General features: G+C 49.0%; 3 protein-coding genes across 14 annotated transcripts; 2 read left to right on the top strand and 1 right to left on the bottom strand.

Moving 5' to 3' along the window:
• Window positions 1–8,819: 8,819 nt before the first annotated feature.
• Window positions 8,820–16,192, bottom strand: RPRM (reprimo, TP53 dependent G2 arrest mediator homolog). Its single transcript, XM_054070698.1, has 2 exons — window positions 15,722–16,192; window positions 8,820–10,386 (listed from the first exon to the last, which is right to left on the bottom strand). Exon 1 carries the CDS (start codon window positions 16,133–16,135, stop codon window positions 15,824–15,826), a length of 312 nt encoding a protein of 103 aa, XP_053926673.1. The 5' UTR covers window positions 16,136–16,192; the 3' UTR covers window positions 8,820–10,386; window positions 15,722–15,823.
• A 40,572-nt stretch (window positions 16,193–56,764) lies between these two features.
• On the top strand, window positions 56,765–158,296 carry GALNT13 (polypeptide N-acetylgalactosaminyltransferase 13). 12 transcript variants are annotated; one of them, XR_008450396.1, is made up of 15 exons: window positions 56,784–56,897; window positions 71,026–71,125; window positions 96,456–96,624; window positions 103,445–103,611; window positions 104,889–105,096; window positions 106,174–106,344; window positions 114,806–114,923; window positions 123,508–123,688; window positions 136,323–136,462; window positions 139,602–139,700; window positions 144,537–144,671; window positions 150,019–150,048; window positions 150,896–151,094; window positions 153,924–153,963; window positions 154,121–154,211. XR_008450396.1 is itself a non-coding variant. In XM_054070106.1 (15 exons), the coding sequence occupies exons 3-14, from the start codon at window positions 71,687–71,689 to the stop codon at window positions 151,079–151,081; spliced, it is 1,746 nt and encodes a 581-aa protein (XP_053926081.1). In that variant the 5' UTR covers window positions 56,790–56,829; window positions 71,026–71,125; window positions 71,580–71,686; the 3' UTR covers window positions 151,082–151,094; window positions 153,924–154,263. The 12 variants fall into 12 exon arrangements, 10 of the variants coding, with proteins under 10 accessions (XP_053926085.1, XP_053926079.1, XP_053926080.1 ...); XR_008450397.1 differs by having other exon boundaries at window positions 153,921–153,963; window positions 154,121–154,198; XM_054070106.1 differs by adding an exon at window positions 71,580–71,828 and having other exon boundaries at window positions 56,790–56,829; window positions 153,924–154,263.
• Window positions 158,297–169,212: 10,916 nt separating this feature from the next.
• KCNJ3 (potassium inwardly rectifying channel subfamily J member 3) lies at window positions 169,213–219,784 on the top strand. Its single transcript, XM_009557419.2, has 3 exons — window positions 169,213–169,933; window positions 174,391–174,607; window positions 212,199–219,784. Exons 1-3 carry the CDS (start codon window positions 169,256–169,258, stop codon window positions 212,780–212,782), a joined length of 1,479 nt encoding a protein of 492 aa, XP_009555714.1. The 5' UTR covers window positions 169,213–169,255; the 3' UTR covers window positions 212,783–219,784.
• The last annotated feature ends 65,742 nt before the right edge of the window (window positions 219,785–285,526 follow it).

The following is a 285,526-nucleotide window of genomic DNA, read 5'->3' as shown; positions in this document are numbered from 1 at the left end:
CCTAATCCCTTCCAAATTGCTCATTATTAGAGTGACAAACAGTTTATAGGAGCATTAGCTGTTCCTCTGGATCGTAACTGAGCGAGCTGATTTTGCTGCTGGCTGCATCCAGCTCCCTGAAATTGTTACTTACGACTGATGAGTGATACCAAAATAGGTCATCCTCGCAGTCACCCAGGTGCCACCGGGTTCTGCTTTTCTTTCTCAGCATGTGACCATAATTTTTTACTTGTCTAGGATAAATATTCATGAAATATTGCTATTTAAAGAATATTATTTAGCACTTCATAGAATCATAGAATCCCTAGGTTGGAAAAGACCTTTGAGATCATCAAGTCCACTTAGTTGGAGCACAGAAAGTATAGGAAATGAGGTAGCTATTTTCAATGGAAGATTCCCATGATATGATTTGTTTACCTCCAAATCTGGTCTTTGGGGCAAGTAAAAGGAAGAAACACTGCAGAAATATGGGTGAAATACAGTTTCTGGGTACAAATAATTGAAATATGATTTACTGGCAGCTAGTTTCATAACTTAAATTGGGTCCCTTTTCATTGTATCATTACATAGGGTTCAGTAGAGCTCAGAATTCTGAAGGGCTTCTGGTTAGAAGAGGAAGACATTATAGGCAATGGGACGTAAGGAGAACCGCAGCCTGAAGAAGAAGAGGCTGAGAGGAGACCTCATCGCTTTCTGCAGCTCCTGGAAAGGAGGTTGTGGTGAGGTGGGTGCTGAGCTCTTCTCCCGAGTAACAAGTGATGGGATGGGGCTTGGGCAGCCTGATCCAGTGGGAGGTGTCCCTGCCCATGACAGGGGTTGGAACAAGATGATCTTTAAGGTCCTTTCCAACCCAAACTATTCTATGATTCTATGATTCTATGATGAGAGGAAATGGCCTGAAGTTGCGTCAGGGGAGGGTTAGACTGGATATTATGGAAAACGTCTTTGCTGACAGAGTGGTGAAGCCCTGGCAGAGACTGCCCAGGGCAGTAGTGGAGTTTCCACCCCTGGAGGGGTGAGAAAACTGTGTGGCCGTGGCACTTTGGGACATGGTTCATCAGGCGTGGTGGGGTTGGGCTGACAGTTGAACTGGACGAGCTTAGAGATGTTTTTCAAACTTAGTGATTCTTATGATTTTAAGTTCTGCAGGTCAAGAATAACATTTGAGGAAATAACTCCCATTTTTTGACCCTTCCCAAATATATTTTTTCCCAGTGTGCTTCCACATTTCGGAAGTTTAGAGCTTCAGTGTCACAGATTTGGATGCATTGTAGGCTTTTGGGTTTGTATTACTTAATTTCACCTTATTCCATGCAGTCGCCGGTGACAGTGTGGAAGGACCACCAGCCAGCCGTGTCGTGCCCTACCAAGGCTTCCCAGCTCTGCCTTTGCTGAGCGCAGGGACAGCCTGCAAGTGAAGATGCTGCTGGTGCAGAGGTTCTGGCCATTTGCCATCCAGACCATGGATCACCACGGTCTGGGTGTGATGACCACGGCACTGCCTGGACTGGAGGAGAGGATCTGTCGGTGGGAAGCTGTTACAAATGCACCAAGCCATTTATCTCAGCCCTACATGCAACAGCCTATTTTAAATACAGATTTAATAGAGCTGATATTGGTATGGCTGCAGAGGGAATAGAGAATTCAATTTGCAGTGTCAGCTCCGGTGACAGGTTCATCTGTAATGTTATAAATTAGCTGCAGCAGCTTTACCTGCGAAAACATCTCTCGCACTGATTGTCTGCCTCTCCTAAATACTCGAGCTGGCTTTTGTTCCCTAAATGAATGAGGTTTGGTTTTTATCTTATTAACTCACAAAGCTACAAACCTCAATTTAGTTTAATTATACCTTTAACTTTCTGAATTGCACCTTGTCCTCCTGTCCCGGTAACAGCCCCCTTGGAAAGGACCGGCGCCTGGCTCCGAGTGTGAGCTTTAGTCACCCCCCGGTTCTCTCCCCGTCTGTTGTGAATCACTGAATTAGAAGGAAACACCATGAAAAAGAAATGCAGAGACTTATCGTTTGGTGGTGGAAGCACAAAGGCTCCGACAAAATTAATCCTTTCGATTTGTCTGCCTTCGATTTGGAGAGAGAATGGCAAAACTTGTGCTGGGAACATAAACGGTGGTGGAATCATTTTCCCAGCACTGTATCTATCTTTAAACACCGATATATTACAACCCTGCTGTGCTACCACCCAGCACATTCCTTTTGTCTTGGGCAGGAAATGGTCAGGAGCTGATTTAAGGTGTTTTGCTTTCCTTGTGATCCTGCCCCGGGGAAGAGGCTTTGGAGATTGACTGAGGGAGATGAATCCCCATAATTTCTTCCTTCCATAAAACCCCTCAACCTTTCCAAGTGCCCGCAGGAGCTGAGCTCACCCACTACTTCTCCATAAGCCCTTGGAGAGGCTCAGAACTTCAAATGGGAGCTAAAAGGATGTTTCTCTTGTTTCTTTCCCCTCACCCCACGCCCTGGCTATACCCTGCTATGTGCACCTTCCCTGATCTTCACTCTGGAGGAAAAATGGTCCCTCAGCCTCCCAGGCTGACCCTGGTTGGCTGTGAGAGGACTTTCTGCTCACACAGTGTGATGGATGAAGCAGCCACATGCCCCGTGGGCTTCCAGGGGAGGAATTTCCTAGGGAACTCAATGATCTGGAGGTTTTTTTCCAACCTAAATGATTCTACGACTCCCACCAGCCGTTGCCCTACAGGGTAGAAGCGGCTGCTCGCTGGGAGGCAGTGGGCTGTTGGACCAACTGTGATGCTCGGACTGCTTTTATCTCTGTTTCTATTGAATTTTTGTTTGCTGCTGCCAGAGGATGATTCCTGAATGACGGAGCACAGGACAGGCTTCCTGTTATTCAGGGAATTAGAGAATCATTTAAGTTGGAAAAGATCTTTAAGATCATGAAGTTCAACTGTTTCTTTCCATATGAACCTGGGCTGCAGAGGGCACCTTCCCGGTGGCTCCAGCCTCTGCCTTGTGGCAGTGTAGCTTTTTGGCTTTTAAATGTGTAGATGCTTACTTTGTTTTTTTATTATTTATACCTGTGAAATGGCAGAAGTATCAATGAATGTATTTTTCAACGGAACAGGTCAGGTCATTTCCGCTGATTTAAATTGCACTGTAGTGCTCAGGGTGGATCTGTGCTGCACGGACAGAGGAAGGTGATAAGTAAGCTTCTGGTAAGCCCAGAAGCTTGGCTTTAAAGCGATATAAAGCTAATAAATGAGAGCCCAAATAAAGCTTTTTCTGCACTGCTAACTATGGGCGCTCCGTGTCGTGTTACCAGCAAAGACAGTGCAAGACTTTGCAGATAGTTCAACTTGTGAGATCTTAATCGGCTGAGGAGGGGCTCTGGATCAGGGATGCAGGGACAGGATGAGGGGAACGGTTTTGAGCTGAAAGAGAGGAGATTGAGATGAGATCTCAGCCAGAAATGTTTTGCTGTTCAGGTGGGGAGGCCCTGGCCCAGGGTGCCCAGAGCAGTGGGGGCTGCCCCATCCCTGGAGGGGTTCCAGGCCAGGTTGGATGGGGCTTGGAGCCCCTGAGCCAGTGGGAGGTGTCCCTGCCCATGGCAGGGTGGGGACTGGATGGGCTTTAAGGTCCCTTCCAACCCAAACCGTTCCACCATTCTATGATTAAAAATGCCAAAGGGGGAGCCGAAATCATTTCCAGTAGCCGCTGCGCTTGGGAGCATTGCTTGGGGCTGCCACGAGCATCAGCGAGATTACCATCTGGGTGACTAAACCACAAAAAGCTGTGGTTTTAAGTTGTTCCTGCTAGAAATTGTGGTCCTTTTAATAACAAAACCATGGGGGAAAGTGAGTAGGAATATTTGGTGCGTTTCTGCTGGGTGGCAGCCACGACCCTGTGCAAACCCAGGGAGCAATGGGGTGCAGGTGCAGCTGCCCTGGTGATGCTGACTGCTCCTCCAGGAATCGGGTGAAGGAAATAAATCCTTACTTTAGGCAGGATATACTAAGACTTGGCCACACTTATAATTTTGGTATTTATACTTGCTTTTATAATGAGTGGTTTCCTCTTATATTGAATCCGTGGGGTACAACAGCTCGTAGTGTTTTGGTAGGATCAGCGTTGGGGTGTAGGGATTGCGTTCCGGGGTCGGGGGCTGGACTGTATAACTGGGGGAATCGTGTGTCTTTGGAGTGTTTGTAGGAAAAAGCAGGGATGCTGCTGCAATCCAGAGCCCCCAGCTCAAATGAAAGGTAGCATCTTCTCTCTGATGCTCGCCATCCTGTTTTCCAGTGTCCATTTAGCAGGACCTGTCTCGGGTGATACCTTTTTGTGGATGTAAAGGAAAATGGGAACTAAAAGCATGAGGCTCTTAGGCCAGAGGCACTATCAGCTATAAAAGGCAAAGCTCCAGTCCTCCTGAGCTTGCACATCCACCACCATTTTTTTCTCCATTTAAGGACTGCCACTCTCAGCTCTCGGAGCACTCACGGAGACTCATTCAGACCCTTTCACATCTCCTCTTGCCCTGTGAGATGACTCATTGCAAGGACTCAGGTCTCTGCCATAGACGTCCTTCTCTGCGAGAGGAATCTTTCCAGGATTGTCACTCCTTGGAAGAGTGCCCAGGACGTAAGTGTGACTATCCATCACCTTTAGATCAGTCTATCATTTCTCTTCCAAAGGTGAATATCCCATTCTGTGAGCGGTTTTACTACTTGGCTTCAGTCTTTTTCCATTTTCCCGCGTTGGAGTTCCACGCCTGGAGAAAAGGAGGTTGCGGGGAGACCTCATCACTGTCTACAACTGCCTGAAAGGAGGTTGTAGTGAGGTGGGTGCTGGGCTCTTCTCCCAAGTGACAGGTGATAGGATGAGAGGGAATGGCCTCAGGCTGCACCAGGACAGGGTCAGACTGGAAATCAGGGAAAAGTTCTTCACAGAAGGGGTTCTCAGGCCCTGGCAGAGGCTGCCCAGGGATGGGGGTGGAGTCTCCATCCCTGGAGGGGTTTAAAAGGCAGGTATTAATGTGGTCAGGGATCTGGTTTAGCAGTGGGCAGGGATGGTTGGGCTCGGTGATCTCAAAGGTCTATTCCAGCCAAGCGATTCTATGATAATGTCCCTTTGCTGTGGTTTGCTATTTAAAAAAGGGTGTTGTAAAACTTCTGGAACCGACAAAACTCCCACTTTATTATTAAATTGACCATCATTTCTCTGATCAAACACTGTTTCCCATGCATGCCGTAGTGAAACCTCCTTCATAGTGCCTGTCCAGCAGCATCCATGGAGTGGTCCAAGCAGTGAAGAAGAGGATGTGTGCGCTCTGGCTCCGAGGGAGAGCACAGCAATGACAGATAATGGCTCAAACTGCTTCACGGTTTTCCACATTCCGGGCGTGTGTGGGTTGTCAGAATTCATTTGGAATTTTGACATAAGAATTTCAAGAATAATTGAAGAACTTTCCTCCTGGCTGGGAGTTCAGCCACCACCACCTGATTGCCTCTTGCACCTCATCTCCCTCGCTAAAGCAGGGGCTATTGGTCCTGCTGGGACTGGTTAAGAGCAGGAGAAATTGTTTTAGGGCTTTCCTCTCCAAGCACTAGGCTGGATCAATGGCAGCTCACATTTTCCAAGAGGCCGATGTCTTGCTAAAAGCCCTCTGTTCAATCAATCAGAGGAATGAACCTTTGCGACGCTGCTGAGAAATGAAGCCAGCTATTATCTCCTTGCCCAACTGGACAGCAACGCTAGAATGAAGTTGCACGTCCTGGATAGACGTGGTACTGAGCCGTGGTAGGAATGGGACGTCAGCATCGCTGCACAGTATTGCCCTTTAATGACAATTAAAAATAGTACAAGGCTCTAAAGGCTTTAAATGCTCTTGGCTCTTAGTTTGCAAATGACAGAATGTCAATGCTTGGCAGAAGACTTTTATTAAAAGCGCTTTTATTGTCTAATTCACACTTCCCACAGGTACGGTTGAACTCCCGCAGGTACGGTCTGTGCCACGGGCAGCATTGACCGAGCTTAGGTACAATATATGAAATGGTGTTTTTCTCCCTTGATCCACACTTCTTTGATCTAGGAAAGTCACTGGATTGTGTGCAGGGTTGCAGTTTATCCACTGAGAGAGGGTAAACAGGATCTATTTAAATTGTGTCGTTTAGTCAGGAGCTGAAGCCTCGCCCACCTCCCGGATATGTTGAGTCTCTCAAGTCCCCTGTGAGGACCCATCCTTCTTCTCCCTCTCCCACGGCAATGAGCTGCCGTTCCATGTCTTGCCAAGCACCCAACATCATGTGTTTAATCAAGTTAACTGAACAGCCCCACTGTACAGCCCCAACGCAGCACAACGGATCTCCTGGAAGCCTTTAGCTTTTATTACAGAAAAATGTAATAATATTTTCCCTAAGGCCTGCTTTTAATTAATGTATTTTCATTGTCTGTCCATGACAAATGCTGGGTATCATTAGCTAATACCTGCTGTGCTCCGTTTTCCAATCACGCTTCTTCCCCCCCCCCCAAAGGTAATTAATTCCTTCTTTAAAGAATATCCTGTCTCAGTGCTTTATTCAAGTTCAAGACATCATTTATGTATAAAAATGGTCACAGTGTATGATTTGAAAAGTGATAGCAAGTACAGAGAGCATGCAAAGAACAAAATCGCTTAAGATAACGGGTGGTTTCCTCTCTTCCAATGTGACATAGGAAAGCCAAGGAGGTTTGCCCCACTGCAAACCAGAGAGACGGAGTTATCAGTATTTACTGATGGGATTAATATTGGTGCAGTGGATGGGGAGTGAGATTCGGAGCAGGGAAGGGATCGTCCTCCTGTACTTGGTGCTGATGAGGCTGCAGCTCAAATCCTGGGGTTTGGGCCCCTCACTGCCAGGACAGTTGAGGGCTCTGGGGCTGCTCAGTCTGGAGAGGAGGAGGCTGAGGGGAGACCTCATCGCTCTCTGCAGCTCCTGGAAAGGAGGCTGTGGTGAGGTGGGTGCCGGGCTCTGCTCCCAAGTAACAAGTGATGAGATGAGAGGAAATGGCCTAGGGAGGTTCAAATTGGATATTGGGAAAAATTCCTTTATGGAATGAGTAGAGAAGCCCTGGCAGAGGCTGCCCAGGGCAGGGGTGGAGTCTCCATCCCGGGAGGGGTTCAAATAGTGTGTAGCTGCAGCGCTTTGGGACATGGTTCAGCAGGCACGGTGGGGTTGGGCTGATGGTTGGGCTGAATGATCTTAGAGGTCTTTTCCAACCTTGATGATTCTCTGCAAAGGAGCACGTGTGAACCCAATCTTTCTGCTCCTCACACTGATGTGAGACAAGGGGGTGGGTTGTGCATGATTGCAACGTGGGCTTATCTGGGAGGAAGAGCTTCAAAGAATCTCAACGATCACCATCTCAGATGCGTGCTCAGCAGCAGCTCTGAGTTTATATCTGGCAACAGGAAGGGGAGACGTAGCTTTCCTTAACCACGTGGGGTTTTTAATGAACGTTTGCATGGATTTGTGACACCCTGACTATATATTTTGAAAGCTTTGAGTGGCAGTTCCATTACACACACAAATGCCCTGACGGTAACAGGAGGGGAACATCTCCCTTGCTGTCAAACAGCCAGTGGTGTTCTGCAGGGGGAGGGAATTAAAGAAAACTGCTTTTTTTCCTCCCCTTCTTTAAATTGCAAGTGTCACTCAGCTTGTTTTCTTTGCTTGATAACCTTTGAGTAGTTGTTATGTGTAATTAATATTTACAGCATGATTGGCACTTTCCATTCCCGTAGCTTCAGCAAAACACAGCAATTAGCTTAACCGGGGAACTTTATCAGACAATGACGGAGAGACTGTATTAGAGGACCAGATCCAGCTTCTTGCAGACGCATAAATATCCCATAGAGAGAATAGTCTTAGTTTTAGAATAGAAGTTGTAAATAAAAGAATTTTTATATCTTTCCTATAAAGATTATTCCACAGCCTAATATCACTCATTTGCAGGATTTTCCTACAAACCAGCACAATCGCTCTGTTCCATCCTGGTCTCTTCCAGCCCATCTTTTCTGGACAGGGCTCATCTCCAAGACATTCAGGTTACCCGGTAGATGTGTATGGTACATTCAGCAGTCTTGTTTCCATTTCTTTGTCCAAGAGTACATATTGTTTTTAATGCATATTTCTTTCTTTATAAGTTTCTGCAGGTACTTGATGAGTTTCAATGCTCATCTTCCCACTTGCCAGTTTGTCAGTGGTATCTGAGTGGGGTTTACACACCACCTTTTGTTATCCAGGATCAAACCAGAGCAGGCACTACCACTTCATTACTTCAGAGAATCAGAGAATCACAGAATCGTTAAGGTTGGAAAAGCCCTCTAAGCTCACCCAGTCAACCATCAGCCCAACCCCACCGTGACCGCTAAACCATGGCCCACAGTGCCACGTCTACATATATTTTGAACCCCTCCAGGAGTGGAGACTTCACCCCTGCCCTGGGCAGCCTCTGCCAGGGCTTCACCGCTCTGTCAGGAAGGAATTTTTTCCTAATATCCAATTTACTTCATTGTAGATTCACAAATAAAGCACAAAGCAAACCTTAGATTTTATGTGCAAGTAAATTTACATTCCTCACATTCCAACATCATCCCTAACTTTGCTTTAGGCCCAATGCCTGTGGGTGAACTCTTGTGCTCATCCCTTCATCGCCGACAGACTGAGAGAGTTGGGGTTGTTCAGCCTGGAGAAGAGAAGGCTCCAAGGAGACCTTAGAGCAGCTTCCAGTGCTGAAAGGGGCTCCAAGAAAGGTGGGGAGGGGCTCTGGATCAGGGGGGGCAGGGACAGGATGAAGGGAATGGTTTTCAGCTGAAAGAGGGGAGATTGAGATGAGATCTTAGGGAGAAATGTTTTGCTGTTCAGGTGGGGAGGCCCTGGCCCAGGGTGCCCAGAGCAGTGGGGGCTGCCCCATCCCTGGAGGGGTTCCAGGCCAGGTTGGATGGGGCTTGGAGCCCCTGAGCCAGTGGGAGGTGTCCCTGCCCATGGCAGGGGTGGGACTGCATGGGCTTTGAGGTCCCTTCTGACCCAAACCATTCCATGATTCTACAATTCTATTGTCCAGAGCTGGGGAAGAACTCAGACCTCACTTTCCCGGCAAGGTAGTGAGGGTCATCTCTTCTGCTTTTATGTCCCCACTGTATTATCGCTTAAAGTAAGTGGCCTGCTCCTTTCTTTGAATCCCATGTGAGATCTCTGCTCAAAAGGGTGGTTTTGTTTTCTTCTGCCTGCATTTGCTGCGACACACAGGAAATTAAAGTAGCTAAAACGAAAGAAAAGAAAGAGAATTTGCCCTGCGCAGAGGGCACGGTGCTGCACACCATCACCCAGGGCAGCGTTGGTGGGCAGCAACTCCCCTGCCTTTGCAAGGTCCCACCACCACCTTCTCCTTTGTCTCCAGTCCTCCTTCTTCATCCTGGTGCTGTGCCGCTCTATCTCCTTCAACGTGGCGGATGGCTTTGCGTACAGCCACTGTGGGTTTGATGGGCCATTCCGTTCCTACAGCCTACCTCCCTGGAGAGGCTTCCAAAATAGAAGGAAGTTGGGGGGAAAAAAACATCCTAACCTGATTATGATGGACTATAGGACATAAAAGTGATATATTGCTTTGTATGTTTTTCATATCATGTGCTCATGACACTGTTTTTCCATGTGCTAAAAATACGTTCTGTAACGGCGGAATAGGTCCCAAGCTGCTGGTGGCCAAAGTGATGGATACGCTGAGTCCTGAGGAGCTTCCTTTGGTTTCTCTCCTCAGTGACTGTGTCTGCTCCCCAGTGATAAATGACATCTAATTTTTGGCATTAAAAAATAAAGGTGTCCCATAAAAGAAAGCACCCTGCTACAAATAAATTACAGAGAGGAGGAACTGTGTGGTCACCAATATCGCTTGGCTTGGATTTATATTCAGAGAAGGAGGGAAGGGAGAAGATGGTGCTGTTAAAGTTTTGCATTCAAGCACGTACGCAGGTTTGGGACAAGAGAAAAACAAAGCCTTCACACAAAGGTGCTCTGGACAGCTCTAAAAACAGTCTCCGCAGCGGCCATCCGTGTTTGCTGGTTATGGGATGGTGCGGTGGCTCTGGCCGGACTGAGGGAAGAAGCCTGGAGAGCGGTGCCCTGGGGGATCCCCCAGGAGGTGCTGGGGATGCAGAGCCCGGAGCAGCAGCAGCCCAGCAGCACCGGGGGGCTGAAGCCCATGGGTGATCCGCCTTCGCCCAGAGCTCGGGCGCTGCAGACCCGCCGGTGAGCTTTCCCTGTTCAGATCCGAGTCCTCAGCACTGGAAGGGCACGGAGCTGTTGGAGGATGTCACAAGGAAGCCACAGAGATGATCCGAGGGCTGGAGCACCTCCCGTACGAGGACAGGACAGCTGAAAGAGGGGAGATTGAGATGAGATCTCGGGAAGAAATGTTCTGCTGTTCAGGTAGGGAGGCCCTGGCCCAGGGTGCCCAGAGCAGTGGGGGCTGCCCCATCCCTGGAGGGGTTCCAGGCCAGGTTGGATGGGGCTTGGAGCCCCTGATCCAGTGGGAGGTGTCCCTGCCCATGGCAGGGGTGGGACTGGATGGGCTTTGAGGTCCCTTCCACCCCAGTCCACTTCATGATTCTATTCTATTTGGTGATTCTACAAAAAGAAAGCTTTCCTTCCCGTTAAGGTTCAGTTTGTTGCCCCTCAGTGCCATTCACGGTCCTTTCCTCCCTTTTCTGTACACTTCCCACTGCTTTCTGCCTTCTCTCACTCCTTTTTTCTCTCTCTTTCAATCAAAATCCTGTATTACCGCGCTGGTAATGGTGCAGCGGAGAGGAGGAGCAGCTCAGCCGGCTGAATCGTCTGTGAGCAAAGCTCCAGGCAAGCTGGGCGACAGCTCTCACCAGCTAACAGTGAGCTAACAGGAAAAGTACATTTTTGGACAGCAAGTTTAAACCCTAATTACGGAAAGGACGCCGCTGTTTTATGATATAGACTACTCGCTGTCCCTCAGTGTTACGGCTTAGGCAGCCCCGACACGGTTTGCTGAAATCAATTGGCAACAGCATCATCCATTCATGCGCACAAACAGGGCTGTCGAGAAAGAAGGAGCACTTCTAATGACTCATTCTTTAATGATAATTAATATGGGCTCAAACGCAGCCAGGGCTGCATGTTAAAACGGGTTGCCTAGCTGAACGTGAAGGTGTTTTGGGGAACACATTCCCATGGCAGGTTCCCAGCCCTGGTCCGAGGCGAGTGCCCAGCACTGGATGCACTGCATGAGCTGGGATCGTTCGATGGTGACTTAAGGTGACAAATATTAAGGCAAATCATAAAGCTGTGCCTGTCACTTACGGTGAAGTTTGGTTGTTTTAACTGCAAATGAACGGAAGACTCTTATTTTCCTTATTAAAGCTATAAAAAGTGAATATTGCCTGAATATGAGACTGGAATAAAGCCCCACACCTGCATGTGTCTGAGCTGCCGAAGTGCATCTATCTTTTCAGCGTACATCAGGGGTTATTAGCAACAAGAAGTGGAGAGCACACAATTAAAGTTGTACGGCCACGCAGACACATTCAGCCTGAGTGCATTCACGGGGTTATCTAAAAGCAATTGCAGCTGCCGGAGTGTTTTTAATAAGCCTATCCCATTTAGAATATCGAACAAACCCCTTCAGAGGGCCTCTGGGAAGAGGCTAAGGTGCCTCTTGATTTTTGTCCTGGAGGGTTAGCGTGGGGTTTGAGCTAAAAAAATGAAATCTATTATTGTGTGTTCCCAAGCCCGCGTCCCTGGCTAACTGGGAGGAGAGAGGGGATGAGCCGAGAGGCACCTGAGACATCGGGTGCCATTTGGGCAGCTGCCGAGGCGCGATGAGGATGATCTTTGGTGGGTGTTTATGCTCAGAAGGAGCTCAGGCTCTGGTGTTTTGCACACTGGCAGCAAAGTCTGAGCACGAGGGCTGAGGTGGCCCAGAGCTCTGCTGTGTGGGCACCGCTGTTTTAATTCAAGGCAAGAGCAATGATGTCATTGCTTGTAGACAGTAATTAGGTATGCAGACAGCCTGAGGTGAGGCTACTTAACCTTGACCCAAAGAAAAGTGAGATCTGAGCTTGTTTATGTCAATACTCAACAAGAATTGCTAATGGTACCACGGTAGGGACCTTCTGAGGTTGGGGCTGTATGGACTTTTTGGGCATTGCACTCTCTGAGCAGTCATTGAGAGGCTGCATGAGAGGTCCCAGTGTGAATCCTTCTGGGAGAGGTCCTGCTCCAAAGTCCTGCCCCCACGAGCAGTCACTGAGCAGCACAAGCGGCACGGTTTCCTCGCAAATCGGGAATGTCTCCTCTCAAAGCTCATGTCTGCCCACTAATGAGAGCTGGTCTGATCTACCAGGTGACTCTCATCTTCTACTCCTCTAGGAATGTCATGGATGGAAACATGGAGAAATGGGGATGCACATCAACGAAAGAGCCCTCAAGTTGTGGTGGTAAAACTGAACATACTCTACTATCTAAGGTGAAGAAACAAGGGACAAGTATGAAGAAGCAGGTCAGCTCTTCAGACTATCTTCAAGCCAACTACAAGGCGGTGGAGCCCTCCTTTGGGTACTTGCCCTGGCTTTACCCCAAATTCACCCACTTTCTAACGTCTCAGCACTGCAGGAAGGTGGATTTTGTTTCCAGTGTGTGTGCAAGGAGCTGGGAGGGCTCTACTTGTTGTCACCACAGACTCTCCTAGGTGGTCTCCTAGCAGCTTTCCATGCGCTTGTCTAAAAGCATCCCTGGAATGATGCATGCACTGATCTGAAAAAGCTATGTTCACCATGAGACTCCTGCTCCTTGAACACACAGGTGGAAAATCCCTCTTCCTAACCATTCTCTGCCTACAATGAGGTGTCTTTGTAGGGATTAGAGAGTCACAGGTGCTTTATTAGGGTGGAGGATCTCCCCTTGTAAGGGGTCTTCAGGTGAGAGGCACTGGGGTCATGGATGCTCTTGGGCTGGGGCTGAAGACTCTGCAGTTTCATTACAGACCCAGAAGTTTGCCGTGCCTCGGATTTGTGTTCTGGAATCCCCAACATAAGAGGGATACGGATCTGTTGGAATGGGTCCAGAGGAGGCCACAGAGGTGTTCCAGGCCAGGTAGGATGGGGCTTGGAGCAACCTGATCCAGTGGGAGGTGTCCCTGCCCGTGGCACAGGTGGAACTGGATGGGCTTTGAGGAACTTTCCAACCCAAATCATTCTATGGTTTTATGATTTTGTGATTTACAGTGTTGGAAAAAGCTGTGGCTTCTGGCAAAGGCTGATCAAAATGTATTATACTTCAAGCATTTGCTACAACTAATAAAAAGCACTTAATAAATGTGGCTCTCAAAAAATGTTCGAACACACAGTGCACTCCTTGCAAGTCAGATTACGGGAAAGATTGTGTTCTCTGCAAGACCGCAAGTTGGAAATGCTTTGTAATGACTGAAACATCTAAATTAGGAGTTTCCTCCGTTATTATACTAATATTCTGCTTTATCTGTCATTTCTGATGTTTTGGCTGATAGATGGCTCAGTGACATTTATTTTGATGTAATGACAAAGTCCATGGCTTATTTGTTCCCCAGAGAACAGGCAGGTCTGTTCTTTGTCTTTCCCTTTAACGCAGCTGTAAATGAGTGAGTACAGGCTGAGTTTTCTGCTGAAGGAATCGGAAGGCATTGAGATACTCTGGTTTGTCTCATTTTCTACTAAAAGTTGGCTGTCTCAGACTCCAGCCCCATTCCATCCCCTTCCAGCTCAGGTGTGCTTTGTAAATGCTGTTTCACCTCCTCAATCAAAAGAGAAACATCTGCTAACGTCTCCTAAAGATAATTTAAAGATAAAATCATAGAAGCTTAGAATCCCTAGGTTGGAAAAAACGTTTGAGATCATCAAGTCCAACCGTACCTGTCCCCGGCTAAATCATATGTCTAAGCACCTCATCCACCCGTCTTTTAAACCCCTCCAGGGATGGGGACTCCACCACCTCCCTGGGCAGCCTCTGCCAGGGCCTGAGAACCTTTTTGGGGAAGAAATTTTTCCTGATGTCCAATCTAAACCTCCCCTGGAAGAACTTGAGGCCATTCCCTCTCATCTTATCATCTGTCACTTGGGAGAAGAGCCCATCACCCACCTCACCACAACCTCCTTTCAGGCAGTTGTAGAGAGCCATGAGGTCTACCTCAGAGCGATGAGGTCTCCCCTCATTTAGTTCTCCAGGCTAAAGAGCCCCAGGTCCCCTCATAACCCTTATTCTCCAGCTCCTTCCCAGCTCTGTTCCCTTCTCCGGACACGCTCCAGCTCCTTGTAGTGAGGGGTCCAAAACTAAACATGGGATTCGAGGTACAAGAAGAATCCTAACGATCCGGTGGCTCATCCACCTTCCCATCAGCTCACCACCAACCAAGCAGCGCCAAGCCTGCACGGCTGCTCCAGAAACCCCCCTGATTCTCACGGGCGTTAATCAATATTGATAATTAGCAGCCTTACTGCAGGACTTGGGGTGTCACGCGAGCTATTTTCTCGCAAGGCGGTTCCGGGAGCTTTTTTTTGCCCCCATCCCGCCGCTGTGGTCCGAGCAAGGCTTTAGGCTGGATCCAGTCCTGCAGCAAACGGGGATCCATCGATTTATCACCAACAACCGGCGCAGCCCCCCCGGGGAGGTGATAAAGAGCTGTGCAAACCTCTCAGGAGAGAGAAATAAGGGAAATAAATCATAAAATCCTGCGCAGGGAGGAATTTCTCCCTCCCTTGGATGTGCCCGTGGGCAGTCACCTGTTGGCGAGGCTTCCAGGAGGGTTCATAGAAAGTACACGTAGCGGATTGACGGAGTGCGACTCGGACGGAGAGGGTCACGGGTGGGGTGTGCCGAGTCGCTCCCCAACCCGCGGCCGAGGGTCGGACTGGGTGATCTTAAGAGGTCTTTTCCAGCCTGAATGATTCCACGATTGTGACCCAGGGAAGGGGGTCCCTCCCGTCCCCACGGGCACATCTCGCCCCTGGAGCAGGGTGCCGGTCCTGCCCGCCGGCGGCAACCCGGGGAGCCGCGGAAAGCGAGGAGAACGCCAGGAAAACGAGAGGAAAATGCAGCTTCAGCTCAGCTTGGAGGCAAAAACCTGCGGGGAGGGAGCGCGGGGCGCCTGCTGCATCCCGAGCGCCGGGGATGGAGCCCCGACGGGGGCACCGCGGGGGGAAGGGGGACCCGGACCTCGACGGGAGGCACCGGTGACCGCGGAGGAAAGAACCCCCACCCTCGAGGGGAAGCAGCAGGGGGGAAAGGAGAGCCCCGACCCTCGAGGGGAGGCAGCACGGGGGAAAGGAGAGCCCCGACCCTCGAGGGGAGGCAGCACAGGGGAAAGGAGAGCCCCGACCCTCGAGGGGAGGCAGCACGAAGGAAAAAAGCCCCAGACCCTCGAGGGGAGGCAGCACGGGGGAAAGAAGAACCTCCACCCTCGAGGGGAGGCAGTAGGAAGGAAAGGAGAGCCCCGACCCTCGAAGGGAGACAGCACGAAGGAAAAAAACCCCAGACCCTCGAGGGGAGGCATCGGTAACCCCGAAGGAAAGAACCCCGACCCTCGAGGGGAGGCAGCACGAAGGAAAAAAAAACCCAGACCCTCGAGGGGAGGCAGCAGGAAGGAAAGGAAGGAGAGCGCCGACCCTCGAGGGGAGGCAGCGGTGCCCGCGGAGGAAGGAGGAGCGCAGACCTGTTGCCATCAGAGCAGGTTTTACTCGGGCGCGTCGCGGCTCGCTCTCGGCCGGCGGGGGCAGAACCGGCCCCGCGGCGGCGGCGCGGAGGCGCCGGGCGCTCAGTACGGTCCCACCACCACCGCCTCCACCTCTTTGGACGGGCGCCGGTCCTTGACCAGAAAGTTAATCATCCCTTCGGACTTGATGAGGAGGTTGCAGCCGAGGAAGAAGATGCCGAAGACGACGGTGAGGGCGAGGACGCACATGACGGCGATCTGCACCACGCGCACGATGTAGAGGCTGCGCTCGTCGGGCGGCGCGGGGGGCTGCCCGCCGTCCGTCACCACCGAGGCGGCCGTGCAGCAGCGCAGCGCCCGCTCCAGCTCCAGCGCCCCCGCCGCCAGCCCCGCCGCCGCCGTGCCGCCGCTCATCCCGATCCGCAGCCCCGCAGCGCCCGCGGGGACCCGGCAGGCAGCCCAGCGCCGGGACCGCCCCCCGCCCGGGGGAGGAGGGGACCGGGAGCGGGGGGGGAGCGCAGGGGAGGGGGGGAGGAGGGGGGAGAATGGGGGGAGAGGGGACGGAGGAGAGGAGAGGAGAGGAGAGGAGAGGAGAGGAGAGGAGAGGAGAGGAGAGGAGAGGAGAGGAGAGGAGAGGAGAGGAGAGGAGATGGAGGAGGAGAGGGGATGGAGGGAGGAGAGGGGAGAGAGTGGAAATGGGGGGACAGGAGGGAGAGGTGGAGGAGGAGGAGGAGGAGGAGGAAGAAGGAGAGAGGCTGGGAGAGGGAGAGGGGAGTAGGGACGGGCAGAGGAAGGGGAATGGGAAAGGGGAGGCGATGGGCAGGAGGGAAGAGGAGGACCGAGAGGGACATGAGCCCCTCTGCTCTGAGGACAGGCTGAGAGAGTTGGGGTGGTTCACCCTGGAGAGGAGAAGGCTGTGGGGAGACCTTAGAGCAGCTCCCAGTGCTGAAAGGGGCTCCAGGAAAGCTGGGGAGGGGCTCTGGATCAGGGAGGGCAGGGATGGGATGAGGGGGGAGAGTTTTAAGCTGAAAGAGGTGAGATGGAGATGAGATCTTAGGCAGAACTGTTTTGCTGTTCAGGTGGGGAGGTCCTGGCCCAGGTTGCCCAGAGCAGTGGGGGCTGCCCCATCCCTGGAGGGGTTCCAGGCCAGGTTGGATGGGGCTTGGAGCCCCTGAGCCAGTGGGAGGTGTCCCTGCCCATGGCAGGGGTGGCACTGGATGGGCTGTGAGGTCCCTTCCAACACAAAACCATCCTATGATTCTATGACTCCGTGTGCCGGGAGCTGCTGTGGGCTCTCCAAGCCAGCAGTGCCCATGGCAGGGTGGGCCGCAATGGCCACGCAGCACCTTACCCTGCCCGCAGCCCATCCTCACGGCAATGAACTATCAGGGGCGTGGAGGCCAGGCATGGAAACGTGATGTTTTCTGAGCCCCTTGTGGCTGATTATCTTAGTGTGGAGGCTATTTCATGAACTGCCACAACACTCCAGAGCCCGAGGGTGACCCTCTGCTCACGCCCTGTGTGGATGCACCCCGTCCTGTCGGCACAGGGCTTTGGGGGTGGCGGTTCCCATGCAGGGTCCCCTCAACGCAGAGCCGAGCGCAGCCCACCTCCGAGGCCGGGCTGGATGAGCTTTGCTGCCTTATCAGATGGGATTCGCCAGGAACATTTTGTTTTTACTGTTGGAGGAAGAAGACAGTATTAATTCTAATTAGCAGCGGAATGCTGGCTGTTATTTTAGCCAGAGGAAAGAGATGTCCGAATGCCACGTGGCTCCTTTTTGCTTCCCAGGGGTTGTCTCCGTGCTCAACAAAGCAGCTGGTGGTGGTGGTGGGTGTGGGTTGGGGTCTGCTCCTCACGCTCCTCACCGTTCCCTGGCTCTTGGCAGCCGTTAGGGAACAGGTTCCCACCCAGAGTTGTGTCAGGAAGGTCCTGCACGCGCTTTCAGCTCAGGAAAGCTGGTGGCTGAGGGTACGGAAAGAGCTGGATCCATGTGGAGAACGGCGTCTCTGTCTGTGGTGCTTCTTAACACCAAGATTTCATCGTTATTAGTTTCCTGTGATAAGGAAACGAGATAAATAGCGAGCCTTGGTCTGAGCAGGCAAAACCACATTGTTCCTCCCTCCCCGCTATAATTTAACAGCAGAATGAAGGCAAGATGAGCAGTTTAACCTCTTAAAGTTCCTGCTATTGTTGTTCTTCTTTTGATCTTTATGGTTTTCAACCCTAAAATGGATTAGTTTTGAGGAGAGGAGCATGTTTCATCTTGCCTGATGAGAACAGTTGCTGAAAGCTTTGGGGACGTGGGCTTCAGCCAGCGCAGCGTGGTGGGGCAGAGGACATGCACGCAGAGGCGCTGGGAAGGCATCGCTCTCCTCTCCTTCTCCAGGTTAGGGCATAATCAGAGGCAAGAAGACACCGACAAATAAGAGCGTTTAGTGGAGCTGGGGATGGAAAAGAATGTTCCTGTTTGCAATGTTTTGACATGGAAAAAAACATCTGGGAAAAGAAGGGGGAGAGAAAAGCAGCAATGATTTTAGCAGTGGGCAAACAGGCAGATTTGGGCAAAGATCCCCAGTAAAAAGCCACCCAGTTGTGACTCGTGGAGCTTGGGGATGGGGGATGCGGTGCCCTGGGTGGGATTTGGGTGCTATGTGTGGCAACCCTGGAGAAAGCAGCTCCTGGGCAGTGTTTCTGCCTCCTCCCTGCTCTGGTGGGGTGGCACTGCCCGAGGAGGGCACCTCGTGTCCAGAGCTGGGGAGCCTGAGCCCCTCTGGCCGTGGCGAGGCTGGTGGGGCGGCAGGGCTGTGCGTGGGCTGGGGGCACCGGGGCAGCACCCAGCCTTGCGCGTGATTTGGATTGGAGATGGGATGAGGATTAAGATGAAGATGGAGGTAGGAATATGTTTTGGATCCAGTGAGTAGGCAGCGCCTGGCTTCCAGGCATAGAAGTCTGGGGACACCCCAAGTTCACCTGTGGGACATTCCCCAGCCTTGCAGATGACTTGGGCTGGGAATGGGGATGAGGATGGAGATGAGGTGGGGATAGGGATGTGTGTTTGGACCCACTGAACAGGCAGCAGCTGGCATCCGGGCACAGAGGGCTGAGGACTCCCCGAGGTCACCTGTGGGGCAGCACCTAGTCTTGCAGGTGACTTGGGTTGGGGCTGGGGTAGGTCGAGGATGAGGATGGGATGAGGATGGGGATGGGATAGGGATGTGTGTTTAGGATCCACTGAGTAGGCAGCAGCTGGTTTCCAGGAACAGAGGGCTGGGAATGCCCTGTGCTTACCTGTGGGGCAGCCCCCAGCCTCACGGGCAGTTTGGGTTAGGGATGGGATGAGGATGAAGATGAGGATGGGGATGGGTCTATGGATCTGTTGAGTAGGCAGCAGCTGGCTTCCAGGAACAGAGTTCTGGGGACACCCCAAGCTTGCCTGTGGGGCAGCCCCCAGCCTTGCAGGTGATCTGGGGTGGGGATGGGGATGTGTTTTGGATCCATTGGGTAGGCGGCAGCTGGCATCCAGGAACAGATGTTAAGACATTTGTGGGAGTGAGGGCCAGTCTGACCCAGCCCTGCTGTCGTCCGGGGGCTCAGCTGGACTCCGTCTCCTTAGGAGCCACCTGCCCAGTGCCAGGATGGCATTAGTAAGGCCACAGCCGGAGCCCGAGAGAGGGCTGTCCCCAAACCCCAGCTCTGGAGCCATCGCTGCCGCTCTGGAGGTGCCCCTCGAGCCCCGCGCACGGGGCTGTCCCCAACCCGGGGCTGTGGTCTCATCACCCCCCCGTCCAAACACCCTCACTGGGCGGCAGGGAGTGGGATACCCCGCAGGGACACAGTGACAGCTGCTGTGAGCGGGGAAAGGGACACGGGACAGGGGGACACGGGTCACACAGTGATGGCTAGTGTGGGCAGGGACAGGGACAATGGGACATGGGCACATGGGGGTGGGGACACAGACCTTGCAGTGATACCTACTGTGAATGGGGGACAGGGACACCAGGACACGGGGACATGGGAATGCAGGTCAGGCAGTGACACCTAATGTGAGCAGGCAATGGGGACACCGGGACACAGGATACAGGGACGGAGGGACATGGGGACACAGGTTATGCAGTGACACCTAATGTGAGTGGGGCACGGGGACATAGGGACAGGGATGGGGACACGGTGACACAGGTCACGTGTTGGCAGCTGGTATGAGTGGGGAGGGCGGGGACGGGGGGATATGGGGACATGGGGACACAGGTCACACAGTGACACCTGGTATGAGCGAGGAGATAGGACATAGGGACATGGGGACACAGGTCACACAGTGACACCCAGTGTGAGTGGGGGGACACAGAATGGGGACGTGAGGATGAGGACACAGGGACCGAGATGGGGACACAGGGACACAGGTTATGCAGTGACACCCAGTATGAGCAGGAGGGATGGGGACAGGAGGACATGGGGACACAGGTCGTGCAGTGACATCTAGTGTGAGCAGGGTGGCAGGGACACTGGGACGTGGGGACACGGACCACGCAGTGACACCTACAGTGTGAGCAGGGAGGGCGGGGACACGGGGACACAGGTGGTACAGTGACACCTATAGTGTGAGTGGGCGACGGGGACACGGGGACACAGGTCACAGAGTGACACCTAGTGGACATGAGGGGGACACACGGCGGGACAGAGGCCCCGAGACGGGGGGAGGCCCCCCCCCGCCCCCCCTCCCAGGCAGCAGCTGCGGGGAGCGGGGATGGAGGAGCGGGGATGGAGGAGAGGGGATGGAGGAGAGGGGATGGAGAAGAGGGGATGGAGGAGAGGGGATGGGGGAGAGGGGATGGAGGAGAGGGGATGGGGGAGAGGGGATGGGGGAGAGGGGATGGGGGAGAGGGGATGGGGGAGAGGGGATGGAGGAGAGGGGATGGGGGAGAGGGGATGGGGGAGAGGGGATGGGGGAGAGGGGATGGGGGAGAGGGGATGGAGGAGAGGGGATGGGGGAGAGGGGATGGGGGAGAGGGGATGGGGGAGAGGGGATGGAGGAGCGGGGATGGGGGAGAGGGGATGGGGGAGAGGGGATGGGGGAGAGGGGATGGGGGAGAGGGGATGGGGGAGCGGGAATGGAGGAGCGGGGATGGAGGAGAGGGGATAGAGGAGAGGGGATGGAGGAGCGGGGATGCAGGAGCGGGGATGCAGGAGCGGGGATGCAGGAGCGGGGATGGAGCAGCGGGGCTGGAGGAGCTGCAGCTCGGCGGGACCCGGGTCCCTGTGCCCCTCTCCCGGCGCACGGCTCTGCTCGGCTCTGGGCGCGGCCGCACAGCGGCGGTGCTCCGCCGGACGCGTTAACCTCCCCGCGGCTGCTCCCGCTTTGCAGCTGCGGCTCCGCCCGGCAGGGGAGGCGCCTTCATCCCGCTGTGACCGTACATTGTGCACCTGACTGAGCCCGGGGCGGCGGCTGTGGCGCTGGGGCAGAGCGCGTCCTGTTTATTAGCATAAAACTCCGGGAGAGGGGAAGAATCACAGAGTCCCGAGGTTGGAAAATACCTTTGAGATCGTCGCCTCCAGCTGTACCCGCCCGGTACTACATCAAATCCCTGAGCTCTTATCCACCCGTGTTAAACCCCTCCAGGGATGGTGTCCGCACCCCCCGGGCAGCCTCTGCCTCTGACCCACCACTCTTCCACTCATCCCGATCCATGCGACTGCGGAACAGACCCGCAGCGCTGGGAGCAGAGGGAGGGCCACCCCACCGAAGCCACCCGGCAGCAAACCCCCCTCGCTCCCTTCCCTCCGTTCCTGTCCCTCACTGTGCTTCGTAACTCCAGTTATCCCCAGTTTGAAAAATCCATCGTAAAAATAGTCTAAAAGTAGAATTTGATGCTTTTACGATCGTGATAACGGGCCCAGAGGAGGGCATGGAGATGATCCAAGGGCTGGAGAACCTCCCATTGAGGAGAGGCTGAGAGCGTTGGGGTTGTTCACCCTGGAGAGGAGAGGGCTCCAGGGAGACCTTAGAGCAGCTTCCAGTGCTGAAAGGGGCTCCAGGAAAGCTGGGGAGGGGCTCTGGATCAGGGAGGGCAGGGATGGGATGAGGGGGATGGTTTGAAGCTGAAAGAGGGGAGATTGAGGTGAGATCTTAGGGAGAAATGTTTTGCTGTTCAGGTGGGGAGGCCCTGGCCCAGGGTGCCCAGAGCAGTGGGGGCTGCCCCATCCCTGGAGGGGTTCCAGGCCAGGTTGGATGGGGCTTGGAGCCCCTGAGCCAGTGGGAGGTGTCCCTGCCCATGGCAGGGGTGGCACTGGATGGGCTTTGAGGTCCCTTCCAACCCAAACCATTCTATAAGCAGGATGTGATTGGGCAGTGAAGAGCACCCCACCCGTGCTCCTGCAGAGCCCACCAGCAGTGGGGTGGGATGGTGGGAAGTTGTCCAGGTCCCTGCCTGCAGCCTGCACGCTTCACCCTGGAATTCCGGTGCCTTGAGGATCTCCCCAGGGAAATGTAAGAAAAGGGCAGAAAAATGTGGGTTCTCCCCCACCGCCCAACAATTTCCCTTTACTCATTACCTTAATTTGTTCTATTTTGATCAAGGAAAAGAAAACAAGAGTCAGGCTTCTAAACTGCTTTATCCGAGGAGGTGAGAAATTGGGTATTTATAAAACACGCCAGTCAAGGGGCACGCAAAATGCACTTTGCTCCATTCCAGGTCTGTTCCACTGGTAATTAGCTATAAATATACTCTCATTTGGGGACTGATTTTAAGTATATTTATTCTATTTCAAGGTGGAACAATATTCCTGTTGCTCAGCTCCCCCGGGGCCCTCATCAGGAGAGCTTAACGAAGAAAACAGGCAGGTGCTTGTAATGAGCTTCTTTTAATGTTAGGAAAGGCTTCTAATGTTCCCTCTTCCATCTCAGTCTCCAGCTGAGAACCCGTGCTGGCAGCAGAGCTGATGTCTCACAACGGGATCCTCTGGGCTTCTGGGTATAAATGTTCGTAGCTTTGTTTTGTTATAAAAGGTGTAATAACTGATAATGAAAGCTTATAAAACAAGGCCGTAGACTTGGAGGGTTTGGTTCAGTTCAAAGGGAGGGGGGTACAGACTGCTGAAAGGGAGATACGGTGGTGCCAGACCGATGTAGAATAGAACAGAGCTTTTTCACTTGGAAGGAACCTACAAAGATCATCTCATCCAGCTGTGTGGTCACTTCAGGGCTGACCAAGTGTTGTGGTATTAAGAACATTGTCTAAAATGCCTTTCAAACAATGTCAGGCTTAGGGCGTCAACGACCTCTCCAGGAAGCCTCTTCCCGGGTTTGACCGGCTTCTATTGGAGCGAGTCCAGAGGAGGCCATGAAGATGATCTGAGGGCTGGAACCCCTCTGCTCTGAGGACAGGCAGAGAGAGTTGGAGAAGAGAAGGCTGCGAGGAGACCTTAGAGCAGCTTCCAGTGCTGAAAGGGGCTCCAGGAAAGCTGGGGAGGGGCTTTTTCCAAGGGTCTGGAGTGACAGGACGAGGGAGAATGGGTTTAAATTGGAAGGAGGAATATATAGATTAGACACTAGGAAGAAATTCTTCCCAATGAGGGTGGGGAGGCCCTGGCCCAGGGTGCCCAGAGCAGTGGGGGCTGCCCCATCCCTGGAGGGGTTCCAGGCCAGGTTGGATGGGGCTTGGAGCCCCTGAGCCAGTGGGAGGTGTCCCTGCCCATGGCAGGGGTGGCACTGGATGATTTTTAAGGTCTCTTCCCACCCAAACCATTCCATGGTTCTGTGACTCTAATATTTACTTGATATTTTAAGCACCCCTCGGTCCCTTGGCTCATGGGATCTGCTCTGATTTCACCGCGAAGGGTAGCGTTTTTTATATAGAGCAAATAAAAAAGCCCGTTATTCTGCCTACTGCCATCACGCTGCTTTTCCCACAGGCGTGGCAGTTACAGACTACAGTTTGGGTAACATCAAACGGTAATCATTCACTTTTTTAAACCTATAAAGTGATTATTTTAATAGGGTGGAGTGATCTCTTGCTTTTGGAGGAGTGAAGGAAGTAAATGGAGGCAGGTGCTGGGGATCAGCCCTTCCCACCTCCTGGTCATCAGGACAAGGTGCCCCACCCTGGGCTGGAGAAGAGCTTGGGGCAAGCGGGGAGTGGGAGGTGTTGGTGCCTGATTTATAGATATTGGAGCTCTGAGGTGGGTCCGTGTCTGCTGCTTGTCCCCAGAGATGCTGGAGAAGAGGTCTCACCCCTCAAAATACAATGTGAAATGGAAGGTATGATATATTTTTTAATTAATGTGGGTTTGGTTTGGGTGACGGCAGTGCAGTGTGAGAACTTCTTTGTGCTTCTAGGTGCCTTCTTTTGCTTCAGACAAGTTTTGCAGTGGATGGTCCTTGGTGGCTCTTCGGGGGCGGCTGAGGTGGGAGCTGGCTGGGTGAGGAGCCGCTGGTGCTGCCCAGCTCCAGTGGAATCTCCTGATGAAGGCTGTAACAGCTTCTGCAAAGCACAGAGGGGTTTGCTGGGCAGGCAGGGCTGCTCGGAAGCACTGGCGCTGGTGGCAGCAAGCATTGGTTGGTAGAAAAGATGTAGCAGGAGAGTAGCTGCTGAGAGATGGTCACCACAGAAGAGGAATCAGCAGCTGGAAGTGTCAATCTTGCTGGAGTCCCCACAGGTGCTACAGCTTTGGTCCTCGCTGGTGGCCCTGGGCAAGCGGGGTGGTGAGTGCCGATGCCTCTGGGTCACAGCTGCCTCCTGGGGGATCTGTGCACCCGGCTTGTGTGGGTGCCAAGGGCTGACCTGTGTGTGGGCAGCCGCCTCTCTGCTTGCCTTGGCCTTGGGAAGAACCAACATCAAACTAAAGCAGGTGCGGGGAGGAGAAGAAAGTAAAAAATGAAGTGATCTTTCTGCTCTGGGGTGCGTTTCCATCAGAGAGCATAACCCTGCGTGTGCAGGAGAGGAGGGAGCTTTTCCAGTACCTCTGGTCCTGTCTTGCCCCTTTGGGTTCAAATTCCACTTCTAAGTAAGAGAGAAAAACCACTTATGGCGATTAAATATGTAAATTAGGGCTGGCAAAAACCTCTGAGCTTCACTGTCACTGATGCAAATCTGGGTCTGTGACTCGGCTGTTCTTTGCCACCCTGTTCTCCGCGTGCTCGTACATCTTGGGCTTCTTAATGAAATGTGGTAATGTGGAAATTATATTTTATGTGTGCTGAGGTGAAAAGTGTTTGGCTTTAACTTCACTAGAATTGCTGTCATTTAACCACCGAGCCAGCGCTGTAAAATAAAGGAAGCTTTCTGTACGTCCCAGCAAGAAAAAAAGGTATGTGTGTGTGAGTTTTGATCTGTGAATGCTACATCCATAGGAGGTAACTAAAATATTAAAGCATGTATTAATATTAAAGTGTAACAGTTTAACACATAATGTTGTATGTAGAATTGATGGGAAAGATGGGTTTATTAGCTAGTAAGAAAAGACTTGTGCACGTGCTCCTGTGTTTGTGTATTTGGCTCCGCAGATATTTACAGCTTCCTTATATTTAGATTTATCGATTTGAAACTGATTTTTACTCTTTGGAAGTTTTTTCCTCTAAACTGGTAAATTGCTAAAAAAAAAAAATAAATTCCATTACCTCTTGCCAATAGAGAGGAAGAGAAGCATAAGGCTTTCTTCTGTCAGAAGGTGTCTCTTTTCACCCCCTGCCCATGGTTTCCTCTCGCCTGATGCCTGCTGTGGTGTCGCCGGCTGCACGCGGGGGCTGAACTGGATTCGTTTCCACAGGGTCACTGCCATTCGGTTGGACTTCAGGGAGGCAACACGAAGCGTAATTGGATCTGGTGTGACTGTATTGTATCTGCAGCCAAGTGTGTGGGGTTGGAGCTCTTCAGAAACAAGCTCACACGTGGTGGGGCATCCCAGGGGCATCTCCCACATCCCTTCCAGCTCTATGGATCTGGAGAGCCATCTTTCTTTGGAGATGATGGTTTTGCCAGCTCAGGTGACTTAGTTTTCCCAGCCTGTACTTCCCACACCAGCTTCCCAGTAGGCTGGAGCACCGATGCTGAGTGTGACTGGTCCACCTTGTGCCCAGGACTGTTGCAACAACTAGTTACCAATCCAGCAGCCTGAGGTCTTGCTCCCAGGCTTTTCCGTGTGGGTTCTGCTCTGACACTGGCTTGTGCGAACATCAGACGCACCGATCGATCCCTCTCCTCCCAGATGGATTTGCTGGAGTCTGAAAATAGAGCCTGAACTCTTCTATTTCTTCTTTTCACTCAATGGGAGAGGTGCAGGCTCTGCTCTCTCTGAGCAGCTCATCCCTTTCACCAGTGATGGATCACCTGGCACAGGTTTCGCCTCCTCTCATCCCTCCAGCAACGTCCAAACTGCTTGCTTGAGTGCGCAAGAGGGAATTATCTGTAGACCAGCTTATATATATATCTGTTAAATCTCTTATTTAAATTGATCCTCGGAAATATTACTGAATACATCTCTGCCAGCGCTAAGGAAGCAGGAAAGCGTTGGAGATGCAGGAGGCAGTGTGGGGTCTGCGGGGAGCCCCAGGGGCACAGCGGATCTGTCGGTTTGATCGCAGCATGGTGCTTCCCTGCTTTGCTCTGTGCTGTGGCCAAATCATCTGTCACTTCATGTTCTGGTAGGCTGGCCCTGAATATACATTTTTCACTGCCTGTAAAGCTGGTGGGGAGGGACCTCTGGAGGCCAGAGCTTCATCTCCCGCTTGCAGCAGCGGCTCCAAGCCAGCTCCAGACCCAATTTATGTCAGACAGCACTGTATAACAGCAGATAAAGGGATTGAGTAAAACGGTCGAGGGGAGGCTCAGCATCCTTGTTGAAGGTACTCGCCCAATTGTTTCCAATTGCTGTGAGATGGTGTTTCCTCCTCACTGCCTTTTCAAGCTGTTCAGTTTTTAAGCTTTCAAGAGAAACCTTTCCAATAAACCCTCATGGCGTGACCCTGCAGCCTTAGAGCGTGGAGGATGTGTTCCCATTTTAGAAACAGAGTAAATTCAGTGGTGGTGGTTCCTCTCTGATGCACCTCTCCTAATCCTGTTCTGATTTCCCTCTAATGCTGTCACTCCGCTGCTGCGACGTGGGATCAGCTCAAAATCCACCCTTGAATCATAGAATCGCTTGGTTGGAAAAGACCTTTGAGATCGAGTCTAACCGTAGCTGCCCACTGCTAAACAAGATCCCTGAGCACCTCATCCACCCGGCTTTTAACCCCTCCAGGGATGGGCACTCCACCCCTCCCTGGGCAGCCTCTGCCAGGGCCTCAGAACACTTTTGGTGAAGAAATTTCTCCTGATGTCCAGTCTGAACCTGCGCTGGCACAACTTGAGGCCATTCCCTCTTGTCCTATCACCTGTCACTCGGGAGAAGAGACCGACTTGAAGATCCCACTGAAGGCTTCCTCCAGCTCCTTGGTACTTGCCCGTTGATGCAAACTCTCCATTTGTTTTGGCGGGCACCGTACCAATCCACATCTCCCATCTTTTGCAGTGAATTCCTTTCTGGCATTGAAAAAAATGCTCTGCAGAAGCTCAGATAAAAGCCCACACTACTTCTCTCTGGAAAGTTGCTGGCTACAGCCGTTGGGGGGGTTCACCAGCAGCAGGTCACACTAAGCTTGTTCTGTACGCTCCTGATGTGTTTAGCAAATCCTGTGATGAAACTGCTCGTCAAGGAAAGTGACACTGGACTCTTCTAAATGACGAGAAAGCTCAACCAAAACGGCCATCCTGGCTGGTTCAGAGCCATATTCTAATTAAATATTCTGAAATACTAAGGGTCCAATCTGGTTGGACATCAGGAAAAACTTCACTGAAAGGGTTCTCAGGCACTGGCAGAGGCTGCCCAGGGAGGTGGTGCAGTCCCCATCCCTGGGGGGGTTTAAAAGCCGGGTGGATGAGGTGCTTATGGATCTGGTTTAGTAGAGGGCAGGTACGGTTGGACTCAATGATCTCAAAGGTCTTTTCCAACCAAGCGATTCTATGATTCTAAGGGCAACCTTTGCAGTGTCCCTTGCAGTTCTTAATTGCCAGGAACAGGTTGTGTCCCTTTGTGACCTGTCTGCAAAGGGACACAGCTTCCAGCTGATATCCTTTCCAACCTTGTGATTCTGTGTGTGATTCTGTGTGATATCTGTTATCCAGAGATGTATGGCCAGTGGCTTTCAGAGGCAGAAGGTTTAAATCCTGTCTTCACTCTGGAGGATGTCTCTGTGTGTGTCAGTTAAAGAGCTGTTTCCAAGGAAACACCTGATATCAAGGGCAGTAAGCAATTAAGTGCGTTAATTATATTGCGTGGTGCCACGAGACCCAAAGCAATCTCGCTGAGGTCTGGGATGTGATGTGGGGAGAGATACGGAAGGGTAAATTGTGTAATTTGTAGATGGGGGTGAGAATAATGAACACAATCCCATGTAGGTTTGTTAAATGGAGTGCTGGCATGGTGTTAGCTCAGCAGAGCATTCCATGAGGGGGGGTGTTTGGGTAAATAAGTGTTATTGGATTACTAAAGTTCAAATATCCATGGTGTGTACCGCTCACCTTGTCTCTGTAGGTGTGTTGGGGATGAGGTTTGTGAAGAGATGTGCAGAATGAGATGTGGAAATGGATGTCTGCATTTTGGGAATGAGAGAAATGGAGATCGTGACCAGAGAGACCGATGGAAGGTAAAGCTCTTGCTGGAGGCATGTGTAGTTTTCGGTGAAAACCTACATGGTCAAAATACCCCGGGTGTGCCAAGTGCTGCTTTTCTTGAAAAGCCGGCATTCTGGCGGAGGCTGGAGGTATGAATAGTGTTTTTGAGTAAATAATGCTGCAAAGAGATGTTTCTGAGCACTGGGGAGTGAGTCAGAAGGGATTTCCACGGGTGTGGTGACTGTGTTTTGGCGTTCTGCCTGTGCACGAGCCTTAGACCCTGAGAGCCCGATGAGAAGCTTCGAGCTGGTTGCTTTCATCCATGAACCGGGGCAGGCAACAGGTTGTCTTTGCATGTATTTCTTTGAGCCTGTAAAAAAACCTCTAACATACTTGCAGAGCCATCCAGTGCCCTTTTTATAGCCTTGTGGAGAGAGATTTATCCTTTCAAACAGTGCACGTTTCCACGGTTGGATGAGAGGAAGCAAATTTCACCTTTTTAATAAGTTTTCAGCATCCATTTGCCATAGAGTCAATGGTAATTAACAAAAATTTCAGTTAATAAAACTTACTATTGTTACTGGATTAAATTTGGGGCTTCGAACATCCTGATCCAGTGGGAGGTGTCCCTGCCCATGGCAGAGGGTGGGACTGGATGGGCTTTGAGGTCCCTTCCAACCATAACCATTCCATGATTCTAAATTTCAGTTTTCTGCAAGAGTGTATTAATATTTTGATGTTTACTGGCCTTTACAGCAGCCCCAGGGCTGAAAGTAAAACTTGTTACCTTGATCTGTCCCTCAGCTAAAAGGAGGCTACAAATAAGCCTGAGCTTGTGTAAAGGAGTGTTGTGACCCGCTCTGTGCTGCTGTTGGTGGGAGGATGGGGCAGCGTCCCGTGTCAGTGTCATCCTCCTCTGTACCAACCTTGCTCGGTTGCAGAGCTGACCTTGGCTCTGCCATGGGAGCAGGAAAAAGTCGGTGCCGATTGTTTTTTCAACTCTATTGATTGCTTAAAGTGAAGGATCTTTTGAAGGACTAGAAATGTGGAGTTTTTTGTTTGAGAGCCTCTTCCTTGCAGCGCTGGGTCCCCACAGGGCTCTGCAGGAGCAGCGTGGATCGGTGGGGGATGCGCCAAGCCAGCTTTCATCCCTCCGTTATACCAAGGCAAAAATTAAACCATTACTAAGGAAAGCAGCACAATGGATAAACTCTTCAATTATCCAAGGAGCAAAATCACAGCTTCTGAGGGCTTTAATAAAACTTAATGAGTTGTTAATCCTTGATTCAAAAACCAGCATTTTAAGCAGTCTTGGAACACAATTTATACCATCCTGTTAGTTTTACACAGCAATAAAAACATTTTTGTGTGTGTCCAAAGGTGAAAAGAGGAAAAAAAGTCAATTTCTCTGGAGCCAGCTGTCATTTATTGCTCTCACTTTAGTAACACAGAGCCATGCTCGTTGTGGACAAAGTCAGATTTTGTGATGTTTGCTCCAGGAGTAAAAAAAATGCATTTATCTCCTGGCTTGCCCTCTCCTCCAGCTGCCACCAAAAGCCAGGGATGGTGCATCCCACCAGCATTGGGAGGTACCGGAGACCACCAGCGGCTGAGCTGGAGCCACTGGTGTGGCTGCGGTGTTCCAGCCAGCTGGGGCTTTCTAGGAGCAGAGTCGCCTCCTACCAAAGCTGGTGCAGAGCTTGGTGGGCACAAGGGTTTGCGTTGGCTTCTTGCAGCTGCTTTTTGTGCTGGTTGCCCATCTGGTGCACAGCAACCCCCAGTGGAGCCCAGTCACTCCCCACTTGTCTGCAAACTGGATCAAAATGTCCCTTCTGAACCTGGTGGGATTAGGGAACGAGCTGTAGAATTCTGGAATTGCCTGTAAATAAGACTTTCAGCATCCTTGAACTGCTCTTCCCAATGAAGAACCTCAAAAAATATATCTATTCAATAGAAAAGTCTTTCTACAGGGATTTTTGATTTGTGTGTATGTGCAAGAAATATAAAACCTTAATGTTTTTTTCCATCCTCTCACAATAAATTTGTCAACATAAAATAAGAAATAGCTTTAAAAAGGAATTGCACTGAGATAGGGGCCAGAGCTGCTGCTGAGCATACCTGTATGTGGCGTTCTTTCCCTCTCCCTCACTTTGTTGTGCATCTCTCGGGGATTATTTTGCTATTGGATTTGTCCCCAAATAATATTTATCATTCTTGTCATAACCAGCCAAAAGGCCTGAGTGAAACAGAGCTTGCTTTTGAATCCCTCACGTTTCAAAGCACCCTCTCCTCCGTGAGCCTGCCTGCAGCCCGGCTTTCTGTCCTGACATTCCCAGCCTTTTAAACTGCAGCGGTGAAGCCTTAATCTGACAAAGTTTAGGAAGGAGATCAGGGTGCAGGCGGGGTCTTGAGCGTCGGTGAGGGAAGGCTCAAAGATGACACAGAATCATAGTATAGTTTGGGTTGGAAGGGACCTTAAAGATCATCCAATTCCAACCCCCCTGCCATGGGCAGGGACACCTCCCACTGGATCAGGCTGCCCAATGCCCATCCAACCTGGCCTTGAACCCCTCCAGGGATGGGGCAGCCACAGCTTCCCTGGGCAGCCTGGGCCAGGGCCTCACCACTCTCCTGGTGAAGAAATTCTTCCTAATGTCCAGTCTAAATCTGCCCTTCTCCAGTTTATACCCTATTCTTCCTCATCCTGTCCCCATAAGCCTCTGTGAACAGCCCCTCTCCAGCTTTCCTGTAGCCCCTTCAGGTACTGGAAGGTCGCTATAAGATCTCCTCTGAGGCTTCTCTTCTCCAGGCTGAACAACGCCAACTCCTCAGTGGGCGATGGTGAGATCGATCCCTCTTTGACCCGGTATGTGCCATCACACTGCGGAAAGGCTTTCATGCTGACCTCTCAAAATGGGATTGCACGGCCAGTAAGCTCAACAAAAACTGTTAAAGGCAACCAGAGCCTGATTCCCTGTGCGCTGGGTACATCTGGAATAACTCGACACGGTCTCCGTCTTCTAATGCTTTAATTAGTTTTCCTGCATTTTCATTTCCACATTTCATCCCCATCCTAATGCTTTCCAATTTGACAACTAATGAAACCGCGGCTCCAAAATTAGTAACCCCTCAGGGATGAGCCTGTCCTCATGGTGAAGGTGCTCCAGGCCCACAATCATCCTTGTAGCCTCCTCTGGACCTGTTCCAACAGCTCCATCTCATTCTTAAGTTGAGGATTCCAGAACTGGACGCAGTATTCCAGATGAGGTCTCACAAGAGAGGAATAAAGGGGCAGAATCCCCTCCCTCCCTGCTGGCCACGCTGCTTTTGATGCAGCCCAGGACACGGTTGGTTTCTGGGCTGTGAGCACACATTGCCAGCTCGTGTTGAGCTTCTCATTGACCAGCACCCCAAGTCCTTCTCTGCAGGGCTGCTCTCAATCGCATCATCTTCCACTGTGCACTGAAAGTGGGGATCGCCCCGACCCAGGTGCAGGACCTTACACTTGGCCTTGCTGAACCTCATGAGGTTCTCACAGCCCCACTTCTCCAAAGTGGTTGATGTGTTTGGTGCCACCACGTGCTGGACAGTCACCCAGCGTGAGCCCTCCCCGTGCCCACCGCTGCAGATGGGAAAGGTGAGGATGCTTGCACTCAGCCCTGCGTGGTCCTCAGCTCCTGTTGCTCTTGTGGGCGTTCGCCGTCCTGTCCCACCCAGCACTGCTCTCCATTCCCACCCATGCTTCCAGCAGCAGTGGGGGCTGCACAGTGATGTTACCCAGTTATGGAGCTTGCTTGTGCTGGCGCGGTTATCTCTTAATTCATCTGAATTTATGTATTATAACTTCTCTAGTGGTCTGTAGCGGTGGCATGAGCTGTTTTTGGAAGCGTTTTAATAGCAAAACTACTTAGTAAACCTTCTGTGCCACTCCTAAAGACACAGTGCCAGACTACCAAAAGGCCATAAAGTGCCCCGTAATCAATAGAGTGAGACAAAAGAGCAATAAACTTCTCTTATTTACTTAATCACATAGCATTTGATGCCTGACCTTTAAGTCTTTCCGACTATATTAGATGTAGTCTCTAATTTCCAGTCACATGAGTACTATTGATTTAGAACCATGATGCTGAAGTGTTCTGGTTGTCAGGAAAAAAAGCTTTCATCATTGCGTATAATTGGAAATTGTCAGGAAAAGAAATGTTTGGACTGAGTAGTATAAAGATAATGGGGGAAAGCTTTTGCCGAGAGGTTTCTTTTACTGCTGTTGTAACGTTATGATGGTTTCTCCCCCTCAGTTTAAGTGCTTCTGGAGCATAATGTCAGAAGATGGATGGAGGTGTCCAAGGGGGCAGGCAATGCGCGTGTTGGTGGAGGCCAATAGCGTCACAGCCCCACCTGCTTTGCCTCAGTTGTGTTGCTGGTGGTGCACCCCTGCAATTGTGGTCCAAGCGATCCCCGAATCGAATGGAAGTGGAGAAACAGCAGTTGTGCTCTGTTTTTATGAGTCCAAAGCCTTGCTTTTTCCCAGCTCTGAGCTAATACTGAAAAGAGATGGGCAGAGGGAACTGGAAATGCCCGGCAGTGCTGGTGGCCCAGGTGCCTGTCTCCCCATCGCCTCTGAACCCTGTCCCTGCTGGTCAATAATTGCTTTGTAAAGAAGGTTCCAGGCCAGGATGGATGGAGCTTGGAGCCCCTGATCCAGGGGGAGGTGTCCCTGCCCATGGCAGGGGTGGGACTGGATGGGCTCTGAGGTCCCCTCCAACCCAAACCGTTCCAAGATTCTATGATTATATTACTGCAAGCGTTGCACAGAACCCTACGCAGACTTTGCTGTTGAAAGAAAGCACCTGTAAAATACTAAATATATAAAATCTGCCAGATTTATAAACTTCTGTATAAATCTGATAATGTGGCTGATTGAGAGGAGAACGTGGGGGTTTTGGCCCCTCGTTGAACAAGCTCATCCCAGATGCTGGATTTCAGTGTTGGGGATGCAGCTCAGACTGGAAGTAGGAGCAGTGTTTATTTTTTAGCTTTCCCCTCTGTTTAAAAGGAAATACCTGTGACAGTTGTGTGTTACCTCTGACAACTCCCTTTCTACATGCTGGGAAGGAAATTGGGCACAAAGTGCCCGTTGAAATAACAGCAGTTCTCGTGCCCGGTTCCCCGGGTGCTTTGCTCTGGGCATCCACATCTACATTCAGTCGCACGCGCTGGAAGCATGAGCGTGTTTGGAGCAGGGACTGAAGTTACACCAAGACCAGGACTTAATAACCCATTTTTCACACCTTCCACGCTGTCTGAGATTCCTTCTCAAGCTGTGGCTGGGAGGATTTAATCTTGCTGACATTGCTCTAGCCCTAAAATGAAATCAGTTAAGGATGTTGTGATCTTCCTTGCTTTCCATCAAGTTGTTCCGAAAGCGTGGAAGAAGGAAATTGAAGTGTTTTTTCCATGTTTTTTAGCTGCTGCTCTCCTGTTATGTGTTTGTTAGGAATCAGTGCTGCTGCTTATGGTCACGTGGAAAATATGAGTGGAGTTAACTGGGGTTTTACTACAAAATGGGTTAGAACACAGAAGTAAATAAGCTCAGTTTGTGTATTTATTTGTTTATATATCCTCTCTTGTAAGACTTCATCTTCCAACCCAAATTGTTCTATGATTCTATTTCTATTCTTTCTTAACGTTGGGCTCTTTCGGCAGTGGTTTGGTTGGCAGCAGCCTGTGGTGCACAGCCGGTAGGTTTGAGAGGATGAGGGGGAAAGGGTGGCATGGGCAGGTGCCCACGTAGAAGCCCACCTGCTGTCTCTACTCTGGATGGAGAAAAGGAGCCTGAGGGGAAAGCTCATAGCTCTCAACAGCTCCTTGAAAGGTGGGTGTTGTTTACAATTAACAAGCGATAGGATGAGAGGAAATGGCCTCAAATTGCACCAGGAGAGATTTAGATGGGATATTAGGAAACATTTCTTCACTGAAAGAGTGGTTAAATGTTGGAAGAGGCTGTCCAGGGCAGTGGTGGAGTCCCCATCACCGGAGATGTTCAAACAATACGTAGGTGTGACACTTTGGGACATGGTTTAGTAGGCATGGTAGGATTAGGCTGGCAGTTGGACTGTGAGATCTTGGAGGTCTTTTCCAGCCTCCATGATTCTATGATCATCATATTCTCAGGACTGGCGTCTTCAGCCCTGGAGACCTTTTTACAGTCTCAACAAGTTAAGAAATTTCCACTCTGCAGAAGGAAGCTTTCCGAGGGGTGGCATCAGCAAAGCCTGGCCTGAGGAGCAGGGATGCTGAGCACTGTCTTCTCCGGTGGGAAAATCTGGGCTTTCTGGGTGTCTTTCAGCTCCCGGTGGCTCACATTGAGAGCTGAGAGGAAGGGAATGCAAGAAGACTGAGAGAAATTAAAAATGATTGTGTTCAAGAATGGAATACCCCAAGACTGTCACTGACTGCCACCGAGGTTCAAAATGCATTCAGAATGTCATGGGATTTCTGGGATGTGTTGGGAGGATCATAGGAAACAGACTTTTGTTATAGTTCTTGTTCCCTAATGGGTTACTAATTTTGGAGCCGCGGTTTCATTAGTTATCAAATTGGAAAGCATCAGGATGGGGATGAAATGTGGAAATGAAAATGCAGGAAAACTAATTAAAGCATTAGAAGACAGAGACCGTGTCGAGTTATTCCAGATGTACCCAGCGCACAGGGAATCAGGCTCTGGTTGCCTTTTAACAGCCTCTGTTGAGCTTACCGGCTGTGCAATCCCATTTTGAGAGGTCAGCATGAAAGCCTTTCCGCAGTGTGATGGCACATACCGGGTCAAAGAGGGATCGATCTCACCATCGCCCACTGAGGACTTGGGGTTGTTCAGTCTGAGTGTCAGGCAGGACTTAGAGGCGAATCTCCTTTAACTAAAACGTATGAAAACTCCAATTTTCTGTGCTTGTCCTGCCCTGCATGTGGGCACATTTGCATGTCTGATGATGAAGGTTTGGGGATGTCTGTTGGCAGCTGACATCTGCTTCATCATCCACGCTTGGCCCTGCTAACGAGCTGCTCTGCCCCAGGGACGCAGGCTTTGCTAGGTGAGAAAAGTTATTTATTCTCCTACCCCGCCTCGTTCACAGCCTTTCCTGAGAAGAAATTGTCAATCACGGTTAATTGCACTAAATTATGCGTGGCAGATCAGTACAGAAGAGCTTCGCGCTCCAGGCTGGAATGAGTCCTGCAAAAGGGAGCTCTTGTGCTTGGGTTGCAGATGAGGATGCAAATCACATTCCAGTGTGTCCTACCAAAGCAATGCTGGATCTTGGGGTAACCAGAAAATGGGAGAACTATTCCTACATTTCTTGTTTTGTTGTTTTTTTTTTTACTGAAGGTTTTCCATTCTTTGGCGGTGCTACACCAGGGAAGATAAACCCCTCTAAATACTGTCTAGTTCAAAAAGTGATTGTTCCATACTGAGAAATCGGGCATTTGTGCGTTATTTTACACTAAAAACATTCATTTTCTGAAAAGATCAGAAATGTTAATCCCATAAAAGGATTGCATTTCTGAGTACAGCGGTTGACAGAACCCCTAAGCTGCGATCTGTGGTGGGTTATGGCTTCTCTCTAATTGGAATGAAAAAGAGAAAGCATCGAGTCAATCAGTTGCTGATCTGCCTTTTCCAAACAGATCCTGTAAATACGCCTTTGTTTGCCACGGACGCAGGAGCGATTTCGTGTTATCATAAACCCAAGTTTCTTCCCGAGCTGCAGGGTGTGTTACAACCTGAACAAACTGCTTTTGGAACCCTTGCTTTCGGCCTGCCAGCCTTCGGAGCTGAGCAGCGTGAGAGACCCCAGATCCCCACTGTGTGCTTAGAACTAATTCCATCAAATCCTCAAAGCTGTTTTTGCTGGAGACCTTCCCCCACAGAGCCCCAGTGGCGTGGGGCTGCTGGGACCGGGTGCGTGGCTCAGCCTCTTTATCCGCTGCAAACGGAGCACCCGCTGCCGCTGGCTCACCTCCTGCCAACAACTCATGGAGTGCTCTTTATTCTCTGCTATTTTAAAATAACTTCTATTTTATTTCATTTTTACTTATTTTATTTTACACTCAGTTGTCATGAATATTTCATGCACAATCTGGGCTGTTTGATCAGATCAACCTTGTGTTGCTGCTGCTTTTCCCTCACTTAACATGCGCAGGAGCCCCTGGAGTGTAAATATTTCTGGTTATACTAAATTCTCTTTATCTGGACTATGTATTATGACATACATTAGAGAATCATAGAATCAGTAAGGATGGAAAAGACCTCTAAGATCATCCAGTCCAGCCATCAATATTGGAGCATCTCTGGTTGGCCCTCGCTGTTATATGAGGATGTGCCCGGTGTGAATCTGAAATGCATTTTGTGTGGCTGTTATTCCAGTAAAACTCACGAGGCTCAACAAGGCCAAGGGCAAGGTCCTACACCTGGGTTGGAGCAATCCCCGATTTCAATATAGGATGAGGGATGCTGGGATTGAGAGCTGTCCTGAGGAGAAGGACTTGGGGTACTGGTTGGTGAGAATTGATATGTGAGCCGGCAAGGTGTGCTCGCAGCCCAGAAACCAACCGTGCCCCGGGCTGCATCCAAAGCAGCGTGGCCATCAGGGAGGGAGGGGATTCTGCCCCTCTGATCCTCTCTTCTGAGACCTCATCTGGAGCCCTGTGTCCAGTTCTGGAGTCCTCAGCACAGGGAGGACATGGAACTGTTGGAGTGAGTCCAGAGGAGGCCATGGAGATGATCCAAGGGCTGGAGCACCTCTGGTGTGAGGACAGGCTGAGAGAGTTGGGGTTGTTCAGCCTGGAGAAGAGAAGGCTCCGAGGAGACCTTATGGCGACTTTCTAGTACCTGAAGGAGCTACAAGAAAGCTGGGGAGCGGCTGTTTACAAAGGTTTGGAGTGACAGGACTGGGAGAATGGGTATAAACTGGAGACAGGCAGAATTAGACTGGGCATAAGGAGGAATTTCTTCACTAAGAGGGTGGGGAGGCCCTGGCCCAGGGTGCCCAGAGCAGGGGTGGCTGCCCCATCCCTGGAGGGGTTCCAGGCCAGGTTGGATGGGGCTTGGAGCCCCTGAGCCAGTGGGAGGTGTCCCTGCCCATGGCAGGGGTGGCACTGGATGGGCTTTGAGGGCCCTTCCAACCCAAACTATTCTATGATTCTATTTGGGGTTTTGTGGGAATTGTGAGGAGGTAGATAAAGCAGAGCAATGTGTCCTCTGTGCTCTTGCCTGGGGTTTGCGTTGACTTTGGTCGAAGGCTGTTTCTTGGTTTGCACTTGGAGCTCTGGAAGGTTTCTAGAATCTTCTTTTGACTCTCACTAGAACTGATATTTGGAAATGAAAAAAATACATTGAGTGAGGTGACTGTGTGAGACTGTCCCCTGGGCACAGATGGGCACAGAGGCTGGACCTGTTGGGTACAAGGAACGACTCACACACGTAAAGATCTTAACTCAGGTCCTCGGTGGAGTTGAGCTGTGTTGGTACCGTGTGTGTGCTAATGAGCCAGGTTAATCCTCAGCATCTAATTCAGTAGGGTTAATTCTTGTCGGTCCTGTGATGTAGCTGTCCTGCTCCCAGTTTCTGACCCTGTTTTGCTCCACGTTGGGTACCTGCAGCTCTAACAGTGACGCTATGGGCACTCTAATAAGAGCTTGGTGCCTGATAGCAGCAAACATGAGGGCTGCAGGGTTGCACAAATGGTGCTACAATGGGCTTGCACGTACTGAGCTGTGTTTGCAAGCTCAGTAACTGATGGTTTCTTCCATAAAAAAACAACCTGATGGCCCAGGAAGAGGTACAAAAATTAGGAAGATGCTCAAATAAGCAGAACATCAGACATGGTGAAATAAATATTAAATATGAACACAAAAAATCCAGGCTCTCAGCATCGGATTTGCAAACACTTAGGTGCTGGTGGAGCTTTAAAATTAAATCAAGGAAGCCTTAATGTTTAAAGCGCATGTTTAAAATTTAACCTGTTTCTATCAACTATCTGAGCTGCCTTGCTCAGTGCCCAGACAGGAGGGTTTCTCTCTGCAACCAGACCCTGTGATCTTCCCTAAATGCAACCAAAAGCCAAGCCTGGTGGCACTCCCTGGTGGCAGAGTGCACTGGGGAGCTTGGGGGGAGGCAGTCCCCTCCTCCCGGGCTCTTGGAGAAAGCGAAGATGCTCAGCTCTGACCCATGGAGATGCTGCTGCAAGGGCCAAGCTGGTAATGGGGGCTGAAAAGCAGGGCGAGACGTCACCCGGCAAGGTTTATCCATTAAAGCAGGTCACGAGGGGCATTAAGGGTAAGCCAGGAGGGCTTATGCTTGGCTGGGATCAAGCTTGGAGCCTTCCTTGAGAAAAGCTGCTCCTGGACAACACGTGTCCCTGCAGCAGGGGTGGCAAGGGCTCAGCTGCCGCAGGGAAATCACCCACAGACGGCTTTTAGGAGGGCTTAAAGCTGCACCGGCACAGTGCATGTCTGTTTTGTTAACCTTTAATGCAGCAGATGAAAATACGCTTGCCTTAAAGCCTTAATATCCACACTCTGTTCTATGAGGAATTCCAGGACCGTGGAAGAGACCTTTCCCCAAGTTACCATGTGACAGCTTCAGCACCTTCTGGTAAAACACAGTAAAATAAATACACTTCTTGCACCTTAGTCAGGACTTCCCAAAGGAACGGGCATGAGAGCAAGAGGGTCTAACTGGGGAAAATCCTTCCTACGCTTCCAGTTCTGACAGGGGAAAAGCTTTTTATGCTGTTTTCCACCTGGGAGCTTGAGCATGGATTTAGGGAGGAATTTGGACACTGAGCTGCTCCTTTAGGTACCAGAATACCTGAATCCTGCTTACAATATCTTAACTGGGGTTGCTCTGGCTTAAGGAAAAGAATCTGCATAATCTGCTTCTTTTTAGTTAACCAGTTCCTGCAGGAATTTGTATTTCTCTTTAAAACACAAGTTGAACAAGTTGCTGATCTTAAGTGGGCTTTGTGCCAGCAGTCATAGAAATAGGGGGCTTCAATCCTACTCTAAATGTGTCGTATAAAAAGCTCTCCTTGCTGATGCACGTGGGCACGGTTTGGAACCTGAAAACCCATCCCTGGAGCCTCCCCACAAGAATTCAGGGATGTGGAGTGAACCCTAGCTTTGCTTTATTAGTTTATCCCATCGATAGCTTTCCCTCTTCCCTATAGAAGTGAGATGGGAATAATTTCAGATTTTAACCTAGATGTGGGTTCATGAGAAGGTGCATCTTTAAACTTTTATGGCTTTAGCACTCAGTATTCAGAGACTCCTTTGAGTTCAGTAAAAAGTGATGGGATTTGAGGGAACTTTTCTCCTAAAGGAGAGATTCCATGTGATTTAAGTGGCTCTCTTCATCGTATGGAAGAGTCTCTTGAACATCATTCACTCCTCTGAGAAATATGTGATTGTTCAAAGCTGTTAGATTTTAACTATTATTGTTTAGGTTGTCTTGTAGAAGGATGAATTGCCCTGCTTTACTGAAAATATACTTGAAAATCAGCATCACAAACATTATCCTCTGTAATTGCTTTCCATGTAATAATTTATAGCTTCTTCAGTAAGGGTACGGCTTGTGGGTTATAAAACAGAAGCAGCAGAAATATTTAGCTAATGGATTATTCTAAGCCACTGCGAAAAATTTATTTGTGTTATAACTTCTCCAAACCATCCGTTCTCCAAGCAAGGCAACACTGTTTTTGTAGACTCATAGAATCATTACGGTTGAGAACACCTCTAAGCTCATCCAGTCCATCCGTCAGCCCAACCCCACTGTGCCCAAGTGCCACATCTACGTGGTTTTTGAACCCCTCCAGGGATGGGGACTCCCCCACAGCCCTGGGCAGCCTCTGCCAGGATTTCACCACTCTGTCAGTAAGCAAATTTTTTCTAATATCCAATCTAACCTTCCCCAGGCGCAACTTGAGGCCATTCCCTCTTGTCCAATTGCTTCTTCCTTGGGAGCAGAGCCCAGCACTCACCTCACCACAACCTCCTTTCCAGGAGCTGCAGAAAGCGATGAGGTCTCCCCTCAGCCTCCTCGTCTCCGTTTTTATGCTGGCCTTCGCTTTGCTCCTCGGCTTTGGGATTGTATTGCTAATGCTTTGTATTGCCCAGAAGCGTATGGGTGGCACTGAGCACTCCTGTCCGGAATGGAAGTTATGACGGGTCAGGACTGGCATGTCCCGTGATGTGGTGAGGCTCTTTGCCCATCTCACGTTCTCTCTGTCACCTGCTGACCATGTCACAGAGCTTAGGGTATGCCATGCACGTGGCTGGTGCTAATCAGAACACGATGCAGAACATCCGCCATAGGAGGCAACGGGTGCTCTTCACTTGATGAAACCGCTTGTTTCCTCAAGAAGTTGCTTATAAAACTGTTCGGGATGGATGTTGGATGTTTGTCTCCTGCTCTGGCTCCTCCCTGCTCGGTGCCAGGTTTCCTGTCTGGGGGAGATGTTTGGGGATTTCTGTTTCCTGCTGTGATTTCTTCAGGTTAGAGTTTCTTTCCTGAAGACATCTTTCCTGTTTCTGGATGATAAGCTGCTTTTGGAAGATCGGGTGGGTTTTTTTTCCCCTTCATTTGTCTTTACCTTCTTCCCCAGTGTTGTTTTTCTCCACCACCCGGTTATCTCCTTCTCTCCAGAGAGCACGTCTGCCTTTTCTTTCCCTTCTATTTTCTTCTCCTTGCTGCTGCTGTTATCTGCAGCTCAGCTTCTCTCGTATCTTTATGAAAATATTGAACTCCCACTTCTCTTCTTTTTCCCATCACCTGCATTCATCCAACCTTTCATTCCTTGTTTTTTTTGATCTCATTTATATTTCAACTTAAGTAAAACTTTGCTGCTTTTGCTTAAAAAAAAGTAGATTTGCAAGGCCTTTTGGAGCAGGAATGTATCCCAAACGGGTGGAATAACCTATGGTGTCATTCACTATTTGGTGACATGAAGTCAAAGCAGATACTTTGTGTGAGAATTTTAACTTTATAGCCCATTATAAATCACTCAGATTCTCTCTTTGCATTGTATTGCAGCTTAAGTTCATTGTTGGCCATCTAAGAAATGTCCAGATATAGAACAATTTTAACTGAGCAGACCCTTTGGATGTCTGTGGATCTTTTTATTTCATAATGCAGAAGGTTAGGTTTTCTTAATCCTACCCAATGCGAAATCAAATCTCAGCCATAGGCAGAGTTAGAAATGTGTCCAATATCCAAATCATCGAATTATGGAATGGTTCGGGTTGGAAGGGTTCTCAGAGCCCATCCAGTCCCACCCCTGCCATGGGCAGGGACACCTCCCACTGGATCAGGGGCTCCAAGCCCCATCCAACCTGGCCTTGAATGGGCATGGTGTGAAAATTAAGCAAGTGTCATGCTTTAAGTTCCAATTATTTAAAAGGATACATTCCAGCACGCAAAAATATTTCTATAAATGCTCTCAAAATGCAGGGAGTAACGATTTCTCAGCCACGCCAATTGCAGCAGAGTTTGGACACGACAGGGAGCCTGTTCTGGGTTCAGAACAGGCGCAGAAATTTGTGTCCAAAATCTAATTTCTTTAGACGATGCTAAGCTCCTCAAAACACAGATTTAGAATCAAACATCTTCTCAACCATAATGATGGTGCTGCAGTCACGACGCCAGAGTACGCTGGAGCACAAGTGCTTTAGACAAACGTAACAAGCAAGAAACATTTGATATGCGTAGAAGCAGCAATTTGTAAGCAGTTGTGCTCTCCAGCTTGGCAGAGAAAGCAGGCACCGGTCAGAACCGCTAGCAATATCCGTTTCACGGAATTTAAATATAGTGGTGTGTCCCTGACTATCATTATTCCAGCCATCGCTCTGTCATCGCTGGTAGTATTTTTCACCTCTTCCCTATTTCATTTTCTAAATACAGGGGCTGAAAAGAAAAACCTTACCTTTGGCTTTGGCTTTGTTTTGTTTAATTCTGAATACACGTTGGTGATTCTCTCTGTTAATGTAGGGCATGGAGGTACCCAATTCAGAAAGATTTTCAGCCCTGATGTGAGACGTAGCTGGAGGTAAACGGAGTTCTTCCTCTCTGAGGTGCGAGTGAGCACTGCTTTTCTCACCCACTGTGTCCACACTGCTGTGTCCACCACGATGAGGGTGGTGAGACCCTGGCCCAGGTTGCCTTCTTGTAAATTTTATTGTTGTTTTTAAATGGGAGCTTTCACAAGATGAATATCTTGCTCAGTATGCAGATGAAACTCTTGTTCAGATGGCAGATGATGATCTGAACTGAATTTTGGGTATGCTGGAGTTTCTACAGAGTTGATATTTATATCAAAGAAAGGGACAAATCTGAAGAGTTCGTTTATAGCTGGAGACAAGCTTAGCTAGTTGCTCATCAGTCCTTGGAAACACCAGCTTTGGAAACATTTGGACAACACTTACTCTTAATTTGTATTATCCAAACACTTCAAAATGCGATATTTTCAATGAGAATTGGTGAAAGCAGTTAAACACACGCTCATCCATTTGCCTTTACTCTGAGCAGCTTTGCGGAAATGCTCCTTCTTTCAGAGCAACGTTGGTCTTTGAAGAGATGAAAACTGCACAACTACCAAGGGAAGACATCCGCCTGTCTCTACATCGTGTACATGTTTTGAACATGTCTTCTTAGAGCTGACATGAGCTCCAGGCTGAATAGTTCACTGTCTGCACGTCACTCTTCCCTCTAGTTGTGCTGTCCACTCTCAGCCATTCTGCTCCTTCCGTTGTGCTTTAAAGATTTAATATCATCTGCCACCGCGATAGTGAGTATCAGTGCAGAGTGCGTCAGAGATCCGGGCACAGTCGCATCCAGGTCTTTTCTCTGTGAGTAATACTTGAGGTTCCATCAGCGTTCAGGCTTTCCTTCTTGGAACAGTTTGTATTTCTCAACTGAGTTTGCTCTGCTGTTCTCCTTAACTGCTGTGCTTACTAAAATACCCAGAGACTTCTTGCTCTTTCAATCTGAGACAGTCTTCACCTCTGATTAAGCTCTTGGATGTTACTGAAGAATTCCATCGTACGTTGAAAACGCCAGGCTAATCTGTATGTTCTTTCCTATCATTTGAAGGCTCTGGGAACACCTCAGAGCAGCTTCCAGGACTGAAAGGGGCTCCAGGAAAGCTGGAGAGGAGCTCTGGATCAGAAAGGGCAGGGATGGGACAAAGGGAACAGTTTGAAGCTGAAAGAGGGGAGATTGAGATGAGATTTTGGGGAGAAATGTTTTTCTGTTCAGGTGGGGAGGCCCTGGCCCAGGGTGCCCAGAGCAGTGGGGGCTGCCCCATCCCTGGAGGGGTTCCAGGCCAGGTTGGATGGGGCTTGGAGCCCCTGAGCCAGTGGGAGGTGTCCCTGGGGCTGGAACTGGATGGGCTTTCATGTCCATTCCAGACCATTCCATTATTCCACGATTCTTTGAATACTACAACTATATGGTGAGTGCAGACTGGATTATTCTTGGATAATAGGAGCCTTTCAATGCTATTACTCCAGCAGGATAAGCTATAATATCACGAACCCACAGCAGGGCATAGTGCTAATGACGGGTGTCTTCAGCTTTGTCCAGAATGCTACAATCTAACTGTAGTGCTGTGGTTAAAGCAGTAAATGAGGGAGAAATTGAGTCACTCGATAGGTTGCAGTTAATGTTTGCATAATTTTATTTAATAATGTTACATTGTTTTATGAAAACAGCTATTAAATGTGGGAAAAAAGGAACCCGCAGTCACTTTTTCAGTGTGTTGGGACTCATTTTTAATTTCCCTTTATCCTCCTTACTTAACTTAACAAACTGCAAAAAAGTAATATCGAGAAACAAGAGAGAAAAGGTCACTACTCTTCAAAGGATGGATAAAGAGAGAAGGTTTATGAGGGCATAGTGTGAAATGCTAATCTCGAAAATCAAATGAGGAATGGCAGTTGTGGATGAAGCTTCCACAAATTGCTGCCGTAATGCACAGTGTTCTTGTAATTGCCAGAACAGCTGGGAGAGGAGACATAATGTGACGATAGGATGCATATCATGCAAAAGGCTTCCAGAAATTATGGGAAACGAAATATTAAATTGTCTTTTACATATTCGGAAATGGAATATTAAATTGTCTTTTACATATTCGGAGACATTTGAGAGCATTTCTTCTAGTAGGATTTTCATTTTGGGGCACACAGAGCAATGACAACAGATTGGGTTGTTTGGCTTCTACAGGTAGAAACGTCTGCGCCGTCTCCCCAAAAATGAGAAACTGACAAAAAGCATTGAAAATGAATGAGCAGCGTTAGAGCTTTGTGGTAGGAAATCCTATTTGGAGTTCAGATGCAAACAGTGCTCTTTCACGTCAGAGCCGATCAACAAAAGGAATGCAGTCAGGATTAATTGGCTGTAGTGGGAGTCTAAGGGCTGCAGGAGGGAAAATATCGATGGAGCTGCTACCAGAGGAAAGAAAAACCACCTTGAACTTCTGTAATGTCAGTGAAAATAGAAAAGATGTGTCTGGTGAGGCTGCACCTCAAATTCTGTGTTGATTCTGGGCCCCTCACCACAAGAAGGATGTTGAGGTTCTGGAGTGTGTCCAGAGAAGAACAGTGGAGCTGGTGAGGGGCTGGAGAACAAGGGTTATGAGGAGCGGCTGAGGGACCTGGGGTTGTTTAGCCTGGAGAAGAGGAGGCTGAGGGGAAACCTTATTGCTCTCCACAATTACCTGAAAGGAGAGTGTGGAGAGGTGGATGTTGGTCTCTTCTCCCAGGTGACAAGCGATAGGCCAAGGGGGAATGGCCTCAAGCTGCGCCAGAGCAGTTCATATTGGACATTAGGAAAAAATTTTTCACTGAAAGGGTCATGGGGCCCTGGCAGAGACTGCCCAGGGAGGGGGGGAGCCCCATCCTTAGAGGTATTTAAAAGATGGGTAGATGAGGTACTTAAGGATGGTATAGTGGCAGATAGGTATGGTTGGACTTGATGATCTCAGAGGTCTTTTCCAACCTGGTGATTCTATGATTCTAAAAGGAAGGGGCAACTGGAATAAAAACTCGGGAAGGGTCCAAGTTTCTTAGAGTGAGGTACCTGCAGGAGCAAACCCAGCTGGAGGAGGCGAGTGAGCAGGTGAGTGCCATGGATTCACAAAGCCCTCTTTGGTCCTAAATGAATGAACCCCCCAAGTCTGGCTGGACTCCACGCATCTGTCTTCTGTCCTAATGCATTCCCTACAACTGCAACCGCTTTGGTGTTCAGAGGTGCCAGCTGAACACAGCCTGGCATATGCCCTCCGGGCTGCTTCTGTATAGTTTCAACTGTGTAAATTGGGAGAAGCTGAAAGTCCTTGAAGTTCTGTGGATCCTGAAGGCAAGAAATCTGTGGTTCCGAATGCTCTAAAGTCTCCTTACGTTTGTAAGCAACCGATACGCTGCTTTATGCTCACGTAAACCAGGACAACTTCAGATGATGTCGATATGTTGAAATTGTTCTCTGATTTTAATTAATCAATGAATAGGAAGAACAAGTCTCAAACTCACCAATTCTTCATTGTCAATAACGCACTCCGATTTGTAAGAACATCATTAGAAAGGCTTTCCCTTCCAGCAGTAGAGTATTTGGAATTCTATTAGACGCTGAAATAAATAAGCTTTGGGATTGGGCAGCTGTTCACAAATTAGCACTGTCACAGAGCGCAGCTTTTAATAATCCTTTTGTCATGCAGGCTCGAGATTTTTTTTAACCCACAGTGCACCACTCTACTGGAAATTTAACTCATCCTTAGCTCCGTGCTGCTTCATATGCAACCACATGGTTCTTTGGGGCATAGAATGGAATTATGGAATGGTTTGGGTTGGAAGGGACCTCAAAGCCCATCCAGTGCCACCCCTGCCATGGGCAGGGACACCTCCCACTGGATCAGGGGCTCCAAGCCCCATCCAACCTGGCCTGGAACCCCTCCAGGGATGGGGCAGCCCCCACTGCTCTGGGCACCCTGGGCCAGGGCCTCCCCACCCTCACATGAAAGAGTTTCTTCCTAAAATCTCACCTCAATCTCTGCTCTTTAGCTGAAAACCATTTCCCTTGCTCTGTCCCTGCATTCCCTGATCAAGAACCCCTCCAGAGCTTTCCTGGGGCCCCTTTCAGTACTGGAAGCTGCTCTAAGGTTTCCTTGTAGCCTTCTCCAGAATGAACAACCCCAACCGTTTCAGCCTGGCCTCGTATGGGAGGTGCTCCAGCTGTTGGATCATCTCCGTGGCCTCCTCTGGACTCGCTCCAACAGCTCCATGTCCTTCTTGTGCAGAGGACTCCAGAACTGAACACAGGGCTCCCGGTGGGCCCTCACCAGAGCGGAGCAGAGGGGCAGAATCTCCTTCCTCAGCCTGCCGGTTCTTCTTCTTTATATGTAGAGAAGAAGGAGAGAAAGCCTCACTGTTCCTGTTGGCAGAGTTACAAACTGCAGTAGGAAGAAGTTAATGGTTGACAGCAGCCTTGTACATTCTGCCATGCACGATATCTTGACAGCAGAGCTGAAGGAGGCAATTAAGCCACTTCCAGGTTCCAGCATTACTTGGAGGCTGACTGCATCCCAGCAGATGCTCTCCCGAGGTGTGGGTGGCACCTTCCCACCACAAGTAAGATTTCAATGAACCGCATGGATTCATAGAACGCCTTGCAAAATTAAACCAAATTAATGCACTTTTTACATAGGGATTTCTGCAAGGAATATAAATGACATTTGGGTAATGCCTCCGGAGAAGCGTACTTACGAAGGGAAATCAAGTTTTTCCTTCTATAGCACATTCCGTTTTTCCACAAAGTAATATTTCTGCTATCATTACAGGTACCGAGGCCAAATCCCTCTGCATTTAACCAGAGTAAATGCAAATGTGTGGTGAAACACCGAGTTTACAACACAATGGTTAATGACTGTTCATTTATTTGTAAGTAGGAACATTTGCGGTTTATTTTTGAGCCAAAAAAAGATCGTTGGCTGCTGTTACACACATGAAAATGTGATCTCTCATTTAAACTGTGGCAGCAGTCACTGACAGCAGCGAAACGCACCCCCAGAAAACACTGTATATAGAATATCTGTTTTCCAAATACGAATGAGGTCAGGCTTGGATGTGATCTATGTGTTATTAAAGTGAAAGATTTCCCCAGGCAGAAAGCCATTACGCCTGAATTAATGCCATAAATATCTAAGAGCTACTTCAGGTGAATAATTCTGATTTAAATATCGCTGCACTTTTCTGAAATCACACTCCGTGAATATTAGCCTAGGAATTAGGAATGCGATGTTTAACACATGCTAACGTGCTTACGGGAGACACAGGGCAGAGTGTGCTGTGAGTCCGTTGTTCTTTGAGCTGAAGTAGGATCAGTTTCTGATTTCAGCTCAGCCTCGTCTCAGTAACTTCACTTTCTGACAGTGAACTGCATGGTTTCCAGCATCGCTTTCAGGCAGGGTTTGTCTCTGGCAGGGATCACACAGGGCACTGGGATGCACAAAGGCCATTCTTTATCCTCATTCCTATAGGAACCAAGGCCATGCTTGAGCTGCTGGAGCCGTAAGTCTAAGAGGCCAAAAAGGCAGCACCGGCAGCCAGGAGAGGTGACCCCAACCTGACCAGCAGAGGATTCCATCCCAGACCCATCACACTCGGCATAAAATGAGAGACCACGAAGGTCTCGCTGTCTTCTTCAATGGCCGAGGTCCATTGAGGACCTCATCTGCCTGTCTGCCCCTGATCCCGGATCCGTGTTCCTGAGTCCCGTTCCCAGCTCCCTCCCAGCCTCGGACCCTTCCCCTCGTGTCTGCTCTGCAGCGTCTGTGGGGACGCAGACAGCAGGGAGTGGGGTGAGCTCTCATGTATTTCTATATATTTCATTAATATGTTTAGGTTTATTATGATTTCATTAAAGCTGTAGTTCTAGTTTCCAACCCACAAGTCTTTTTCCTCCCGTTTCCCTTTCTCCTTTCCCTGGGAGTGGGAAGGGGAGGGAGTTGGGAGCCCAACTGCTTGGTTTTAGTTGCCAGAATCAGCCGGGCCAGGCTGAACTGTGCCGGTGTCATTGGTGCTGTGTCTTTGGCAGGGAGCGGAGACGCCACCCGTGGCTCTGGCATGGCCCCAGCCTGTGGCTATGGACCCCTCCAGGATGTGAGTGCTCGGATTTTATTCCCTCCTCTGCCTAGAAGAGCTTCCCACAGGAGCCTGGGAGATGGCTGGCTAATGGGACCGGGAGGACATTCCTCTCAGTCCATCCTATTAAAGCCACATCACTTTGTATGGAGTCATTAAGTATTAATTGGACCAGAAAGAAGGTAATGTGATGTGGGCAGCTGGATTCTACGCCTGCCTCCAATCAATGTTTAATTTTCTCCTGTTAAATAGCCCTGGACCCTGGCCTGCTCACTTGGAGTGGCAATTCCAGTCGGTTGCTGGCGCATCCAGGGATGCGGGGGCCGCGCGCAGAGGCTGCCCCTCGCACTGACCGCATTCGTGATGCAGCACAGCGCTCCGCAGCAGTGTTTAAACCAACATTCCCAGAGCTTTCGATCCCTCTGCCTGCAGCACTGAGCTCCCCTGCCACCTCCCGAGGCTGGGAACGGACCCCTTCCTGCAATGCGGAGCTGGGGAAGCAGGGATATTTGCACAAGCTCAGCTGGGAAGCGCCCCGTCGACCTGGCTCGCTGGCAGAGCGGCGGCACGCAGCGCACACCTGGGAGAGCAGGAGTAGCCTTTCGGGCCTCCTCGAGCTGCGCTGATAATTATTTACCGGTCCTCCACACCTTTGATAAATGCTTTTTGTGCGGCCCTGCTGGGCTGGATGCCGGCAGCAGGAAACCATGCCTGCGGAGGTTTGTGCCAATGGAAAAGAGATGCTCAGAAAAAGCCTTCCAGACCAGACAAAATGATACCTCTGAGGCAGCGCAGCCCGAAACACCACCCCATTAGAACGTGGTGGTTTTTGGTGACTTTGTAAGCAGCAAGTGCATTTAGAGTATCATTTGGTTCGGAGTTAAAGGAAGGGCGATGTTGAATTTAAAAATGCTCTGAAGTACAAATATACACTTAAGTAAAACAAAATAACACATAGAGCTGTGTTTACCCATCGTCACCTCGGTACAAGAAAGACTTGAAGGGGCCGGAGCACATCCAGAGGAGGGCGACCAGGCTGGTGGTGGCTCTGGAGCACAAGTGCTGTGAGGAGCGGCTGAGGGCCCTGGGGCTGTTCAGTCTGGAGAAGAGGAGGGGAGGGGAGACCTCATGGCTCTCTGCAGCTCCCAAAAAGGAGGTTGTGGTGAGGTGGGTGCCGGGCTCTGCTCCCAAGGAAGAGATAGGATGAGAGGGAACAGCCTCATCTTGTCCCAGGGGAGGTTTAGATTGGATATGAGGAGATGTTTCTTTCCTGACGGAGTGGTGAAGCCCTGTCAGAGGCTGCCCAGGGCAGAGGTGGAGTCTCCATCTCTGGAGGGGTTCAAGAATCACAGAATGACTAGATTGGAAAAGACCTCCTGGATCATAGAGTCCAACCATTCCTATCAACCACTAAACCGTGCCCCCGAGTATCCCATCCACCCGTCCTTTAAACCCCTGCAGGGATGGGGACTCCCCCTGTCCCTGGGCAGCCTCTGACAGGGCCTGATGACCCTTTCTGTGAAAAATCTTCTTCTGATGTCCAGCCTGAACCTCCCCTGGTGGAGCTTGAGGCCATTCCCCGGGGGAGGTTGGGCTGACGGTTGGACTGGATGAGCTTAGAGGTCTTTTCCAACCTCAATGATTGTGTGATTCTACGATTCCCTAAGGACAATAAACTTCCCCATTCGCTCCAAGGGAGTAACTTCGATGCGTCTGGGTTTGCCAACCTCACTTTTCCCTGTGTGATTTGCTTCTCTTGTGGCTCCCGAGTTGTTTCAAGCAGGACCTGCACGTAGCTAGATCAAACTCCCACTATCATTTTGTGTTTTCTGTTCCAGACTGCCATTTCTAACGGTTTTATGTTATTTTCAAGAACTCTAATTGAGTTTGTAGCACATTCTCTTCTCTGAGCTGAGACCAGAAAGACAGTAATCTCTCTGATCAACGCCTCCGAGGTTTCCAAGAGAACATGTGCTGAAGTCCCAAAGGTAGTTTCATGATGTGAATTCGAGCCACTTTTTATTTCTAGTCAGAAAGCTGTATTATTTCCAATATTCACAAAGTATTATTTCCGTATAGGATTTTGAAGTGCAATTTGCCCCTCGTGCAGACGGAGATCAGAAGCACAAATTAAAGAAAAAAGCCCAAATCAATTGATAGGACAATGCTAGCAACGGGAGTTTTAATTTTGGAAAAGAAGATTATTTGAAGGGGAAAGATATATCGTCTTGACAAAGAAGACTGAGTTTTACTAAAATGACATTTATCATATCAGTTTTACTAAGAACAATCTAGAGCGATGATTAGAGCAGATGGGATCAGAATTGGTGCTGAGGTTTGGAAGGCAGCAGATCTCTATCTGCTCTATCTCTATCTCTATCTATCTATCTATCTATCTCTATCTATCTCTATCTATCTCTATCTATCTCTATCTATCTCTATCTATCTCTATCTCTATCTCTATCTCTATCTCTATCTCTATCTCTATCTCTATCTCTAAACCAGCACCGAGAATCAAAAGCAGATGTTACAAGTCTGGAAATGTGATGCCTTTCTGGACAGAGGACCAGATGCTGTCCTGCAGAAGGGGAAAACTTTAATAGTATTTAATAGTTCTTTTTTAATAGCTCAGTGCTGGGATCGAAGGGGCAGAAGCAGTGATGTACACCGATCTGTGAGGGTCTTTACCGTGAGCTTAGGACCTGGAGAAGGTCTCCTGAAGGTTTCACCTGTATGAGCACGTTACACTTGAGCAGGACCGTTCTCTGGCACCGAGGCCAGCTGGCATGGGATGGTTTTTTCCTCCACAGGTGAATATGCAATCCGATTTTGGCATCTGTGTGCAGACAGAAACTTCCTCTAGCATGTGATGTACTGCCTATCTGGGACAAAGGATGCTTCTCTGTTAAACACCCCATTAAGGACTCTGTTCTCTGAACATAATCACCATGATAGTGGTACGGAAGTGACACATTCTGTATCACACAACCAGTTCACTCAGTCTTCCAGGCAACGGTTTTTATTCTAAAGTAAACCGAAAAGTCTGAGCACCCTGATCCAGTGGAGGTGTCTGGTTGGAACTGGATGGGCTTTGAGGTCCCTTCTGACCCAAACCATCAGATGATTCTATAAAAGAGTGACTAACCAGCCTTCTTTCTACTCTGGAAAGGTAGACCTATCATGTGGCAAAGAGCCCTGTACCTTCACCTCCCTCCTCCATCCCAGATGAGCTTTCTCAGCTTAATTGACTTCATGTGGTTTTATGCCTTTCCTGTTTTTAACGACCAGTCAAAATGAAACCGTTTCTGGCCTGAAGTGAATGGTGAGTCACAGGTAATGAAAAATCTGCACTTCAGACACTCCCACAATGAATGAAACCGCTTCATGGAGAAGGGAATAGAAGCAATAAACCTGTAATAAATGGCTGGAAGAGGTGAACCCTTTATCGGAAAGAGACTCATGCGCTGCGTTTAACAACTGCGAAGGTGTCGGTAACAGAAATGATTATGTGTATTGAGGGAAAGTAGGCTATAAATCCCTTATTTCTGAAATGGAGGAATGGGTTGCTGACAAAATTATTCCCCGGTAATGCCAAAGAGAGATGCATCGGGATAACAGGGGTCTGATTTCAGAGCAAAAAGGATTTTCCCCAAATAATTTCTTGCTTCACGAGTGCTTTGTATCCAGAAGTGCCTGTGTCCTTTTGATCACCTGATCCTCAACCTGACAATTCTGGGAACTGGTACTGAGCAGCGGTTTGGGCAGCAGTTCCAGTATGAGCACAAACAGCTCAGAGGAACCTGGAGAAGAAACAGTCTTCACCACCTCAACACAGGTTGGTTCCCTGGGGAAATGCAGACCTTGGGGTGTTCTACACCAGCTTCTCACCGAACTTGAAACCAAATTCACCGAGATTTGAGATTCTTGGTCCATACCTGTAGGAAGAAACTCAAATTAAGCATAAAGGTTTGGCCTCAGCTCTCTGTGTTTACCAGCTTTACTGAACGTACTCATCCTTTTAAATATGAAGCAGACTGACGCATCAGAGAAATTTAGACTAGATAATAGGAAGAAATGTTTACCTCAGGGGTGGTGAAACACTGGCCCAGGTTGCCCAGAGAGAGGGTGGCTGCCCCATCCCTGGAGGTGTCCAAGGCCCGGTTGGATGAGGCTTAGAGCCCCTGATCCGCTGGGAGGTGTCCTTGGAAGGACTGGATGACTTTCATGGTCCCTTCCAAACCGAACCATTCTGTGATCTAAGTAAAAGCAAACGAGGGAGCAGCATTAATGCTAAGGTCCTTATTTTGCTTCCGTTGCCAGAAAAATATATTCTATCCTTTAATGAAGAAAACAGAAGCAGAGGTGAATGATTCTGGAAAGACAGAGGTAGCAAGCAGCAGCCCGGGGTTTACCCTTTATAAAGAGGGAAAGCAAGAGGCGGGTGGTTACCAAGATGTGCAGGAAAAAAAAAAAGAAATTAAACCACAAAGCCCAGCTGACATTTGCTTAAGAGTCCTGGAGAAACTAAACTCTGAAAGAACTGAACTCCTGCCAAAAGTGTGGAATTTATCATGGCACACCCCCACCACATCAAGTGGAAGAGTGGACTGAGCGTCGTACCCTGCTCTAAAACAGCTCGAAGATTTGTGGTCAGGGCGTGAAGGGAGTGCAGGGCACCAAGTATTTAAATGCAAGGGGATTTCAACCTTTGCATATAGGGCGGGAAAATTGATCTCGAAGGTTATCCGATTTCTTTCCAAAGGGTAAACCCAGGCTGTGTAAACGAAGAGGGTGTCTCTGTCAGAGGAGGTGTGCAATTAACTGAGGCATTAGCTGTGATCGCCTTAATGTTATAAATGATACTTCATGAGGGTGATGAATAGGTACATTGGGTTTACCTGTGCCTCTGCGATTGGAAAGGTAATACAGCAAAAGCAATAAAATTGAGTAAGTAGAACAGTATAGGCTGCTATTACCTCAAAAATAATTAATGAATTGCACTGAAAGGCAGCACACACGCAATAACTGTCAGTCTGTTATCTATCAGCCCATTTCATTTCTATTAGGTTGCAGGCAAGAGTTCTCTGTTTTGTGTAATTATTGATGTGAAATTCAGATGAAAACAAATTGGCTTCTTCCTTCAGCTTTGTTTTCGTTTTTGCAGATCACACCCAAGTCAAAGTCAAAGGATCTGTTCTAGGGAATAAATACACATATTTTTTTTTTTTTCTCCAGCCAAACCTGCCAGGAAAAAAACCAGGTTAGCTTCTGGCATGGCAGATTGTTTAGAAGGTTGTGGTAGGTATTCCGGCAGAGCTAGGAATCCAGGCTTTGGCACAACACTATATGCATTTTAAATAAAGTAACTCAATATTTAAGAGTGCTCACCAAGAAAAGCACTGCTTTTATTTAAGCCCGGGCTGTAAAAGCTTAGGAGATGTGAACTTATACAGGTTATACCATCAGCCCGCTGGTAACCGGTTGGACTGTGATATCACCTATGTATCTGGAAAGCAAAGGGATGTCCTATATTCCTGTTTTCACTGGGAAGGGAAAAGAAAAGTTGTAGTAGGAGGTAAAAAACACACAGAAAAACATAGGGATAGATGAGGATGAGTGGGGATGTGGGGTGGCTTTTGTGGAGGGGAAACCAAGTGACCTGGACTTTTCTTCTGCCTGTAAAGAAGAACGACTGAAGCCTGGGAAATCACAGGTGTCATAAAAAATCCTATTAAAAATGAGTGTCTATCGTTTCTGAGACCACATGGGAGGAAGAGCAGACAGAGAGAATACCAAGCAGCACGGATGCAGTTAATGTGGTGAAGTTGAGGAGCTTCTGTACAAGATGTATCATTAATCTTGGAAGTCTCTGGCTCAAGCTGTTGTTTAACCAAAACCCAAACTAGATTTAAATAGGTGTTAAAAGAAATTCATAGAAGATCTACAAATAGCAGTTAAATGCAATGGGCAGAAGGCAGCCCCCGCACTGGAAGCTTCACACCACAAACTCCTGGAAACATGGATTGCCGAGACAAGGATTATTTTCTATTTTCTTGATTTCTTACAGTGTTTTCCAAGCCTCCACTCCAGATCGGTGCCTTTGATGCAATCAAGCATGTACATTCTTCTCTTACGTGCTCTTTACCACCGTACTATAGGGAAGATTTTCCTGAAGAAGGGGATTCTGTTTGTCACGGTTACCGGCACGCAGCCCACCGGTGGTCAGCTACAGCACGGATGCTTTGGTGCAAACACCATACTGCTACACAAAGCCATACATTCAAAGTTTGTATACCCCCCCTTGCATGTTTTATTCATCCTGGTACCTCTGGGGTTTCGCTTTGCATTCTTAAATTGAACAAGTTGATTCTAAGGAACAGGTTGATTCTAAGAATCATGGAATGGTTTGAGTTGGAAGGGACCTCAAAGCCCATCCAGTGCCACCCCTGCCATGGGCAGGGACACCTCCCACTGGCTCAGGGGCTCCAAGCCCCATCCAACCTGGCCTGGAACCCCTCCAGGGATGGGGCAGCCCCCACTGCTCTGGGCACCCTGGGCCAGGGCCTCCCCACCTGAACAGCAAAAGGTTTCTCCCCAAGATCTCATCTCAATCTCCCCTCTTCCAGCTCAAAACCCTTCCCCTCGCCCTGTTCCTGCACTGCCTGACCCAGAGCCCCTCCCCAGCTCTCTTGGGGTCCCTTTCAGTCCTGGAAGCTGCTCTAAGGTCTCCATGGAGCCTTCTCCAGGCTGAACAACGCCAACTCTTTCAGCCTGGTCTTGTGTGAGAGGTTCTCCAGCCCTCGGATCATCTCCGTGGCCTCCTCTGGACATGTTCCAACAGTTCTGTGTCCTCCCTGTGCTGAGGACCCCAGAACTGGACACAGGGCTCCAGGTGGGTCTCACAGAGCGGAGCAGAGGGGCAGAATCCCCTCCCTCCCTGCTGGTCCCTCTGCTCTGGATGCAGCCCAGGACGTGGTTGGTTGGAAGCCAGATGGAACTAATGCTACCTAAGAAGGACACTGGGTAATGCCACATAATGTAAGTTTGGAGGAAGAAGTCTTTCCTTGCCTTTATGTACCATTGGCCACAATACATTGAAGGATAAGGAACTCAGAAATAATAGCAGACAACCCGGGTAGGTCACCACAGAGCCACTGACGTGGCTGGAGCAGAGCAGCTTGGTACTCACCACTGGTTCCAAATCGCCTGGAACTGTGAACAATCAATATCCTTAACCCTGGGACAAGGACAATGACAAAGGCAGAGGTCTTGGTACACTGACAAAGAGTAAGTGTACCCTTCCCTTTCTCCAACCTTTCATCCCTTTCTCTATTCCCTCTTTCTCCATCCCTCCTTCCTCCCTCCCTCCTTTTCCCTTCACCCCCCCCTCCTTTTCCTTTCATCCATCTCTTCCCTCCCTCCCTTTCTCCATCCTCCACTCCTTCCCCCTTCCCTTTCTCCTTCTCGCCTTCCCTTTCTCCACCCCCTTCAAACCCTCCCTCCATCCCTTCCTCCTTCCCTTTCTCCATCCTTTCGTCCCTTTCTCTATCCCCTTTCTCCATCCCTCCTTCCTGCATCCCTCCTTCCTCTCTCTCTCCTTTCCCCTTCACCCCTCCATCCTTCTCTTTCTCCCTCCCTCCTTTTCCCTTCATCCATCCCTTCCTCCACTCCTTCCCCCTTCCCTTTCTCCTTCTCTCCCTCCCTTTCTCCACCCCCTTCAAACCTTCCCTCCTTCCCTTTCTCCATCCTTTCGTCCCTTTCTCTGTCCCCTTTCTCCATCCCTCCTTCCTCCCTCCCTCCTTTCCCCTTCACTCCTCCCTTCCTCCTTTTCCCTTCCTTTCCTTTCTCCATCCTCCACTCCTTCTCCCTTCCCTTTCTCCACCTCTTCAAACCCTCCCTCCATCCCTTCCTCCTTCCCTTTCTCCATCCTTTCGTCCCTTTCTCTATTCCCTTTCTCCATCCCTCCTTCCTCCCTCCCTCCTTTTCCCTTCATCCATCCCTTCCCTCCTTCCCTTTCTCCATCCTTTCGTCCCTTTTTCTGTCCCCTCTTCCTCCAACCCTCCTTCCTGCATCCCTCCTTTCCCCTTCACCCCTCCATCCTTCTCTCCCTCCCTCCCTCCCTCCTTTCCCCTCACCCATCCCCTCTCTCCTCCCCTCCCCTCCCCGGTCCCGCTCTCCGGTGGGGCTCTCGCGGGAAGGGGCGGGCCGGGCCGGGGGGGCTCTGGGCGGGGCTCAGCGCGGGCCATGGCGCGGCGGAGGCGGCGGCGCGGCTGATGGGCTCCGGTAAGGGGGGGTCCGACCCCGCCGCGGCCGCTGCCCGGGAGCCCCCGCGAGCCCCGCGGCACCCACCGGTAGGCACCTCCTTAGCCCCCCCGGAGCACACACCGCTCGGTAGCCCCCAGGGCTTCCTCCGAGCACGCCGGTAGCCCAGTAGCCCCCCGGAACTGGTACCCTGCAGCTCCCAGTAGCCCACCGGCACCGGGAGCTTCCAGCATCCCGCGAGCACCCTGGCAGCCCAGTAGCCCACAAGAGCCCCGCAGAACTGGTAGCCCCCGGCAGCCTCCCAGTAGCCCCCAGGCGCCCCCTGAACAGCCTGGTATCCCCCCCCAGTAGCCCCGTGGAACCCACCGGCAGTCTCCCAGTAGCCCGCAAGGCGCTCCCTGAGCACCCTGGTAGCCTCCTGGTAGCCCCGCAGCCGCCTGGTAGCCCAGTAGCTGGCAGCGGTAGCCCCCAAGGCACCTTCCGAGCTCCCCGGTAGCCCCCTAAGCCTCCCGGTAGCCCCCGCAGCCCCTGTAGCTGCTGCCGCCCCCGAGCGCTCTGGCAGCCTATGGTGCCGGGGGGGCCACTGGGCCACCGAGGGACTACCGGGGTGCTCGGGGGGTGCCCTGGGGGGTGCTGCTGGGGGGCTACGGAGCTGTCGGCGAGGCTGACAGTACTGGGGGCTACTGGGGAGCTGTTGGGGCTACTGGGGAGCTATGGGGCTACTGGGGAGCTGCGGGGTTACTGGGGAGCTGCGGGGCTACTGGTGCTGGGGGACTAGCGAGGGGGCTGCAGGGCTACCAGGGGTGTTGGTTCCAGGGGGCTACCGGGAAGCTGGGGGAGCTACAGGGAGGCTACCAGAGGGCTACCAGAGGGCTGCTGGGGGGCTACTGAGGGGGTGCAGGGCTACCGGTGCTGGGCAGGTACCGTGGAGGCTGGGGGTTACTGGTTCTGGGGGCTACTGGGGAGCTGCGGGGTTACTGGTACTGGGGGCTACTGGGGAGCTGCGGGGTTACTGGTGCTGGGGGCTGCTGGGGGGCTGCGGGGTTACTGGTGCTGGGGGCTACTGGGGGGCTGCGGGGTTACTGGTTCTGGGGGTTACTGGGGAGCTGTGGGGCTCCCGGGGGGCTACAGGGCTATCCGGGGGGATGCTGGGGGCTACTGGGATGCTGTCGGTGCCGGGGGGCTCCCGGGGGGCTGTCAGAGGGCTCCCGGGGGTGCCGCTGGGCGGTGCGCTCCGTGGGCAGCGCTGTCCTGATCCCATTCCCGCTGCCGTTCCCTCGCACGGGGATACGCGCTCTGCGCTCGGAGCCGCCCGTGCGCCGTCCCCGCTGCCCGTGCGCGGCTCCCGGGGGTGTTTTCCTGCGGCGGAGAGCCCCGCGGGCCGGGACCTGCCCTCGGCAGCTGTCGGGATGCCGCTCCTGCTGCCGTTCCCGCGGCTCCCGCGGCCGGGGCTGCCCGGGTCCCGCTGATCCCGGGCCGTTTGACGGGATGCAGGGCTTTGTCGGCAGGGGTACTTTGTGCTTCCCAGCAGAGCTGGCCGTATCCCGTTCCCTTTCGGGCTGATTCCAGGGGCCTTCTGGCGTGCAGGGATGTGCGCTTTGCAGATAGAACTGTGCTGATGCCGTTCCACTGCCCCTCCTGCCCATCCCGGGGTCAGGGATACGCGCCCGTATCCCGTTCCCTCTGCTTGTCCTGCTCTTCCAGAGATATTTCTGACGTGGTGGAGAGCTTTGTTTGTAAACAGGGATCCACACTTAACAGCAGAAGCGCCTGTATCCCATTCCCTCTCGTGCTGATCCCATCTCTCGGTGACCTGGCGCTCCGGCTCTGGGCAGGGATGGATGGCAAAGTGGGACTGAATCCCAGCCCTGGCAGGCGCTTTGCTCCCTAATGACCAGAGAGAGCCTCCTGCGAGCCAGGATGCAGCGGCGCTGGGAGACCACAGAGTGTGTTCAGAGCTGGATCGCATTTTGGGCTGTGAGTGTCAGCCGTAGGCTTCGGAGCTCGCTGCACATCCGTCAGCCTGGTTTGTTCCAGGTGTTCCCAATGCTGTCTCTGTGCTCGGAGCAGGGCCGGCAGTGCGAAACGCTGTCAGGATTTTGCTTGTATTCATTTTGTGTGGATGTAAAGAGTCAAAACCGAGTGGAAATGAGACTTGGAGAGCGTTAGGAAGGACTTCAGAGCATTATGAAGTTGGGATGGCAACTGTTTTCCCGAGAATCGAGTTAAAACTTCTTCCAAGCGAATGGTAAATTATTTTGCATGTTTTGATAAGAAATTTTATCAGTCTGAAATAGTAAAGAAAAAAAACAGCTGCTGGAGCTGCTGTGTTGCAAAATGGGAATGGACTGACTGTTTGTTTGGGTGCTGCCGAGTGGCTGGAAATGGTAAGAGAAAAGATTAATGAGAGATTAAGACGTGCTCAGAATCACAGTGAGGTTAGTTTAACTGATTGTTGGCTGCTGGACTTTGAGCAGAGAACTGAGGCCTTAGAACTTGTGCTGTTTTTCCAGTTGTCCTGGTTTAAATTCTCCTCTGTGTCCTTGGTTGGGAGCTCATCGGATCCTGGTGTTCTGTGTGCATCGGTAAAACCACGCAGAGGGGCTGAGGGCAACCAGGAGAGTTAAAAATGGATAGAACTTGAAAAGTGCTGCGTTCTTTCTCTTTTGATGATGCTTAGCTTTAGTATTTGTTTTTGTTGTCCTCTATCCTTCCAGCACTGAAAGGGGTTCCAGGAAAGCTGGAGAGGGCTCTGGATGAGGGAGGGCAGGGAGAGGACAAAGGGAATGGCTTTGAGCAGAAAGAGGGGAGATTGAGCTGAGATCTTGGGGAGAAATGTTTTTCTGTTCAGGTGGGGAGGCCCTGGCCCAGGGTGCCCAGAGCAGTGGGGGCTGCCCCATCCCTGGAGGGGTTCCAGGCCAGGTTGGATGGGGCTTGGAGCCCCTGAGCCAGTGGGAGGTGTCCCTGCCCATGGCAGGGGTGGCACTGGATGGGCTTTGAGGTCTCTTCCAACCCAAAGCATTCTGTGATTCTATAAAAAGTGTTTTGGGATGGCGTTAGTGTATGCCACGTCATCACTTCGGATTCCCCTGGGGTTATGGTTTTGAGGTTTAGAAGTGATTTCTTCGCCGCAGCAGTGATCTGAGAAACAAAGCATGTGCTGTATCTTGTCTCTGCGTTCACAGACGTGTGATGAGTGTTTGGGAGTTCCAGCGGATGAGCAGGCACTGTCGGGAGAGTTGGTGCTGGTGGAACGGAGTGGAAAGCCAGACTCCCTCTCCTGTTCGAGAAAACAGGGGTGTAAACTGTGCCATTGAAGCACAAACGAGGACTGAAGGGGAGGACTTAAGACTACATTGTTCTGGGATTTATGTCTGTTAACACCTGTCTACCCTGTACAAAACCTGTGGTTCTTCCTGAATGTTCTTGGACCAGAGAGGTGAAATCTGTTTCCACCACCCGTACCCCCAAGAACCCCATTCCTAAGGGAGAGTAGGTTGTAAAAACATCCCTTATCAGCCTTAGCTAAAGCTTCTGACCGGTTTATAGTTGGGAATGTACTGAATCGGGTTGCATTTCTTTCCTTGTGATGCCAAATGCAGCTGTTTTGGGTTCAGACGAAATACAGCAGGGACCTACCTGACCCCACTGTTGGGTGGCAGAGAAATTAAAGGCAAAGGAGAAAAGCATAATCACTTGGAAATAAGAAACCAGGAAACTTCGTGATATTTTTCTGTGTAAGACGTGATTCTGGTGGGTTTTGTGCGTTAGCAGGTGAATTCAATAGAATCCTTTTCCTGAAAAGATGGGAGGACCGAGTTCTGTTTGAGTGTACGTTGCTTTTATGGGCAGAGGAAAATACGTTTGCTTATTTTAAATCTGATCTAGTGACAGCTGGGCACTTACAACCAACCTGCTTTCTTCAAACACTTGAAGAAATGAGTTAAAAAAAAGGATTGGGCAGTGCATATTCCACTAGTGACCAGTTTTACATTGGAGTTAGTGTGATGTGACAACTTCTTGGTTGTCAAAAATGGCCTTTTCAGTGTTCACAAACTTGACTTTTTCCAAGCCTGTTCTGTTGGGTTGGAGAAGTGAGGGAGTGACTGCTGACGAGTGCTGTGCTCCGACTCTTCTGCACTAGGACTGCGCCGTGCTGAGCTCTGGCATATGCCGTGGCCTTGACCTGCATGCAGACAGGCATCCATCCAGGAGGTTGGCACCCTTTCTGGTGATGTGGGATGCTGTGGAGTCACTCCAGTTGAATTGTAGAATGGCTTGGGTCGGAATGGTCCTTAAAGATGACCACAGAATGCCAGGTTGGAGGGGACGTCAAGGATCCAATGGTCCAACCATTTCAGGTGATCTGTAGTTTAAAATGAGGTGGCCCAGCACCCTGTTGAGCTGAGCCTTAGAAGTGTCCAGTGGAAAGGAATCCACCACCTCCCTGGGGAGATTATTCTAATGTTTCACTGTTCTGTGCTGAGAAGTGTTCTGGAATCCAATCGAATTTTCTCCAGAAGCAAATTGTACCCATTGTCCCTTGTCTTTTCCTTGTAAAAAGAGAATCTCCATCCTCTTGGTAGACACCCTTTATGTACTGGTATATGGTAATAAGGTCCTCCCCAGGTGGTCTTCTCTCAAGGTTTGTGGGGGAATCATCTGATACACAGCTACTTGGGCTGTGTTCTTCCTTGGATACTCGCCCCGTAACTTTTCCCCTGATTCTTGTGTCCCTGCCTGATTTGCTCCAGCATTTGTTCTCCTTTGAAGAGCTTGAAAACTTGTCCTGGGTGGTACCTGTCAAGTCATCAACACCACTCCAATACTTGTTGCTTTTTAATTTCTCTGGTGTGTGGGAGAGCACAAATCATCTGAAAACACAATAAATATAGTCGAGTTAGTTTACTAGTTAGCTGTGATGAGGTCATGGAGCAGTTTCCAAGGGGAACCACCAGTAGGGCGGTTGGCGTAGGTCAGGGAGAGGGGAGGAGGCAAGGAGAAGCCTCTGCAGCTGGAGACCCAACTCTTCCAAATGATTTATATCTACTACTCTGGGCTGCGCTTTAGGGAAGGATGTGGAAAAAGGAATGAGAGGAGGGCTTTACATTTCCTCTGTGAGCTTCTGACGCGTTCCATAGTACCTGGTATTGGGTTTTGATATTTGGTTATTGAGTTTATGCCTGTGCTCTTTTAGGGTATTTTTTTCTATCGTTGGCTTTATGCTTTCAGTGCTTTGTGCCAACGTGTTGGCAGAAACAGCCGCGTTTGGTACAAAGTCAGTGTCTGAAGGCAGGGACCTATCATAGAATCATGGAATGCTTTGGGTTGGAAAGGACCTCAAAGCCCATCCAGTGCCACCCCTGCCATGGGCAGGGACACCTCCCACTGGATCAGGGGCTCCAAGCCCCATCCAACCTGGCCTGGAACCCCTCCAGGGATGGGGCACCACCACTGCTCTGGGCACCCTGGGGACCAGGACCTCAGCGGGAAGAAAGGGACTTGAACGAAGGGAGGAAACCGACAGGAATGTGACATTGTTCGCAAACTGAGTGGCTGAGAGGGATGTGGCTCTGCACGCGAAGAGCTTTTCTTGTCTGGATATGGGGACGTGGTGCCTTGAGGTATGGATTCGGGGGGAAGCTGGTGCTGATCGTTGCCTGGCTCTCCTCCGAGCAACGCTATGCAAAGGAAAGGGTAGACTTTTTTTTGCAAAGACTCTTGATTAGAGGCATTAATAAGACTTTTCCACTTTAATTTCTGAGTCATGGAAATGCATTTTAAGATGAAGAACAGGGCTATTTTTAAATATCAAGCAGCCTATTTTGGGAAAGGGAGGGGAGAAACTTGATTCTTAAAACACAAAATGCAGGATAGCTCTAATTAGAGATACCTGAATTTTTTTCCCATTCTTTTTTCCTTTTTACTAAATGTGGAAGAGCTTCCTGTACCGATCTTAGAGACTGACAGTCCCAGCACTGAATTAAGAAGCTGCTGATGGTATTAAATGCTGATTCATGGTTTTTGGAGAGCGTAGTATATATTAAGGTTTGATTAGATCAATTCAATCGTAAGATTTTTGTAGGCAAAACATATTTTGAATGTGTTTATTTTAAAATTAAACTATGCCTTAGAAAGATAGGGCTGCAAACATTGATAGTTTTTAAAGCAATTTGCTTCTTCAGTTTTTTAATGATAATTGCTCTCCCAGCAATTCTGATTAATCTGATTTACAATGTGATGTGGAACGTTTAACTCAAAGCGTAAGCAGTGGACTTTAGCTTAGAATGATGGAATGGTTTGGGTTGGAAGAGAACTCGGATCCCATCCAGTTCCACCCCTGCCATGGGCAGGGACACCTCCCACTGGATCAGTTTGCTCAAAGCCTCATCCAACCTGGCCTGGAACCCCTCCAGGGATGGGGCTGGATGGTATTCCATGATGCCGTGGTGCTGGTACACAAGGATGCTGATCTGTTTTAGTAGAGTTTTGTCAGGTCTGGCTGGGGAATTGCCGTTCGGTGTGGTACCGCCTGCGCTGGGCTCGTGTTCTGCAGCAGAGATGGACAAAAATAATTACGCCACATCTTTTTGTGACTGCTGCTTAAATGTTGTCGTTGTCTGGTTTTAGTCCTGCAGCTTCAGTAGGGAATGTCTTCCAGCGAACTTCTCTCTGATTACTCTGCAGCTGACCTACCCATCTTTGCAGAAGTGGGATCCAGGTGGCTCTGTCCGGGCGATATGTGCTATAGATCAGTTCAGGAAGGCTGGAACACAGCTTTATGGATGCTTTTACTACTGAGCTGCATTCATGTTTTAAACATTAACCATTCTGCTGCTATTAGGAGCATTCATTAATATGTACATCATTGAGTGTCATGTGCTGCATTATAACAAGGATTTGTCGGCAGTAGTAATGAAATATGTCTGATTTAGCAGCTTTATAAAATGATCTGGCATTGAGTAGGATCATGGAATGATTCAGATCAAAAGGGATCTCAAAGCCCATCCAGTGCCACCCCTGCCATGGGCAGGGACACCTCCCACTGGATCAGGGGCTCCAAGCCCCATCCAACCTGGCCTGGAACACCTTCATTCCCATATGTGTTGCTCTTGTGGTCAAATCAGACCAGTGGCTGTGGCCATCTGGAGGTTTCTGTTTCTTTGCCTTTTAGCCTAAATCATTTCAAGTCTGTATGCAAGAACCTCCTGAAAGACTGTGAACTGAGCTGCTTGCGACCACACAGAATAAATTCCAGTGCTGACTGAGTTGTTAAGCCACACACAGTAAAGGAATGGTCTACATGACAAATAACAGACTGTAGAAATCGCAGTGTGCCTCTGATAAATAATGAAAAGGCAGGGAGTTACCACCCCGGTCCTGGTGGTAATGTAGCTCCATCCACTCGCTCATCTCGCTGCCGACTGAGGGCTGGGTGTGGTAGTGGGTATGCACCCCAAAAGGCCAACGGAGGCTGCTTTCTGCCCCGTTCCCTGTGAGTCGTGTATTCCTGCTCCCAGTTCTGTTGGACTTAGAGGGCTGTAAAGGCAGAGAGGAGGAGTAGGAGTTCGGTTTGTAGTTTGGTGCTCTGCAGAGGTGTTGGGGAAGCAGTCGCTGTGGAAATGTGCAGCTGTATACACAAATTTCATCAAATTTGTACTACGAAACCCCCATACAAATATCAGATTATCAGGAACGGGCATTTTTTAATCCACTTTTCAACTGTGAAGCGTTGAATGACGGTGGTAATGGTGATGTGGCTCTATCCCTGTCCTGTGGGAAGGCAAACCTCTGCAGTAGCAGCGCAGGTATTGCTGGTGTGTGTTTCACTGCTTTCTGCTCCTGTGCTGCTGCCGCCCCCCTGTCTGTTAAAGCCCTTCTGGGATACAGCTAAACTTGTTTCAGCACATACTGTCCAGGAGGCAGGAGAAGGCCGCCTTTTTCTCTTCCTTTAAGCTCAAAGAGGGGAGATTGAGATGAGATCTCAGGGAGAAATGTTTTGCTGTGAGGGTGGTGATGCCAAGGGTGCCCAGAGCAGTGGTGGTGCCCCATCCCTGGAGGGGTTCCAGGCCAGGTTGGATGGGGCTTGGAGCCCCTGAGCCAGTGGGAGGTGTCCCTGCCCATGGCAGGGGTGGCACTGGATGGGCTGTGAGGTCCTTTCCAACCCAAACCGTTCTGTGATTCTCCTGCGAGATCGTGGTGCTCCTGGGTGTTTGTTGTCCTGCTGGGAATCTCCCTGTGCATCCCTCCTGCTGCCAGCCAGTCCCGTGTACCTGTTGGGCGCCGGCAAGCTTGGCTCTCAGGGAGGCTGAAGGAACCAAAAACTGTTCAGCAGCAGAAAAAATGAATCCCTTCCCCTCCCTGAGAGCAATCCCTGAACCTCCCGGCCGTCTGGGAAGCCACGTTGGAAAGCGGGGAGCGGGTGGGGAGCTCTGGGGGCTTTTGGCAGGGTCTGGTACCCAGGGGAGCAGCCCCCCAGTTGCTAGGCAACCGCTGCTTGTTGCTGCACCGCAGCGGGCTGTAGATGCATGCACATGTGGCCACATCTGGCAGAGGAAGGAGGTTTAACGTTCTTCCTCACATCCTGTGTGTGTTCCTGTAATACAGATTAAGCTGCCTTTTATCAGGCCCTCGCTCCTGGTTGCACCTCGTTAAGCTTTTATGGCAAACATTAGGATCAATGTTGGTTTGAAAAATAATGTTTTACTCTGTTTTAGATTTCATTCCATGAGAAATTGGTCGTTATGTTTGGAAACAATACTTTGATGATAGTGATTTTCAGTTTGTATCCTTTCTTTTCTGAGCATCTGGATTGCTCCTGGTCAGTTCTGACATTCCTGGGAGCATGGATGGGTACCACAAATTGCTTTGCATGGGTTGCAGTCTCATGGGTTTGGGAGATCAGATTGAGGGTGAAGTAGTTTTGATGTTAATCTGGAAGATGTAATCCCAGTTCGAGGATGGAGATGTACTCTAGAACTCCTAACCGTGCTTCTTTATTGAATCAGTAAAAGTACTGGGTGATAAATCAGGCAATTCAGATTTTCTTTGGAGGAACTTTTGTAAACACTTTATTTCTGTCTCACTCAAGGATTAGGACACCTAATTAATCTTGAGTCTTAGGAGTCACAACAGATTAAAAGGCCGTTCAGGGATGTGCTTGTACTGATTTACAGAAACCAGCCACTTGAAAATGTGCACAGATAAAATTCTCTAAAGTTTCTTCTGACTGTAATTCATAGAATCATCAAGGCTGGAAAAGACCTCTCAGCTCATCCAGTCCAACCATCAGCCCAACCCCACTGTGCTTACTAAACCACGTCCCCAAGTGCCATGGCCACACGTTTTTTGAACCCCTCCAGGGATGGAGACTCCACCCCTGCTCTGGGCAGCCTCTGCCAGGGCTTCACCACTCGTTCCATAAAGAAATTTTTCCCAATATTCAATCTAATCCTCCCCTGGCTCAACTTGAGGCCATTTCCTCTTGTCCTATCCCTTGTTCCTTTGGAGCAGAGCTCAGCACCCACCTCACCACAACCTCCTTTCATGGAGTTGCAGAGAGGGATGAGGTCTCCCCTCAGCCTCCTGAACAGCCCCAGGGCTCTCAGCCACTCCCAGAGCCCCTGGGCTCCGGACACATCACCAGCTCCGTTCCCTTCTCTGGATGCACTCCAGCCTCTCGAACCCAGGATTCGAGGTGTGAGTCCAGGGGGACGATCCCTTCCCTGCTCCTGCTGGCCACACCATGCCTGATACAAAATACCATTTCTGATAGTCTTTGCATGTAGGGCTTGAAGTGCTGCTGTGTGGGGCTTCCTTGGACTACCACCCCGAAGCCGCTGCAATTTTTGTCTCTTAAATCCACAACAAAGTGCAAAATTGCCACAAGTCTCACTAATAACAAATGAAGACAAAAAGCAGATGGTGGAAACCATTGGTCTGTGAAGTAGGTGGATGGTCATTAAAGAAGCCCAGATCAAGGTAACCAACAGGCGTGGTGTGAAAAGCCGTGCTCAGTGCTGCAGAAAGATGTTACTCTTGCTAGAATCTCTATTAACACCTTTGATAAAGTTATGTGCAGCGTATTTGTAGTTTAAATACTTTTAGTCCATTATGTCCAATGACAGATTGGAACCGACTCGTGTGGCCAATGGCATCTTGGCTTGTATCAGAAATGGGGTCACCAGCAGGTCCAGGGAGGTGATTCTCCCTCTGTACTCAGCACTGGTGAGACCGCACCTCGAATACTGTGTTCAGTTCTGGGCCCCTCACCACAAGAAGGATGTTGAGGCTCTGGAGTGTGTCCAGAGAAGAGCAACGAAGCTGGTGAGGGGCTGGAGAACGTCTGACGAGGAGCGGCTGAGAGAGCTGGGGGTGTTTAGCCTGGAGAAGAGGAGGCTGAGGGGAGACCTTATTACTCTCTACAACTACCTGAAAGGAGGTTGTGGAGAGGAGGGAGCTGGCCTCTTCTCCCAAGTGACAGGGGACAGGACTAGAGGGAATGGCCTGAAGCTCCGCCAGGGGAGGGTCAGGCTGGATATCAGAAGGAAATTCTTCACGGAAAGAGTCATTGGGCACTGGAACAGCTGCCCAGGGAGGGGGAGAGTCACCTTCCCTGGAGGTGTTTAAGGAACGGGTGGATGAAGTGCTGAGGGACATGGTTTAGGGAGTGTTAGGAATGGTTGGACTCGATGATCCAGTGGGTCCTTTCCAACCTGGTGATTCTGTGATTCTGTGTGGTGGGGATGCTGATCCTGCTAGAGCAGTGTTGGAGGGGAGGGGTGGCTTGGAGATATCCAAGCAACTGATACCAAGGGGCTGGTCTCTTTTCAGCACTGGTAGGACAATACTGGCTCAAGAATTGGCAATTTTGGGGAATCAGTGCTCTAACATAGGCTGTGTTGGAAGTTTGAAGGGTGTGACTCCAGGAACATCACCAGTAGAGCAAAACTGGTGGATGCTTTTCAAAGTCGTGGCCTTAGCCCGTGCTTCCATGGTTTCTGTGGAGGGGGATAGCAATTTTTTATCTCACAGAGATATTGTGAAAGTAAATTAAATACGTTTGAGGCAGCTGGATGGAGTGGTGATGAATGCCATGGCTTGGAGCCCCAGAGAAAATTAAATATTGTTCATTCTGAGCATGGCTTGGCTGGAGTGAAATAAATGCGGCGTGGAGCCATGCGGCAAGTTACAAGAAGAAGTACTGAACAATTCCTTCCTTATACCAGATCTGCTCTGCTGTGCAAGTGGGCTCTGCGAAGGGGATTTTTTTAGTACGTGAGAAAGGCACGGCAAGGTTTTGCAGCTATCTTTAATCCCGCGGGTTGTTCAGAGCTTTGGTTTGCAACCTCCATAACATTCTACTGTGCTCTCTCTCCTTCCTCTGATCTGCACTTGGGAGATGCCACCCGTGTCCTGTGTCCAGTTCTGGAATCCCCAACAGAAGAAGGATATGGAACTGTTGGAATGGGTCCAGAGGAGACCACAGAGGTGATCCGAGGGCTGGAGCCCCTCTGCTGTGAGGCCAGGCTGAGAGTTGGGGTTCAGCCTGGAGAGGAGAAGGCTGTGGGGGGACCTCAGAGCAGCTTCCAGTGCTGAAAGGGGCTCCAGGAGAGCTGGGAAGGTTTTTTTTCCAAGGGCCTGGAATAACAGGACGAGGGGGAGTGGCTTTAAATTGGAAGGGGGAAGATCTAGATTAGATATTAGGAAGAAATTCTTCCTGATGAGGGTGGGGAGGCCCTGGCCCAGGGTGCCCAGAGCAGTGGGGGCTGCCCCATCCCTGGAGGGGTTCCAGGCCAGGTTGGATGGGGCTTGGAGCCCCTGATCCAGTGGGAGGTGTCCCTGCCCATGGCAGGGGTGGCACTGGATGGGCTTTGAGGTCCTTTCCAACCCAAACCATTCCGTGATTCTCTTACCACAGCATTTTACCGTGGCAGTTTTAGGAAAAGCTGGCGGTGCAGGTGATTTCTAAACCTTCATGCTATTTGCTGTTACAAACCCCTGTTTTTATTGCTTATAATGCTGCCAAACTGCAGGTTTTGGCACAGGAATTTCCCTTGCTTTGTTACTGCTTGATAGCATTTTGAAATTAGCTTTATTCTTACAAGTGATGGCTCAAAACCTCAGCATGTTTATCTTGTTCCTCTTCCAGGAAACCTTCTTACTCTGTATTTGAGTGAAAAACCACTCCATATTCTTCACAGAATCATGGAATGGTTTGGGTTGGAAGGGACCTCAAAGCCCATCCAGTGCCACCCCTGCCATGGGCAGGGACACCTCCCACGGGATCAGGGGCTCCAAGCCCCATCCAACCTGGCCTGGAACCCCTCCTTGAATGTGTTTATGGCAAAGAATGGGATTCCTGCTTAGAGCTTGGAGTAAAAGTTGTTTTGCAGCAGGTGACTCAGCTGGTCCCTCGTAGTCGATGCTGTGCCTACACGAGATGAGTGTATATGGAATTCGCTGGGCTTTAGCAGAGCGCGGTGGGCTTTATTTGTTTTAAGAAAGAGGAGGAATATTTATTCTCAAAGTTAATTATTGTTTAAAACTGGAAGTTTGCTGTCGCTGCTGCCAGCTGGACGCCAGCCTGTTGCACCGCTGTTATCCCAGCGCTGGGATGCCACACAGCCAGCGAACATATCCCTTCTGTAGCTGCTGTTTGTTTCCAACCCGCGCAGCACTGGGAGTAAAGAGGTTTCTGATCCCCCGTCTACGGCTGCTGCGCTTTGGATGTTCTCTCGCTTGGATGGAAACAAGAACTGAGGAAGAAAAAATTCCTCCTGTATTATCGAGAGCTCGGGGAGGAAGCGCCTTTGTGTCGCGACGGGTGCTGAACAAACACCTATTCTGCTCAGCGCTACAAAAGCCAATTACAGCCACTATGGAGACAGGGACTGCGTGGGGGCGTAACACTTCAGCTGCTTTCTCCTCTCGTTTTTCTAATCAAGATCTCTGTTAATTTGCTCTTTTTCTTTGTAATTTTCTTCCTATAATTAAACTGTTGCCCTTGACTGGCGTGGAAATGAATCGTGCTAACCTGAAACAGGGATTCCTGAGTCCTGGAAATTGTAAATCCACTGGCTGCGAATCCCTTCAGCCAGAAAAAGAGCTATTGGTTGTGTTGAGATTTAAGGCAGATGGAGAACTTTATTAAGGATTACATAGGAAGTTAATTTGAAAGCCTGTATTTAAATCATTCCATCTCTTCCGTTCCATTGGTTCGAGTGAACTGAGCCCCTCACTCCAAGAAGGACATTGAGGGACCGGAGCGCGTCCAGAGAAGGAGAATAGGGGTGGAGAAAGGGATGGAGAACTGGGATTGTGGGTGAGGCTGAGAGCTCTGGGGCTGTTCCCTCTGGAGAAGAGGAGGTGAGGGGAGACCTCACCACTCTCTGCAGCTCCTGGAAAGGAGGTTGTGGGGAGGTGGGTGCCAGGCTCTGCTCCCAAGGAACAAGTGGTAGGGTGAGAGAAAATGACCTCAAGTTGTGCCAGAAGAGGTTTACATTGGATAGTAGGAAAAATGTCTTTACTGAGAGAGCGGTGAAGCCCTGGCAGAGGCTGCCCAGGGCAGGGGTGGAGTCTCCATCCCTGGAGGGGTTCAAAAATCGAGTAGCCGTGGCACTTGGGGACATTGTTTAGTTGGCATGGTGGCGTTGATGGTTGGACTTGATGATCTTGGAGGTCTTTCCAACCTCTATGATTCTAGAACTGTAATTATAATGTAATGTCAATTTCTTACATTTTGGAACTATTTAAAATTAAAATTACCTGGAAGGAGTAATTGTTTTCCCCTGGTTTGCTTCTGTTTAAACAAGAAGAGAAACTGAACATTTTGGCTGGTTCTCCTCTCCCTACCTGCTGTGGGAGTTGATGGGAGCGTGTGCTACTTTGGGAGGGACAGAAATTCACTTTCCTAGGATGGGAAGCAGCAGGAGGAGGTGGTGTGGTAAGGGTGCGACCATGTGTAAGAAAGCTGGGCCAGGAGAGAGTTAAATAGGGAAAGTTAGGAATTATGATACTGCTGCATAAGAAAGCTGAGGAGTTTTGGATCTCGGATAGAAAAGTGCTATGTATAAAATGACATTTAATTAAGGTAAGTGGGTTAAAATATGGACAAAACTTAGGAGAGCATTTTTTTTTATTTACAAGGACCTTCTTTATCTTCTAGGAAAGACAGTTGAGTGATAAAGGCTTCCCTCTGTTTGCTGTCTTCTACAGGCGCTTGGGAAGTCGTTTGGTGGATCAGCGCTGATATACTGCTTTGGAAGCATGGCTGAAGTAGAGCTCCCCATCTCCATGTGGAATGTAGCTCCTAACGGTAAGCGTGAGGTTTTACCTGCCCTCCTCTGACTTACCTGTCTGTGCTGAGAGCAGACAGGGAGGCTCTTGTTGACCAAGCGAGAGCCTAAATATGTAGGTGGGTCACTGCAGGTTTCCTTTGCAAAGCGTTTGTGGTGGTTTAATGTTCAATAAAGTGTTGAATATCAGGTAGAACTGTCTGCTAGCACTGCTTTGTTGTCTGTTTGTGTAATCTCTGTTAAAGTTTGCGCAGAAGGGGTATTTATATTGCATGTGTTTCCAAATGAAGGCGAGTTCTGTAGACCTGCCATAATGTCCATGCACGTCGAAGTGGTTGGTATTCATAGAAAACAGAAAGTAATTGCATATGTGGAAAGAAACAGATACTTTAACACTGCACTTTCCTATAAATGTTTCAGTTCTGACTGTGCGTACGTCTTGGCTAACTCAGATGTTTTCTTCCTTGCTTGCAGTGGGGTTCTCATCTTTGCTTCCATGTTGGGTTTTAACTGCGTGAGCTTGATGCGCCTCAGCAGCTGCTCTGTTTCCTCGGCGTTTGAGCTAGACACCGAGTAAAGCGATGAGGAGATTTGTTTACTGCAAGGTGGTTCTGGCCACTTCTCTCATGTGGGTGCTTGTGGATGTCTTTCTGCTTTTATACTTCAGTGAATGTAATAAATGTGATGACAAGAAAGAGAGGTCCCTGCTGCCTGCACTGAGGGGTAAGTGCCATGGCCAAGTTACCTTTGAAGGTCATGAGTATTTTTGGAGCTATTTGGTTTCCTCTGTGCTTTCTCAATTATTTTTCCAGTTCAAATAGACCAAATAGCAGGATCTGAAGTTGATTTCTCTAGTGCTGTCGTGGTTTCTGAAGTACAAAATGTGTCCAATGTGTGGAAGAGAAAACTGGAGTGAATTTATTAAGAATCCTCTTTATCAGAAGTTGTTTGACCTGCAGGAGAGTCATAGAATTGTGGAATGGTTTGGGTTGGAAGGGACCTTAATGCCCCTCCAGTTCCACCCCTGCCATGGGCAGGGACACCTCCCACTGGATCAGGGGCTCCAAGCCCTGGGAATTTCTTCCTCATGTCTAATCTAGATCTTTCCCCTTCCAATTCAAAGCCATTTCCCCTTGTCCTGTCACTCCAGGGCCTTGGAAAAAGCCCCTCCCCAGCTTTCCTGGAGCCCCTTTCAGCACTGGAACCTGCTCTAAGGTCTCCTTGGAGCCTTCTCCTCTCCAGGCTGAACAACCCCAACTCTCTCAGCCTGTGGTCATAGCCCTCGGATCACCTCTGTGGTCTCCTCTGGACCCGTTCCAACAGACTCGATGCACTATGATTCTGTTTTCATTTGTGAAAGATATTTACTTCCCAGATTGCTTTTAAACTCTTAACTCTGCCTGAAACAATCGCTTTAAAAGGTACTTAAATTCCCTGTACTGTATGAAAACACGAGGATTGAGTCTCCAGTGCAGATGGAGCAGAGATTCTCGTCTCACGCCAAATATTTTTAGCGCTGTAATATGCTAAAGGGGAGCTGGTGAAAACTGAACCTTGACAGAAGCTGTAGATTTTCAGATTTATAATTGCCAACTTCCAGAGCAGCCGTTCATGGCAGAGATTGTGTGCTTCTGTGCATCAAAAAGACGCAAATAAGGATTTAGAACCTGCGATGGACTTGGAAGTAACGTGCAGAAACCGTCACGTTGCCTCCCGCATGCAGATAAGGCTGTAAATCTACAGGAAATGCCCAAGAAGAGAGGATAGGAATTGATGAAATATAGGTGTTTGGTTTTCCTTGTGAATTAACATCCTGTTCTTAAGGAGTTTAACTTCAGCATATGGGAGGAGGAAGACATTTCGAATGTCTAATAGGATTGAAAAAAGGTTAATTATAGCCAGTGCAGCTGCTTTGGTAACGCATTTACTGTTGGTGATAAGCAAAAACTGTGCCTGAGGCTGTTCCTCGCGCCATAAATACACACGTGTGTGTTAAACTGCTGATCCCCAGCATCGTCAGAGAAGAAATCGCTGTCGTCCATGGAAAAGCACGTTGGGATTATGGGTCAGTGGGGTTGGTAACTTTGCCATCATTCCAAATGAAAACACCGGGCAGTGATGGGTTTGTGATGTGGTCGCCTTTGCTCTAAATGTGTTTGGAAGGCTTTACTGTCACCTTCCAATCCTATGAATAGATATGTGATATTAAAAAAACCCAAACAATTTCAGTTAGTTTTCCAAATGAAAAGGATATTGTTTGTTGTTATAGCGTTTTTCTTCCTCTGTGTAATTAAATTACTATATTTTTAAACAAATATTAGGCGAGAATCTGGGACATTGTGAATAAACTGACCAAGTTTACTGCAGTGTCAGCCACAGGCAAGTCACCAGAGACTGGTTTTGGAATATACATTGTGTTTTTCTTAAAACAGGTTACATTGTGTGGAATGGCTTTATTTAGTTCATTTTTTTTTTCTGTGCAATTGGATAACTTGTAAAGAAAAATATTAACTATTACCATGATAGATTTTATTTGAACGTTAACAACTTCTAAGTCAGTCTAGGCTAAAAAAAAATACATAAACAGATGTCCCTGTCACCCACCACTCAAATTGAAATGACAATATCTGGAACTGGCAATTATGAATTCACATTTTTGACACTTCTTCTTGTCAGCACAATGCAATGATAGCAGACCTTTTATTTGTAAGTACTCTGCATTTGACTAAATGAAATGATTTTTTCTTACATTCAGCTGATACTGAATTCCATGTCGGTGCCCGTTGTAAAAGGTGAGGGTTTTGTGCGGAAATTCTAAAGCCAACACTGTTCCTTGCTCTCAGTTTTGAGAAACAAGTTATATTGGATATGAAACGTCATTTCTACTTTAAAGGCTGGTAAGAGAACTGTTGAGTCTGTTTCTATACTGTGCACGTTCTCTGTGATCCTGGAAGCATTATTTGCTTATAATGCTCTTCACAGAGTGATGGAAGTGTGAGGGGTGTTCGGGGACAGTAGCAGAGTTCTATTAGGATTCGAGCGCTTGTCTCTCATGTGAGATTCCTGAGTTCTAGAAGGATTCTGCCTTGAAGGAATGTAATGAGGAAAAACAGAGTTAATCTACTTAATCCTTAATGTTGTTTAAAAGGGGGGAAAATAGCCAAAACTGTAGGTTTAAAACCACATCCTTCATCAGTGCCTCAGCTCTGTCGGTGACAGGGGCTCAAATTACGATTCCAGTAAAAAGGAATCGCTGAACATTATCATGTAAAAGATTTGGGGTTTAGGAAAACATTGTTTTAGAGATGATAGCTTTTACTTCACTGAATGAAGACTCACTGAAATGATGACAGCAAAGCCACTTTTTCACCCTTGTGGTTTGGACTGAAGGTTTGGTGACAGTACGGACGTTGTGGGGTGCTGTGTTGGTTTATCCACAAACTTGAAATTCTCTACAGACAGAAATGGATGTGCTCTTGAATGAAACTTATATCCCAGTCCACTAAATTTGAAGTTAATTTCTCTAACATCTGGGTTTTTCCAGTGTCCTAAGTGTTTCTGATGTGTTAGACAGCCGTGAGTATTGCCCTTCCAGGGCACCTGTTTGAAAATAAAAGAAATCCAGAGTAATCTCTCGCTGTTTGGTGGAGATGAGCAAAATGTCTTCGATTCCATCTGCTGGAACTGCATGTTCTGGTGGAGCACTTAGAAATGCTTTTTAAACTTCTATAGTGTTGCACCCCGAGGGAGGCAGGGTAGAACTGCACTTAAACAGTTAGTTTATTACCTGTAGTGTTGCAATCCTAAGACTATAAGCTTAAGACTGGACCAATATTAACATCCTGTAAGGGTTTGTGAGGGACTCTACAACCTCTCTGGAGTTCAGTGATGGAGTCTCTTTAGATGTTGCTATGAGGTTGCTGCAGGTGAAGTTTTGCAGGCACTCCGGTACTCGAAGAGATTGGATCCATGATGTTATGTTGACGTTGGTGGGGGTCTCAGACCAGCTGAGAGGGAGCTCCAATTATGACCCACTCCTCTTATTCTCTTATAGTCCCTTCTGGAGTGATACCGTCTGAGGTATCAGTTGGTCCAGCTCCTTGTGTTCTTTACCTTTGGCCGGTGGCATCGCTGGTAAGGGGCACCGTGGGTTGCTTTGACCCCCTCCTGGTGCAACCTCCACCATCGTGTAGGGATCTGAAAAACTCCAGGGTCCTACATCAAGCCATTTCCAACACACAAAACTCATGATTTCACATCCATGAGTCATCTGAATACAACATATATTGGCTTCTATTCATAAATCTTATTAATACTTCTGTTTTCAGGATCACTTCTGATTCTTTATTCTGTGGCTGTGGTGTAGCTCTGCATACCGGAGTTGATATGCGGGAGGGGGTGACCAGGGGCCAATTTGGTCATCCTGATAGGCAAACGAGTGGCGGAGACATCATTCTCTCCCACTCATCCTTGTTTGATGTGGCTGCTGATGTGGAGTGGCCACCAGACCTCTGTCTTGTTCCCCTCCACACCACGACTCAGCAGAGCAGTAGCCCTCTTCAGCACCTTCAAGGGGAGGGATTTATCATGTAGTTTCCGATCCAGTGGACTACTGACACCTCTTTGCTGTAACTGCCATGAGCTTATACGATGGAATTGTTGCTATAAAGAGCCTGCATGGGTGCCATCGCCTTTGTCTTGTTAGTAGTGCCTCGGTCAGTCCATGAACACCTCTAATTGAGAATGCAGGTTTTCTGCAAGCATACAAAGCAACGTAATTACAGTATTTCCATATGGATATTAAAAAAGACACAACTCGAATCAATACACTAATAGACATTCAAATGAGATGTGGTAATCCAGTATTTGAAGTCACTTAATCCATTGCCATTGTCAGTAGTTAGAGAGGAAAGATTGTGCTGATGTAGAATGCTGTGTTTGGTGGTGAAAGAGGTAAATGTTCCATGCCTCTTCAGTCGTAATTATTGCATTCTAAATGATTCGTAAAGACGAATTTCCCGTAGTATTTAGTTGTAAGCAGTGATGGTCCCTAGACTGGAACAGCGCTGCCAGGAGTCCCCTCTGATGTCCCGCTGTACGTCTTTCTAACACTCAGCTTTTGTGCTCATCGTACAAGTGACAAGTACAAAAGCTGAGTGTTATAAAAATGAGCTGTCGCTGCGCTGGGTTAGTGGCGTTGCTTAACAACTTGCAAGTGTTATCCTCATCAACCCTAAGCTGGCTTTCAGTCAAAACATCTTTACTTGCATCTATTTTTGTGCCACTATTGATAGAAACAATATTTATTTCTTAACCTTACGCCCTCCTTTGGAAGAAGACTGACACCGGAGAGCCGCTCCGCAGCCTCTGCGTCAGTGGTTTCTGCAGGAGTGTTGAGAATATCTGATCCGTCGGTCAGCAATTCCGACAGGTCCACACCCAGAGGGTTGAGTTTTGTCCCTGCCGCATTCTCCTGATGGTTTGGTGCAGGTGTTGGGGTGCACCTCGGGGTGCCTAACGCAGTGCTGTGCAACACTGCCTGGTGCATCTTGAGGAGGTGACAGAGGACTGAGTGCCCAGGATATAGGTCAACAGCTTATTGGGAAGCTCTTCTAAGACCAATCAATAACAGAAAACCAGGATTGCAATCCAGAGGCTCCTTGTGTCTCACTGAACGCTGTACAAAAGCCCAGCGATTTCCTAGGAACTCAGGTTTTATTGTGCATTCCAGGAGGTTCAGACTGTGTCTGACAATGCCCAAATTGTTTCAGAAGGGCAGTAAGAGAAGTTTTATGGAGAGCATCACGTGAAGTTAGGCCCTGGCCTAATCCCTGGAGGGGTTCCAGGCCAGGCTGGATGGGGCTTGGAGCCCCTGATCCAATGGGAGGTGTCCCTGCCCATGGCAGGGGTGGCACTGGATGGGCTTTGAGGTCCCTTCCAGCTCAAACCATTCTGTGATTTACTGCAGAAAAGTCTCTAATCTTTAATTTTGAATTCAAGTATATTAGTTAAATTTAGTGGGTTTTGTCTGGAAGGCTGTTTTGAAGGCGGTTGTTGGTGGCTTTCCGTCCAGTGCAAGAGTAAATACGTAGTGAGCTGAGGGCAAGTGAACTATCGCTCCGTAAATACTTAAATACTGCAATGGGCAGCACGTGCCGTGAGTGGAACGGTGACTGTAAAGGAAGTGTGGTTAATTAAAATGAGGGCATATGAGCAATGAGGTGAAATAGTAATTGAGTGCTTGTCTTTGTAACGTAAATTTTGCTTTTACTGCAACTTGTGTCTGTTTTTGATCCCCATGAAACAGTGAGAAATCATAGAATCCCTAGGTCGGAAAAGACCTTGGAGATCATTGAGTCCAACCGTACCTGTCCACTACTAAACCATCCCTGAGCACCTCATTTACCTCGCTTTTAAACCCCTCCAGGGATGGGGACTCCACCACCTCACCATCGTTAATGTAATTGTGGTGTCTAATGCTTCTATGCAGCTCTTATTTTTAGTGCAACAGAAAGAATTTCTCATGGAATCAGTAAAAATTACTAAAATGCTATTTTAAATAAACCTCAGTATAAGAGGAGAGTTCATTTATTCAAATCTCATAATGAATTTATGTGTTATTTTCAGGAGAAAAGGTCTATGTTATGATTGTATAAAAGCAACTGAATGAAACATTTGGATGCTGCAATAAAACTTTGGGGTTCTGGCCAAGTTTTAGAAAATAAGGCATTCATTTTGGGGGTTGCCATGGTAACGTGTTTATCTGTCAGATTGCTGCCTGCACCAGGCTGTCTGCAGCGACAATGGCAGCAAATATTGTTAATGGCACACCATAAAGATTTAATAGAGGGATGGGTGAGGATGCGCGCTGCGCCGAGATCTTGTCACAAATTTGTTGACAAATGAAATTTAAAGCGCTGATTTGGATATTGTGGCAACACATTAAGTGTATTTATAGATTTTCATCACGCAGTTCAAGGAAAAAAAAAAAAGCATTTCTGAAGCTTGAGGGGAGGCCGAGCTCAGCACACGCCTGTTTCTGATTACAAACTTGGAAAAATAAATCAATGAAGGCCGTGTGAGTGAGAGATGCGGGACTCGGGGGTTTGAGGGGACCAGTGCCAGCCAGAAAGTGTCGTGTTTTCTGGACTCTTCCTTGAGGATGAACTGACAGATACTTTTTACTGTATTGAAATTGTTCCATAGCTTTCCGTTCATTTTTATCATTAGGTATTTTAAACATCAGACATTAGAATAATCTTAGAATGGTTTGGATTAAAAGGAGCTTTGAAGCCCATCCAGTCCCACCCTCTGCCATGGGCAGGGACACCTCCCACTGGATCAGGGGCTCAAAGCCCCATCCAACCTGGCCTGGAACCCTTCCAGGGATGAGGAAAGGACATTGAGGGGCTGGAGCACGTCTGGAGAAGAGAACGGAGCTGGGAAGGGTCTGGAGCCCAGGGGTCCTGGGGGCAGCTGAGGGCCCAGGGGCTGTTCCATGTGGAGAAGAGGAGGCTGAGGGGAGACCTCATCACGCTCTGCAGCTCCTGGAAAGGAGGTTGTGGTGAGGTGGGTGCTGAGCTCTTCGTCCATGAACAAGTGGTAGAATGAGAGGGAATGTTCTCAACTTGTGCCAGGGGAGGTTTGGACTGGATATTGGGAACAATTTCTTTATGGAATGAGTGGTGAAGCCCTGGCAGAGGCTGCCCAGGGCAGTGGTGGAGTCTCCATCCCTGGAGGGGTTCCAAAACCACATGGCTGTGGCACTTGGGGACGTGGTTTAGTGGGCACGGTGGGATTAGGCTGATGGTTGGACTGAATGGGTTTAGAGGGCTTTTCCAGCCTTCATGTTTCTGTGTTTCTATGATTCTATTCTATCTACAGAATTTATCTAATCAAGTGTTATGTTAGAAACCAATATGAAAACCCTAGAGATGCTGTTGAGGAAAACTTTTTGATGTATTTCCCAGCTTGAGGCATGCCGTGCTCGTTCTAATGAGTAGATACAATTAAGAAATGTGGGTTTGCAGTATGAAACTGTATTTCCGCAGTGCTGTACATCCCACGGTCCTGCTGCAGCGTCTCACCTGTGTCCAGTCCTCTGAGCTGAGCCTGATTTGAGTTCATGTAGAATTATCCAGGGAATTGTTTAGTGAGTATTGAAAACTGCAGTCTTTGCTTGCTGACAGTAAACACAGCAATATTGGAAGATGTCAGAAGTACTTTCCATCTGTAGCAGCTGACAGAAAAATGACATGAGAGTGACAAAATTGAGGTTATGTTCTCCCTTGCTGCCAAAAGTTGGATAACTCTGGGGTAGAACTGCGGTTAAATCCATCTAGAAACTTGTGGTTGTCAGTCCCCAGATGATTTGTTGAAATGGGATTTTTTTTTGTCTGATCCATTAAGAGTTTTATAATGGTTCTTGTTAGCTTTTTTTTTCAGTTGATGTTTTGGAAGTGAACTGTTGGTGAATTTTACTTATTTCACATTTGAGTGAGAACGGCATAAACTCTTGGGGGTTTTAGCTTGTTTATGTTTGTTTTTTGAATATTCCACCCTGTTAGATTGATAAATATTAGTGGTTTTAATCATATAAGTGTAATATAAAATTATAAGTACAAAAGCAAGGACCTGTAAAAAGTTGAAAATACTTGAAGGGAAATGATCTCAGGCTATGTGAACGTGTGAGATAGTCAGGAGAACACATCACTTCTAGGAATCAATACTTTGCACTTAACAATTCTTATTTGAGAGGCAGCCAGTTGAAGATGATGGGTAGCTGAGGATGCTTGTGGTTACACATTCCTGCTCGTGTGTGCACTGTAGGAGGGGGTTGATTTCACATTATAGAATCATGGAATGGTTTGGGTTGGATGGACTCTCAAAGCCCATCCAGTGCCACCCCTGCCATGGGCAGGGACACCTCCCACTGGATCAGGGGCTCCAAGCCCCATCCAACCTGGCCTGGAACCCCTCCAGGGATGGGGCAGCCACCACTGCTCTGGGCACCCTGGGCCAGGGCCTCCCCACCCTCATCGTGTAGAATTTCTTCCAAATGTCTAATCTAAATGTTCTCCCTTTCAATTTAAAGCCATTCCCTGTCATCCTATTGCTTCATGCCCTTGGAAAAAGCCCCTCCCCAGCTTTCCTGGAGCCCCTTTCAGCACTGGAAGCTGCTCTAAGGTCTCCTTGGAGCTTTTTGTCCTCCAGGCTGAACAACCCCAACTCTCTCAGCCTGTCCTCATAGCAGAGGTGCTCCAGCCCTTGGATCATCTCCGTGGCCTCCTCTGGACTCTAATAATAACAGATACCTTTCTCAGTGGTAGTTGTTCTGATAGCAGGATGTGTAGGTGGTTTGTCCTGCAAGGCAGAGGAAAGAAGCCCAGCTTTTAGCTGCCGTGACAAACTTCAAGTCATTCTTATCAGGATTAACAGAAATCTCAGATTTTTGTTGATCTGCTTTCCTTTGGCAGTGACAGAATATGCTTCCCAGCTGCTCTACAGCTTTTAGGTTCTCTGTTTCCTTTTTATGCTCAACAGATGAATCAGAAGATTACAGGAAACTCTTCTCTGGCACTGGGTTTTCCTTTTGCAAAGAACTCATCGCCATTTACACCTGCTCGCTGCCAGCCAGTACCTAAGGAGAAAACAGCTTTATGAAAACTAGGATGGAGTCATGATAAGCTGATGTACTTCTATCATCAGAAGTATCTTCTATCATCATCTGTATCGGATGTTGTCTAAAAATGATGACTCCTCTCTTGTTATCGATGCCTCGGTGCTGGACTGTGAATGAAGGGTGGTTGGATGTGGGGAAGCTCTGCAGTCGGTGTCAGCGCACACGGGTCTGTCTGCAAGAACTGAGGAAAAATCTCGTTATGGAAAGTATGGTGAAGCCCTGGCAGAGGCAGAGGTGGAGTCTCCATCCCTGGAGGGGTTCAAAAAACCTGTAGAGGTGGCACTTCAGGCCATGGTTTAGCAGGCACGGTGGGGCTGGGCTGATGGTTGGACCAGGTGAGCTTAGAGGGCTTTTGCAGCCTTAATGACTCTGTGATTCACACCGGGAAGCTCAGGCTGCCATCAGTCCTTCCTAATCCAATTTTAAATATTCGTTAAATTGTGCTAGGAGTTGCACGGTATATTGGAGCCCCTTCCTTGCTCTTCACTCATCTTGAATGAGTCCTGTAGAGGTTTTAAGAACCACAGCAGAGCCCTGGAGAAATCTGAATTCCCGAGAAGGGGCAGAATAGGAAATGGTGCATGAAGTGAGGCTGCCGTACGCTGCAACTTCTCTGTTTCATGAAGAACTGGATTTTGTGCTGGCTTTAAGGCACTGTTTTTCTGACTGCTGTTTTTTTTTTTTGAGGCAGGATAGGTGGGAATTTTAGGGAAGCTTTTGAAGTAAATACTAATTGGATTTACCACTAAGAAAAAAAATGTTTGTCAGTATTAGAGCAGTATGAAATTCGGATAATAATGAGAAATCACAGCATCTGTGTAAAGCCATGATGGTTTCTGGATCTGGATGCCATCCTTTGAGACTGGTTTTAGTGGATACCATGCTGAGTGTTTGTGTGCTGTAGTGGAAGTTTTTGGCTACAGACATTCTCCAGAGCCTCGATTGCTGCATCTGACGAGGAAGGTACAGTGAGCATCTATTTGCATAATAAAGACAGAAGAACCAGAGTGAAGTTCATTCCAGTGTCATCCCTCCTATCCTTGGGATTCTACTCTGTCTTAAAACAAACTAAACCCAAACAGGTTCTTGCTATCGAGAAAAATCTGTTTTGGGAGTGATATCAATAATTCCATGTCGTGAGAGTGGGGAAGCCCTGACCCTGGGTTTGATTAAGGTGTGATATGATCCTATAATTTTTTAATGTCGAAATTCATCTTTTTGCATTGCATTTTATGAGTATATTGCTAGGGCTTGATTAAAGTTGGAAATTGGAAGCGTTGAACTCCTCAGTTGCTCAATTTTATGCCCATATAATGCCAAGTGTACTTACCCAATAGCTTCTTTGGTGTTGTGTTGAAAAGAGCCCTTCTGTCCCTTGAGTCCCCATTAATTACACACTCATGCCTGATCTACATGCAAAAAAATCCATGGTGGTGCTTGGGAAAGGGAAATGTTTGGGCAGAGTAAGTGAAAACTGAATTTGTCCTATGTAGAACCATAGAATCATCGAGGTTTGAGAAGATAACTCTGTCCCCACAGATGCTGCAGAGCAGACACGAGGGGAAGGGTCCGAGGCTGGAAGGCAGCTGGGAATGGGATTCAGGAATGCAAATGGGCAAACAGACAAATGAGGTCCTCAATGGACCTCGGCCATTGAAGAAGACAGCGAGACCTTCGTGGTCTCTCATTTTATGCCGAGTGTGATGGGTCTGGGATGGAATCCTCTGCTGGTCAGGTTGGGGTCACCTCTCCTGACTGCCTGTGCTGCCTTTTTGGCCTCTTAGACTTACGGCTCCACCAGCTCAAGCATGGCCTTGGCTCCTATAGGAATGAGGATAAAGAATGGCCTTTGTGCATCCCAGTGCCCTGTGTGATCCCTGCCAGAGACAAACCCTGCCTGAAAACGATGCTGGAAACCATGCAGTTCACTGTCAGAAAGTGAAGTTACTGAGACGAGGCTGAGCTGAAATCAGAAACTGATCCTACTTCAGCTCAAACCACAACAGGCAGGAGTTGGCAGAAAGTTGTCCCTGTGCCGCCTGCAACTGGTGGAATGATTCCTGGAAAGATTTGGCTTGGCTTTTCAGTAATTTCCTTTTCTGTGGCTTGCACAGCTTGCTCTTAAATGTTAGATAATTTGAGGTCTCTCCGTCTGGGGAATATTTTTATATGCAGATTGCCTACTTTTACACTTTGGCTGCAGCATTGAAAGACAACAAAACTTGAATAATGTTAATTGATATTAATTTAAACAGGAACTTGTCAAGTTGTTATGTTGTGAAACTGCAATGGTCAGCAGCAGATTTGGATACACGATGCTGCAGGAATAAATTTGCTTGTAAACTATTTTAATGCTAGTTCAATAACTAATTGTTTCTGTAATTTACACTATTGTACCTCTTTCTATCTTAAAAATCATGAGTTAGGAAATGCATTTTGGAGATGCACTTTGTTGTGGCTCTTATCCTGTCCTCCTGCAACCCATGTGTGATATTTCTGCAATATGTTTCACTTCTTCCGTTGTTTGAACTGTGTGGAAGGTCAATTCCTTAGTGTTCCTTGGATTCAAAGAACTATGTCTAGGTCAGCGTTTTGAGCTTCTTAAGGTTTGGGTATTTTCGTTTCAATATTCCTTACGCAGTGCTGATATCTAAAACCCAAATAAAACTCAAATCATAAAAGACTTCTCTCCATTTAGCGATAAGAGCCCTTTGTAATAAAAGCTCATCAGTTTTTCATGGTTTAGGAATAATTTAACCATGTTAAATTCTCTTGTTTTAGGCTTTATATAGCAGCAATCTCCCTTATTTGCTGCTCCAGTGGAGATCGTAAGTTTAACTACTGCCTATTGGGACTTCGTGCTAGTGGGTTCTGCAGTTGGTTCCACTTTTGATAGTCTTAAAGCTTAACTGCATTAAATTATCCTATTTTAAACTTCATAAAATGTCAATTTGTCTCATTTTGCTACTCAGTGGAAGTCATAATTGTGATTCGAATGTACCGTGACTCTGGTATGGGCAGATTAATGGTTGGTATGAGTGTGCGTGTCTCGAGTTGCTTTTTGTAATGAGCTTGAGATGAAGAACTCATGGGTGTTTCTGTAGAGCTGGGGCTTGTTCTGTCCGTTGCACGCCATGGTGGAGTTGGGTCATTCCTCCCGCATTCCAGGAGGGATGGGCACTCTCTGGACTGGTGTTAGCCTTGGGGTGCGCCAGGATCAGGTGTTGGGAATTGTCTCCTTGGAGGAGAAGTGTTGCTTTACTTAGAGGCATGGAAGCATAGAATGATTTGGATTGGAAAGACCTTAAAGCCCATCCAGTTCCACCACTCTGCCATGGGCAGGGATACCTCCCACAGGACCTTCCTTGCTCTCCATCCACATCTTCCCATGTCCTGGGTGTTTGCAATGCAGCTTCAGAAGGGAGGATCGCTTCCCATGCTGCGTGGCTCAGCCGTGTTCACACGCTGGCATTTCCCTCAGCAGCATGGTGACTTATCTTCTGTTGGTGGTTCTCTATGACTCCTGATTTCTTTTGACATCAGAGGAGAAATAAGAAGAGAAATCATAATAAAAAGAACAGTTTAAAGTCAATGTAAAGCCTTTGACATGGTCTTGTGTCCAGTTCTGGAATCTTCAATGTAAGAATGAGATGGAGCTGTTGGAATGGGTCCAGAGGAGGCTACAAAGATGATAGAAGGGTTGGAGCACCTTCCCTATGAGGACAGGTTGAGAGAGTTGGGGTTGTTCAGCCTGGAGGAGAGAAGGCTCAGAGGAGATCTCATAGCGACCTTCCAGTGCCTGAAGGGCCTACAGGAAAGCTGGAGGGGGGCTATTGATAAAGGCTTGTGTGGTTTGGACAAGGGGGAATGGGTGCAAACTGGAAAGGGGCAGATTTAGACTGGACATTAGGAAGAATTTCTTCACCATGACAGTGGTGAGACACTGGAACAGGTTGCCAAGGGAAGTTGTGGCTGCCTCATCCCTGGAGGGGTTCAAGGCCAGGTTGGATGGGCCTTGGGCAGCCTGATCCAGTGGGAGGTGTCCCTACGTGTCTAGGGGGTTGAAACTAGATGGTCTTTAAGGTCCCTTCCAACCCAAACTATTCTATGAATCTATGACTCAATGGAATGCGAGAACGGTACTATGAGAAAATAATAAGCGTTGATGGATTTTAGGACTTCTCTTCATGAAGAATTTCAGGTGCTTTTGTAAACACCAGAGAGATGGCAATTTCTAACATAAAATAAAAAAGACAGCAACTTTAGGAGTAGGAGTTAATGGTGTATTTCTTTGGTAATATTATAAGGTATAATTAAAACTCGCTGCCAGAATGGAAGGGTAATTGCTAATGTGAATTACTGTGCCGAGGAGACCTGTGGCAAGGAAAGGATCAGGCATTCGGTGACAGTTTGGAGCTCCCAGCTCTGTATTTTCAGATTCTTATTGCTGTTATGGTTGGAATTGTTATATCATAAATGTGGAAAAAGAAGGAAGACGACCTTCCTAAATTATCACACAGGGTACAGTTAGAACAGCTTCTTGAAGCAGCGTAAGTGGATAAGTGCTGCCATCAGTTCCATTTGTAAGTCTTAATTTTAGCTTAGAAATAACTGTACATATACTTTTTATTAAAAATGCCTTTTGCTGTGATCTTTGCAGAATTAACGATGGCTCTAAAGTACAGGCTGGATTATGGGAAAGCTTTGCCATCACAGCAGCTGTTCAGCTTAGAGGGATACAGAGAGGTGGTTCTAGTTCTGTCCCGTCAAGCTCAGAGCTTTGGTACACAGTTGAGGGTGAAATTTAAGGTTTCTTTTAGTTGGCTTGTAGGAAAAGTTTAAACCCTTGTGATGAAAGTTAGAGGTGTGGGTGGGATGGTGTGATGGGGGTTGACTGCTTCCCTGGGAGCTGTTCCAGTGCTCCACCACCCTCTGGGGGAAGAGCTTTCTCCTAATGTCCCACCTAACGCTCTCCTGGCACAGCTTCCTGCCATTCTCTCTGATCCTGTCATTGGTCACCAGAGAGAAGAGCTCAGCACCTGCACCTCCTCCTCCCTTTGTGAGGAAGCTGCAGACCGCAATGAAGGCTCCCCTTAGTCTCCTCCAGGCTGTACAGACCAAGTGACTTTAGGCCTCCGTTGCACGTCTTGCCCTTTAGACTCTTTGCCAACTCCATGCCCTTCTCTGGACACTCTCCAGTAGCTTTAGATCCTTTTTATACTGTGGCACCCAGTCAGGGAGAAGCAGAAGACAATCTTGAAGGAAGAGACTCTATCTAATAAGCTTTCAAAACCATTGTTTTTTTGGAGGAAAGGAATCTCCAGTGGTGGCAGAATCTGTTCAGGACATGGCTTGAGTTGTAAACAAGTTAAAAATGTCATTTGGAGATTTGTTGGGCGGGTCTGTGCTTCTGTTCTAGAGTATACACTTAGTCCATAGAGGGCTTGGTGGTCTTTATGATGGAATGAAATAAATATATGAAGAAAATAATATTAATAACAAATAAATTCCAGCTGTAGAGCAGCAGAACCAGGTATAAGACCCAGCAGCGAGATGAGCTGTCTTTGGAGTTCAGGGGCAGTATCATGGTCCATCCACCCCAGTAACCTCTTGGGTTAAAAGCTTATACCCACTGGGCTGAAGATTGGAGACAGAGTTCATCCCGGTTCATCGCTGTGCGTGAGAGGCCTGTGCTGTAGTGGAAAGCCTTCTCGTTTATTGATAAAATTCAGCTATTATGCAGTTGTGTTTCTATCCCAGGCCCAAGCACGAAGCTGAGATGAGGGAGAAAGAGCCCTCCCAGTGGGTCACTTCAGGACGCTTTTCAGGTTGTGTTGTGAGTGGTTGGAGCAGGTTGGTAGGGCAGCCAAGGCTTTTATTTGTGTGTCTTTAAACCAAGCAAATAGGAAGGATATGAATGCATTTTCGTAGCTTGTTTTCTGTCTGCACCTTCTCTGAGGCTTGTGGAGGAGTTGGGTTGAGAGAAGCGATGCTTGTTTCACCTCCTAACACAGGAAGGAGGGAGAGAGCACCATGGGAAGTGTCCTGGCAGTGCCCTCTCTTGAAGGCGCTGTCTTATAAACGTCTAACTTGTGTTTTATCCTGCAAACTAAGAGGCTGGGGATAAATTTACTTGTGTACTTCTAGGGTTTCCTGAATGACAATCTCGTAGTTAATTCCATGTTGGGCTGTTGTCAGCCGCTTACCTTCTTTAAGCGTTGCTGGGCCCATCTGTGCCAGGCGCAGGTGGAGGAGGGCAGGAGCACCCAGTGGAGTTGGCTCTGGTCAGTGGAGGGCACAGATGGATGGGGGTGCATTGCTCACAGAGTTATAGAATCACCAGGTTGGAAAAGACCTCTGAGATCGTAGAGTCCAACCATAGCTATCTGTCACTAAACCATATCCTTAAGTACCTCATCTACCCATCTTTTGAATACCTCTCGGGATAGTGACTCCCCCCCTCCCTGGGCAGCCTCTGCCAGGGCCCAATGACCCTTTCAGTGAAAATTTTTTTCCTAATGTCCAGTCTGACCCTGCCCTGGCACAGCTTGAGGCCATTCCCCTTGTCCTATCACCTGTCACCTGGGAGAAGAGACCAACACCCACCTCTCTACAACCTCCTTTCAGGAGGCAGTGATAAGGTCTCCGCTCAGCCTCCTCTTCTCGAGGCTTCTCCTCATCTCCACGTCCTGGGAGATGCTCTTTTGTTATCTACTCATAATCCAGCTCTGCAGCCTGTGGACCTTCTGTTGATCAATCAGGAGCTCCTTGTGTTTGCTAAATTATTATCAGACTAATTATTCTAACCTAATGCAGCCACCAGGTTATGTCGGGAGAAGGTTGGGAAAAAAGGCAATGTGTTAAGATTTTTCTTCCTGGCGCACAGATTTGACATGTATTGATATTTATGTCCCAGTATAAAAACAAGCCAGTGGATGCATAGAGCCGTAATGCCAGAGGGTCCTTCTCCTCTCATCCATCATGTTGTGTTTAGATCTAGCTACGCATCAGCACTGGGTTGTTTATGGGTACATTGGCTGCTGCAGGACTGATACAGAATGGTTCCTTCTGAAGATATTTCCCAAAGTGGCATCAGATTCTTCATTTCACAGAAAGGCGCTTCCTTGAGGACACGGCCATCCTTCTTCAGGTAGTGAAATGTAGGTCTTAAATATGAACTTCTTATAGCATCACGGAATGCAATAAATGTCCTCAAAGCCTATCCAGTTCCAACCTCCCTGCCAGGGCAGGGACACCTCCCACTGGATCAGGGGCTCCAAGCCCCATCCAACCTGGCCTGGAACACCTCCACGAATGGTGCTTCTACCACTGCTCTGGGCACCCTGGGCCAGGGCCTCCCCACCCTCAGCATAAAAAATTTCTTCCTTATCTCTAGTTGAAACCTCCCCTCTTTCAGCTTAAAACCATTTTGCCTTCTTGGAATGCTGAGATGCTCACAGCTATGAGAGCAATTGTGATTGTTGACTTTGTGATTGACTTTGCTCGTTCTGGACAAGTCTTTCTTTCTGCACAGTCAGCTCGGGAATGTGGAGTAAACATAAAGGCCATCATATATAAATGAGTGGGATTCCATCTTTCCTTTTTCCTTGCAGGGAAGGCAGTATTTTTCTGTTGTGTTTATGTTTGCTGTTGTGCGGGACTTTGATCCTGGGTGGGAACAGTCATGCTGGCATGGTGCTGTGTGGTTGCCCAAGTCCCATGTCCCAGTTCTGGAAGCACCACATGCAGCATGGCTTTGGAGTCTGAATCAATGCCTGCCTTCTTGTGCCAGCTCTTAAATGCCAAGAATGGTGTTCTACAGATACAGAGAAGCAGCGTGAGGCTTATTAGTGCCTGGAAATGTTAGCAGCTCTTGTGAGGAGCAGAGCATTCATCTACTGATTAAACAAATAATATCCAAATTAATTTTAATTTAGTTTTATAGAATCATGAAATAGTTTGGGTTGGAAGGGACCTCAAAGCCCGTCCAGTGCCACCCCTGCCATGGGCAGGGGCACCTCCCACTGGCTCAGGGGCTCCAAGCCCCATCCAACCTGGCCTGGAACCCCTCCAGGGATGGGGCAGCCCCCACTGCTCTGGGCACCCTGGGCCAGGGCCTCCCCACCCTCGGTGGGAAGAATTTCTTCCTAATGGTGATGCTCACACATCCATTAATTTAGCTAATGCTTCACAAATCTGCCACGTTCTCGGCTGCTGAAGCACACACAAGATGTCACACCCCCTCAAACCCTCCTCAGAAGAATCAACATATTTAGCTGTCCTCTCAAGGCAGGCTGGCTGTTTTCCTGCAGGCTTCTGATTGTGCTCAAAATAGGTTCTCAGTTTTAGAAGCACATGTTTGAAACGTAATTAAAATGGGTTTGTGTAGAAATTTCTTCTTCTTTGCTTGCCCTCATGCATGCACAAACACATGAATTCCTTGGCTTTGAAAACCTCTTTCCTTTTGGTCTCGGTTTGTCTGAGATCCGATCATCTTTGACTACTGGGTTTCGATTTTTGCACTTTACAAATCCGTTTTTGGTGACAGCGTAATTCTGGTTTTCTAGATTTTTTTTTCTATTTTTTTTTGGCTGTATTCTTTCAAATCTCTGGTTATTCTCTTTATATATATCCACTTTTTTCTAAGCTGCGTTTATTTCTGTGGAATTGTTAATATTTTAACTTTGCTGTTTTAATGCTTCTCATGAGAGGACTATTATTTAGTGCCGTGACCACATGTTTTCTTGAACCCTTCCATGGACGAGGACTCCACCCCTGCCCTGGGCAGCCTCTGCCAGGGCTTCACCACTCTCTCAGTGAAGCAATGTTTCCTGATATCCAACCTAAACCTGCCCTGGTGCAACTTGAGACTGTTTCGTTGGGTTCCATCCCATCTTGTTTATGGAATATCTGAAACCAGTTACAGTAATGCTTCCGAATTGGATGTTGTTGTCCAGGTCTCATTGCTGTTGTCTTGCGGTCAGGTACATTGGTTTCTTTCATTCCTGATGCTGGGTGTGATCATTCACAGAGGACAACTGAGGAACAAACCTGCTCCTTCTCCTCCTTGGGTTCGCAGCGGTTGGGTGTCAGTTGAGTTGTGTAACCAGCTCTTTGTGTTTCATGGATTGGATGCAATTAATACTGATTTTATACTGAGTGAAGTTAGTAAAGGACTGATTTCCATGCAAGACATTGGACTGATGGAGAGATTGAGGGATTCTTTCTTTGAAATCTGATGTTTTTCCTGTCTATAAATTAAAACTTTCTCTTCCGCAGGCGTTCCGTGTGTGCCTCCCTTCTAAGTGCAGGATGCGTTGGGTTTGGAAAGCTGACTTGTAATGGTGTTCAGGTGCAGGTATAGATTTTCCAGCTATTCTGCTGTTAGGAGATTTCTCAGTTTAAGCTCAGATTGCTTTTTTTTTCCCGGTTATATTTCTTTCTCTTTTTCTACTCTTTCCTTCTTGCATCTATCAGATAAAAGCTGTGTTGGCTGAACTTTGTGTGGCTGTCTGTACAGGCTGGGCCCTCGGCTGGTGTGCGTGGATGGGAAATCATGGGCCAAGTCGATCCCTGATGGGATGCTACTGTTATGAAAGGGATAATCTGGGCCTTTCTTCATCCTCAGACAGCTTTTTCTAATAGGATTAAGGTGGACGTTTGTGACCTGAAAGCTGTTGTTTAAAGTCTGATGCAATAATAAAAGGTGCAGAATCGAACTCTTCCAAGTAAAACAAAGCTCCCGTTACGCTGCAGATGCTCCTGGTGGTCTTTAAGGCCATTGCTATTTCATCATTATTTTCTCAATTGTGTGGTGCAAGTCTAGAAACGACCAATGTAAGTTGAATATCCAGAAGGTCATGCCTACCCGACCGGTGTGATTGACTGCCTGGGGGAGCGGGCAGCCCACCCTTTTTCTTTAACGTGAATCATGAGTTGCAGTGATTTGTGACGCGATAGTCCAGGACTTATTGCAGCCTCCACAAGTCTGGAAGTTTAAACTAGGCATAAAAAGAAGATGTATTACCAAATGTACACTGGGATTTAGGTCAAGGGCCTCGGCAGGGATGTGTTTTTCTTGATGATGTAAAACTTTTCAGTATCTTTTCTTGTAAGAAAAATTGAAATTTGATTCTTTTGAGGGAAGGAAAGTTCCTTTTTTTGCATTTAATTTTCATTACATTGAATCAAGCACAATAACTTTAAAAAAATGTTTTACAGCCATATCAAATTTAGCTGCTTTCTTCACAATAATGGAATATTTCATTAAAACTGTTTTTCCTGTAGAAATCCATTCCATAAGTGGAATTTAGCAACCGTGGGTATGGAAATAGAATGTTTGAAGATGCTATGTGCTCACAGAGATGTAGACCTTACGGATGAGCTTCCCTGCCCAGGTGCTGCCATGGTTCTCCAGGATGGGGTGGGACACAGCATTTCCTTTCTAAACCTTGTGGTTTTCCATGGCAAATCCTCAAGAGCTGAATTTGAATCTCTTTGCCAAGGTGGGGTTTGCCTGTTCCAATTTTTCCCCGGGGCAGCGAGTTGCACATGTGCAGCTTCACCGGGTGGTCCTTTGAAAGCTCAGGTCCCTCTGTGGGTTTTCTTAGCAGTAGAAAATCCAGCAAGTGCTTCTTCCTGCCTGGAAATAGCTCTGCCCCTTGGTAGCAAGGAGTATGGTTTTTTCAAGATTTGGAAGCTTGAGAGGTGGTGCTGTGCAAAGCTCATGAGGTTCTCCAATGGGTCCTTTCCAACCTTGTGATTCTGTGATTCTACAAGGCCAAGGGCGCCTGGGCTGGGGCAATGCTGAACATGGGAACGGGCTGGGGGGAGGATGGATGGAGAGCAGCCCTGAGGAGAAGGACCTGGGGTACAGGAGGATGAGAAGCTCAACAGGAGCCGACAACATGCACTCTCAGCCCAGAAACCAACCGTGTCCTGGGCTGCATCCAAAGCAGTTTTAAAAATTAGCGGTTCAGTTTATTTCCTCACTCCATCTCTCCTCGTTCCTCTCCAGGTGTTCTGCCTTGAGGCTATCGTAGCAGCGTCGGTGTAGGCTGGTTTGTCTCTACAGGAGGTGCAGCAGAAATGCTAAAGCAAGTGTATCTATGGAAGAAGTTGCAGCCAAGCCCTTTTAATGCAAGAAGGCAACATTCATTTCTTTCAGAATCATGGAACTCTTAAAGTTGAGAAATACTCAGAAAAAAAATGATTGGTTTAATGATGTTTATGACAACTTTACAGGATTTATTGCTACCGTGTAATTAAAAAGAGGATTTGTGATGTTCTGGATTAAGATAAGTTGGTGTGTAGGTCTGAACAGCAGAGATACATCATGGAAACGGCAAAGGATTGTGAACTGATCCTTTCGCTTATTGGATTCTGTGTGGAGTTCATGGTAGCGAATTATTTGTGATGAAATATTGGGATTGTATTGAGATTCTTCTATCCACTATGGAGATGCACCTGCGAGAGAGTGAGTCGTCAGGATTCATAGAATCACGGAATGGTTTGGGTTGGAAGAAGGGACCTCACAGCCCATCCAGTCCCACCCCTGCCATGGGCAGGGACACCTCCCAGTGGCTCAGGGGCTCCAAGCCCCATCCAACCTGGCCTGGAACCCCTCCAGGGATGGGGCAGCCCCCACTGCTCTGGGCACCCTGGGCCAGGGCCTCCCCACCTGAACAGCAAAACATTTCTGACTAAGATGTTATCTCAATCTCCCCTCTTTCAGCTCAAAACCATTCCCTTCACCCTCTCCCTGCCCTCCCTGATCCAGAGCCCCTCCCCAGCTTTCCTGGAGCCCCTTTCGGCACTGGAAGCTGCTCTAAGGTCTCCCCACAGCCTTCTTCTCTCCAGGCTGAACAACCCCAACTCTCTCAGCCTGTCCTCATGTGGGAGGTGCTCCAGCCCTCCCTTGTGCTGCAATTAATTCCTCAGTTTCTTACAAAGTTGAGAATTTTTCCTTCCAAGTTGCTAGTGATCCCGGCAGCTGCAGAACGAGTGAGATCCGGGCTAAGGTCAGAATGTTATAAAAGGATTTTTCTGCTCTGTTGTTCAAGAAGGTGCCGGCAGGACCACCCAGCTCTCCTGGGACAGATCCTCCGTGCCGAGGGGGTTCATAGCGCCGTGGTTAGGGGTCTGATGCATCCCTGTGGAGGATGGCTTCCCCTTGCAGAGGGCGGCTCGCGGCCCATGCAGCCAACTCATCATTTTGAAGCTCTGATCATCGCTATTTGAGGGAGACCAAGGTTTATCTGTAGTGGGAAAGTATAAAGTGATATTTCCACCTTTCTCTTCTACGAATTCCAGCTGATTAATAATGCATGAAGACGGTAGCGATAACTTACTGACTTGGCAGCTTCTGAAGCAGGAAAATGCTTTTTGGTGCCGTGGGTGTTTTCCATTGTTTGCTGTGCCTGTGGATCACGTTTGTACACAGAATGCCCTCCCCTTTCAGAGCGTTGGCAGCGTGCTTGGTGGTTAAACCCAGGAGCTATGGGTTTGTGCTCCTTGGTGTCGCTGCCTTTTATGGGTCACCGTGGGGCTGGAAGTGCTGGGACACCGCTGCCGTCCTCCTTCTTGTGTCTGGTGGGACAAAGTGATGGGCCTTGCTTTCTGTCCTTGGACACCACAGGGACCCACAGGTCTGGGGATCCTGGCTCCACCAGGGAAGGTGGGATGCATGGGTGTGCAGGAGGTGACCTGGCTCTGAGGGATGGCCCTCGCTGTCCCTGCTCTCTGTGTCTCCCTCTGCAAAACAGCATCGCGACGCTGGCAGAGCTTTTGTTGCTCCAAACCAACATGTGGGTGTTGCTATCAAAGCATACCATGAAAATGAACATTTGGAGTTGAAAAACCCAACAAAAAAGCAGGGATGGTGAGTCCTTGCATCTCACCATACTTATTTGTGCAGCAGTCTCTGAGCGGTGCCTTGGCTGAGTTGTTAAGCGAGTTGAATGCTTTGAAATCTATTGGGCTTTGCTTCTTTTCCCCTTTCTTTATCTTGAATTTTGTGTTCTCTATTCTCCACTTCCCTCCCAATAAGCCCTTGTGAGGGGGTTGGTTTCGTTTCCAAAGGAGTTCTGTCTCTGCCAACAGAGGATGAAAAACGTCTACAGGCACAGTGCTGGGAAAATAGCATTTTCATTTGTTGTGGGCACGCTTCGTGTCAGCTTCGTTATCCCTGTGCACACCAAGATGGTTGTTGAGGAGATGAGCCATTAATTCTTGCGCTTGGAGGTGAAGTCATTTTTGATAGACGTATGTATTTTTTTTTTTAAGAAAGCACATTTCAAAAATATTTGGAAGCTGCTTCGGTAAGTTAACACGGAGAAGTGCTGAATCACTGCTCCTTTTTAGCTTCAGTGATTAAATGGAGTTAGCAGAGACGCTGTGAGGTGCATGCGGATGCCTCCTTAGAAGAGCTCTAAGTGTGCACGGCTCCTGAAACCATGGGAGCGCCACAAGGTGTAGCAGCCTGCAGAGAGTTGTAGATCGTTTTGCTTTCCAGATCTTGAACGATAATCACAGCAGGAGCGTTTTGCTGCAAATTAAAGCAGCCACGTTCACTTTGCTGGCAGCATCTGCATTTATGCCCTTGAAGGACAAAAGCTTTTTGTTCTTGATTCAAACGGAGTTCAGTTTCCTTTAGTGACACTAGTGGTTCAGAAGGGCAGGCAGGGGTGGTTTCAGGTGCGTTTTGGCCTCTCTGTGGGGAGAACATAGGTTGAATAATTCTACCACTTGGCAAAGCTGTGAGCAAAGAATGATAAGTCTGGAGAAGGCTCTGGGGAGACCTTAGAGCATCTTCCAGCACTGAAAGGGGCTCCAGGAAAGCTGGGGAGGGGCTTTTTCCAAGGGCCTGGAGTGATAGGACGAGCGGGAATGGCTTCGAATTGGAAGGGGGAAGACTTAGATCAGACGTTAGGAAGGAATTCTTCCCAATGAGGGTGGGGAGGCTCTGGCCCAGGGTGCCCAGAGCAGTGGGGGCTGCCCCATCCCTGGAGGGGTTCCAGGCCAGGTTGGATGGGGCTTGGAGCCCCTGAGCCAGTGGGAGGTGTCCCTGCCCATGGCAGGGGTGGCACTGGATGGGCTTTGAGATCCCTTCCAACCCAAACCGTTCCATGACTCTGTGACCACAGCCAAAGCGAATAACTCCTCCTTGTTGCGGCACGTAAAGATGCTGTCTCTGCTCAAAGGGAAGGGTAAAAAAGATATATCAAATAATACTGTAAAATGTTCTTTGCTCAAGTGAAGCATAAACCAGAACTGCAGGAAAACACTTCCATGCTTAGAATTGTAGTATTTGTTGAAATCCTTTTATGTCAGTGTCTGCAGCAAGTGCTGGTGTCCTGTTTGCTTAGGAAGTCATTGATTTCTTCTTAAAAAGTCCTTAGTCTCCGTCCTCTGCATTTTGTAGGAAGAGGGTTGTTCATCTAGCATTTTTGATTGCAAAAGTAAATGATTTAATGACTCTTCCGCCAGCAGAGAAGCCTTCCCAAGTGACCATCTTTAGGATATTAACCACCAATTTTAGTCCAAGTAATACCAACGCTAAAGATGGGAAATGAATGCCATGACAGAAAAATCAAACCGAGATCTCTTTGTTGGGATAAACTGTTGATATTGGAATATGGTGTAGAAGTGAGGAGCTTGAAGGTCAGCGTGAGCATCCGTAGGGGCGATCTGAGCAGTACCTCGTGTGTGAGCTGCCTTCTGCAGGTCTAGAGGCACGAGAGGGTCCGTGAGAGGAGGAGCAGGTAGTGGTTATCACTGAAGACAAATTAATCAGTCCCAACGCTGATTTAAACGATGAGTGTATAATGATGTAAAAATACAGGTGTTTCTTGTTCTTTGTTGGTTGAAGTAATGAGGAGCTGGGAGGGAAACCAACCCCTTCTGCTGAGCTGCACGCTGAGGCTGGGGGAGGGAGCGGATGAGGATTCTGTTGGGTTTCGTTGAGCTGTTGCTTTAAAGTAATGATCATAATTATCTGTATACGTGGGGTGTTTCTTTTCTTCTCACATCCTGTTTCCTGAAGAGGCAGTGTCTTGTTTGGGTTCGTGTGCTCGGCTGACATGATGCTGCAATTGCCTTTCAAATTAAATATTGCCTGTACAAAACATTTCTCACCACTACTCTCTAATAACGTGTGAAGGATACTTTGTCAGGGTTGAGAAACTGTATTTCCCGGGATGGATTTATTTTGGCACTGAAGGCTGATTGATTATTTACCTACAGGGACAGGATTTTGCTGTCACATGCCTGGTAGTTAGAGAAAAAATAAGAGAAGTTGGTTAGAATTAGTTTAATATACATCATCTTTAGATATTTTCAGTAGCTATAAAAGTGTTTTCCAACCCTTTTGCTCGTGGAGAGCCTGGTGTGATGCTTTTGATGTTACTAGTCGCATAGTCACTTACCGTCACTGTGATTGCAGCCAAAAGCGAACAAATTGGGGATTTAAATCACCTTAGGAAGGAGCTGGGTATAAATTCAGATCCAGATAGAAGTGAAACCTCACCCTGGAGCACAGAGAGGATTGTGATGCATTATTGCTTTATTTAACATTCCTTGCTGGATGCCAGACCTGTGGATCCCTGGTGGGGAGGAAGGAAGCTGCCGCCCACGTGCTGACCGTTGGCTTTTGCTCTCTTGTGTTGCAGCTGTCATTTCTCGAAACCAAGAGGGACCTGGAGAGATGGGAAAGGCTGTGCTCATTCCGAAGGATGACCAGGAGAAGATGAAAGAGCTTTTCAAAATCAACCAGTTTAACCTCATGGCCAGTGACTTGATTGCTCTGAACCGGAGCTTGCCCGACGTCAGACTGGATGGGTGAGTGCCTGGTGCATCCGGGAGCTGCCACATGGCACCCGCTCCAGCCTGTGTCCTAAGGCTGATTCCTGTGTGCTGTTAGCAGTGGCTGTCCAAGGAATCATGGAATGGTTTAGGATGGAAGGGACCTCAAAGCTCATCCAGTGCCACCCCTGCCATGGGCAGGGACACCTCCCAGTGGCTCAGGGGCTCCAAGCCCCATCCAACCTGGCCTGGAACCCCTCCAGGGATGGGGCAGCCACCACTTCCCGGAGTAACAGGGCTTTAGGGTCCCTTCCAACCCAAACCGTTCCATGATTCTGTCATCTCCAAACTGCCCAAGCAGCAGGCAGTTCAGCGTTACAGCTCCTCTCTTGCACACAGCACCTTTGCAACTCACAGAGGAGCGAGAACCGAGCGTTGCATGCGCTGGAGCAAAGTGACACTTGGAAAGCCTCTTGATCTGTTCCTTCTTTCCCCAGCAGCAGCCCTTGAAAAAAGAGCGTGTATGGAAGAAACCAGTGAGGTGTTAGACTTCATGAATAGCTCTGCTCAGTCTGAGGGAGACAAACGATTTAATACTGAGAGAAGTCTCCCTAAATGCGTTTTCTTGATGAAAAGCAGTTTCCTACCCTTTGTTGAAGGGACAGAAAGTTATCATGAGATTTAGGAAAACACTGATTTTCTCATTTTCCTCTTCAGACAGACGCTCTCTGTACGTATTGTGTCTTTAGGGAGTATTAAATTGTTCTGAAAGCCAATTTATGATGCTTTGCTGTTAGGGAAGAATATGATTTTATGGTTAATGTATGTAATGTGTGACAGAAAGACGTAGTTTTATTGACACGAGGGACAGAATCATCCGATTTGCACTGGGTGTCTTAACTCACTGTGCCTTTAACATTATAAATGCAAGCTTTTCTTGCAGGATTTTTTTCTGGGGCAAAATTAGATGAACAGAAGAATGGAAACCTAAAAACGTTCTTGCTGGCCATGATGCCTAGTGGGAAATCTGTAATAACCTGGGTGGCTGTGGATGCTGCTGTGCTCTGAGGGATCAGGGGGTGATGAACAGATCAGTGTTATCTAGGTGTACGACCCCTCCCTGGAGGGGTTCCAGGCCAGGTTGGGTGGAGGTTGGAGCGACCTGATCCCGTGGGAGGTGTCCCTGCCCATGGCAGGGGTGGAACTGGATGGGCCTTGAGGTCCCTTCCAGTCCAAACTGTTGTATGATTCCGTGAGTTGTGGGAAGACAAGGAAAGCTGGATTAGTTGCTGGCTAATGGGAAATTCTCTTTTGGTGGGGTGAAATAAGGCATCTGTCTCTTGTCTTGTCCTGCTCACAAACAGGGACATTTGTGAGTAGACCTGATGTGACGTCCTCATCTCCCCGAGGTCAAGGAGAGTTTGTTCTGCCTTCTGTGGGAATGTGTTCTCTCCTCAGGAGACCACAACACCCACCTCTGTGTGCTATGACGAAACAGCATGGCTGAGTCCCATCCATCTCTCCTCCTGTCTTGATGTTGTAATTCCAGCTATTGAATACAACCGTCACACTCACAGTTTAACTTGGTTCCCATCGCATCTAGAGTTGTCTACCAACGCATCGCCTGAGTTCTAGTGGTAACGGCCAGCTTGAAGATTTTAATCAGCGTCAGATCTAATTTAAAGTACCTATCGATTAAACCTTAAACCCAATTTAACTCAACACAGAAGTGTTTAATTTTATTTCTAAGTATTTTCTCCAGCAGGGGAAGAAATCCATCTTCGATCATTTCTGGATGAGCAAGGTTGCAAGTGCTGTTCTGCAAACAGCTCAACCTTTATAATTGGATTTTCTTACTGAAATTGAGGTTGAAGCTAGCTTTGTGTTGTGTTTGCGTGTGTGATGTGCTGATGAGCACACATTTCTGATCAGAAACAAACTCGCATTATGATTTACTAAAGAGTAATTGTGGCATAACCTCAGAGCTGTGGTTTTATGTGGGCTTCTTCAAAGCCAGAACCTTGACAGGTGCTCCCAGGATGTGGAAAAAGGCTCTGGAAGAAGGAGTTTAGAAGTGTCCATCACTGCCTGTGGAAATATCCTCGTGGAACAGCTGTGAAAATCCTTTAGTGCCTCCAGCTCTGTGTTACAGGGCAGGGAGATCTGGTTAGCTTGGTTTTGGTGAGCCTGTTATTTGTTCTCCATGCAATTTAGCCCTGCTAAGGAAGGATAAATGGTTTTCTTTTGTGATTGCATCATGGAATAGGTTTGGGTTGGAAGGGGTCTTAAAGCCCATCCAGTTCCAACCTCCTGCCATGGGCAGGGACACCTCCCACTGGACCAGGGGATGAAAGCCCCATCCAACCTGGCCTGGAACCCCTCCAGGGATGGGGCAGCCCCCACTGCTCTGGGCACCCTGGGCCAGGGCCTCCCCACCCTCACGGGAGAACACTTCTGCCTAAGATCTCATCTCTATCTTCACTCTTTCAGCTCAAAAGCATTCCCTTTGTCCTGTCCCTGCCCTCCCTGATCCAGAGCCCCTCCCCAGCTTTCCTGGAGCCCCTTTCAGCACTGGAAGCTGCTCTAAGATCTCTCCGCAGCCTTCTCCTCTCCAGGCTGAACAACCCCAACTCTCTCAGCCTGTCCTCATAGCAGAGGGGCTCCAGCCCTTGGATCATCTCCATGGCCTCCTCTGGACTTGCTCCAATAGCTCCATTTCCTTCTTATGTTGGCAACTCCAGAACTGGACACAGGGCTCCAGGTGGGTCTCACAGAGCGGAGCAGAGGGGCAGAATCCCTTCCCTCCCTGCTGGCCCCACTGCTCTGGGTGCAGCTGAGGATTGTGGTGGTTTCTGGGCTGTGAGCACACCTTGTTGGCTCCTGTTGAGCTTCTCCTCCCTCAGCACCCCAAGCCCTGCTCCTCAGGGCTGCTCTCCGGTGGCACCTCTCTGCTGTTAGCTCTGCAACAGTTGTGTCAACAGGCATGCGTGGTTTTTGTTTAATTCAAGGAATAAGCATTTTCACTGTGGGAGTGATGGTCCCAGACCTGAGTCATACCAGTGACCAGAGCAGACGTCAGCCGTGTTGCACTCACTCACCATTTCACCCGCTCCAGTCCCTTGTCACCTGGGCACAGTTTCCACCTCCAGAACAGTTGCTTTTGTAAAATCTGATCCTCAGGTGGTCACTGTCCTCCTGTGGGTAAAACCTTCCATGGAAGGAGGAAGGAAGGAGTGAATGTTCTGTAAGAAATAAACCACACTGCAACACAAAATAGACCTTGAGCTTCTGCCCTGAAATGTTTCTCGTCCTTAAGGTTGGGTAGGGTTCTGCTGTCCCATCATACTTCACGTTTCCCTTGCAGCCAAAGTGGCTGGAATCATCCTAGAGCCCAGGTAACTTAAGCTATTGTGTCTATGTTGTGCTCTTGGCTTTAGAGGGAGCCCAAAACTCGTACAAAACCTGTGTGATGGGTAAAGCACAAATATCAACAACCCCCAAAATACATCTGAAAACCTCAGGAGATCTCATTACCCGTCTCGGAGCTGGGATTGCGTGTGCCTGTGGATGGCAGTGCTGATGCCTTGTTAACATCTCGCCCTTGGCCTCCGCTTTGCTAAACCAGCTTTCTCCGGTGCAAGGAGGTTTCCAGAAATCCCAGAAAACAGGGAAAAAGTGTTGTGGAGCTGCTCCTCTCGGAGACTCCGTCTGGTTTTGTGACCCTGCGTGTTGTGAAGGTCAGCACAGGGCTTGCATCCAGCCCAGCCCCTTGGCGGGCTGAGTGCTGCAGGAACAGGTTATAAACCACGTACAGGAGGGTTTAATGGTGTAATGGAGATAAACCACCAGCAATTACATTTTCTATTGAAATCATATGATGCAAGTTAGGAAAAGCGAGTTGATTTAATTTAGCGATGCGGTGAGTGGATGGGATATCAACAAATCCCCGTACGTCGCTTGGTGCATCCAGGGAACTCGGTGAGCAGACCCACGGAATGAGCTGATCACGGAATAACCCTCCTCTGGAGTGGACAATCCTGCCATGGGAGTGTCTGAAACCAAGGAAGGAGGGGCAGCACGGTGCTGTGGTGTGGAGACAGGCAAGCGTAATCGCAGAGAAGGGTTCTTCGCTAGATGGTGCGGTACCTGATGTGGAGTCATGATGGAAATTGTTGTGGAGCTGGGGAGGGATTTTTTCCAAGGGCAGAGGGTGATAGGATGGGGGAAGTGGCTGTAAATTGAAAGGGAGAAGATTTAGATTAGACATTAGGAAGAGATTCTTCCTGATAAGGGTGGAAGGCCCTGGCCCAGGATGCCCAGAGCAGTGGGGGCTGCCCCATCCCTGGAGGGGTTCCAGGCCAGGTTGGATGGGGCTTGGAGCCAGTGGGAGGTGTCCCTGCCCATGGCAGGGAGTGGAACTGGATGGGCTTTGAGGTCCCTTCCGACCCATTCTATGAAGGTGACGATGAACACTGTGTTTCTTGACGTTCCGTGTGCACTGGGAAATGAGTTAACTGCAAACAAGGATATTTCCTTCTCTCCTTGTCTCATTTCGCTGCTGATGTGCAATTTTAAACACAATCTTATGCAGTGGTTGTTCTCCCATGTCCAAAGCTGTGTTTTAACGTAATTAAAATGGTTGTTGTGAAATAGGGGAGAAGTGGGATTTATTACAGCTTTGTACGTACTTTGAAGTGTGATGTTAACCTGAGCTTTGTACTGTGGCCTTTCTGCTTTTCGGTGTGTGATATCTGACTTCCAGAAGCCAGGGCTGACACGAGACGCCATCCAAGGACAATTATGGGTGCGAGGAAAACTGTCACTGCCTTGGAGATGAATGCAGAATGTCCTTGTTTGGCCATAGGGTCCTGCTGGGCTCTCACCCCTTGAGGCACCTCTCAGCAAGCAGGGGGGGTGCTAATTAGTAAAGGGCTTTATTTATTTGCCTGAACTGTGCCTCTAAATTATAATTGATGGATTCGATAATTGATTAGGTAGTTGTATCATTAATTACATTGCTGAAATTATGAAGGTGGGGTGGCTACCTGCAAACATCAGTGGTTGTCACCATAATGATGTTGAAACTGGTGTGTGTCTGTCTGTAAAGTATGAGCGCTGGGCTCTCTCTTCAGATCTGGTGACCAGCGACCTATGGATATAGGTCATTGTGGCACCATGGGTCACCGTGAATGTTTTTATTCACGATGGGTGCCAGAGGCTGCCCAGGGCAGGGGTGGAGTCCCCATCCTTGGAGGGGTTCAAAAAACATGTAGCCATGGCATTCTGGGACACGGTTTAGCAGGCACAGTGAGGCTGGGCTGATGGTTGGACTGGATAAGCTTAGAGGGCTTTTCCAACATTAATGAGTCCGTGATATAAATCAGTGATATTCTGTATTCCTCTGTGTTCTCTCCTCACCTCGTATTTTGAAAGCTGTGGTCACAATGTTGTTTCATCTCTCTTTCTTTAAATGCCAGTAAGGCAGAAGAAAAGGTTAAAGAGAGTTGTGCTGTGGGAGATGATGTTTAAGAAAGAAGCAGTGTGGACAGGCTGACTTTTCTTTGGGGACCTTCTTCTTTTGTTCTTATGACCCTTGCTTGGGGAGGTCTCCATGAGGAGGTGTCTGCTCCAGGAGATGTGCTGCGTTGGGACTGTTTGACGTCAAATAGCACAGGCAGAAGTGAACCCAGTGTGCCTGGGTCACACTCCGAGAACGCAGGGGATGCAAATCATGGTGTCATAAAATACTTCGGGTTGGAAAGGACCTCCAAAGCCCATCCAGCTCCACCTCCTGCCATGGGCAGGAACACCTGCCACTGGATCAGGGGCTCCAAGCCCCATCCAACCTGGCCTGGAACCCCTCCAGGGATGGGGCAGCCCCCACTGCTCTGGGCAACCCAAAGAAACAAAAATAGACCTTTTGTGACTTGGTCTGAAATCTTTTACATTTAAAGGATGATGGCAATATTATACCATTTTCTGGGGCTTTTTATCCTTTGGAGAAAAAACGCATACAGACACAGCAAAACTTACTAAAAATCTTTTATTTTTCTTTGGAAATAAGAGCTGAAAACTACCAATTATGAGCAGGGATTTGAAAAAAAGAAGGAAAAGGAAATGTTAGAATCTTTCGTAGTAAGACAATAGCTTTAATTTGCTTCTACATCAGGAGGGTTTGCTCTCTGGTGGTCACTTTGCCTCAACTTCTACATTTTCAGGTAAAATAATTGAAATATATTTATAATATATAATGTGTCAGGTGAAATAATAACAGGTGAAATTATTGATGCCTTGTTCTTCCATTGAATGGGCAGATAGAGTGTTCTCAAGAAGAGTAGTGTTCTTCTTGAGAAGCCACCAGAGATGGGAAGGTTTTGGATGCCTGTGTCCTTCAAACCATACCATTTGGGATTTGTCACAGTAAAAAGACCTCCTTGGCCTTGCTGTAACAACTTGGTGCACGTTACGATTGCCCCACGTCCTGCATGCAGCTGAAGGGTTTCTGTTGGCATTTTCAGGCTGTGTTGGTGCTGAGCTCCTGGATGCTGATTTCGTGGTGTTTCAAGTGAGAGCAGGGGGAGCTGGAGCTCGAGGGAGCCGTGAACACAGCGGCGTACACTCCTCTGGGTGCTCTGCTGTGTCATCTTACTGAGAAAGCAGGATTTGAAATTCCTTCTGCCTTTGGGCTTCTGGTTTGGGAGCTTAAAGTGATCCATAACAGCTTGAAGCGTGTCCTGCTCAACGGGCTTAAAGCTGCTTTTCCAGGCTGTCCCCATTGGTAGAGTTCTTCAGGAATTTCCTAAATAATAATTCCCCTTTTCTTCTGGTTTTTTTTTCTTGCTGTATTTTTTGGCAGGTGCAAGACGAAGATCTACCCTGACGAGCTGCCCAACACCAGCGTGGTCATCGTGTTCCACAACGAAGCCTGGAGCACTCTGCTCCGCACCGTGTACAGCGTTATCAACCGCTCGCCGCCCCGCCTGCTTTCCGAGATCATCCTGGTGGACGATGCCAGCGAGAGAGGTGCGTTGGGCAGAGAGGAGTCCTGGACCACTGGTGGTCTAGTGCTGAGTTTAGGGGATGCTGCAGGAAGGGCTGAGCAGAATCAAGGCTGAACCAGACCTGCGCCTCTCACTGAGCTCTCCGGTCGCTGCCTGCGCCAGCAGCAAAGGGACTTTGTGTTTCATGTTTTCCTCACTATCCTCACAAAGCCAGTTCCCATGTATTTGTGGTTCGTTTCTTTTGGTCTTGGCTTTACTCTTCTTCTGGTTTTGTTTAAACCTCAGGTTTTAGAAAGAAAACTGCATGTGGAACTGCTGTTACCTGGGAAAGGAATCACATTCCATTGTGTAAATGGAATTGATGGAATGATAATTTGCAGCCAAGCCATCCGTCATTTCTGCCCTGTGCAGCATCAGCTTCACTCTGGTTACTCTCCTGGATTTCCCTGCTTCCAAAACTCATAGAATCATGGAGTGGTTTTGAGTTGGAAGGGACCTCAACGCCCATCCAGTGCCACCCCTGCCATGGGCAGGGACACCTCCCACTGGCTCAGGGGCTCCAAGCCCCATCCAACCTGGCCTGGAACCCCTCCAGGGATGGGGCAGAAACCACTGCTCTGGGCACTCTGGGCCAGGGCCTCCCCGCCTGAACAGCAAAACATTTCTGCCTAATGTCTATTCTAAACCTTCTCCTTCCAATTTAAAGCCATTCTCCCTCCTCCTATCACTCCAGGCCCTTGGAAAGAGCCCCTCCCCAGCTTTCCTGGAGCCCCTTTCAGCACTGGAAGCTGCTCTAAGGTCTCCCTACAGCCTTCTCCTCTCCAGGCTGAACAACCCCAACTCTCCCAGCCTGTCCTCATAGCAGAGGTGCTCCAGCCCTCAGATTGTCTTTGTGGCTCCCTCTGGACTTGCTCCAAAAGCTCCAGAGCTCCAGAGGGGATTCCAGAGCTGCACACAGGCTCCAGGTGGGTCTCACCAGAGCAGAGCAGAGGGACAGAATCCCCTGCCTCACCCTGGTTTCTCGGTTGTGAGCACAGTTTGCTGGCTCACGTTGAGCTTCTCACCCCCCAGCACCCCAAGTCTTTCTCCTGGGGCTGCTGTCAATCATGTTGACCCCCAGCCCGTGTTGAAATGGTGGATAAACTCCGCATGGATCCAGATGTATTGCCCATGTTCCCGTGTGGCAGCCCTTGGAGGACCAGTTCTGCAGCAGAATCTCTGCCGTTATCCTTGGAGTCCTGTATCTACTTAAAAATAATGGTTTCCTTCTGTTTTGTTTGTTCATATTCTCTTTGGCAGAGTTTTTGAAGGCCTCCTTAGAGAATTATGTGAAAAACCTGGAAGTCTCCATAAAGATCATTCGAATGGAGCAGAGGTCAGGGCTGATCCGTGCGCGGCTCCGAGGGGCAGCGGCCTCCAAAGGGCAAGTGATCACATTCCTGGACGCGCACTGCGAGTGCACGCTGGGCTGGCTGGAGCCACTGCTGGCCAGGATAAAGGAGGACAGGTGAGGGTGGCAGGGGACCGTCCTGCCTCCAGGCCATCCCTGGAGTCCCCGCGCTGCTGGAGGGAAATGATGGAAAGCACTTCTTGGCCTGAAATGAACATTGAATCTTTTCTAGGCTTATCAGGAAATGGAGTTTTCTCTAATGTTTGTATCAAAATCTGATTTCTGGGCCCGTATGTGATAGATGTTTGATCCTTACAGCAGGACTCCTGTCCCTGACAGTGACAGTGACAGTGACAGCGGCAGCGATGGCAGCAGCTCCCACAGGGTCTGGTGGTGGCCTTTCTCCCTGCTTTGACCAGGCACAGCTTTCTGCCTCTGGGACCTCCAACACTGTGAAATTTGCACTCTTTTTCATTTCTTTTCTCTTTTCCCTTTTTAGTTTCCCCGTCTCCTTTTTCCTCCTTTTTCCTTTTCCCCACCTTTTCCTCCTTTTCTCTTTCCTCGCTCTTTATCACTTTTCCACTTTTCCTTTTTTTCTTTCTTCACCCATTTGTCTTTTCCCCTCATTTCTGCCCTTTGCTCCTTTTGGCCCCTTACCTCCTCACTCCACTCTCCCCTTTTCCCCTTCTTTTTTTTTCCTTCTTTATGTTTTTGCTGTAGGTGATGTGATTTTCCCCTTTTTTATACGTAGAATCATAGAATCGTGGGATAGTTTGGGTTGGAAGGGACCTCAATGGCCATCCAGTCCCACCCCCTGTCCTGGGCAGGGACACCTCCCACTGGATCAGGGTGGTCAAAGCCCGTGGCGTTTGGGAGAAGAGTCGTGCAGCTGCTCCTGCTGTTTGGCAGGGCTTTGGGGAGAGGAGCAGGAGGCCTAGGCAGGGCCGGCTGTTCCCAGCTTTCAGCTCCAGGAGTCACAAAAAAGGCACTGAGAGCAGAAAAAGGGGCGTTTCGTAGTGCCTCGTTTCTGGCAGAGCAGCCCTGCGCGAAGGAGTCCTAAATCACAGAATCATTTAGGTTGGAAAAGAACTTTAAGATGAGATTTAGGCACAGAAACTTCAAAATAAGTGCAGTATTCAGAATTCTAACATGAAAAAATAGTTTGTATTTAAAAAGCCCGTTTTTTTTTTCCAGGAAAACCGTCGTCTGCCCCATCATCGACGTGATCAGCGATGACACCTTTGAATATATGGCCGGATCGGATATGACTTACGGAGGGTTTAACTGGAAACTGAACTTCCGCTGGTATCCGGTTCCCCAGAGGGAGATGGACAGGAGGAAAGGAGACAGGACCTTGCCTGTGAGGTAAGGGGAGTCGCTGGCTCTGCTCTGTACTTGCTTGTGTAGGTAATAATGCTGAGGAGCTCAGATTTTGCTGCGGTGCCAGAGAACACACGTCAGGGAGCTGTGGCACTCTGCTCACAGGAGAGAGGACCAAAACCTGCCCCATCCTTAATGCTGCAATGCAGTTATCAGAGCTGAGAAAACTCAGTTATATCTCTTTTTTTTTTTATTTGCCATTCAGTAATTCACAGAATCATGGAATGGTTTGGGTTGGAAGGGACCTCAAAGCCCATCCAGTCCCCCCCCTGCCATGGGCAGGGACACCTCCCACTGGCTCAGGGGCTCCAAGCCCCATCCAACCTGGCCTGGAACCCCTCCAGGGGTGGGGCAGCCCCCACTGCTCTGGGCAACAAAATATGACCTGCTTTTTAAGTTTATGGGTTTTTTGTGACTGTTTTTTCTTGATTTAAGGCAAATATTAGAACATATCTCTGGACATTGAACCCAAGTATTCAGTTATGATGATTTGCGCTTAAACTGTGTGCTTTTATTGCCCAGAAAATAAAATAAATGACTGTGCATACTGAGTCACAAATGATCTAAGAGTATGTCCTCGATCCCTGTGATCATTCCTGACCTCTTCCATTTAATTGCTCAAACCACAGACTGTAACAAAACCTTTAGAACAATTTTAAATGAAGCTGAAAGAGAACAAATTGAAGAAATGGCTTGCAATGAGTTATTTGCTCAGCTCTAATAGCTCCTGTGGTCTTCATGAAAAGCTAAAAAAACCCCAACCAAACCAAAAAATAGCTTTTCCAAGTGGATGTGGTGGTTTCAAACAAGGTGGAGAGCCATGATGAAGTGGACAGAATTCCAGCCCTGCATACCCCGCAACAGGCAGATAAAGGGAGAGCAAATTCAGGGCAGCTGGCACAGCACCGCTCTGCCACAGCCGGCCAGGTAAGGCAGCAAGAGGGCAAAGAAAGACCTTCCAGAACTCCTTGTGCTGCAGAATGGCCCAAATTGGTCCTGAAAGCCTGGAGTCAGGGACAGGATGGATCTTTTAGACGTTCTCAGGAAACAAGCAGGGTCACCTGGAGCAGGAGAGGACCCTGTCATTAGCAGAAAGGGGTGAGGCTGAGTTTAGACTCATGGAATGGTTTGGGTTGGATAGGACCTCAAAGCCCATCCATTCCCACCCCCTGCCATGGGCAGGGACACCTCCCATTGGATCAGGAGCTCCAAGCCCCATCCAACCTGGCCTGGAACCCCTCCAGGGATGGGGCAGCCCCCACTGCTCTGGGCACCCTGGGCCAGGGCCTCCCCACCTGAACAGCAAAACAGTTCTGCCTAAGATCTCATCTCAACCTCCCCTCTTTTAGCTGAAAACTGTTCCCCCTGGAGTAGTACTTCTACTTAATGGAGTTGTTTTTCTGCTTAATCCAGAATCAGACATATAAATGACTCTTAAGATTATGAAAAGAAAAAAAAAGACTTTAAAATAGCTTTACTCCCCCCTTCGCCCCACTGCAGCTTTTAGCGAGGTTGATTGCCTGGGCTTTCTGGGTTCTCCTGCTGGGACGGGTGTTAGGGAGCTGAGCGTGGGTGAAGGAGTTGGAGGTTGATGCCACGTATCCAATAATTATCCGTTATCCCAGTGCTTCTGAGTGCAGAGGTGGCTCTGAGGGTGTGTAATTGTGCTGGCTTAAGGCCTAAGTATCGGCTTTTAGACATAGAGTTGCCCTCTCTGACCACATCGTGGAGACTCTTCCATCTCTGTTGTGTCAGGGGAAGGCACTCCCTGCGTCGTTTTCCCTCTTAGATGATGAGAGGGGAACCAGCAAAGCCATGAGCCGTGGAGCTGCCCCGGGGTAGTGGCTTTCCTGGGGGAACCGGCATTAATGGGTCATTGCTTTCAGCGCTGGGCGGTGTTTCCACATCCTTACCAGGTCCGAGAGGCTGGGGCAGTCCATCAGTCCGGAGGTGTCAGAAACACATTCTGCATCCAAACCGTTTAATATTTCAGGGAAGTTAAGAAGGGTTTTGGCAGCTGCTGCCAGCTGAATGTTCAAAAAAGGGGAGAGGGAGGTAAAAATAGAGAAGCCTAACCTGAACCAAACATTTTGATCCAAATTGGTGAGTTCATTTCTTTGCTCCATGTTGCTTTCTGCCCACTGTTACGTTATTTCAGTTCCATGCAGATTGAATGTGTCTTTATTAATGTGTTTCTTTGGAATCAATGGGATAAATCTAGAATATATGAACATCCTTGGCTTACAGCTTTCTTTACACGTGTGCGTAATAGAGCCGCTGCACTCAAACTCTGCTTTCCATCACATTAAAAATCCACATAGTTGACAGAAGTTTTGTTCAAAACATTTATCCCTACCTCTGCTTTTTAGATTTAAAATCATGGAATCATGGAATTGTTTGGTTGGAAAAGACCTTTCAGGTCATTGTGTCCAACCATACCTGTCCACTACTAAACTGTCCCTGAGCACCTCATCTGCCCCTCTTTCGAACACCTCCATGGGTGGGGACTCAGTCAGCTCCCTGGGCAGCCTTTGCCAGTGCTCAAGAACCCTTTCCATGAAGAAACCGTTCCTCGTGTCCAAACTATGCAGTGGGAGGTGTCCCTGCCCATGGCAGGAGGTGGAACTGGATGGGCTTTGAGGCCCCTTCTAACCCAAACCATTTCATGATTCTATGAAGTCTGTTAAAACAGTGAGAGTGTTGTATTTTTATCTGGTGGAGATCCTCGGATCTCACACTCTGCCCCGGGCAGAGCAGGTTCTGAGCCGAGATCTGTACATGTAAGCTATTCCTACTCTTTTCTTCTTCTGGTTCTTCAACCCCAGTCTGACGTCTCTTCTCTTGCTCCCATCTTCTTCTTCTCTTATCCCACATTCTCTCAGGCTGGCTGACACCGGGATGGCACAACCTTTGCTAGAACAGCCAAAAATAGTAACTCTTCCCAAAATAATCGCAAGTTAAGCTTTTCCAGTTTGCAGTCATTCCCAGTTTAATGATGGTAGACAAAGGTGGGCAGCGCTGACAATGGGGAGTTGTCCTGAATCACGAGTGGGAGGTCTCCCGCCTCTGTCCTGAGCCCCTCTCAGTCCTCCCCATCCTGGGGGAAGAGAGGATAGAGGTTGGTGGTCATCGACTCCTGGGATTTCTTGGGCTTTTTAGAATTGTACTTACATTTTTTTACACTTGCACTGATCAGAAGCAAAAGTAACAACAGGGAGCTTTCAGTTTATGAGGTGGCTTGGCTAGGACTGGAATTATAAAGTGAGAACAGGAAGGGGATGCTTAGAAGAAGTCCCTGAAGAAGAGCTGGTTCCTGGCCACGGAGCTGTTCAAGACAGATTTCATTCTGTGAGGTTCATCAGGATCCACTGAAAGACATTTTTTCAGGTTTATTTGCAGAAATCAAATGTGGAAGATGGCTTTGAGGGCAAATGTTACCTGCACTGTGGAGCTTGTCAGGGCTTCCGGTTGCTGCAGGGGTAAGGTTCTTACTCGGAAGGTATGACAACCCCTAGGAACTTGTATCAACTCATAGATGTATCTATTTCTTTTGTTGGAATAGCAAAGACTGCTGATTGCTGTTCCCGTGCACCTCAGGATTTCAGCTTGTTTCATACAGGATAAATGCTGTAACTTCCACCATCACTGGGGCAACCTCGGCTTTGTAATCTTTGTAAATGATTGTAATCATAGAATAGAATCATCGAATCATTCAGGGTGGAAAAGGCCTCAGAGATCATCCAGTCCAACCCAACCCCACCGTGCCCGCTAAACCATGTCCTGAAGTGCCACAGTCCCACATTTTTTGAACACCTCCAGGGATGGAGACGCCACCCCTGCCCTGGGCAGCCTCTGCCAGGGCTTCACCACTCTTTCTGTAAAGAAATTTTTCTAATATCCAACCTAAACCTCCCCTGGTGCAACTTGAGGCGATCTCCTCTTGTCCTATCCCTTGTCAAAACGTGTTGGTTTTAGGTCTCAGCCCCTTTCTGCTCCCAGCGAGCCCTCTGGGAGCAACCCTGGATGGTTGCCCTGCCCAAAGGTGGAGCTTCGAGGTAAAGCTCCGCTGCTGGTGCGGTTGATGTGGGTAGCTCTGGGAATTCTGAATGCAGGGAGCTCCGGGCAGTGCAGTTTATTCTCAGGTGTGGCCTGGATGAGTGGTAAACGTTCCTGGGCAGCACTTGCTAAAGCCAACACTCTTGCTAAACCTTTCATTCTTCTTTTTCCACTGCAAAATCCTTGCACGATGTTTGTCCTTTGCAGAACATCCTCCGCCTTGAAGTGAACTCATTTCTCCTTCTGTGGTTTTTGCCTGCGGCAATAAAAAAACTTGTCTGCAGTAAGATCAGTTTCCAAACATCTTGTCTGCTTCCGTCTGCAGCACGAAGAACATTGAGGGTTTCTGTGCTGGGCATTTGCAGTCTCTGCACAGCACATTTCTGTAGATGTTTCTGTCCTTGCCCTTCAATTTTTTTTTTTAAGCTGAAAACACTCCAGGCTAGTGCTATAAATACTAATAAATGTGGTTTATTCCAGAAAATATTTTTCTCAGCTATAAGTGAGTTATTGAGAGGAGAAATACAAGATCAAGTATTAGGAGCATATTGTATTTATCTTCTTATTATTATGGCTGTTTAAACTTAGAGTTTACTCAGCTAATGCTGCCCAGATGATGTGCAGCACTATCTGTAACTGGTGGAAAAACCTTATTCCAAGCTCTGTAAATACTGGTCTGATTTGTCAGTGACGTCCGCCTTGAGAGTGTTGGATGGCTCTGAGCTGATGCACAGGATGGGGAGGTTGGAGGACATGAGCTGAGGTGATGTTCCATGTTGATGGGGAGCTCCCAGCTTGAGATACTGAGAGCATCTTGAGATGCTTGAGATGCCTGAGCATCCCTGGCCATGGTAGGGGCTGGGACCCCTCGGGATTGCTCCAGGCAGCCCCTCCTCGCCTTCCCTCCCCTCTCCTCCCTGCCTTCCCTCCCCTCCTTGCCTTCCTGGCAGCACATGCTGGGCTGGGGATGTGAGATTAGTGGGTTGCTGAGCAGCTCCTCTTCTGGGAAGTTAAAAGTGCGGATGCACAGGAATGGGAACCCCGCTCGCTGCCAGTAACTACAGACATGAGAAGCAGACGTTATCTCCCAGATAAAACTAAAAGTGTGTTTGGATGATGATTGGAGTTAATCATAATGTATTACTGTAGTTGGTAGTATGGCTCCACGCAGGCAAAACACAGCTAATAGGCACAAAGCTGAGAAAGGACCTGTAGGAACCCTTCCTCTCCCTGATATTCCCGATTCAGCTCATTTCCCAGGGAGAGCTCTGCAGATCTGTTTGTGTCACGTGTAATTTCCACACCAGAGAAGAGTCCTGCCTGCTGCGTCTCCATTATCAGAGAATCCGTGGTGGATATTGATGTGTAGTTACTTCCATTTTGCATCATGGAACTCAGCCCTTCTGATTTCCATTAGTGAGTTCTTAGGAAAACATGGTTTGTTTTTCCTAAACAGTTACAGAGGACGTTTTGGAAGAATCCAGATCCATTGCATCATTCAAAAATGGCTTAAAACTGGATCTGTGCAAGAATGGGACATTTCCTACCATTCAGGCAAAGGCTGTTTTCCTCCGCAGAAAGAAAGGAGATGGCAGAAGGAAAAGATGCAGGGGATGAGGGTTTCTGTTGCAGACGGAGGAGTGGGGAGAACTTTATTCATCTGAAACTAGTGGCACTCTCTGCTTCAGTAAGGTTAGAGAGGGTATGAGAGTGTGAACTGATAGAGTGTCTGGGGAATCAGAAAGAAATTTCGTAGAATCATCGAGGTTGGAAAAGATGTCCAAGGTCATCCAGCCCAGCCGCCAGCCCAGCCCCACTGCGCTGAAACAACCGCGTCCCCAAGTGCCACAGCCACACAGTTTTTAAATCTCTCCAGGGGTGGAGACTCCCCCCTGCCCGGGGCAGCCTCTGCCAGGGCTTCACCACTCTGTCAGCAAAGGAATTGTTCCCAATATCCAATCTAAACCTGCCCTGGTGCAGCTTGAGGCCATCTCCTCTCATCCTGTTGCTTGTTCCTTTGGAGCAGAGCTCAGCACCCACCTCCCCACAACCTCCTCTCCAGGAGCTGCAGAGAGCGATGAGGTCTCCTCTCAGCCTCCTCTTCTCCAGACTGAACAGCCCCCGGGCCCTCAGCCGCTCCCACAACCCCTGTTCTCCAGACACATCACCAGCTTTTCCATTTCTTTTAGATATCATATTTTTGCATCTGACACAAACCCAATTTGATTAAGAAGGATTCTGGAGTTGGTTTTCTCCTGTCCACCCTGCATTCGGTGCAGTTTAACCCTCATGAGGGTGGTTTGGGGGAGTGCTGGGTCTCCTGGTCCTTCCCATCGGCTCCACTTGCTTCTGGTGTAGCTCAGGGAGCCGGCGGCGGCGCTGGGGCAGAAACCCCGCCAGGCTGAGGGCAGCAAAGCGGCTTTGGAGCCTGGGGAGGCTTAGCCCCGTCAGTTATCTGAGCTTGCCGTGCTGAGAGGACAGGGAGAAAATAGAAATAAAGGCTTAGTAAATTCAAGTTCATTGCTCAACCACGCTTTTTTTCTGGGAGTAGTGGTGGTCGGCTGTGGCAGAAGGGGGAATAACTGCACAGCAGGAGAATGACCTGGATTTGGTGAGTTTGAGTGTGAGTGAGGACTCTTTACTGCCCGGGCTGGGTCCAGCGCCGGCATGGGAAGAGCTCTTGAGATCAGCACTGTCCCGGGGGGGTGCTGGGTGCCTGCACACCACGATGAAACATGGGCGCTGTGTGTGCAAACAGGGGCATGCAGCAGCTAATTAATGCAGCAGCTAATTAGTGTTGCGTGTAGTACATAGAAACCTACTAAAGGAAGATCTGAGAAATGCCATAGAATCATTAGATTGGGAAAGGCCTCTAAGATCATCAAGTCCAACCATCACCCCAAGCGATTCACGCTCTGCCATGGGTGGAAGCACCTCCAGATCCCCTCGTCCAGCTTTTTCCTGCATTGCACAGGGACCCTTTTCCCGCTGTTGGCTTGCTTTTCAGAGTAGTTGTAGGAGCTTTTTTTACACCAGTGGTTGCACAGGAGTATCTCCAGACACAGGAGCTCTTGTGGAGCTTTAAATGGGCAGAGCAGTTGGGAACGTTGCACTTGCCTGGAATCTGGTGCCTGATCTGAGCACTGAGTACTGGACATTCTTGGCAGTTTACTCAGTAATGGAATGGATGAGCTCATTTTCGTGGCCGAATCCCTTGCGTGCCATAGCCAGAGCTCCTGGCGTGTCTCCATGTGGTTGGACTCAGATGTGCTCAACCAGTGTTAGGTGTTTTCAAAATCCGGCCTCGCCAGCTTTGCAGTTGTTTTGAAGCTGAGGGTGGAACATGACGGATACCTGGTTTGGTCCACAGTGGTGTTAACACCCAGAGGTCCTCACCAGCAGATCTGCAGGTGCTCCCACCGATGGCAGAACCTGAATCGCTTGGGCTGATGGTTGGACTTGATGATCTTAGAGGTCTTTTCCAACCTTAATGATTCTACGATGATTCTATATCTTTTCTGAGGATGCTGAGCATCCTGACACCAAATCCTGGTTGTGGTTGTGGTTGGGTGCTGTTGTCCCACGTTGAGCCTGAGCTCTGTGGACGGGGGATGCCAGGACCACCTGTGGCAACCCCTGCAGGGCCACACTGAGGCTTCAGCCGTGTGCTCGGGACAACCCCTGCAGCTGTGCTCTCATTCTGGAGTGTGGGCACCGTACCCTCGTAGGAGAGGTGGGGTTTGGTGGGCGTGCGCTGGGGCTCAGAGCCATCTTCTGCCAGCTGGGGTGAGCGCTTCCCATTCCATGTGGGCTTCAAATGCTGGGAAACGTGGAGCGGGAATTCCTGGGGAGGCAGGACATCTTCACACAAAGAGGAGTTGCACTCTGACTGGATTTGCCTGTTGTAAGGATTGATAATCCTGTTAAGAGAGATTATGCCTGGTAATTTTATGCACGTTTAGTCTCCCTCGAAGGCAAAGCCGAGGCATTAAGCTCTCTTCACTAAGCATTTCAGATTGGATTTGAACTGCCATTCTGGGTGCAGAAGGCCAAAATTCCATCCACTTTACCATTACAATGCTCCAGAAAACACCCTTTGGCAATGGGATTTGGAGGGTAAGAAGCTCTCTGGCAGCTCGGAGCGGGCAGTGCTCCCGTCGGGAGCTCTGCCTGAGAGGCGAGCGCACGGAGCGTGAAGTCCAAACCACATTGTTACTGCTCGTAGTTTATATTTAAGCTGCTGTACATAGAATATATTCCTAGTCAAACTGTCTGAGGTAGTGAAATGTACTGTAGTGTCGCTGAATAAATTCCACAGTGTCTTTCAAAAGGTCTTTTTTCTTTTCTTTTTCCTCTTTTTCTTTTTGTTTCTCTGTTTGTTTTCAACTAGGACCCCTACTATGGCTGGTGGCCTATTTTCTATTGACAGAAACTACTTTGAAGAGATAGGAACTTACGATGCAGGAATGGATATCTGGGGTGGCGAGAATCTTGAAATGTCTTTTAGGGTAATTGCTGTTTTCCTTCATTTTCTGTCAACATCGTTGGGCTGCGGACAGGGCGCTTTGGCTGCCGTGCGGGTCACGGCTTAATGTAAATGCTCGAGAGGTTTGGGGTTGTCTCATTGTTTGGGTCTGTTTTACTGCATGAAACGTTTTGTTGCTGTTTGGAAATATGCAAAACTTTCAAATTTTACAAAAACGCATTGAAAATAATCTATATTTTAGTCATATCTTTCATTGTCAAAGAAACGAGGCTTTCTCTGAGTGCAAATCATGGAATCTTTGAATGGTTTGGATTGGAAGGGACCTCACAGCCCATCCAGTCCCACCCCTGCCATGGGCAGGGACACCTCCCACTGGCTCAGGGGCTCCAAACCCCATCCAACCTGGCCTGGAACCCCTCCAGGGATGGGGCAGCCCCCACTGCTCTGGGCACCCTGGGCCAGGGCCTCCCCACCCTCATCGTGAAGAATTTCTTCCTGAAGTTTAATCTAAATATTCCCCTTCTAGTTCAAAGCCATTTCCCCTCTCCCTGCCCTCCCTGATCCAGAGCCCCTCCCCAGCTTTCCTGCAGCCCCTTTCAGCTCTGGAAGCTGCTCTAAGGTCTCCCCACAGCCTTCTCCTCTCCGGGCTGAACACCCCCAACTCTCTCAGCCTCTCCTCCGAGCAGAGGGGCTCCAGCCCTCGGGTCATCTCCATGGCCTCCTCTGGCCTCGCTCCAACACTTCCATATCCTTGATATAAATTTGCTTAGTGTTTAAAAAAAAAGTTCAAAGATACATTTCAACAGGAGGTTTTGAAAGTGTACGTTGTCATGGACTTGGAAGTTCTGGCTGGGGTTTTTATTCTGTGGGAGAGCCGAAGTCCCCGAGAAATGTCCCGGCCTCCAGAGAGTGGGGGTATTTCTGCTGGGGGTGTTGGCTCTGACAGGAATAAAACCTCTTTGGGTGATATGCATTTGGGAATTGCGCTTTAGACATAAAGAAGAATTGGGAAGCCAAGTCTTTGATAAGTAACTGTTAGAAAGATTGTCAAAAATGACTTTGAACATCTCTGATGTATCATGGTTTATGCATTTTATTTAAATATGCAAAATAAACCCTGGTGTGCCTATCCAGGGAACATCCTCCTTTCCTTTATTTTTGGTCTTTTGTCTCCAGCCAGGGCTGGTGGAGCATTTTCTATTGACAGAACCCACTTTGAAGATTTCTGGAGAAGATAACTATGCATTTGAAAGCATTTTCGGGCCCTTTTCGAGAAAGTATTATTGTTCACTTTCCAGTAAAATAGCAGGGTGGGGTTACTTCTTCTGAGTGTTAATGCTTTATATCAGTGGATTTCAACATTTTTTGGTGTGTAGACCCCAAGAATAGTCCTTGCGTGTGTGTAGGCACCTACACAGGAGCTCGTTTTTAACATAAGCCTGTTAGTAGACTTGGTTTTCAGCTCTTTAGAAGTGGTCCCCGGAGCAGAGAGTGACCAGCACTGCTTTAAAGTGATAAATCTGTCTGACTCTTGCACTAAATCTGTGTGTTACTCTGTTCATTTTTCACCCAGTATCAGTGTATGTGGTTTCTGTCAAGTGAAGCTCACTGAGTTCATTGGGATTTTGTGATTGGAATTGTTGATGGACATTAAACCCTGGCAGAAGGGATCTCAAAGCCCTTCGTTATCGCTTACAGAAACCTTTTTGCACGACCAGTTTTGGAAAGGTCCCATTCTCGTTATTGCAGAGTCTAAGATATTTAACCCTCCTTTTGGAAAAACACTGGGTTTTCATTGTAAGAATTATGATCCCTAAAAAAATATCTCTGAAAGGGACAAACAAGGTGATTTTTGCGAAGAGTCCGTATTGGAGTCTACATGGACGTCAATTCTCCATAGGCTTCTTTGGCAGTGGCTGTTTTCGTTAACAACGATGCAGATATTGATCGTTTTTTTGTCAAGCCTTGTATACGCAGCAGAATAAAATTATTTACAATTCCATGGCCTTTTCCCACTCCCTGACAGAGAAGATTCGTTTTGGCAGGAAACATTTGATCTTCTGCTGAGAGCAGTGTGTGACCATCTATTTGGCTTCCAGCTGACGCTGAAGAGATGCCCTAAATCGGGTATCCTTAATGCATGCTCCTGCTCAAATAATGCTAATCTGTTTTGAAATCCTTTCCTGAGAAGTTGAGCAGTGCAGTGGTGCCGTTCTGTCCTCGTCTTGGGCTGCTCTGGCTTTTGGTGGGTGTGTGAGAAAGGTGTTGGGGTTCCTGGCTTGGGTCAGCCAGCCCCTGTACCTTGGTTTCCATCTCAAATTCTGGGTTCAGTTTTGGGCCCCTCAGTCCAGGAAGGGCATTGAGGGGCTGAAGAACATCTGGAGAAGGGAACAGAGCTGAGGAAGGGGCTGGAGAACAGGGGTTATGAGGAGTGGCTGAGGGACGTGGGGCTGTTTAGCCTGGAGAAGAGGAGGCTGAGGGGAGACCTTATTACTGTCTGCAGCTCCTGGAAAGGAGGTTGTGGTGAGGTGGGTGTTGGTCTCTTCCACCAAGGAACAAGCAAGAGGATGAGAGGAAACGTCCTCAAGTTGTGCTGAGGGAGGATTAGATTGGATATTGGGAAAAATATCTTTACTGAGAGAGTGGTGAAACCCTGGCAGAGGCTGCCCAGGGCAGGGGTGGAGTCCCCATCTCTGGAAGGATTTAAAAACCATGTAGATGTGGTGCTCAGGGACAGGGTTCAGTGGTGGGGTTGGCAGTGCTCAGTATAAGGTTGGACTGGATGATCTTAAAGGTCTTTTCCAACCTAAACAGCTCTGTGATTCTGTGGTTTGGCATTGGCAGCCACAGTGCTGATGGAGCTGAGACCTCTGCCTGTGCTGCAGTTTCTCTGGTTCTGCTCCCTGGGCACCACTATAATTTGTATAATACAGATAAATAATAATACCTGGAGGGTTTGGTTATTTTCCCCCCTCCCTAAATAATCTTTACTGCAGTCTTGTCTCAAATTGGACCTGAATTCTATTCAGTGCTTATGTGATTGAGCCAGCCATAGAAATTTTGTGAGAATTCTGTTGTGAGATCTTAATTTCAGCTTTAAATTAAAAATCTCAGTCCCAAAATACATGGAAAGTTGAAGACAAGCAATAGCTGTGCTCCCTGCAGAAAGCTCTTGTGGTAAAAGCAGGGAGGCCACTCTGCTCTTAGTCTTAATTTTACTGATTTAGACTAGAGAGGAAGAGCGAGGAGAGGAAGCAGGTGAATTATGGAGCATCATAGTAGAGAACATTATTTTATGTCTTCAGAAGATTCTTCCACTTCCACTTCAAGAGGCATCACCAGCCTGGAAAGCATGCAGCAGCCTAAATAAGAGGGCATGGTGGCAAGAACAGAAATCAAACCATGTGCTTCCAGCACCTGGAGATCACCATGGAAATGCTGGGCGGCCACGCAATGCTGTGTCTTGGCATTTGGAGTCTTCATCTGCAAAGAAACCAAATCTATCAAGTGTGGCTGGATCAATAAAATACTGAGGCCTCCGAATTGAAGAGCCATTCGGATGTAAAACATCTGCAGAAAATTGGTAGCCAGGAGCGCCAAGGGCTGGGAGGTGCCTCCATCCGCCACCTTCCAAACCTACAATTATCCAGCGGGTTTCCAGAATATCTCAGTGCATCAGGAAAACACCGAGGTGATATCGGCCTTTGGAAAATTGCTGTGATACGCGTCCGCATAGGGACGTTTCCAGAGCTCTTATTGCGTTGGGTGGCTTTGTCATCAAATAGGATTGTGTGTTGCTCTGCTCTTTGGAAAACAGACCCCAAACTCCAGGAAACTGAGATGAGATCTTAGGGAGAAATGTTTTGCTGTTCAGGTGGGGAGGCCCTGGCCCAGGGTGCCCAGAGCAGTGGGGGCTGCCCCATCCCTGAGGGGTTCCAGGCCAGGTTGGATGGGGCTTGGAGCCCCTGATCCAGTGGGAGGTGTCCCTGCCCATGGCAGCGGTGGCACTGGATGGGCTGTGAGGTTCCTTCCAACCCAAACCATTCTATGGTTCTATGAAACTGCTCCTAAAATTAGCCAAATAGGTCAGGAATACTAAAAAGCACAGAGAAAGATATTCAATGTCTGCAGGTTACTGGGGGTTTATACACCCAAAATTCTACTCGCCAACACACTGAATTAGTTTCAATGTCACTGTGTACTTCTGGAAACACCCTCACCTGCAGGCAGCCTCTCCAGGAGTTCCACGCTGTTATCCCTGTAATTACCCAGCGCTGCTCTCCCAGTCACCCAACCCAATGATCCTGCTAAAAGTGCTCCCTTAAACATCTTTAAATGCTCTCTCACATCAATAATTTTGCAGTTGAGACCTCACATACAGTCAGGCTGAAAAATTGCTATTAATAATGCTTTGTGCCTCATCGATAGCTTTGCGTCTCGTCAGTATTTACAGGAAAAAAGCAGCGACCTTCAGGATGCTCCTCCTGGATCCAGCAGCTGGAGCTGGGCTGGGACAGAGCGACAGGCTTCGTACAATCACAGAACCACGGAAGGGTTTGGGTTGGAAGGGAACTTGAAGCCCATTACATTCCAATCCCAAGGACACCTCCTCATCATGAAGGATTTCTTCCTAATGTCTCGTCCAAATCTGCCCCTGTCCAGGTTATCCCCGTTGGCCCCTGTCCTATCACTATAAGCCTTTCTAAACAGACCCTCCCCAGCTTTCTTGTACCATCTCACTATAAGGTCTTCTCGGAACCTTCTGACCAGGCTGAACAACCCCAACTCTCTCAGCCTTGTCTCAAATGTTTGCTCACAAATTGTGTTCAGAAGGTGTTTGTGTGCTTACATTTGAAACACAACATTTTTCCCCTTGATTGGACTGCATTCGTTTTTCTGCATGTTGGGATTCGTGTTTCTGCAGGGAGAATATTGGCTATACATGCATTTAGTTCATTTCACTGGGGAGTTTTAAGGGTCTCTTTTTTTCCTGCTTAATGAAATCACAGAATCGTGGAATGGTTCTAAATATGTTTTCAGAAAAGGTGAGAAACAAGGGACAAGAGGAAATGGCCTTGGGTTGTGCCAGGGGAGGTTGAGGTTGGGTATAGGGAAATATTACTTCACTGAAAGATTGTCCAGCCCTGGCAGAGGCTGCCCAGGGCATGGGTGGAATATCCATCCCTGGAGGGCTTCAAAAGCCGTGTGGATGCAGCACTTCTGGACATGGTTTATTAAGCCTGGTAGGATCACGCTGATGGTTGGACTGGATGAGCTGAGAGGTCTTTTCTGACCCTAATGATTCTGTGACACTCTTGGAATATGCTGGGAAAATGAAGAGAGAGCCTTGAAGCAGGGTTGGAGGTTTGCGGTTTGGAGATTTTTGGGGAATTCATTGGGGCGAAAGGAGAAGGGTTAAACTTCAGAAGAGAAGGAAAGGCAGACCCCTTCAACCTTAAAAGTTACTGATAAAGTGATAATAACTGGTCTATGAATAATTCGGTGTGAAAATGAGAGTTAGATTTTCTTTTAAATGAGATACATCAATCTTGTGTGAGAGTGTGTTTGATCTCAGCCCCTCGGTGCCTTTCCTGGCCACCAGGGCTGTTAGTGCCTGCTCGGATGGTGGGGAGGGCAGAAGACTGGAGGGTTGCTGAGAGGGCTGTGGTTCGCATCCACTGTCCCCCCACAGCCGACACCGCTGGGGGTGCTCAGTCCAGGGTTTGATTTGCCAGGAGCAGGGTTGGGAGGGCGGAAAGACTCCGTGTAGCAGTCTGGGGTGAGAAGCTGACTCCGTTAGTCCTCTTTCTGGGAAGAGAGAACTAAGATGACCGGTGGTAAAGCAATAATTCATTGCCTCCAGGAAAGCTGGAGAGGGGCTTTTGATCAAAGAGGGCAGGGAGAAGATGAGGGGGGACTTTTTCAGCTGAAAGAGGGGAGACTGAGATGAGACCTTAGGGAGAAATGTTTTGCTGTTCAGGTGGGGAGGCCCTGGCCCAGGGTGCCCAGAGCAGTGGGGGCTGCCCCATCCCTGGAGGGGTTCCAGGCCAGGTTGGATGGGGCTTGGAGCCCCTGATCCAGTGGGAGGTGTCCCTGCCCACGGCAGGGGTGGCACTGGGTGGGCTTTGAGGTCCCTTCCAACCCAAACCATTCTGTGATTCTATGATTTGGAACTTTTGGAAAGTAGTCATTTTGCTGGGGAATATTTAGGAACATTGATTTGTTTTCTTTAATAATATTGGAAAGAGAAAAGTCATTTTCTTCTGAACAGGGTGCAGGTTTGTCTGTATTCATATGATGACTGTAAAAGACAGCAGACTTTGCCAAGGACAGCCAGAAATGTGCTTACAAAACTGTACACAAGCATAGCTTTTGAGGAGTAATTTTGTGGGAGGAATTTCCTGCCAAGGAGAATGGTTGGAGCGGGAGCAAGCTGGGCGGGGGGAGCAATGCTGGTCCTTAGGCAGAGACTGGGGCTAATGTGCCCCTGAGATCACGTGTGCTCAGTCCTATCCTGTCCAGCGAGTTCCTCCCAGGTTGCTCTGTAAGCATCTCAGCAGGGTACACTGCAGTCTCGAGGCGTGGCGCAGGGTCGTGTTCTTGGTGTCCCTCAGCTTTGATGCTTCACCTGAGCTGACTGGTTGTCACCGAGCTGCGAAACACAAGATGTTAGACATGGGGATATTTTGATGTTGTCATTGTTTATCCCAACAGAGTGCATCGCTTGGCATGCTAATGAAATTATATAAAAGGGTTTAGCCCTAATTAAGCAAAATCTGCATTAAGTTACTATGGTAACTTAGGTCTGCCTCAAGGAGCTCTCATTAGGAGATGGCGCCGGCATTCCTGTGGAAAATACCCAGCGGTTCTCAAACACTGTGTTTTACTCCCAGGAGGTGCTGTGAATATTAGTCCTGCTGTCTGCATAGGAGGACGCTAAAGCAAAGGGTGGGATGAGCTTGAACAAAGCACTAGGCCAGGTGGCCAAGAAGGCCAATGGCATCTTGGCTTCTATCAGAAACAGCGTGGCCAGCAGGAGCAGGAAGGGACTGTGCCCCTGGACTCAGTGCTGGTGAGACCGCACCTCGACTCCTGGCTTCGCTTTTGGGCCCCTCAGTAGAAGAAAGACATTGAGGTCCTGGAGCGTGTCCAGAGAAGAGCAATGAAGCTGGGGAAGGGGCTGGAGAACAAGTCTTATGAGGAGCGGCTGAGGGACCTGGGCTTGTTTAGCCTGGAGGAGAGGAGGATGAGGGAAGACCTCATCGCTATCTACAACTGCCTGAAAGGAGCTTGTAGAGAGGTGGGTGCTGAGCTCTTCACTCAGGTGATAGGGTGAGAGGAAGCTCAAGCTCAAGCTGAGCCAGAGGAGGTTTGGATTGGACATTATCTTTAATAATGGCCCCCACTGCTCTGGGCACCCTGGGCCGCTGCCTCATCACCTTCATTGTAAACAATTTCTTTCTAAGATCTCATCTTAATCTGCCCTCATAAGAGTTCATAAAATTCTCTTCTTTTATGTGTAACTTTCCTTTTTTTAAGTTGGTCACCAGCATATGAAGCAGAGACCTTAAGTTTTGCATCTGTGTTTTGCTTCTGTGGTTCTGTGGTGTTCAGAGGACGTGTGCCCGCTGCTTTCTGTTGTTGCCTGTGGTAGCAGCCAAGATCTCCTGTGCCTTTGCTTGTGATGTTCATGAACACGATTCTGCTTTGAAAAACATATAGAAGTGTCCCAGAGAAGTGGTTTCTGCCCCGTCCCTGGAGGTGTTCCAGGCCAGGTTGGATGGGGCTTGGAGCCCCTGAGCCAGTGGGAGGTGTCCCTGCCCATGGGTGGGACTGGATGGGCTTTAAGGTCCCTGCCAACCCAAACCATTCCGTGGTTCTATATGTATAATTGTAAAAGTTCTTCTCTGTCTCTTTAAATGTTATGAAATCCTGGAAAATTCAATTACACAGATGGCATCCCTACCCAACAGTTAATCCTTTATAGTGTGGTACTCTACAGCTCGCTCTCTGCAACTCCCTGAAAGGAGCTTGTAGTGAGGTGGAAGTTTGTCTCTTCCACCTGGTAGCTAGTGACAGGACAAGGGGAAATGACCTCAAGATGCTCCAGGGGAGACTTAGTTTGGATATCAGGAGGAATTTGTTTACTGAAAGGGGTGTCAGGCATTGGCAGAGGCTGCTCAGGGAGGTGGGTGAGTCCCCATTCCTGAAGAGGTTTGAAAGATGAGTAGATGTCCTAGTTGGGGACGTGGTCTGGGGATGGTCTTAGCAGGGTTGGATTGATGATTGGACTTGATGATCTTAAAGGTCTTTTCCAACCAAACCCATTCTATAATACCTACAAGCGTGGTTTATGTGTCTGTGCTGTAAGGACACAGGAGGAGGTAAACCATTCACACGTTGCAGTAAAGTCTGTGCACTTTTATTGCAGAGTTCTGCCCCTCTGTTTTCCTTAAACTTTTGCTTGAAATTCCCTGTTGAATTGTGACCTGGGGAAATAAATCAGTTGGTAGCTCCACATCTGCCTGTCAGCGTCCCTATTTCTATAAACTCACCCTGGTTTGTGTTTGCTTTAGCCAACCTATCTCCGCATGGTTTAATTTCAGATCTGGCAGTGCGGTGGCTCCCTGGAGATCGTCACCTGCTCACACGTTGGCCACGTTTTCCGAAAGGCCACACCTTACACATTCCCTGGTGGCACGGGACACGTCATCAACAAGAACAACAGGAGGCTGGCAGAGGTCTGGATGGATGAGTTTAAGGACTTCTTCTATATAATATCACCAGGTAAGAAAGTGTTTTCTGATTGCATTATGATGTGTAAACCGTCTGAAAAAAGGAAAGTGTAAATTTAAGGTATGTAGACGTAAGCCTAGACATGTTTGTGTGTCTGCGGACTAAAATTGGAGACATAACAGGAAAGGTGCTATCACAATCCAAGGGAAGGTCTTTTCCACATGTCTAAACCATCTATGCTCTGTTTCCCAAGGTAAAAATATTACCTAAGGCTCCTTCTCTCCCAAAGTTCATAAGGTTTTTTTCAGAACATGAGTATCATCACGCTGGTTTGCATCCACGCAGGGAAGCTCTTGACCCATTTAGTCTAAGAAATGCAGAGTTTGGCCAGATCCTCCTTATGATCTCTGAAGGTCCCTTCCATTCTGGATGGATGGATGGATGGATGCTCTCTTCAGTTTGGGGAGTGGTGAACAATGACTGCCATCTTCTGAACTGGCTGGTATCTTGTGGTTCAGCTGGGTAGCAAACGCCCAATTTGACCCTTTGGAAATATGCAGCTGCTTTGGATGACAGAAGCCATTGCGAAACTCCTTCTAGAAGAGCGCCCATCATGTAAGAGTTCAAATGAGGGTGTGTTTTGAAGTTTCCTGATTAGCTCTCATTTCTTGGATAGGAATTATATATAATTTCCATTTTCATTAGAGGAGAGAAGCTTCTGAAATCTCTTTGAATGGTCAGTTTTGCAGCTACCTTTACAGTTTCCTAGGTTTTAGCCGACAGCGGGATTTTGTCAGCAACATTATTTAACTTGGATGTCCAATGTTAGGCTTCCTGGCCTGCATTCCATCAACCGGATTTCGAGGGGAGAAGACAGCCCTTCTCCCATTGAAAAGCCCAGTTCTTGCCGTAGGCCGTTTAATTTCAGCTCCTACGTACAGAGATAAGTTCCAGGCTGTCTTCAACAAACGATTTGTCAACAGTCTGACATGCGGTGGGATACCATACATTGCAAACACTGCTTCCACGGTGCTTTCTTCAGGAAGGGAAAGCTGCTAGAGGAGGCATCGTTTGCCTCCTGCCAACTGGGGAGGATATTTCTCTTCCCGTTTCCCTATCAAAATGTCCCCAGGGTTGGCAAAGGCCTGGGATCCTTTTGCCCTTTCTTTTATACCAGTGTGATGCCAAGGTGGCTCTGACAATGCAGCCTCCATCAAAAAGTTGGGAAGAAGATAAGGCAGAAATCAAACCCACCCTGCTGAAGCTGCAGGACTGGCGGGGGGGACATTCCCTCTACAGCCCTAGGGTGCCCGCGTCTGAGCGTGCCTTTGGCTGCTGCTGATAGAAAGAAGACTGCAGTTAGAATCATGGAATGGTTTGGGCCAGAAGGGACCTCAAAGCCCATCCAGTTCCACCCCTGCCATGGGCAGGGACACCTCCCACTGGCTCAGGGGCTCCAAGCCCCATCCAACCTGGCCTGGAACCCCTCCAGGGATGGGGCAGCCCCCACTGCTCTGGGCACCCTGGGCCAGGGAGGTTTTTTTTAAATACACCATTTCTAAATGTCAGAAATTCTTCCCAGTATTATGAAACTTCCTTTTTTCATCCGCCTGGCAAGCATTTCTCTTAGTTTATTAATCTGAATAGCACAGATCTCTAGATAATTCTGTTACAGAACATTGCATTTCAGTAATTAGTCTCTGAAGCCATTATCTATCAGTGCACATTCATCTACCCCGTTCTCCTCTGGGACCTGATTAATTTGATTTTTTGGATGATGTCCTAACAGAAAGAGGAACCAGTGGCGTTGCATTAAATATCCCTCTTGGTGCACACCTAGTTATTCTATTTCAAGGTAAAAGTCTTGATCGCTCAAGTTATGAGCTGCTTTCTGGAGGCACCCAGGTCCTCCAAGACAGTGCGACTAATCATAGAATCATGGAATGGTTTGGGTTGGAAGGGACCTCAAATCCCTCCCAGTTCCACCCCCTGCCACGGGCAGGGACACCTCCCTGGCCCAGGGTGCCCAGAGCAGTGGGGGCTGCCCCATCCCTGGAGGGGTTCCAGGCCAGGTTGGATGGGGCTTGGAGCCCCTGATCCAGTGGGAGGTGTCCCTGCCCATGGCAGGGGGTGGCACTGGATGGGCTTTGAGGTCCCTTCCTAAGCAGTCATTTTGCTGCTATTTTCCCTATTACCCATTTGATTATCAGTGTAATTAATATAAATCCGCTGCTCAGGATTACGCCTCAGGTAGCTCTTTTCTATCATACCGACATCCTTTTCTCCTAAGCAAAACCATTCATCTTATAGTATCATAGTATCGTTTGAGTTGGAAGGGACCTTAAAGATCATCCAGTTCCAATCCCCCTGCCATGGGCAGGGACATCCCACTGGCTCAGGCTGCCCAAGGCCCATCCAACCTGGCCTTGAACCCCTCCAGGGATGGGGCAGCCACAGCTTCCCTTGGCAACCTGTTCCAGTGTCTCACCACTCTCATGGTGAAGAAATTCTTCCTAATGTCCAGTCTAAATCTGCCCCTCTCCAGTTTATACCCGTTCCCCCTCATCTTGTCCCCACAAGCCTTTACGAACAGCCCCTCTCCAGCTTTCCTGTAGCCCCTTCAGGTACTGGAAGGTCTCTATAAGATCTCCTCTGAACCTTCTCTTCTCCAGGCTGAACAAGCTCAACTCTCTCAGCCTGTCCTCTGATCATCTTTGTAGCCTCCTCTGGATCCTTTCCAACAGCTCCATTTCCTTCTTACATCGAGGATTCCAGAACTGGACACAGGATTCCAGATGAGGTCTCACAAGAGAGGAATAGAGGGGCAGAATCACTTCCCTCAACTCTGCCCCTCTACTCCTCTCTTGTGAGACCTCATCTGTAGTTTCCATCTCATTTTGTAGTTTCCAACACATGGAAGCGTGTATGTGGAAGCCCAGATGGATTCGCACAGACGTCTCTCTCAGCCTCTTCCAGTCACCCACACACTCTTCCTGGCATCCGCATTCACTTCTCGTTCAAGTCATTCCTGCCTGCTCCTAAATGCAGGCAGTTATATCAATTTATGCATTAAAATACAGCATCTAATCATTGGATGGGAATAATTACCTGCTCGGAATAGGCTGGCATTCGCAGAGTCAGCTGAAAAAGATAATGCACATAATAGTTCAGTTTCTCGGTACACTTAGTGCATTGCTAAACCACTTTATCTCCTTAATAATCAGTTGGGATTCAGTTCCCGTGTCCTTTTAAAATAGAGCTAAAATGCAAACTTACATTATTTTTTGAGCCCTTGATTTAAAGCATTATTGAGGCGTTAAATATAGTACTTTATCGCTTTAATTTGGGATTACTGGGTAAGTGCTTGTGTTTCGCTGCGATTTACTCAGTAGATGAGGTGCAATCCTCCTTTCAAGTGTCATTATCTAATTAGGCTGATAATGACTGTATCAATTTCAAAAGCAAGAGCTCCTGATAAACATATTTTCACTCTTGCCGTACCTATTTACCATCTCAGTCTCTGCAGGGGCTGCAAGCGCCCCTCTTCCCAAAGAAATGCATTAACCTGTGGGGTTGTGATCCCACAGCGGAAGGTGTGCGGCCGCCCTCGTGCGCCGGCGTGAGAGCCGAGCTCTGTGCTGGTTCCATATGGAAATCACTTGCCCGGAGAGAGGGGGATTGTCCATGGGAGCCAAGGGCTGCATCTCTGAGCTGGGCCAGTCCTGCTGTGTGCGCCAGGGGTGGGAAAGGCATGTGCTAGGGATGAAAAAGAGAAAAAAAGGAAAAACGGGAGGAAAAGGGAAGGGAAAAAAGGAGGGAAAAAGGAGAAAAAAATAAAACAAAAGCAGGTACAAAATGTAATGCAGTTATTTCAGCATCGTCCTTACTGAAGGTCCCATCTTGGTTCCTTGCTCAGCTGCTTAAATGCATTGTAACCACAAGATCCAATTCTTCCTGCTCCATCAGCCTCAAGGTGAGCATTCGTTCTTCCCCAGACAGATGTGAATGCATTCATGCAGGCGCTCCTAAGAGCCCACATTGCTCTTTGACTCCATATTCATAAGTGACTGCTCGTCCAGGCCGTGCTGCGGTGCCTCTCAGAGGAGCAGCAGTGCCAGGAAGCTGAGCTATCGCTGCCTGAATCAAAAACCACCTCTTATGGGTTGCTTCTCTGCATGGTTTTAAGACACTGATATTAAAAACCCAGATCCTATGGATAGCGCTTGCTTCTTGAGCCGCTCTCATTACAAAATGGGAGCTATTCCTGAGGGTCCTGTGCTGTGCAGGGAGGGATGGATCCTGCGGTGGTGGCAGGAGCAGGGGGACAAGAGGCTGGCCCAGGATGAGACCAGGGAGCTTGTGATGGCTCCATCTGGATGAATGCGTGGCTGGCATTATTAATCTCTGGGTTTAATAAGAACAGAATTGCCCTTGGTTTGCGCAGAAAAGAAACCTCGGAGCAGCAGGCAGTTCCAACAGCAGCCTTCCCGTTACCCAGTGCTGGGATTGCAGAGATCCCTCTGCTTTGTATCGCAGCTTTCTGTCTCTTTTCCTGCCTCTTTCAACAATAGAATCATAGAACAGTTTGGGTTGGAAGGGACCTCAAAGCCCATCCAGTGCCACCCCTGCCATGGGCAGGGACACCTCCCACGGGATCAGGGGCTCCAAGCCCCATCCAACCTGGCCTGGAACCCCTCCAGGGATGGGGCAGCCCCCACTGCTCTGGGCACCCTGGGCCAGGGCCTCCCCACCTGAACAGCAAAACATTTCTGCCTAAGAGCTCATCTCAGTCTCCCCTCTTTCAGCTCAAAACTGTTCCCCCTCATCCTGTCCCTGCATCCCTGATCCAGAGCGCCTCCCCAGATTTCTTGGAACCCATTTCCATACTGGAAGCTGCTCTAAGGTCTCTCCTAAGCTTCCTCTTCTCCAGGGTGGAAGTGGTGGTGTGACAGAAGGCGGTGAAGTGCTGTGGATGCTGTCCCACGTGTTTGTAGGGAGGAAGGTCAGGACCTGCGACTCCATGGTATTTAGCTGAGTGCTGTTTTATTTAACCAGGCTTAAGAATGGATGTTGTTTGCTTCAGTTTGGGGACTATTTATCTTGATTTAATGCAAAAGCTCTTATGTGGGGAGGGGTAAGAATTTGGATTTTGCTGTCTGGTGGTCGTTCCAAAGGTCGTGACTTGTTAACACCGCCCTAACCGAAAGCTGATCTTAGAAAGGAGCCTTAAACCCTTTATCCCAGACAAGATCCTTCTTTTGTCTGTATCCTTGGGTGTTTAAAGGAGAAAGACGGCATTGTAGACATCCAGAGACACAGAAGTGCTCCTGTATAATTAACATACCTAAATGATGGCAGATCCAATCCGTGGTTTATCTTTTATGTCATTTATAGCAGTGATGTTTCCAAAGAGTGCTGTATTAGATTTGTAATAAAATGGAGCACAAAGAGTGGGTTGGAGAGACAGGGATGCCTTAGCGTATTTTTTCCTAAACCTGTTGATTATGGGGCGTGTTTTAATTATCTAATGACTTAATTCAGCTCTTCAGCTGATAGGGAAGAGGAGAAAGAAAACCTTGATTGCTTTACATGTGATGCAAACAGAACAGGAGAAACGATGCGCTCGGCGATGCTGCGTGCCGTACCCTGTATTGAAATTCCAGGTGATATACAAACTTTTGGAATGCACTGGGGAGGGACACTGGCGTTGTGTTTTAGCTCTAAAATTATCCCTCTGAGTTGGGAAACAATCTTGTTTTATAGGGTTGCTTTGATGTTCTAAATGAGGCTCATTTATGGTATCTGCAAAATGGAGATTGATGCCTGACCCACTCGTGCAGTTTTAATGCAGTGAACGTCAATAGAAAGCAAACGTTGGAATTTGAAAGCAGCAGGAATGTCATGGTCTTTTATGAAGGTGTTTAGCAATGTTTGCAGCTACAAAAGTACATTTTATGACACACACGGTCCCATAAAGTGAATCAGCTCACGCCTTGCTGCCATCCCAGCAGCGCAGCTTGCGCTCCTGTTCCTCTTATGTGGTACTAAAAGAGATGGAATTTCCCAGGAACGCTTTTTGTCCTTCTTTTTTGTTCCAAGGAAGAGCTGTGATGTAGCAGGGGTGAAGAGACTGGAGAAAAAGCCGCCTGAGAGGCAGCTGAGGACCCTGGGGCTTTTTAGCTTGCAGAAGAGGAGGATGAGAGGAGACCTCATTGCTCCTCCTGGAAAGGAGGTTGTGGTTAGGGGTGTGCTGGGCTCTTCTCACTTGGCTCTTCTCCCAAGTGACAGGTGATGGGATGAGAGGGAATGGCCTCCAATTGCACCAGGGGAGGTTTGATTGGATATTAGGAGAAGTTTCTTCACTGCAGTGGTTCTCAGGCCCTGGCAGAGGCTGCCCAGGGAGGGGGTGGAGTCCCCATCCCTGGAGGGGTTCAAAAGACGGGCAGATGAGGTGCCCAGGGACCTGGTTTGTGGATGATCTGGACTTGATGATCTCAAAGTTTTAGTCACTCAATTTTGCAACTTAATTTTTACTCCTTGGTGCTCGTTATTCATAGCTAAATGCTATAAATAGTTTCTTTTCAAAGTGGTGTAAATTTTAGTTTATCCTGTGAAGGAATAGGAGTTGGACTCAGTAATCCTTGTGGGTCCCTTCCAACTGAGGTTATCGTGTGATTCCATGAACTCTGCCTTCTCTTAAAAGCTTTCCTGAGATGTTGACTGAAGAAACATCTGAATACAGGGTGAATTTTATCCATAGTTATGTTCCCATTGATAACTATTTCAGTAAAATTGATATTTTCGCTTTAATGTCTGGACAAAATTGGTGATGTAGGAGTTAATTCGCCTCTGCCTTTCTCTCTGGAATGTGTCTGTATGGGTATCACACATTACAGGGATGTTTATAGGGTAAAACAGCATGTAAAATCTTAATCTTTATCCATAGAATGTGCTTTAAAAGTGCAACGCGCTGCCATATAATGATTTATTTGCAGAAATATTGACAATATTGACTCGTTTTCTGGAGTGAGAAGATATTTTATGTTGGAGTTTGTGATCGTATTTTCTCTCAGTAGACATAGCTGATGGCTTCCCATGAAAAGCTCGGAATCTTCATTCTGTGCCGTGGTTTATATTATGAAGCCACTACCTCTGTTTATCTGAAATCGGTTGTGAATTGATGTAAGAATTTCTCAGGGAGAGGGAGGATGGTGGGGTGGTTTTTTTTGATTTGGCACATTTTTTTGGTTTACTTTTTGATGAGTTATGTGTGGGTTTTGGCAGTGTAAATAAGATGTCGGGGAATTACTGTTTTGGCTAAGGAGCAAACTCCTGTGTTATCAGTTACTGTGTCTGGGTTTGATGCAAATATAAGATGAAAGCCCCTGGATTTTAGAAGCGTGCCACGATCTATGTGTTATTTTCGGGACTATATGGTAGAATCATGGAATGGTTTGGGTTGGAAGGGACCTCCAAGCCCATCCAGTGCCACCCCTGCCATGGGCAGGGACACCTCCCACTGGCTCAGGGGCTCCAAGCCCCATCCAACCTGGCCTGGAACCCCTCCAGGGGTGGGGCAGCCCCCACTGCTCTGGGCACCCTGGGCCAGGGCCTCCCCACCCTCATTGTAAACAATTTCTTCCTTAAGGCTTCTTTGATAGTGTAAAAAGCAAAATGCAACCTAAAACATCCCTATCTCTGGAGGTTCCTGGTGGCCTCTGGCTCAGTTCTTTGCTGTCCCATTGAAAGGGGACACCTCAGATACGGAGGTGGCGGCCGTGCGGCGCAGTGCAGGGTTTCAGAGCTGGGCTGCGGTGGGTGTGCATGGCCCGGCCTCTCTGGTCCCATTGCTCTCCCTTTGTAAACACCCAATGCTACTTTGAATAATGCTTTTCCCATGTAAAAAGGGATAGGACAAGAAGAACTCTGGGATCTGAACAGGCTGGACCGCTGGGCCGAGACCAATGGCGTGAGGTTTAACGAGGCCAAATGCCGGGTCCTGCACTTGGGGCACAACAACCCTATGCAGCGCTACAGACTGGGGGAAGAATGGCTGGAGAGCTGCACGGAAGAGAAGGACCTGGGGGTGCTGGTTGACAGCCGACTGACCATGAGCCAGCAGTGTGCCCAGGGGGCCAAGAAGGCCAACGGCATCTTGGCTTGTATCAGAAATGGGGTCACCAGCAGGTCCAGGGAGGTGATTCTCCCTCTGTACTCAGCACTGGTGAGACCGCACCTTGAATACTGTGTTCAGTTCTGGGCCCCTCACCACAAGAAGGATGTTGAGGCTCTGGAGCGTGTCCAGAGAAGAGCAACGAAGCTGCTGAGGGGCTGGAGAACGTCTGACGAGGAGCGGCTGAGAGAGCTGGGGGTGTTTAGCCTGGAGAAGAGGAGGCTGAGGGGAGACCTTATTACTCTCTACAACTACCTGAAAGGAGGTTGTGGAGAGGAGGGAGCTGGGCTCTTCTCCCAAGTGACAGGGGACAGGACAAGAGGGAATGGCCTGAAGCTCTGCCAGGGGAGGTTCAGGTTGGATATCAGAAAAAAATTCTTCACAGTAAGAGTCATTGGGCACTGGAACAGCTGCCCAGGGAGGGGGTCGAGTCACCTTCCCTGGAGGTGTTTAAGGAACGGGTGGATGAAGTGCTGAGGGACATGGTTTAGGGAGTGTTAGGAATGGTTGGACTCAATGATCCAGTGGGTCCTTTCCAACCTGGTGATTCTGTGATTCTGTGAAATGGCCTCAAGTTGCACCAGGGGAGATGTAGAGTGGATATGAGGAAATATTCCTTCACTGAAAGGCTTGTCTGGCCCTGGCAGAGGCTGCCCAGGGCAGTGCTGGAGTCTCCATTCCTGGAGGGGTTCCAGAAGTGTGTGTCCGAGGCTCTTTGGGACATGGTTCAGTTGGCATGGTGGGGCAGGGCTGACGGTTGGGCTGGATGAGCTGAGAGGTGTTTTCTGCCCTTAATGATTCTGCGATTCTGTAAAATCTTGGTTCCATGCAGTTTTCTTGTAGGCTTTTCAAGGCAGCAAACGGTGGCTGAAGCCTAATTTGGATTGAGTTTTCAAAGTGTTATTCTTGCATGAAGGAAATTATTCCCAGTTCTGCAACTTCTGTTTCATTCCAGATGAATTTTTGTCGTCTTTATCGTCATGAATTAACGTCGTCTTCTGCTGAAATGACACATTTAGCCAATTTGGAAACCATGTCCTTGTATGCCCGTGAGAAAAAATGCAGGTGTAACGGAATGCTGCAACCGTTTAATTTGTTCTACTTGAAACACATCTGCTGCTCTGTGAAAACAATCTGCTCCTTTCCTGAGAGGTTTTTAATCCGTTCTTTTCCACGCAGTTTCATTTCTTTTTTGCACTGAGGACATTTTACCGACGTTTCCTTATTTAAAAGTAAGCAGGCTTCTTGGTCGTTATTTATTTTTATGTTCCCTCTGAGTCCCATCGATTATTTAGCGAGTAGTGACAATAAATAGGTATTGATTCATAATAGCTTGGCTTTAAATTGAGCGGAAGGGAATAAAAATGTTTACCGGCGACCCATACAGATGAGGTCCTTGCTCGTAGACAAAGTAGGGTGTGCGCTACCACCGCTACGTGCAGCGCAGTGGGTGCGGCTAATGAGCCGTCCTGACTCGGGCAAGGGGGGGACTGTAGAAAATAGAGCAGCTTTGGAAAAGGAGGAACTGTCAGAGTTGTGGCAGGGAATCTTATTCTTAAAAGGGGCTCGAGGAAAGCTGGAGAGGGGCTCTGGATCAGGCAGGGCAGCGACAGGACAAGGGGAACGATTTTGAGCTGAAAGAGGGGAGGCTGAGGTGAGATCTCAGGGAGAAATGTTTTGCTGTGAGGGTGGGGAGGCCTTCCAACCCAAACCACTCCATGTTTTAATGATTATTAACATGTATTAGGAGCCTAAGGAAGGAAAGGTCAGTGACAGCTTGTCTGGAACAGGGATTGGTACCAGTCACCGCCATGCTGGGAGCACAGGGGACAGAGTCTCTATGTTTCCCATGGGATCCCAAGACCTGAAGAGCCTTAAGATAAACCTACCCCAGCAAGGTGAACATGCCAACCCCCAGAGACGCCTCACCTCCACAGCTATGTTTTATTTAAATGTAAATCCAGAATTTATTTTGCTGGATCTTATTTAATTACAGAAAACTCAAGTATGAATTCAAATCAGATTGAGTGGGAAAAATTTTGTTGCTTTTTCTGTTCCAGTAGTTCAAGGGCTGAACCAAATGTGGAAATAGAAATCCCTGTAAGAACTGTAAAGTAAAATAGAAACACGGTGTTGATGAATCCGTGGGGTATTTTCATTGAGAGGCAGAATTTCTGCTTTGGTTTGTAACTCGAATATCCAAGTGTGTGCGAGCTCTGTTGTTTGAGTTCTCGGACTGTAAACGGCTTAATATCCTTTCTCCTCATGTTCAGCTTCATCAGATCCCAGCAGCACAAAGCACTACAAAACACAGATATTGCTTTTCTCCTAATACTGCCAGTGCCTTCCACGAGGAAGATTAACTTCATTATAGATAAGGATTGAGCAGCACAAATCATAGCAGTAGCGCATGTCCCTTCCACCCAAGGAGGCAGCTCTCACAGACCCTCACTCCCTGGAAAAGCCTGCCTGGAAAGCATAACTTATTTTCATTAAATAAAGTCTCTTTTCTGAAAGTAAAGATGTTTTCAGCTCAGTGCTGTGTAGAGCTCCAAAGTCAGGCCAGTGCTTTTGTTCTTCCACCGCCACCAGTATGTACAAACGCCACCACTGTGCAGCAGAACTGGCACAATCCCAGTCAAGCTTGGCCAGATACAGAGGTGTTTGCTCTTTGGTGTCCGCTTTGTTTGATCCTTCTGTGGCAAATATCGATTGGCACAAAGCAATGGAACAGCCCAAAGGTGACACTTAATGGAAGGACGAGGGTCAAGCACCTCGCTGTAAGTTTAATTAGCGACTGCAGGAGTTGTCCTTAGAGAAACTAAGGAGTGATCCAAGAACTTGAGGTGTTCAAGACCAGAGTGGATAAGGCTTTGAACACCCTGATCCAGTGGGAGGTGTCCCTGCCCATGGCAGGGGGTGGAACTGGATGGGCTTTGAGGTCCCTTCTGACGCAAACCATTCTACGATTCTATGAAAGTCCCTTTATTTCTTGGTCAATAAAATAAGTATCTCTCAGTCCTTTAAGAATTTTTTTAAATCCCCCTGTGTTCCTTACTGACCGTGCTGTAGCCCAGAAGATGTTCTGAGCATTGCACAGCAGATGCCTCCTCTCCATCCCTTTTCTCCTTTACAGCCCTGAAGTTCCTCTGTGCCATGAGCTCAGCTTTTTCCTGGGTTTAACCCAGATTTGATTTCCCTTCACCTGTTTGCCATCCCTAAGTTATTATGATTTAATTTCTCTGTATGGGCTATGGTTGAAGGGTTTATTTGACTAGATCTGTTTACTGAAGTTTGAAATTCCTTGCTTTCCCGATGTCTGCCCAAATGCCACTTAATTTCTTGGCAGCAATGAAGAATGTTTGGTTTCTGAGGAGGTTTTGCTGATGCGGAGCTGGTGAAGCATCAGTCGCCGTGAGCCACTGCGGTCAGGCTCAAGTGCTCCCCAGGAGCGCCTGCCTTGATTTCAGCCTTCAGCAATGATTTTTAGGGTATACTGTATTGGAGTTAATTATTTAGAATTACATCATATCCCACAATTACATAATGATACAGAAACAGAATCTGTCAAAGACATAACCAGGAAAGTTTTGCAATTATGGCTGAGAGCGGTTATCCAAAATAAGTTGAATTGGGGGGGAGGGGAGGTTGCTTATGTTGTGTGCTGGATTTTGTTAAAAATCGATATACTCTTGTGCTTCAGGACCTGATTTCCTGACAGAAAATCCCGATAGCCTTGGAGCTTCACCTCTGTGATGATTTCCAAATAAGATCCCGTAAATAATGAAAAGCAGATTAATTTCAGATATGAATCTGAGAGCATCTTTCACACGGTTGCAGCTGAGCGCTGGGGGTTACTGATGCTTTGCCTACTGTTTCTTTGGGCAGTAGCTGTCATCTAAAATTAGATTAATTTAAGTTACAGTGAATATTTGGTGTTCCTTTTGGTTTTCTATTATTTTTCTTAATAACTCAAGCTTGCCAAGCACCTTGGGAGTGGCCTTTCTCTTTCTTCCTGTGCCGTGCGATTCCTTCTGGGGGGCCCTCCTTCCTGGAGCCTGGTGGCCTTGAAAGGGACCGTGCAGGTACTGCATCAATGTGATCTTCAACTCTGAAAGTACGTGCAAGCCTGCAAAAGTTGGATTGCTAAGAGGATGGAAGATGGCAATGGTATTTTCCTGTAAAAATCTGACTGGATATGGTTTTCCTTTCTTTAATATTTTGGAATATGAAGAAATGCAAGAGTTCAGTGGTGCTGCCTTTCTGGATTGATATGTTAGCTGAAAAGAAAAAAAAAATGTCATTTTTCTAAGCATTTCAATTTGCTAAATGAGTTCTTTAATGCTTGCGCAGGGCTGCGGGGTGGCAGCTGCACACGTGTTCCCAGATCACTGTGCTGCGATTCCAGCAAGTGGATATCGATAAAGGGGAATTGGGACAACTGGAGCGGGAGCTGTGCTTTATGCTTCACCGAACCTGTGCTTTGATCATCTCTTCTCTCAACCGTTGCAGGTGTTGTGAAGGTGGATTATGGTGATGTATCCATCAGGAAGGCACTAAGGGAAAACCTGAAGTGTAAACCCTTCTCGTGGTACTTGGAAAACATCTATCCTGACTCCCAGATTCCACGACGCTATTACTCGCTTGGTGAGGTAGGAACCGTTTTCTTTGGCCCAATTGAAACAACGAGGACATTGTGCAGGTGGATGAGATGCAGTGGTGTTGGAGAAAGGGTTAAAGTGCTTGTGTGCCTCCTCCATATCTTGTTTATTCTGTTTGAGCAGGTCATGTTTGCTTTAAATCTTGCTTTTCTGAATGTGTGTGTTCACCATTAAAAATTTATCCTTGATATTGAGTAGGAAAAGTGAGGTTTGTGACCGATATTTTGAAAGGCAGAAGTTGAAGGAAACTTTCCATTGTCACTTATCATTGACATGCATAGAAAAAGCTTCTTTTTGCTTTTTTAATGTCAGGAACTGTGTGTGGGGATTGATGCTGTGTTTTCTAGCCAGGCTGCCTGGCATCAAGTGTCACAGACATCCCCAACAGTCTGATAATTCCATCAAAAATCATAGAATCATGGAATGGTTTGGGTTGGAAGGTTCCTCAAACCCAAACCATTTGCCCTCCTCACCCTCATTGGGAAGAATTTCTTACTAATGTCTAATCTAATTCTTCCCCCTTCCAATTTAAAGCCATTCCCTCTCGTCCTATCACTCTATTAACCCTTGGAAAAAGCCCCTCCCAACTTTCCTGGAACCCCTTTCAGCACTGGAAGCTGCTCTAAGATCTCCCTTCTCTTCTCCAGGCTGAACAACCCCAACGCTGTCAGCGTGGCCTCAGAGCAGAGATGCTCCAGAATTCAATCCTCTTTAAAATTCAACTGATTCTCTGTTAAAAATACTCTATTGAGTTGTACCTACACTGACTTTAAAAGCTCTGAAGTGGTGTGATTTAAAGATAGCTACGGATAGAATAGCAATCCAAAGAGCAAATGGCTTTTTTACATCTAGGGAAGTAATTTACTATTGAAACTTGCAATTGTAGTGAGAAACAAAAGTCACGGTAGGGTTTCCAGTTTAACTATGACAAAATGAAGCGAAACATGGTTTTACAGCGAGGAAAGAAAGCATCTAACAAGTGTCAAATGATAATGTTTTGTATGATATTGTCAGGCTGGCAAAGAAAGGTATGAGAAAGTAATAAAATAGTTATTAACACACCTGATTTTTCCCAGCACGGCCTCAGTTTCTATGGCAACAGCAGTTCAGGCAGGATCTATGAATTAAAACTCATACTTGACGATTACCGCTGCTGGCTGCCAGGTGAACAGTAAAGTGGGATTTGAGACCTTAAAGTCATGGATGGTTTTTAAGAGTCAGAAGTGAATTTCTCAGTTGTTCTCATAGAATCATGGAATAGTTTGGGTCTGAAGGGACCTCAAAGTCCATCCAGTGCCACCCCTGCCATGGGCAGGGACACCTCCCACTGGCTCAGGGGCTCCAAGCCCCATCCAACCTGGCCTGGAACCCCTCCAGGGATGGGGCAGCCCCCACTGCTCTGGGCACCCTGGGCTCAGTCTCAGGTAAAACAAAACCATCTCTCTCCTTGGAGCAGTTGCATTCCTGAGGCCACAAATGCCCCCTGGTGCTCTGCGAGATGCGCTGAGCGTTGGGGTGGCCCCATAAGGATGTGACTGGACTTCTCCTCTCTGCAAATCCGAGAGGGAACTGCACTCGGGAGCCCTTGGGGTGAGACGTGGGGTTGTTGACTGCTGAGAATCTAGTGTGGGGATGGGTCTGGGACAACGATTCTCTAGCACAGTGCAGTCTTCAACGTAATGAGTGGTCAACTGTGGGCCTCAAGAAGATGGGTGGGTGCATATTTTGTTCTTTTGTGGTATAAACAGCAGTAAAAAGGAAGATTAATTTCAACAGATTTGGGATGATATCCTCATTTACTGCAAGGTAGTGTGGGTGTGACTTGAAAGTAGATGATGTGTGGTTCACTCGCGCCACCCAACATGCTAGAAATAATTATTGTATTATCCTTTAACTTGGATGTTATGTGGCTATCGCAGAACTGAGTTATGTATGTCTGTTCCTCTCATAAAGGAAGTGCGCAATTTTTAAATTAAATTATGAAAATACGAAGTTGACTGGAACTGGAATTCCTAGATGGTTTATAACGTTTATTCATTGCACCCTTATGAGGCAGATCCTGAAGATTGCTAAGACTTTACTGCAACTGCTTTTTCCATTCACTTAGAACATAACTCGTATACAGCAATGGCATTAGATTGGAATTTCCTCAATGGACAAAAATGTGGCTCAGAACAGGCATTGAACATGAAAAATGTGATGGATACTGAATAGTCTTTTTTCATTTTAATCATGTAATGTTGAAAGTAAGTGCAAAATACAAACAAGACAAGAATTATGTTATAAACCCAAGACATAAAAATCACATGTGAGTTTTCAAGTCACTTTATTCCAGTCCTTTGCTTTAATGAATTGAGGGGTTGCAAAAACCCAAACAAACTGCGGTTCTTATGGACATACTCGTAAATCTGTGTCTGCAAAAAGGCGATAAAAGAAAAAAGGCTGGGATTATTTAAGCTGAAAGAGGGGAGATTGAGCTGAGATCTTGGGGAGAAATGTTTTGCTGTTCAGGTGGGGAGGCCCTGGCCCAGGGTGCCCAGAGCAGTGGGGGCTGCCCCATCCCTGGAGGGGTTCCAGGCCAGGTTGGATGGGGCTTGGAGCCCCTGAGCCAGTGGGAGGTGTCCCTGCCCATGGCAGGGGTGGCACTGGATGGGCTTTGAGGTCCCTTCCAACCCAAACCATTCTATGATTCTGTGGTTCTGTGTGAGATCTGCCTTGAACGCTGTTCATACTCACGCTTAATACATAATTGAAAATCTCATTATACTCTTTGTAATTATTTCCATTTTCGTTTAGGAGCGTGACATATTTACAAATTGCAAGTTAAAATAGATTATTCATCGAGTTGACTGCATGGATAATGTACTTTCTCCTCCAGTGACGTATTTTTTACTGCACAAATGCAAGATTTACAGGCAAGTTTTTCAAGGAGCATTTAAAATCATAGGATCATTGAGGTTGGAATAGACCTCTAGGCTCATCCAGTCCAACTACCAGTCCAGCCCCATCGTGCCTGCTAAACCATGACCTGAAGTGCCACATTTACCTGTTTTTTGAACCCCTGCAGGGTCAGAGACTCCACCACTGCCCTGGGCAGCCTCACCACTCTTTCTTTCATCTCTTTCTTCAGATCAGGAACGTTGAAACCAACCAGTGTTTAGACAACATGGGCCGCAAGGAAAATGAAAAAGTGGGCATCTTCAACTGCCATGGCATGGGAGGAAATCAGGTAAAAGGAAAAAAAGAAAGGAAGAAACGGTAGTATTTGTGTAATAGTTGCTTCAGGCTGGTGCTGTGTAACCACAGGCACCACCGTTCTTGGGATAGAATTCACCCAGAGCACTGTGGGAGCTGCAGCATTACCCGTCGGTGTTTCTTTCCCACTGCAGAAAACGGGGGACTGGTTTGCAGATGTGGTGTTTGAAGCAGCAGGTACGACTGAGGCCTCGGCAATGAGTGCTTCTTCCTGGGTACCCAGTGGTTTGTCCTGGTAGAAATGGGATCCCCAGTCCCCAGTTGCTGCAGCTCAAACGTAGACACCTTGGTTCACTGTAATTTTGGAGGTGTCCCCTCACCTCCTCTTCTCCAGGCTCAACAGCCCCAGGTCCCTCAGGCGCTCCCACAACCTCTGGACTCCAGCCCCTTCCCCAGCTCCATTCCCTTCTCTGGATGCACTCCAGCCCCTCAGTGTCCTTCTTGGAGTGAGGGGCCCAAAACTGAACCCAGGATTCGAGGTGCAGCCTCACCAGCGCCGAGTGCCAGGGGATGATCCCTTCCCTGCTCCTGCCGGCCACTCCATGATCCAAGCCAGGATGCTGGTGGCCTTCTTGGATGCTGGCTCATGTTCAGCGGCTGTGACCAGCATCCCCAGGGCCTTTTCCACCACTCTTCTCAGCCACTCTTCCCTATGCCTGGAGCGCTGCATGGGTTTGTTATGCCCCGTGTGTAGAACCTGCCTCTTGGCCATGTTGAGCGCCATCCCATTGACCTTGACCCATGGATCCAACCTGTCCAGGTCCTTCTGCAGACCCTGCCTGCCCTCAAGTAGATTGTCACTGCCAATCAACTCGGTGTCATCTGCAAACCTACTGAAGGCACACTCTGATGTGCGCCGGTGGAACGAAGAGATGCCGCTCCCCTACCTTTACGTGCACGAAGCGCGATATCTGTCAGCTGGCGGAGGTCTGGCAGAGCATTATTCATCCTTTAGTGCTCGCACACAACTCCTATTAAAAGTTATCTTTATTAAACTCCAGTCTAATGAGAAATTAGGACTGAGCTGAGACGGGTGAGTGCTGAGGGTGGCGGGGGTGCTGTGTGGTTACAGAAATAGCAGCGAGCAAAACTACTTGAGAATGAAAATGAAGCAAGAATAATACCTGGCTCAGTAGAGCCGAGCGTGATGCATGGGCGCAATCTGGCTTGAGGCAGGGGTGAATATTTCACAGCTGTTGAAGTGTTTTAAAGGACTTCAGGATAATGAGATTCTGACAATATGAATTTCTTTAAAAAACTAAGAAAAATGGAATATGTTAACTGGGGCCTTTGGTGTGAGAGCTGTTTTCAGAGTGTAGTGTGGGAGGATTTGTTGTTACATTGGCATGGATATTGCAGATGATCCAAGCTTGCTTAGAACTTTAATGGTCATAGAATCATGGAATGGTTTGGCTTGGAAGGGACCTTAAAGCCCATCCAGTTCCAACCGTTGACATGGGCAGGAACATCTCCCACTGGATCAGGTTGTTCCAAGCCTTACCCACCTTTGTCTTGAACACCTCAAGTTCTTGGATCACTTCTTGGCTCCAAGCCCCATCCAACCTGGCCTGGAACCCCTCCAGGGATGGGGCAGCCCCCACTGCTCTGGGCACCCTGGGCCAGGGCCTCCCCACCTGAACAGCAAAACAGTTCTGCCTAAGATGTCATCTCACTTTCCCGTCTTTCAGCTCTCCCTGCCCTCTCTGATCCAGAGCCCCTCCCCAGCTTTCCTGGAGCCCCTTTCAGCACTGGAAGCTGCTCTAAGGTCTCCTTGGAGCCTTCTCTTCTCCAGGCTGAATAATCCCACCTCTCTCAGCCTGTCCTCACAGCAGAGATGCTCCAGCCCTCGGATCATCTCCATGGCCTCCTCTGGACTCCATGCACACCAGCTGCCTCAGGGCCAGGATCTTCGAGCCGCCCAGGGAGAGATTTTGTATGAAGCAAGCTTCTTCCACTTGATTCGGTGATTCTGGAAACACTAGATTTCTTAAGGGGCTACCTGGAAATAGCTTCACCCTTCTTTGCTCTTTCTGCCTTTTTCATCATTTACAGTCTCCTGTTTTCCCTAACTTGGCTTCGTCTGCAGCTTTTCATCTTCTAAACAGACCCGTTACGAGGAAACACAGTTATTGCTTATATTTTTTAGTTTGTTTTGCTGGTCTATGATTCCTCTTGCTGACTTTACATCATTCTTATGGATCGAGGTGCTGAACCCTGGGGGCAGGAGCTGTCTGATGCTCTGATTGTGCTCAGGACGTGGCACGATGGAGCCCTTGGTGATCTTTAGGCCTGTTGTAATAGCTGTGATTAATGGGGAACGAAGGTTGTTTAATAATGGGATCTTTTATTTGGCGCAGTCAGAACGAGAATAATGCCTTTTCTTTTAAAGTCTGTGGAAAAAAACCTGAATTGCTGCTGCTTTAAATTGGGAGAACTATTCACCAGGGAATGCAGGCAGAGCAGCGTTGGATGTGTAACGTTGCAGTGATGAAGCCTGGGTAGATAAAATGCAGCATCGCAGCGTTGGCTGTACCTGCTAAGAAGTGTGAGTTTGGTGCAGCGTAATGAAACTCTGAGATCCTGGAGGTGACAACAGCTTTTTGTTGTGGATTTGTAGGTTGCCCTCCTTTATGAGGAGACAGCTCTCTAACCGTGTCCTGGGCTGCATCCAGAGCGCCATGGCCTGCAGGGCAAGGGAGGGGGTTCTGCCCCTCTGCTCCACTCTGGTGAGACCCCACCTGGGGTCCTGTGTCCAGTTCTGGAATCCCAAACATTAGAAAGATGGAACTGTTGGAACAGAGGAGGCTGCGAAGATGATCCGAAGCTGCTCAGAGCTCCTCTTCTCTGAGGCCAGGCCAAGAGAATTGGGGTTGTTCAGCCTGGAGAAGAGAAGGCTGCGGGGAGACCTTAGAGTCTTCCCACTGGATCAGGTTGTTCCAAGCCTTACCCACCCTTGTCTTGAACACCTCAAGTTCTTGGATCGCTTCTTAGCTGGAAGCCCCGTCCAAGCTGGCCTGGAACCCCTCCAGGGATGGGGCAGCCCCCACTGCTCTGGGCACCCTGGGCCAGGGCCTCCCCACCTGAACAGCAAAACAGTTCTCCCGAAGATCTCATCTCAATCTCCCCTCTTTCAGCCACCAGCGCTTGGGGGACCTGCAGAAGCGCAAGGGGCAACTGGAAGGAGAGGGGAGGTCGACCACATGCCCAGCATGGAGGTAGCAGAAGATCAGGCTCCTGCTTGGGAGGTCCTGTCCTGCCCTACACAGTGCAGCGTGGAGTACATTATTTAATGATCTATAAAATGCAACGCGCTCCTCAGCTGCTATTTTTATATGGCATTAATATAATTATATATATAATTAATATGGATGGTGGCAAAATGCTAGGCTGATAATTTTACATCGTCTTAATTAGCATTAATTTTTCTTTCTTAAGACGGCTTGTTTTTCAAGCCCGTCCTCTGTAATTGTTAATTCAGACACCACTTATTCTTTGAAAAGATAGAACAGAGCAGTGTGTTGCAATTATCAGAAATGAGAGGAAAAAGAAATATGCAAATGGAAATACGTTTTAATATATAAGTATTTGCTTTCCATAAAGCACAGAAGAAAACATCTCCGAGGCCAAAAACATCTCTCTGAGGCTGAAAACAAGTCTCGAGATAGAAGAAAAAGCCTTATGCAAATATGTTTACTGTTAAAAAACAACACAAATAAGTTGAAAATTTGAGTTAGAAGTTGCTTCAGGATAAATGGCGATGGGTAAATCTGTTTATAATGAGCACAGTAAAATATGAAGGAGCTGTCTGGTCTATGCTAGGAATGGTTCTCGAATCCAGGCTGCTACTCTGAGTGAGAGGCAACTTGTCATACAAGTGGTATCAGTGATTTTCAGATTATTGGATGATTTTTTAGAGGGACCTGGGCGAGCTGGAGAGGTGAGGCTGTGTGAACCTCGTAAGGTTCAACAGGGCCAAGTGCAAGGTCCTACACGTGAGCCGGGGCAGTCCGCGGTTTCAGTCTGTGCTGGGGAACAATGTGATTAAGAGCAGCCTCGAGGAGAAGGACTTGGGGTGATCACTGATGAGAAGCTCGCTATGAGCTGGCAACGTGTGCTCCAAGCCCAGAAGAACCGTGTCCCGGGCTGCACCCAGAGCAGTGGGACCAGCAGGGAGGGAGGGGATTCTGCCCCTCTGCTCCACTCTGGTGAGACCCACCTGGAGCCCTGTGTCCAGTTCTGGAGTCCTCAGCACAGGGAGGACATGGAGCTGTTGGAGCGAGTCCGGAGGAGGCCACAGAGATGATCCGAGGTCTGGAGAACCTCTGCTATGAGGACAGGCTGAGAGAGTTGGGGTTGTTCAGCCTGGAGAGGAGAAGGCTGTGAGGAGACCTTAGAGCAGCTTCCAGTGCTGAAAGGGGCTCCAGGAAAGCTGGGGAGGCCCTTTTTCCAAGGGCCTGGAGTGATAGGATGAGGGGGAATAACTTTAAATTGGAAGGGGTAAGATTGAGATTAAGGAGAAATTCTTCCCGCTGAGGGTGGGGAGGCCCTGGCCCAGGGTGCCCCGAGCAGTGGGGGCTGCCCCATCCCTGGAGGGGTTCCAGGCCAGGTTGGATGGGGCTTGGAGCCCCTGAGCCAGTAGGAGGTGTCCCTGCCCATGGCAGGGGTGGCACTGGATGGGCTTGGAGGTCCCTTCCAACCCAAACCATTCCATGGTTCAATTATTATAACCCAAACCCTTCTGTGATTACATAATGTCTGTGCGTAAACAGCAGCCGAGTAGGACTTTTGCCAATCCCCCCTCTCTTTCCAGGTATTTTCGTACACAGCTGACAAGGAGATCCGCACGGACGACTTGTGCCTGGACGTCTCGCGGCTGAATGGCCCTGTCATCATGCTGAAATGCCACCACATGAGGGGGAACCAGCTCTGGGAGTACGACGCCGAGGTACCTGCTGACCTTAGATATGGGATTTATTCCTCGTTGGGCACGGCCGTATCACAGGGGAGGGTGGGTGTGCCCGGGCTTGCCGAGGTGATGTGGCCATGGTGCCTCCTGCCACAGCCCAGCCCTGGGCGTGCAGAGTATTTCAGCACACCAAGTTGTGTTCCCACAACATTTTATATTCAGATGGGTGAAAAAGTCAGTTATTATTTTCAAAAGCTCATTTCTAGCAGCCGGCGTTACCTTGCAGCCTTACAGAACTGCTCTTCAATTTTTATTTGAATGTAATGGAAAACAAGATTTATTTATTTTTCAGTTACACTTTCCCAGTTTATTTCTTATAAAGCTTATCAACTTTGAATTTAAATAGGTTTTAATCATTTTGTGAGTCCCCTCTTTAGTTTGGCACCACCGTGGGGTGGGAGGTGGCTTTTAGGTTTGAGAGAGAGCAGCGGGAAGGGATTTGGTGCCTCAAGGCAAGCTTGTAAAATTAATATGAAATACAGGTGAATATCTCAGTCGTTTATGGCCAAATAATTCTTTTTTTTAAATGAGACAGGATACAGCAGATGAAAAGGAAAGCATTCGTTTTAAGCTTTCGCTTTGGAAGGTGAGCGTGCAGTGCAATTCACACACAGGTATTGGCATTTTCTGCCAGATGGGATCTTTTTGATGTATTATGGGAAGAAAAAAAGAACATGCAAACCTGCCATGGCATCGTATTGAACTGCCACTTAGATAAACAACAACAATACCTGCTGTTGAGGTGTGATTTATTTTGTGACTTTTGATACATTCTTGAATTTAATATTTGAATTTGAACCAGTTTTCTCTTTAACAAAGAGGATTATTTTTCTTCTTACAAAAATACATTAGTATTTTGATGATTTTTAGGTATTTTTGAGGATGTTCTTGCCTCCAGTTAAACACAGATTTAAGGTCTTGTATCCTCCTTCCTGCAAGGAGGTGATAATTGATTTTTGATCAGTTCTAGATTGTTCTCAATAGAGCCGAGGAGTGCAGTGGAGACCAGTGGCCAAGGACATGAGTCGGTGTTGCAGGTTCTTGATCCCTCTTTGTGGGAAATTAAACATCACCAAACGCTCTGGGCACGGTGTGCTCAGCCTTAAAATATTTATGTGTAAAATCATAGAATCTTTAAGGTTGGAGAAGCCCTCCGAGCTCATCCAGTCTGACCACCAGCCCAACCCCGACGTGCGGAATAAAGCGTGTCCCAGAGTGCCTTATCTACATGGTTTTTGAACCCCTCCAGGGATGGGGACTCCCCGCCTGCCCTGCGCAGCCTCTGCAGGGCTTCACCACTCTGTCAGTGAAGGAAGTTTTTCTAGTATCCAAAATCAAAGTACGAAAGGCACCTCCTCTACCAGATTGGTGAGAGTAACCCTTCCTTGTTAACTTATGCTGCCAGTCACTTTGCTTTGGATATTTTCCATTTAAAGATGCTCAAATCTTGGGTTCAGTTTTAGCCCCTCGCTCTAAGAAGGACATTGAGGGGCTGGAGCACATCCAGAGGACGGAATAGAGCTCGAGAAGGGGGTGGAGAACAGAGGCTCTGGGAGCGGCTGAGGGACGGGGGCTGTTGAGTCTGGGGGAGGTGAGGGGAGACCTCATCGCTCTCTGCAGCTCCCGGAAAGGAGGTTGTGGAGAGGTGGGTGCTGAGCTCTGCTCCAGGTGATAGGATGAGAGGAAATGGCCTCAAGTTGTGCCAGAGGCGGTTTAGATTGGACATCAGGAAAAATTTCTTCACTGAAAGGGTTCTGAGGCCCTGGCAGAGGCTGCCCACGGAGGTGTGGAGCCCCCATCCCTGGAGGGGTTTAAAAGCCTGGCAGGTGAGGTGCTCAGGGGTCTGGTTTAGTAGTGGACAGGGACAGTTGGATTCAATGACCTCAAAGGTCTTTTCCAACCAGACAATTCTATGATATTTCCATGACTGCAAAGCAAAATGTGGTATACTTAAAAGACTTGTAGTCTTTTGAGAAGTATTTCCAAGGTGTCATAGAAATGGCAGGTTCTGCCTATCTGCACCACCAGCTAAATTTCTTCAACCAGGTATGCTCTCCATTACTTTTGACATTGGAAACATGCTGTTCAGTTTAGCAGAAGAGATCCACAGTGGAAGCTCTCTACGGAGCTGTGTAAAACTCCAGCCCACCATTAGATGGTGCTCATAAAAAGGAAATACAGCAGGTTATTTTGTTTTGTTTTTTTTTATATAAGAGATCTCCAAGACGACGGTTTTGCTTCTGTTGTGCCTGTGAAACAGAGCCCGGTGCCTTATGCACCTTTGTATTTATTGACATGAATATTTTCATTACTGGTTCTACTCTGTGAACATTCAGATTTCAGCTTCCAAAGTTTTCTGTAAGGACAGCACTGGTCTCTACGCTGTGTTTAGTACCTGGTGGGGCTGTCTGTGCTACAGCCTCCAGATACATCCTTGTAGGCAAAGACACACCCAATATCCAGTGGTTTTTATCCCAAGAAAACAACTCACTTGTGATTTTTTTTTTCATATTTTTCTCCAGAGAAACACGTTGCCTGGATCACTGAGATCCATTGATCTGTTTTTCCAGTGAAATTGCCCTCGTTTTTACATTTCAGAAAGGGAATATAGATGATTTCTGGGTGTCCTACCATGGTTGCAGATCACGTTCCTGCTCCAGTTAAAGGTATTGAAGGGTTAAGGCTTGATAAGGGCCAGCAGTGCGTTGGCCATATCTGAAAGGAGAAATGCAAATAAGCATAAAAAGGTGTTTCTTAACAGAGATCTTCAGATAGTTTTATATACACACTGTTATTAAATTTTCTGTAATGTCCTGGTTCAGTTTAAATGATGGTATTTAAATATATAATACATTAAACAAACAGTCTTTTCCAAGAATTTATACATACTTTAATAGTATTAAGTTCTCATCGATATTCCTGGCTTTTATAAGGGGAGGACAGGAATTGTCATTTGTATTTTGGGTCAAAACAGAGCTGGCTGAGCTTAGAGGAATGAGGTGCTGACCCCGGCTTCAGCACCAGGCGTTTGCCTTCGTGGGTGCTGGAGTCACCCCAAGCTTTTGGTGCAACTGAAAGAGCATGAGAATGAGATCCTAAGGGGAATAAAGCAGGATTGAGATACTCGGGAATACAAAACATTGCAGAAAAGCTCACTGTAGCTCATGTTTTTGTGGTCAGAATTGCTCCAGAGCTACTCTGGTCTTGGGAAGAGGCACATGGAGTGGGAAGAGACCTGTGTTTCCCATGCAGGCAATGGTTCCAAAGTTGTCATTTTGATTAATCTCAAAGAAATTAGTTAATCCACCCCCCAAAGCCACAGGGCTGGGCACAGCATAGAGGTCTTGTGCTCACCCGGCGCTGTGTTGTGCTTCCCTGCTCTCTGCACTGGAGGGAGAAGAAGTGTTCCTAGCGATGACCAGAATTTGCCGATTCCTGGGTGGTTGGATATTGGATTTATGTTTTGCCATGAGAAATCCTGACTGGTGTTATTCTCATTCCTGCGGTGAGGCGGTCGGGTCACAGATGAACATTCAGTGCGGTTGGCCAGGGGTCGAATGCCTTTAAAACATCTGCCTGGGTGAACTGTGTCACTTAAAATTGCGATGGAGCTGCCGGATTGTCGGCTGTAACGGAGATAAATCAGTCGGTGTCTGTGTGTCTGCAGAGCTGTTGAATGGAAACAGAGCATTTTGCATGTCTCATACGATGTCTCTACATGGTGGTGGTGTCTCTACAGGTTGCATAAATACGACAGCATTGCCAGCGTCTGTAAACCTTCTGAAAAACCCCAAACCACCCCAGAACAGAGTTTAAATACCGTTTTTTATAAGCAAAAGCAGCTGTGAGTGAGGAGATGGTAACTGTTAGCAGATTGCAGAGGTTGAGTCGCTGGAAAACATCATTGAATAAAGTGACAAGGGTTTAAAAAAGAAACAAGGTGCCTGTGTTACAACGTTCTAGCTCCTGAGTGATCGCTCTCACTTTGAAGCAAACACCAGAGTTGGTGTTTGCAGGGATTTTTGTCGTGGCACAGCACTAGTGAGTGGGCAGGGAGATCAGTTATTCTTGCCTCTTTCTCCAAAAACCCCTTCAAATGAGTTTGACGAACTTCCTGCTCAGTGATAGGAGAATAGAATAGAAACACTATTCTATAGTGTAGAGACTGCCGCCTCTCCGCTGGATCAGAAACTGACTGGACGCGGTTGGTCCCTGGGCTGCGAGCACACGTTGCCGGCTCCTGTTGATCTTCTCCTCCTGCAGCACCTCAGGTCCTTCTCCTGGGGCTGCTCTCGCTCACGTGGTCGAGCTGTTCCCAGGAGGGGTACCCAGCTCTGCGCAGTGCTCTCCACTGCTATTGCAAAAAAGCTTTTGGTGCTTCAGGTAGTCATGGCTTGCGGCATTTTAAAACCTAGTTTTCTCAATATTTTTATATTTTGGCAGGGAAATTCCCCCTTCCTTTGTTTTTTCAAATCCATTGCTTTCTGTTATTGAATTTTAATGCTTCTTTTTTTCCTGCTTCTTGAACAGCCCATTAAGATTCCTGGCCCTTTCTCCAGCTGCCCATTACCATGCACGGGCAGCTCTATAAATCAGCTCTATCGATGTGCCAAGGTAGAGTTCTCCAGCTCTCAAAGGCTTCCCATCAGCACGCGTGTTATAACATATTTATAATGCATAAATGCTATTTGCTTTCAGATAGGGGTGGGAAAAGAGATGGTGGATCAGCAGAAAAAGAGTTAGGAATTGCGATGGGCTGGAGCCAGAGCTGCTCTCTCCGTGTGTGACCTCACTTATCTAATTACACTAATTTTCCCCACTTTGCTAACCGGTTTTCCCCAGTTTTTGCTAACCAGTTTGTTTCCCCCTGTGCCGAGGCACTGGTCCTGGTGGAGGTATTTTGGCAGTAGCCACACAGCTGGTGTTTGGCTTCCAAATGGATCCATCAGGGTCGGGGTAAAAGCCATATGGATTGTTTCCAGGTTTGACCTCACGTACCTGGGGGCTCCAGTTGTGTCACCTGGTGATGTCCAGGCGAATTTCCGTAGGTACGGTGTGGTGAAATCCGATGGGTGACACACACGAATGATCTCAGGAAACCAACAATGCTGGGTATGAGTCGCATCTGATAGAAAATGGTTCCATTTCCTCCTGCACAAATAATGATGTCAGGTTTCGATCTTGACTAATTCCTGTTCTTTGTCACTAAAATGTGGTTTCTGTACAAAGCTGTTGAATTTGCGTTCACGGAGAGGTGAGGGTCTTCACAACAATGTTTCTTCAGTGGCTGTTTGACTCTGGTTTCCTTTTCTTCCCCTTCTGTCAGTACGTGGGGAAATGGGAATATAGCTTTGAGGTAAGTAGCGACGGCTGCAGCCCCTGTGCCAACCTAGAATAGCGCGCCCTGCTCGCTTTCTAGCAGTGCTGTGTGAACGCAATGTGAGTTAGTGCCTTGCCGTAGACACCGATCCAACGTGACAAACTTTATAGCTTCGAGTCGTCGCTGTCTGGTGTCAGCCTGCCAGCGCTTTATACGGAATACGTGCGTCAGACTGGTGACGCTGGGATGTCACATCAGAAAAGTTCATTTCATAGAATCACAAATTGTTTAAGTTGGAAAAGACCTTTAAGATCATTGAGTCCAACCCTTAAACCAACGCTGCCAACTCCACCACTAAACCCTGTCCTGGGGGTTTAAACTCCAACCTGGCCTGGAACCCCTCCAGGGATGGGGCAGCCCCCACTGCTCTGGGCACCCTGGGCCAGGGCCTCCCCACCCTCAGCGTGAAGAATTTCTTCTTAATGTCTCATCTAACTCTTCCCCCTTTCAATTATAGCCATTCCCCCTCATCCTGTCACTCCAGGCCCTTGGAAAAAGTCCCTCCTCAGCTTTCCTGGAGCCCCTCGCATTACTGGAAGCTGCTCTAAGTTCTCCCCGCAGCCTTTTCCAGGCTGAACAACTCCAACTCTCTCAGCCTGTCCTCGCAGCAGAGGTGCTCCAGCCCTTGGACCATCTCTGTGGCCTCCTCTGGACCCCTAAGCATTCACAGGCACCATTACCCATTAGCACTTCCCCTAAGAGCGCTGTTTGCTTTGTCTCCCTCACTGCTGTTGCTGTCTAACCCAACAATCTGTTGCTTTTCCCTTTTTTTGTCTTTGTCTTTGCCAGTTTTATTCACTTATGCCATCTTTCTGTCGTGCAGACCCATACATTTCTTCACATAATCACGCAGTCGTGCCTAACCCTAAGCAGGATAGAGGATGGCACCCATGGGCCCACAGTGGAGGCTTGTGATGGCAGCCCCTTGCAAACGTGGAAGCTAAGGAACTACACAAGGCTGGAAGTCTTTAGAAAAATATATCACAGCCCCACTGACTATTTCCTTTAAGAAACGGTTGGAGGTTGGTACTGAAAAGCAAATCTAATTTGTAATGATTTAAGGTGTTCCAAGAAAAAAGCTTCTCCGTTCTCTGCCTGTTCTCAACTCAACTCAACTCAACTCAACTGAATTTCTTTCTCGTTTTGTCAGATGATTATAGAGATATATGATGGTATATATGTTTATTGTTAGTTATTATTAATTATAACTCATTTGAGATGAATCCCACCCCCTTGAGCTACCTCCATGATCTATTGATGACAATGGGATCGGTGCTGTTTGCAGTAGCTGAACGTTTGGTCTGGATTCCGAGACAGTCGAATAGTGCCGATTGCATAATATTGCATAATATTTTTCAGAAACATTCATTTTGAGCATTCCCAATTGTCAGTAATTCGGCCCCAGAGATATTAGTCACAGCTAATTTCAAAACATCAACAGGTAATATGGAGTCATTAACCCCTCTAGGAATCGAAGCACTGTGCCAGCCACCGTTCTTTGTTCCTTGGCAGTTGTGCTCTAACAGGTCGTAATGAGGCTGTGCATGTGCCAGGGTTGCTCTTTTTTCTTACCTGCTCCTCAGTCAGACAATGTTGTCTTCATAGAATCATGGAATGTGTTGGGTTGGAAGGGAATCTTATTGATCCTGGAATGGTTTGGGTTGGAAGAGACCTTAAAGACCATAGAATCACAGAATGGTTTGGGTTGGAAGGTACCTCAAAGCCCATCCAGTTCCACCCCTGCCATGGGCAGAGACACCTCCCACTGGATCAGGGGCTCCAAGCCCCATCCAACCTGGCCTTTATCTCTGAGTGCATCCCGTTGGAATCACGTGGAAGCCTCTCTCGTTAGCGCAGACCCCTAATAACTGCAGTCAGCAGGGTCTGCTATTCTAAGACAGGTCTTTTTCCATTTTCTAAGTCCCTTCTACTATGAGCAACGCTTTGCTGGCGTCTTTCATTCACAAAAGCTGCTTTTTAAGGAGAACTTCCATGGTTGCTGATAGGGCCAATCTCTATCACGGCCACTGGATCTGTGCTCCATCGTCTTCCCGTGAAGTATGCCGAGTCCTCACTCATCAGAGCTATTATTTGCATAGATTTGGTAAGCGGGAAGCCACCGCGCTTGCTCGGGTGCATCTGCGTGGCTCTGCAGCACCTCTGCACCCACACATGTGTGCTCACAGTCGAGCAGAATAAAAACCCAAGGCTAACTTGTAAAGGGATCAGATTGCCCGCTAATTAATTGTTTTCCTTGCAAATGAGACTTTATTTTTTTCCTTTCTGTAGTAGCATAAATAACGATAGAACACAGAAAGAAGAAATGTGTGAGACAGTTGAAAATCCCAATGACATGGTTGCCTGGCGTGAAATTATGCTCTGAATAAAAAAGAGCAGCTGAGGGAGGCGGCAGAAGTGTTTTTAGGCTTGTTTGTGTTTCTGGTTATAGGAGAAAATGATAGCAGCTTAATTGCACTTAAAACAATATCAGCGAAGAATCAGCACTGCTCGGAGCAGGGCTATTTAGTAAACAAGCGGGTTCTGTTAGCGCTACTAATTCTTTCCTCTTGTAATTAGAGGAAAAAATGCCTTATATTCATGTGTATCCAATGGCCCCTCGGTGATTTGTTCGGATGCCTGCAGGCTTTTCGGGGAGAATCACGTAACAGTTTGGTTTAAATCAAGGAGCGAATCTCTAGGGCCGAGCTGTCGAAAGTATATTCGTGCTGCAAATGAGGAGTGGGAATACGTGACGTGGCGATGCGGGATGAGCTGCAGTGTGAAATTACGTGGCGCAGGTTTAGGTTTGGGTAATCAAACTCCATCATGTGGGCTGAACGTTAGCGTTTCCCAGCGGTTTTATTGAAACACCAGGCGAGAGTCATTATTTTATTCGTATGAAGATATGTAAATGGTGTTCATTAGCAGTGAGGCAGCATCGTGGCTAAAATTACCGCTCATTTGCATCACTTTGGGCGCAGTAGTGTTGTTTATATTTTATTATAGTGGGTTTTATACTCGGAGCCAGCAGCCTCCCCTACTCCGAGGCTGCGGGTCGGGCTCTGCTTGGTTCATCCTTTCTCCTTCCTCCAGGAGGCTGCAGAGTTTTGCCCCCCCCCATCCTTGTTCCTCTCTGTTCCTTTGCATGGTGTTTATTCTAAAATTGGTCTCTGCTGCAGTGGAGGATCTGCAAAAATGATTTCAGTCCTGAAATTGCCCATTCCCTCAGTTGTTCATAGAATCATTAAGGTTGGAGAAGACCTGTAAGATCATCAAGTCTAACCTCAGGGGAGTGATGGAGGGATGCTCAGCTGCAGACCATGGACTCAAGGAATGGTTTGAGTTGGAAGGGACCTCAAAGTCCGCCTCCCTGCCATGGGCAGGAACACCTCCTACCGGATCAGGGTGCTCCAGGCCCCATCCAGCATTCCACAAGATGTGCCTGTCTGGGTTTATCTGAGTACACACCATCATGGTTAACTTCCCTGGATCTCTTTATGATTGTGTTCCTCTTGTGGTTTTGAACAGAAGATGTTTTGTTTCTTCACAGTAAGTTCTAGTTCTCTTCTGGCCGTCTCATTCCTCAGAAATGCAGCATTGTGAGGTAGGGATGGAACGGGGCGGGTGTCCCAAAGAAAAAAAAGTGTATTGGGAAGGGAGGAGTTCTCCCCTGCGTGTTGGCATTGTTTATATAATACCTGGCCAGTGTGTCCCACTGATCAGAAATGGATCTGTGTTCTGGTTGCTGGAGTCTAATCACCTTAATCCAAATTACTTTTGCTTTGAAATTGTATTTCCTTGCACTTATTTTGTACTTTTCTGTTGCATTTATTTTTCGCTGGGGTCAGCAGAGGCGCTCCCTCCCCGGGTTGCTTGGCCACGCGTGAGAAGGTGAGCTGGGCGAGAGAGCTGTAGGAGTGGTAGCTACGGGTGAGAACCTGTCTTGTGGCTTTGCTGGTGACTACAGCACTGAAATAGGACCCAGACTGCAGTTACTGGTTTTCAGCTGTAATTCTCCTGCTGTAGCTCCCGCCCTTCTTTGTTGCAGAAGCTCACCCTGAGGCACATCAACAGCAACCAGTGTCTGGATGAGCCGTCGGAGGAGGAGAAGATGGTTCCCACCATGAGGGAGTGCGGTGACAGCCGTTCCCAGCAGTGGCTGCTGCGCAACATGACCCTGGGTGCCTGAAGTCGGCGCTGCCTCGGCCGGGATGTCCTTCTCCTCCTTTTCATTCTCCTCCTTGCTGAGGCCAGTGGTGCTGGAGCCCTCTCCAAATCCCAGCTGTCGGAGCAAAGTCACAGGAGGGTTTCCTTGGTGCGGTGGGTCTCCGCATGCCTGTGACTGCTCAAAAGTAGCTCATCTGAGCCTATCAGTGTTAAAAAATGTGCTGTTATCAACACAAATGTGCTCAGAAATGGTTCCAGAGATACCTCTATGGACCCCACGTCAAAGAGGTTGGGATGGAGGGTGTGTTCTGTGTGTCACGCACCACTATGGAGAAGTGACCCAAGGTGAAACGCCTTATGACGCTGACTGGCACTGGAACCATGCTGGTAGGTGTCTCCTGGACTGGATGTGTTCGTGCTGGTCTTTCTTGACAGCATGGTGGGGTTGTTTGCTGTTCGCTCCTGTTTTGTGGGACCTGGTGGAGAACAGCACTGAGTCACCAGGCAATGTGAAAGCTTTGTGGTTTGTGCCAGGAAAAACAATGGGATTTGGTGTTTGGAACAGCAGCAAAACTGAGCAAAGGCTGCACTCAGAAATGGGAATTAAATTAAATGAGGCAACAGCAGAAGGTGCCGGAACAATGTCAAGGAGGAGGAGTGACACACGTAGGTCATTCAGACCGGTGCAGATTGAAATGTCTTCTGTGGTAGGAAGAGAAACGGCTGGGCTGGACACCTGGGGAGCTGGGAGGGGTTGCAGATGGAGGTACCAAAAACTGAGACCGCCAGAGACTGAGAGTTGGTCTGAACGCTGACCCTGGCTGCTGCCCGTAAGCGTTGGTGCGTACCTGCATCCTGGACAAGACCCAGGCGAGAGCTTCACCTGTGGATCCCCTGCGCAGAGGATGAACCTGGATCAACTCTGAGTTCTGGCTCCAGATGTTCTTGCTTCTATCGCGATGACAGATGTTTATTTATATTTTCAATAATTTTGTGGCTTCATCATTTTGTGGTTGTTGAAGCTGGTGGCGCGCAGCCCTGGTGGGGATGTCGCGGGATCTGGTACCACGCTGGCCCACAGCGGGGTGTGGGGAAGGGTCCTCTACATACAGGTGACATTCATGTCCTGGTGATGTTCCCTTCAGTGACCCCGCAACCACGGGCTCCCCAAAATGCATCCACTGCACGATGGGCTGGGCTGGGTTGCGTTTTCGGCATGAATCTGATTTCCCATTGCCTGGAGAGTTCGAGAGACCTAAATCACAGGGCAGGAGCGTGGTTTCAGCACAGATAACTGGTGAAATGGTTCCCCATGGTCACTCACAGTTCCTCAAAAGGTCCATTTATGCACTAGGTCATTAAAAATGACGATATTTTCTGTATGATGCTCTGGTTGTGATGGATTAATAGTGTCACTATATATATATATGTATTATAAATTTATAGATCATCCATATTTTCTTGATATATGTCATTAGATGAAGAATAGAAGGATATTAAATCAGGACAGCGATTGCTGTGCATGCGTGGGAGCTAGAGCATCATGGATTAACTGAGATTGGAAGTTCTTCCAGTCCAGCCTTCCTGCCCAAAGTAGAGTCAAACGCTTCCAGTTCTCATCTTCAGATCGCCACAAAAGTACATGATATGGCTTAAAAGGTAGCAAAGTAGGAGAAGGCTGTAATTGTGCCTCTTGGAAAGAGCATGCAAACATCACAAACAAATTTAACCTCCAATCTCCATGCAGAAGAAGAACTAATAAAGTGTTTCTTAGTCTCCTTTCCAAGGGCTCGTGCCGCACGCACAGCTGCTCCTGCTGGTAGGTCATGGATCCCGACCCTTGGCTTTTGCATCTCGTTGTAGAAGTTTATGTTGTGGAAGGTCCTGTAGCATCCAGGAGCATTAGGAGAGGGCAGATGGTGGTGAGATCTCTTCTGGGTGCCAGGGGTGGGGGCTGCCACGTCTCCTCTTCTGCCCTGTTCAGACCATGAGATTTTCGTGACATCGTAGCTGGCAGGTGGTGGCAGGGTTGATGTACAGCTGCCTGGACTTGAGCTGCAATCTCAAAAACAGATGAAGAAGAAGAGTATTATTCTCCTTAGAAGGTTAATATTGTTATCAAGTGTATAATCCCTTGACTAAGACAGCGAGCGGCAGTGTTTGGGTTCGGTTGCTGCCTGCACTGCTGTGTCCCTGCCCTGGGATGGGGGGAAGGAGGGAATCCCTCTGGGTTGTACTCATTTAGGAGCAAGTGTGCACATCCCGCACGGCTGGAGGAGAAGTGTTGCTGTAGGTCTTCCGCACACTGAACCACAGAAGTACCTCTTCAACTTAAATTATGGTGAGTTATGGGCTTCGAGGGGCTGGGTCTTGGATTTACATCCTTGGGAAGGACACGGAAACCCCATGAGTCTCATTCCAGAGGAATTTCACACCAAGCCTTGTTTATGGAGAGTGGGGGTGGTGATGGTGAGGGTGCCTTAAATGCCAATGCAGCATCTGAGGTGGTGAATGGTGGGGTTTAGTGGATGAACGTGAGCTACTGTATGCTTGGACACCCGCCCTTCCTCCTGCCCCTGAGTTCAGCTGTGGCCTTGTCAAGTTATTTGGGCCAAAATAATTTTGAACAGCTCACCCGTTGCCTCTCCTGGTGTCTGAGGCTCAGTACCCACAAAGGGATCACAGATCTTTGCTTCCCTCTTTATAAAACATCTCAGAAGAGCATTGGGAGGATTGACCTCTGTTTGCACATTGCATTTAAAATGTAAAGAGCTTTACAAATGCCGAATATTTATTGTTTTCACTGGAAAAGTGTTGCCTTGCTTTGATGAAAGCAGAGCGAGGTGGGTGGCATCAGCGAGGGGATGTTCTGAAGGATGAAGTTGAACCACGAACGCTGTAAAAAGCTGTGTTCCTCTTGATCTCCTTGCATCTTCTGCAGATCCACAGTGGTGCTGGAAGCCAGCCCCGGACCTGGAATGGATCAACTGACCTAGAAGGGTTTCTGCCAATGTGTTTTTCCCCATCACCAGGAGGACTGATTTATTTAGTTGTTGCACTTGAACAGAAAAGCTGCAGAACTCCCTGTTCTGATTTTTTTTTTATTTAAAATTTAGGTGAGATCTTGGGGATAAATGTTTTGCTGTTGAGGTGGGGAGGCCCTGGCCCAGGGTGCCCAGAGCAGTGGGGGCTGCCCCATCCCTGGAGGGGTTCCAGGCCAGGTTGGATGGGGCTTGGAGCCCCTGAGCCAGTGGGAGGTGTCCCTGCCCATGGCAGGGGTGGCACTGGATGGGCTTTGAGGTCCCTTCCAACCCAAACCGTTCCATGATTCTGTAAAATTGGAGATCCCATCTGATCGCTTGTCCTTGGGCTGCATCTCGTGGGGATGCTGGGCAGAGCCTGACACGAGGCTATTCTCGGGAGGTCGGAGCTGTCAAAGGGATTGGAACAGATTGGGGAGATGAAAAGGAGTTGGGCAGTGCTGGGAGTTTTGCTGGGGAGCTGAAATCCCTCCCACATCCCCGCTAACCCAGCTGGTGAGACTACACCACACATAACCTGCTGATAAGGACCAGCTCCCTGCACCCGGTGGCGTTGGAGCAACACCAGCGATGTGTTTTGATGCTTCTGTGGCTTTCTGCGTCCGTGCTGCTTCTCCTACAGGTACAGCATCCAGCCAGAACCATTGCTCTGATGCGTGGCCGCTCCCATCTCATTTCATTTTCCCTCTGCGAGCGTGTGTTCAGGACAGCTTGGTAAGCGGTGCCTCGGGAAAAGTCCTGGGTCCGAGAGTTTATTGGAAATATGGGAGAATTCTGCTTGGTATTTTCAAAGCAGGATAAAAAAGAGGGGAGACGGACACGCTTACAAAGGCTCCTGAATAAGTGCTGGGAACACAAATAGAAATGAAATTTATATATAAAATAGATGGTGGATAAGGATTTACACATTTTCAATGTTGTAACAGTAATTAAATGGCATTCTGGTACTCTTTGCTGTACATTTAAATATTTATATACATTTTTGTAGAATTAAAATACACTGGTTTAGTTTTCTTCTGGTGCGTTTGTCTTTCTCTAGATGGAATCATGTTTTACACGGCGAAGTGATGATATCTGCTAAAAAAAACCAACCTTTCCGCTGCAACCCCTGCATTTTTACACCCTTTATTTACACTACAAGGTGGGGAATAGGCAGCAGAGCCGTTTTGGCCACGGTGTGGGTGATGGAGAAGTGACTCTACACAGTGTGCGGCTGTGCAGGTCGGCGCGGTCATCTTCAGCTCTTCCCCAGCTGGACTTCAAGGCTGGATTTTCCGGATGTCCCTAGGAAAACTGAGCTCAGCCATGCATCAAATGGAGTGAGGGAGCATGGCAGGGGCCGCGTCTCACACCTGAACCCCTGGGGTTTGCCCTGCTGTGTTAGGTGTTGCCCAAATGCTGCATTAGCCGTCTGTGTTAAGAACATGAAACCTAATAATTCATCAGGAAAGAAGCAGTTTCTGTATAAATCCTGCTTCGAATCAGAAGGGCTGGGTTGGACAGCCCTGCACCGCAGTCATCGTGGCCGTTGGTGATGCTGCTCATCCAACCATAACAACACGCCCTGATCACTGAGTCCTACGGCAAAGAAAGAATCATAGAATCATAGAATAGTTTGGGTTGGTTGTTCCAACCTGGTCTTGAACCCCTCCAGGGATGGGACAGCCACAGCTCCTCTGGGCACCCTGGGCCAGGGCCTCCCCACCCTCAGCGTGAAGAATTTCTTCCTAACGTCCAATCTAAATCCTCCCTTTCCAATTTAAAACCATCCCTGGAGGGGTTCCAGGCCAGGTTGGATGGGGCTTGGAGCCCCTGAGCCAGTGGGAGGTGTCCCTGCCCATGGCAGGGGGTGGCACTGGATGGGCTTTGAGGTCCCTTCCAATATAAACCGTTCCGTGATTCATTCTATGGTTCTATGAAATAATAAAATGCCAGTATTGAATTGTTTCAGGTTCTACTGTTGCTTGCTGGATGAAGTCAAGCCTTGTCGTTACCAGCCTTACAGCACATTAAGCAAAGTGGTTGGGATGTTATCAGTGTAGAAGACTATTAAAGCCTTCACCTGCATTACTGTCGAGCTACTGACAAAGGAACGAGAGCGTGGAAGATGATAAATGGTTTGTTCTAATAGCAATTCTAGTTCCCTAATTCATCCTTCCATACAGTTAAAAGTCTCCTTTTATCAGTGAATTTACAAAGTGCTGCGAGTTACCATCTCATTTCAAGACGTGATGTCCTCCAGAGCAGCATCCTCGGTCATGCAGCTAGAGAGAAAAAAAGATTTAGCTCCTTTTTATCATGGTTTATCTGCTTCAGTTCGAGAAGCGCGTCGTGTGTGTTTGTTTCTGATGAGCTGCAGTTTACATTCATCGTGTACAGGTGATTAACAGCAATGACTGGCAAGTTTCTACTCTGATTATTAAGCTATTTTGCAAAGATGCAATTAACTGCAGAGCTTACGTTAATTAGCGCATGGGAATCATTTAAATGAATCATATTCTATTTGTTAGCAATGAGTGCACACAGAGAGGGATTTGCCTTTTTTTGCTCTTCTTGGAGATGTTCATCATTAGGACTTATTATAAAGCTAAAATTACAGTGAGGGAAACAACCCTCTGGCTGGTTTTCCATAAAAGCTGTACCTGCTTTTATCTCTCTTGAGGTCTGTTGCAGGATTTTATGGAGCCAAACCTCCCTGTGGATGAAGATGGCTTCATCCTGGGTTGAGGACGAATCCCATGCTCAGGCAGCGCTGCCACCAGCTCAAATTTGCCTTTCAAACCTGAACTGGGAGGTGTTTTACAGAATAAAGATAGCATCTGTCCTAAAATCCATATTCAGGCAGCTGGCAGGTTGACACAAGTTTGGGGACTAGTTCTCTAAATACAGGCATAAATAATTAGCTTATTTAAATCTGTTTTGGAAGGATAACCTTAGCTTGTAAACATCTGCTCCCTGATCCGGAGCCCCTCCCCAGCTTTCCTGGAGCCCCTTTCAGCACTGGAAGCTGCTCTAAGGTCTTCCCCACAGCCTTCTCCTCTCCAGGATGAACAACCCCAACTCTCCCAGCCTGTCCTCACACCAGAGGTGCTCCAGCCCTCACATCATCTCCGTGGCCTCCTCTGAACTCGCTCCAACAGCTCCATGTCCTCTCTGTGCTGAGGACTCCAGACCTGGACACAGGGCTCCAGGTGGGTCTCAGAGAGTGGAGCAGAGGGGCAGAATCCCCTCCCTCCCTGCTGGTCCCGCTGCTCTGGATGCAGCCTGGGACACGGTTGGTTTCTGGGCTGGGAGCACATGCTGTTGGCTCCCGTTGATCTTCTCCCCGAGCACCCCAGCCCTGTGCCGCGGGGGACAGCGGCTGAGTCTGCTCGCAAGGACAGCAAATCTATTCCCACTTCAGATGAACTCAGGTTCAAAATGGAGACGTAACACCTCCTGCAGATTCTCCTCTTGGCCCTCCCTCCCGAGGCAGCTCTAGAACCCAACCGCAACAACAAAAGCTTTGTGAACTCCTATAGTTCTCCGGTGGGTCAGACCTTCGCAGAGACTGGCAGGAGGAGCAGCTGGAAGAATAGTGTTTATGATATGACCCTGGCTTTTTTTTCTTTCCACTCTTCAAGATGCAAAGAGCTGGACATGAAAGTCTTTGCTGCTTCTCCTGGAACGATTTCTGTTCTTGCCATCGCTGGCTCCCCAGCCGCCCCCATCACGGGCATGGCGGGGCTCCATTTCCTCGCTTTTAATCAAACCTCTGTATGCAGGAAGGAAAATTTACAGCAATTCTGAAATCCCAGGAGCTGGAATGTGGGCTGTGCATTTCTAGAACACATTTGAGATGGGAGAAAAATGTGTTTTAAATCATTTTCATTGGAAAGGTCGTAAAGACATTTGGCATTTCATAGGTGCAGCAGAAAGAAAGGAAGGATTTATAGCCTGGGCCTTTACAAGAGCCTAACGAACAGCTTTGAATGCTCTGAAGTTACAAGCCAAAAGGAAATAACAAAACAGGTAATTCCTTCCTTTGCACTTCAGAGGAGACCCCACCTGGAGTTCTGGAATCCCCAATGTACAAAGGATATGGAACTTTTGGAAAGGGTCCAGAGGAGGCCATGGAGATGATGTGAAGGCTGCAGCACCTCTGCTATGAGGCCAGGCTGAGAGAGTTGGGGTTGTTCAGCCTGGAGAGGAGAAGGCTGCAGGGAGACCTCAGAGCAGCTTCCAGGACTTCTGGATGTTGCTGGGTTGCCACCAGGGCCATGGCACATCCATTCCACCCATGGCAGTGAGCAGCAAACCCAACATAGAATAGGATAGAATCATGGAGTGGTTTGAGTGGGAAGGGACCTCAAAGCCCATCCAGTGCCACCCCTGCCATGGGCAGGGACACCTCCCACTGGCTCAGGGGCTCCAAGCCCCATCCAACCTGGCCTGGAACCCCTCCAGGGATGGGGCAGCCCCCACTGCTCTGGGCACCCTGGGCCAGGACCTCCCCACCTGAACAGCAAAACATTTCTCCCTAAGATCTCATCTCAATCTCCCCTCTTTCAGCTCAAAACCATTCCCCTTGTCCTGTCTCTGCCCTCTCTGATCCAGAGCCCCTCCCCAGCTTTCCTGGAGCCCCTTGTCCTTTAGGTCACATAAAACAGTGGGGAATAACCTTAGTATTTCATGGTGTCATTAAGCATCTGCATTTACCATTGCAGATGGTCGTAATTATCCTTCCCAGCCCATGTGTCAGCTCCTCGGAGCTGGTTCAGGGTTTTCTATCCTCTTCCATTCTGCAGGCTGTTGTTCCTGAGGTTTCTTGGTTGTCTCCCGTGTAAGGCTTTGACAACTGAGTGCCTCCATCCTGGTCCTAATGCGCTCTCAGTGATAACCATCTTTAATGCCAAAGTAGGCAAGGAATGATATGGAACCAGTTAAAGCATCTATAATTACACCAATAAACTTCTCATACGAATAAGGTCAGAACAAGGCTGGTTTCCCATCTGATGGGCACTTTTATCTCTTGCTTTTGAACCTCTGCCAGGTTTGTAAAAGATTTTGAGAGAGTGAAAACCCAGTGCTCCTTCAGGAGTTGGAGGAAGGGCACGCTGCTCCTGCTGAGGTCCTGCAGGCACAGCCACGTGGACAGTTGTTCAGGTTTGTGCGCTACAGCCCCTGTCCTGTGGTCCTAAACCAACTGCCCAGCGGGCACACAAACAAGCTAACACTCATTGGCTCTTCTCCAAGCTACTCACCTCTTTCAGAGCCATTCTGGTCTCTTTGCAACCGTAGAACATGAGTTTGGACCAGGGCAGGATAAGGCACGAGGCAAGGGTGATGGTAGGAGAGCTTCTGCCACTGCCAAGTGCTACAACTGCTGCCGGAGCGACGGCGTCCACCTGTGTGAAAGCAACACTGGTGAGCCCAGGCATGCAAAAGGAATTGCGCCTCCCTGGGCTGAGCACCAGCCAGGGAGAAAATTGCTTAATATTGCTGTGTTGCATAACTCTTAATTTGCAGGACACGGAGCAGCACTCCCATCGCTGCCCAGGGGCCCGTCAGGCTGGAGGAGAGCTTTTCCCTGCGTGCTTCCCAAGAAAAAGATCAAATTCAAGCATTTAGTACATATGGACACAGAATGGAAACCTGTAGTTAAAGAGTTGTGGGTGCTGGTTTTTGCTTTCTGTTTAATGAGGTCTGTTGGCTCAGAGCTGCTCTCGCTGAAGTCACTGGGACATTTATCACTGGATTTGTCTGGATCTGGGAGTGCAGGGACAGGACCAGGGGAACAGTTTTGAGCTGCGAGAGGGGAGACTGAGCTGAGATCTTGGGGAGAAATGTTTTGCTGTTCGGGTGGGGAGGCCCTGGCCCAGGGTGCCCAGAGCAGTGGGGGCTGCCCCATCCCTGGAGGGGTTCCAGGCCAGGTTGGATGGGGCTTGGAGCCCCTGAGCCAGTGGGAGGTGTCCCTGCCCATGGCAGGGGGGGCACTGGATGGGCTTTCGGGTCCCTTCCAACCCAAACCCTTCCATGATTCTATGATTTAATGAAATCTTCGTTTCACCTCTGGGAAGTGCCTGAGTCCAAGTTGCCCTTTTAATGTGTTACTAAACCTGGATATCAATTTGCACGTGCTGAAAATGTAGGATGATATTCCAGCCCCTCTGTCACTCCAGAGGGACAGCCACATCCAACCAGGATGGACCAGGTGGTGGCCTCAGCCCAGCTGCACCAGCTCGAGGGATGCTGGAAGGGAGGGTAAGCCTTAAAGCTGAGATGCGGATCTGAAAGCACCGGAGTTGAGGCACTGGGACAGGTCTCTCTGTTTGTGGTGCTTGGGAGTTCTATGTCCTTGGAGAGTCAATGAATTAAATTCCAGGTTCATCCATGAAGGATGGAGTTCCACCACTCCTGCTCGCCTCTGGAATGAACCCAGGCAGCGACTCAAGGAGGCTTTCCTTGCTTTAGGGTGTATCCCCATGCCACAGAAGAGCTGTTTGTCCCTTCCCTTCCTCCCTCAGGGTCTTCTGGAGTGACTTTGGGACCGATGCTGCTGAGGGCTGGCCGGGCAGTTCGTGCATTCACTCCTCCCTGGGTTGAAGGGGTTTCTACCTCATCTGGAGACCCAGATGCTTTCTTATAAAAGAAAGGGGATGTGCACGATAATTAGTAAATTACCCCAGTAAAATGAAAACTAAGGACAAAAGTTGGAAGGGTCAAGTGAGGCTGAACAGCATTTGTCTCTTGCATCACCTTCCCCCTGGTGACAAGAGGAAAGTCCTTGATGGGTCTGGGGTCCTTTAATTCTTCCTGATGGGAGCCAGAGCATTAGTTGTGGTTTGCATTCATATTTTATTTTTGATACACACTGGCATTAACCACTGGAATTCATTTTGATGGTCAGACTGGAGGAACTCCTGAAGTTGAGGGACTTTGCTCATGCAGCCGTCACAGGTGACTTGCTCTGCTTCCAGAGAGTGCCGAGATAAGTAGTCTGATGAATTTTGCATGGAAACATCTCCAGTAATGGCTTTTAAATGATTTAATTTTGAAAACCAGCAGCGTTTAGCCCAATAACAGTGTTATCTGTATAAGAAGCCATCACGGCAGCCCGGGACCTTTGCTCATGGTGCTCCTGCAGCTGCAGGGCATGGGTAGAGCAGAGCATGGGTTCTGCCATCCGGACCCAGAAGAGGATGATCCAGTGCTCTAGCAAGCCTTTCCCTTCCAGGGAAAGAGCTGTAAAGAAGTCAAGATTCACACTGTGTTTGCATAACACGGGTGGTGAAGACCAGCAGTACCGAGCACACTGTATGCTCTTGTTGATCAGCGCTTGGCTTTGAGCTGTTTACGTTCTATTTAATCCCATATTGCATTATTAATGAAGAGAAAGAAATTAATTACTTTCTTTGGCGTCAGCTCTCAAATTCCCATCAAATACTGCTCTTGGCATTTGAGTGATTTGCATTAGTGCCGCGGGCGCTGGGTGGGAGCCAGGCTTTGGATCCGGATGTGGGAGGTGTCCCTGCCCATGGCAGGGGGTGGGACTGGATGGGCTTTGAGGTGCTTTCCAACCCAAACCATTCCATGATCCTATGATCAGTTGTGATCACTTGAAGGACCTGAGTAGACACCAAGTGTGCTCTTCCAGGAGGGCTGTGAGCCCCTGCATGTGTTTCCATTACAGTGCCAGGGGTCCCTCAGGCAGTTTGAGGTCCCTCCTTTGCACATAAAGTAGTGCAACACCAGCAGAGCACTGGGTGATGGGTGTCTGGAGGGGAAGCCGCACCGTGGTTGCAATCTCCATTGAGATAAATGCAAATAGGATTGAAATATAATTTTGATTCCAAATCTATGAGAAAGGTTTCCAAGAGTCGGACAGTTATTTTAATATTGGCAATTCTTCTCTGTTACATTCCTGGATAGATTTGATTCATTGTTATACAACAGCTCATGGCAGACTGAGTCTTTGATGCCAGAAACAAACCCATTCATTGTTTTTCTTCTTTATTGAAGTATTACCTGATCTCCTGAATGGCAAACCCAGGGTTGCGGTTTAATCCCACCCAGAACACAGGCACCACTCAGTGCTCCCTCACTCGCCCCAGTGGGATGAGAGGGAGAACAGGAAAAGTAGAAGTTAGCACAGCTCATGGGTTGAGATAAAGACAGTTTAATAGAGGAAGCAAAATCCATTCGTGCAAGCAAAGCAAAATGAGAACACCCTTGGGTCGGTTGGGACCGGCTGTCCCAGCCGTGTTCCCTCCAGCAACATCGGCACCCCCAGCACTCATGGTGGGATGGGGTGAGGAGCACTTGGAATGGGATGAGGAGGATCAGCCCTGAGGCTGCGCAAGCACAATCCTCATATTCCCGACCCTGCTTCTAGCCCAAATCCCTAACGCAGCCTCATACAAACTACTCTGAAGAAAACAAACTTTATCCCAGTCAAAACCAGTACCCCCCGTTAGGTGCTGCCTTCGGGAGCACGGAGGGAGCTCTGGGTGCAGGTCCCCGGTGCTGCCGGCTGCATGGGTGCCTCTGCCGCACTGCCTCGGTGGGTTTTGGATACCCTGAGGTTTTATCAGACCTATCGCCACATCGGTGCTTTAGGGGTCTGGTTTCTTTCTTGCAGCAGTCTCAACGGTCCAAGTGCCTTTCTCTGCTCGTTTCCGTTGCCTCGTGCTGATGCTCTATAGTGTCATTGGCTGAAGTGCTGCGACCGGAGTCGATAAAACCCTTGTCTGATCACATCAAACACAACATAGAGCGAAGAGCTAGAAAAGATGGCATCGCCAGATATTCTAAATGGGGCTCTCAAAACACTTTTGACCTCGTTTTCTCTGTCTTAAAGCTCCAGGCTGTGAAAGGAGGGGAAGACAAAATCTCTTTGCCTCCCAGGGTTGTGGTAGAACGCAATTAGATTTATGAAGCGCTCCGATAACGTAAGGACAGGCGGGACACGAGGCCAGGAGGAATTTATAGTTTTCTATCTGGAATAAAGTTGGAGTTGTGTGCAATAAATAAAGCCTGGGGTGAGACATTGAACAGGACGGGACAAAGGGGAAAGTGCTGCATAAATAAACAGAAATGGAGAAAAATCAGTGGGATCTTGGAATTAAAAATGAGGTTGTGCTCCTGTAGAGAGAGGGAGGGGGGGCTGACCCAGGCTGCCGTAGCAAGTTAACTCTGGTAGTTTCTAATTAAGTAATTAATTTTGTGACATCAGGGCTACGCACCAGATCCTGTCTCCCAGGGGAAGTGAATCCCACCGCCTCCCCCATCCTCAGCACCCCCGTATCCCACCGGCACTCCGGACAAGCGACTTCCCACGTGTTTTACTGGCTTTTGTCAGCATCGCCCCTGCCCGCAGGGAGCTGGAAGGAGCTTTCCAGGAAACATTCGGTGGCCGGTGTCCTCAGTGGAGGGGGCACCGGGGACTGCCCACCACGCTGCAGGACACCAACCGGTAACGCACAAACACCTGCAGGCTCTCCCGGGTTAACGCTCCATAACTGCCTCAGGAACAGACAAACTGGTCTCTGTGGTTGATGAAGAACATCCGCACTGTCACAGTCCTGATGGTCCTGTGACAAACCTCATGAACATCCAGAGCAGAGAGACCAGCAGGGAGGGAGGGGATTCTGCCCCTCTGCTCCGCTCTGTGAGACCCCACCTGGAGCCCTGTGTCCAGTTCTGGAGTCCTCAGCACAGGGAGGACATGGAGCTGTTGGAGCGAGTCCAGAGGAGGCCAAAAAGATGATCCGAGGGCTGGAGCACCTCTGCTATGAGGCCAGGCTGAGAGAGTTGGGGTTGTTCATCCTGGAGAGGAGAAGGCTGTGGGGAGACCTTAGAGCAGCTTCCAGAGCTGAAAGGGGCTCCAGGAAAGCTGGGGAGGGGCTCTGAGTGAAGCAGAGGGGCAGGATCCCCTCCCTCCCTGCTGTTCCCGCTGCTCTGGATGCATCCCGGGACACGGTTGGTTTCTGGGCTGGGAGCATGCATTGCCGGCTCACGTTGAGCTTCTCCTCCACCAGCACCCCAAGTCCTTCTCTTTTTCCTAACTCTGTCGCTGCTCTGATCTGGGGTTAACGGAGACGCAGGTGTGAAGGGAACAGCACCAGCGCCATCAGAGGGAATGTGAGGTCCGGAGCCAGTCAGTCCCAGGCCGGCTTCACCTCACCCTGCAGCGACACATAATGAAATCAGCAGGGCCTTCCATCCGGCCCCGGCGCCTGCGTGGGGGGGACAGCTCTCCGCAGGCATCCGTGAGGGCAGAATGTTGTCACCAAGATCATGAAGGCCATGTTGGTACTGTCTGTTCCCGCTCACCGCCGTGGCTGACGGCACAGGCACGCTGTCAATCTGCTCGTCTCCCCAAAGCAGGAATCATTCTGATTTTAATTTCAGTAATTAGAAGGAAATAGCTCCCCTCCGAGCGTTGCAGCTCCGAAACCACAACACCGGGATTGATAACAGGAAATCGCTGCCTGTGGAATTCCAGCCTACAGACAGGGGAGAAGAGGCAAAGAGAGGCCATCACGGAGGGGTGCGGGGAGGCGCGGCCGGAGGGGCGGGAGGGTCCCTGCCCGGCGGCAGGGTCAGGACTGGGTGATCCTTAAGGTCCCTTCCAACCCAACGCATTCCATGATGCCGTGATCCCACTCTACGTCCCGCTGCCGGCCCTGCTGCTTAACCCAGCCCTGCGCTGGGCTCGGTGGTTTCGTCTCTCAGCCCCATCACCCCCTTCTCCTGTTTTTTAAACAACTTTGGGCTCGCGGTGCCCAGGCACCTGCCGAAGCCTACGGACACCCTCCGGCTCCGGTTCTCTTGGCTCTCAGATTGAGGACATGGATGTGTCTGAATTTTTTTGGACTGATTTTCCGCTTTTCCAGCCCGTCGGGGCTGCGCTCCGCCACTCCCTGTGACAGGATCTTGCTGCTCTTCTCCTCTTCTTGGATCTTCCCGGGGCTGCTCTCCACAATTCCACTCCTTTGTGTCTCCTTTGAACGATGGATATGGGGACTGGATACAATATTGAATCCAGTGATAACAACCAGTCCCTGCTTCTGCCCTTGGCCACAGATGTCCCTCACACGGGACTTCCTGATCAAAAAGACTTTCCATGGATGTCTGTCTTTCCCAGCCCTGGGCTCCCAAGCAGTGTGCATGACCTGCCTTCGTCCCAACATCCCTTCATCCCGACCTGCCTTCATCCTGCCTTCATCCTGCCTTCATCCTGCCTTTGCTGTCGGCTGGCCACGTTCCATAGAATCACAGACACATTCAGGTTGGAAAAGCCTTCTCCACTCATCCATTCCAAACGCCAGCCCGGCCCTGATAAGCTGGAATGGACATCAGGAAGAAATTCTTCCTGTTCAGGTGGGGAGGCCCTGGCCCAGGGTGCCCAGAGCAGTGGGGGCTGCCCCATCCCTGGAGGGGTTCCAGGCCAGGTTGGATGGGGCTCGGAGCCCCTGATCCAGTGGGAGGTGTCCCTGCCCATGGCAGGGGTGGCACTGGATGGGCTTTGAGGTCCCTTCCAACCCAAACCATTCCACGATGCTATGATTTTATCAGACCACATCCCCGAGTGCCGCGGCCACAGCCGTTTTGAACCCCTCCGCGATGCTCCGCGGTGCGCAGCGGAGGGCGCTGTGCGCAGCAGAGCAAACGGCAGCGCGCGCTGCTGCGCGGGAGGGGCGGTGCGCGGGGGGGGCGGTGCGCGGGGGGCGGTGCGCGGGGCGGTGCGCGGGGCGGTGCGCGGGGCGGTGCGCGGGGGGCGGTGCGCGGGGGGCGGTGCGCGGGGCGGTGCGCGGGGGGGGCGGTGCGGGGGGCGGTGCGCGGGGGGGGCGGTGCGCGGGGCGGTGCTGCCCTGCCCGGGGCCGCCCCTGCCGGCGGCTCCGCGTGGGTGGCGGCCGCGCAGAGCGGAGCCTCCGCGGCCGCAGAGGAGCTCCCGGAGCCGGAACGGGCGCTGCGCGGGCGCTGCGCGGAGCATGTCGGCGCTGCGGCGCAAGCTGGGCGACGAGTACCAGGTGGTGAGCACGTCGTCGAGCGGAGCGGGGCTGCCGCCACCCCGGGCCGCCCCGCGGGGCAAGAGGCAGCGCTTCGTGGACAAGAACGGGCGCTGCAACGTGCAGCACGGCAACCTGGGCGGAGAGACCAGCCGGTACCTCTCGGACCTCTTCACCACCTTGGTGGACCTCAAGTGGCGCTGGAACCTCTTCATCTTCATCCTCACCTACACGGTGGCCTGGCTCTTCATGGCTTCCATGTGGTGGGTCATCGCCTACATGCGGGGCGACCTCAACAAGGCGCACGACGACAGCTACACGCCGTGCGTGGCCAACGTCTACAACTTCCCCTCCGCCTTCCTCTTCTTCATAGAGACTGAGGCCACCATCGGCTACGGGTACCGCTACATCACGGACAAATGCCCCGAAGGCATCATCCTCTTCCTCTTCCAGTCCATCCTGGGCTCCATCGTGGACGCCTTCCTCATCGGCTGCATGTTCATCAAGATGTCCCAGCCCAAGAAGAGGGCCGAGACGCTGATGTTCAGCGAGCACGCCGCCATCTCCATGCGGGACGGCAAGCTCACCCTCATGTTCAGGGTGGGCAACCTCCGCAACAGCCACATGGTCTCTGCGCAGATCCGCTGCAAGCTGCTCAAAGTAAGTGTGATCCTACTACTGCCCGTCCCACTGGGACATCCCGCTGTGTCCCTCTGTGTCCCCACCTCTGGAGCCGCTGCCCCTTCTGAACACCCTTTCGGTAGGAGAGTTTTGCCATCCCTTGCTCATTCCAAGGGCTGCTTCCATGTCCCTCTTTAGGCTCTGCCTTCAGGCACTGGATTGATCTGCAAACACCTGATTTCCCGTGAGCCTTGTGGGATGATGGTTGTGTTCCACACTGGGTGTATGGATACTCACGCATTTCTAGGTTTCTCTGGCAAGGATGCCCCATCCCTGGAGGGGTTCCAGGCCAGGTTGGATGGGGCTTGGAGCCCCTGAGCCAGTGGGAGGTGTCCCTGCCCATGGCAAGGGTGGCACTGGATGGGCTTTGAGGTCCCTTCCAACCCAAACCATTCCATGAAGCTTTGAAGTAAAACACTTTGTAGCTTGAATTCCTTGATGTGCGTTTTCAGAGAAAGCTGTTTGCTGTTCTGGCATATTCCTGTGCTCTCAGACCACAGTGAGTCCAGACAGGCAGAACTTTGTCTATCTGGTGTGTGAACTTCATAGAAAGCAGAATGCCAGGGCTGGACAGCTAAAAATCATCCCAGTGTCCCTGTGTGTCCAGGGAAAAATGAGTATTTATTTGAGACTTGCTACAGCGGCTGCATATCCACAGGGGAGATGAAATAAATGTGGAGTGGGTGGAAGGGGACGGCTCGGGTGACGTTGGATACGTGCGGAGAATCCCGCGTGCTTCCCCAGCCGGTGGGGGATGCGGGTGCCCTGCCCTCGGTGGGGGGACCCGGCTGGGGGGCTGCCCCGCTTGCCTCCTGGCTCCTCTGGCTGCCCCGCGCAGAGGGATGCTCATCCCTCATCTGCCGCACCCGGATCCGGCAAAGCACCCGTGCCTTTTGCTCGGAGGCGGCTGAAGCTGCCGTGTTTGGGCTGGAATCTGCGCTTCTGGCAGGGATTTTGCAGGCAGGATTGTTTCTGCCTTCTGTGAGGGTTGTGGACCCCCCTGTGCCCTAAACCTCAGGGGAGCCTTTGGCCAAAAAGAGGGTTCTGCTCACACTCCACAGCCTGAAGGGATGAGGATTGGGAAGAATTGGCATCATTTCACTCGTTTCCTTCGCGGAGGACCGGCATCGGTGGGAATGCGCCTGCTGCAGCGCATTGAAGGCGTCTGTTCCTGCTCTTTGCTCGCTGCACAACCAGCTGGAGGCTCAGCGACACCCCTTTCCCCTGGGCTGAGCTGGCCCTCGGGGTTCCTCCTGTCTGAAGTTTAGAGGGCTAATTGGACGGCGTGCAATTAGCCTGGTGAGTAATGGCTTGGTGTTAGAGGGCACCGCTGTGACCCCTCCAACTGCCCTGAGTGACGAGGCCATCCTGGCTCAGGAGAGACCACATTGTCACGTTTAATAGCTTTAAAGAGTCAAAGTGAGTCATTTCCATTACTAATTGTGAAATTAGCCCTTTCTGTATCCAGATTTGCGTAAATTTTAAGGAGCGTAAAACTTGGTGTAGCTCCACAAAATGTCCTGAACTTTAAATCGGTGGAAGAGCATCTTCATAGGCATCGTTTGTCCCGGCTTTGTGGTGGCAGTGCTGGAGTTGGAGGGCTAAAAGTTTGACAGCTGTGAAAACCAGCATGAAAATGCGAGGAGCCTGGGGAAGCTTGCTGTCGCGGCTCCAGCAAAGTAAGCTCTCCCTGTGCCGTGGGGCATCGGTTGTGTTGGGAAAGGGGAAAGGTGGTTTGTGAGCAATGCCCAGCAGAAACGTGACCCTTCTGGGGCATGTGGGGCTGTGCAGCCGGGCAGGATGCGGGTGGTGTCGGTGCCGGTGGCTGCTCCATGGTGGCAGGTTGTGCGGCGAGCATCCCGCCGTGCCCCTGCCTTCTCAGGGGCTTTTCCTGATGCAGCCGGTGGGAGCTGTGTATGCAGGCAGCTGTAAATGTGGAGGGAGAAGAGTAAGAAATGGCTAAAATGTGGCTTTTCTGTGGATACAGCGAAAGCTGGCTCTGCACAGTCCCTCCCAAACCTCTACACGGAGCATCCTCTGGCTGTCGTGGGGGAGCAGGGCTTGGCCAAGCCTCCTGGCCACAAAAAAAAAAAAAAAGAGGGAGAAAAAAAAGGGATTGCAGCAGGGAGAGTGCTCTCTCATCCCAGTGATGCTGCCACGCACCGACAGCCTTTCCGGCTTGCTGGAGCGCGGGGATGGGGCAGGGCAGGATTGCTGCCTCGGGGCTTCTGCTGTGGTTTGCGTATGACCTGTACTGCGGATTTATTGCCAAACCGGGAGGGGAGAGTTAACCGCAGAGCTGCTCACAGATTTTCTGCTTAAATGCTTCTTTTTTCTTCTGCAAAATCGGTATGAAATTGGAATCAGAGAATCATGGAATGGTTTGGGTTGGAAGGGACCTCAAAGTCCATCCAGTCCCACCCCTGCCATGGGCAGGGACACCTCCCACTGGATCAGGGGCTCCAAGCCCCATCCAGCCTGGCCTGGAACCCCTCCAGGGATGGGGCAGCCCCCACTGCTCTGGGCACCCTGGGCCAGGGCCTCCCCACCTGAACAGCAAAACATTTCTCCCCAAGATCTCATCTCAGTCTCCCCTCTTTCAGCTGAAGTTCCCTCCCTGGAGCTGCTCCTCGTGCTGCTTACGGAGGTCAGGTGATGCTTTCCTTGTGTTTTCGTCTTTCTATCAGAAAGTAGACTTCTCATTAAAGAAAGAACAAACGAAACCCTGCTGGCAGGGTATTTGTGCAGATGTGCTCTAGCTGTTCCTTGGCTCTGCTGGCTTTATCTGCCTGGTGATGCTGCGATGGGGTAGCAGGGGCGGGTGTGATAAATCAGAGTTTTGACACACAAAGATTTAAGCACATTTCGTAGCCAGAACTTCATGGCAGTGAAAGACAACGATTGTTTCTCTGGAATTTGATCTCCGTAAAATCCAGCCACCATTCAGGGAAAAGGTTAAAAATAGCAACCAAATCCTAAGCGAGGCGCATAATCCCGTTCCGCTCTGCATGCTGCCTTTTCCTTTTAGGCTCCCAGTCACTTTGGACCCCTGATGGGGAGCTTGTCCCTGGCTGTACCCCTCGCTGGGGGCACCCAGCATCCTCCTACTCCCCTGCAGCCACCAGTGCTGGGACTGGGTTCCTCTGGGAGCCACTGGTGTCACTTGTAGGAGTGGCGATAGTCTGGAGATGAGGGTTGTGCTGGTCCCTCTCCAATGGGGCATCTGCCCATCCCCCCGCAATTACCAGTCTGAATAACAAGGGTGGAAAAGGTGTAGGGAAGACTACACTTCTTCCTGCACGTGTAGTAATGTTCCCAGAAAACCAAATCCCATTTGAAGTCATATTCCTCAATATGGGCAGTTTCACGTCAGTTCAGAATGTTGGGATGGATGGAAACACGTCTCAAACAGAGATTTACCCTTGGGTTTTGGCTGTGTATGATGTGTATGACAGCTTGTAAAACTTCTCTTTACAACCAGAGGAGCGCATAATAGAAACTTCTGTTATAAAAATAATGACCAGGAAGGGCTCTAATGTTCTGTTCCTGTCTATTTGTGAGACCGGGAGAAGAAATAAAAGCTGGAGAGGGAGTGTTTGAGCAAGGCTGTACCCATGACCTTGCTCCTCATGGAACAGGGATGCGGAGCATTGTTACAGCGAGGCACACAAACCAGAGCGTGGGATTGGAGGTTTCAGCTCTAGGCATGATGTTATGCACTTGTTATGTAGCTGTTAAATTGTGGTCTGTCTTAGTGGGCAGCTCTAATGTTGTAACTGCATCCTCTTCTCTAGGCTTTTTATGTCAAAAGGAGAGCGATCTAAAAGATTCCCTGGGGAACTGTGTACTTGGCTGGTGTGGGGCTGGTGTAGGTTGGTGTGAGCCAGTGCTGTTGAGCCCTCTCTTATGGGTGAATAGGTGATGAATCTGGCTGGAGAGCCCTCTCTTATGGAGAAATTGGTGATGAGTCTGGCTGGAGAGCCCTCTCTTATCGGTGAATTGGTTATGAATCCAACTGCTGCCATTTCTGAAAGGAATTTTTGTTTGTGGAGGGGCCCTGGAGGTGGCTGTGGATTTAGTGAGGTTTTGAGTGGCTTTTGCTTGCCAGAGTCTAAAGGTTCACTGATGTCATCTTCCCCTCCAGGTGGGTGATGCTGCAGGTAAGTGGCAGAGCCATCATTCATGTTGGTGGCTGGTGTCCTTCCAGGACTGCTGCGTAGCTGAGCTGCCATCGCAGCAAGATGAGCATTAGACCTAATTCATCCCTGCTGTGCACGGCCAGCACTGGGTTTCCACCTGTTTCATGGCCATGTGGCTGGCCCAACATTTGCCTCGCATGATGGATGATGTGGAATGCTGCCAGGGATGCTGTCAGGGTGCCTCGGTGCTGGCTGCTCCATCAGTGATGTCTCTCTCTCTGTCTCTCCCCTGTCCAGTCCCGCCAGACCCCAGAGGGCGAATTCCTGCCCCTCGATCAGCTGGAGCTGGACGTGGGCTTCAGCACAGGGGCCGACCAGCTTTTCCTCGTATCCCCGCTCACCATCTGCCACGTGATAGATGCCAAGAGCCCCTTCTATGACCTCTCCCAGCGCAGCATGCAGACGGAGCAGTTTGAGATCGTCGTCATCCTGGAGGGCATCGTGGAAACGACAGGTGAGCGCAGAAAGCAAATGTTCTGGGAAACAGATGTTGCCCTGCAGGTCTTACCATGTGTGTTTGAAAAGCTGGATGTTTCAGGTTGCCCTTTAATCTAATGACACGGTCCAGTTCTGCAAATGCTTTGAGCCACCCGAAGTTGTGTTTTCCTACAGAGTGAAAATGTGGGAGGGAGTTTTGGCAATGCGTCTGTTACCAAGGTAATGAACTGCGAGGTGGAGAAACCTCGGCCGTGGCTGGGCTTTGCAGGGATGCCACGGTGGGAACGGTTGTGCTGGCAGTGATGCTGCAGCTCCTGCCCAGCAGCTGCTCCCTTGACTTCCCAGCCTGCTGGGAGAACGCTTAGAGGGGAAATTCAGAATATCTGTGATCCCAACAGCCAACCGTGTCCTGGGCTGCATCTACAGCAGTGGGACCAGCAGGGTGAGGGAGGGGATTCTCCCCCTCTGCTCCACTCTGGTGAAACCCCACCTGGAGCCTGTGTCCAGTTCTGGAGTCCTCAGCACAGAGAGGACATGGACCTCTTGGAGCAAATCCAGAGGAGGCCACAGAGATGATCCAAGGGCTGGAGCCCCTCTGCTATGAGGCCATGCTGAGAGAGCTTGGGTTGTTCAGCCTGGAGAGGAAAAGGCTGTGGGGAGACCTTAGAGCAGCTTCTGGTGCTGAAAGGGGCTCCAGGAAAGCTGGGGAGGGGCTCTGGATCAGGGAGGGCAGGGGTAGGACAAGGGGACTGGTTTTGAGCTGCAAGAGGGGAGATTTAGATGAGATCTTGGGGAGAAATGTTTTGCTGTTCAGGTGGGGAGGCCCTGGCCCAGGGTGCCCAGAGCAGTGGGGGCTGCCCCATCCCTGGAGGGGTTCCAGGCCAGGTTGGATGGGGCTTGGAGCCCCTGATCCCGTGGGAGTTGTCCCTGCCTATGGCAGGGGTGGGACTGGATGATCTTTGAGGTCCCTTTCAGCCCAAACTATTCGACGATTCCGTGATGTTTTGATCCGTGTGCTGGTGTCCCAGGATTTCTGTGCTGGGCTGCAGGAAGCAACCTCCAAGAACCTCAGGATGCTGCTCAGCCGGGTGCCCAGGGAGGCTGGGGCAGCAGCTGCGAATCGGCTGTGCAGTTGAGGAAAAAATCCCTGAGATTTCAGGAAACACTCCCTGATACATCAAGAAAAACTCCGTGGTATTGGCATAGCTGATGCTTGTAAGGAGGACCAGGGAAGGGAACGTCTCCCTGCGCTCGGTGCTGGCGAGTGTGTGCTTCGAATCCTGCGTTCAGTTTTAGCCCCTGACTCCAAGAAGGACATTGAGGAACTGGAGCGCGTCCGGAGACGGGAACGGAGCTGGGAAAGGGCTGGAGAACAGAGGTTCTGGGAGCGGCTGAGGGTGCTGGGGCTGTTCAGTCTGGAGAAGAGGAGGCTGAGGGGAGACCTCATCACTCTCTGCAGCTCCTGGAAAGGAGGTTGTGGGGAGGTGGGTGCTGAGCTCTGCTCCAGGTGACAAGAGACAGGATGAGGGGGAATGGCCTCAAGCTGCGCAAGGGCAGGTTCAGATTGGGCATCATGAGAAATTTCTTCACTGAAAGGGTTCTGAGGCCCTGGCAGAGGCTGCCCAGGGAGGGGGTGGAGTCCGCGTCTCTGGAGGGATGTAAAAGTCTGGCAGATGAGGTGCTCAGGGATGGTTTAGTGGTGGACATGTATGGTTGGACTTGATGGTTGGAAAAGACCTTTGAGATCAAGCAATTCTGTGATTCTATGATTTCAGGGCTCACAAGCCAACCAAACAACTCCAGGTTGGTTTTTTTTCCTAGCTCTCTGTTTTATTCCAAAAATGTTTGAAGGAAAGGAATTTTGTAAATAACTCACTGGAATTTTAAAACAAAGTTTCGTGTTTTTATACTTTGGAGTTTGTTTTTGTAAATATTTCAGACCTTGACATCATATACTGAGCTACAACAAAAAAGGAGGTATTTTCTGGGTTTCTAAAACCTAAAGCTTGCAAATGTTGTGACCTAGTTTTAAAAGATGAGATGAATATTGGGTAAAATGGAGCAAAATGTGCTCAATCTTGATAAAACATGGAGGGATGAAAGGGTTTTAGTTATAAAAATATCTCTAAAAATGTGAATAAATGAGAAAGGAGGGGAGCGTCCGGCTGGAGGGCAGCTGGGCTGGAGGAGAATCAGTACTGGCAGCAGTGAGGGGATGTAGATATGAAGATGGAGGTGTTGGTGAGGAGGAAAAGGCCTTCTTCATGGCACCGAAAAGCACAAGGAGTTTATTGTAAGCAACAGCACCTCTCGATGGTGGTTTCCAGCCTGTGGCTTCTGCTGAGCTTGGCTCAGGAGAGGAAAACCAGACCATATGTGAGGGAAGGGGCAATCTCAGCTAAAGGATGGCCTTTAAAGGAGAGGAGAGTGGACACTTGGTAGGTTTAGGACTTGCAGAAAGTCAGGACCCATCTTTCTCTCCTTGTGGTCTTCTAGCGGATTCTTTCTTTGAGTTTCCAACTTCCCTGATGTTTCACCTTAAAGCCAAGACACATTTGCCAGATAGAGGTTTTGCTCGGGGAACACAGAGTGTATGCAAATGTGAGCAACTGGTGTTTGTGTATGTTATACATCAAGAGTAATGGGAAGGGTTTCACACGGGATGCACCCCTGGATCCCTCTGCTAAGGTGAAAGGGGGTTGATTCAGAGGCAGCTCTCTGAAAAGCTGGGCCTGACACTGTGAAGTGCGACTGCTGGAGCTGGTCTGGCCGAGGGTCAGGGGGCGTCAACTTCACCACCGGTAGTGCAGGTTATGCAACATGGGGCTCCTGGAAATGATATAGAATTATGGAATCATTCGGGTTGGAAAAGACCTCTAAGCTCGTCTAGTCCAACTGTCAGCCCAGCCCCACCGTGCCTGCTAAACCATGTCCCAGTACCAGATCTACATGTTCTTTGAACTCCTCCAGGGATGGAGACTCCCCCACTGCCCTGGGCAGCCTCTGCCAGGGCTTCACCGCTCTGTCAGTAAAGACATTTTTCCTAATATCCAATCTAAAACTCCCCTGGCACAAATTGAGGCCATTTCCTTTTGTCCTACCACTTGTTCCTTAGGAGCAGAGCCCAGCACCCACCTCCCCACAACCTCCTTTCCAGGAGCTGCAGAGCGATGAGGTCTCTCCTCATCCTCCTCTTCTCCAGACTGAACAGCCCAGGCTCCAGCCCCTCCCCAGCTCCCTTTCCCTCTCTGAATGTGCTCTTGCAACTCGATGTCCTTCTTCTACTCTTGTGTTGCAGACCTCTTCCATCTAAGCTGTCTTAATTTCTGTTTTGCATTGGCCAGCCCACAGCCGCCCCAGCACAGAAGGAATAATTTGAAGGGATTATTGGTACCATTATAAAATGACTTGCATCTTGCTCTGTTGGGTGTTTGGTAGCTAAAGCCAATAGCAGACTCAGTCTGCGCTGCCTTCCTCCTCGGTGTAAGACCATGCCCTGCCCTCGCTCTCGTGGGTACGTGATGTCAGGACTGAGATCCAAGTCTGACCTGTCTGCTGGCATACAAACAACAGAAATAACCCCCGGTTGTTTGGAATCCAGGGTGCAGGGTTTGGTTAGCTGTAAAAATGATGCACGGGTTTTTTTCCTCAGAAAGTCACCGAGTCGATCACACATTTGAAAAAGGCTTTTCCAATGAATTCCGATTGTGTGCGGCTGCAGAGCGAGCAGCGGTGGTGCCGTGGGTCTCGTGGGGGCAGAGCGAGCCGGATCGATCTGCGGGCAGTTCAGGAGAGTCCTCTGAATGATGGATACGTGGCCTGCGGGAAGTGGGTTGGAGAGAGATTAAATAAACTGTGGTTGATTTGCAAATGAGCTGAAGCTACAGCTGCGAGTGTTCCGGGCCAGGTTGGATGGGGCTTGGAGCCCCTGAGCCAGTGGGAGGTGTCCCTGCCCATGGCAGGGGGTGGAACTGGATGGGCTATGAGGTCCCTTCCAACCCAACCATTCCATTATTCTATGATTCTGTGATCTTCTGGGAAACTCAGCCTGGGAACTATTAGTTTAAGTTTAAAATTGGACCTCAGCTCTAATACTTCCCTGTGAACACAATTAATTTCACTTGGATATCTTCATTCCCAAGTTGGGGAGTGTGTGCTGAGCAGAGTAGTGGTTTCAGAAGACACTTTCCCCCACGCTATATGAGCTGCTTGGCTTCTGTGCCGCACCTCCTGACCTGACAACCAGTTCAGAGGATCTGATAAAATAACACGGCTTCTGCACACAGTCATTAAGCAACCCTATAATACAGGCAATTTTCTAAAGCTGCTGTCTTCTTTTTTGTGCAAAATTGACTTGAAGAGCATCAATAGCACAGCGATAAATGGTTTTCTTGCCCACTTTGGAAAGGAATTGCAGAGGAATTGTGCTGTTTGCTCCCCACTGCTGTGTCCCTGCAGCATCAGGGTCCCACCCTGCATCTTTGCTCATGGTAATTTGTAGCGCATTTAGTGGGAAAGGCTTTGATATTCATCAAAGTTCTTCAACTCACAGGGTTTAAGGGGAGCTGAGGTTTGCAGCCTACGTTCCTGGTTTTTCAAGTAAATTATTTGCTGTGCCTGCCCAAAAAGTGCTGTGAAGTTGCACTCAGATCCCTTCATCCTTTGTGAAGAACAGAGCTACGATGTGCCTCTCCATGTCCTGCAGATCCCCTTGCCCCAGTGCCGAGAATTAGACAGTGAGCAAATAGTGCTCCTGACATGTTTGGGAATGCTTCAACCTTGAGCTATTCCATAAATCGTGATTTCAAAATATAATTAGCGATGTTGCTGTGTTTCTGCATTGCTGTGTGGTTGCAGGGTGCAGGGCAGTTGGGTTGTGCCAGGATGGCACACGTTAAAGGGGAGTTGTCTGCAGGATCCCGTTTTCTTTGCTATTTCCCATGCTATTGCCGTTTCAGTCTCCGGTATCACTGTCTGGGGGCACCAGGGTGCTGGTGTCCTACAAATATTAAGAAATAGTACTATGTGTGGGGTATAAAGGCATAGACCTGTTGGAGTGGGACCAGAGGAGGCCATGGAGATGCTCTGAGGCCTGGAGCACCTCCTGTACGAGGACAGGCTGAGAGAGTTGGGGTTGTTCAGTCTGGAGAAGAGAAGGATCCAAGGAGACCTTAGAGCAGCTTCCAGTGCTGAAAGGGGCTCCAGGAAAGCTGGGGAGGGGCTCTGGATCAGGGAGGGCAGGGATGGGACAAGAGGAATGGTTTTGAGCTGTAAGAGGGGAGATTGAGATGAGATCTTGGGCAGAAATGTTTTGCTGTTCAGGTGGGGAGGCCCTGGCCCAGGGTGCCCAGAGCAGTGGGGGCTGCCCCATCCCTGGAGGGGTTCCAGGCCAGGTTGGATGGGGCTTGGAGCCCCTGAGCCAGTGGGAGGTGTCCCTGCCCATGGCAGGGGTGGCACTGGATGGGCTGTGAGGTCCCTTCCAACCCAAAAACCATTCTATGATTCCATGATTTCTCACTCTGATATAGTCCTTAGATTTGTAATAAATAGGGATTTAAGACCACTAGCAGCATTCGGGTTGTGTCAGCTCTGCCTTTTGATAGGGGCTTGGAGCCTCTTGGTTTTCTTTAGCAGATGCTTATGGAGACTTTGTTTTCTGTTTTAATCTGTTGATTTTCGATATGGAGTTTCACCAAGGGATTTAGAGAACTGGTAAATATATACAATAGATCGCATTTTGCTTGTCTGCGGGGACAGTAAAGATTTCTTGGAGAAGTCTAATGAGTTGTTTAAGCAAGATCCTCTTGCTTATAAATCCCACTTGGCTGATTAAAATCACCATTTCCGATGCCTTCTCTCATTAAATCATATAAAAATGATTTCTCATAGATGCCTCCCAACTTGATTAAGTTAATTTACTGCCTCATCACTGAAACTTTAATTTCTGGAAAAGTAAACATTTCTTTCTGCTTTCTTTACTCTCCTTAATTACAGCTTTTAGGTTGTTTAGATAATGACACATGGGGAGCGGGAAGCGGACCCGGTGCATCTCGATAGGGAAGAGAGCTGAGGTCTTCTGGGCCCTTCTGGCTCTCCTTCTCTTCCTGGAGGGGAAAGAGGTGGAGCGCGTCCAAAAGAGGACAATGAGGCTGGGGGAAGGTCTGGAGAACAGGTGTTATGAGGAGCGGCTGAGGGCCCAGGGGCTCTTCAGTAGAAGGAGGCTGAGGGGAGTCCTCATCGCTCTGTACAGCTGCTGAAAGGAGGTTGTGGTGAGGTGAGTGCTGGGCTCTGCTCCCAAGGAAGAAGTGGTAGAATGAGAGGAAATGGCCTCAAGTTGTACCAGGAGCAGTTTAGATTGGATGTTAGGAAAGGTTTCTTTCCTGACAGAGTGGTAAAGCCCTGGCAGAAGCTGCCCAGGGCAGTGGCTGAGTCCCTATCGCTGGAGGGATTTAAGCACTGTTGATGTGGCACTTTGGGACATGATTTAGTGGTCATGGTGGTATTGTGTTGATGCTTGGACTGGATAAGCTTAGAGGAGTCTTCCAATCTTAATGATTTTATGTTTATATAGGGGTCCAGCCAGCCCTTTCTTTTAGGAAATAGAAGCAAAATATCTCAGCAGACAGCTGGGGTTTTTAGGAGGTCATGGCCTTTGATGCTTTAGGTGACCACGGGTGGCTCCTGACCTTCCTGTCTGCCTCCTGCATGGCCTGCAGAATAAAACTCATGCTCGGGAGTCATCCCAATGCCAGACCGCAGGAGCTTTCCCTGGGCATGCTGGAGGATGCTCAGTGCTGGCTCTGGCGTTTGGTTTCTTTCCATGTTTTGGAGTGTCAGTCAGCGATGGCAGAGCTCCACAGCTGAGATGTTCAAGCGGCTTTTCAGAATCCGAAGATGGTTATGATTCATAAGGGTAATTGCTAATCATTCAGGATTATTTTTGATATATATCCAACTCCTCCGTTATTACGATAACATATAATTTTGAAGAATACTCATGGCGTTTCTTTTCCAAACCTATTGTCCTGATTTCACATTGTTGTGATGGAGAATTTGAAGCTCGGTTGTCAGCAAACCTTCCTGGTGGTTCACGGGGAGAATGAGTTTTGGCTCTTAGGGTGGATTCCCCTTCTGGGAGGTGGCCTCTGCGTGCGTTTAGGAGTTGGTAGTCTTTCACAACTGCTGTTGCATTCCTGCGACATCTTGATAAGCTGTTAATAAGGACCTGAAATGTGCTGAAACTTGGCCGGGATGGTATGGGCATCCATTTCAAAACTCATTAAATGTTATTTTGGAAACCTTTTAATGTAATTTTTTCTGATTAAAGGAATCAAACAGCCTGCCAGGCTTTTTTAATTAAATAAACAGAGATGGAATCAAAGGTGTATTCTGCTGGTTTTTTACTTCTAAAGAGATGAATACCCTGAATTCTGGAGCTGTGTCTCCGTAGGAAGGTTTCTCTCAGAAACAGAGACATGGGAATGATTTCAAAAGTGAAACAACTCAGGTGAACAAAGGACTGTGACACAGATCTGAAAGCTAATGTGATTTCGATCATTTCGAGGGCTATTTAAAAGTGGTTTTCCCATGCATTACTCTCAGCTTCAAAGAGACCCAAGCACCAATTCAGCAGCTTTAAAGGCAGAGCATAAAATATATTTATTCTGTTTTTTTATCTTGCCATTTGGATTTGGGAGTTTTGTGCAGATGAGGGCAAAGTGGTGTGGGCAGAAGATAGAAGGAAGGCAAAATACTCTAGACTTCATGGAGAAGCTAACCAGAATCAAAGCATGGCATCAGTTGATAGCTGGTAGACATCATAAACTTTACCTTTTTCATCCACTCACCCTCCTTGTCTGCTGTCTCACAGTAGGTGGACAATGAAGCTGGGGAAGGGTCTGGAGAACAAGTCTTATAAGGAGCGGCTGAGGGCCCTGGGGCTGTTTAGCCTGGGGAGGGGGAGGCTGAGGGGAGACCTCATCGCTCTCTGCAGCTCCCAAAAAGGAGGTTGTGGTGAGGTGGGTGTTGGTTTCTTCTCCCAGGTGACAAGTGATAGGACGAGAGAAAATGGCCTCAAGTTGTGTCAGGGCAGGTTTAGATTGGATATTAGTAAATATTTTTTTATGTAAATCATGGTGAAGCCCTGGCAGAGGCTGCCCAGGGCAGAGAAGGAGTCTCCATCCCTGGAGGGTTCAAAAAAGAGTGTGGATGTGGTACTCTGGGTCATGGTTTAGCAGAGGTGGTGGTATTGGGTTGATGCTTGGACTGGATGAACTTAGAGGTCTCTTGCAACCTTGATGATTCTGTGATTCTAGTTTCTGTGACCAGATCTTGGTGTTCCTAAGATATCGTCAGTGTCACAGTACTGACAGGACGGAAATTCGAACAGAGAGGTAGATCAAGGAGCTGAAGGTCCAGAGCAGACTTTTGCACAGCACTGTGCATGTCAGTGTTGCTCCACCATCAATGGCTCCTTACTGGCTCTGGAGTTCCCTATCTGCATGATGGTAGCAGGAAGCTGTCTGCAGCTTGGGTTTGGTGGAGTATGGACCTGCACGTGTGTCCTAGATCCATTTGTCTTTGGCAAGGCATGAGGGGAGACCTCAGCTTCTGCATCAGTGGAAGGGGATGTGGATCTTGGGGATCCCAAGCCAGCTTTACTAACTGAATGGCTAAATTAGCTTAGAAATTATCTCTCTGAACCAATTCTTTGAAAAAGATCACAGAATCTCAAATGGCTGAGATTGGAAGGAAACTCTGGAGATCATCTGATCCAACCCCACTGCTCAGGCAGGGCTGCCTAGATCCTGTTGCCCAGGACCACGTCCAGGTGGCATTTGAATATTTCCAAAGGAGGAGACTCCACCAGTATTTGAATGCTGAGACATCAGTGAGGTGTGTTAGATGGGAAGGTGATGGGAAAAGAAAAATTCAAGAGTTCTACATAATGAAAATGCCATTCTTTGCTTTTCTAAGCACAACCTGAACTTGATAAAGTAGCCATTTAAGATGTTGTGGTTTTAGCAGTTCAGCAAATCTTTTCCCAGTGCTCCCATTACATAAAATCATTTAGTGAAAAAAACCAATATTTGTTGGTCATGCAGGCAAGCGCATTTGTCACTGTGAAAGCAAAGCCCTCAGTACAACAAGGACATTGAGGGGGGAAAGGGGGAAAAAACCCCCGTCCTGCACAAGGCAGCAATATCCCAAGTTACAGAATTTCACAGCACAAAGTCTTCGTGGCTTTGTCTACTTTTCCCTCCTTAGGTCTCATTGGAGAGATAGAAGAGAAAAACGACAGTGATTTTAATCTGGAGTTGTGCAGGAGCTTTCCTTTCACCATACATAATCGGGATAAGTGGTGATTCATCAGGAGTCATGCCTTTGCAAAAAAATATTTATTTATGCTTAATCGAACCGAATATGCTCTTCTTGAACAAACCTTCTTGTGCTGTGTGTACCAGCACAAGTGGACCTTGTACCATTGGTCTACAAATCTCATTCAATTTATTCCTGAATAAGTATTGGAGGGATAAGCACGAGCTGGCAATCTCTGGGGGAGTGACATATGCAGTCATCCAGAAAACTCAGGAGCACTTAAACTTGATCTCTGATATAAATCTGAGATGTGCCTCCAGGATATCGACCGTATCTGAGAAGAGAAATATGAATACTGCTTCCTCACAAGGGGAGGAGGAGGAGCAGGCACTGAGCTCTTCTCTCTGGACCCAGGGGAATGGCAGGAAGGTGCCAGGGGAGGGTTAGGTTGGACATTGGGAAAGGGTTCTTCCCCTGGAGGGTGGTGGAGCACTGGAACAGCTCTCAGGGAAGCAGGCATGGCTCCAAGCCTGACAATATTCTGGAAGCATTTGGCCAACGCCCTCAGCCCCACAGTGTGAACGCTGGGGTGTCCTGTGCAGGGACAGGAGAGGGACTCGAGGGCCCCTGTGGGTCTCTTCCAACTCAGGGCATTCTGTGATTCTAGAATACCCAGTTTGCCATCAACTACATCCCATCTGCAGCTGGAACCACGTGGGTCTGGTTATGGGGCTGCCCGTGGGCAGGGTCTCCCCAGTGAGGCTGGAGGACAGTGGCAGCAGATGCCAAACCCTCGCAGGTCAGAGCAGTTTTGCGAGCACTGGTTGGAAAGGTATTGGAAGGCGAAGGGCTTGGGTTTCACATGAAGCAGCTGTGATGTGGTGGTGAAGGGTGTTGCTTTCTCACGCTGCGGTGCTGGGCAGGGAAGACTTGACTCCTGTAAACCCACCAGCAGGCAGAGACATGGAGATGCTACAGAGATTGCTCCACTCTGAGGAATTCATAAACGAGGAAGAAAACTCTCCTGTGCTCAAATTATGCTGTTTCTCGCCTATTGATTTTCAGTTAATAAGCATAAACTGGAGGTCTTTGTTTTATTCTTGTCCATCACTGCCTTTCCTAATGAGTTGTATAAATGATTTAGTGATTTTTTCATGTTTCTGGACCCAAAAAAGCTTTGGCTACAATAGCTCCATGATTGGAATTCATAGAAAGATAGAATCTCTTGTTTGGAAAAGACCTTTGAGATCATAGAGTCCAGCTGTACTGGTCTACTACTAAACCATGCCTGAGCACCTCATCTACTCGGCTTTTAAATCCCTTCAGAGATGGTGACAAAGGTTATGAGTTAGAAGAATGCTGTTTTGGGTCTGCGGGAAGATCGCCCTAAAGACCCATTTGACTCAGGTGCACATATGGGATCTGAATTTGGGCCACTATGGATCTGAGGGATATTTTATTTGCCCAGATCTGGAAGTGGGGCACAGCATATCCTGAATGAGAAGATTCCTGCAGAAGAGTTTGACCAAAGAATGAAAATACTCATCAGAGGATGGCTAATTTTATCTTAATTAGGGAGGCATTTTAATTGCTGGTGCAGTTTGAATGGCTGGTGTTGCCGTGTCCGTATTTTCTATAATAGCTCCTTCCATGGTAGCTCTGCTTGGGGTTGTCCCCGAGTCTCTGTTCAGTGCTGAGCAGTTTTGCCTTGAGAAGAGCAGCTCCTCCTGGGCTGAGCATGGGTAGTGGTACCTGAGGAGGAGATGGTTGACTCAGGAGTTTCCGTTGTTGGCATCGAATGACATTATCATTTATCCCTGCCCTAAACGCAGCCCTCATAAATGGCACTTGATAGAGTCATGGAATGGAAGGGACGTGAAAGATCATAGAATCATGGAATGGTTTGGGTTGGAAGGGACCTCAAAGCCCATCCAGTCCCAACCCCCTGCCATGGGCAGGGACACCTCCCACTGGCTCAGGGGCTCCAAGCCCCATCCAACCTGGCCTGGAACCCCTCCAGGGATGGGGCAGCCCCCACTGCTCTGGGCACCCTGGGCCAGGGCCTCCCCACCTGAACAGCAAAACAGTTCTCCCTAAGATCTCATTTCAATCTCCCCTCTTTCAGCTCTAAACCGTTCCCCTTGTCCTCTCCCTGCCCTCCCTGATCCAGAGCCCCTCCCCAGCTTTCTGTAGGCATATGTTGCTGTTGCTCGTATGGATCTGGTTGACATCCAGTTGGGCCAAGCTGCCTGTTCTCTGGCTGCATTTGTGCGTCAGAGCAACATCAGGAGCAGCAGCAGGAAATCCCGGTGCGCAGGGTTCTGTGTTAACCCCCAAATGGGACTGCCCAAGGAGCTGGGGTCTCGGCCCTTCTGTCTGGAACAACCCAGAAATCCCATGGTCAGTATAAAGGATGGAGGCGTTTGTTTCTGAGCAGCAGGGACCGCCCTGGAGACCAGGCTGGGGTTTCCAGCAAGGCTGTCTCCGTAAGTGGAGTCTAATGGCACTCAAATGGAAGATCTTTCATTTTGTACCGGTGCAGTAAATATATTCCTGCTTCAAGAGCTGCACTTTTTAGCTATTTCCTCATATAGTGCATCTTTTTCATTTCTTCCTCTAGTTTCTTAATATTATTGTACCATAAATTCTGTTCTTCCAGGCAGTCGCGTTCTCTCCTACTCAGCAGCCCCGTTCCTCTGCTTCAGAAGGAAATTAAGTTGATTTGACCTGATTTGCTCTGACAAATCCATTTTTGCCCTTGCTTGCAACATTGCTCTCTTCTAGCTGATGAAAAGTGTTTGATTACGCTGTGTGGTGTTTCTCCGTGATTTGAGGTTAGCGTGTTGGGGCTGTGTTTGCCCGTCCCCTGCCTTTTTCCCCCCTCCCGCACGGCAGGTGCTGCCGTGGCCCCTTGGTGGCTCCGGGGATGTGGATCCGTGTGGGCGCTGCTGTGGTCACTGCATGTGGCCGAAGGGCAGTGTCAGAGCGTCATAGAATCATTTGGTTGGAAAAGACTTGTAAGATCATAGAGTCCAACCGTACCTGTCCACCACTAAACCACCTCCCTGAGCACCTCATCTACCCGGCTTTTAAACACCTCCAGGGATGGGGACCCTACCAATGTCCTTCTTGCAGTGAGGGGCCCAAAACTGAACCCAGGATTCAAGGTGAGACCTCACCAGCGCCGAGTACAGGGAAAGGATAACTTCCCTGCTCCTGCTGGCCCCACCATGGCCGATCCAAGCCAGGTTACTGTTGGCCTTCTTGGCCACTGGGCCACTGCTCAGCCACAGTCACCCAGCAAACCCAGGTTCTTTTCCCCCAGGCAGCTCCTCCCCAAGCTTGGAGCGCTGCACGGGGCTGTTGAGTCCCGAGCACAGGACCTGAGTGTGCCCAGGGCTGTGCGCCAGGCAGTGGAGGAGCGATGGGGTGGCAAATCAGCTGAAAGGTTTTGTGATATCACGGGGTGCAAAGCCAAGCTGGTTATGCCAGTAGTTCCTGGGAAAGGCTTGGAGCTGGCAGGCAGCTCTGTGAAGCCCTTCTAGCTTGACTTCAGTTTGTAAACCAGGATTAATTAGTAGCACGTTGATGTAAAGCAAGGGATTAGAGCAGTTTGTGCTTTACTGTGTTGCTTTGTGTCACATCATGAAAATTTTTCACATTTTCAGTATAGAAAATTTCCTTGTACCTTTTCATTACTTGGAAATTCTGAAGAGGCACTGCTGAGCATCAGCATCCTCCAGTCTTCAGATGAGTTTTCTTGCTAATAAGTCTTGTTACAAACCCGAGGATTTTTATTCTTTCACTTGAGAATTCAGCTGTGAAGGCGCAAAGTGCTCATTACCAGCACTCCCAAGTGATCCAATCCTAACCCATTCACATTCAGAAGCACAAAGCTGTTGTTATCCTGCCTTCCAGGTAGCTGTTAGAGCCACCCGGAGGAGCAAGGGGCTGCTCAGGAGCCGTCCCTAAAGCGACAGCGTTCCGAAGAACCATTCCTTTCCTTTTCTGTTCAGATGCATTTGCAACGTAGAGATCAAAGCTCGGAATTTGTTGTCATCTTTGCAAGCGTAGCTGCTGCGCCTTACAATTGCCGTCCTTCTGTTCGTCGCAGCAAATACACATGAGTTGTAAGTAAACAGCATAGGGAAGACATGGATCAGTTGGAACAGGTCCAGAGGAGGCTACGGAGATGATCCGAGGACTGGGAAACATCACATGCAATGACAGGCTGAGAGAGTTGGGGTTGTTCAGTCTGGAGAAGAGAAGGCTGCGGGGAGACCTTAGAGCAGCTTCCAGTGCTGAGAGGGGCTCCAGGAAAGCTGGGGAGGGGCTCTGGATCAGGGAGGGCAGCGACAGGATGAGGGAACTGTTTTGCGCTGAAAGAGGGGAGATTGAGATGAGATCTTGGGCAGAAATGTTTTGCTGTTCAGGTGGGGAGGCCCTGGCCCAGGGTGCCCAGAGCAGTGGGGGCTGCCCCATCCCTGGAGGGGTTCCAGGCCAGGTTGGATGGGGCTTGGAGCCCCTGATCCAGTGGGAGGTGTCCCTGCCCGTGGCAGGGGTGGCACTGGATGGGCTTTGAGGTCACTTCCAACCCAACCCATTCTTTGATTATCAACCCTTGCCAATGCCATGGTCCAGAGCTCCTTGGCTAGGTCTGTGCTGTGGAACCTTGGGATTGATCCTGGTGAGCTTTTCTTTGGAAGGAGTGCCTGATCTTAAGGTGTAAATTATCACTTGCTGTACTAGGACACAGGATAACCAGGAACGTTTTTGGTGGTTTCGTATCGGGGAGCGCTACGGTCCTGTAAGCATGCAGAGTTTGTTGCCAAGGTCTTAGCATCCTCCTTGTGCGATGGTTCCTTGAATGTTTGTCATTTGTGGCAAAACCTGAGCAGAAAGATTCCTTCTAGGAAAGAAATGAAGTAAATCTCTGACAACAGGGAGTGTTTTAACACAACAGGACTGCATCAATGCCCGGGACTACATTGTGTCTGCCACAGTGTCACGTAGAACTGGCTCTAATCCCACAATCAATAAATATCTGGATAAATATACCTCATAGACTGTTTTACTGCCTGGTAGCAGAATTGCTTGTTTCTTTTAGTTTTTTTGTTCTGCCAGCAGCAAGATGCTTACAAAATATATGTATTGATGGAAAGTCAACCCCTCGATGTCGTTATGAATTGAACATGAGATGCATTAAATATCCCTAGCAATTAGGAGAATGCGTGTGTTGGTGGCAGGACATTAATCAGGAGGTGTGATGTGTCTAGGAAGGTTTTTGCAGCCCGATGTAAGCACAGGGAGCATCCGCAGGGGTGTGGATCCACAAGCACCCCTGCAGCAGCATTCTTTGGGTCTCTGCACGTGGGCATCGTGAAGTCCAGACGTGCTCAGTAACAGAAGGGAAACCTATCTACCTGTCCTGAAGCATTCCAGCTTTTGTTAATATGTGTTGTCTGCAGTGAGCCGGAGCAGGCAGGGCTTCTCCCGGCTTAAAAAACTGAAATTAATGACCAGCGCTCGAGGTAAGACACGCTGCGAGGAGCCTACTTACCTATTAAAAAGGCAAAGGCTTAAAAAAGTAATCACCTCCTTAAGTCATTCACTGTGATGGGTTCCCCCAGCACAGCTATTTTTGGCGGCGAGACGGTGCTGTGAATGGGAGGGTGCTGGGTTGGAGGCGAAAAACCTACACATGGGTAACAGCTGGGTCTGTAAAGATACTTGAAAAGGAGTCGGAATGCCTGGGAAGGGCGAGTGGTGCCCTGCCTGGAGCTGCAGTGCGGCAGCAGAGGACTTTCGTTTTTGGATGAGGAAGGGATGCTGTGCCCTTGGAGTTGTTGCTGGGGGAGGCAGCATCTGCGTCCTTTCCAAAGGCAGAGGACAGAGCTTATGGGCTGTTTGTGGAAGGGATAATTCTGAGATGCTGTGAGTTCCCGCTGGTGTGAGTCGGACACCCCAGTCCCATCGGGAATCACCACATGTTTAATTTGAGCAGGCCTGAGGAAAAGTCACAGAATCATTCAGGTTGCCATAGCCACAGAGTTTTTGAACCCGTCCAGGGATGAAGACTCCACCCCTTCCCTGGGCAGCCTCTGCCAGGGCTTCACCACTATTTTGGTAAAGAAACATTTCCTAATACCCAATCTAAACCTGTCCTGGCACAACTTGAAGCCATTTCCTCTCCATTTGTCACTTGGGAGAAAAGCCCAGCACCCATCTCACCACAACCTCCTCTCTCTGAGCTGCAGAGAGCGATGAGGTCTCCCCTCAGCCTCCTCCTCTCCAGACTGAACAGCCTCAGGGCCCTCAGCCACTCCACATAAGACATCATTTAGGTTGGAAAAGACCTTTAAGATCATCGAGTCCAACCATTCCCCTTTAGCTGATTCCTGCCTCCTAGGGAAACGTTACCCTTGCTGCTGTTGAGAAGCTGAAGTGCAAGGTTAATTTTTCAGGGCAGGAAAGCAGTTTCTATTTCGGCCCGTGGGATAACACTGAAATGCCAAAATAAATGGAGTAAAAATGAGGTGGCCTCTTGGAGATGCAATTTCTCTAACGAGATTTCCTCTGCTCCTCGTTAAGATATTGATCGGTATCTGCGGGGATGCTCAGGACAAAGCCCAGTGCTCCCATCTCCTGCATAAATCACCGAGGAGACGGCGTGACTAACTGCTTGTGATTAAGGACATGTGTCCAACTAGGTTGTGGCGTGTTCGGGTCTTTCAATCTTTCTGTCGATTACTGTCAGCTATTTCACGGTTACACATTGGAAAGGGGCTTCTCTTGCAAAACCATGGTGTCCCTCCCCAGCTTTCCTGGAAGCACTATAAGTGTTGGAAGCTGCTCTAAGGTCTCCCCGCAGCCTTCTCTTCTCCAGGCTGAACAACCCCAACTCTCTCAGCCTGTCCTTGTGCAAGAGGTGCTTCAGCCCGTGGACCGTCTCAGTGAGTTGGTTTGAGGGGTTCCTGGGGGCACGAATTTTATCATGACTTTGAGAGCTGCTGTCAGCCTCTGAGATCCTCTCTTGGAGTTCTGCTGCCAGATTGGGGCTGGAGCGTGCCAAGAAGTATTTTGCTGGTAGAGGAAGGAAATGGCGTAAGAAAAAGAGAGAAAAGCGTTAGAATATTTAAAACGAGAAGGAGTGGGAGGAATAACGCACAACAAACTAAATTGCAAAAATATTTTTCTGAACATAAACGAGCCCAATTTTGGCGCTTGAAGAGCGTGCAGATTGCTGTGTTTCTCAAGTGGCTCGCTCTGGCATTAAGATTTATTGTTCAAATCATGTTATTGCTGTTACTCCTAATGGGAAATTGCTTTTCATAGTGGTTCTATTGATGTTGTCATTGGGATCTACATTTTCTGTTTTCCGTGGTAGCCTGCCTTTCCCCTGGTTCACCTGTGCAAACACAACGTTTTTCTTCACCTCCTCTCTTTTGGAAACAACATAGAGTGACTTTGCTCAAGCGAAGCTCAAACTCCTCTGTTGTTCCATGCAAACACCGTATCAGGGGGATATAGAAACAGCCCTTTGACACCTGTGACAGTAATGCTTTGTAAGAATGATTCTTTCTGTCTTAAAAATTAAGGCTGGACTTTTCCAGGAGGATTTTCATGGCTGCTGATGGGCTGTTCAGTCTGGAGAAGGGGAGGCTGAGGGAAGACCTCATCGCTCTCTGTAGCTCCTGGAAAGGAGGTTGTGCTGGGGTGGGTGCCGGGCTTTTCTCCCAAGTAACAAGGGATAGGATGAGGAGAAATGGCCTCAAGTTGTGTCCTATCCCTGCCCTCCCTGATCCAGAGCCCCTCCCCACCTTCCCTGGAACCCCTTTCAGCGCTGGAAGTTGCTCTAAGTTCTCCCCTGCAGCCTTTTCTGCTCCAGGCTGAACAACCCCAACCCTCAGCCTGTCTAATGTCTACAGTATAGAAACTTTGCTGGGAAAGGGTTGAGATTCTCCATGTCCTCTGGGACTGCCTGGTCGTTCTCCTCTCGCCCCAAGGTGCCCAAAGGCCGCCTGTGATCTTACAGCCATCACACCAGGTACCTGGAGCTTTGTGCCGAGGAGCAGTGGGCACAGAGAGGAGCGACGCATCAGGGCATCGATTCTGGCTCATCCGTGCCTCACTGCCTGAGGTGCTATCGTACTGAAAGATGTTTGTATGCAAAGTTGTATGTAGATTTGCAAAACTTGGGTGTTGATAGAGGTGATGGGCAGTGCATCAGAGAACTGTGGTTTACAGGGGTGCTGAGGTGCTCCCTCCATCTGCAGCAACCAAAGGTCCGGAGTCCAAGTATGGGATGGAAAGCAGACCCTAGAGCCTCTCTCTAAATGTATCTTCTAAACTACCTTTCCAAGCCCTGCTCTTTATTCATTCCTTTTTGCCTTTTGATTTTGTAGCATGACACTTCACATATATTCGCTGCCATCATCTAACGGGATGCAAACCACAGCACCGAGCCCGTTCACAGCGTTTTGCTGGAGCTCATTCCTCATTATGCTGCAGATGCTTTAAATTCACGCGGTACACAGTAATGGGGATGAAATTTCCCACAGCGGAACATTGCTGACTTAATGTTGCGTGATGAAATAGCACAGATTTATATTTAATATTTCTTTTCAAGTAGGCATTGCCGTGCAAGGTTTCTCTGCTGGTGGCTGTTTCTCACAGCAGCCAGACCTGGGCGGGTTTGTAAAGCAGTGGGGAATTCATATAATGCTTTATTCTAAGTGCCTTTTACATAATAAAAATAGATTTTTCTTTTTTTTTCTGTACCGGGATTAGCTTAGGACTTTAAAACCTGCCTGACAAACATGCCTCAGGATGTTGCTTCAAAGGAGGGATACAAAGATGATCCAAGGGCTGGAGCACCTCTCATCTCAGGACAGGCTGAGAGAGTTGGGTTGTTCAACCTGGAGAGGAGAAGGCTCTGGGGAGACCTCAGAGCAGTTTCCAGTGCTGAAAGGGGCTCCAGGAAAGCTGGGGAGGGGCTCTGGATCAGGGAGGGCAGGGACAGGATGAGGGGAATGGTTTTGAGCTGAAAGAGGGGAGATAGAGATGAGATCTTAGGGAGAAATGTTTTGCTGTGAAGGTGGTGATGCCCAAATTGCCCAGAGCAGTGGGGGCTGCCCCATCCCTGGAGGGGTTCCAGGCCAGCTTGGATGGGGCTTGGAGTCAAGTGGGAGGTGTCTCTGCCCATGGCAGGGGTGGGACTGAGTGAGCTTTGAGGTCCTTTTCAACCCAAACTGTTCCTTGATGCCTGAGAAACCATCTCATCTTTCCACTCTCAGTGGGTTTACGGATATGTTACCCATGCAAAGGCATCACTGACAGTAGCGTTAAGGTCAATAGTATCCTCTGGGTGCCCTGGCTCAGGGGACCTCGCTTGGAGGGGAGGAGAGGCTCTTGCAGGAGGGTACGCTTGCCTTGTAATTAATTCATCAGCAAAACTCCCTGGAATTAGAGCTCTGTTCTTAGAGAGGCTTCTAATTGAGAGTAAATGGCTCATTAGGGTCGAATAGATCAACCTGAGAACATCAGTAAACACAAACAAAATAATTAATGACTTTCAGGATGTGTAATACAGAGTTTAGGCTGCTGTGATTGCTCCTTGAAAACACAGGGGTGGGTCTGGCTCAGGTGGGGTTTGGAACAGACGGATTTTGGGGCCTCTAGGTGTGAGATCATAGAATCATGGAATGGGTTGGGTTGGAAGGGACCTCAAAGCCCATCCAGTGCCACCCCTGCCATGGGCAGGGACACCTCCCACTGGCTCAGGGGCTCCAAGCCCCATCCAACCTGGCCTGGAACCCCTCCAGGGATGGGGCACCCTGGGCCAGGGCCTCCCCACCTGAACAGCAAAAGAGTTCTCCTAAAATCTCATCTCAATCTCCTGTCTTTCAGCTGAAAACCCTTCCCCTCATTCTGTCCCTGCCCTCCCTGATCCAGAGCCCCTCCCTTTAGGAGTTAACTTCTGGGGTCTGGGGATAAGGAAGATGGTGGATGGGAGTTGGTGAACCCAGTGTGGTGAGGTGGAGTGGACCTTTGCTCCATGAAGTGATGCCTGTGCTGTGTTTAGGGCGGTGTGGTGGCCCCAAAGTGCACCTACGCATCCTGCTTTATAGGAGGGGCTGCAACAGAAACGCAGCAGCAGACACTGTCTCTCGATGGGGTCTCAGGAACATTGCGTCTTTCAGAGAAGGATAATAACTTGGCAATGCATGAAGTGTTTTTTCCTATCTCAGTGCACAGAGAAGTGAGTAACAGAGAAAAAGAAGAAAAGAAATTGAAAGGACTATTTATTTTTTTGCAGATGGAGAGGATGAGAAATGAGCTTTGGAGGGTAGCTGCACAGGACCTGCTGGGAGTCAGGGTTGGTGAGGTGTAGCTGGACTTGTGTTAGAGAGCGATGGAAGTGAACTACTTTGCTGTGTGGATGTGCAAATTTAACTGGTTTTTGAAAGGTGCATAGGGAGCCTGGCATTGCAGATGAAAGCCCTTCAGGGGGAGAGGAAAAGAGCTGTAGATCCTAGCAACGGGCGCCGGCAGCTGGGAAAGGGCATCCTTGAATCCCTTCCAAGAGAAGGAGTCACCTTAGTTGGCTTTGAGTGGAAAAAGGGAGTTGCTTTTCCCTGGGGGCTGCCCTGAGCCTTCCTGCTGATGGAAAGAACTTCAGCAGCCCCAGCTGCAGAGGAAGCAGCCAAGCCTCTGCTGCAGCTTCTGCACGAGACCACTCTGCAGCCTGAGCTTGGACCATTATTTTCTGACTCTGCCCTTGCGGAGCAGGGTTTTCCTGCTCCACACTGCCAGGGGAAGCTGCGTTGACAGTGCTTGTGTCTACAGCCATGGCATGGCCTGACTTCCAGGTCAGGAAATTGGCCTTGTTTTTAAAATGATAAAGTAATAATCATCATCGTAATCATGTTTTAAATTGCTCTGATAAATGATGTCTTTATTGCATTGTTATTGTTATTGTAATTATATTACAATATATAGATATAAGTATAGATATATTGATATAGGTATAGCCTGAGTATTATATGTGTTATGGATCCATAATTACACATATTATAATTACAATATATATGGTCTGTGCTGAGACGCCACTCTGGGAAGAAAGAGCAGAGGGGTAACCCAGAGGAGAGGCCACCTTGCTCAGTTTCTTTCCATTGTGGTCAATGTTACGCAGCCCTGGCAGCATTTGTCCCTGATGTGTTGAATCTCTGAACACAATGGTATCATGGAAGGGAGAAATTGGGGTGGGTGGAGAAGGAGGAGTGGTCTTCCACAGGGAAAACATGGTGGTGGTGCTTTTTCAGGTACTTGGCAAACTGAGTGCTTTCTGGAAGCCTATCCTCTTTCTCCTACTCTGCCTTTGTCTCTTTTGCCCCTCCGTCTCTCGCCCGTCCGTCTCTCGCCCTCCTCCTCCGTCTCTCGCCCGTCCGTCTCTCGCCCTCCTCCTCCGTCTCTCGCCCGTCCGTCTCTCGCCCTCCTCCTCCGTCTCTTGCCCGTCCGTCTCTTACCCTCCTCCTCTGTCTCTCTTACTATTCTCCTCCATCTCTCCGTCCTGCCCTTGCCCATGCAGGTCGCTCCTGCAGCTGTGGGCAAAGTCAACGTGCCACTTCCCTTGGCTGCATGGGTTTGACCTGAAGCTTTGACCAGTTCCACCAGGACATTTTGGGAAATGATTAGCAAATCCTTGAATCGGGAAAACTATTAATCTCTGAAACGCTTGCTAGATTTTATGTGTTCATCAAAGGCTTTCACAATAGTCTCTTGTATTTATTTTTCACCTTCCCTAAAACTGAACGAGTACTGGGAGTTGGTGGAAGCTGCTCTTGATTTTTGAACAGCTCTTCTGTGGTGTTGCCTTCTAAACAGCTCAGAGCCCTTCACGTTAACTCATTCAGTCTCGCCCTGTGTGGCAGGAACCTCTGCAGCCCACCACGTCTTTCCCAGAGAAGCAGAATTGAGGGCTGGATGTGAAAGAGAATCTCATGCAAAATTCACATGGAAATGTCAAAAATACTGACTTGCTTTTGCAGTTTTCAGAAAGAAAAGTCATGATTTTCCCCAAAATGTCAAAAAGTGCCCAGATTTACAGGATTTTAAATCAGCCCACTGAGAGTTAATGTCAGCATGATCGGAATGTAAGGAAAAGAGGTTGTATATAAAATTAGAAGCTCCTCATAGGCATTTGGTTATTTGTGCACTGCAGCTCCAAGTCGTGGCTTATTTATTCTCCTGGGGTGCACATGGAAATAACTAGTACGCTGCATGACATCACATTGCAAGAGAGTCACTAATTAACCTTCGCTGCCTGCCGTAATAGTCTCACTCCTGTGCGCGCCACAGGAGATGATTTTCTGCTATATTATCTTCTTGATATCCTTGTATATGAGCCATAATGGAAGAAGGGGCATAGGAAGCAAACGACATCCAGTAACTCGGAGCCTTTATCTGCCTCTCCTGCCTTTGTATCGGGAAATGTCGTTCTTGTTCTGTTTTGGGAGTTTGATGCTTTATTTGAATCCGGGAGGGGTTTGATGACACAGCACACAAGAGAACAGCTCTGAAATGTTGTGCACCTGGTGATGTGAATGCACCTGGATCCTCTGCAGGGATCAGCCAAATACAGGGGGGGAAACGACGTGAAGTTGCTGAATGCACAGAGATGTGTTTTCAGAAGGGTGCCTGGAGGGAAGCCAGGTTTAGCAGAGTCAGAGCTCAGTAGGATGGGGAGGTAATGGGAGGATGCTCTGCTTGCCATGCAGGAAGGGGAGACCTTTGATTTGGTTGATTTTCACATCTAAGATTTGTGGAAATACCCCATGTTTTTATGTGATAAGGCTTCTTTAAGGGTTCAGAGGGGAAGCCATATGAGGAACACCTGAAGTTGTTTGGTCTGTTCAGCCTGGAGAAGAGGAGGCTGAGGGGGAAGACCTTGCAGGCTACAGCTTCCTCACACGGGGAGGAGGAGGAGCAGGCGCTGATCTCTTCTCTCTGGTAATCAAGGACCGGAGCCGAGAGAATGGCAGAAAGATGCCAGGGGAGGGTTAGGCTGGACATTAGGAGAAGGCTCTTCCCCCAGAGGGTGGTGGAGCACTGGAACAGCTCTCAGGGAAGCAGTCACGGCACCAGGCCTGACAATATTCCAGAAGCATTTGGCCAATGCGCTCAGCCCCACAGTGTGAATATTGAGGTGTCCTGTGCAGGGACAGGAGTTGGACTGAATGGTCCTGATGGGTCCCTTCCAAGTCGGGCTATTCTGTGATTCTATGAACTTACTTCACTGCTCTTCGTGGCCAGGGGCTGCTCAGATGAGAAAGTAAAACCCAGTTACATCCCACTGAGTGCTCAGTCAGGGCTCTTAGGAAAATTAAAGCAATTGCATTCCTGTTGATTAATGCTAAAAAAAATCCTTAAAAAAATACTGCCATTTCTATTTTAGCGGCATTCCCAGCTGGTCAGGCTGAGCTCTGGGCACAGCCGATGACCGAGGTGTTATCAGCCGTGGTGTGTGCTGGTACGTGGGTTTCACACCTCGATAGAGCTTTGTGCTCAGCAAATACAAGTGAGGACATCGTTTTGCCTCCTCGCTAACAGCTGAGAGATGTCACATTGGACTTGTCCTGATCAAAGGGAGCACAGCAGATCTGTTTCAGCTGCTAATGAGCCTGTGGTGGAGCATGTACAACAATCCAGGGAGGGGGGAGAAACCTGGAATGTACATTCCATACCTCCCCAAATGTAAACAAATGTTGGATTAGATGGAGACACTCATACATACTCCAGGAACTACCTGCAACACTATCAGCAAATTACTGCTTAATGAGTGGAAAATCCTGGTTTCTAAAGTGTTCTTGCTGAAGTTCTTGATCATTTTGAAACCTCAGAGGCATTTCAGGATGTAGGCACATACACAATTGTCATGAAAAGCTGTAACTGCTCTGAGGAGATGAAGCATGAGGAATGACTGACTGTATTTGCAAGGAAATGGCCTCAAGTTGCACCAGCGGAGGTTTTGATTGGATATTGGGAAACATTTCTTCACTGAATGAATGGTGAAGCCCTGGCAGAGGCTGTCCAGGGCAATACTGGAGTCTCCATCCCTTAGGGGTTCAAAAACTGTGTGGCTGTGGCACTTTGGGACATGATTTAGTTGGCACGATGCGGTTGGATGAGCTTAGAGGTCTTTTCCAATCTTATTGATTCTGTGATAACGGACTGCCTGCTTTTCCGCTCTGCTTCCTACACCTGTGTTTATTTCTGTAAGAACTGATGGGCTTAAGAGCACTGTTTAAAGCTGTGTCTTTTGGGTGGGCTGGGCATTGGGTCCTCCTGGCAAAGTGCCTCATTTCTGCCAGCTTTTGCCCATATACTCTTCCCATGGATCAGTTCTGAAAAGCCGTACAAGGAATGTTGCTCTTGTGTCTTTGCTGTAATTTAAGTGCAATTCATAGAATTGTGGAATGGTTTGGGTTGGAAGGGACCTCAAAGCCCATCCAGTGCCACCCCTGCCATGGGCAGGGACACCTCCCGCTGGCTCAGGGGCTCCAAGCCCCATCCAACCTGGCCTGGAACCCCTCCAGGGATGGGGCAGCCCCCACTGCTCTGGGCACCCTGGGCCAGGGCCTCATCACCCGCATAGCAAAACATTTCTCCCCAAGATCTCATCTCAATCTCCCCTCTTTCAGCTCAAAACCATTCCCCTTGTCCCATCCCTGCCCTCCCTGATCCAGAGCCCCTCCCCAGCTTTCCTGGAGCCCCTTTCAGCACTGGAAGGCTATAATTCTCAACATTACAAACCAATGCAGATAATTGGTGTCCCTGTAGCAACCTTTGAGGCCGCTCTCGGGCCAAGGGGCATGCAGGGCTGGGCCAAAGGGCATAACTTATTCTTTCAATATCTATATGTTATACTTATATGGTGGAGCAAGGTGTGTCTGGTTTCCTGACAAGACTTTTCTAGCCCAGTGATTATTGAGTCCAGCCGGATTCTCATTTCCCCCAGCACTGACAAATTGATGCATCCTTTTCCTAGGAAATTCTGCACGCCTGACGTGTTTGCAAGAAGTGTTTGTCAGCTAAAACCGAAGCGTGTGCAGCAAATGCTATGTTTAGTTCAAGGGATCTTGTGTTAAGCACCGTGCATTAATTTTAAATACATGACAGAAGCCGTACCAGGCAGGGAGATGCTGGGGATGGAGCAGGGAGCTGTGAACGTTTCAAGTGCAAGACAGGTGCTCTAGGAGAGATGCCGGTTTAAACTTCATGTCAGAATTGGTCTATGTAGCAGAAAGGAACAGAACAGTCCCTCAGCGCAGAGGGAGGTGGTTTAGGGTCATTTGGGGGTTGCCAGCGAGTGTTAGGCAGTTCCCTTTTCAAAGTATTTGCTCTGTGTTTGCTGCAGGCAGCCCCTGTCCCAAAGCAGGAGGTAATTTGTCCCCTCCTCCCCTCTATTTGCCCCTGATTTCAGGTGGCTGAGTAGCTCCATCACCCCTGGATCTGGCCCTGAGGTGCCACGGGGTACCTGGGAGCGCAATCATAGAACCAGGGAGTGGTTTGGATAGGAAGGGACTTTAAAGTCCATCTGGTCCAACCGCTTGCATGGAGCAGGGGCATCTTCAACTCTGTCAGATTGCTCAGAGCCCCATCCAACCTCGTCTTGAATGTTTCAAGGGCTGGGGCTTCTACCTCCTCTCTGGGCAACCTGGACCAGTGCCTCACTACCTTCACTAGAAAACATGAATTCCTTATATCCAGTCTAAAGTCTTTCAGCTTAAAACCCTTACTCCTTGTCCTAATGCAACAGGCCCTGCTAAAAAGTTTGTCTCCAGCTTTCCTGGAGCCCCTTTCGGCACTGGAAGCTGCTCTAAGGTCTCCCCAGGCTGAACAACCCCAACTCTCTCAGCCTGTCCTCATAGCAGAGGTGCTCCAGACCTCAGATCATCTCCGTGCCCTTCTCTGGACTCGCTCCAATAGCTCCGTGTCCTTCCTGTGCTGGACACGGGACTCCAGAACTGGACACAGTGCCTCAGGTGGGTTCTCACCTGGAGCAGAGGGATGGAATCCCTTCCCTCCCTGCTGATCCCACTGCTTTGAATGCTGACCGGGACACGGTTGGTTTCTGGGCTGCGAGTGCACATTGTTAGGTCGTGTCCAGCTTTTCATCCACCAGTGCCCTCAAGTCCTCTCAATCCATTCTCCACCCATCCTGTGTTTGTGCCTGGCATTGCCCTGACCGAGGGGCAGGACCTTGCCCTTGGCCTTGTTGAACCATGAGGTTCGCGTGGGTCCCCTCTGCAGCCTGTCCAGGTCCCTCTGGATGGCAGTTGGTGATCCCCGTAATATTTAAATACTAGTGCAGCAAGAGAGGGCGATAAATGAGTTTTTCCTCTGTTTCACAGGCGGCTCATGGTCTGTGTGGGGTTGTGCCACGTTGAATTTTCTGTTTGAAGTGTCCACGGGGCAGCTGGAGCTGCAGGGCGGGAGCACAGGTCACGCTGGTACAGGAGCAGGTTTGTTTGAAGCAGTTCAGGGGGTGCATCGATTGCCTTTAAATGTTTAGTGCTGTGATGATACTCAGCAAATTAATGCCTGTGTTAGCCCAACAACTCTAAATAAGGGAAGTTTATTTCCAAACACAGCTCCGTGTTGTATTATATTTCATCCTTCTATTGATACAGTTCATACCAAATGGCACAGTATTTTCAGCTTCGAAGTTAGCTGCCAGGTTGATGGTATATTTAAACTAGTCTCCCAGGCGTCCCCTGGGAGCCTTTTCCCGTCTGGGGAAACTGGGATGGAGGAGCCATTGCTGCCGCAGGTCCCTGTCACCTCTGTTAGGAGATGCTGCTGTCACTGAGAGCCGCAAATGCCCCGACTGCGTGACCGTGTGGTAAAACACCTGCGAAGGGCACTGTTCAACATGAAGAGAGGCCGTTTTTCCATCCCAGGAAGGCGGTCTCTAACGTGAAACACTTCTTCAGGGTTTTTTTTTAGGCTTGCCAAAGCCCTGCGGGTTTCAGCGCTCTGTTTCAGTGCTCGGTGCCATCTGGCTGGGTGGGGGTTTGGAGAAGCGCGGGGCTGCTGGAGGAATCGTCTGTTCAAAGGGGTGGGTTGGGGTTTGGGTTTCTTGCCTCATAATTAAAATGTTCTCATTCAAAGGTAATAATTCCTTTTAAATGCCTTCCTTTCCATTTTCTACCTGGCTCCTTGGCAGACATCCCTCACGTTTCACTCCAGCCCTGTGTTCCTCAGGCATCCTCTGACCACAAACTTCTGATTTTCTGCCTTTCTCCCCATGTCTCTTCCCCAGCAGCCCCAGCGGAAAATTGCATTATGCTGTAAAGAAAAAAAAAATGCATTTTTGACTGCACTCTGGAGCCAGAATTCCATGAATCACAGCTTTTTAATCCTTACTGAAAAGCCGTGCTTGTAATTTGAAGAGAAATCCAGCACGGGGACAGGCACCCCGGGCTTTCCTTCAGCAGTCAAGGGCAGCAGGTGATTCAGGCAGCTTGGAGATGAAGGGAAATCACTCCTGTTGCTAAACAAGGGAAGAAAGATATTCTGGTATTAAATAAGAAGACTTGAGAACTTGGTTGCTACTGACAGACCAGGCATGAAATAAGAAGAGCGGTGGTTTCACCGCTGTCCTCTGCTGTGGCCATGGTCATGGCTGCTGCTGCAGCGGCTGGTGCTTGCTCTGAGGCTTCTCCAGCCCCCGCTGGGGTGATGGGTCTCAAGGCACATGTGGAGGAGCATGTTGAGGTGTCACAGCCGTTCACCTCTGCAGCAAACCCACTTTGAGGTTTGCTCAAAGCAGCTGAGGGGGTTCCTCATGCTGGACATGCCGTGAGCTCGGTGACAACAGGAGGTTGCTGCGGGAGCTTGTGCAGAGGTGCTGCCACCACGGCCATGGGAGCTGGTGTGGATTCTGTGGAGGACTGCCTCTCCTTATGACTGAGGTCATCACAATGGGGAAGGTCCAGCATTGCCTTACGCTGAAGTGTGCATTTTATGGTAAGTGGTGTTCAAGGCCAGGTTGGGTGTGGCTTTGAGCACCCTGATCCAGTGGGAGGTGTCCCTGCAGAGGCGGCCCAGGGAGGTGGCTGGATCCCCATCTCTGGAAGCATTTAAAAGATGAGTACGTGTACTTGAGGACATGGTCTGGTAGTGGGCTTATCAAGGCTGGATCAGCGGTTGGCCTCGATGATCGTAGAGGTGTTTTCTAACTGAAACCATTCTGTGTCTACAGCCACGCAGAGTTTCAGTTGTTTGTACAGTGTGTGGTGCCGGGCTGAGACTGAGGAGGTGGCTGAGGGCATCTCAGCCTTCTCCGGCTCTGCTGCTGGCCACTCCACTCCTGGAGTGAGAGAGCTGTGGTGCACTGTGCTGATGGCAGTGAGCTTTCTCTGTCTCATCCAAGGTTTTGAAAACATTATCGCCTATTAGCACAAAGAAAGTCATTGTCAGACAGTGTTATCAGTAAAAACTATGGGATACTTGAAGCTGGAGGGGAGCTCTGGAGAGTATCCACTGCACTTTGTCAGGGAATGGATGGGCAACTCTATTTAATGTCACTGTAAGTATTGCCAGCTCTGTGTGAGCATCCTAAAAATATCCCCATCCAGGGAAAAGGGGTGCATTGCTGCGCCTCGTGACCATCCCCTTTCCTCCCTCTATCCCTCTCCTCCTGCCCGACGCCGGCAGCGCCCTCCGTGCATCCTAGCAGAGAACTGCATGAAGCAAGGAATTAAATCCTTCCATTTTGGTGCTGCTCGTGCTTATTCAATAACATCCCGGTAGGAGGGAAATGATGCAAAACCGGGACTGTGGCAGATGGCTCTGCAAAGAAAATAACTGCTCAAAGGAAGGAGCTGAAGGGGCTGAAATCAGCCCTGACGCACTCCTGCACGTAGGTAGAAGGGAACAGATCGGAGCTTTTCGGCGTAATATGAGGGGTTTGATTTTAAAAAAAAAAAAACAGAGATAAGAAAAATACCAGACCAGATTGTATAAACTGCTGTCGCATGAAGTGTGTGGTAGGTGGTTTTGTTCTGATAACTGAGATTCTGGCCTTGTTGTTTCAAAGAATGGAAGATGCTGAGCATGGAAGGGCAGTGCTGAAGGCTGCTGTGCTGTTGTTATTCCCCTTTTTTATAGTAAGTGGCTAATGGAAAGGAGAGGAGGTTGGCTCACCTGGCAGGAGCCTCCTGCATCCCTTTACAAGGGAACAGCATCGATGTGTTCAGTGGTGCCTTGCTTTGCCACATACTTTTATTGCATTTTTGAACCCTGCTGTAATTTGTGCTGGCGACGGGGAGCTGTGGTCCTGGTAAGCATCAAGATGAGCTGTCTGCAAGGTGTCAGAAAACTACGTGTGTATGAGTGATTAAAAATTGCCCTAAGAAGGGCACCGGCTGATAAGAAAAATACCTTGGCTGTCAGTGCTACTTTTTAAGTGTCAAGATCGCTCCTGGGAGAACAGCACAGTCTGGATAAACCAGGAGGTATTTATAGTGCCGGAGCATAAACAACGCGTCTAAATTGAGGAGCAGAGCAGAAGCCCGGGCTTGCTATTCAGTGCGATGAGAAATTAAAATGTTTAGCATAAGACGGATGGCTGACTCTCGCATAAATGCGTGCACTGTGTTCCGTGGTTTGCTCAGCTCCTTTGGTCGCCTTCTGCCTCCACGGTGAATTGGTTTCATTTCCCACCTCCTGTTGTTGGGGCAATTTAGAATCATAGAATCATGGAATGGTTTGGGTTGGAAGGGACCTCAAAGCCCACCCAGTCCCACCCCCTGCCATGGGCAGGGACACCTCCCACTGGCTCAGGGGCTCCAAGCCCCATCCAACCTGGTCTGGAACCCCTCCAGGGATGGGGCAGCCCCCACTGCTCTGGGCACCCTGGGCCAGGGCCTCCCCACCTGAACAGCAAAACATTTCTCCCCAAGATCTCAGCTCAATCTCCCTTCTTTTATAAGAGGAGAGATTCCCTTCATCCTGTTCCTGCCCTCCCTGATCCAGAGCCCTCCGCAGCTTTCCTGGAGCCCCTTTCAGCACTGGAAGCTGCTCTAAGGTCTCCCCGGAGCCTTCTCTTCTCCAGGCTGAACAACCCCATCTCTCTCCTGTACGAGGGTACAGGAGGTGCTCCAGCCCTCAGATCATCTCCGTGGCCTCCTCTGGACTCGCTCCCACAGCTCCATGTCCTCCCTGTGCTGATATCAGAGTTCTGTGTTAAGCCAGAAAATGTGAACCCAAAATGGGAGGTCGCACCCAAAAGTGGGAGTGAAGACTGCCCTCAGGCTTCTCCTCTCAATGTCACTGTCACGTTATTTTCCCCGTGAGTCGATCTGACAAGCTGTACTACGCATGGCTGAGAAATGCACAGCCTGACGGAAGGGATCCTAAGCAGACAGAAAGCGTGGTGTCTAAACTCGAACACTTCCCATCTCTTCGGATAGAACAGCTATTTTTAACGTTAACGTTTTCCGATGATAATTTCAGGGGGGATTTTTTTTCATTAAAGCGATGACAGTCTGAAGTGCAATACAATATTCTGTCAATCTGCGGTTCCTGCTGTCAGCGTCTGCTTCGCTGCAGCCGTACTTTTGCAGCCTGGTTGCTTTAGGAGAAAGGAGGTGAGCAGCCCCCTCGCCGTCGAGGCACTCAGGATTTCTCATTACTTTTAAAATAATGTTTCAATTGGAAAAAAAAACATTTTGTTGAAGAGGAAAAAAAAAAAAAAAAAGGTGTGCTGTGGATTCATGACAATGTAGTTGTGGATAATCTGAGGGTTTCTTTCTGTAATGAGTGATGGATACGCTGCACATTTTGCTCCTTAGGTTTATCCCTGGTTTCTTAGATGGTGACACAAGTAAATCCTGGGATGAGATGCAAAACAAAGCCTAAGGATCAGCTCTACAAGAGCCACATCCTCTTTTCATAGCAGAAAGAACAGTTACAGAGTTAGAGGGTTGTCAAGCACTGGAAGAGGCTGCCCCATCCCTGGAGGGGTTCCAGGCGAGGCTGGATGGGGCTTGGAGCCCCTGAGCCAGTGGGAGGTGTCCCTGCCCAGGGCAGGGGTGGGACTGGATGGGCTTTGAGGTCCCTTCTGTCCAAAACCATTCCATGGTTCTGAGATTCTATTGTGTGGGCAGCCTCTTGGAGCCAGCTTAGGTCCAGGTGTTTTGAAATGCAGTGCTCGAACTCTTAATAAGGAAAAAAACTGACAAATTATTAGTGTGCATTTCTTGCATTTGTGCGTTTTGGTGCTAGCTTCTGCTGGAGGATGTTTCTTCACTCCCATCCTGGTGTGTGGGATGCCAGGATGCCCTTTTTGGTGCTGTTGGGATGGTGGCGATGATGCCATTTGATGATGCTGTTGGGTTGTCATAATGCCAAAATCGTTATTTATATCCCTGCCTGGTTCAGATTCACTTTTACATGTTTCTGTGTTGAGAAGGACGCCTCCTGGTGTCCCCATACCCAGCAAATTGCAGCCCAGAAAGATTTAAGAGTGAATTTCCGGCATTACCTTGGAGAGAGAGAGGAGCTGTGTGACCTTTGTATGCCTGAATTACTTCTGTCAGCTTTCGGGGGGTGGGGAGGGCACTGTTAAAAGCTTACCATGGAATCGTGGAATGGTTTGGGTTGGAAGGGACCTCAAAGCCCATCCAGTCCCACCCCTGCCATGGGCAGGGACACCTCCCACTGGCTCAGGGGCTCCAAGCCCCATCCAACCTGGCCTGGAACCCCTCCAGGGATGGGGCAGCCCCCACTGCTCTGGGCACCCTGGGCCAGGGCCTCCCCACCCTCCTGATGTCTAGTTGAAATCTCCCCCCTTCCAATTTAAAGCCGTTCTGCCTCGTCCTGTCACTCCAGGCCCTTGTGGCATATCCCTCCCCAGCTTTCCTGGAGCCCCTTTCAGCACTGGAAGCTGCTCTAAGGTCTCCTTGGAGCCTTCTCTTCTCCAGGCTGAACAACCCCAACTCTCTCAGCCTGTCCTCGTACAGGAGGTGCTCCAGCCTTCGGATCATCTTCATGGCCTTTATTTGTGGTCTATGATTTCTCAACTACCATCCAGCTTTTGTAACGAAATTCAATGTCCATAGCAATAACCGCGTGCCTGTGATTTGTTCCGATTCCAGCAACTGCCTGAATGCAGGCGGCGCCATCTGCGTACTTTAGAAATTTGGAAATAATTTGAGGATTATTATAGGATAGAATTAGTCAAAGCACTTATTTACTGATTTTTTTGTCCTGTATTTTACCCCCTCATTAATTCGGGGAGGCGGCTCTCAGCTGTTTTTGCCATTCTCTGGTCACTTCAGGAGGGACCATGTATTTTAGGACACATCTGATCTATCTGAAGTCATCAGTAGCCACAATGAGGACTGCAGCTGAGCTCACAGGGTCCAACGGCACGTGTGCTCGTGACAAAGGAGAGGTTGTGCGTGTTCAGCTTTGTCTGATACCTGTAACAACAGGGACATCATGGCCAACATACATGGGACTCCCTGGACATCGGACCACGTGGAGCCTCCATCCCTTAGGGTTTCAAAAAGTGTGTGGCTGTGGCACTTGGGGACATGGTTCATTTGGCACAGTGGGGTTGGGCTGATGGTTGGCCTGGATGAGCTGAGAGATCTTTTCCAACCTCAATGATTTTATGAGACTGGATTTTTAGTGGGTTTGGTGGCAACAACTGCTGTCCCGTGGGATGCCTTTGCCTTCCCAAGGACCTGGCCTTATCCTGTGGGGAAACTAGGAGCTATCAGGAGGATTAGCTGAATTATTAAGTTTTCAGGTGCTGGGGAATTCTGACCCCAGCATCACCCCAACGGCACCAAACCTCCTCTGCGTCGTGCGTTTATTGAGTGAGCAGGCTGAGAGCTCCGGTCCCTGTCAGCTCTGTCTGAGCATTTGCACAATGCTGTTTATCGCTGGTGTTTCCTGGAAATGGAAAATTGAGTCTGAACCTGCCGTAGGCAGAGAGAGAGCAAAATAAAAGCTTAAATAGTCTGCTGCTCGGCTGAGGGTGGGATAATTGCATCCACTTTTTCAGCTCGGCTAGGGCTCTAAAACCAAGAGTTCTACCTCATTAGAAAAAACAACTTGTAATTAATAATGTATGATGTGACAGATAGATGTGTTTTTCTCCAGCGATAACACTTGCTGCAGGTAGACCGAATACTGAGAGGAGAAGGCATGGTTATTAAAAAAGAAATAAGAGATACTTTCATATCAAACTCGAGGAGAGAAATTCACCAGCCCATGCTCGTCTGCTGGAGATGATTTATTTAAGGAAATTAATGGAGAATATTCTTAACTACGCATGGCTGGGCTTTTCCCAGATTACAGACTGGGACGTTACGTACTGGGCTCTGCAAGGGATGCCGGGTCCATATGGATTGCGAGAAATGACTGAATTTAATCAGTAGCAACGTTTCTAATTACACCTAACACTAAAGCTCTCTCTAACACCATTTCAGCCTCCACCCACGAGAAGGGGTGGAGGAGGGCAGCGAAGCTGTGAAGGGTCTGGAGAACAAGTCTTATGAGGAGCGGCTGAGGGAACTGGGATTGTTTAGCCTGGAGAAGAGGAGGCTGAGGGGAGACCTCATCACTGCCTACAGGAGGTTGTGGTGAGGTGGGTGCTGGGCTCTTCTCCCAAGTAACAAGAGATAAGACAAGAGGAAATGGCCTCGGGTTGCACCAGGGGAGGGTTAGGTTGGATATTAGGAAAAAATTATTTTCTGAGTGAGTGGTGAAGCCCTGGCAGAGGCTGCCCAGGGCAGGGGTGGAGTCTCCATCCCTGGAGGGGTTCAAAAACTGGAGGCACTTGGAGACATGGTTTAGCAGGCACGGTGGGGTTAGGCTGATGGTCAGACTGGGTGAGCTTAGAGGTCTTTTCCAGTGTTAATGATTCTATGATTCTGAGTCCTCAAACTTTACCGATGCCTTCCTTTAAGCTCATAATTCTTACAGGTTTGAATACAAGAGTCAGCTGCTGAGTTTTGTGGAAGGAATATAAATCCTGGGAGCAGCAAGAGAGAACCTGGGTAGAGGTGGTCCCAAATACCCAGTGGTGAGGTTTGTGAAGGGATGGGCTGTTCAGACAGAATAGGAGGGGTGCTTCTGCCTGCTAATCTCTCCCCTTGGATGTAGGGAACAATGGTTTTATGGCTTCTGTTTTTGAAGTAATAGGGGTTTTATTGGACATTTGGATTGGGTTTTATGCTGGAATATGTGCATAATTGTGCCTGGTTTTGAGGTGGATTGTTGGGACTTGCAGGCAGGCAGAGCTTTGCTATAACGTGCATCACAGTCACTGGCTGTTAGCAGCTTCGGAGAGCGTTTGGTGATGGGCAGTGTGTTAGGAGCGATGAGCAAAGCGCATTGAAACCCTTTCCTGTCATGAATGGATGGCTTTGTAATTACACGCACTGCATCGAGAGTGTTTGCTTCCAAACAGGAGTTTAGAATTTATGCTGGAAATGAATATAAATAATATAGACAACTCGGTAACATTTTAACGGGCCCATTAATATGATGAAGGCATCGAAGGATCTGCTGACTGCGTACCCTGCTGATGGAGAACTGCTCAGAGGGGAAGAAAGCGCAAAAAACCCAAAAAGCCTTTCATAGCAACAGAAGGAGAGGAAAACTTATTAGCTGATGTTAATGGCTGGAGCTGGTAGTGTGAGCCCATGCCCATCGCAGTGTGCAGCGCTCGTGGGTGTCCATCAGCAGCCTTGACGTGGCCCAGCGTGGCTGCCGGCCTCCGGCTGCTTTCGTAGAATTATTAAGGTTGGATGCGACCTCTAAGCTCATCTATCCCAACCCCACTGTGCCTACCAAACCGCATCCACAAGTACCGCATCTACGAGGTTTTTTGCACCACTGCCCTGGGCAGCCTCTGCCAGGGCTTGACAACCCTTTTGATCAAGGAATATTTCCTAATATCCAATCTAATCCTCCTCTGTCACAACTGGAGGCCATTCCCTCTCGTCCTATTGCTTGCTCCTTGGGAGCAGAGCCCAGCACCCACCCCACCACAACCTCCTTTCCAGGAGCTGCAGAGAGGTCTCCCCTCAGCCTCCTCTTCTCCAGGTTAAGCAGCTCCAGGGCCCTCAGCCGCTTGTTGTACTTTTTTAAATCTCCAGAAAGAAACTACACCTCCATGATGATAAAAGGTCTGTATTTATCTGTGCATAAACTAATGGAGAATAATCCTGAGGTGGTTACCAAAAGGCTGTCCATGGCAGGTTGCACCCAGGTGCTCCTGCTGCTTCCGTGGGTTAGTGTGGAAGTAGCTGCTGATTTTCCCTTTGGTGTTTTCCCATCCAGGCATTCTGCTGAAGATGCAGCTCATGGTGCACATAAAGGGAGAGCCAAGCTGTGAGTGAGGCATGTCCCCCACCATGCTGATGCTGTGGGTGATGTATGAGCCCACCACGGCTGTGCTGAGGGTCACCCTTGTTGCGGGAAGCAGCATAGCGGATTTTGGATGCCCTGGGCTAGATGATGAGTTCCCAATGTGGGATGTACTCTGTTCCCGTTCCAGCCCTGAGGACTGTGCCTCTCCCCAGCACCGCTGCCGGCCTTCGTTCTCGTAAGGAGGGAGCGTGGGCTGTGCCTGGGATGCTTGCAAAGAGCTGGTGCTTGTTCAGTGCAGGGATGTGGATAATGGCTCGGGTCACCCAGTGCCTTATGCAACTCCATTGTTACTGCTGTAATAATGCAAGGGAGACGGTTACAGCAGGGCCGGCTGCTCGGAATGCGGTAGCAGAAAGGTGTTGCAGAGCTGAGGCTGGGCTGAGCAAACGGAAAGGCAAGGAAGAGCCGGGAAACGCAGCAGAGCTGGAAGGAAGCCTGAGAATTGATTTCTTGTCCAAGGGTTTACCAGAGTGCATTAGCACCTCTTCACATTGCCTGCTCGCGGGATGGGTATTCGCTGAAATGACAAGCACGTTGGGGGCTGCTGATCGTTCTGAGAGGCTGTGGAAGAATTTTTTGCCATCGGGTTTGGTAGTGAATGAGTTACATTGATTTGAAAGAAAAATGATTTACCTGCAAATATTTCTCTCTGGTGAGTTTACAAAGAGTTGCACCAATAGAACAAAATGTGAACCTGATTTTCCTGTGACTCAGCTGATCCAGGGATAAAATTCCTGCTTTGAAAGCCTACAGGCAGCAGAGGGTGTGGAAGGCAGCAGGATGATAGCTCAGGAGGTAGAACTAGCCTGGGCTGCATCCAAAGCCGTGGGGCCAGCAGGGGATTCTGCCCCTCTGCTCTGAGACCCCACCTGGAGCCCTGTGTCCAGTTCTGGAGTCCTCAGTACAGGGAGGACATGGAGCTGTTGGAGCGAGTCCAGAGGAGGCCACGGAGATGATCCAAGGGCTGGAGCCCCTCTGCTCTGAGAACAAGCTGAGAGTTGAGGTTGTTCAGAGAAGGCTGTGGGGCAGCCTTAGAGACCTTAGAGCAGCTTCCAGTACTGAAAGGGCTCCAGGAAAGCTGGGGAGGGGCTTCTTACAAAGGCCTGGAGTGACAGGATGAAGGGGAATGGCTTTAAATGGAGGGGGGAAGTTTTAGATTAGACATTAGGAAGAAATTCTTCCTGATGAGGGTGGAAGGCCCTGGCCCAGGGTGCCCAGAGCAGTGGGGGCTGCCCCATCCCTGGAGGGGTTCCAGGCCAGGTTGGATGGGGTTTGGAGCCCCTGATCCAGTGGGAGGGGTCCCTGCCCATGGCAGGGGGTGAGACTGGATGGGCTTGGAGGTCCCTTCAGACCTAAACCATTCCATGATTCTATGACAGGAGAGCCTATCCGTGCTGGCAGGGGGGCTGGTGCCCCGACACCGCCCAGCACTGGCCATGGGATGCTCTCGGGGATGTGGATGGGGATAGAGATGCAGGTGTTGGCTGGTCCTGTGCTCTAGTCTCCTTCCCCAAACTCTGACAACACTGCTGACCCTCATGTTTCCCCCCTCCCATGGCTTTTTGGTGGCCCAGATTATACAATAAAGCTTAATTCTATTATTTTTAGTGTAGCCAACTCAAAGAAAAAGCCACGCGGGTCGTCTCCCCGCAGCAGTCGGCTCTGGGCAGAGCAGCGTTGCCGTGGCCGGGGTGGCTGCCCCAGTGAGGTTCCCATGGGATCATGCCAGAGGTGCGGCTCAAAGCGCCGTAGTGAGGTCACCGATTATCAACTCTTCTATACAGAGAGATTTGCATTTTAAGCAATTTGTTATCTAAAGTGCAGGTGACCGGAGTTAAGCAGCCATCTGCTTCCCAGGCATCACAGACCCGGCTCTAAGCACAGCTCCTGCTATTTGCATGTGTTATCAGCCGTTTTCAGCTCCTGATGAGATCTCCCTCAGAAGTCAGGTCTGAAGATGCAGAGGGGAAAGGTCTGGGCTTCCGCAGCGAAGGTTCGGTTGATGAGCAGCTGTGGAGTAAAGGGCACAGATGGGAGAAAGTATCCCTCTAATTACCATTTTGCTAAAATTTGCGTTTTTTTTCTAAACCTGCTAAGTATGGGATTGCTTCCACATCACTTGGTAAACAGAACCAAACCAGATGGTGACTGGGTGAAAACGCACCTTGTTTTGCTGTCTGAGGCTGTGGGAAGGGGTGAGGATTGTGTGGTCTCAGGCTCTGCTCCTGCAGATGCTGGAGCTCAGGTGAGGTCCCTTCACAGGCCACGGGGGCTGCAGTCAGTGCAGAAAAACCCTATTTTCATGTTTTCCTCCTAAGGAGTAGAGCAGAAAGCTGTGAGGTTTATGTCTTGTGACATCCTCAGACCTATTAGTGGTAGAAATCGCTGTGCAAAGCTAAAACTTTATCCCTAAATAAAGTGCAATAAAAGGTTATAGAATCATAGAATGGTTTGAGTTGAGTTGAAAGGGACCTCAAAGCCCATCCAGTGCCACCCCTGCCATGGGCAGGGACACCTCCCACTGGCTCAGAGGCTCCAAGCCCCATCCAACCTGGCCTGGAACCCCTCCAGGGATGGGACAGCCCCCACTGCTCTGGGCACCCTGGGCCAGGGCCTCCCCACCTGAACAGCAAAACATTTCTGCCTGAGATCTCATCTCAATCTCCTTTTTTTTTCAGCTGAAAACCATTCCCCCTCACATGTCAATACCTTTTCTTTTATACATCAAAAACATGATATATGTTTAACTGAAATGTTCAAAAATCCGCAAGATTTATGTGCGTCCGCACTTCTCCGTAACTGGTGAGAGTTTTTCTCCCTTGCTCTTTCAGGAATGACGTGCCAAGCCAGGACATCCTATACCGAGGATGAGGTGCTCTGGGGTCATCGATTCTTCCCTGTTATCTCCTTGGAAGAGGGATTCTTTAAAGTGGACTACTCCCAGTTCCACGCGACGTTTGAGGTCCCCACTCCACCGTACAGCGTGAAGGAGCAGGAGGAGATGCTGCTCATGTCCTCTCCCTTGATAGCGCCTGCTGTGGGCAACAGCAAGGAAAGGAATAACTCGGTGGAGTGCCTGGATGGTCTCGACGAAGTTGGCACAAAACTACCTTCAAAACTTCAGAAAATAACTGGGAGGGAAGACTTCCCAAAAAAACTCCTCAGGATGAGTTCCACCACCTCTGAGAAGGCCTACAGCATGGGGGATTTACCCATGAAACTCCAGCGGATCAGCTCGGTCCCCGGGAACTCGGAGGAGAAACTGGTGTCTAAAACCACAAAGATGATGTCGGATCCCATCAGCCAGTCGGTGGCCGACCTGCCGCCCAAGCTGCAGAAGCTGTCGGGCGGCGGCAGGATGGAAGGGCACCTGCCCCCTAAACTGCGTAAAATGAATTCGGATCGCTTTACATAACCCGACGGGACTCGGAACCATCTTTGGAGCTCGAACTGCTACTTGGCAAGGGCAGCGTGGGCAGGAGAGCAGGCCCTCTGTGTGCTGAACTCTGTGGTCCCCGGCGCGCCGGGAGGCAGGAGCATCCCCTCGGCAGCGGCGGCTGCGCTGTAAGTACGGACGGCAGGACGATGGGCGAGCTGGTGTTCGTTGGCATGTAGTATCACAACGCGCATGCAATACTAGTGTGCAATTCTTGCATATAGTTTTATGGCATGACTCCTACTATATTTATACTGTATGTCCTGAAAAATTTGGAAAGGGGCTTCCTTTCCCCTGTGTTTCTGAAGAGGAAGGAGTTGGCAAAAACATGTGAGTGGGTAACTTTCAGGGTAAGTCATAATTTGATTTGAAAATGGTTTGGGTTGGTTTTTCTTTCCTGGTGTGGATTGTGATGTTTTGTTCAACAAAGTCGTTACAGTGCATGTGCTTTATTTTCTTAAAAGAAGGCATATTAGTAATTCCTCACACCAAATCTGCTGGCCTTAAAACAACTGCCGGTTTCTATTTTGCTTTAACGTTTTCTTGGAGTTTCTTTTCCTGCATCTGGGCTACCAGAAAAAAAATGCAAATATATTTCATAAGGCATTGTTTAGAGACAAAAACTTGTATCAATGAGCCTAGGCAGAACAATAAACACATGAATAAAATTAGCAGTTTAGATACGATTAGTAAAAATTTTTTATAATCTTGGTGATTTATACTATATGTGCAAGAAAACTACTTTAAATAAGCAGGCGTGCCTGATTTCTTATGTTGATGGAGTAGCTAAACGTGGAAATACCTGCACGTCTCCATGAAGCCAAGCAGGTATTTATTCTGGACGAACTGCACGCCAAAGGCAGAGCCACAATTCCCCTGTAATTCCGCAGTGTCCGGGTTTCCCTCCCTTGTGCTTTGACAGCCCAGCTGGGCCAGTAGTGACACAGGTGATGGTGTGAGCTGTGGTCTCGTGGCCGGAGCTCTGTGGCGTCACAGCGAGTCCCAAGGCACGTGGTTCCTTGGCTGGCGGCTCTGCTGCCGGCATTGTCGCTCCTTACTGCTTTCTCTATGGTGAAAATGATGTTTAAACATGTTCTTAACTGAAGTTGACCCTGTGGGTTTCGAAATGAGTAATACTTTGTATAAATGTTTGTTTTGATAGTCTTCTGTGCTTGTGTTTGGGTTTCCATCTCGTTGTGCTCTAGTAGGGTTGAGCCAGGAGGACTGGATGTTGTGCGGGTGCCCTTGTCATCATGGCTTGTGGTGCTGGAGCACGCCACGCCATCCCAGACCCTTCCCAACATGCTGGAGGTTCGCTGTTGTGGTGCCCATGGTCTGTGCTTGGGGCCCAAGTTGTGGTGGCTTCCTGGGGGCTCCTTCTCGTAGGAGGTCTGGGTGAGATGAAGTGATGAGTGGCACCATCAGGGAGCCAGGTATGAAAGCCACCTCTGGCAGCGGCCAGGAAAAGAGCTTAGAGTGACATCATCTGGAGGGAAAAATACCCTTGAGACCCCAGCCAGGTGGTCCCACGCATGGACACGCGTGGGTCAGGAGGTGCTCACATAGCTGCAGTCATGGATGGGCTCTTCTGATTCGCAGGCTTTGGACCATCCTGCACAAATGCTGACGCTTGCTCCATAACTGATAGCAACAAATCTGATGATCTTTGAGGAAAAACATTGGTTTTGTTATAAATGTCGTGGAATAAGAACTCAGAAGCTCAGACACTGCTGTGGCTCAGTGCTTTCCCTGGAAGTTGCAGTGGATGACCTGTCAATTGTACATCCAAGGACTTTATACCGACTTCCAAAGTTCCTTTCGTCATTTATCATGATTTTTGAGCGTCACTGCATGCTTTTTACACCTTTGGCTCTGCTGCAGTTCTCTGCACCCTATTGTTGGAGGGCGTGCGTTGCTCCCTGTGTGCTGATCCCGTGTTCTACCTGTGCAGTGAGCAGATGGCTGATGTGGCAAGGTAAAATTGGGACTTCTTTTCTCCTGGTTGCTAACACTTCCTCAGGTTGTCTTGTAAAATACTGCTGATTTTTGTGCCACCTCTAACTCTTCTACCAGTCCTTGACTAACAGCAAATATAGCCATGCATAACTGCCAGGTGTCAGCGGTAAAAATGCCACAACGGCCAAAACAGAGAGCCAAGAACATTAATCGACATGGTAGATGCTCATCCAGTGGCACAGCCGAGCAATGAGTCCTGCCAGCAGGCTTGAGCAGATCGGTCTGGTTTTAGAGGAAAGGTCTCCAGCAACCTGACCTCTCCTCAAAAACTCCTCTGGTTTATTTGAGGTGGGTGGGGAACTGCTGCCTCCTTCCTGGGATGCTGCGGGAGTGTGACCCAATCAACCCACTGCCATTTGGTGACATTGCAGTTGGACTAGATCATCGTTGTAGGTCCCTTCCAACTGAAAATTCTCTCTTTCTCCTGGGGATTGCTCATCCTTGCTTAGTTCCCCTGGTGGATGGTCCAAGGTCTGGTTGACTTTTCTTTATGGAAAAATGAATGTGCCCTGTCCTCAGAAGAAGAACAATGGTGTTTCGCCAGCCATGTCCCGGGGCCACCACCATCCTCCTTCCCAAAAGTCATTGGGAAGGTGCTTGGCTTCCCAGGCCGGCAGCAGGGAGGGTGGCAGCTCAGTGGCTGCAGAGTCCTGCCTTTAGGAGAGCCAAGGGGCATTTTCCTTTGGGAAGCATTGGGTTGAATCTGTGGACAAGAGCGAGTTGAGTAGGAGCAGTGTGGATGCATCCTACAAATGGAATTTAAAATAGGTGACAGGGAGAACTGTTAGAGCTATAAAATATCCTGCAGCATACTCAGTTGCCTGTATAAAACAATCTGAAGGTATGGGAGACACTGGGAAAGTATCCTCACTTTTATGAAATTAATGTCATAGAAAATATTAAGTTATGATTATCTATAAATTTTGATATTTTAAAATCAAAGTATGCCCCTGTCCTGGCTGGACAGGAGATTTTTGAGGGCTGGGGCTCATATTGCAATGCGTTGCTTATGTTAAGGTGACAAAACAAGCGTCTTTCTTGACTAAGAGTGGAAGTACCAACACGGATGCTAACTTTGTTTAGTTCTTGATTTCAGGACACTACTTCTAGTTAATATTTCACTTCGACTCGTGTGGCCACTTCTTTTTTTGTTCCTATTTAACATTTTAGCCCAGCCCTAATGCTTAACGCTAAGAAAAAGTGACTGATTGCACAGCCGGTCTGTGTGCTCTACTGCTGGATTTATGCTTGAATTCTGTTGTAAATTGTACAGAGCCAAATTAGAAGAAAGTCAATGCATTTTCTGGCATGCAGTCTATCCCTGTATAAATGTACAAGTTTATTTGGATTATACAAGATAGCAAACTCTTGTATTCATTAATACTGCAAGCTCAGTTTTATCTAAAGCTCTATTAAACTTCAAACTGGTTCGGTTTCAATGTGTTTGTCTTTTCTCTCACTCCCTTTTTATTGCTGTAATAAATGCGTGTGTATTCAAGCTGCTGAAGGGCTTCTGATTTCACAGTCGGCGGGGGCGAAAGGCCAAGCTCTTGATTGCTCTTAAACCCAGTAAAAACAGAGCCTGAGTTCGGTCAAGGGGTGCTCTCGGGGTCGCTGTGACTGAGCCCAGCGCCAGGAGCGCCGAGTCTTCCGGGAGGACAGCGAAGAGCAGAGCGCAGGTACGTGCTGAAACCCTCCGGGCTGTGTCGTTCCAGCAGCCCCAGTGCCCCGCAGGATTCGCTTGGTGTTCATTGATGAAATCCCTTCTCTGCAGCGCAGAGACCGGGAGCTCCTTTTCTCTGCATTGAGAAGGAGAAATTTTGATGGTTATCTCCCGCATCCAGCCCCAGAAATTAAAGCTGCAGAAATCAATAGAGATCTCAGGTCTCTCCCGTTAGGAGAGCAGACCTTTCTCTTTGGTTTATACTATAAATTACCCTATTCGTGGCTGGGTATCGCCACTCAGTGTGGGCAAAATATGTTCTGTGCAGAGGAAATAAGAATGACAAAGGCTGTGTGATGATAGCTGACATCTCGACTCCTTCCCCTCAGGAGGCTCTGGAGGAAGGTTACGAAAGCGTAACGTGCTTTGTGTTTCCCAGTTCAGCGCTCTCCTTGCCCTGAGTCCCAGCCTCATATCGCTGGGCCACCACAGTGTAAGGTCACCCCTATATATACGCTTGTCCCTATATCAAGGAATCATGGAATGGTTTGGGTTGGAAGGGACCTCAAAGCCCACCCAGTCCCACCCCTGCCATGGGCAGGGACACCTCCCACGGGATCAGGGGCTCCAAGCCCCGTCCAACCTAACCTTGAATGTATTTTTTCCATAGTGTTAGAAGTGACGGGATCGTAAAAGCTGGACATTCCTTCGTGGGTTCTTGCATCTGGTTTCCACTCAGTTTTATTCTTGTTATTTCCACATCCCCCAGTGCAATAGCGCTGGAATACCTGTATCTGCTAGCAGATAGCCCAGCTTCCAAGGCACATCCTTGGGAATCAAGGAGCCATCCTGCAGCTGCCTGTGTTAAAAGCGCTGCAAACCGAGGTGTCAGTGCTGCTCTTGGTGTGATTGCATTATAGGCTGCAGCAGCACAGGGAAACACAACAGCACAGGGCTGGAGCAGTCCTGCAGCATCAGGCGCAGAACACATTGTAGGAAATGGCCTCAAGTTTCACCTGGGCATGGTTAGACATAGCTGCAGGTTAGACAGGAGGATAAACTCCTTCACCGAAAGGGTTCTCAGGCCCTGGCAGAGGCTGCCCAGGGCGGTGGTGGAGTCCCCATCCCTGGAGGGGTTTAAAAGACATGTGGATGAGGTGCTTGGGGATGGTTCAGTAGTGGGCAGGTACGGTTGGAGTGGGTGATCTCAAAGGTCTTTTCCAACCAAACGACTCTATGCTTCTATGATTCGTTTATTTCCTCAGTTGAAACAAAGTGAGTTTGTGGTGACTACTTGGAGATATGAAAATGAATTTGAGGGTGGGTGTTAAATACCTGCACAGGAAGCACATCTGCCTGGGAGGAAGGATGGGAAAGAAAGAGAATTGTAAGAGCTCATATGGAAATATCTTTCACCCCGTGTCGGGGCAAATGAGAAGAATTTGAACACCTTTCCACGAGGTGTGAGGGCTTTGTTCCGCTCATGGTGAGGAGAAGGTGGGGGTGTTGCCAGGGCAGAGTTTGAGCTCTGAACCCCAGCGGGGCAGGATTGACGGATCAGGTCAGCACTGAAGGGAGCTAAAAACATAGATTTAAAACAAATATTAAATGGGGCACCAGGCGGCCCCTGCAGGCACTGCCCGTAGCGGGCAGGAGGGGTGGCTCAACATCTGTCTGTGATAACAGGAACACCAGTTCCAGGGATTTGAGGTGAGTTACAGTTATGCTTCTCAGCTCATGAAAAGGCAAAAAATAAATGAAGAGAAGGAGAAGAAAGAGAGAGAGAGGGGCAGTGAGAGAGGGAACCTATCCTTTCCTGGTAGCCTAATCTTTGTGTAGCTCTAAGTACTGTTTAGCCTGAGTGCAATACTGGTTTTGTTAATCTGTTTACACCATCTCCACGCACTCTCTTATTGCTGCAAAAAATGCACTTGAATTACTGCTCCCCAGACAAACATCTGTGCCTCATCCGTCAGAGGCTGGAAGGCCCTCGCTGAGCATCGCAACCGCTACAGCCCACCCAACGGCTGAGAGAGAGTGATGGGCTTCAACGCCATCGCTTGGGTACTGGTTGGGACGGCCAGGCATCTTATCCCATCCACGCTGCAGCCCTTCCTCATGAGCGAGGCAGGGAAATAGGGTTCTCCCATTTCACAGCTATAGTTGTTTGATTCTAGACATTATCGAGCTGCACATCCCCTGGCTGAGACTTCTTGGACTGTTTCATCCACCAGAGACCCACATCAGGACCAGACGGGTGCACCTCCCTGGAGGAGGAGGCTCTCTTGACCCACGTACCGTCACCACGTAGAGTCATCCCCTTAGCCAAGAAGTCCATTCATAGCAATCATGGACTGTGGGCATCACCAAGTGATCCATGGAGATAACTCCAATGCCATGAGGAGGTTCTCACTCTTAAGCACAGTTTATGGTCATGGTAACTGGGCAGTTTGGTGAAATCACCGAGACTAGCAGCACTTCGCTCCTGTTGGATGGGGGATGCAACTGAGAAGGAAGCAGAACACCACACGTGACCACCAGTTATGCAATTTATCTTTGAAACGGCTTGGCCAACCCACGCCAGGAGGTCCACCGGCACTTGCCATAGCCATGCAGCTGCTTATGTTTTGGTGCCCATTTCTATTTGTTCCAGTAACGGGCTTTGCCCAGCTGGTGGAGGTTTGAGGAACAGCGTGAACTTGATGTAAGGATGAGATGTTCTGGTGACTGCAAACATCGTGGGCTCAGTGGAGCTTTGTCTGTGTATCCAGGTACAGGAGGTAAGGCAACATAGGTAAGAAAACAAAATACATGTATATAAAATATCATACGTATATACATATATATAGCATACATATAGTAATTACATATAGGTTCCTAAGAAAATATATGATGTGATGTGCATGTATCCATAATCCTACAGGTAAGAGCAGTCAATAGAGCTGTTCAATAATTCAGATTTATTCCCTGTTTCCCCTCTTGAAACGTTTACATTTATTTCTGTCTAAAAATGTTTGTAGGTTTAGCTCAGCTTTTTGGGCACCGCCTTTGGAGTCGGGGCTTTGGATTCATTCCACCCCGACTGTGTGCGATGGAAAGCTTGTGACAGATGGACAGGCACGCGAAAGCGAGAAAGCGCGGGAGAGCTGTTGGAATAACCCGGGGAGACTTTTGTCTTGGCATCCTCCAGACTTTCCCTGGGAAGGCTCCAGGCGTCATCTCCTTAAGCATTCTTGGAGCCTTCATGAGGAACAAAGGAAAGAAAAGCCGAATTAATGCACGGCCCAACACAGGGACAAAAGTAAGTCCTATGCTGAGATGATGCTCAGGATGAATATAAACATGACCTTAGATTCATAGAGCCCCGTGGTTGGGAAAGACCTTAGAGATCATCAGCAGCCTCTGCCACCGCCCAAGAACCCTTTCTGTGTAGAATTTTTTCCTGATGTCCAATCTAAGCTTCCCATGCCATAGCTTGAGGTCCTATCACCTCTTGCTTGGGAGAAGAGACCAACACCCACTTCTCTGCAACCCCATTTTAGGCAGTTGTAGAGAGCAATAAGGTCTCCCCTCAGCCTCCTCTTCTCCAGGCTAAACAACCTCCTTGCACCCTCCTCCAAGAGGGAGCTGTACACGTTATTTTATATTAATTGCCAATATTGACAAATCCACATTTTATAGAAAAATTGATTAATTTTTTGAAATAAATCAGCAAAGCTCCCCTTCAAGATGATAAAATGAATTATTTTATTCTTCTTTCACTGAGCACATTACAAATTTATATTTTCCGTTTCATGATAGTTGGGGAAAACTTTCAAGATATTCTCTCAAATATAAGATTTGATAATAATTTGTTCCTTTACTCCTAAAATGCTCCTTGTTAATACGAAAAAAGGGCAATACTTGTACATTGAGGCAATTTGAATATACATGTGGAGTGCTAGAGAGCCAGCGTAGGGATGCTTTTTCTGATTATCAGTGCAGTTTAACTGTGCCTTTAGATGCCCGAGTCAGACTGCTTTACTAAAGCACCGTGTGAGCGCAGGGTTTGCTGTGTGCGAGCCCTAACCCGGCCGCAGGAGTACCCTGCCGGGCTGACGCCGTCGCTAGGTGGGGTGGAAGGCGATGCAACGCCTCTGCCACCTCTGTGGGACGCAGAGGGCAAAACCCTCAGCAGCGCCGCAGAAAGCATCCCAGGCACCAAAAGCATTGCATGAGATGAGTTCATAAACAAAGATATCTCATAAACACGTCTGTCTCTTCCATCTTTCTACCAAAGTTGTTCAATCTTACATTCTCGTTAACGAGATTATCGGATCCTAAAATACAAATGTGCATTCAAAAAGCGCGTAATTTCCCATTGATGTTTACAGGAATAAAGTCATTTATTCTGCGTCAGCCATTCCCTTTGGCATAAGTGAATGAGAAGCGCAAAGTGAAGAGAATTGATTTCTGACTGACTTCCGATGGTACGCGACGGGGGAGAGCCAGGCAGGCGGAGCACGTGGAGCAGCGGGTCGGGACTGCAAGGCAAGGTGGAGAGGTTGGATTGGGTCCTGGGAGCACATCCAGAGATGGGGAATGGAGCTGGGAAGGCTCTGGAGCCCAGAGGCTCTGGAAGTGGCTGAGGGGCTGTTCAGTCGGGAGAAGAGGAGGCTGAGGTCTTCTTTCTGGACTCAAGGGAATGGCAGGAAGGTGCCAAGGGAGGGTTAGGTGGGATATCAGGAGAAGGTTGTTCCCCCCGAGGGTGGTGGAGCACTGGAACTGCTCCCAGGGAAGCAGGCAGAGCCTGACAATATTCCAGAAGCATTTGGCCAATGCCCCCAGCCCCACAGGGTGAATGTTGGGGTTGTCCTGTGCAGGGACAGGAGATGGACTCGATGGACCTTGTGGGTCCTTTCCAACTCAGGTCATTCTGTGATTCTGTGAAAATACAAAGTGAAATGTGTGCCAGGCGTTATTGATAAACATTCAAGAATCTCACTGACCTCTTCCTATTGCATAATTCAGAATGTAATATTAAAATATCAAGCACAAACTGTTTATTTGACAAGCCCTACTCTTAATTGTTATAGACTACCCCTAAAGTATCCGTTATTGAATTAGAATGCCGCGTGTCAGCTCCACTGCAGGTCCTGCACGGGACAGATAATGTAGAAGCAGTTGTTTACAATTCTGCGCACACACAATATTCGACCACGAGGCCTCTGTACCTTAATGCTGTTGCATAATTTATGCATTTTATATGATATTTTTTTCCTTGTGCCTCCATGCTTGGTTTGCTTAACCCTCAGGAAATCCACGCTGAGGAAATGCCACACGGTGAGAAATGTCAGAGATCGCTCGGATACTTCAGTACCAAAGTTAATGGAGCAGAACGACAACAGCGGAAGGAGTACTTGTAGGTCTGGATGTTGTGAGGACAATTTATTGTCTCCTTAGAGCTACACATCAAAATCTTAGCCTATAAATAACGGGATGTGCAAAAAAAGATGCTGATGTAGCTGTCAGTCCCGTTCCCTTAACTCGGGCTGCTGTTTCTTTCTGGCAGTGACGGAGCTGGACGTGCTCGGGCGCTTCCCACGCACCGCACATCGGTCTGCCTCGGGCTTTAAACCGCTGCGTGGGAACAAGGTTATGAGGCCTTTGCTTCCTCGTGCAGAGGCGCTTGGACGGTGCTGGTGAGGCCTCTGTCGCCCGTCTGGCCTGGCTGCACCCTGCATCTCCCATCCCTCGCTCTCGGGTGAGTTATTTGTGCAAACACCCTTCCCCAGACTGTTTTGCCCTCCCGGCGCATCCAGACCGGAGCCGTTTGCCCCGGCAGCCCCTCCTGCTCCAGCTCATACACTGGTTTTGTAGGAAAGGACCATTTGCGGATTATCTGTTTCTATGGTGATAGATGGGAATAAATGTATTGTGGTCCTGTCTGCCTTCAGCCGCTGTTCTCTGCAAGGTCCTCGTTATCAACGGTAACAAACACTGCATTGAATTCCCCAGAGATCATCAGCTGAGACTTAAGGGCAGGATCGCAGGCTTTAACCTGTGAGAAATCACTGTGGCAAAGCGGAATAGGAAAGTTATGGGCTGTACTTACAGTTAATGCAGTTAATAATGTATACAGTTAATAATGTATTCAATTAAGAATTGAATGTCTTGGTGCCAGGGACGTCGGTATTGTTATAAAGGAGGGGAAACAAGGAATTTAAAAAAGATGTTTTCACTTTTGGTCTGGTAAAGGCAGAAATATCCTATTGTCACGGGCAGATCAGGAACCAGAAAATCCAGCGATGTCCTACATAGGGATAAAGGAGGGAGTGGAAGCAAAGATGAGTGTTAAAAGCTATAACCTTATTTTTGAGGGTGTTAATAAAATAAAGCACATATTTTATAAGGGGGAGAGGATTCTGCCTCCCTACTCCAGTCTCAGGAGACCCCACCTGGAGCCTGAGTCCAGCTCTGGAGTCCCCAGCACAGGACACGGAGCTGTCGGAGCGAGTCCAGAGGAGGGCACGGAGATGATCCGAGGGCTGGAGCACCTCTGCTAGGAGGACAGGCTGAGAGAGTTGGGGCTGTTCAGCCTGGAGAGGAGAAGGCTGTGGCTGTGGTTGCGATTGCCCTGACCGACATGCAGGACCTTGTGCTTGGCCTTGACTCCCTAAACCCCTTCTCCTGTTCGCTTACATTCACCCTCGCCTGGATGCAGGGAAAGCAGCAGTGCGCATTCCACACCAACTGAAACATTCCTTGTACTTTCCCATTTTTTCTGCTCTCCACAAGGCTCCTGGCGCACACACTGCTATGCGCAGCCAGGCCAATTGGAAATGTTGTCGCTATTTGGGAAAGAGCTTTTCGCAGTAGTTTGTGTAGGACTGTGTTTCTCTGGAGGTGGCTGTGAGTAGAGCTGACATTAATTAGAAGAAATGCTAATATAGCAGATGGAGTTTTTCAAAGGTATCGTGGAGGAGCAACAAGCGCCGTAGATGTGCTTGTGGAGAAGGAGGAGGAGGAGGATTTGTCAGCTCTGTATGTACAACCCATGCACTTTAAGAGACTGGTACAATGTACTTTATTAATAGTACAGGAGTTTAGGATACATCCCTTATTTATAGGTGCGAATTTATCCTCGCGCAGCCCTGCCACCCTGCCCTTGACACATCGCACACTACAGCATGGCGCAAACCTGAAGGGAGAGAAGAGAAATTCAAATGTCAGACCTTGCAGCAGCTTTTAAAGCTTAATTTCAGGCTTTTTTTTCAAGCTGTGTAACCAGGAGGGAGCTGTGACTGCATTGCAGCTCCTGCGTGCTGCAAGGCATCGGCTGGAGCTGCATCCCCCAGCTCCCACCCAGCCACCCCGGGGACCCCAGCGGCCGTTGCCCAGCGACGGGATGCAGCGCTCGGCAGGCACCGACTCCATCCTTTGCCACCTAAAACCCTGCGCTCTCTCCTGGCCTTGAGTTGCTGCCGAGATGAGCCACCCCGGCGCGGGCAGGCGTGGGGAAGGATGGAGCCCACCCGTCCTGTGGTGCCATGGTAACAGCTTCCCTTCTTTTTTTTTTTTACATCCCCCCCCCCGATGTTTTCCATTTTGTGTTTTCAAATTAATTATTCAGCAGAGAGCAGGAACAAAAAAGGCGATTACCCTGCCCGGTCCTGCAGGTACCCAAGAAGAAAGAGCTTCCCACAGTTTCCAGGGGAGACCAGGATTAGGAGATGGTTCTTCTGGAACCGTTCCTCCGAAACAGCAGCTGGGGGTGCACGCTGAGCAGCCCCATTTCCCTGCAAATCCAGGTATTTTTATCACTGCACACTTTGTCTTAATGATTTGCTGCACCTATAGGAAATTATCACAGTGTATTTGCTTTCTCGGCACACCCAGGCACCCTTGAGTTCATGGGGCAGTTGGATTCCCAGGGTGTCCGTAAGGATCCCGCTGCGGGCAGAGCAGCATCGCAGCAGCGCGAGCGCTCTGCCTCACACCTCCCCACCTCGCTGAGGATTTTGCTCTTTGCATCCTCATCATTAGAAACCCTCCCCATCGCTTCCCAGCCTCGCTCCTGGGATGCACAAATGGCATTAAGTATTGGTTTGGTGGGAAGGAGGTGAGGTGAGGAGGGTTGAGGGCTTTTCTTTATTCTTTCATTTTTCCATTCCTTGAAAATAGCAGGTCAGCCTTATAAATAAAAACATTTCAAGGGATGGCAATGCGAAAACCACTTCAAATTTATTTACTTAAAAGATGCACAAGATGCATTGTCTGTGTGTATATACCCATACCATAGCCTCTATCTTTTGAGAAGCATCAGAGGATGAAATTGTATAAAACGTGGGCTTTATAGAAAATTGCCTGCTGCTGCCCCAGACACAGCGGCGCCGAAGCCCCTCTTGACACCGAGGGTGGCCAGAGCCTGGGTTAATGCCCCAGCAGGCAGCAGCTGCTCTGATTACTCCCTTCAAAATATCATTCCTGTACTGTAGAATAAGAAGTTAGCAAAAAATAAATTCTATCCACCCTCTGTGCGGCTGCATTCACACTGACTCAGCCAAAGAGCAGACCCACGCACAGTACAGGAATTTTTCTTGCCTATGGGGTAAAGGGAAAAAATCATTAATTATCTTTCCACGTTCAGAATAATCACTGACTGTTACACTGTGCTGTGTAAAATGAGGATGGGGCTAGGAGCACTGAAAGAACGGTTTCTAAAGCTTTATTCATTATTCTAAATTTTAGATGTTAATCAGAAAAGCGTCATCCCTGGTTTCATTGGGATCCGACTGCATTGTGTCTCTGCTTTCATCAGTTCCTGCTCCGTCCTAGGGTGTGCATGCAGGGACACCAGAGCATAGCCAGGACCCCCCAGGACACGATCATAGAACCATGGAATAGTGTGAGTTGGAAGGGACCTCAAAGCCCATCCAGTGCCACCCCTGCCATGGGCAGGGACACCTCCCACTGGCTCAGGGGCTCCAAGCCCCATCCAACCTGGCCTGGAACCCCTCCAGGGATGGGGCAGCCCCCACTGCTCTGGGCACCCTGGGCCAGGGCCTCCCCACCTGAACAGAAAAACATTTCTCCCTGAGATCTCATAGAATCATACAGTCACTGAGGTTGGAAAAGACCTCCATGATCATCCAGTCCAACTGTCAGCCCAACCCCACAGTGCCTGCTAAACCATGTCCCAAAATGCACATCTATATGTGTTTTGAACCCCTCCGGGGATGGAGACCCCACCCCTGCCCTGGGCAGCCTCTGCCGGGGCTTCACCACTGTCAGCAAAGACATTTGTCCTGATAGCCAATCTAACCCTCCCCTGGCACAACCTGAGGCTGTTTCCTCTTGTCCCATCCCTTGTTCCTTGGGAGCAGAGCCCAGCACCCACCTCATCACAACTTCCTTTCTGGGAGCTGCAGAGAGCGATGAGGTCCTCCTCTTCTCCAGACTGAACAGCCCCAGGTCCCTCAGCCGCTCCCAGAACCCCTGGGCTCCAGCTCCGTTCCCTTCTCTGGACATGCTCCAAGACCTCAGTTTGACGAAAGGAGAAACAGGAGAAGGGGATCTCTGGTCCAGGTGGAGATGTGAGATGTTCCAACAGCACCCTGGGCCACAGATTCAGCCTTGATCCAGTCCTGGAGAAGAGAAAATCCCATTGAGGTACTGCCGTGAGATGCTGGTTATCCAAGGGAAGGGATTGACTGCTTTAAATCCCTTTCACACACAGAGCCAGTGCCCTGCAGGAACCATAGTGCCTCTCTGGCCTCCTTTTGCAGCTCCCACAGGCTGGAGGCACTCCCTGTGGCAGATCACCACGCTCCGCACTCATGTGAGATGTCCCACGTGATGAGGAAGGGACGCGGTCTTTGGTTTAAGGAAGGCCATCCCAGTGCCACATTCAGGTGGTTTCTCATGGGATGTTACTTCAAAAGCGAAGTGATCTAAAGGTACTGTTTGTCTCCCAAGCCTTCATGGAACCCCAAGGAATAGCTGTTTATGGTCACCAAGATCCATCTCGCCTCACTCACATTCTGGGGCTGAATCCATCCAGGAGGGATGCGATGGTGAGGATTGCTTTTAAAATTGAATTGAAAATGACTTCATAGAAAAGGCACAAGAGGTTTTGCACCCTTTTCAGAAAGGGCTCTTCTACACGTGCCTGGGGCCAACACATCCCTCCTGGCACCCAGCACTCCTTACTGGATCAGTGCCCCGCAGACCCTGCCTGCCCTCAGGACTGCCCCACCCCACCCCAGCACCCACGAAGCCGTGCCCGGGTCCTGTGTGGGACAGCCCCAAACCTCTCATTTTAGACGGACTGATCAGAGGCATCGCTGCCTGCATCTCCTCCAGCGCTGTGCCTGCTCACCCTTCAAGATCTCCCTGCCCTCAGCCTCTCCTCTCTGCACGCCAGGCGTGGAGGGAGGGGGGAACCAATGGAGAAAGAGCATTTAAAATATCTGACTCTGAGCCACTAATTTCAGCTCTGACTGTGACACTAATTAGAACCACAGAATTACGGAATTGCTAGGTTGGAAAAGACCTTTGAGATCATGAAGTCCAACTGTACTCGTCCACTACTGAACCATCTCTGAGCAACTCATCCACCCATCTTTTACACCCCTCCAGGGATGGGGACTCCACCCCCTCCCTGGGCAGCCTCTGCCAGGGCCTGAGAACCCTTCTGATGAAGAAATGTTTCCTGATGTCCAATCTAAACCTCCCCTGGTGCAACTTGGGGCCATTTCCTCTCATCCTATCACCTGCCACCTGGGAGAAGAGACCAACGCCCACCTCATCACAACCTCCTTTCAGGCAGTTGATGAGGTCTCCCCTCAGCCTCCTCTTCTCCAGGCTGAACAGCCCCAGGTCCCACACAACACCTGCTCTCCAGCCCCTTCCCCAGCTCTGTCCCTTCTCTGGGCACTCTACACCCCCTTTAATGTCCTTCTCGGGACAAGGGGCCAAAACCCAACACAGGATTCGAGGTGTGGCCTCACCAATGCTGAGTAATTAGCAAAGTCCTGAACATCAACACCTACTTGGGAAAGGTGCAAAGGCAGCAAACAGCATTATATAGAGAGACATTTACCTATTATGAACATTGCAGTATATAACATATCATCTGTATGCAAACATAATGATGTCAAGAGTATTTATATATATAAAAACATAACATATATTTATATACATATAAAAATGTAACATTTTGTTACCTGTGTGTACGGGTGTAAATGCACCTGGCAGGAAGGGGGAAGTGGTTGCACTGAGCTGACTCCAGGAATTCAGTATCCAGGGGTTATTGATGGGAAACCACTCCAGCCACGCAGGGATCGTCCTCATTCCAGGGTGGTGGAGCCCTCACAGCCCTCCCCTCCAAAGCCTTCTCAGCGTTCGCCTTCCTGCAGGACGGTTTCAGGGTTTATTAGAGCAGAAATAATGAAAACCTAAAACCCGATTAAGTTTAATAAGTTTTTTTTTGCTTTCACGACAGCTTGCGGACACATTAACTGCCAAATTAGAGTTTAATTCTGCTCATCGAGCTGCGAATGTTTTGGCAGAAAGAAAATCTGCCCTTCACAAAGAAGGGAGAATTCTTCTTCCAACAGGTAACTTAGTAATGATAATACAAAATTAATTTAGTTTAATAGTGCGGAACTGCTGCCTTTTTGGGGCTCTGCTGGACCTGCAGACCAAGAGCTTTTGGTGGAGGATGGGGGAGCTCAGGAGGAAAGAAACTGTGCTTTTTTCATTCTTTCCCTCACCAACTCGGGTTGCCGGTAGGTCCAGGGCAGAGACGGGAGCAAGGAGGACTCCCTGCTCTCAGACAGGAGCAAATTTGATGAACACCATTGCCCAGACTGCTAAGAAAGCTGCTGGTGTCCCTTGTCCCTCAGCACAACCTTGTCAGAGAGCCTGGAGGCGACACAGAGCGTGCTTTCATCCTGCCTGCATCCTGCAGGTCTTTGGAGCATTAGAGACAGCTTCAGCACTTCACAGGAAGAACTCTGAGTGGAGACACCAAAAACTCATCGTAGGGGATGGCACACCCCACCCTCGCACCGTCCCGCTGCCTCGTTCTGTGTGCACAGAACATCCCTTGCAAAGGAGAAAAGCAAGGAGAACATCTGCTTCATGACTGCAGATATGTCCTACCTGAAAAGCCCTCCATCAACCTGGGAAGATGAGCAGAGCTGGGGTGGCTGCCGGAGGGCCTGGGAAAGGGCAGGGATGTTCAGCTCCACCACCACTGGTTGCCGGCATCCACAGCTCATCCCATAGCTCTCCTGGTTAATTTGGTGATTTGCTTTGCTTGCCTAAAGAATCCCTAAGTTACCTGTGTATTTATAGCAGATCAACTGAAAGTCATAATAAAAGAAATGTAGCATTTAAGAAGGAATTTTTATCTTTCATTCAACTATTTGATCATTCCATCTCCTGTATGAGGACAGGCTGAGAGCGTTGGGGCTCTTCAGCCTGGAGAAGAGAAGGCTGCGGGGAGACCTTAGAGCAGCTTCCAGGGCTGAAAGGGGACCCAGGAAAGCTGGGGAGGGGCTCTGGATCAGGGAGGGCAGGGATGGGATGAGGGGGAACAATTTTCAGCTGAAAGAGGGGAGATTGAGATGAGATCTTGGGGAGAACTGTTTTGCTGTTCAGGTGGGGAGGCCCTGGCCCAGGGTGCCCAGAGCAGTGGGGGCTGCCCCATCCCTGGAGGGGTTCCAGGCCAGGTTGGATGGGGCTTGGAGCCCCTGAGCCAGTGCGGGGGGTGCGACTGAGGTCTCTTTCCAACCCAAAACATTCCATGATCATATGGTATGAATTGATGCAGGTTCCCTTTACCCCTACAGACATACAGGTTGCTTCCTCCATCCCCTCTATACCTCTTGGTTGACCAGTTCCCCCAGGACACATCACCTCTGTAACACAGCCATGATCTACCATTCTCTCACCAACTCCACTTCTCAATTCTCTGAACATGCCAAGTGCAGCAGAGCTGCTGCGGAGGCCGTGAGAACAATCCAGCTTCCTTAAGCACCGACAGCATCTCTTCCCCTATTAAAAACCAATATGGCAGTTGGAAAAAAAAAGAGAGAGATCAGGGCCTGCTGCGGCTGCTATATTTAGATTCTCCTCTTTCCATTGTGCCAGACTGAATTTATTTCTACTAAATAACCATTAAATTGATCTGTGTGGACAAAAGTGGCATTGCAGTATTTTAAATAAACGTTTACTGCATTTTTCTCAACACATAAACATTGCCTTGAAGGCACCCGCAGCATCCTGCACGCACGCAGTCACAGAAAAATGCAGGAACAAAGATGATCATTCATATAAAAACATGCAGAGAGCCCACCTGGAGCCTGTGTCCAGTTCTGGAATCCCCAACACACAGAGGACATGGAGCTGTTGGAGCAAGTCCAGAGGAGGCCACGGAGATGATCTGAGGGCTGGAGAACCTCTGCTATGAGGAGAGGCTGAGAGAGTTGGGGTTGTTCAGCCTGGAGAGGAGAAGGCTGTGGGGAGACCTCAGAGCAGCTTCCAGTGCTGAAAGGGGCTCCAGGAAAGCTGGGGAGGGGCTTTTTATGAAGGCAGGGAGTGATAGGATGAGGGGAAATTCTACGATTCTATGATTCTTCACGGTGATGTAAAGAAACTGAGTATGTGCTCCAGAGACTATAGAACCAGTTTAACCTATATCTCTGAATAAACCAACAGATCAGACAAGGCACTAATTGCACCCAATGACGATTGCAGGAAGGAACAAGATATAATTCTCCTGAAGAGTTTTTCTTGTTGTTATCATTAGATACGCAATTCAGGTGTCCGCTTTCAAAACTCATCCAGCATGAGAAATGACCTCACTGCCTTTACCACCTTTCAACCTCAGAAAGCTGATAGAGAGCTGCCCTCACCACTTGACCCTCCTGCATTTTCCCCTGGAGAGGTTTGGGCGTGTCTGGAGTTATACACACAGGGCAAACCCCAAACCTTGAATCACGGAATGGTTTAAGTTGGAAAGTTTCTCAAAGCCCATCCAGTGCCACCCCTGCCATGGGCAGGGACACCTCCCACTGGCTCAGGGGCTCCAAGCCCTATCCAACCTGGCCTGGAACCCCTCCAGGGATGGGGCATCTACGTACAGCTGCCGACCCAGAGAAGTAGAAATTCCCATGGAGATGCAAGTGTTAACCTTGCACAGGGCTTTGGTTTTACTGTAATAGGAAATGCCAAGGGATGGGGTGCTCTTGGGAAGGAGGACACCACTTCAGGACATGCCTCTTTCCCCCTTTTGTTGTGTGTTTTAATACACTTTCAATACAACACACGCATTTGTGAGCAAGGAAATTATTTTACAATTAGCGTCATATAACAAACTCTCACTAGACTTACAGTGCCCTTAAAAGGCATAACTGAAAGCGAAAAAAAGTGAGTTTGGAAGTGGTGGTTCATATAAAATTCTCAACTGCGTCAAAATACACCCATGCAACACCGATAGCTCTTCTGCAATACGACCACTTGGGGCTGAAAAACTGAAACACGTGCATCTTTAAGGCCCTTTTATTCTTCTCATAGCTTAAAAGCAGCTGCCCATTGTGCTTTTACCGCAACGGAGGAAAAGTTAATGCGATGTTGCCACACGCAAACCTGGACAGGCACAAATGATTGACCCTGAAGCATATTTCACACCAAAATCAAATGTAAGCTTCAGAGAAGTCTACAGAGCCTGCGTTTGGGGATTAGGGAAAGAAAACTCCTCAATAAACCCTAAATATGCTTTCCTGGGTGGGTACCCGTGGCCGGCAGGGCCCTGGCTGCACCCACGCTGCTGCTGGGGGGAACCCCACACCTGGGCAGACGCTGAGACACACAACTGCAGCGCTGGGTCAGTGACCTCGAGTGCCTGAGAAAGCTCCGCAGGGGCTTTCTGTCCCCAGAGCTGCTCTTCCTCCACTCCATCATCAACTACTGTGCTTACGCTGACGAGTCAGACGGTTGCAGACACTTAATTCTTGACAGGCCTCCAATATCAGCCTCCTGCAAAGCTGTCTGCACTGTTCTGCCAAATCAAACCCGGACAGGAACACGCCTGAAATAAGCCAAAGCTCTGTTATTTCACATTTTGTCACTTCAGTGTGCCTCAACAGCATCGGCTTTGGAGAAGAGCGATGCATCCAACCGACAAAGCAGCAGCTCCCCACCGATGCGCTCGTTAGCTTTAATGCAAGCTGCAAACATGGCCCTAGGAACAGGAAAGGGAAATATTTTTGATGCAGCCAGCAAGGCACCGGAGCAAGTGGAGCCACAGCTGATGACAGGCTGAGAGAGCCGGCGTTGATCCGACTGGAGAAGAGAAGGTCTCCAAGGAGAGGGGCTTTTCCTGGAGAGGGACTGCCAGGAATGAGGCAGCCACCAATGAGGGTGGGGAGGCCCTGGCCCAGGGTGCCCAGAGCAGTGGGGGCTGCCCCATCCCTGGAGGGGTTCCAGGCCAGGTTGGATGGGGCTTGGAGCCCCTGAGCCAGTGGGAGGTGTCCCTGCCCATGGCAGGGGGGTTGGAACTAGATGATTTTTAAGGTCCTTTCCAATCCAAACTACTCTTGATTCTTTGATTTAGGTGATGGGATGGGAAAAGCCGTGCCTGATGATGATGGTTGCTATGCAGTGGTCCCAGAGATACTTGAAGAGATTCTGCTTTATTCCTGGACAGGCTGCTCAGTGGTGACCATGTGTCTGTGGTCTCAGGTGCTCAGCATCCCTGATTTCTGCACCTCCTGAGCCCCTTCGTCCCTTCCCACGCCGGTGTGAGCAGCCAGAGCTCGGGCACGGCAGGCAGCAGCAGGAGTGCAGCCAACAGAGAGCCAAAGAGTTCATTCTCTAACATTTTAGTTTAATAAAGCTTCTCAAGAATTTGTTTCTAAGCCACCAGAAACACAGCCTTGACCTCCAGGGAGCTGTTACAAACCTGGCAGGCGCTCGCTTTGCCTTCATTTCTCTTCTGCTTGCTTCCGTAAGACGTTTCCATTAGAGATTTCCTTCCCTGTTTAACAGCTTTTGACCCAGGGTGAGAACACTAGATTTGAGTAAGAAGTTAATTACGGTTTTTCTGTGAGTCATGTTTGGAGTGGGGAGATATAACTGGGAATTGATCCTGCTGGCCGGAATAGAACATATTTGTTAAAAATATATACACTTTTTCCAGTTAAAAGATCTCTCTCTCTCCCATTTTCCCTAGACATCTTAATTACTTGAGTTCTCAGGGCAGAAAAGGCATCGAGACCATCACTGACCTCGGCACAGCTGACTTTCACAAGGGAATTTGAGCACAATTTCTCAGTAGAAAAAGATTGAGAGGAGTTGTATTGCTGAAAGTAGGTCTGTTACCTAGAAAGCACAAGGCTTAACATCTTGCCGTAGATGAAGGCCTGGGGAAGAGCAGCTGGGAAGCTGTCTGGTAGAAAAGGACTTGGGGTGTTGGCTGACATGTGAGCCAGCAGTGGCCCAAGTGGCCAAGAAGGCCAGTGGCATACTGGCTTGGATCAGCCGTGGGGTGGCCACCAGGAGCGAGGAAAGGATCCTCCCTCTGCACTCAGCGCTGGTGAGGGCACACCTCAAATCCTGAGTTCAGGTTTGGGGCCCTCACTCCAAGAAGGACACTGAGGGGCTGGAGCGTGTCCGGAGAAGGGAAAAGAGCTGGGCCAGGAGAACAAATCTTATGAGGGACAGCTGAGGGCCCTGGGGTTGTTCAGCCTGGAGAAGAGGAGGCTGAGGGGAGACCTCATCGCTACCTACAACTGCCTGAAAGGAGGTTGCGGTGAGGTGGGTGTTGGTCTCTTCTCTCAAGTAAGAAGTGATGGACAAGAGGAAATGACTTCAAGTTGCACCAGGGCAGGTTCAAGTTGGACATCAGGAAAAACGGTCTTCACTGAAAGGGTTCTCAGGCCCTGGCAGAAGCTGCTCAGGGAGGGGGTGGAGTTCCCATCCCTGGAGGGGTTTAAAGGACAGGTGGATGAGGTGCTCAGGGATCTCATTTAATAGTGGACAGGTATGGTTGGACTGGATGATCTCAAAGATCTTTTGCAATGAAGCAATTCTATAAGCTGGAGTTTCCTGCCAGTGCCCTGTGACAACCTCCTCAGGAACCCAACAGAGCTTGGTGGAACACTTGTCATCGCTGGCACCCTGGCTCACGTCTGCAATAGGTATTTAAACCATGATGCAGATTCTGGACTTGACAGCTACAAAGATCTCTGCTGTGAGTTTTGTTCCCCCTTGTTTACAGGACACAATCATATACATCATCCCTTGTTTGTATTTATTGGATACAACATCAGCCAAGTTTTCTGGGAGAACCTATACATTTTGGTAGAAACAGCAATTACTAAACCAGCCTATTAGAAAACTTGATTTTATTCTTTTCCTTTACCTATTTCCTTTTCTCTCAGGAGCCACGAGGAGTAAAGCTGACATTAACCACTTGTTCTTTTCCTTGTACAAGTAATGGACTGTTGAAGAACTCAACTGCGTGAGATCCATCACTTCAAAGGATCACCTTAAATCTGGTTTATTGGTCATTTGTGCCTACTCTGCCTGCTCCAGCTGCACAAATCATAAGTAATTGAAAGAATTTTATGAAGCCGTTACATGGTAATATTTGGAATATTAAGAGGTGCTAACATGTACGAGGCCAAAGCCCATTTCCTTGTCTCTTCAAGCTCCATTAGAAGCATACAAATAAAATTTGTTTCCTTCATGAAAGACAATGTTAGTCTGCAAATTCTAATGGAGCCTGATAGTGGCAAAACAACCTCCAATAAAATTAAGGGTTTCCTTTCAAAATGCACATTTGAAGATTTATTTTAGAAATGAAATCGCTAACTTCCCTGAAAGATATAGAGAGAACTTCTTGTTTCAAATTGCCGTTAGATTTTAGATGTAAGAAACAGGTGGAAGTGCTTGGATAGGAAAGTCATCACCCATGGAGAAGTTTGATGGAGCCTGGGAGCAAAATCCCAGCATAATAAAGGCATAGAATAGTTTGGGTTGGAAAGCACCTTAAAGATCACCTAGTTCCAAGCCCCCTGCCATGGGCAGGGACATCCCATTGGATCAGGCTGCCCAAGCCCCATCCAACCTGGCCTGGAACCCCTCCAGGGATGGGGCAGCCACCACTGCTCTGGGCACCCTGGGCCAGGGCCTCACCACATACATAGTGAAGAAATTCCTCCTTACGTCTAGTCTAAATCTGCCCCTCTGCAGCTGATTTTCTAAACTATTCCCCTCTTGTCCTTAGACTGTCCCTTTCGGCACTGGAAGCTGCTCTAAGGTCTCCCCTGGAGCCTTCTCTTCTCCAGGTTGAACAACCCCAGCTCTCTCAGCCTGTCCTCGTATGGGAGATGCTCCAGCCCTCGGATCATCTTTGTAGCCTCCTCTGGACCTGAAAAGGCACAAAGCCCATTGCAAAGTTGAGAGGAACAAGGCATCCTCCAGAGGGAAAAAAAAATATAATCTCAAGAGGTATTATTGTTTTCTATGACTTCAAAATAAACAATTGGCCAATATCCCATTAATGTATTACGGAAACTTTTTATTTTTAATGAAAAATAACCATTCTGTACCATGTAGGAAAATATAAATAGAACAGGAGTTCAATTTTGGATGTCCAAGTGACAACAGAAGGAAACATTCTATGAGCTTTCAACAGCTTTCGGAGCATCCAAGAGGGATACGAGGGCTTCTGGACACCAAAAGTGTTCTTGAGAAGGGGTGTTATCTGACCCGTGCATCCCTTCCACCCGCAGAGATGTGACAGTACACTGATGGTATCATTATCCCTAAATATAACCTCCTCCTGTCACATGGATGCTCAGCCATACAAGACGGATAAGTTTTTTATAGCAAGGACTTGTTATTAAGATACTGAGCCAACACTGTCGTGGAAATAAGAGCATCTTCACTTCGGCTCTGCTGAAATCTTGGCACGGTGCCGGTGGCAAGTCTCATCCATGGGAGTTTGCCATCAAATCAGAGAGAAAAACTGGGAGTATTAACCATTAGCAACTACTAACAGTCCAACTGTATGGTTGGACTCAATGATCTCCGAGGTCTTTTCCAACCTGGTGATTCTACAATTCTACTTTTATGCCAAAATATAGAAATAAGTTAAATGAAGTTAAAAAAGCCTGGAATGCTCTAAACCTGACAGAATCCATCATGGGCTCCACCTCAGCAGGTTCACTCCACAGCATCTCAAAGAGTTTACAAAGGAAAACAGGATTTTAACCCATAGAAAACAAGATCTGACTTTTGACGTGAAATAATTTGCAGGTTTCTTGGCTTATAGCAAAAGATGATGCATCTAATGAGGTGCCAGAAGGAAGCAACTGGAATAGTTTCCGAGCTTAGCAAAAAACAGCTCTGTTGTGAAAGCCTCCCAGACTTCTCCTCCAAGGGAGGGCAAAGAGCTCACGGGAGGAGAAAGGCTCTGTGGTTCTGCACACGAGAACAAGGCAACGCGATGGCAAGGAGCCAGGGAGTTTCAGGACTGAAAGCAGACAGGTTTGGTAGCAAAGGTAATTTTCACTTGGTGAATTATTCTGATAGATGCACACATTTTCTAAGAGAAGAAATTTCATTTCAAAACTCAAGAGTATATTCTCTGGGAGCTCATGTACTTAGAGAGAAATTATGGCTTTCAGGAGGGAATGAGTGAAGTGAGCAAAGCCAGGCAGAGACGCCGGCTGGACTGCAGACTTGCAGCTCCCATGGGCTGGGACTTGCTGGGCGGGAAGCTCAGAGGGGTGGGTGAGAAGGAAAGGGGCCCTTCAGCCTCCACAAAACAGGCTTTGATGGTCCCATCATCCACCCCCATCCCCGGAATAACAGTAATTTGAGAAACAGCTCAGACCAAGTACTCTCAGACTGCTGCCTACGTGCTATTCAGAGCCCTGCAAGGCTGAGAAGCCTTGGGAGGTCCTTGGGTTGCTACTTTCTGAGTTGTCTTTAGGCTTCTCGAGACATTCCTAAAAGCAACTCTCAGATGCAATCAGCTGAGGTTTCCCCTCCCAATTTCTAATCATAGAATGCCCCGAGTTGGAAGGGACCCACAGGGACCGTTGAGGCCAACTCCTGTCCCTGCACAGGACACTCCAACATTCACACCATGGGGCTGAGGGTGTTGGCCAGATGCTTCTGGAATATCCTCAGGCCTGGGGCTGTGACTGCTTTCTCTGGGAGCCGTTCCAGTGTTCCATCCTCAGGGGGAAGAACATTTTCTAATGGGAATATTTCCTTCCCCAGTGTACTGTTTTTATCAATACAGGGATTTCTTTCTGTCCACTTCACCTCCCCAGAAGCGCTTTGAGAACGTGGGACACCAGGACAAGGGGGTTGGCAAGAGCCACATAGGCTGGCGTGGTCACTCCATCATGACAGTCAACACTGGTAGAGTCACCACTAAAGAGCAACAGCTGCTTGTTCTTACCCCAGGGAAGATGAAATGTTTCTGCCTCATGAAATATTTTGGACAGGACCCTTACTGAAGAACCCAGCGAGAACAAAGCACTTGCTTTGCTCCACATAAAACAAACCACAGGGCATAACTTAAAGGTGAAATTACTTTCCAGAGAGAAATTCATATGAATGCTTTAAATATTTACCATCTAATTTGTTTTAGACACTATTGTCAATGACAAAGTCTTCCAGTGAAAAGCTCTTGCTTTCTGCAGAAGACAATGCGACGCATAAAGCCTTTTTAGAATTAGTCATTTGCAACAGCAAAACCATCACATTTTAGTTCACTTTTCCTCATGCTATTGAAGATATCGCTGCTGTTTCTGTAAAACAACTGCCCACACAGCACCTACTACTGTCAGAGCTAGAATAGTCTATTAATTTATTTTCCCGAGGTATTTTGAAAGTATAGACTGTACAAGCACTGATTAGAATTTCATTTACTTGCTAAAAGTATGCCCTAAAAAAAAAAAAAAAAGGATAAGCCTAAACCAAGACACAGTGAGCTCACCCTCTTGAATAATTTCCAAGGAACTTGGAATGAAGAAATGTATATTTATATGGCATCTGCTCACAGGGGAGGAATAAATGAGGTATTAGTCAAGTATTTTCCAAGGATACAAAATTGCTGCATGGAACCACTGCTGCTGTTGTGCTGGGGATGGTGAGATTGGCAAGAACAGCTGCGCTGGGGGTCCAGCAGAGAATCACGGAATGGTCTGGGCTGGAAGGGACTCAAAGCCCATCCAGTGCCACCCCTGCCATGGGCAGAGACACCTCCCGCTGGCTCAGGGGCTCCAAGCCCCATCCAACCTGGCCTGGAACCCCTCCAGGGATGGGGCAGCCCCCACTGCTCTGGGCACCCTGGGCCAGGGCCTCCCCACCTGAACAGCAAAACAGTTCTCCCTAAGGTCTCATCCCAATCTCCCCTCTTGCAGCTCAAACCCATTCCCTCCTCCTGTCACTGCCCTCCCTCATCCAGAGCCCCTCCCCAGCTTTCCTGGAGCCCCTTTCAGCACTGGAAGCTGCTCTAAGGTCTCCCCACAGCCCTCTCCTCTCCAGGCTGAACAACCCCATCTCTCTCAGCCTGTCCTCACAGCAGAGGTTCTCCAGCCCTCGCATCATCTCTGTGGAATCCTCTGGCCTCGCTCCAACAGCTCCATGTCCTCCCTGTGCTGAGGACTCCAGAACTGGACACAGGTTCCAGATGGGGTCTCACCAGAGCGGAGCAGAGGGGCAGAATCCCCTCCTTCCCTGCTGGTCCCACTGCTCTGGGTGCACCCCAGGACACGGGGGGTTTCTGGGCTGTGAGCGCACATTGCCAGCTAATGTTACGCTTCTCCACTATCTTCTCATCCAGCCATCCCCAAGTTTTTCTCCTAGGGCTCTCAATCCATTCTCCACTCTGCCTGCGTGTGTGCTTGGGACTGCCCTTTCCCAAGTGCAGGACCTTGCAGTTGGCCATCCAAGAGGATGGATCCCCTCATGAATCTTCCCTCCAGGCTCCCTTTGCAGAGAGGAGGGGATGCCCCAAGGCTGAGCCAACAGCCTGCTGAGTTTAACTGGGTTTCCCAAGGAAAAATAAGTGTTTGGTATGCACTGCCTCCATGGTGGAAGTGAAGTTCACATGGAAACAAACTACAGCATTTGCTGGGAATCGAACAGGAAACGTGTAACAGAGCACTCCAAACAACTCAAGGTCCAATAAACAGTGGAGAATTTATCCAAAGAAGCATTGAACTATTGTCTTCAGGGAGGGATTAACACTGACAACAGGGAGATAAATCTGTCAGTGATGGATACTCTTAAATTTGTATTTACTTTCCATTAAACTCTGATGATTTGACATGGTCACTGTTGGCCAACAAGCCATTTAAATCCTTTCACGTACATTAAAATGTTGATGAAATATACAACCCACCACAATTTTTCTTACTCTTTCCCTCTTCCATTAAGGTAAAACATTCCCTTAATTCATAGATTTGAGATGTCTGTAATTGATCATTCTCTATTCTTCATTTTACTTTCTCTGCCTTTAAATCTCAGAGCATTTATTAAATGAAACACTTCAGAAATGACCGCAGAACCCCCAGAATCTGTTTCTATAGAGACAGGTCTGTCTCAGTTCAGTAAAAGGTTTGTAAAAAGAGGGAAAAAAAGACAAAGCATTGGGACAGACAGCATTAAATGTGCTGGATAATTGTAATCCACTGAGATATTTGGCTTAGAGATGAATCTAATTAGTGACTAATTGTTGTCTAGAGCTTGCCTAACCTAATGGATTTGCCACTGGACTCCTGCTTCTCTGGGCAGAGGAGTGTGTCCAACACACACCCTCCTGCTGCTCCTCTTCTCCTGCAAGAGGATCAAGGACCAACTTCACCGTTACTACAGCCAAGGGTTGGAGTAGATTTAATTTAACTGGAGAACAGCACTGACTATGCCCACAGATGGAAATGGAATAAAATCACCCAAAACCCCTTTGCCTCTGACATTAAAGAGAAAAAAAAAAAACCCCAAACACCCAAAGACAACTCCATCTTTGGCACTCAAGCCACCCTGCAGGCAGCACAAATAATTTGAGCTAAAAACAGGCACAGAAGCTGAGGTATGGATGAACATGCTCTGCAAAAGCTCCCTTCTCCAGGAGGCACTTAAATCTTGCCCGAAGAGCACAATTTATTTGCCCTCATTTTTTTCAGATCACAGGCTGAGGCTCTAAGTATTTGCAGGTAATTCACACTCCATTTCGAGACCATAAAGAATTCACGGTAGGGAAAACCAGCGATAGCTACGCACCACGCATAATCTTCAGCCCTTTGAGATAGAGGCGCAGTGATTTATCAAAGCATCGCTCCACATCTATAATTTCTCGTTACGGATGTGCTGTACTTTATACGTGGTACTTGAGTAATCCTGATTAAAGTATATTTCAACAGCTATGGAAAGGAGGGAAGGATTTGTTTTCTGCTGCCAAGTTTGCAGAAAGAAGAGTTGTTGGAGACATTTTGGATCATTACTGTGAAAAAAAATGTGATCAAGAGGCACAATGCGCCGGGAACAGCAGTTGGTGCCATTGTGGCAGCGTTACACCCCCAAAACCTCATTAAACTCTTTCTGTAACAGACAATAAAATGATACAGTCTTGAACTTAGTGTGCATCATGGATACTGCACTCACTAATTAGTTCAGTCTAATCATCAGGACCTTTTATGCTATTTAATAAGCCTTTCTGCTTCTCCCTTTTGAATAAGGACCACCAGCTCCAAGCCCAGATATTTTCAAGCTGGTTTGAATCAGCCTTGAAAACAAAAGCAGAACCACACGGCAGAGGGGAACAATTACAGGCTGAGTGGAGAATGGATTGGGATCAGCGCTAAAGAGATTTTGGGATTCTGGAGGAGAAGCTCAACACGAGCCGAAGATGTGCACTCGCAGCCCAGAAGCCAACCATCTTCCAGGCTGCATCCAGAGCAGTGGGACCAGCAGAGAGGAGGGGATTCTGCCCCTCTGCTCCAATCTGTGAGACCCCATCTGGAACCTGTGTCCAGTTCTGGAGTCCTCAGCACAGGGAGGACACAGAGCTGTTGGAGTGAGTCCAGAGGAGGCCACGGAGATGATCCGAGGGCTGGAGCACCTCCTCTATGAGGACAGGCTGAGAGAGATGGGGTTGTTCAGCCTGGAGAGGAGAAGGCTGTGGAGACCCCAGAGCAGCTTCCAGTGCTAAAAAGGGCTCCAGGAAATCTGGGGAGGGGCTCTGGATCAGGGATGGCAGGGAGAGGATGAGGGGAATGGTTTTGAGCTGAAAGAGGGGAGATTGGGATGAGATCTCGGGGAGAAATGTTTTGCTGTTCAGGTGGGGAGGCCCTGGCCCAGGGTGCCCAGAGCAGTGGTGGTGCCCCATCCCTGGAGGGGTTCCAGGCCAGGTTGGATGGGGCTTGGAGCCCCTGAGCCAGTGGGAGGGCAGGGGTGGCACTGGATGGGCTTTGAGGTCCCTTCAACCCAACCCATTCCATGATCCTATGATATCACAGGCATTCCGGCCTTGCTTCTTTTAAAGGAGCCTGGGACGTTTTGAAGCCTGGCACAGGCAGCAATGGCCAGAGGGGTCAAAGTCTGCAGGTGGAAGGATCAGGGCTTTCTGACGCTGGCAGAATGGATGGATCATCGCAAGGTGCAACAGAGACCTCATATGCTCAACCAACCATCAGGCCACGGTGGGACTGCAAGCTTCTACATCTAAAGATCATCCAATTCTTTCCGGAGCAAAGAGGCGGAGCATGAAAGAGAAAAGGTTTGGAGTTCCAAGGTTATCACCATCCCTTTGCATGGCAGTGGACTGCCTATAGCAATGGGAAACCAAACCAAACAGAACTCCCACCATCAGTGCAGAGAGCCGAGACACACTGGGTACCAGCAGTTGTGACCAGTTGCCACAGAAACAACCTTGCTTAAAGAAAGAACAGTGTTTAATGTTCCATAAGTGTGAAGTTCTGTCATGAAACATGCTCAGTTGTACCAGGACATATTGTCAGAGACTCATGGAATGGTTTGGGTTGGAAGGGACCTACAAGTCCACCCAGTTCCACACCTCTTGCCATGGGCAGGGACACCTCCCACTGGCTCAGGGGCTCCAAGCCCCATCCAACCTGGCCTGGAACCCCTCCAGGGATGGGGCAGCCCCCACTGCTCTGGGCACCCTGGGCCAGGGCCTCCCCACCCTCATCATGAAGAATTTCTTCCCAATATCTAGTCTAAATCTTCCCCTTCCAATTCAAAGCCATTCCCCCCTCACCCTATCACTCCATCCATGCTGGAAAGGTACTGGAAGATCGCTATAAGGTCTCCTCAGAGCAGACTCTTCTCAAGGCTGAACAACCCCAACCATTTCGCATTTGATGCAATTCCTGTATTTGTGCATTTCACTGGATTCCAAGTTTTTATTTGGAAAGCTGCTCTTCATTGCACCTACCCCAAATGGAGCATGCCTGGGATGACAGGCTCTTACGAGGAGCAGCTGAGGGAACTGTCTCAGCCTGTGCTCATACAGGAGGTTTTCCAGCCCTCAGATCATCTTCATGGTTTGGCCTTTGAAAAAGTAAATGAAAAACTAGAACCAAGTCTAACACCACAGCTTGTTCCCCCATACCCAAAGCCAACTAGAGGTTTCGTTGCCATTGGCTTTCCCCAAACCTTCACCCTCCCCCTTTCCTCCCCGTCCTGAAAGCTTCACCAGGAGCTCTAATACTGAATTTGTCTTTCTGTTTATTTTATATCACTAACAAAGCTTGGTTGTCTAACAAATTCACTGGGGCCATGAGTTTCACAGCCTCATTGCAGAGGATAAAAGACCCTATTCTTCTCTTGCTTCTTCCCTCAGGCTTCATAGGCATTTTTTTATCTCCCATTTCTTAGATTATTGCCTTCTCCATAACACCGACCATTTTGGATACCCTGCTCATTCAGTTCAGGTGCCTTTTCTGTCATTTTCTTAACTCAAGAAGCATAGACTACTTTTCTCTGTAGAAATCACTCCATATTCTACCAAATTGGAGGAAAATTACAGCAATTATCACTCCTATAGTCTTTCAGGACCTGAATAAGAGAAGAGCGTGTCAGAATAACACTTAAAATGTAGTTACACCATCAATTTACTTATTAGGAAGAGAAAGAACATAGAGATACTCTACTGCTTTTTTGACTTGCTGTCCTTCCCACCTCCAGCTGGAGGCTGCATGAGAATCCTGCATCTAGCCTGTGCCAAACCAGTACAGCTTCCAAAGTTACTGGAAATACCCTCTTTCCTACTCATCTGGAGCTTGGGAACAGCCACAACAAGTGCAGAATACCCCAAGGTAAACATAAAAGTAAGTTGATCTATGTGGAAAGCAATCTTTGATAGGCTGGTGTTCACAGGATCACAGAGCGTCCCAAGTTGGAAGGGACTCGAGAGGATCATCAAGTCCATCTCCTGTCCCTGCACAGGACACCCCAACATTCACACAGTGGGGCTGAGGGCATTGGCCAAATGCTTCCAGAATACTGTCAGGCTTGGAGCCGTGCCTGCTTCCCTGAGAGCTGTTCCAGTGCTCCACCACCCTCCGGGGGAAGAACCTTCTCCTGATGTCCAACCTAACCCTCCCCTGGCATCTTCCTGCCATTCCCCTGGGTCCAGAGAGAAGAGCTCGGCACCAGCACCTTCCCTTGTGAGGAAGCTCCGTTCCCCTTGTGAGGAAGCTGCTGGACACAACGAGGTCTTGCCCCAGCCTCCTCTTCTCCAGCCTGAACAGACCAGGTCCTACTATGCCTGCCACAGGGCCATTTCTTAGTAAGTTTTGTTGTTTATCTAATTGTTATTATACTTCCAAAACTAAAACACAGTCCTCAGTCTCTAATCATAATATTTGTTTTCCTTTATAAATACTGCTCCTGATCTCCATGCTAAATCACACCCATTTCAAGAAGTCCGAGAGCTGCTACTCTGTTTTCCTGGAGGCTCTGTTTGGCCTCAACTTCAAGTTCAGCAGCAGGTGGCCAAAATCCTTCTGTGAGAACACAAAACCTTCATAATCCTAAAGAAGCCCATGCTCTGAACATGAGAACAGGTGAACCATGAACTCAGCAGTCACTAAACCTACCGGGTGGTGCACAGTCCCTGGAAGCTTGCATGGCCGGGATGCAAGGAGGACTGGAGAATAACCTACAAACTCTGCAAAACAGCCCCATGCCCCAGCACCAGAGAGTCTTTTAGATTGGTGAAGACCTTGAACATCATAAAGTCCACCTGTAAGCCTCCTAAGTCTTGTTGCAAGCAGCCATGTGACTGTGGCTGTGAGTTTCAGAGTTCTGAATCTCACCCAACATGATCATTTGGTTAAACTCTTCAATAACAAAATGAATCATAGAATGGTTTGAGTTGGAAGGTATCTTCAACATCATCTAATTCCACCCCCCTGCCATGGGCAGGGGTACCTCCCACTGGATCAGGGGCTCAGCATTTGCAGTATTTTTTTAGGATAGAAAATAGTAGACTTGGGGAATCGTTAAGGTTGGAAATGACCTCTAAGCTCATCCAGTCCAACCCTCAGCCCAATCCCACCGTGTCTACTAAACCATGTTCCAAAGTGACATGTCTGCATGTTTTGAACATCTCCAGGGATGGAGACTCCACCTAAGCAGCATGTTGCAAATAATTCATAAAACTTCTAAGAGTCAGAAAAGAAATTTAAGATAAGGAGACACACAAGTGTAAGTATGCTCTCCAGCCAGCTAAAAGAGCAGAGGATGATTTTTAGCAGGTGACCTTCTTCCCTATAGGAAGGATTCAGGTATTTGTATTCTCTGGGGAAAAAAAAAAAAGAAAATACCTACATTCGATAAATCCTAATAACACATTCCTATAAAATTTAATTCCTAATAACATGTTTCTATAAAAGTTCCATTGGTGTTGGCAACCAAAAACAGCAAACCATCAAAAAGCTATTCTGACAGTGCAAAGATGAGTCACTTCTTCAGAAAGTGACCGCCCAGCGGTATTCTCAGCCCAGGAAAGAGATGATATTTTGGTCATTACAATCGCTTCCCCAGTGCGGTTAGAGGCATCCAAAGGGGGCCGGCTCTCCCAAACAAGTCTCCTAATCACCAGGCTTTGTCAGACAGAGTGGCAAGTTTGGCATTGAGACTATTGTTGGGAGATGGGAATAGCAACTTCCACCACTAGAGAAACATCCAAGGCCAACCGTGTCCCGGGCTGCATCCAAAGCAGCGTGGCCAGCAGGGCGAGGGAGGGGATTCTGCCCCTCTGCTCTGGTGAGACCTCGCATGGTGCTGGGAAACTACCACTTTAAGACAGGTGATTCTGAAGGCAAGAAATAATTCAAGCCCTTGGGATGCCCAGCGGGTCTTCTGCTCCAGGGGAGTGTCTGCCTTTGTGGGGGCTGCAGTCTCCCGACCCACTGGGTAAAGCCAAGGTATTCATAGAACAGTTTGGGTTGGAATGGACTGTAAAAGCCCATCGAGTCCCACCCCTGCCATGGGCAGGGACACCTCCCACTGGCTCAGGGGCTCCAAGCCCCATCCAACCTGGCCTGGAACCCCTCCAGGGATGGGGCAGCCCCCACTGCTCTGGGCACCCTGGGCCAGGGCCTCCCCATCCTCACAGAAAAGCATTTCTTCTAAGACCTTTAAAACCATTGCCCCTTGTCCTACTGCAATAGGTCCCGCTAAAAATTTCCCCCCCATCTTTCTTATCAGCCCCATTTAAGTATTGAAAGGCTGCAATAAGGTCTCATCAGAATCTTCTGCTCTCTGAGGTGAAGAGCCCAAACTCGGTCAGCCTGTCCTCACGGTGGGGGAAGACTCTACCTCTTTTCCAAATTCATACTTACAGTAACCACCTCCTTTTATTTTCTTGCCTGCCATTTCCAGTGTGTTCCCTGAATAACTCATTGGATGCATCTGCAGCCCATTAACAGGAAGAGCCCTCCGTCACCCCCCGTGTCGCCACTCACGGCACGGTCTCTGGAGACTCTAATTGGTACAGGAACCCTCTTCCTCCTCCCGCCTGTAATCCCCCAAACTGTACAGTCATTAAGACAAGGTGTTAAAAAAACAAACCAGGAAGCAGAGAAACACTCAGCAGTCATTAAAGGAAAATACCTTAATTAAGCAAAAAAAAGAGACTATTATTAGAAACCCATTTCTTATTTATAAGCAGTGTAAAATTTTAATAAGGATAGAGTCAGCAGTTGCCTAACTGAAGCCAAGTCAATTAGGCCAAATGAGACCAAACCGCACAGTGAAAGAAGGGCATCTTCAGCATCTCCTGAACACCAACAGGATTTAAAGTCAGATTGAAACCTGGGAGAGGCAAAGCTGCAGAGCCCCAGAAGTGATGGCATGCCTGTCCTGGTGTGGATCATGGTTGATCTGCTGTGAGAGTGGCTGCCGTTGGCTGTGGTAGGACACATGGCTGGAGCCCTGCTGCTGATTTCAGACATGATACAGGGGTTCTGGGAGCGGCTGAGGGACCTGCGGCTGTTTAGTCTGGAGAAGAGGAGGCTGAGGGGCAACCTCATCGCTCTCTGCAGCTCCTGGAAAGGAGGTTGTGGTTAGGCAGGTGTTGGCTCTTCCAAGGAAGAGGTGATAGGAGGACAGGAAATGGCCTCAAGTTCTGCCAGAGGAGGCTTAGACTGGATATTGGAAAAAGCTTCCTCACTGACAGAGCAGTGAAACCCTGGCAGTGGCAGAGTCTCCATCCCTGGAGGGATTCAAAGAACACGTAGATGTGGTTTAGTAGACACAGTGGTGTTGCATAAATAAAAGACAGGATTGAGGTCAATCAGACAAGTCTAACCACAAGAACAGCAGACATGAAGACACCCAATTCACTGAGCCACTGAGCTCTGGTTCAGGGTTAGGCAAGGACAGAGACAAACAAGTTGCAATCCAGACCTGAAGCCAATAACCACACGTGCAGATTTATACCAAGGAAGATTTTTACTGGTTTATGCAAGAAAGATCATTATCTGCTTGACCACAAAATTACATGCTGTTAGGAATAATTTTATTCATTTACTAATGAGAAGATTAACCAGAGCTCTCTATGCAGTGTAGTAAGAGTTCATCTTGCACATTATGTGGGCTGTAGTTCATTAGCTGCAACTGGCTGGCCTTAATCTAAAGGATAATGGTCCTTTGCATCCCACAACTATTACTATTTCCTTTATAATGTCTCTTAGCTTCAGCCCATAAGTACCAGCCTATTGCCTTCGTTTTCTAGATGGCAAAGTGATGGTAAACACAGTAAATAACAGCAGCCCACATCCAGTTTCTTGGTATTTTAACCAAGTCTTTCAGAAGACACATCAAGTTGTGCAGAGTTCACTACTTGCCCACCCAACCCCATATGATCAGAAAAGCCGTGCAGAGCTCAGGTGCTGCCTTTGTGCATGTGTGGGAAACACAGCATCGAGATGGGGTGAGGGGAATGGAAAACATTGCCTCAGCATGTGCTGATCTGCACTGTGGTTGCGTTGGTTCCACCATATGCCATTGACAGCAGGTTTTTAACAGTGGAATAATCCAGGTCTCCCAGATTCCCTGCTGCTGTCGCACAGCTACAGCTCCGGAGCTGGAAGCTGCCCACGTGCTGCACACTGCTGAAACCCAAGGATGCACATACCAGCACATCCTCCCTCTTCACCTTTCAGGAAAGGATCTGTGCCTGCAGAACCAAAGAAACCCGTCACAGGGGAGAGACGCTGGTCACAGCTCCTGGAAGGTCTTTCCCAAAAAGGACAGAACTACTCAGGAGGAAATGAAACCAAGCCCAAATTTAAGATTCAAAAGCAACCCAATTGAGTTGGAGGTGTCCCTGCTCACTGCAGGGGGATTAGACTGGATGACCTTCATGGTCCCTTCAAGCTCAAACCATTCTATGACTTTACAAACAAAGAAAAACACATCATCTGACAGCTTTGAGGTCACAGGAAGGTTTTTCACTGAGTTTAAAATAAAACATTCTACAAATGCAAAAGCAAACCTCCTACAGCAGTAGGACTTTTCCAAGACTCAACCCATACCAGCTTTTAAACGATTACTTCAGGTGTGTGGAGAATGGTTTTTCTTGGTTAAAGTGGCATTAGGCAAGATGCTTCCAAAGAAATGAAGACGAAGAGATCAATGTCTATGTGTACATTTACAGCCTGTATTTAAGAAGTCTCCTCTGACACCCATTTCCTCTGCATTTCTTCAGCAGCCCATCCCACCACAATAGCTGCAAGGCCTGAGAGCAGCTGTAGTGCCCTGCCATGTCCTTTGCTGCCGGAGAGGAGGGCAGGGAAAAAGGGCCAGAGCCCTCCCGAGGTGCACAGCATGGGATGAGGGGAAGCAGGAAAACCTGGACATGCGAGACTGCTTGGATATTGGGGAAAAAAACCTTCTCACCAAAAGGGTGACCAAATGCCAGGACAGAGGGTGCAACATCTTCATCCCTGGAGAGGGGAGAAGGCTCTGAGCAGACTGGTCCTCAAGAGATAGGTCAGATCAGCCATCCTGGGGGTCCTGCCCAAAGCCGGGAATTCTACAGGATTTTGATCATTTTTTACAATTTTTTAGAGGTCAAACAGTTAATGAGCTGATTTTTACTCACAAAATCAGCCACCTGCACAGGGCTAAGACAAGCTCCTGACATCCGCACCTCCCACTCGGACCCGTGCATGTCAAAACATCATAAACCGATGTTTTTCACATGAATACATACATAGCAAACCAGAAAATCCATTAGTATAAAAAGACATTTCATTGCTGTTAAGTGACTAGACAGCAACCCGTGTATCACCCCCAGTACTGAAAAGGGAGACCTATGGGCACAGCTAATTTCAGGTTTCATTTACAGAGGCAGCTCCCTCAAAATCAACCCCAGAGCTCACTGGGAAATCGCAGTCCCTCTGTGCTCTTGCTCCTGCTGGAGCTTACCACAAAAGAGTTCTGCTGCAATTAACCCCAATGCTTGCTTTAATTTCTTCCAGTACTAACAAGCTATCCTGTTTGCTCCAGAACTGCTCCCATTTGTACAGGAGATGTTCACCAGGAAACATCATCCTCTGAATCAAAAGAGCTGTTCTAAAAGACAGCCCAATTACTTGCTGATGAACATGTATCCTTCCTGCATCTTCCAGGCTAATCTGATTAATCATGTTCTGCGGCAACAGTTGTGTACATGAGCTCCGTGCCACTCTTAATAGATTGCAACACGCAAGTATGAAATTGAGGAGCCAAGCTGGGGCTCCAAATATAAGTAAGAAACATTTTTTGTCCACAGTTAATTACTGGGGAAGAATCATGGAACAGTTCATGTTAGAAGGGACCTCAAAGCCCACCCAGTGCCACCCCTGCCATGGGCAGGGACACCTCCCACTGGCTCAGGGGCTCCAAGCCCCATCCAACCTGGCCTGGAACCCCTCCAGGGATGGGGCAGCCCCCACTGCTCTGGGCACCCTGGGCCAGGGCCTCCCCACCTGAACAGCAAAACAGTTCTGCCTAAGATCTCATCTCAATCTCCCCTCTTTCAGCTCAAAACCATCCCCCTCATCCTACCCCTGCTCTCCCTGATCCAGAGCCCCTCCCCAGCTTTCCTGGAGCCCCTTTCAGCACTGGAAGCTGCTCTAAGGTCTCCCCACAGCCTTCTCTTCTCCAGGTTGAATCACCCCAACTCTCTCAGCCTCATCTCCAAGTCCTGGTAGCCAGTGTGGCAAAGAGCACGGAAGGTGGAATAAACTGGCCATGGATTATGGGGAATACCCTTGTCATTCACTGTAGAAGTAGAGATTTATCCAAATTCAAACCCACTGTTGTTCTTGGAAATGCACCTGAAGATCAAGGAACCAAATACTGCCACAGAAACGGAAAAAAACCTTTCCATAATTGCTATTTTAGCATTCAGAAAAATCCTTATTTGCATATATTGACATTTCAGAAGCAGCCTGCCTCAAGTACAGTCCTTCTGGGCTACAGTAATTACTGTCAAAGCAGATACCGGACTCTTAGAAATAAATGACGAAGTACACAGGGTAGAAAGCCTATTTTCCTTAGAGATGGAGGAGGAGGGGTCTTGTGTTTGTTTTCAAAGCCTGTAAACTGTCCAAAACACTTTTATTCAGACTCCTTGGGTGTATTCAGCCGTATTTGCATTGCCTAGAAATCAAGCCTACGATCAACCCCCTTCTCCCCAACTTTCTCACCCCTCCCGGTTAAGACACCCTGACTGCATTCATTTTAGGTTCAATCAAAGTGACCAAGACAGTGAGCTCCATCAGAGCAGGAAAAGCACTTGTATAAGATAATCAGAGCTCCTCAAGAGATCTCAAGTATTGTCTCCAGAGAGATGCTTACTGACTACGATAGGCGAGGCAGCTAATGAGTCTGTATGAGGGACTCCAAATCAAAACAATTGTAGAAAGAGAGATGACAACATCCAGGTCTGCATGCAAATATGGCTTTATCTGCAATGCAGATGGCTCTTTAGCATCAGATGGAGATTGATATGTACTTCAACAGATTGAATCTCCTCTAGCCTAAACAGCGTTTTCATTTTTTACACGAAGCCAGTAATTATGTTTTCCACTTATACCTGGAAATTTCAGCAAATATTCAAGACAAGCTCTTTTTGATTGGAATGATTCCATATGCTACAAAATAATGAGGTTTTTCAATATTTTTAGGAGCTGTGTATGTGAAGATTAAGCAATTTGTCATTGCAGGTTGGGGAGCTTGTACGAGCACATTTATCTGGTACCAGAGGTTGGAACTGCTTAAGGTTTTTCAACTGAAAGAGGGGAGATTGAGATGAGATCTTAGGGAGAAATGTTCTGCTGTTCAGGTGGGGAGGCCCTGGCCCAGGGTGCCCAGAGCAGTGGGGGCTGCCCCATCCCTGGAGGGGTTCCAGGCCAGGTTGGATGGGGCTTGGAGCCCCTGAGCCAGTGGGAGATGTCACTGGGGGGAAACTGGATGGGCTTTAAGGTCCCTTCCAACTCAAACCATTCTATGATTCCACAACAACCACATTCCTGGTCCAGGCAACAGGAGAAAAGCCAGCCAAGCTGTCATAGGGTTTCCACAGATGCATCTACATTCACATTTTAACTCCACTCAGGAGCTGATGAAAGTAAAGCAGAAAATCATCTTGTGGCCAAGGGACCCATGAAGTGGGGGCAGCAGGGTAAGACCCCTTCCAGCAGCTGCTCTACCTCACAGGTCTCCATCTGGAGCTCCTGGAGCTGCAGCACCCCTTCTCCCAGTCTGCTGCGAGGAGGCGGCTTGGGGTTCAAAGCTGGGTTTCTGCCACTTGGGGCAATTACACAGCTCTTCCAGATTTCTTTAATCTCAACACGCCCTTTTCAGAGAGCAGAGCTCCTCAAACCTGCCTGACCACCTCACTGGCAATTCAGTTGTTTATGAAAGAGGCAAGGGACCCGGTGCTCCCCAGCAGCCCCTCGAGCTACAGGGGCAGAGCGGCACCCCCAGCCACGCAGCACCTGCTTTTAAGGCTGCTTAGCTTAAAATTAAGAGTTTCTAGGGTGACCAAGGTGTTGAATGCGGTTTGGGAGGAAAGGAGGGTAAGCACATTTAAGCACTTGCAGGGTAGAAGTAGCTTAAGGTACACTGGTATTTTATACCCAGATACTCACTTGAGCGCATTAAGAAAGCACATTTGGGATTTTTTCCTTCTATTTTTAAATTAAAAAGAAAACAAAAAGCCCCCCCCCCAAACTACGCCTTCACAAAGCTGAGACTTTCTATGTTTTCTGACACAAGCAGATTAGTTGTGTTGGCAGCACCTTCCACTCTCCCAAGCTTTCCTCCCACCATCATTTTGCTCAGACTGGTAAAAAGATACGGAATGCCAGCATGTGACTTGGGCAGGACCAGGGTGGACACCCACATGGAGCCACGCATCCCGTCCAGGGGACAAGAACTAAGGGATGCCACGGTAACTCAACGAGTCCTTTGCTCTCACATTGCACCTCCAGCAGCAGCCTCAGTGAACGGCCACACATCACTCAGACCTCAGCTCCTGAGCTGTCTCCCCATCCAGCCTGCCAAGTCCTCACCGTCAGCTGAGTCAACTCAGTTTGCAGCTGAGCTCCAGTTACCATCGTGACAACACAAATTGCTGCAAAAAATACCTTTGACAGGGTCATAGAGTACATCTGAAAACCCAGAACTAAAGCTTTGACAACCAACCTGTAAAGCTCGCTGCAAGTCTCAACCCTAACACCACTTCTCAGGTGGGGTTCAGCTTCCCGAGATCTTCCAAGTACCACAGAGACACACATTTTCTCCAATACACAGCACTTTTCACAGTAAGATAAAGCCACTGAAAGGATTTAATCTCATACATTAGAGAGGTCAGAAAATCCACAAAAGCAGAGCTTTAGGCCCCAAAGGCAACCACAAACACATGATACTGCACTACAACAGGGGTCTCCTACTTGCACAGATCTAAGCTTACAGCACCTTCCTTATCATTCAGGCAAACAGAGACCTCTGAGGAGCACAAACCCTCATCCAGACACTTCTGTTCAACCTCACGGATCAAGCCAGGCGAGTCCCTCAGGTCTGGGTTAGCTGCATGGTGGCCACCATCCGCTCCAACATCACACCAAGAACCACTGACCCCACCTCTAGCCACCCAGGCCCTTTCCAAGGACCCACTGCCACCTCCCCAAGACCCCACACTCCTACCTGTTCCCTTCAACAGCAGCAAGGACTGAGTTTGAATGAAGCTGAGATGTCCCAGACCGCCCCTTACAGTGCAGCCCCTATGCCTGGGCCTAATTATATAGAAGACCAGGTGCTCCTTATTAGCATTTGTGCTAATTAGCTAGTTAGCAGTAAACCCTTCCTGGCCTCCCAGAACCTTGCAGCAAGTGGTGCTGGGGTGCCTGCTCATGCTCCACACTCTGCCTGACGTCTGCAGTGCTGTGAGGGTTAACCCTGCAGCTCTAACATGACCTTCCCAGGCAGTTTTCAACATTCACCCTGGTGAGCTGGTGTGGCAGGGCCAGAACAAGACAGGTGACTGCAGCAGAGGAGCAACGCCGTGCATCTCCAGCTGGAGGTGCTGATGGCCATAGCTGTGGTGGTCCCTGATAACAGAATCACAGTACGGTTTGGGTCAGAAGGGACCTCAAAGCCCACCCAGTCCCACCCCTGCCATGGGCAGGGACACCTCCCACTGGCTCAGGGGCTCCAAGCCCCATCCAACCTGGCCTGGAACCCCTCCAGGGATGGGGCAGCCCCCACTGCTCTGGGCACCCTGGGCCAGGGCCTCCCCACCTGAACAAAAAACCATTTCTGTCTAGGATCTCATCTCAATCTCTCCTCTTGCAGCTGAAAACCATTCCCCCTCATCCTATCCTTGCACTCCCTGATCCAGAGCCCCTCCCCAGCTTTCCTGGAGCCCCTTTCAGCACTGGAAGCTGTTCTAAGGTGTCCCCACAACCTTCTCTTCTCCAGGCTGAACAACCCCAACTCTCTCAGCCTGTCCTCGTACAGGAGGTGCTCCAGCCCTCGCATCATCTCTGTGCCCTCCTCTGCACCTGCTCTACCAGTTCCATATCCTTTTGATACTCGGATAGAGCAAACCAAACACCTCGCATACATAAAGTGGACAAAAAGATGCTCTGTGTATGCTCACACGAACCTGTTGAGAGCAGCACATTTCACGGTTATAATCCATCAGTGGTGCCGTGGGTTTGCTCGGGTCGGGGTGCCGGTGGGTACGAGTCTCTGTGCAGGGAACACACGTATGCAAAGCACACTTGTGCCAGTGACATGCAGGAAAGAAGCCTGACTTTTTGTATATCCCTCTCTTGTGCAGAGGTTATCAAAGCTCTTTCTGCCTTGAGCTCAAGCACCGGGTTGAATTCCACCCCAATACCCTGTTTGCGGTGTTTTATACGGGACCAGATAAGAGCTGCCCCTCTGGCACAGCCTGCGTGGCTCCGGCGCTTCTGTAATACTTGGTGCCAGGTTTCTCTGAGACGCCGCGCGGCACAAGCCCTCAAATCCTCTTTCTGGGATGTCTTTCTGAGCTTTGGGAAGAGAACTTGCTCCCTGTGCAGTCGGAGCAGCTGCGCTGTTGCTTCAGAGCCTCCCAGCCTGTCCTCATACGGGAGGTACTCCAACCCTTGTATCATCCCCATTTCCTCCTGTGGACTCACTCCAACAGCTCCATGTCCTCCCTGTGCTGAGGACTCCAGAACTGGACACAGGGCTCCAGGTGGGTCTCACCAGAGCGGAGCAGAGGGGCAGAATCCGCTCCCTCCGTGCTGCTCCCGTGGCTTTGGATGCAGCCCAGGACACGGTTGATTTCTGGGCTGCGAGCGCTCGTTGCCAGATCATGTTCAGCTTCTCCTCCCCCAACACCCCAAGTCCTTCTCCTCCTCTCAACCCATTCTCCACCCAGCCTGTAGCTATGGTTGGGATTGCCCTGATGTGAGGTCCAGGATGATGCCATATGCTCTCTGCTGTGCAGAACACCATGAGCATGAAAAATGAGAACTAGAAAAGTGGGGCACGGTGAGAGAGTCCTTGAAGCTTTATGCTTTTACCCAGTGAAACCAGACAACATCTTTTGGGGCTGAAAGGTCATCGCAGCACTGGTTCGCGTGTGCAGTGACTCAGGAGAGTCCAGGTACAAGGGTTGCAGGGGCAAGATGGGAACATCACTTGCACGGGGTGTTTTCTGGACTCTGGGACTGATTTATGATGCCATTCCTACATTTTAGAGCTAGGAGAAATCCTGAAGAACACTTTCTACCATGGGAAGCCAATTTATGAATTACAGACAAGTCTGAATTTAGATAGCCAAGTATTTCATAATCTTTCCTGACATCTTTCTCCTGATGGGCCATAACTTTATTCTATTATAAAATAGACTGTTAAGTCATCGCACCTCTCTTTTCAATCCTCTAGGTTCGATGCACACATTAAAGGCCTTCCCTAGCAATCCTGAGCAGTACTTTTTTAGCTGACACCTTGTTAATTAAGCACATTCATGCTTTCCACGCACAGTCCCTGTACTCCCGGGAAAACAGGCTGAGACAGGAGCTGAAAATGCAAGATTTAGGAAGCCATGAATGTATGAAATATCTAAACAGCATTAGGTATTTATAGCTTTTTTGCCCATTATCTATGTATGAGAATAAGAGGGTTTTACCTTTATAGAGGGGTTTTTGCATATGGATGAGTCATGCAAAAACGAATAACAGTCCGTTTCCCAAAGGAAACCCAGCATCTGAGTGGAGAAAAGTACTTGCACACAGACCATGCCTTTCTGTGGGTCTCACATAACACTTTCTTTTCATTCATAATGCAGAATTATTCATAGTTCTAAATATAACCTTGTTTCATTTGCTATGCTTGAGCTGCCGACTAAAAACCCCGAAGTGCAGCCGATGAAGCTGAGCTGTTTCTCAATGGGAGCCACTCCATCCAGCATCTCCTGCACCTGATGGATCCATGAGGTTGATCAGCCCAGCCCAGCAGTTGCTGAGCTCCCTCCCACGCTGCTCCGTCCTCCCGTGCCGGGCTGGGTGCATGGAAATGTTCTAATGCATGGGGACAAAGGGATGCTCACCAAAGCACTGCAGATCTTCCCTGCAGAAGACCTCTAACGTGCTCCAGTGGGCTGGCTCCTGTTATTCCCATGGTGGAGGCTGGCTCTTCCAGCCAGAAGTGCAATGTATCCCCTCTTTTAAGGTCATTTTGGGAATGGCTGTATGACTATACCTATGATGCATGGGTTCCCTATTGGCAGATGCTGGAAGGAGTAATTTTAAGCTCACAAACACCCAGCAACGACACAGGGGCACCACTCGCAACAGCTCTTGCTGAGGCTGGTGTCACCAGAGGACCTTTGGGCAGGGGACAATGAATCCCATGGCAGCACAGAGAGTCGGGGACTAGTAGAGAGAAGGACGGCTCTGCATCCACCCTGATTTCCAGGGCCATCCAGTCGCAGCTGAAGCCACCTTTAATTAGGTGTTCTTTGCACTGAGACTGGGAGGAAAGGAGTATAAAAGAAAGCTGATTAAAGCTTCCAATACAGTGAACTCTGCTAGTACGGAGAAATCTAGGCATTGCTGTGGCTGAGCAATGACCCGAAGGACCACAGAATCATAGAATCACTGGGCTGGAAAAGACCTTTAGGATCATGGAGTCCAACTGGATGGGCTTTAAGGTCCCTTCCAACCCAACCCATTCCATGATTCTATGATTTCTGGCTGTGTCACTGCAAGTGGGCTGTTGCCTGGGAAGGTAATTCTGGATGTTCTGGGGTTTTGTTTGATTGTTTGCTGGTTTCTTTAGAGAGGGGATTACAAGGACTGCTATTTGTACAGCACTGCCGTTGCTCACCGGCTGGGCAGCCGTGCGCGGGGAGGGATGCACGCACACTACTTTCAGCCGTCTTTAAAACCATCAATCTGGTGTGATACCTGGCACAGACACTCCGGTGTTCTTACTAGAAAACAAACACAAGTACTACAATTTTTACTAAACAAAATAAACAATCATGAAGGAAATGGCCAAAAAGTGTTCCTCATAGCCCCACTTTGGGATCAGAAAAGTGGTTCTAGGACCACTTCGCTCTGCAGGCTCCAGAGCCAGGCTGGCTACCTGGGACACTTCATGCTGTGCTGACTCCTTCCAGGCTCAGCGTGGCTTTGTGTACGTCAAAGCAGGGAGGCTTCATGGCCACATTCATAACGTTCCTACCTGTTCTTCGTTTTTCAGGAACTGAAAAGCACATTGTAAATCACTATTTGCTCCGTAATAGAAGTCTAGAATGGTTTGGGTTGGAAGGGACCTCAAAGCCCATCCAGTTCCAGCCCTGCCATGGGCAGGGACACCTCCCAGTGGCTCAGGGGCTCCAAGCCCCATCCAACCTGGCCTGGAACCCCTCACTACACGATACTCTATCCTCTTTAAATTGAGTGTGTTTTCTGCCTCTGATCTGAGCTGGTAGAAACAAAGTTGGCCAAACAATGCTGTGCTGGGTTTTACTGAGCAGATGCTGCTCTTTCACCCGTTGATCTGTAGTTTTACTATACACACATTTTCACAACGGTGTGAGGTAATTAACATTTTAATGTACTTCTGCTTTGAAACACTCACCAAGATGGATTTTTGAAAGACCCATGCTTATGATTAAAGAGTCCAGAAGATATCAATCATATTTCACCCTGATAACGCCTTGCTCCTATTTATTATAAACCTTGGCATTAACCATGTGATAGATGAGCACACTCATTTTTTTCCTTTAGCATATATAAAGGAAATGTTTTGTTAATTACCTATTACGAGAGATGACCCCCTTGAGTTACTGTTTAAATGATCTGAGGGACTTTGCACCATTCCTTCTTTAATTAAACTCTTTACACAAGCCATATTTCACTTCTCCAGTACCCCAGAACCTTTCCAAGGCTTCCTAGTCTGGAATCCGCAGCTCCGACAGGTCGCAGCTCCCTGTCTGTAGAAGAGGGACATCCTGTGTGGAACATCACTCTGCCAGGAGGCGCTGGGCACTTCGCAGCCCCATAATACTTCACTGGCGGTGCTTCCCATAAATGTGAATCGCACACTACTGAATCACAGTCAGCCCACCACCACCACGATTACTAAACCATGTTCTGAAGTGCCGTGGCTGCATGTGTTCTGAACCCCTCCAGGGATGGAGATTCCACCACTGCCCTGGGCAGCTTCTGCCAGGGCTTCTCCACTTTTTCAGTAAAGAAATTTTCCAGATACCCAATCTAACCCTGCCACCCCAGCACAACCTGAGGCCATTTCCTCCCATCTTATTGCTTGATCCTTGGGAGAAGAACCCAGCACCCACCTCACCACAACCCCATTTCTGGGAGCTGCAGAGAGCAATGAGGTCTCCCCTCGGCCTCTTCTTCTCTAGAGCTGTAAGAATTTACAAGTTTACAGCAGAATAAGAATCCGTAAAATCTGTACAATTTATTTAGTGAGCAAACACCCATTCTATTACAGATTTTTTGGATCTGGGATGTACAATACCGCAGGTTATGTATAATGTGGTAGGTGCCATCATCTGTGATTTGCGTCCTTCAAAAGAGCAGGTATTTCCATCAAATTTAGAATGTGCCACGTATTTTCCTTTAAGCTAACACCCATAAAATAACATCCTGCTCTTAGATCCAGCCCAGATGCTTTAATGACCCTGTATGAATTCACACAACTAAACAACATGTGCGAAGCGGTGCACATCCTATCTGAGTGGGTCAGATGCGTGTTTCCAGTTCTCATCTAGAGGGTTTTAGATGCTGCATCTATCAAAGCCACTGTGGATTGGAAAATCCAGCCATATACATCTAGAAAAACCTCCGAAAACTTGTATAAAATAACATAACTTAGAGATTAGAGTGCCTTCTTTAGCCTAATTGTAGCCACAGCAGTAAAAAAATCTAATCAAAAGATCTGGCCTTGATTAATTTTGATTAGCAGCAGAGTCATAAAAGGCACATAAAATACATTTATCTTTGATTGGGGGGAATACATGTTTTCAACACCACACTCTGCAAATCAGTGCAATAGATTTAATAAGGAGGCTCATTTCTTCCCAACACATTTGCATTTTCATGAGGTGTCATTGATGGTGAAGCCGGAGAGCCAGCTCCAGAGCTAAAATGTCAACGGGCCGCACTGATAAACCTGGCACAGTAATTAGTTTTGAGAGCAATTAATAGTCTGATTTTTCTAGGGAAAAAAGATAGAGGCTGTTTTTCTTCAATCACAATACCCTGGCCCTGAAGGGCTGCCAGGCCAGAAAGATCTGTTTCCAGGCAGTGGCAGCAAGACATGCAGGTTTGGGCTGTGCCTTCAGAATATGAAAATGTAGCCAATTAGCACTCCAAATTATTTTAACAAAGTGTTTAATAGAATATGTCTAAGGGAAAGCAACAATCAATCAAGTCCCAATCAAAGAGGGATTGCTCTGCTGCATAATAGAACATTTTTCTATTTAGATTGACTAGCACATGAGGTATTCGGGGTGATTCTCCCCTTGTGTCAAACACACCTCTCTTTGTGGGTTGTTTTATATTCATATGGATTATATGATCATATTTATTACCACTCTATTTCAGCTTCCTTTGTTCTAAATGCTGTTTCAATACAGGATGGGAGATGATGTAATGGAGAGCAGCCCAGAGGAGGAGGACTTGCAGATCCTCATTGATGAGAAGCTCAACACGAGCCGGCAACGCGTGCTCCCAGCCCAGAAACCCCCCGTGTCCTGGGCTGCATCCACAGCAGTGGGACCAGCAGGGAGGGAGGGGATTCTGCCCCTCTGCTCCGCTCTGGTGAGACCTCATCTGGTGTACTGTGTCCTGCTCTGGAATCCTCAACACAAGAAGGGGATGGAGTGGTTGGAACGGGTCTAGAGGAGGCTACAAGGATGATCCGAGGGCTGGAGCACCTCCCATCCAAGGATGGGCTGGGAGAGTTAGTGACCTTCCAGTACCTGAAGGGGCTCCAGGAAAGCTGGGGAGGGGCTGTTTACAAAGGCTTGTGGGGATAGAACGAGGGGCAACCGGTACAAACTGGAGAGGGGCAGCTTTAGACTGGACCTTAGGAAGAATTTCTTCACCATGAGAGTGGTGATACACTGGCACAGTTGCCCAGGGAAGCTGTGGCTGCCCCATCCCTGGAGGGGTTCCAGGCCAGGTTGGATGGGGCTTGGAGCCCCTGAGCCAGTGGGAGGTGTCCCTGCCTATGGCAGGGGGTGGGACTGGATGATCTTTAAGGTCCCTTCCAACCCGAACTATTCTATGATTCTGTGATTCTATTCTTGTTCTTTACCACCTTGAACATATCTTTTCTGTCTCTCAATTACAGGTTTGGAGGCCAATGCAATTAGCAGCCTCGTGTAATTAACAGCAGACTACTTTAACATTTCAAAGTCACTTTAATCACTACAGAGATGCTTCATGGTTTAGCTTTGTTCCTGGCTCTCGGCTGTTCTGCACAGCTGACTCAGACAAGCACCCTCTCTGCTGAGTAACAACCCGCACCACTGCGCTTGCTGGTTCAGGTTGTGCTGGTTTTGATCTCTCCTGCCCTGCCACAAGAGGAATATTCACCCGGAATTGCCTAAAACAGCATCACAGGTGCTGCAGGGTATGAACAGCAGCCTCCAAAGTCGAGGTCACAAACCATACTAGGTCTGCCATGGTGTAGGATGAGCATTAAATCTCCTGTAAAGAAATGTGTTTCATGAAGGGACAAATCAAAACCTGATGTTCACTCTCCTGCTTTTCAGGCATTTTCAGCAATTTCTGCCTCTTCGCAGAGGGGATATTATTCCTGAGCTGTGTTTTTCTGCTGGAGCTCACCCTGAAACATGACTTTTCCAATCGTGCTGCTCCACTATAAATGAAACGGAAGAAATCTGGTCTGGGATTTGTATTGGTGGTGGCTGAAACTGTTCTTCCTCTCTGTTTCTATGTCATAGGGAAGCTGAGTCCCCCAACGGGGCACAGAGCAGAACATTGGCATTAAAGGAGTCCAGTTTGGCTGCAGTAGAGGCCACTTTTTAGTGCATATTCACTAAGACCCAAACAGATGACAGCTGCCTGCTAGGTGTCAGCTAAATAAGCACCGGTGAGGCAATGGGTGTGGAAAGGAAGGCAACATCTTGCCAGGGTCTGGCTTAGGTCCATCACACAAAGATGTAATGTTCACAAGCACAGATTTAGGAGTTTTATACAGCAGCTTTGTTGTGGTTTGAGCTAAAATAGGATCGGTTTCTAGCTTGAGCCCAGCCTCACCTGAGTAACTTCACTTTCTGACTGTTCACTGCATGGTTTTCAGGCAGGGTTTGTCCCTGACAGTGATCACACGGGGCCGGGATGCAGGAAGGCCAGTGGTTGTCCCTATAGGAAGCAAGGCCATTCTCGAGCTGGTGGAGAAAAGGGAAAAGGGAAAAGAGAGAAAAGAGGGAAAAAAGGAAAGAAAATAACATTAATCTGAGATATTTATGAGACAAATGAAATAAAAAACAATATGAATGAGTCGATTTCGTAAAGACACGCAGTCAGCTGGATCTTTAATATTGGACACCACAGGAAGGAGACCAGACATGTCTGGCAAGGAGAAATCATCCTTCTCCTGTCATTGGGGCTCCCCAAGGACAGACCCAGCTACCAACAATTTATAATTACAGCCTCCTGCTTCTGATGAAGATTTAGAGTAATTAGTCTACAGTCGATACCTACAAGTTAAGTACTGCCTGTTTCTGATCAACAAATTATGGCACCATATTGTGCTTTGCTAAGCTATTAGTGTCCATGAGCTCACCCTTCACCCTGCGAAGCCCACACCGATGCCTGCAATAGCAATAGCAATAGCAGGCATTCCGAAGATGTGGTTGGAGACCTTATTCCACCTCATCCACCTTATTCAGTGGCACACACTGTACAGACATTGCGTGTTGTAGGTACCTTGTCCTTCATGTGGTCTGTGCTCTATTTACTGGTTCTTTACTTCCATAAAATCGTGGAATGGTTTGGGTTGGAAGGGAAGTTGAAGCCCATCCAGTCCAACCCCCTGCCATGGGCAGGGACACCTCCCACTGGATCAGGGGCTCCAAGCTCCATCCAACCTGGCTTTGAACCCCTCCAGGGATGGGGCAGCCACAGCTTCTCTGTGCACCCTGGGCCAGGGCCTCCCCACTTTCATGAAGAATTTTTCTAATGTCTAATCCAAACCTTCCCTCTTTCAGTCTAAAGCCATTCCCCCATGTCTTATCACTCCATGCCCTTGTAAAAAGTCCCCCTCCCCCGGCTCTCCTGTAGGTCCTCTCAGTACTGGAAGGCTGCTCTAAGGTCTTTCCAGAGACCTTTTCCTTTGGTCTTTCCTGCTAACTCACCACTGAGAACCTGAATGCTCACAAATTTATCTCCACTGTGAGCTGAGTTATCATAAATTTTCCAGATGACAAAAAAAGAGGAGCTTGCAAGAGGCCACAGAGCAATATTTGCCCACAGACAAGCAGAACTTCAGGTTAGAGCTCAAGAGGAATGTTCTCAATTTGTGCAGCCCAACAGAAAGGCGCACACTTCTATCAGTCATGCCCTGCCTGTGCTGCTTTCACACTGAGAAGCATTTGGTGGCTGCCTGCGGCGAACACAGAAAATAAAATTATCCTTGCCTAGAAACTGTAACTCCATTTTTTCTACCTCAGTTTTTGATACTTTAATAAAAACAGTCAAACTCATACCCATAATCTCAAAAATTATGTGTTGCCATTCACATTTTGGACAACAATTTCATTAAACTGAGGATCCTCCTCTCCTCAAGTACCGGTTCCTGCTCACAGAACACGTTACCCTGTACCAAAACATGATGGGATGAGCTCCAGTCATGGTGAGACCAAGAGATGCGTGATACTAAAGCACCATCTTTGGGATGACGCCCCCGGCCCCAGGGTTTAACCAGACACTTGCTGCGCCAACGCACCGTGTCCTTGACAGGACCTGCAGCCACTGATGCAGAACGGCTGATCGTACAAGCACTTCAGCCAACAGATTCCCACATCCATGAGAAATAAGCAGCTTGAGAAGCTGAAATGTTGTTTTCAGATAAGTTTTATATTTGCCTTCCCATTTAAATCTAAGTTTCTTTCTCCGCACTTTTTCAAAACCAAGACTTGGATTGCTTTTATTCTGACAGCTCATTTTCTCCCTGGAATACCGTGTGCAAATGCTGCTCATTTTACCTCCTGGCAGCGCACTGGCAGCACACAAGCCCCGGCATCTCCCCCTCAGCCCAAACACCCCCTTTGCTGCTGGGATCAGCCTCCCCGTGAAGCACAAGGATTATTTTTGACAAAGCTGAGGCATCTCTGATGAAGACTCTGCTTTGACTGCTCTTTCCCCTTATTACAATTATTTGAGCTCCACGCGGCAGAGCAAGAGGAGTAAAAGCCAAGCACGAGATGTTCTGGTGCTGATTGCCCTCTTCCAGCTCCTGAGCCTGGAAATCTGCTTCCACCCTCTTGCTCTTCCCTGTCCCAAGGTTTTTTTTTTCTGAGAAAAAAACATATTTTCTGCATGGCTGTGAGCATGTGGAAGCTATCAGTTATGATTTCCCTTCAAAATCAAATTCTAGTGAGGAGGCTGCAGTTTTCACTCACAACACCCAAGCTGTTGCTGTTGGTTTCATTCGAATGAGACTTAACAGGGTCGGGCGATAAGGAATGTATTTGCTTTTTTACAAAGCGAAAGCACAACAGGAAAGCCTTCGATGGCATTTACAAATGAAACACTAGGTTTATACAGGGTTCTCATTTCGCCACACGGATTATGTTCAGGTGAGACCCAAGTGTGCACGGACTCAGTTATCATCTCATCAGCTCCAGAATTTGGCTGTGTAATGACCGCTCTGGTTAGCATAGAAACCTTCCACTGTAATTAGAATTATAGCACCACAGAATGGTTTGGGTCAGAAGGGACCTCAAAGCCCATCCAGTCCCACCCCTGCCATGGGCAGGGACACCTCCCACTGGCTCAGGGGCTCCAAGCCCCATCCAACCTGGCCTGGAACCCCTCCAGGGATGGGGCAGCCACCACTGCTCTCTTTTCATGTTTCCCATGCTCACAGGAAAACATTTTTCTCCCAAAGATCTCATCTCAATCTCCCCTCTTTCAGATGAAAACCGTTCCCCCTTGTCCTCTCCCTGCCCTCCCTGATCCAGAGCCCCTCCCCAGCTTTCCTGGAGCCCCTTTCAGCACTGGAAGCTGCTCTAAGCTCTCCCGCAGCCTTTTCCTCTCCAGGATGAACAACCCCAACTCCCTCAGCCTGTCCTCATAGCAGAGGTGCTCCAGACCTCGGATCATCTTCATGTTCCTCTTGTCTAAATCCTTTGGGTGCTGGAGAAGAGCAGAACGCAGCAGAAATCTGGCAGAGCCACCCATGTCCGAAAATCCTCTGTCACGATTACAAGGAGCCTTTCCTAAAGGGAAGGGGAAAAATAAAGCCGCTCTCTTGACGTGCCTTCTATTACTTATTTTCCCACCATGATTAAAGAGCAGCTGACCATAAGCCATGAACCCATCTATTTATAGGCCTGTAATTAAACATCACTGAAAGTGTGAAGACACAAAAGCAGTGCCATCTGCCATGCATTTGTGGCACCATAAATATAGATGAAGCGCTGCCGCCCCTTTTGTCCTTCCCAGAAAACTTATTGTTTAAATGGCCTTTCCGTAGCAACCGAAGCTCCTGGACCCAGTGCTGCCCATCCTACCAGAAAGGCAGGATGCCCAGTTCTTCTATAAACTCAGCCCAAAGCCTGTCCAGAGCCTTTCCCAGCTCCTTGGCCATCCCAAGGGCACGGTGTCACAGGGCGAAGTCCACCGCCAGGAGGTGCTTTCAGTGAATGCATCAACACAGGCACCAATGGGGAGTTTGTTGTTAGGGTTGAAAGCTCCAGCACCCTTCCACCACAGCTCTAGTGAGTAAATGGAAATGAAAGTCTATACATAGAACATCTGAGATGTTATTTTAATCGCAGTCAGATGAAATTCATCAACGTTCCTCACTATAGAAAAACTATATTTGGGAAACTACAACACTGCAATATCTGTTAAAGCGAGTCCAGAGGAGGCCATGAAGATGATCCTGCCATGGGCAGGGACACCTCCCCCTGGCTCAGGGGCTCCAAGCCCCATCCAACCTGGCCTGGAACCCCTCCAGGGATGGGGCAGCCCCCACTGCTCTGGGCACCCTGGGCCAGGGCCTCACCATCCACATTGTGAGAATATTTCTCCCCAAGATCTCAGCTCAATCTCCCCTCTTGCAGCTCTAAACCATCCCCCTCATCCTATCCCTGTCCTCCCTGATCCAGAGCCCCTCCCGAGCTTTCCCGGAGCCCCTTTCAGCACTGGAAGCTGCTCTAAGGTCTCCCCACAGCCTTCTCCTCTCCAGGCTGAACAACCCCAACTCTCTCAGCCTGTCCTTGTACAAGAGCTGCTCCAGCCCTCGGATCATCCCTGTGCCCTCCTCTGGACCCATTCCAAGAGATCCATGTCCTCCCTGTGCTGAGGACTCCTTTTGTTCTTTCTTCAGAGCGACATTTTAATTAAACTACTTTTTAACAAACAGAGTAACCTTAATACAACCCTGAGATGAGATTAGCCGGCTAATCAGGGGTGAAGGTGCTGCGATGTGCAGCGGGGCGGGCGAGGAGGACTGGGCTCTCCCCCCAGCACCATGCCTGAACGGTCCCTGGAAAGTGACTGGGAGCCGGAGCAGCTCCTCTGCCAGGCTGAGAGCTCTCTGTAGAGGCTGGGCTTCAGCAAAGAAAAGGCAAAGATGCTCTTCACCCGAAAATTGATTTGCAAAAGCCACTTGGAAGGTCACAACGAACTAGCAGAAGTGAATTCATGATGGAGGTTCACTGCTTTCACGTGGTTATTCAAACAGGACCTGGACACAGCTCCTGGGTGGAAGAATTGGCCACAAACCCTCCTTTCTTAGCCCTGCTGCGAGGGCTGGCTGGTTACCTCTTGCCGGCACCACTCTGCCAGGGCTCCGAGAACACCCTGGGCTTCACCTTGAATTCCCCAGCCCCCCAGCACCACTGCCATGCCCCTGTCCCTGGCTGGGTCTGTGGTGGCCTCGGGGCCACCTGCCACACATCTGCTGCCACCCCGGCTACGGACCACACAGAAAACTGCTTGTACATGGATAACGATGACAAAAATAGCCCGCAAGGAAGCATGTGATGCCTTGCAAATAATTTTAAACGCTGCTCTCAAGCAGTTTTGATAAAGCTGAGTTACAAGTGCGTTACCAGAAAATGCAGAAGATGCAAAAGGGCATCTCTGGCTTCTGCAGAGCCTGGTGCAATTCCCAGCAGAATTAATAGAATAAGAATCCATCTTTAACATCTTTGACAGCTGAGAGAGTTGGTGTTGTCCCGCCTGGAGAAAAAAAGGCTCTGGGGAGACCTTAGAGTGACCTTCCAGTACTGAAAGGGGCTCCAAGAAAGCTGGGGAGGGGCTCTGGATCAGGGAGGGCAGGGAGAGAGGATGAAGGGGAATGGTTTTAAGCTGAAAGAGGGGAGATTGGGATGAGATCTTAGGGGGAAATGTTTTGCTGTTCAGGTGGGGAGGCCCTGGCCCAGGGTGCCCAGAGCAGTGGGGGCTGCCCCATCCCTGGAGGGGTTCCAGGCCAGGTTGGATGGGGCTTGGAGCCCCTGATCCAGTGGGAGGTGTCCCTGCCCATGGCAGGGGTGGAACTGGATGGGCTTTGAGGTCCCTTCTGACCCAAACCACTCCATGATTCCATGATTCCACGAACATGAGATGATTCAAGTACTCCAGAGCCAAACCATATCCTTAGACACAAGGCACTTCAAGTAGAACATTCATAGTCCAGGATGACAGGTTTTGCCCACCTTGCTCTCCCCGTGACCCAGGCGTGCAGTGCTCCAGGGACGGGGACACAGGCTCAGCTGCGTTTGCTGTCCCTAGGTTCATTTTTGTTGACTGATGATGAAGCACTCCAGAGTGAAGAGAACAACCAGTTCTGATCTTAAAATGGAAATTGAAAATGTAAAATTAAAAGTTAACCATAAAAAAAAGGCATTATCTGGGGTAAGGGATGGGTTTGAGTGTGACTTCTACCCCTTAGACAAGTCCTGGTGAGAACAGAGGTCCTTGTTTTGGCCAAGGAAAATTGAAAGCAAAATTTGGTCCTCAGAGAACAAAAACTTCGCTTGCTTTTTGTAAAATATGACCCTGTGAAAAGAGTAATACATTTTTGCAGTATGTGAAAAGCCTCAGGAGTAGAGGAGAGAACACGCCATTTTTAAGCTGTTCACCCAGAACAGATTTAATTTGCAGCTATTTCCATTGAAAATACTTATTGGGCCAAGGATTTCTCGACCAGGTTCCCAGCCTGCAGAGCTGGCACCACAGCTCCAGCCTGTTTCCCCTCCTGCAGCCCTGGGGCTTGGGCTGCCTGACCTGGTGGCAGGAGATCATTCCTTGGGTAATACAACCTCCCTGCTCCATCCTTGCCTGATCCTGCCCTGCCCTGCCCGCTCCATTGCTGCCTGCTCCCGCTCCAGACCCTCTGGAAGGGGCTGCACAGACCATGGAGTTCCCACATGGAACAGGCCATTTTCTTACTCCCCAACCCCCTTTCCCAGCAAACCAAAGGTCATGAGGGATCACCCGACAGTGGTCAAGTGCTGACAGAAGGATGTCCTCCCTGAGAAGGACCTGGCTCCTTATCTCTGTGCCACTTTGTGCTGAACAGCAAATCCCAGCTGGCAGGGCAGGCAGAAAGGCAGTGTGAGAGCAGGACTGCAGTGCCAAGCCCTAGAAGTGCAAAGGGTCGCACGGATAACATTTCTTAATCTGCTCTGGTTTATTCTGGACCCTTGATCTCCTTTCCTTTATATCTGTCAATATGTCTATACACAAAACCAGCGACAGGCAGCCTTGGGCTGTCACAAGCCTGAAATGAGGCAGGAGGACGTCAGATCAGGCTCTACGACTGTTTGCAGCCTAACATGGGGCTACTTAAATGTTATTTCATAGAACCATGGAATGGTTTGGGTTGGAAGGGACCTCAAAGCCCATCCAGTGCCACCCCTGCCATGGGCAGGGACACCTCCCACTGGATCAGGGGCTCCAAGCCCCATCCAACCTGGCCTGGAACCCCTCCAGGGATGGGGCAGCCACCACTGCTCTGGGCACCCTGGGCCAGGGCCTCCCCACCTGAACAGCAAAACATTTCTGCCTAAGATCTCATTGCAATCTCCTGTCTTTCAGCTCAAAACTCTTCTTCCTTCTTCTGTCCCTGCATTCCCTGGCAAAAGCCCCTCCCCAGCTTTCCTGGAGCCCCTTTCAGCACTGGAAGCTGCTTTAAGTTCTCCCCAGAGCCTTCTCTTCTCCAGGCTGAACAACCCCTACTCGCTCAGCCCGTGCTCACGGCAGAGGTGCTGCAGCCTTTGGGTCATCTCCGTGGCCTCGTTTGGGCTCACTCCAACAGCTCCATGTCCTTCCTGTGCTGAGGACTCCAGAACTGGATGCTGGGCTCCAGGTATTGCATGTGTTCCCGATTCCTTTTTACACCCAGCTGGGTGCACAGGTACTTGCAGTCGTGCCAGCTTTGTGAGCAGCCAGAAGTCACCCACAAGGACGTGCTGCTGGACACCAGCCAAGGAAAGCTCGGAAATCGCATTTCTCTTGACAGACCTCGATAATCCTAACTTATGTACTTTATGTAGTTATCTCTTCCAACCATTTTCTAAAACCTTTCCTAAACACGTTAAATTCAGTAATTTTATAGCCTGCTGAAATTGCTTACATTGAGAGCAAATCCGTAAATGCTCATCCCGGGGGCCCAGCTGTGGTATTACAGGTTAATCCTCTGCTTGGGCACCAACAAAGATAGTGGCAAGCAACCTCAGGGCTCTGTGCTAACAGCAGTATCGTCCTCTTAATCTCTCTCTCAACCAATGATGCACAGATTTGCCTGCTAATTGTTTAAATACCAGATGGGGACAAGCAGAGATGCGATTCAGTTTCCAGTTCCAGGCGAGCTAAGAGGCTGCAGCATCCTCACTGGTAGTCTCAGTTTTGTTCCTCTCCTTGCTGCTGTGAAGGGATGACCTTGCTCTTTCATACAATCGTTTGGGTTGGAAGTGGCCTCAAAGCCCATCCAGTGCCACCCCTGCCATGGGCAGGGACACCTCCCACTGGCTCAGGGGCTCCAAGCCCCATCCAACCTGGCCTGGAACCCCTCCAGGGATGGGGCAGCCCCACTGCTCTGGGCACCCTGGGCCAGGGCCTCCCCACCTGAACAGCAAAACATTTCTCCCTGAGATCTCACCTCAATCTCCCCTCTTTCAGCTAAAAACCATTCCTACTCATCCCGTCTCAGCACTCCCTGACCCAAAGCCCCTCCCCAGCTTTCCTGTAGGCTTCTCCTTTGCTTTCACAATTTTTGCAGCTACCTGTGGAGAGCTCATACTGTTTCTTTGGGACAAGATGTATACAAAGGTATTTGTGGGATATGAGGGTTTGGTTCTCTCCATTCTCAGCCTCAGTGAGCTCTTTGGCTGGAAAGGTTCTGCCATGCTCATGTTGGTGCCACCAGATGTCCTGGCCTGTGCTGTCACCCACCTGAGCATCTCCCAGCCTTTCAAGGCAGTAACACAACAAGTGTTTTACAAACCAGAAGAAGCGCTGACACTAAAGATTTACAAAGGTGATGGGAAAGTCAATTCAAACCCCACATCCCGCTGCTCAGTGAACACGTGCTGCACGGCAGGTCTGCAAAACTCACCCATGCACATCACAACGTCCTGGTGACAAACACATGGGTTGCATCTACCAGAGCTGGACTGCGGGTTGCTTGGATGCAGCGCTTAATTGAAACATTAAAAAATGAAGTTTGAAGAAGTTAGGTCAGGTTTACGCTCTGTGTTGACTTTCATCAGGCATCTGACTCTCAGACTTCAGGCTGACCAGTTTCTACTTCCCATGATCCTGCCTGGCAGTGGGGCAACCCATCCAGCTGCCGGCTGGAGCAGAGAAAATAAAGCAACATCCGAATGCTGCCAGAGGCTGGGCCTTCCCTCCAAGAAGGGACCAAGGCGGCTGCAGGGGATGCTGTGAGCTGCGCTGTGCGCCCGAGCGCAGGGGCTGGGGCTGCAGTGCCGCTGTGCGCACACACAGCAGAACTGCCGGGAAGCATCCCCTGAAATATTCCCAATGTGTAACCAGGATAAAACCAACAGTGCCTCCAAACCGCTCTCTGGGAGTAAGTGTGCAGCGTGAAAATGAAAGCCCTAAGGCGTGGCAGTTCCATCTCTAAGCGGCTCATGGACTAAGAGGGGTTACACTTCACCAGCTGGAAACTCTGAGCCCATTTAAGAATGTTCCCAAGCATAAAGGAAAGCTGGGGAGGGGCTCTGGATCAGGGAGGGCAGGGAGAGGATGAGGGGAATGGTTTTGAGCTGAAAGAGGGGAGATTGAGATGAGATCTTAGGCAGAAATATTTTGCTGTTCAGGTGGGGAGGCCCTGGCCCAGGGTGCCCAGAGCAGTGGTGGCTGCCCCATCCCTGGAGGGGTTCCAGGCCAGGTTGGATGGGGCTTGGAGCCCCTGAGCCACTGGGAGGTGTCCCTGCCCATGGCAGGGGTGGCACTGGATGGGCTGTGAGGTCCCTTCCAACCCAACTCATCCCATGGTTCTCTGAGGAGGTAACCCCACCCGGGAGCCCTTCCGAGCACTTCTCCCTCTGCGTTGCGTGACACAGGCAGCCCTGTGGGGGCAAATCAAAACTACATTTGCGGGGTTATGGCTTAAATATTCCTAAGCAAAACTATCTGACTTCCTCTGTCTCCGCTCTGGGGAGTCCAGGCAGGATCATCCACATAATTTGCCACTTAATTGTTGAGATGAAGTTCAAAACTCCAAACCAGCCCAGCCGTTAAATCCTACACCAAGAAAGCGGAAAACCAAAGAAACCAAATGAAAAAAAGCCCTCAAATTTCTTGAAAAATTTGGTTTACAATTATACAATTTGGGGAGATCTCAAGAGAGTAAAATATAAATGAAATGAAATACACTGAAAATTTACACAAAACCCACGGATAATAACAAATCCGCTCCTAGGCTCAGGGTTTATCGTTGGGATTAGAGCTCCCCTTAGTGGGTGTCAGCGGGGGACACCCCGGAATGGCTGCCCCACAGACGGGGTCCCCGGGTGGGTCTCCTGGCCCACAGGCAGAGGGATGGTGGGAGCAGCCCTGGGCAGCCCCTGCAGACGGCCGAGGTGAGCAGAGACCTGAAGCCACCTCAGCACCAGTGGACAGCAAGGACAGAGCTGCCAAAACATCCCTCTGAGGGAGTTCGGGTTCCTTGTCCTGGCGGAGCACATTTTCCTCCCAACTACAGATGCCAGTGTGTGTGCGAGCCCTCGGCCGGGCTGGAGACAGCACCCTTGGACTGTGCACTGGCCAACGAGCACCTCAGGAAGCCCCTGATCCAGGGAATGCAGCAGAGGTTTGGGGTTACAGAATCATGGAATGGTTTGCGTTGGAAGGAACCTGAAAGCCCATCCAGAACCACCCCCTGCCACAGGCAGGGACACCTCCCACTGGCTCAGGATCTCCAAGCCCCATCCAACCTGGCCCCATCACTGGACCACACTGGTTTGAGCCACGGTTTGGTCCTTACCTTTAAAGTCACACTGGGAACTCATCACCAGTCCCTATTCCGGTGGAGGTAGTTTTGGGGGCGATTTCTGAGACATCTGTTTTAATCCTGTCAGGGAGAAGTTCCTTTGTTTCAAATTAGCAGAAGAGGCAGAAAGAGCGTGCCAGAACGAAACAGATAAAGGAGTGAAATTAATTGAGGTCTGCAGGCAGTAATGAGAAATATCTGTGTTAATAATAAATGTAAAGCCCAATAAACGTAATGATGTAACTGCACCCATTGTGCTGGAGTGGGTTTATTTTAATCCCCCTAATAGGTCATTTCACGCGTGCTTTAGCCCAGCCAGCCTCCCCCCGCCTCCCCTCCTGCTCAGGGCACGCTGGGCTCTCACAAATGGCTCTTCCTGCACCTCAGCTCTGCCTATTTATTATTATTATTAAAAAATAATATGCAAATTTCAGTGCCCTGATGGCAGGTGCATAGAATCATAGAATTATTGCAATTAGAAAAGACCTCTAAGCTCACCCAGTGCAGCCGTCAGCCCAACCCCACCGTGCCTGCTAAACCATGGCCCAGAGCGCCTCTTCTACAGGCTTTTTGAACCCCTCCAGGGATGGAGACTCCACCGCTGCCCTGGGCAGCCTCTGCCAGGGCTTCACCTCTCTTTCCATACCGAAATGTTTCCTGATACACAATCTAAACCTTCCCTAGGATAACACAAGGCCAAACCGGTGGCATAGAGGCATGCAACCAGCAGAGTCCTTCACGTTGCCCACCCGCCAAGCCAGCCTCCCGGCCCCGTGCCAGGGTTAGCATCCAGTGCGGGCAGGTAATCCTGGTGCCCGCGGCAGCTCGGGAAGGGATGGGGGCAGAGGCTGGGAATGCAAAGAGTGAGGGAAAACCAGTGATGAAACGATGAGAAAGTGAAAGGTGAGAGAAACTGAGCCAGAACCACAAACTGCCTACACAGAGGGCCCAAAGGCTGGAGAACAGGATCTGGGAACACCCCCAGCAGAGCAAAACATAGCGTGACTCTCCTCCAGCTCGGCAAGGAGCTGGCGAGGCAGTAGAGGAGAGGATGGATCTCCTGTCTCCCACCAATCCAAGCACGAGACCAGAAGCATAGACCTTCTGCATCACTTCTGCCTGTTCCATTCCCACCCAGGCGGCTGGAAGGAGACTGACCCCCAACCAGGGATGAAGGAGAACTCACGGGGGTACAAAGCAAACGCAAAGAGAGGTTGAACCCCATAACCCGGGGTTCTCAGCATGGCTCCTTCCCCGGCAGCTGCTGCTGCAGGAGCAGAGCGATGCCGCCGGGAGGTCTCAGCCGCAGGGCTCCACAGTTACTGGAGAGACACACGGGGGTTAGGGAAATATAGAATCATACAATTGTTTGGTTGGAAAAGAAATGTTTGAGATCATTGAGTTCAACTCTACCTGTCTGCTACTAAACCAAACCCCTGAGCACCTCATCTACCCGGCTTCTGAATCCCTCTGGGGATGGGCACTCCACCCCCTCCCTGGGCAGCTTCTGCCAGGGCCTGAGAGCCCTTTCCATGAAGAAATGTTTCCTGATGTCCAATCTGAACCTGCTCTGGTACAACTTGAGGCCATTCCTTCTCATCACCTGTCACCTGGGAGAAGAGACCAACACCCACCTCTCTACAATCTCCTTTCAGGCAGTTGCAGACAGCGATGAGGTCTCCCCTCAGCCTCCTCTTCTCCAGGCTAAACAGCCTCAGGTCCCTCAGCCACTCCTCATAACCCTTGGTCTCCAGACCCTTCCCCAGCTCCGTTCCCCTCCTTGACGAAAGAGATTGAGGTTTTTCTGTTTTTTTTTTTCCCCCTGCCTTTTCTCCATCTTTCCTCATTTAGTTGATTTTTATTCTATAAGAAAAAAAAATATTTAGCCAGAAGCCAGAAGCAGGTGGTTATAGCTAAAGCCAGTCACATTTTTCCCAATTCTGTATTTTGCACCACCTTTATTGTTATCGTATCCCCACAAGCCTTTTCCCCAGGGCTCTTGAAAATTCTCCATCAAGTTGCTAAATGATACTAAAAAGTTTTAGAGACAATGAACAGGAAGATTATCAAATTATGGAGCATAAAATATTTTCTCCTGCTAACAAATATTTAAATTTGTTTTAAATATACCATTTCCACGAACATGCCATTAGAGTTAATTACTTTACTGTAAATGCACCTCTTAAATAATTGCTAAACCTCAAGAAATGCTTTCAATAATTGACTGAGTTTCCATAAGGAAAAATGGTGTTATTAAATCCAAATTAAATGCACATTTGAGACACTTATCTTAGAGTGCTACCATCGCGAGCATTTTCATAAACTGTGAGGAATAACTTTGGGAATTAATGGCAAGAAACAGTCACTCCACAGCCATCTACAATCATCCCCTGACCGTCTCGTTCACTCCTACACATATTAGGACATTTTTAACAAGTTAACCAGAAGTTTGGAAGCAATTTCATATTGAAAACAGACTCACAGAATGGTTCTTGTTGGAAAAGACCTCTAAGATCATCGAGTCCAATCATCCAGCCCTGCTGAGTTGATCACCAAATCATGTCCCCAAGCACGACATCTACTCACCTTTTAAACCCCTCCAGGGATGGAGACTCCACTCTCTCCCTGTGCAGCCTCTGCCAGGGCCCGAGAACCCTTCCAGTAAAGAAATTCCTCCTGATATCCAATCTAAGGCTCCCCGGGTGCATCTTGAGGCCATTTCTTGTCTAGTCATTGGCAGGGTGAAGAGAATGACCCTCTCCTCCCTACAATCTCCTTTCCAGGAGCTGCAGAGAGTGACGAGGTCTCCCCTCAAGCCCCCTTTTCTCCAGACTAAACAGCCCCAGGCTCCTCAGCCCCCTCTCATTAGGTTTGTGCTCTAAAACCTCCCCCAACTCCGTTCCCCTCCTCCAGATGCACTTCAGCATCTCAATGTCTTTCTTGTAGTGAGGGGCCAAAAATCCTTCACCCCGGATTTGAGGTGTGGCCCCAGCAATGGTGGGTGCAGGGGCACAACCACCTCCCTGGTCCTGCTGCCCACAATAGCCCTGGTACAGACCAAGAAGCCATTTGAATTTTTCTCCTCCTGGGCCTCTGCTGACTCCTGTTGTATCAGCCAAGACTCCCAGGTTCTTCTCCTCCAGGCAGCTCTCCAGCCACTCCTCTGTACGCCTAGAGTGCTGCACGGGGTTGTTGTGACCCAAGTGCAGGATGCGCAGCATCCTCAGTTTTCATCTCAGTGTTGTTGTGAACCCCACCAACTGGTGAGAGGAACAGGATCTGGACACCTTATGACTCGGAGGTTTGGTTTAATCAAGAATTGGGCATAAATCTGGACAAGCCCAGAGCGTGCACAGCCTGCTGAGGCAAGGCTGCTGAGCTCCTTCAGTACCTCAATGGTTTCCATGGGTTGAGGAGCCCCCAACACCAGTCCCATCAGTTTCCTGCTGGGTAACCTCTGGGGCAAGAACTGCCTTTCCTCCCTTCCAGCTCCTCAAGTTTGTTACAAAAGTCGCTAGTTCAGGAAAACTTTAAATTGTAACTCAGCTCACCTGAAGCAGAACTCCAATTTTCTCCCTACGGATCTGCTTGGGCATCCTACATTTCTCATACCTTGACGTGCAACGTTAATCTTATCTCAGCCTCTCTTTACACATAACTATTCCCTTCATTGCCCTTGGCCTTTTACGGACGCGATATTTTACTTCAAGGCAGCGTTAGCCCTTTCCGACAGAGCCGTAAGCTCCAAGCCGGAGATGATGGCATCAAACCCAGCATTTTCCAGACCTGACTTAATAAAAAGTCTGCACACTCTCCAAGACAGAACGTTTGACTTCACAAAGAAATCCAGGCATTAGCACTAGAGGGAGATATTTCTCCGTGTACCTCAATTTCTGAGAGCTGAAACCCAGCAAAATCTAGCAGCAGGGAAAGGGTATCTGTACGATCAAACTATGTTAATCAACTGCAATTAATACGAGTGAGCTGCGACTCATCGTAATCAGCCCCCATCAGTTGCCAGTGATAAAGATATTACCGAGCAACAGATAATGAACTGATATTTAACCTGAATTACATTATTTAATGTATAGAACGTTTCCCAGTGCCTTACAGAGCAGATTGTTTATGTGTTTATTTCAATGAGCAAAAGAACTTCGGAACAAGATGCAGGGAGCAGTGGAAAATGCCGGCAGCGAATGACCAGGGTTAAACTGTCCTCCCTCTGCACAAGGGCAGCATCTGGTACAGCTCTGCATGAGATGTATCTGGATTTAAAAGCAGCAGTGATCGGCTAAACAGGCTAATTACACCACTACCAAAAGCCATCAGCGGTAACGGCCTGTGCCTCCCTGACGCGCGTGACAAGGGCCTTCTCATTTCTCTCTTCGCAGCCTGGAAGAAACTCTAAAACTCTGTAGTATTAAGGGGATAAAAAAGCCCAGCAGCTCATTGCCGTGCCTCCCCGAGACTGGGATGCAGCACAGCTTCCTCCCAGCTTCGTGCGTCGGAAAGCCACCAGAAACTTGGAAAAGAGAGAAGCGAAGAAAGGGAGAGATGGGCTCAATACAGCAGTTTGTAGTCAGCCAGAAGTGGGGATGAGCTCACGTGGCTGCGAGGAGGGGAAGGGTGGCTGCTGGCAGGGAAGCACTGGGACTTGTGTCCACATCCCACCACACCCCACATCCTTGTGGTTGGACCAGGGTGACCTTGGGTGTGCTGGGGCCAGGCCCCATGGAGCTACCGACCCCCACCCACCCACGTCCCTATGCCCACAGTGGGGCCGGGTCCCTGTGGACCTGCTGTCCCACCCCTGGGTTCACGTCCCCCAGGTGTACTGGGGCAAGACCCCATGAATCCAAGGTCCCCCCACCCGTGTCCATGCCCACGCAGATGTCCCAGCACCAAGCCTCTGTGGAGCTGCCATTCTCCCCACCCATGTCCATGTCCCTCAGATGTCCCACGCTGGACCCCCTTAGTGCCACGGTGTCCCACCACCCACATCCATACCCTCCACATGTGCTGGGCTGGATCTCTGCTGCGCCGCCGTCCTCCCAGCCCTGTCCGTGTACCTCAGGTGTGCCAGGGCCAGGTGTCTATTGAGCTGTGGTCCTCGTCCCCCATGTCCCCTCAGGTGTGCCAGGACCAGAGCCCTGCAAAGCCACGATCCCCCCATCCACCCATGTCTGCATCCCCATGGTGGAGCTGACACCCTGTGGAACTGTGGTCCCCCCCACCCTGTCCATGTCCCCCACCCGTGCTGGGGCCAGAGGGCTGTAGTGCCACTGTCCCCCCACCCACCTCCATATGTGTATACCTGGACCAGATACCTATGGAACCTCCATCCTGCCACCCAACTCCATGTCCCCTGGGGTACCAGGACCAGACCCTTGTGGAGCCTCTGTCCCCCCGGCCACGCTGCCCGGTGCCCGTTGCTAGATGGAGCTGCAGCACCAGGAATGCCGTGGGTGCTGCAGGGCACAGCCCCCCTCCCTTCTTCCCAAAGCTGTCCTTCAGGATTGTTTTTATGAAAATAAATGGAGGCAATGAAGAAATATCATTATAGGGCAAAACCGCTGAATGTAGGAAAAGTTAAATAACACTTCTTCTTCGATGCCTGCGCAGCGCTTGACAAGAGATGGGCCCTGTCCTGTGCCACCAGCCTCAAACCATAGTGTCATGGAATTATTAGGGTTGGAAAAGACCTCTAAGCTCATCCAGTCCAACCCTCAGCACAACCCCACTGTGCCGGTTAAACCATCTCCCCAGGTGCTATGTCTGCACATTTTTTTAACCCCTCCAGGGATGGAGACTCCACCTCTGCCCTGGGCAGCCTCTGCCAAGCCCTCACCACTCTGTCAGTAAAGATTTTTTTCCTAATATTCAATCTAACTCTCCCCTGGCACGACTTGAAGCCATTTCCTCTCATCCTGTCACTTGTTATTCCAGAGGATCCAGGCCCCTCTGGACCTTCACAGTCCCACCACAAGGGCACAAAGCTGAGGATGAGCCCCTGCGAGCAGGAGCTGTTGGGTGCATGGTTGGTCATAAGCCCACAAATGTGGCCTTTGAAGTACCTTAAGAAGTGGTCAAACCAGGTGTGAAAGTGTAGTTCGGAAAAAGCATCCGACATGGAATGAAAGTCCATGGAGCTGGATCATGAAGTTTCATATTGACCTGGACACCACTGAGGGAAGAAGAGACCAGGAAGGCTGGGATGGAGAGGCCACAGAGGTAGTGGCAAACACGAATCTGGCATATGACGCAGGAGAGCAGGAAGCAAAGGAACACGAGGAAGCGCACTCAAAGTGACAAGGAGATGGCTACGCAGACCAGCACAGACTCTGGGATGAAGGCAGCGCCAGGTGGGAGATGCTGCCCGCTCCAGCGCCCATTCCTGTGGTGATGATCACCAGCGCACACCCCAACTCTGAAAGGTACTATGGATGTGGGCCCAGGGTTGGTAATCGCTCAGCTCGCAATCGAAGTAATTAAAGATCGGCTTCTCCAAGCACTGTGCACGCACTGTTCCCCAGAGCCTGTGACAATGGAGCGGGGCCACCTACCCAACCTGTGACGCTGCACAGGCACATCGATCGCCCGATCTCCAACACAAATAGAGCACAAGAGGGGTAGAAACTCTAAAAATATGCAGATATCAGTAAATTGAAAACAACATGTGGCTGCGGTGGGGCGAGACCTGACAGAAACGTGAGAGATGCTCATTGACCATAAATATTAATGAATAAAATGGGTTTAGATCAAACTTATTCCATATTACAATGTCTATCCACTCCTAGTTTCTTGCCAAATTGCCTCTCAGCCACAATTTTAGAACCATGGAACGGTTCAGGTTGGAAGGGACCTCCAACCCCCTGCCATAGGCAAGGACACCTCCCACTGGATCAGGGGCTCCAAGCCTCATCCAACCTGGCCTGGAACCCCTCCAGGGATGGGGCAGCCCCCACTGCTCTGGGCACCCTGGGCCAGGGCCTCCCCATCAGGAGGTATTTCTTCCTAGTGTCTAACCTAAATCCTTCCCTTCCGATTTAGAGCCATTCCCCCTCCTCCTATCACTCCACCCCCTTGGAAAACATCCTTCCCCAGCTTTCCTGGAGCCCCTTTCAGCACTGGAAGCTGCTGTGAGGTCTTCCCGCAGCCTTCTCTTCTCTTCAACCCCAACTCTCTCAGCCTCACAGCAGAGTTCTGATCCGGTATGGTAGGGGCTCCATCACCTCCGAGTGGATGTATCCTCCATACACCATGACTGTTCTCCTTGGTCTGGTGCCTACAACCCAGCAGTGTATTTAACATGTCTTTGCTTTCTTCATCTATTCAAGTTCATCTGCTTCAACGTCAAACTGAATCACAATGATTTTTCTTGCAGATTCTTGACTATTTCCTAGGAAGTCACATCCCGGACCCCCCGTACTCAAGGGACCACCCTGGTTTGTGGCGTACACAGCGGATGAATGAGCATCGCTTGTCTGGGGTTCATCGGAGGATAAACTCCCACCTACTCAGCTGCACGCTGATGATCCACAGGTCATGGAATTGCGTTTGGCAAGAGGGAAGCCCTGTTAGCCTTTGTCAACCTTCTCCAGGTTAGGAAATGGTAGGAGTGAAAATAAAAAAAAACCCAGGGTAGGAAAGGTTCTGATTTGCGAAACAGCTGCAGGATTGAACCCAGTCCAAACCTGGAGGGAAGATTGATGCTCCCATAAACAATTACAGCTGTAGCTTAAGTGTTCCGTGATAAGCAATGGTACACATCAGCCTTTCTTGCTGTTTCTGTAATAAAGTTGTTATAGCTACATTAATTAATCTAAGGGCACTTCTAAGCAGCGTTTTATCCACCCACTTCTGTGAGGAAGCCATACCTCTGGAGTTCTTAATAAAATAATAAATAATAGCAATAGAAACTCCCAGCTCTTCCCAGCTCCTCCAAGGCAGCTAAAAAGTTGCTGAAACCCAACAGACATTGCCGAGTCCTCGCTCTGTACCCTGGCCTGCAGCCACAGCTGCGTGGCCACCAGGGAGGGAGGGGATTCTCTGGTGAGAATCTGCTCTGGTGGGGCCCACCTGGAGCCTGTGTCCAGTTCTGGAGTCCCCAACATAAGAAAGAAATGGAACTGTTAGAACTGGTCCAGAGGAGGGCACAGAGGTGATCCGAGTGCCGGAGCACCTCCTGTACGAGGACAGGTTGGGAGAGTTGGAGACCTTAGAGCAGCTTCCAGTACAGAAAGGGGCTCCAGGAAAGCTGGGGAGAGACTTTTTCCAAGGACATGGAGTGACAAGAGGAGGGGCAACAGCTTTATATTGTAAAAGGGAGATTTAGGTTAGACATTAGGGAGAAATGTTTTGCTGTTCAGGTGGGGAGGCCCTGGCCCAGGGTGCCCAGAGCAGTGGGGGCTGCCCCATCCCTGGAGGGGTTCCAGGCCAGGTTGGATGGGGCTTGGAGCCCCTGATCCAGTGGGAGGTGTCCCTGCCCATGGCAGGTGGGTTGGAATTAGAAGACGTTTAAGGTCCCTTTCAACTCAAACCATTCAATGATTCTATGATTTATTCCTTCCAAGAATATCTCCAATAACGCTGCCACGTGCTGCCCCGGTGCTGCCACACAGAAGGGCGAAGACAGAGACAGTTCCGATGCATTCATATCACTTTTGTAATGATGATTCTCACACTGTTCCCTGGAAAACTCATCACTGGTGCATGGACACACCCAAGTGGCAGGGATTTGGATGGAACTTGTGGCACTAATCAGGATATTTTTTTGTTTCAAATGGAACATTTTTCCAACAGAAAAATGCCATATGTATGAAATGAGAACCTCTTTTAGGGACTTGTTGGGGTTTGTTGCCTCTTTTAGACAACCCCCAGGCGGATTTCTCAGGAATCCCCCCCCAAGCCACCCTGCTCTGCCCCTGCTTCACCCAGAGCACCTGTGGCTGCAGCCACATCTCCCAGTGCCATGCACGGAGCTGTGGTGCAGCCTGGGCAGCACAGAGCCTTGCAAGAGGCTCCCAGCACCAAAAAGAGCAAAAAACTTCCTTTGTTCCACGGGGAAAAAGAATTTGGATGTAGAAGCCTTGCTAAATTACATTGCATATTTCAGCCTTGCCGGAACGATTGCTTAAGACAGTATGGATTTAGGCAAAACCAAAACAAAAGAACCCAAACCTGATGTTATTTGAGCAAATTTTAAAGACATATCTACATCATAGCTCCTTTCAAACAATAATATTAAAAACAGCATGAAGGAAAGCTTGGGTTTTCAACCAACCCCATGTACTGGAAGCTCAGCCCGGCCACAGCTCAGTTCCCAAATCCCCTTACTCCAGAGCAAAGAGGTGGTGGTGGTGCCAGACATGGTAACAAGAGAGCCTTTTTCCTGGCTTTGGTACATCTGCATTACATGGGAGGGAACGCCACCTCAACGTGGTTTAACAGCCTTAGTTATACCATTTTATTATAATTTAAAAACCATTAAAAAGAAGGACAGTAGGAGAAGTCACTCCCTTGTGGATGTGCTTCTGCTCTTCCCTGCACCTGCAGATGATTTTCTCTTCCATCTCCATGGCAAATGCAAGGCAGGACTCGCACTTTTGATAGAGCAATGACTGCTGGTCTGCATCGGGCATGAACATCCTTAACGGTGGCAGAGGTGCCCGGAGAGGTGCAATCCTGCTCCCCAGCGCCTACAATGGCCCAAACAGGAACACACTGACTGGTAGGCACTGAGTGGTCCTTCGGCAGAGGCAGGTTAGTGCCAGAGAACAGCCCTGCTTGGTCTGAGTGGGCACCAACACCATGGCAGCATCTCCACCCGCCACCCCAACCGTAGGCAAACCCCACAATTCAACAATGGAAACAGTGGCTGCCTGCATTTGCCCAAATGGTCCAGAATTTGGGTTGAGGATACCGTCATGCTTTAACAAAGATCATTATTTTATCCTCCTGAATAACATAAATGATGCACTGGAGTGCCTGGTGCTGCCCTGGCACTTCTGGGTGCCCCAGGTCGCTGGTACCCTTCTCCACTGTGCCTGGGCTCATTTTGGAGCCAGGATGAGCTGACCCCCCTGGTGGGATATGAAAGGATGGCTGTTAAAATATCCTTCCTGGAAGGGCCAGGAGCTTCTCCATCTCCAAGGGATGGCATTCAGGAGTTGCTCTCCAGGTCTGTGCAGCCTGGATATTTTACCCTGAAATTGTTACTACCGAGTGGGGGCAAAGAAAAACCAACACAACTGGGGGGCATTTGGGACATTTAAGTCATTTTTTAAAATATTTACAAGGTTAAAAGAAAGTTGTCCACTGCTCTGCAGCTCCTCAGGTCTCCCAGCGTTCTTTCCCTTATTCCCAATGGCAATCTCTCCCTTCCAGTCACAAATAAACCTAACAAACATCAGTGGTGCTCACCCGCAAGTCCTGCACACGCGGGGAGAAGTAAGAGCATCCACACAAATTCCACTTAAAGCATTGTTTTGCCTTCCTTTGAGACTCCTAATTCAAGGGTATTGCTCAGGGTACCCGCTGACCCAGAAAGGCAGGACATTTCAATATGAACTGTTAATATATGCTGCTGCACAGCGGGAGCCTCATCCCCAAACACCAGTTATTTGAAAAGTTTTTAGTGTGGTTTTATTTTTTCCAGCTCAGAGGAGCGTGGCCAGGGCTGATCTGGGCACGGATGCTGCCCTTCTGCGGGGAGCGTCACCAGGAGATGAATCTCCTGCCCTCCATGGGGGACAGAGGCCAGGAGAGCCAGAGCTGTCCTGGCCATCCCGGGGCTCCCGCTGGGCTCAGGGTCCCGGGGTACCCGGGGGGCCGGCGGCGCTAGATGGCATCGTCAGACCAGCGTGCTGCCTGGACCCAAATTAGTAGACAATTATCCCTCTTCCACTCCGCCTTTTATGTGATGAAACCCGTTCCTTATAGCCTGCAGGATAAATTCTATAGGGTGCCTGACTCAGTCAGGGCTGTTTCTTCACAGGCTCTCTCTTCCCAGCTTTCACCTCAATCTGTCATCCAGATTTGACACTGCATCGTTCCAACGGTGCTCAGAAATGACATGTATATAATGTGGAATATTGTGCACATTTACAGCCAGGATTTTTTCCCCTTAGAACATTGCTCGCTATACTCTGGCAGTCGTTGTTCTGGAAATAAAATAAAATTAAAGGGGGAAAAAAAAGAAAAAAGCAGAGGGTACTTTTCTAGCCATAACCAGAAAAAAACTTTGATTTAGATGCTAATGCCATGCAGGACAAAGTGGATTTGATTTTTAGTGGAGGTTGTTAGTGCTTGCAATTGTCCAGCAGCTCCACGCTAATTAAAGAGAAGACAACGCATCGCAACAGCACACACTGTGTGTGCTCCGAGCAGGGTATCTTTATGATTTGGTCCCATTAATGCTCCATATTATAAATCAAATTAACTGGCATCTCTATTTAAAAGAAAAAATAAACCTGAATCCTCTTAAAAGAGCAACAAGCCCGGTTCACTAAGTCTGAGAACCCTTTCCTGGAGTGGATTAAACACATAACGGCAGCTTTGTTTCCCAGCGTCAGCTCTATAATCATTCTTTTCCTACCCTATAATAACAATCAGGGACTAAGTTCAATTATTTCATTCAAGAAAAGCAAAACAAAAGTCACTGTTCAATGGGAATGACTTCACAACTCGGTTTTGATCATGGGTGAGCATCGCTTTAACCTGATGCCTGGTTAGACACGGGATTTCAGCGCTATCGACGGGAATGCCTCCTTCCCTGATACATACATATGGCAAACACAAATATATGTATACGCACACTCAGGATATACAGAAACACGCGCAGGTGTCAGAGATACCCACAATAACTGCAAATCCCTCCCAACCCCGTTCCTTGTGCTAGCAGGGTTTCCAATGCAAGTTCCTTTGGCACCGGAGCAGCGCAGCCCCAGCGCCCCGCTCGTGGCTTCCCTCAGGCTGCTGATTTACTGAGGGGGGGAACGATGACACTTTTGCTTTTGTTTTGTTTTTTTTTTTTCCCCCTCCCCTTCTAATATCTTTTGTGTTGCAGTTTGCGATTTGTGCTGTCTGTTAATCCCGCAGCACGGGCTGCTCCAGCCCTTCCCTGCTCTCCCAGCAGATGCTTTGCGTGGAGATCTCCGGCTTTCAAAGCGGGAGGGTGGCTGGGGCCGGGGGTGCTGACAGTTGGAGGGGAGAAATTTTGGAGTTAAGCCTTTGGAATAAACTTCTAAATGATGAAGCATGTGTTGGAGAGAGAGATATTTCTTGCTAAAGCTCCTCCTGTGAAGGCAAACACGGGCGACAGCCGTGAACTCGGCTCCCTTCGCCAGCGCCCAAGCGCTCGGCTGCAGCCTCGGAGCTGTGTCAGAGGCTGGGAAGGGAAAAAAACCAAAATCAAAGATCTCTTACACTGTTAGAAAGCTAGAGAAAGAAAAAGGAGACTGTCACTTCTCTAATAATCACAGCTTCTAGAAGAAAGAAAGGTCTTTATTCTGGTGGGGGTTTAGCACATGGTTTGTTCTGGCCCAAACACAGCTCGGAAGAGCCCTGCGGAGCTCAGCAAGGTCAAGATGCTTTCAAAATGAAATGCATTGCTGAATTTCTTCTAATCTTTATTTTTAATACTTGGGGCAAGAATCCTGGAAAGCCTCATGGCTTTGCATTGTCAGGCGCCCTCCGTGTGGTTTGTAAACAAAACCAGAAACAAGGTGGTTGCCTGATCTCAGCACCAGGAGCATTGCTGCTTCATGGATGAATAATAAACACATCTTTGCTCACCATAACTCACTGTTATCGATATCCAATTTTATTTACAGAGTGAACTGTGATCCAAAACCAGACTCGTGCAGTTGCGATTTCTGCTTCTTTCAGGGTGAGCTGGGGTTTCAGACCCTAGCTGTACCCCCAGCCCTGGGTGGAACTTTTTCCCTTTCCCTAACACCACTGCCATCCTCTCAGCAGAAAACATAAACCTGCTGCTCACTGCTAAAATCATCCGGATTTTGTTCTCACACCCTATTTCTTTCACTTCAGTCTAAAAAGCTCAAGGAAAGAGAAAAATAAAAGAAGCCTTTGGGAGAGAGGCTGTGGGACCAGCGCTTCGGTGCAGGCTGTGGTAGGATCCCAGTCCTGAACGGTGGCGATCGGAGGCTCCTGAAATCCTTAACAGAGCCCCAACGCTGTGAACAGCGGCAGAGGCTGAGCATCACCGGCACCGCCTGCGCTTCCAGGCGGCTGCTCCGATCGACCCTTCCAGTGCCTACGCCAAACTTGGGGCCCTATTCCTAAAGGAACCCCAGTTGCTGTGGCCATTATCAGCCCGGGCACGTGCCCCACGCTTTCGCCTCAGACAGCCGGGGATGGGGGAAAGGGAGAGGGGGAGCGGTTCTGCGGGGCTCGCAGCCCTGGAGACGAGGGGAAGGCTGGGATCCGGGCTGGCCGAGGGGCCGCGTTAACAGCACCTTTAATTCAGGAACTCGCAGAGGCCATTGGAAGGGGGAAAGAGCCTGTGTGTTATTTATTTATGGCTTTTCATGGCCAGAGCTCAAATTAATCAGTGCCGATTCTGCAAGTGAAAGCGGCTGCAGTTCCTGAAGGCTGATGCCGCTCGCTCTGCTCCACGCTGCACATCCAAGTTGTCACTGCCGTGCTCCAAGGTGCAGCATCGGTTTGTGTCACATTATTAATTGCAGTTTAGCGCAAGATAACACAAATTGTGCTCAGACACTCCAGAAACGTTTATTTTTACATCAAGATTTGTCATGGGCTGCAGAGAAATAAAAGGCACAGGCGGGCTCCTCTGCTCTTGAAGGGTGTAGGGAATCATTTTAGCTGTAACGGCAGAAGCACCGGTCCTCATTCTGTTTGCTTTCATTGGAAACTTCATTTCTGCTTAAAATTAATATTGTAGGTTCATTATTGTGGGTTCATCCTGTGCCTTATAGAAATGGAACGAAGGGATGAGGGATTGTGCACAGGCATCCTTACTTATAAGCACTGACATTTTAGGTTCTGCTGCTCAAGAACTTCCCTGTGCAGCCCAAAAGGCTCATTTTAATGTAGAAATCTTAAATGCTTGAGGATGCTCCGCACATCTGTGCTCGCTGTCAGCAAGAGGATCTGAGCTAGGTTCCTCTGAAAATAAACCCCAAGGGAAGTGGGGAGCTGAGGGCTGAGCCCTCGGCCAGGAGCCTTCCCCAGCCAGCAATTCCCTACTCCAGGAGCAGGGATTAGGGGCAGCCCCTAAGGCACCACAAAACAAATGCCTCATCCGGACCAGCTGGTGAACTGCTCACGGTGATGCCCGTTCTTAAGTGCCCCCGCATTCACCTGCTCGGGCAGCGCAGCACCCACGGGCCGGAACACCCTCGGCGAGGGGGGCTCGAGACATCGCGGTTTCCTCCAACAGCAACAAACAGCAGCTGGAATATTTGTGTACCGGCGGTGGCTGTCAACAGGCAGCGCGTCCCCAGCGCCAGGGCCGAGCTACCGGCAAACGCTGATTTTCTGATGGGGCTGCTGCGCTCTAGCAGGGACGCTTCCCCTACGAGTAAACATCTATCACCCATCAAAGGCATCTCTGGAGCGCCCACCAATCACCATAGTAACTGAGAACCAATTACAGTAATTAAGATTCACATGGAGTTGTCCCTTATAATCAGAAGCTATTCTAATTTTTAATTTATTTATTTATAGGTGTCTCTGGTGCTGGCAGCCGCCCCCGAGCCCGG

The sequence above is a fragment of the Cuculus canorus genome, chromosome 6, assembly GCF_017976375.1.
Source record: "Cuculus canorus isolate bCucCan1 chromosome 6, bCucCan1.pri, whole genome shotgun sequence".
In the NCBI taxonomy this organism is placed as follows: Eukaryota; Metazoa; Chordata; class Aves; order Cuculiformes; family Cuculidae; genus Cuculus; species Cuculus canorus.
This window is presented reverse-complemented; position numbering and strand designations above follow the sequence as displayed.

Coding starts and splice junctions, on each gene's coding strand:
- KCNJ3 (XM_009557419.2), top strand. CDS start 169,256: ATGTCGGCGCTGCGGCGCAAGCTGGGCGACGAGTACCAGGTGGTGAGC. Junction 169,934..174,390: donor TCCGCTGCAAGCTGCTCAAA/GTAAGTGTGATC, acceptor TCCCCTGTCCAG/TCCCGCCAGACCCCAGAGGG. Junction 174,608..212,198: donor GGGCATCGTGGAAACGACAG/GTGAGCGCAGAA, acceptor TTGCTCTTTCAG/GAATGACGTGCCAAGCCAGG.
- RPRM (XM_054070698.1), bottom strand. CDS start 16,135: ATGAGCGGCGGCACGGCGGCGGCGGGGCTGGCGGCGGGGGCGCTGGAG.
- GALNT13 (XM_054070104.1), top strand. CDS start 56,820: ATGGGCTCCGGTAAGGGGGGGTCCGACCCCGCCGCGGCCGCTGCCCGG. Junction 71,126..96,455: donor GTGGAATGTAGCTCCTAACG/GTAAGCGTGAGG, acceptor CTTGTGTTGCAG/CTGTCATTTCTCGAAACCAA. Junction 123,689..136,322: donor CTTCTATATAATATCACCAG/GTAAGAAAGTGT, acceptor CAACCGTTGCAG/GTGTTGTGAAGGTGGATTAT.